This window comes from Ovis canadensis, chromosome 17, assembly GCF_042477335.2.
Source record: "Ovis canadensis isolate MfBH-ARS-UI-01 breed Bighorn chromosome 17, ARS-UI_OviCan_v2, whole genome shotgun sequence".
Taxonomy (NCBI): Eukaryota; Metazoa; Chordata; class Mammalia; order Artiodactyla; family Bovidae; genus Ovis; species Ovis canadensis.
In genome coordinates, this window is record NC_091261.1 from 40,045,891 (window position 1) to 40,296,677 (window position 250,787).

The 250,787-nt window shown below is 37.1% G+C and overlaps 3 protein-coding genes, 1 non-coding gene and 3 pseudogenes across 16 annotated transcripts; 1 reads left to right on the top strand and 6 right to left on the bottom strand.

The window, feature by feature from the left end:
* Positions 1-13,859: 13,859 nt before the first annotated feature.
* On the bottom strand, positions 13,860-140,841 carry LARP1B (La ribonucleoprotein 1B). 4 transcript variants are annotated; one of them, XM_069557436.1, is made up of 19 exons: positions 139,283-140,841; positions 129,675-129,733; positions 129,256-129,315; positions 127,094-127,271; positions 125,769-125,909; positions 122,156-122,293; positions 121,766-121,931; positions 118,204-118,348; positions 109,470-109,644; positions 105,295-105,467; positions 100,235-100,597; positions 67,889-68,012; positions 47,318-47,526; positions 46,764-46,870; positions 31,927-32,087; positions 31,433-31,577; positions 18,553-18,662; positions 17,750-17,877; positions 13,860-16,645 (listed from the first exon to the last, which is right to left on the bottom strand). In XM_069557436.1, exons 1-19 carry the CDS (start codon positions 139,788-139,790, stop codon positions 16,400-16,402), a joined length of 3,336 nt encoding a protein of 1,111 aa, XP_069413537.1. In that variant the 5' UTR covers positions 139,791-140,841; the 3' UTR covers positions 13,860-16,399. The 4 variants fall into 4 exon arrangements, 3 of the variants coding, with proteins under 3 accessions (XP_069413537.1, XP_069413538.1, XP_069413539.1); XR_011249887.1 differs by lacking the exon at positions 67,889-68,012 and having other exon boundaries at positions 16,288-16,645; XM_069557437.1 differs by lacking the exons at positions 13,860-16,645; positions 17,750-17,877; positions 18,553-18,662; ... (3 more) ...; positions 47,318-47,526; positions 67,889-68,012 and adding an exon at positions 95,464-99,683.
* Positions 140,842-152,730: 11,889 nt separating this feature from the next.
* On the bottom strand, positions 152,731-153,942 carry LOC138422475 (ferritin heavy chain pseudogene; annotated as a pseudogene).
* Positions 153,943-154,084: 142 nt separating this feature from the next.
* On the bottom strand, positions 154,085-154,263 carry LOC138422985 (U2 spliceosomal RNA; annotated as a pseudogene).
* Positions 154,264-162,852: 8,589 nt separating this feature from the next.
* On the bottom strand, positions 162,853-207,135 carry ABHD18 (abhydrolase domain containing 18). Of its 7 annotated transcripts, XM_069557450.1 has the most exons (14): positions 206,524-206,704; positions 206,101-206,294; positions 194,127-194,235; positions 193,414-193,498; positions 189,429-189,529; positions 186,902-186,980; positions 186,487-186,573; positions 185,091-185,116; positions 176,644-176,782; positions 174,027-174,116; positions 173,282-173,383; positions 168,810-169,188; positions 167,892-168,054; positions 162,853-165,064 (listed from the first exon to the last, which is right to left on the bottom strand). In XM_069557450.1, exons 2-14 carry the CDS (start codon positions 206,114-206,116, stop codon positions 165,013-165,015), a joined length of 1,428 nt encoding a protein of 475 aa, XP_069413551.1. In that variant the 5' UTR covers positions 206,117-206,294; positions 206,524-206,704; the 3' UTR covers positions 162,853-165,012. The 7 variants fall into 7 exon arrangements, with proteins under 7 accessions (XP_069413551.1, XP_069413552.1, XP_069413554.1 ...); XM_069557451.1 differs by lacking the exon at positions 206,101-206,294 and having other exon boundaries at positions 206,524-207,135; XM_069557453.1 differs by lacking the exon at positions 206,101-206,294 and having other exon boundaries at positions 206,457-206,723.
* LOC138422480 (small integral membrane protein 15-like) lies at positions 170,834-171,206 on the bottom strand (annotated as a pseudogene).
* LOC138423029 (small nucleolar RNA SNORA42/SNORA80 family) lies at positions 176,447-176,580 on the bottom strand. The gene has a single exon (XR_011250131.1). It is a non-coding gene; the product is annotated as a small nucleolar RNA SNORA42/SNORA80 family (small nucleolar RNA).
* Positions 206,847-247,289, top strand: MFSD8 (major facilitator superfamily domain containing 8). 4 transcript variants are annotated; one of them, XM_069557447.1, is made up of 13 exons: positions 206,906-207,054; positions 208,707-208,811; positions 215,108-215,199; positions 220,883-220,926; positions 227,503-227,743; positions 228,588-228,701; positions 230,985-231,129; positions 231,848-231,903; positions 235,501-235,609; positions 239,594-239,728; positions 242,970-243,073; positions 243,162-243,409; positions 246,064-247,289. In XM_069557447.1, exons 3-13 carry the CDS (start codon positions 215,181-215,183, stop codon positions 246,268-246,270), a joined length of 1,422 nt encoding a protein of 473 aa, XP_069413548.1. In that variant the 5' UTR covers positions 206,906-207,054; positions 208,707-208,811; positions 215,108-215,180; the 3' UTR covers positions 246,271-247,289. The 4 variants fall into 4 exon arrangements, with proteins under 4 accessions (XP_069413547.1, XP_069413549.1, XP_069413548.1 ...); XM_069557446.1 differs by lacking the exon at positions 208,707-208,811 and having other exon boundaries at positions 206,847-207,054; XM_069557449.1 differs by lacking the exons at positions 230,985-231,129; positions 231,848-231,903 and having other exon boundaries at positions 206,953-207,054.
* Positions 247,290-250,787: the final 3,498 nt, after the last annotated feature.

A 250,787-nucleotide genomic window follows, 5' to 3' on the forward strand; every position in this document is an offset into this window, starting at 1 on the left:
ATGTAGCAGATGCATTCAAGACAAGAAGGGAAAAACTCAAACTCATGACCTCACAGTTCTCCACCTGTGACAAGGTCCCAGTGAATGCCTTTTTAATCATGCAGGTCTACTCTGCACTCCTAGAGGTTTAGTGCAGTGTTGAGGAGGAAGAAATTTTCCTCTGTCCTTCTAGGTTCTCTGGGATGGTCTTAATTAATTCTTTAATTCTTAATTGACATAAGAGAGATTAACAGGGAAAAAATAAAAGTTTCACAACATGTGTACATGGGAGAAGCCCAGGAAAGCTGATTAACTTGCCCAAATGGCCAAAGCCCTCACCTTAAATACCATCCCCAGGCTAAAGAGAATGTTGAGGGTGGGGAGAATAAGTTAAGTGAGTACAGGGAATGAGGGTAAGAATTTATTTGGCTTTAAGTCCTTGCCTTCTCCAATGATAAGAGTTCTTAAAGATTGGTCATTCTCCTCTTCTAGGTAGAGGGAGCTGCTGCTGCTGCTGCTGCTTACAAATGGTGATTTCCCTTACAAATGTAAGTTTCCTGCTGCTGCTAAGTTGCTTCAGTCCTGTCCGACTCTGTGCGATCCCATGGACTGCAGCCTACCAGCTTCCTCCGTCCATGGGATTTTCCAGGCAAGAGTACTGGAGTGGGTTGCCATTGCCTTCTCCTACAAAAAGCCAATTCCTACTTGGTTTTCAGAGTCCTTCCCATGTCTGTTTATGTTTATCAGAAAATAACCAGCTTAAAACAAAATATATTTTAAGGTGGCAAATTCTGCTCCCCTACAGTAGCTTGTAGTCACATTACAAATAAATGGTCATGATGTTACAGTCAAAAAAGATCTTCACGACCCGGATAATCACGATGGTGTGATCACTCATCTAGAGCCAGACATCCTGGAATGTGAAGTCAAGTGGGCCTTAGAAAGCATCACTACGAACAAAGCTAGTGGAGGTGATGGAATTCCAGCTGAGCTATTTCAAATCCTGAAAGATGATGCTGTGAAAGTGCTGCACTCTATATGCCAGCAAATTTGGACAACTCAGCAGTGGCCACAGGACTGGAAAAGGTCAGTTTTCATTCCAATCCCAAAGAAAGGCAATGCCAAAGAATGCTCAAACTACCGCACAATTGCACTCATCTCACATGCTAGTAAAGTAATGCTCAAAATTCTCCAAGCCAGGCTTAAGCAATATGTGAACCGTGACCTACCTGATGTTCAAGCTGGTTTTAGAAAAGGCAGAGGAACCAGAGATCAAATTGCAAACATCCGCTGGATCATGGAAAAAGCAAGAGAATTCCAGAAAAACATCTATTTCTGCCTTATTGACTATGCCAAAGCCTTTGACTGTGTGGATCACAATAAACTGTGGAAAATTCTGAGAGAGATGGGAATACCAGACCACCTGACCTGCCTCTTGAGAAATCTGTATGCAGGTCAGGAAGCAACAGTTAGAACAGGACATGGAACAACAGACTGGTTCCAAACAGGAAAAGGAGTGAGTCAAGGCTGCATATTGTCACCCTGTTTATTGAACTTCTATGCAGAGTACATCATGAGAAATGCTGGACTAGAAGAAACACAAGCTGGAATCAAGATTGCCGGGAGAAATATCAATAACCTCAGATATGCAGATAACACCACCCTTATGGCAGAAAGTGAAGAGGAACTAAAAAGCCTCTTGATGAAAGTGAAAGAGGAGAATGAAAAAGTTGGCTTAAAGCTCAACATTCAGAAAATGAAGACCACGGCATCCGGTCCCATCACTTCATGGGAAATAGATGGGGAAACAGTGGAAATAGTGTCAGACTTTATTTTTTGGGCTCCAAAATCACTGCAGATGGTGACTGCAGCCATGAAATTAAAAGACGCTTACTCCTTGAAAGAAAAGTTATGACCAACCTAGATAGCATATTCAAAAACAGAGACATTACTTTGCCAACTAAGGTCCATCTAGTCAAGGCTATGGTTTTTCCTGTGGTCGTGTATGGATGTGAGAGTTGGACTGTGAAGAAGGCTGAGCGCCGAAGAATAGATGCTTTTGAACTGTGGTGTTGGAGAAGACTCTTGAGAGTCCCTTGGACTGCAAGGAGATCCAACCAGTCCATTCTGAAGGAGATCAGCCCTGGGATTTCTTTGGAGGGAATGATGCTTAAGCTGAAACTCCAATACTTTGGCCACACATGTGAAGAGTTGACTCATTAGAAAAGACTTTGATGCTGGGAGGGATTGGGGGCAGGAGGAGAAGGGGATGACAGAGGATGAGATGGCTGGATGTCATCACTGACTCGATGGACGTGAATTTGAGTGAACTCCAGGAGTTGATGATGGACAGGGAGGCCTGGCGTGCTTAGATTCAGGGAGATGCAGAGTCGGACAGGACTGAGCGACTGAACTGAACTGAACTGATGCTACAGTACTGTAATTAAGTGGTATATGGAGAACCCTTTGTAAGGAGACCAGAAGTGAAACTGAGGAGGACCCTGTGGGGCTTCTGGGCATGGAAGTGTTTTTGTCCCCCATTCCCTGTAGGCAGGACTCCAGCCTCCATGACTTTCTGAGTTCCATCAAACAGTTACTAATCAAAGAAGCAGCAGCCAAGAAACCACCTGAGGCAAGATTAAAGGGACCAGAGAAGCTCATCAAGATTAGGAGACCTGAGACTAATCTTGTCAGCAACACTGCCCTTGAACTACTGCTATAAAACAACTTATCAAATTCTTCTGGGTTGGGACACATAGCTTTTTAAGTGTGTGCCCCTTTGCCTGGCATAGCAAGAAATCTATCCTTTTCTACTTTGCCCCAAACTGTGTCTCTGAGGTTTAATTCAGCACTGGAATACAGAGATACTGAGCTTTCCACATCGGAATCAGGATTCTAGTTCCAACTCTGCACTTAGAAGCAGTAACTTTAACAAATATCTCATCTCTCAAAGACTCAATTTACTGATTTTCATTGATCTATAAAATGGAGATTATGTACCTCCCCTGTGTACCTCACGGGGAGAGGTACACAGAGGTTCAAGTGACAGAAATGTGTGGCAGGCTTTGTAGACATAGGAGATCCACCCATGTCCTTTGCCTGCCTCTTGTTTTAGAAAAGTTGCAGTCTCCCAGGCTCCTAAGTCACAAAAGCCTGGCTCAATGACTGAAAATATATGAACATGTAGCAATAAAAATAGCAGTTGAGCCAGGAGAATGGGTAAGAATTCAAACGGTAAATCAGCCATACGGCAGTCACAGAATCTTTAGTTCCTCTCCGAAGTACCTAGATAACAGTATCTGATGCACCAAATGGAAGAAGTTAACTACTTGATGACCATGAGCACACAGCCCCCAGATCTATTGGAGCCTGAGCATTGATAATGCTAACCCTTGTGACACTACCCTATTACCTCACCATCAACCAATCAGAATTGTGCATGAGCTGATCACATATCCCGAAACTCCCCTCCTTCATCTTGATTTTAAAAATGATTCCTTGAAATTCATCAGAGAGTTCAGGTTTTTTGAGCATTAGCTGCCCCAGAGTCCTTGTCTGGCACTTTACAATAAACATTGCACTTTCCTTCACCACAGTGTAGTGTCAGTCAATTGGTTTCATTGCCCAAGGACAGCAGAACCAAGTTTGGTTTGATAACAAACAGAAACTGACTGATAAAGAGAACAAATTAATGGTTACCAAAGGCACTTCCCCTGGTGACTCAGAGGGTAAATTGTCTGCCTACAACGTGGGAGTCCCGAGTTCAATCCCTGGGTCAGGAAGATCCCCTGGAGAAGGAAATGGCAACCCACTCCAGTACTCTTGCCTGGAAAATCCCATGGACGGAGGAGCCTGGTAGGCTACAGTCCATGGAGTCGCAAAGAGTCGGACACGCCTAAGTGACTTCACTTCACTTAAAGGCAAGTAGGGTTGGGGGAGGGGCAAAATAGATGAAGAGGATTAAGAGGTACAAACTATTGGGTATAAAATAAATTATAAGGCTATCAAGTACCACACAGGGAATAAAGCTAATATTTTATAATAATTTGCATGGAGTATTATCTATAAAATATTGAATTACTATGTTGTACACCTGAAATTAATATTGTAAATCAACTATACTACAATAAAAAATGAATAAGAGTTCATCGTTTTAGTTGGCATCTTTTTAACCCATCACATTTCATGTCAACAACCAAGAGAAAGTAGACTCCATAATAGGCTGTGAAGGGGAACAGATTTTGATGCCCCAAAATATACCTATTTTAAGCTATTTTTTGTTTTCTCTTTTTTTTTTTTGGCTGTGCCATGTGGCATGTAGGATCTTAGTTTCTAGACCAGGGAATCTAATCCAAGCCCCCTACAGTAAAAGTGCAGTGTCTTAACCACAGGACTGTGAGGGAAGTCCTTAAACTATTGGTGGTTTTTTTTTTTTTTGATAGCAGAAATGAGAGAAATTCTGAAAACTGAGTTAGAAATCAGCTTTTTGTAAGAAACATTTATATATGTTAGAAAATTTTCTATTTGTAAGGCTGTCTCCCTTTTTATATCAGGAAGAGGAGGATCACCAAATCTCTGGGAACTTATCACAGGAGAAAGGCAAGACTTCAATTTCCACAAATATCCTTGTTTACTGTACTTTTCCTGATAACCTCCCATAATGAACTCCTCACCCTAAACATCTTATTTTATATTTAGCTAAAGATAGTGAGGTCTTCTGACATTTTGGTGAGTTAGTTTTTCTGGGCATCTTCCATGTATATATGTGTACATGGAGGTATACATGTTATTACACTTTTGGTTTTCTCTTTTACATTAATTTATTAGGACATCAAAGAACCTAGAAGAGAAGAGGGAAGTTTTTTTTCTGCCCTTATAACTGCTTTAGTCTATCGATGTCATATAGATAAGTGAGGACCCTGTGAGAAAAGCAGAAGACTGTGGGAGATAAAACTCACAAGCATCTGGGAAAATCCCTTATTCTGTCTCCTGAACCTGAAAGGAAATATACAATTGCATACTCATTTATGAGAATCTTTGGCTGGTGAAATAGCAAGGGCTAGTCACAACAAGCCTTTTCAAAAAGACAAAACAAGTGAAAACAACAAAAGCCCTTCCCATTAGCTGTTGGTTTCACTATAAGCAATTACCAGGACTCTGGCAGCAAGTCATTTGGGGCCCTCTTGACAAGATTCAGACACGATCTGCAGAAGGTAGGGAGAAATCTCCTCATCTCTGCATGTTAATTAAGGAAGACAGATGGCCCTGTGATTATTCAACCATATGTAGGTCAAGACTAAATGAATTAATAAGCAACTTAATTCTCAGCCGCCTCCAAGAGCTTATGGGGCATCTATGAACAAACAATTGCCACAGTATCCTGGGAAACAGGAGATGGGAGTGGGAAGAGAGATTAAATTTCTCCCCATTGCACACTAAGTTCCACAGCCTGGACAGGAACAGCTCAGTCCCTCCACTACACATTATCTTCTATATTGTATTTGCAATGTTAAATGAGTCACATTATAAATCTTAGTTTCCCACATATAAAACATAGTTCACAGGGTCGCTCTTTTTTTTTTCTCCTTGAAGTTAAGCTTTCCTTAATTGATCATTTTAGGACTGAAAAAAGCACAGGAACTAGAGCCTAGAGCCAAAAGGAGAAATGTAACAAGACAGGCAACACATGCTGAAGGCGAAAGGTTGGTGTGTGTGTGTGTCAGAGAACAAGTTCTGAAAGGGCTCAGAGGACCAGGGGCTGTGGGAGGGACAGCTTGATCTGGACCTGGAAAGGCAAATGGACAGCAGTGGGGTGGGGGAGGGGGGCCAGGAAAACTGCAAAATGCAGGAAGCTGTGCAAGGCATGCCAGGGACGGTGATCAAACCAGTGTGACAGGATGACGCAGGAGAATCAGAAGAGAGGGCAGTTGGTAAAGGTGTTTAACAGCTGATAGAGCCCTGGATGCCAGCAGTGCTGGGTCTTTATAGGAGAAATCAGCCTCTATCCTCTTCCCAGCATTGCTACCACTCCCCAGGGCAGAAACTAAAAACCCTCCAGGAGTCTGTACTGGAAAGAGTTATTTCTGTGCTTCTCTCAGCTCTCAGTCTTCCTGTGCGAGTGACTGGTGAGACTGGCAAAAGAACTGAGTTGCCCCACTCAGCTCCTCTCTCCCTTCCTCTTACCAGGTTGAATTCCGTGTAGAACTAACCAGTTTTCTGTCTTAACCTCCTCTCCTCTTCTAAATGGTGAGCCTCTTGCCTCTGAGGAGAGGCCTGAATTTGTCCACTTGTCTCTGGATGGGCAAGCTTAATTTTTTGAGCAAAGGTGTGAGTATTAAACCCAGTTGTCAGTGTTACTAGTAAGTAATAGATATTTTGCTCCCTTTCTGACTCTATATACCTGAGTTTGTTTGGAGCACTGAAGAGGGAAAAAAAAAGAAACATAATTTATTATCTCTTGTGTAAAATCCCAACATCCAAAAATCTGGAAGAGATATACATAGAATTGCTGTACTAGTCACCTTACAGCAAAACCAAAAGGACATATTAAGATGAATCAAAGTAACAAATCTTAGTTTCTTAGCATTGTGAAGCTTAGGAACTTAAAAAAAAAATCTTAAAAAATGTACACATAACAAACAGCTTATATAGCTCAATATTAAAAAAAATAAACAACCCAATCAAAAATCAGGCAGAAAACCTGAACAGACATCTCTTCAAAGAGGACACACAGATGGCTAAAAGGCACATGAAAAAGTGCTCAACACTGCTAATAATGAAAGGAATGCAAATCAAAACTACAACGAGGTATCACCTCACACAGGTCAGAATGGCCATTATCAAAAATTCTTCAAATAATAAATGTTGGAGAGGGTGTACAGAAAAAGGAACCTTCCTAAACTGTTGGTGGGAGTATAAATTGGTGCAGCCACCACGGAAAACAGTATGGCAGTTCCTTAAAAAACTAAAAATAAAGCTACCATATGATCCAGAGATCCCACTCCTAGGAATATATCCAGAGAAAACTGCAATTCAAAAAGATACATCACTCCAATGTTCAAAGCTACATTATTTACAACAGCCAGGATATGGAAGCAACCTAAATGCTCATGGACAGATGAATGGACAAAAAGGAATATTACTCAGCCATAAAAAATGAAATAATGTTATTTGCAGCAACATGGATGGACCTAGAGAGATTATCATACTAAGTGAAGTAAGCCAGACAGGGAAAAAATAAATATCATATAATATCACTTACATGTGGAATATAAAAGGAAAAAAAAAAGAACAGATGAACTTATTTCCAAAACAAAGAGAGACTTACAGACAACGGAAAACAAACTTATGGTTAACAAAAGGAAAAGAGAGGTGGGGGGAGGGACAAAATATGAGGCTGGGATTCACATATATACACTTCTGTGTATAAAATAGTTAACTGGGACTTCCCTGGTGGTCCAGTAGTTAAGAATCTGCCTTCCAAAGCAGGGTACTCAGGTTCAAGCCCCAGTCAGGCAACTAAGCTGCCACACTGCAATTACTGAGCCTGAGGGCCACAACTAGAGAGCCCACATTCCTCAACAAAGATCCCACCTGCTGCAACTAAGACCTGATGCAGCCAAAAATAAATAAAATAGATAACTAACAAGGGCCAACTGTATAGCACAGGGAACTATACTCAATATTGTTATGTAGTAACATATAAGGCAAAAGAACACATATAATATACATATAACTGCTACTATGCTGTATCCCTAAAACTTATACAATATTGTAAATCAACTATACATCAATAAACTTTAATGTACACATGGCATAACAGCATTTTGAAAGCTATTGCTAAATTTTCAATCATAGAACTTTTGTACCAGTTTATACTCCTACCAACACTAACATTTTTCATAATGTGGTTCTGACTTTCTATGATCCCTTCCCTAAATTGCAAGAACTCTAGTGATAAATCCAAATTTTAATAGAAAGGTCGGCTGACACCAGGTACTGCATTTGCCCTGTCACCAGGCATGAACTTCCCAGTTCAATAGCCATCACAGGCAGCCATGATGACTAACATTCATCTGCTGAGTCAATAGGTTCACACTGTGATCAGAGGTACTAGGTAAAGGAACTGCCATACTTAACCTCTTGAATTCTCTCAGAGATTTAAAAGATTTACGAAAGAAACAAACACAAGTGGCAATTGACCTAGTTAATTCTCTGGCATCACTTGGGATCTACTTAAAATAGAAGTCACACACAAGGGAGGAGATTCATAAAGCACATGCTATTTATGATACATATAAAATAATTACACCAACTTAAAAGCAATCTTTTGAGTAACTTTAAAATGTAAGAGCTATTTTAATTGCATGGTAGGCTAGAATCAACAATGTAAGTTAAAGCAAATTTATGTTTCCTTCTTATTTTTCTTTGACAAACAACCCTGCCATCCTTAATATCCTCTCAAGTAAGGTCCCTTCCAGTGCCATTTTGTCATGTAACAGAGCTTCTTCCCTTGCTTCACACTCTAAAATTATCCCTCCTTTCCAAAATAAAATCTTTTCACCCTGTATCCAATAAATTCACTCTCACATATAAGGGATTTGATAAATTGTTTTTCACCTGGAGTGGCTAGTTACATATACATATACAGTGGCTATTACATATACATATATCCTTTTTCAGATTACTTTTCATTATAGATTATTACATGATATACTTACCTTGTTGTTTATCTATTTATATACAATAGTGTATATAAACTAGATATAAATTCCCAAACTCCTAATTTACCCCTCTTTCCTCATTAAGATTCTTAATAGCAAGAGCAAGTTAGCACCAAATGTTGTTGTTGTTTAGTTGCTCAATCCTATCCGACTCTTTGCAACCCCATGGACTGCAGCCCACCAGGCTCCTTCTCCATCCATGGAATTTTTACATGTATTTTCATTTAAATACTAGAGAAGAATAAGGAAAGATGGATTAACCTAACTTGTCCAGTGATCCAGCAGAATCAAAATTTGGATGCAGAACTACATAACTCCAGAGTCTGCACTTTCCCCCCTCCCATCAGTGTGCAAACATTTTTCCTTGAAAAACTTGTAAGATAATTTTCATAAATGTATGTATCCCTCACAAATTTTAAGTTGTTTAAAATTTTTCATTTTAATAGCTGCAAAGGTCATAACTTTCAGCATATTATAACCACAGTCTTACAAAGTTATAAATATCACTTTTTTTTTTCCAGGCACTATTTTTTATAAAAACACATAGTATCATTTTTCACTCTTTAAAATCACATTCAAAAATCAGCAAAGGAATGCCCCGGGGAGTGTAGATGGGAGGGGAGGGCCTGCCGACTCAGCCCCAGGGGAGAGCGTGATACCACAAGACACTTTTTTAGTAAATTCAATGAAACCCAAATATAATATTTAAATCCATTTTCAAAAAGTGTATAAGCAAGCTCTTCTTTAACATTTAGAAAACTTATACCTTTCTCTTTTCCCCTTGAACTTGTATTTCCATTCCATTTTCTCCAGATTTCTATCCTAGTACATTTTAATGTTTGAATGTCTTATTGAACATCAGATATTTATCTACAACAAAATAAGTACACAATTAAAATTTTTTTATTTTCTTCTGACCATAAGTGGCTTTAATTGACAAAATTTTTTTTCTTCTGTATTGGAGTCATTATTACCAATAATAATACATAATGATTGAGACAATATATATACATAGGTGGTAAACTTTTCATTATCAGTAAAGATAATACTAACTACTGTAACTCCAAGCTCTTGATGGCTTAATAGATGACTATTTTTTTTATAATATAGAGTCTCATAAGACGTTAGTAGAGATAGGGACACGGGTTCCTCCATGTGGAGGCTCTGCTATCTTGAACATGTGGCTTCCACACAGTCAAAAAAGGAAAGACTGAGCATGGAGATGGCACTTAAGCAGGTCTTAAAGTAGTGCCCCTTACCTCCTCTGCCTTTCAGTATCCAGAACCAGTTATACTGGCAAGTCTAAAGCAGAAGGAGAATGAGCATGCAGTGTGACCAGGGGAAGGAGAAATGAACTGGATAAATAACTTGACAATCCTCAACACAAGTTTTATGGTAAATGCTTATCGTCAGAAGAATCATGATCTAACATTTTAATGAAATTTAATCAAAGAGGTTTTTGCCCACTAAAAACAAATCTGCTTGGCAGCTATTTTTAAAATGATGTATCTTATAAATAGGAAGTAGAAAATTTTAAACATTTTATCAGGTGAAATTAGATGAGGACCGACAGTAATTATAGTATACATTTTGTATGATTTGGTAAAAACATGTTCTAACTCTCATTAAATAACACATTGAACACCAACCAAAATTATACACAAAACCTTCTGTTACCCTTAACAGAAGTATTTATAAAGCAGAGAAAGTCAGTAAGTCTAGTGAGTTTATGAGAACCCAACAAATCATTAGATTTCAACCTTTATGCGGTCCGTGATGGCCTTCACATCTAGAGTAATATTTTGGATGGGTAAGGGCAATGGCTTTCTTTTATAACATAGGAAAAAAGACTATTAGGAACTCCAGCATATTATTGGATAAATCAATTTTAGTAAAGAGTACTCATGTAACCTGAGAATCTGCACACTGATTCCTTTAAAATGATCTATAACTATGTAAACTCCTCCGCAAGGATTTATGTTCTCCTGGGCATACCCCCAACTTGAGAACTACTACATTACACCATAGTTCCTAGATGACCCAACGCAATCTCTAAAAGTGTGTTTTTAACAAACTTGTGAGATATTTCACCTCTTACACAGTATACTCTGCCTCTTACAAAAGAAAGTAAGTGGCAATGAATGGCAGTGTGGCAGTCACTGGAGTGTGCCTGAGTCTGGGAGAGGCATGGGCCATGGAAAGGCAGATTCTCATGTCTTGTTCAGGGACTGGATATTTATGATGAGGCAGAAGTAACAGATTGTGGTGAGGTTGGGAAAACACAATGAGCAAAACTGTTAACTAAATAATTTTAAAAAAGAGGCAAGAACTAAAAGGGAGACATTTCCATAATCAAATCTATGACATGGTGACTGCTTCACGGAATTCCTACCCTTGTCAGTTGTTCAGAGTCAGCAGAAACTGAGCAGCATCTAAGCACCCTACTTCTCACATGGAGGTAAGAAGAGCAGAAAAGTATTCATACGTTATTATCCCAGGACAACGAAACAATGACAAGGAATCTCACTTTTTTCTACTGACTAAAATGTTTTAAATAAATTAATTTCATCTGAAAATTTAAAATGAAATTCACTGTTTACCGGAGAAAATATCTTTACAAACGTGAAGATAACTGGTCCAGCTCTTAATCCTAATAATAGCTAATGTTACTGAGTGCTTATTGCATGTCAGTTACTGTGTTAAATGCTTTACATTTAATCTTTATAACACTATGAGGTAAGTGCAATTTTGTAGATGAAGGACTAACTTAATGAGGGGAGCCAGGATTCATGTTTCTAATAAATAAGTTGTTTCTAGAGAAGTGGTTATTAAACTTATTTGGGATCATAAATCCTCACAGAAATCTGATAAAAGCTATGCATTATTACCCCCAAAAGTATGTAAAATCCTATGTATTAAGTTTTGGGGTCTCACAGACCTTCCCTCTCAAAGCCCTTCTATTGACTCATTAAAAGTCAGTCTCAGATTATACTCAAGGACACTCAACTAGAAACCAGAAATTTTTAACATTAAAAACATTACAGTACTATGATTATGTTCATGCTGTAATGAAGGTCTAACATACCTTAAAATACCCTGAGAAAGGTATTCAGTTTTGTAGACCTATTACCTGGAAGAAACAAAATCAACACAAAAAACAGCACATTCTGATTTTTTTAAATCTGAAGCAAATGTGTATAGTGTATTGGCAGAAACCAGTCTATTAACCAAATCATGTCTTTAACTGGACATGTTAAAAGCAAACTCATTCCCTGGAGAAGGACTTGGCAACTCATTCCAGTATTCTTGCCTGGGGAAATCCCATGAACAGAGGACAGAGGAGCCTGGCAGGCTAAGTCCACGGAGTCACACCATCAGCATGCAAAACAAGATGAAATATTAACAAAAATTGGAAAATAAAAGTTACTTTAAAAATTTTTAAAGGCTCATTGTAAATAATTCAGAAAAATTTTTTTAAAAGTACATGTTAAGCCAGAGGTGCTTCCTGTTAATCATGTGGCATATTTCCTTCAAGCTTCTTAAAAATTAGAACACTTATTTCTAAATAGTACAGGATCTTATATCTGTAGTTGACAATAATAACTCTAATGTAATGCAAAATTTCTAATCATATTCTGAATAAAATGTTTACTTTTTATTTTACCTTACCTAATTCTAGGAAAATATTGAAACACATGAATGATATTGTCATTAACCATGACTCATTTAATATATATATAATTATTCCACTAGACCACTCGTTACTACAGAAGATGCCCAAGATAAAACATTAGTCTTAACCATAAGAATCTAATCTTGATTTTATAATAATTAAGAATCACAGCATTCTGAGTTTTAGAGTCAGGGTTCATATGTTTCAATATTTCAGGCTATTAAATAACAGTCTGGTTAAGATGAAGAGCTTGAAGTCTGGGCCAGACTACTTGAGTTCAAATTCTTGCTCTGCCATTCAACTAACTGCATGATAACTTTTAGTTCAAGTCATAAAAGTACCACCTAGTTTCTTGTGTTTCAGGAAGGATTTAACTACACAGCTTAGGTTAACTAGACAAACAGATACATCTTACAATTTTCTTGCTTTGTTTACATCTCAAGAGTTAATCACAAATAATGCTAATGAAGTACTACAAATTTTTAATGAAATTACCAAAAAACCCAAAGCATTTTTATCTTTAATCATAAGCAAACCTTAATTTATCTGTATTTATTTACTAATAACTAAGCAGCTTGGCATCACTATAACAAGGTAATCACAAGCTGTTAACATGTGACTATTAGGAATGCAAGAGTAATTGATATAACTACATATTACCACAAGATGGAGTAAGAGTAGAGTGAGAGTTACACACACACACACAATCACAAGATGGAGTAAGAGTTACACACACATACACACACACAGACACACACACTGTCAAAAGACTTACAGATCTGACTTATTCCATTCTGCCATCTAGTGGTGATAAAATTAGGTATTACTCTGTTAGATCAGTCTCCTATGTAATAAATAAAAGCAGCTTCATAAGAGCTAAGAAATTAGGTGAAAGATAAGATTAAGCACAGAAAGGAAAGAGGTAATATCATTTAGTATAATGGCAAGAGGAAGCATCAGAGAATATTAGCGTGAAGTTCCAATCTGGCAAAACAAGTTTAAAAAATCTGTTTAGAAACTAAAATGATATCTCTGTTAACACATAACTTTCTTATTTAATTCCTTTTAGTATAAAGAATTCCAAAGATGGTTTCAACCATTCCTTTAAAAGGACAAGCAACTTAATTTAAACATTTTAATGTTGCCTTTTTTATTTAATAAAACTGAAAACTACAAAATCCCAAGGACAGAAGTGTCTAAGGTCTCCAGTGCTGTGCCATGCTGTGCTTAGTCGCTCAGTTGTGTCTGACTCTTTGCGATCCCACAGACTATGGTCCGCCAGGCTCCTCTGTGCATGGGAATTCTCCAGATAAGAATACTGGAGTGGGTTGCCATACCCTCCTCCAGGGAATCTTCCCAACCCAGGGATTGAACCCAAGTCTCCAAGGTGGATTCTTTACCATCTGAGCCACCAGGAAAGCTCTCTAGGAACTTACATAAATTTTAAGTAGGACTATTTAGATTTATAGTCAATAATGTTTTTCTTTTCATTGAATAGCAATGCTTTTATTTGCTTAAGTTTCACATTTGGCTTTAAGTGGTATAATTTTTTAAACTTTTACCAAAAAAATGTACATATTATGTCAAATATACATAAACAAAATTAGAAAGCAAAGGATTAATAGTCTTGCTAAGTAAAAAAGCTCTATAAATTAATCAAAAAGATAAAATCACGCTAAAAGGAAAACATAAAAGATATGACCAAGCCATCTACAAATATTATTATAATAAACAATAATATTACCATTCATTAGTAACTTGATTAAAATGATGACCTTAATAATGACATTAAAATAATATGTTTTGCTTCTCAATCTATCAAAGATTTATAATAACCAGTAAAAAGCAGATGCTATTGGTAAAAGGGTAAACTTTACAACCATTCTAGAGTACGTTAACTGGGAATATATTTTTACTTAGAATTTCAACTTCTAGGAGTTTATGTTAGGCAGTAACTCCAAGTTTACACACAGATTTATCTGTGATATTATCAATTAAACTGTTGTTTGTAACAGCCCAAACCTGGCCACAGACAAAATTTCAACCATACGTGATTTAGCTAAATAAACTATGACACATCCACATGCTACAATACTATACAACTTGTAAAAGTCATGGTGTAGAAATATTAATGACCAGAAAATGCTCACCTCTACAAGTAAAAGCAGGTGATAATGCTCTAAGTATAGCATGATACTGATTTTGTTTTTTCCTTTTTTAAAAAAGTACTTTATTTTCATCTTTGTGCTTTTCTAAATTTCCCAATGTACATGTATTGTTTTTATAATCAAAATAATGATAAAACTACTAACTTATTACATATCACAAAACTCTTGATTATTGTATTTTCACATAAAATATACAATTTTCATATACAAATTTCAAATATACATTTGCATATTTAGGTGAGTGGAAGTAATCTTAATGTTAAATACAGGTTTCAGATGTAAGTGTTCAACACAAAAAGGGTATTGAGAAAGATTTTTAGATCAATTCAAGAGAGCACTTAAAGCTAAAAAGCATGGTTTGGAAAGTCCTCACTGAAAAGCCAGAATGTATATGCATTCTGGATGCATGTAAGAAAACATTTTTAAATGTATTATCTAAATCTATTTGTTTTACTTTTGATTCTCTTCCCAAGATCTAAATAGATTTTCTGAATATTCAAATTTGACAGTTTCTTAGAAGTAATATATCAAAATGACTTCCCAAATACTAAATATTATATAACTGCAGATTATTACTTATTCATGGGAAATAAAGTAATGAAAATCTCTTATTAAAGGCTAGTCCATTTATCCAAAGAAAATATGTATTTCAATACTGTCATTCTATAAGAGCAAGACATCAAAGAGAAAATAATAAATTAATTTAGTGTATTAAATTAGTTGCTTCTTCCCAATACAGGAAAATATATGTTAAATAAAAATAGATATAAGTTTAACACTGAAACATCATTCACAAAATACAATGGTCTTCTACTAGAATTTGAAAATTACAGCTTTTCAACTATATACTAAACAAAAATAATTAAAATTCAATTCAAATAATTTAGAATAAGTGCTTTATTTTAATTCCCACAAAAACTAAAACTATCACTTACATCAGTTGCAACAGTAATAAAAATTAGAAGTAAATTTGTTTTTGAAAACACTTATAAGCATAAAACAAAACTAAAAGACACAAAAAAGGAAAAACTAGGTATTCCTTTTAAACTGAGGATATTCTGACTACTTGTGACATACAGACCTGCAGATGTACAAAGAGCAAATGCATTCAAAACAGTGCAAGATTTAATTAACTTAGGACAGTATTCCAACCAATCCCAGCTCCAATTTCAATTACTTGTGCAGGTTTAACTGATGCCAATTCAGAACACTCCACATCAACACAACAATAACTATGGAAGTCATGAAGTATGACTTGGTGGGGGAGCGGAAGCAAAACCCAACATCCAAGGTGCATATACTTCAATATAACTGCAATATATCTCTACTTTTGTAAAAAAAAAAAAAAATTTTTTTAAACCATACATCTAAAAGAAAAGCAAATGTGGTATTTCACATTCTTTTTCTGAATTAAAAAAACATATATGTAATCTTCCTTTGTTTTTGGTAAGTTCAAATATAATTGATAATGGGTTAATTGGATTCTTTAAGAGAGCTTTACAGAAGAGATGAATACAACATACTATATCTTCTTTAAGAAGTATGAGCTGTAATGTTAGGCATTCCTTGTGATGTTTTTATATATATTTAAGGAAGGCTGTTCTTGTAAACAATGGCTTTGAAAAAGAAATACTGAGACTAAAATATATTACTAGAGGATCTCTATAAAAGGTTACCAAAACTATCCTTGGTGAAATCAAGGCAACATTTTTAGAATTTATCCTGCTAGAAAAAAATGCTACCATTTTTCTTCCTTGTTCTTTTTTCTGATTATCACAATTAAACATCAGAAGATTTTCCCCAATAAATACTGATGTAAATGTTGATTTCAAGGGTAAACAACTTTTGTTAAGAGTCTATTTCTCAGGCAGTTCACCATTTGTTGGGACTGAGGCAGCATTGTTCTGGTGTGAATTGTCACTGGACTCCTGTGAAGTGTTCCTTCTGGGAGAATTTATTGGAACCTGAAGCTGATTAGCAGGTGTAGGCTTAGCAACACTTGGTGGCTTTGTAGAGGAATTAGATGGAAGTCTATGACGATTACTCTCCTCACCAGAAGTAGATGAATGTCTTTTTCTTCCAAACTCCTCACCAATAGGGGGCTGCAAATTATGAAAGACAACATAGTGATGATTTTACTATTTTCTTCTCCCTTCAAAATCTAAGGTCAGAATTTTCTAACAGAGGGAAACTTTAGTAGATTTTATTAGTATAAGGAAAATTTAACAGAAATTTAAGGTATTAAACTTAAATTTCCTTCCTGTCAGTTAATTCTTTCATTCAACACATGTTTGTTAAGCTTCTCCTATCTTTAGGGCTTGAACTATACAGTGGAGCATAACCATACACTGGGTTCCATAACTCTGGGAAAACGTTTCAGAGAGGCTATTTTTGTTCTTTATGCCACTTTCATCAAGTGCAAAGCATTTATAACTCTAATCTTTTCCTTCTCCAAACTTCAACTGTATTTAAAAGCAGAGGTCTGAATTCTTGAACGCTCTTCAGATAGGGCCAAAGTCAAAGCAAGGACATCTTTGTGACAGAACTGGCTGGACCATTCTGGAAACACAGCTTTTTAATTCCAGAGATGTCGGTACTTCTATTAACTGCACCCCTGGGTTATCAAATCTATTTACACAAATCTGTAAGACAAATTATAGTACCTAGTTTACCTTTCACCTCTCTTTTCTGCTCCTTTTGATTCTTCTTTCCTTTTTTCTCTTTTCTCTTCTTTCCCCTTTTCCTTTATCTTATGCTCATTCCATTCTCTAAAAAATGTTCCCTTTTCCTCTTGAAATCAAATTGATTAAAGTGACTGACAACTCCACTGTGGTTATGTAAGATATTAACATTTAGGGACTCTGGGTAAACTGAGTATATGGGAATTCTCTATACAATTTTTGTACCTGTTTTGTTTTTTTCTTCCCTTTTTGGCCTCACGGTATGTGGGATCTTAGTTCCCTGACCTGAAATCAAACCTGTGCTACCCACATTGGAAGTGTAGAGTCTTAATCACTGGACTACCAGGGAAGTCCCATTTTTGCACCTATTTTAAAATTTGATTTCAAAATTAGAAAGTTGAATTTTTTAAATGAAAGTTAAAAAATAAAAATTATAAAATTAAAGTTAAGAAAGTCACTGATAAGCCCAAATAGCTCAAATATAAGAGTAATAAAAATAATACAGTGAAAGAACTTAAAACTTACATCAACACGGAAGTCTTCCAGCTTCTTAAAGCTACAGAGGTATTCCTGAAGTTTGGGGTCAATAGATTGTGTTTTAGATTGAGAATATTTTAGATAAGCCCAAAACTTTTCTAATCCATACAGCTGACCTAGTAACAAAGAATATATACAATAAAATATATAGAATCTTTAAAAAATGATTCATATTGACTATGATCCTACCAGCAATTAAGCCATGTCTTCTAATATACACTTTATCTAGATCTTGAGGCTAACACTGTAATGAATAATGGCAGCTAACATTTATTAAGCATTTGCTATATAATAGGTATTATTTAAGTGGTTTATTGTATATTAAACTAATCTGAACTATATACCACCCTGTAATATAGGTGCTCTTGTGTAAATATTACTGATGAGTCAACTGAATTAAGCAAGTTAAACAAGGTTAAATTAAGCAACTTAAGCATGGCCACAGAGCTACTAAGGGGTGGAAATGGAATTCAGACTTAGGGATCTAGCCCAAAGCCTGTATTCCAAGCACACTTGCTCACATTACATAGAATTTTCACATAATGGAACATCAGTGAGTAGTCATGTAAGTCAAAGGAATAATGACAAAATGCAAATCCATAAAGAAACTCTTGGGAGTGATTATTTTCCAACATCTCACATGAAAAACCTTCTTACTATATGGTGCTCCATCCTTTATAACAAATCATAATAGTGGTACCACCCCCCAAAAAAGGATACAATCTCCCTATTTATTGACAGATTCATATTTACAGTTTTCAAATTGAATAAGGTTATTATTTTGTTTTTACCAGATTCGTAGTCTTTCTTGGTTTCTTCTTGGAAATCCTTAAAAATTTCTTGTCTGAATTTTTTTTCCAGTCCATAACTGTAAAACCTGAACAGACATTCTAATCCATACCTGCAGCGGGGTGGGGGTGGGGGGCGGGGGGGGGGAATGGTTTATAATAAAATTTTCACTGTGACAATGCAAATAATAATACTTAATAGCACTGACATAAGCAAACACGGCACAAATAATCCCAAAAAAGCATGTTTAATTGTATGTAGTTTTTTAATCCACGGCTGGTTTTCCTATTTTTGTTGACTTGGACACAGTATCTCATGGAGGTATACTGGAAATGTGCAAAATAAGAGGCAGCCCATGAACAACTAGAGCATGGCTTCTTTGAACAGACAGAGGATCTTTTTCTGTTATTTCTGAAGAACTCCTTGGTATTTCAAAAGATTTAGTGACAAATTGGCAGTTTTAGATTTTTTTCCAAACGAAGGCTTGCAATGGTGTTTTAGTACATGGTATTAAATGCTCTTAAAGGAGCATTTAATTTCCTACTCTAGGAAAAGTATTTCCTACTCTAGGAAAATAAAGACCATACTCTTGGGTCATAGACCCTAGGTGTGGTTGACTCAATCAACTATAAAGTGAAGTGAAGTTGCTCAGTTGTGTCCAACTCTTTGCAATCCCATGTAGCCCACCAGGTTCCACCGTCTACAGAATTTTCCGGGGAACAGTACTGGAGTGGGCTGCCATTTCCTTCTCCTGCGGATCTTCCTAACCCACAGATGGAACCCAGGTCTCCCACATTGCAGGCAGACGCTTTACCGTCTGAGCCACCAGGAAAGCCCCAACTATAAAGGGACAAACCTAATTAAAACTGTCTCCTAAGAGTACCTTCCTGTTTATAAAGCACATTAAATAAAAGATAATTTTTCAGAAGAATTGTATCACTGCATAAATCAGAAAGTAAATTTCTTTCTTCTTACAACCACCTAGAGAACCTGAGACAAGTTTTGGACAATGGATCAAGAAACTACATGGGCTCAACCTGCAACTAACGGGGATGAGCACAGTCCATGAGAGTGGACATGGATAAGTCGATGGACAACAGTAAAGGTGCCATCTAGCTCATTCAACTAAAACATGTTACAATTTTAAAAACTTCCTCACTTAGAATCTCTAAATCATTCTGGACACCTCAGTGTAGGAGAGGCAACATTTCTTTATTCCTGGTAACATAACACTGCCTAGCTATTATTCACAAGAGGACGTGTGTATGCATGTCTTTTGTAACCAGCTTATTTTAAATGGAGTGACAGTCTGCCTGGAAGAATAAACAAATTTCTTGGCAAGGTGACAAGAGAAATGTGGGCTTACCAACCACACTAACCTGAGTCCTTTCCTTTGGTAGCCATAAATGATGCTTTTCCTTGAGTTTGTCTGACTGAAGACTCATGAAACAACAGGTATGAATGAAAAACCTATCTTAAAACTCTTTTTAATGGAATCATATTATATTGATACCAGTGGTCCTCACCTTGACTACATATATGGACCATCTAGGGAGCTTTTTAAAAAAATGCAGGCTCCACTCCAAACAAATGAAATAATAATCTCTTGCGATGAAGCCAAGGCTTCTTTCTTTCTTTCTTTCTTTTTTTTAAGGCTTCTTTCTTTATGGAAAGCAGAATTGAGAAATTTTAGGTTATACTGAGTGAATGATATTTTAGAGGAATATTAGATTATTGGTAAAGGACAACTGACTACTACAATATCTGGATTCCCAGTCTAATTTTTTTAGAAAACTAATTCCAAAGATCAAAAGCATGATATTACTACTGCAACTCAAATATGTAGTATAACTGCTGGAGGAAAGAGTAGGGGAATATGACCAGCCTCTCAGCTGTCATTTATTCACTGACACATCACTGTGAGACAGCTTAGATGAGTGGAAAACATAAAAGTTGAGAACCAGAAATAACTATATTTGAATTCTAGTTTATAATCATATCCCTAAAAATGAGGGTAATAATATCCTACTTTTCAATGTCAGATAATATTTGTAAAGCACTAAAAAACCAGACCTGGCACATTGCAGATATCTATGAAATGTTGTTTCTCTCCTTCCTTCTCGAAATCATCTTATGCTAATGTTAGTTAATGAATATATTTAGTACTGATCTTCTTTCTAATAAGAATAATCATTTATTGAGCATATCAGGCAATATATTAAGCCCTTTAAATGTTTTCTTTTTTAAATCTTCACAATAACCCTATGAGGGTATCTACCATAGTTTCCCCCACTTTATAGATAAAGAACCTAAAGCTTACTGGGATTATAACTTGCCAAGGTCACAGTAAGTTAATGGGTTTGATTTGAAAGCCTTCAGGTGCAAGGAATAGCTAATGCAGTCTCATCATGAACACTGCAGAAATAGATCAAAATTATAACACTGTTTTAAAAATCTATACACAGGATAGCACAGGAACAAAGAAGGAGAGCTGCCAATCTATACTTGGGTAGAAAAGTTACTAGAAAGTCCTGAGGAACAAATAGAAATTGTTTGCGTAAGTACCAAAATATGATGAGACTAATTATAACAAAAGCCTTAAAAACTTAGTTCTAACAGTAAGAAAAATACTTTACCTTGTGACAGTCAATACAACACCTATTTGTATACATAAAAACATACATAAGTTTCGCAAATAATTTAAAAATTTGCATTTATCTATGAATTGTAAAACATATTAACTTCATTATCATCAGTGAAGTCTCATATCTTCTATGTAAAATAAAAATTATTTACTTGGCAGTACTTGGGTGCATCTCAAAAATGACAGAATGATCTCTATTCATTTCCAAGGCAAACCATTCAATATCACAGTAATTCACATCTATGCCCCAGCCATTAATGCTGAAGAGGCTGAAGTCAAACAGTTCTATGAAGACTTACAAGACTTTCTAGAACTAATAAAAGATGTCCTTTTCATCATAGGGGACTGGAATACAAAAGTAGGAGTCAAGAGATACCTGGAGTAACAAGCAAGTTTGGCCATGGAGTACAAAATGAAGCAGGTCAAAGGCTAAGAGTTTTGCCAAAAGAACGCACTGGTCATAGCAAAGACCCCCTTTCAACAACACAAGAGAAGACTACACATGGATATCACCAGATGGTCAATACTGAAATCAGATTGATTATATTCTTGACAGCTGAAGATGGAAAAGCTCTATAGAGTCAGCAAAAACAAGACCTGAAGCTGACTGTAGCTCAGCTCAGGAGCTCCTCATTGAAAACTGAGGCTTACTTAAATTGAGGAAAGTAAGGAAAACCACTAGACCATTCAGATATGACCTAAATCAAATCCCTTACGGTCATACAGTGAAGGTAACAAATAGATTCAAGGGATTAGATATGGTAGACAGAATGCCTGAAGAACTATGGATGTAAGTTCATAACACTGTATAGGAGGCAGTGACCAAAAACATCCCAAAGAAAAAGAAATGCAAGAAGGCAAAATGGTTGTCTGAGGAGACATTACAAATAGCTGAGAAAAGAAGAGAAGCAAAATGCAAAGGAAAAAGGGAAAGATATACCCAACTGGATGCAGAGTTCCAGAGAACAGCAACTAGAGATAAGAAGCCTTACATGAACAGTGCAAAGAAATGGAGGAAAACAATAGAATGGGAAAGACCAAGGGAACAGTTCATGCAAAGATGGGCACAAAAAAGGAGAGAAATGACAAGGACCTAACAGAAGCAGAAAAGATTATGAAGAGGTTACAAGAATACACAGATTGCAAATAATCATGATGGTGTGGTCACTCACCTAGAGCCACACATCCTGGAGTGTGGAAGTCAAGTGGACCTTAGTAAGCATTACTACAAAGGCAGTGGAGGTGATGGAATTCCAGCTGAGCTATTAAAAATCCTAAAAGACGATGCTGTTAAAGTGCTGCATTCAATATGCCAGCAAATTTGGAAAATTCAGCAGTGGCCATAGACCTGGAAAAGGTCAGTTTTCATTCCAATCCCAAAGAAAAGCAATGCCAAAAAATGTTCAAAATGTCACACAATTGTGCTCATTTCACGTGCTAGTAAGGTAATACTCAAAATCCTTCAAGATAGTCTTCAACACTACATAAGCAGAGAACTTCCAGATATTCAAGCTAGATTTAGAAAAGGCAGAGGAACCAGAGATCAAATTGCCAACATCTGCTGGATCATAGAAAAAGCAAGGGAATTCCAGAAAAACATCTACTTTGCTTCATTGACTATACTGAAGCCTTTGACTCTGTGGATCACAATAAACTGTGGAAAATTCTTAAGAGATGGGAATACCAGACAACCTGACCTGCCTCCTGAGAAATTTGCATGCAGGTCAAGAAGCAACAGTTAGAACCAGACATGGAACAAAGGTCTCATTCAAAACTAGGAAAGAAGCACATGAAGGCTGTATATAGTCACTCCGTTTCTGTAGCATACATCATGAGAAATGCTGGGCTGGATCAATCACAAGCTGGAATCAAGATTGCCAGAAGAAATATCAGCAACCTCAGATATGCAGATGATACCACTCTAATGGCAGAAAGCAAAGAAAAACTAAAGAGCCTCCTGATGAGGGTGAAAGAGGAGAGTGAAAAGGTTGGTTTAAAACTGAAAGGTTGTTGTTAAGCCATAAACGACTCCAGTGTTCTTCGTGTCCTAAGGAGAGGAATTCCATCTGGGGCTAGCGATGAGGCTTGATCGCTCAGAACTTTTGTGTGATAAAGTTTTATTAAAGTATAAGAGAGATAGAGAAAGCTTCTGACATAGACATCAGAAGGGGGCATAAAGAGTGCCCCTCCTGCTGATCTTTAGCCAGATGTTATATAGCTACTAGCAGTTAGCTAATTAGAGAAAGGAAATGTCTCCAAACTCAGAGACTGGCACCAGGCCCCTCACCCACAACATACATTTTGAGATAACAATGGCACAAGGTGAGTTGCCCCAGCCATAAAATGATGGACATGAATCTTGAAGAAGGGCAGGTTTCCAAGCAAATACAGTCTCATTAACATAGCTTGAGAACATTTGCATGAGTAAAACATACTGGTTTGTCAAGTAGGTTTACCAGTCTTAGGTAGAAACAACTTGAAGACAGAGTCTAGGGTCAATACATAGTTCATTAACATAGCTTAAGACAAACATTTCCAAAAGAAAAACGTATCTCATCAGCTAGCCCAAGGTTTGAGAAACGTTAAGTTCTGGTGGAGCCAGGTGTCCTCACAGCAACACAGAATTTTAAAAGAAACCTATTTTTAAATTTGGTTCAGGTCAGTTCAATTCAGTCACTCAGTCGTGTTTGATTCTTTGCAACCCCATGGACTGGAGCATGCCAGGCTTCCCTGTCCATCACCAACTCCCGGAGCCTACTCAAATTCATGTCCATCGAGCCTACTCAAACTCATGTCCATCGCATCAGTGATGCAGTTCAACTATCTCATCCTTTGTCATCTCCTCCTCCTCCCACCTTCAATCTTTCCCAGGGTCTTTTCAAATGAGTCGGTTTGCATCAGGTGGCCAAAGTATTGGAGTTTCAGCTTTAGCATCAGTCCTTCCAATGAATATTCAGGACTGATTTCCTTTCGGATGGACTGGTTGGATCTCCTTGCAGTCCAAGGGACTCTCAAGAGTCTTCTCCAACACCACAGTTCAAAAGCATCAATTCTTTGGTGCTCAGCTTTCTTTATAGTCCAGTTCTCACATCCATACATGACTACTGCAAAAACCATAGCTTTGACTAGATGGACCTTTGTAGGCAAAGTAATGTTTCTGCTTTTTAACATGCTGTCTAGGTTGGTCATAACTTTTCTTCCAAGAAGCAAGCATCTTTCAACTTCATGGCTGTAGTCACTATCTGCAGTGATTTTGAAGCCCCCCAAAATAAAGTTCTCACTGTTTCCATTGTTTCCCCGTCTATTTGCTATGAAGTGATAGGATAGGATATCATGATATCAGTTTTCTGAATGTTGAGTTTTAAGCCAACTTTTTCACTCTCCTCTTTCACTTTCATCAAGAGGCTCTTTAGTTCTTTGCTTTCAGCCATAAGGATGGTTTCATCTATGTATCTAAGGTTATTGATATTTCTCCCAGCAATCTTGATTCCAGCTTGTGCTTCATCCAGCCCAGTGTTTCTCATTATGTACTCTGCATATAAGTTAAATAAGCAGGGTGACAATATACAGCCTTGACATACTCCTTTCCCCATTTGGAACCAGTCCATTCTTCCATGTCCAGTTCTAACTGTTGCTTCTTGACCTACATACAGGAGGCAGGAGAGGTGGTCTGGCATTCCCATCACTTAAAGGATTTTCCTCAGTTTGTTGTGATCCACACAGTCAAAAGCTTTGGCGTAGTCAATAAAGTAGAAGTAGATGTTTTTTCTGAAACTATCTTGCTTTTTTGATGATCTAGCAGATGTTGGCAATTTGATCTCTGGTTCCTCTGCCTTTTCTAAATCCAGCTTGACCATCTGGAAGTTCTTGGGTCATGTACTGTTGAAGCCTGGCTTGGAGAATTTTTAGCATTACTTTGCTAGTGTGTGAGATGAGTGTAATTGTGTGGTAGTCTGAACATTTTTTGGCATTGCCTTTCTTTGGGATTGGAATAAAAATGGACATTTTCCAGTCCTGTGGCCACTGCTGAGTTTTCCAAATTTGCTGGCATATTGACCGTAGCACTTTCACAGCATCACCTTTTAGGATTTGAAATAGCTCAACTGGAATTCCATCACCTTCACTAGCTTTGTTCGTAGTGATGCTTCCTAAGGCCCACTTGACTTCACATTCCAGGATGTCTGGAGTGATCACACCATCGTGGTCATCTGGGTCATGAAGATCTTTTTTGTACAGTTCTTCTGTGTATTTTTGCCACCTCTTCTTAATATCTTCTGCTTCTGTTAGGTCCATACCATTTCTGTCCTTTATTGAGCCCATCTTTCCATGAAATGTTCCCTTGGTATCTTTAATTTTCTTGAAGAGATCTCTAGTCTTTCCCATTCCATTGTTTTCCTCTATTTCTTTGCACTGATCACTGAGGAAGGCTTTCTTATTTGGAACCTGTTTTTGGAACTTTGTGTTCAGATAAGTATATCTTTCCTTTTCTCCTTTGCCTTTACCTTCTCTTTTCTCAGCTATTTGTAAGGCTTTGTCAGACAACCATTTTGTCTTTCCTTTTCTCAGGAATGGCCTTGATCACTACCTCCTATAAAATGTCATGAACCTCTGTCTTTAGTTCTTCAGGCACTCTGTCTACTGGATCTAACCCCTTGAATCTATTTGTCACTTGCACTGTATAATCATAAGGGATTTGATTTAGGTCACACCTGAATGGTCTAGTGGTTTTCCCTACTTTCTTCAATTTAAGTCTGAATTTTGCAATAAGGAGTTCATGATCTGAGCCACAGTCAGCTCCCGGTCTTGTTTTTGCTGACTGTATAGAGCTTCTCCACCTTTGCCTGCAAATAATATAATCAATCTGATTTCAGTGTTGACCATCAGGTGATGTCCATGTGTACAGTCTTCTCTTGTGTTGTTTGAAACTGGCTGAATAATATTCTTATGACTGAATAATATTTCACTGCATATACATACTGCATCTTTTTTATCCATTCATTCTCTGAAGGGCATTTAGGTTGTCTCCAGTTCAGTTCAGTTCAGTTCAGTCACTCAGTCGTGTCCAATTCTTTGAGACCCCATGGACTGCAGCACACCAGGCTTCCTTGTCCATCACCAACTCCCAGAGTTTATCCAAACTCATGTCATCCAACCATCTCATCCTCTGTTGTCCCTTTCTCCTCCCATCTTCAATCTTTTCCAGCATCAGGGTCTTTTCAAATGAGTCAGTTCTTCACATTAGGTGGCCAAAGTTTTGGAGTTTCGGCTTCAGCATCAGTCCTTCCAATGAATATTCAGGACTGATTTCCTTGAAGATTGACTGGTCCCTTACAGTCCAAGGGACTCTCAAGAGTCTTTTCCAACACCACAGTTCAAAAGCATCAATTCTTTGGCACTCAGCTTTCTTTACAGTTCAATTCTCACATCCATATGTGACTACTGCAAAAACCATAGCTTTGACTAGATGAACCTTCACAGGCAAAGTAATGTCTCTGCTTTGTAATATGCTGTCTAGGTTGGTTATAACTTTTCTTCCAAGGAGCAAACATCTTTTAATTTCATGACTGCAGTCACCATCTGCAGTGATTTTGGAGCCCCCCAAAAAATAAAGTCTGTCACTGTTTCCATTGCTTCCCCATCTATTTGCCATCTTTTCTATTGGGAACACTGCGATAAACATGGGAGTGCACTTCTCTTTTCAAATTCCTGTTTTCATTTCCTTTGGGTATATACCCAGTAGTGGAACTGCTGGGTCACATGGCAGATCTATTTTTAATTTTTTGAGGAATCTCTTTATTGCTTTCCATAGTGACTGGACCAATTTACATTTTCACCAACAGTATATAAAGGTTCCTTTTTCACCACATCCTCAACAGCAACTGTTATTTTTTGTTTTCTTGATGCCATTCTAATGGGAGCATAACTCTTAAATTTTTAGTGTGAATGGAGAGATCACTAGCTAAGGCTAGAGGGAAACCCATTCAGATCTTATTCAAAAATTGCATTTTGATGAAGATGATGAAACAAACATACGTCCAGACATAACGTATCCTTCCTCTTTCCAAGCAGATAGATTCAAACTTATCCACAAACATCAGAGACTCTCTCTTTCTAAAATTATTTTGATTATTTCTCATTTTTCCTCAGATAATAGCTTAATCAAAATTTTTTCAGTGCCCAACCCCAATTCCTCAAGCTTGACTTATTCCTGCTCAGTCTTCCTTTTTTTAAATTTATTTTTAATTGGAGGATAATTAATAATATTCTGATCGTTCATGACATACATCACTGCTCAGTCTCCTTATTTATACAGAATAAAGAAGTCTCTCTAGAAACAGATTTAAGAAGGCACTCAACTTCTCCTATGTGACCAAGTCATGCACTCATCTCCTGTGAGACCACCAAAATCGCAACTAGCTGGTTAATAACCATCAACAGGACACTGGAACCCAACAATGACAAAGGACTAGGAATCCCCAGTGAATCTGACTTCGAAGGCCAGCAGGATTGACTGTAGGACTTTCACAACTGTTAATTGGTTACACCTCAATAAATATTAATAAAAACTTTTTTTAAGAAAAGAAGTCTCTGAAAAACCATTCAAAGAGTTGAAGCCAATGCGAAATTCTCTTCTCAATCACTGCTTTCTCACTTTCTTCTCATCTCTATATTCAGGCCTAACTCTCCTTTCATCTTCTCCACATTCCACAGGAAAATAAGCCTATTCTAGGAGTCCTAGGCATTCCTTGGGCTTGTGGTCAATACCTGCAGGCAACTTTGTTGGCAGGATTTTCAGCAAAGTGGCTGGTGAGGAACTTGCTTGAAGATTAATAAAGCTGGGGGAGGGCTTGGCTTGACAAAGAGGCACAGTATTACCCTCCTCTTTGGCTGTGGTGTTAATAGAAAGCCTCAACTCCAGCACCCATCCTTGTAGTTGATACACATGCATAGTGGTGTGCGGGCCAATAGCCCAAGCCTCTGTGCTTGCGCGGAGGTTTGTGTTGCACATGGCCACCCTATTTAAATTTGCATAGAAAAGGTGAAAAAATCTGGACACTTGTAGTTTGTTTCCTCCTGCCGCTTAAGAGAGAGAGAAAATATGTCTGACACTTGCAGTCTATTTCCTCCATTTGGAGACCCCTGGCCTTCCTGCCTGTTACCCTCTCAAAACTCAACATTCATAAAACTAAGATCATAGCATCTGGTCCCATCACTTCATGTCATATAGATGGGAAAAAGGTAGAAACAGTGATAGAATTTATTTTCCTGGGCTCCAATCACTGTGGACAGTGACTACAGACATGAAATGAAAAGGTCCTTGCTCCTTGGAAGGAAAGCTATGACAAACCTACACAGCATATTGAAAAGCAGAGACATCAGGTTGCTGCTGACGGTCTGTATAGCCAAAACTATGGTTTTTCCAGTAGTCATGTATGGATGTGGGAGCTGGACCATAAAGAAGGCTGAGTACTGAAGAATTAATGCTTTGGAATTGTGGTGCTGGAGAAGACTCAAGAGTCCCTTAGACGGAAAGGAGATCAAACCCATCAATCTTAAAGGAAATCAACATTGAATATTCATGGCAAGCACTGATGCTGAAGTTGAAGCTCCAATACTTCGGCCACCTGATGCAAACAGTCAACTCATTAAAAAAGATCCTGATGCTGGGAAAGATTGATAGAAGGAGGAGAAGGGGGTGACAGAGAATGAGATGGTTGAATGGCATCACCGACTCAATGGACATGAGTTTGAGCAAACTCTAGGAGATAGTGAAGGACAGGGAAGTCTGGTGTGCTGCAGTCCATGGGGTTGCAAAGAGTCTGACACGACTGAACAACTGACCTACAATTTATTTGGCTGAGTCAGGTCTTAGTTGAGCCACATGGGTTCTTCATTGCATCATGTGGAATCTGTAGTAGTTGCAGCATGTGGACTTAGTTGCCCCACAACACATAGGATCTTAGTTCCCTGACCAGGGATGAACTCACGTCCCCTGCATTTACTATTTTTTTTAAGTAAGTTAAAACCACTAAATTGATTTCAACCCATTAATGGGTAGCATACCACAGTTTGAATGAGAATATCTAGATCAGGCACTATGAAGAACAGTACAGAGAAAAGTGAAAAATAGAACTACCATATGACCGAGCAATCTCACTCCAGAGCACATATCTGGAGAAAACTATAATTTGAAAAGATGCATGCACTCCAATGTTCACAGTAGCACTGTTTACCATAGCCAAGATATGAAACCAATCTAAATGTCCATCAAGAGATGAATGGATAAAGAAGATGTGTACATACATACAGTGGAACCTACTCAGCCATAAATAAATAATAAAATAATGCCACTTGCAGCAACATGGATGGACCTAGAGATTATCATACTAAGTGAAGTCAGACAGAGGAAGACAAATATCATTTAATATTATATATGGCATCTAAAAAGATGATACAAATGAACTTATTTATAAAACAGAAACAGACTCACAGATCTTGAAAACAAACTTATGGTTATCAAGGGGGAAAGGTGGGGGTAGGGATCAATTAGGAGGTTGGGATTAACATATACACACTACTATATATAAAACAGATAATACAGGAAACTACTCAACCTATCTGGGCAAAGAATCTGAAAAAAAAATGGATATATATAAATGAATCACTCTGCTGTACACCTGAAACACACCACTATAAATCAACTATACCCCAATATAAAATTAAAAAAAAACTTTTTTAAAGAAATGGCAAATTTTGCCTTTTGTGCCAACTCAGATAAACTGGCAGTAGCCATTAAAGGTGTGAGAAGAAAGACTATAAATCTGAATTCGAGAACAATATTAAATAATGCTGGGATTGATTAGAGATGTCAGTAATGAGGTATACATGCCATTTATCTATCATTCCTGATCAAGATTCTAGATGAAAACTAAACAGGCTTTATTTTTACACAAGTCAGAGCAAGTATAAAAAAATTGTTTTTTCAGAAAAAGTTTTTGCAGCATCTTGTATTTCTCTTGAAGATCACAAATTGATTAACAATGGATTCTTATTTGAGCTTTACAAGAGAAATCCACAGATCCAATCACGCATAGATTATGGAGTACTATAGTATATACTATTGAAAAAAACATGCAGATAAGTGGACCCATTCAGGTACAAATCGGTATTGTTGAAGGGTCAACTGTAGTAGGAAAAAATGAGATTGAACAGGTGAGTCAGGAGGTATCATGAGAGGCCTTACTTCTTGTCTCAAGGAATCTTAACAATTGGTTTGGCTCTAAGCATGTATCAATTTGGGGATGTATATATGCACATCCAAGGGAAATCTGTAATGGTGAGGGCAAGGGAGAGAAAAATGTCTCTCAAATTTCATTTGGCTTTTGTACCAGCCACTAAGCCAGTTCCAAACAGTCCCATCTCCTGATATACACAAACCTGTGTAGCTCCCTCCTATATTATACCAGGGTTGGTTTGTGTGAACACAGTAATATGGCAGAAGTGATGTCACTTTCAGGTGTAGGTTATGTAAGACATTGACGCGTCCATCTTGGAAGTTCTCCTCTTTCTTAGATCATTCACTCTGAGTGAAGTCATATGGTGAAATGCCTATGGGGAGGCCTAGGTGGTGAGGTACTTAAGCCTCTTGCCAATATCCAAGTGAATGAGCTTGAAGAAGATCCTCTATCCTCTTCAGAGACGGCAGCCCTATTCAATACCTTGACTGCAATCCTACAGGGGAACTGAGCCAGAGATACTCGGTTAAGTTGTTCCTGGAGCCTTGACCCTTAGAAACTATTACCTAATAAATGTTTGTTATTTTAAGCTTTTAATTTCTGGGGTATTCTGCTATGCAGCAGCAGAAAACTAATACAGTCTTTTCCTTAGCTATCACATGGTATTTTCACAGTCCAAAATCAGACTACTTCAGGGACTTCCCTGATGGTCCAGCGGTTAAGCATCTCCTGGCCAAAGCAAGGGACATGGGTTCTATCCCTGGGTCAGGAAGATCCCACATGCCACAGGGCAACTAAGTCCGTGAGCCACAACTACTGAGCCCACTTGAACCAGAGCCTGTGCACCGAAAAGAGAGAAGCTACTGCAGTGAGAAGCCCATGCACTTGGTGCAACTAGAGAAAGCCCATGCATAGCAATCAAGACCCAGTGCTTCCAAAAATAAATCAACTTTAAAAAATAAAAATTCCCTCCAAGTGTAAAAATATGAGAAAATATTTGACCTGTAATTTTCTTTTGCATCTTCCCAAGCAAGTTGTCTAAATTCCTCATACATTTTTTTATTGAAGTGATCTCTGAGGAAAAAGGACCAGAAACGAAAGAGGGTATTCATTTCTTGGGACTGGCCAATTCCCAAACGTTTTCTCTCTGGAAAAAGTCAAAATGGCAGACATTTTACATAGTATAAAATAAAGAAAGCTGAAATACATTAATCTCCAAAAACATATTTGGGTTTCTTCTAAACAAAGAATAATCATTTTTCTGACTCATTGCTCAAGTTTAAGCATTTGTCAATGGTAATGAGAATACAGTAAACTTTATTCCCTAATGTACCTAAACTATAAAATACATGAATAAAGAATATATAAAAACATTTAAGGCAATTAAAACAAAACAAAATAAAAGAATATTTAACCTGATATTAAATGTTACAACTTGAATTTGCTACAATTATGTTTTAATCTTAAAGCTCACTATATAAAGGAAAGCATCTTACCACTCAGGCATCTTCTACGATACTTGTGGTACACTTGTTGGGTAAAGCCGTTTTCCTTCAAAAGTTCATGGGAAGGGTGCTGGAACTTTGGGAATGAATGAGGAGTACATCCATAACTTCCTATTAGTTGTGTACCTTCTGAAGGCGAAGCATTTGAACTGCTGTTTGAGGAGGGGGAAAAAAACCTTCAAACTGAAATATCGAGAACCAATTTGCACTGTTTGTTACTGAGAGTTTGAACAGTGAAGGCATTAGCCCCTAAAACTCTCCTAAACTAATGATATACAGCTATTCATGTTCAACACACGGTTTAATTCAGAAGTTGATAAAGGACATGGTCATAAATCCTCAAACTGAAACAGTAAATAGAAGCAGATAACTCACCAGCTAGCTTACTCCTCTTTTCCAGATCTGTTAATTTAGTTTACATTTTTTTTTCTTATGGTACTGGAGAAATTTTCAATTTTTATGAGTAATTAGGTTAATAATACAAATTGAATAAGTAGAAATGAGGAGTAAAATCCGGCAGACAATATTTTCATTATCCTAAAGACATACCTGCTGCTGCTGCTGCTAAGTCGCCTCAGTTGTGTCTCACTCTGTGCTACCCCACAGATGGCAGCCCACCTGGCTCCCCCGTCCCTGGGATTCTCCAGCCAAGAACACTGGTGGGGGTTGCCATTTCCTTCTCCAATGCATGAAAGTGAAAAGTGAAAGTGAAGGTGCTCAGTCGTGTCCGACTCGTCACGACCCCATGGACTGCAGCCTACCAGGCTCCTCTGTCCATTGGATTTTCCAGGCAAGAGTACTGGAGTGGGGTGCCATTGCCTTCTCCAAAGACATACCTACATCTCTGTAGATCAATTTCACCTCTGAAATTTCACCTTTATCCATCTTTTCCTTTTCATCTTCACTCTATTATTCAAATTGAGGCTTTCTTTCTTTCACTTGAACTAACTGGTGTCTGGGTTTTCCAACCTCCTTTCTCTATGCTGTCACCAAAGTGATCTCCCTAAAACTGATTTAAATCACTGGTTCTCAATATGTGATCTGCAGATACTTAGAGGGGTTCCTAAGAACCTTTCAGAAAGCCTGCAAGGTCAAAACTATTTACAAAATTTTAGACATTCTTTGCCCTCTTCATTGTGTTCACATTTGTACTGATGGTACTAAAGCAATGGTGTATAAAACTGCTGATGCAAACTGAAGCATTGGCACCAAAGTTTACTTACTACTGATTGTATTATTCACTGCTATGTAATACTTGAATTTTTTTCTTTTGCCAGTTTTATCTTAAGAGATCCTTGATGAAGCAAACAAAATTAACTTTACAAAATCTCAACACTTGAGTACGTCTTACTGCGTGTGACAAAATGGAACAGAAGCTTTAGTTTTGCAAAATGAGAATGTTCTGGAGATGTTTCACAACAATGTGAATATACTTAACACTGCTGAACTGTACTCTTCAAAATGGTTGAGATGGTAAATTTCATTCTATGTGTTTATTATCACAATCAGGAGGAGAAAAGCACTTTTGAAGCATATCAAAGTATGATGGCTGTTGTTATGGACTGTTTGTTGACTTCCTAACCCCCAATGTGATGGTTTTAGGAGTAAATATGTCATGATGGCAGAGCCTTCATAATAAGTGGGATTAGTGCCATTACGAGAGGAGATATAAGAGTACTTCCCACTCTCTCGGCTCTCTGCTATGTGAGGATACAACAAGACGGTCATGAGCAAACTAGGAAGCAGGCCCTCACCAGACACAGGATCTGTGGGCATCTTAATCTCAGATCTGCGAGAAATAAACACTTGCTATTTAAGCTCCTCAGTCTATGACATATTTGTTACAGCAGTACTATGACAGTTGTACTAAGTCAAAGCACTCCTGAAAAAAAGTTGTGACCTGGACTAGCTGATTTTTTTCATGGAATACCATTTTTAATTAGAAGATTAACCAACAACTTATAGTTATTCAGACTTCGTTTTGGCTCAGTCATTTCTTTGAAAATGAACACATGAATCTGTTTGTTTCCTCAACAAAATGTTGAGGAAAAATCCAAATTTCATGCAAAAATAAGGATTTTGGAAACTTTTTGTTTGTTACCATAAGCCTAGTAGTTTCCATTCATACCTAAACACTTACCTAATGAAATCAGTGGCGGGTTTTTTTTTTTAAGACTTTGTGTGTGATGTAAAATATATATGATATTTGTAATTTTAATCATTCTTTAGTGTAGTGGCTCATCAGCATTAAATATTCACATTATATCACTACTATCTCTACCAAAAACTTCTTTATCATCCCCAACAAAAACTCTATTCATTAAATAATAATACTTTCCCTCTCCCTGTAGCCCCCAATAAATTCTATTCTACTTCGTCTTTGAAATTTGACTATTCTAGGTACTTCATATAAGTGGAAGCATACTAAATTCATCCTTCTGAGTCTGCCTTATATCACTAAGCATGTTTGTTCTCAAGGTCCATGTCGAGGCTTAAATCAAAATTTCATTATTCTTTATGGTTGAACCACATCCCATTGTATGTCTATACCTATTGTGTTACCTAGTCATATGTTGATGGACTATGTATTGTTTTTACCCTCTGGCTATTATGAATACTGCTTCTATAAACATGGGCATAAAAATATCTGTTCAACTGACACTTTTCATTTCTTTTGGATATAGATTTGGGATTAAAATAGCTAGGTTATACGGTAATTTTATGTTTTACCATTTTGAGAAAATGCCAAACTTTTTTCCACAATGGCTGCAGCCTTTTATATTTCCAAGAGCAAAGCACAAGGTTCTAATTTCTCCACATCCACACAAACATTTACTTTCAATTTTTAAAATCATACACATCTGTATTAGTCAGCTCAACTGCCATAACAAGATACTGCAGACTTGGGTGGCTTAAACAATAGAAATTTCTGTTCTCACAGTCCTAGAGGCCTGAAGTCCAAGATCGTAGGGCCAGAAGTTTTGGTTTCTCGAGAAGTCTCTATTTCTGGCTTACAGAAAGCCACCTTCTCAAGGTGTCCTCACAAGGCCTTTCCTCTCTCTGTCTACATGCAGAAAGAGAGAGATCTCTGGTGTTTCTTCCTCTTCTTATTAAGGTCACTAGCCCTATGTTATTAGAGCCCCATTCTGACAACTTCATTTAAGCTTAATTTCCTTAGAGGTCATATCTCAAATACAATCACACGGCAGGGTTAGGGTTTCACCATATAATTTTGGAAAGACAATTCAGTCCATAACACCATCATAATGGGTGTGAAGGGATATCTCATTTTGGTTTTTGATTTACATTTCTCAAATGATTAATGATATTACACTCCTTTTCACAGGTTTATTGGCCATTTGTACATCTCCTCTGGAGAAATATCTATTCAAATCCTTTCCCTATTTTTGAATTGGGGTTTTTTTGGTTACTGTTGAAGTTGTTGAAGATTTTTTTAGACTATTAACCCCCTTATCAGATATATAATTTGCAAATGTTTTCTCTCATTCAGTAGGTGGGTTTCCCTGGTGGCTCAGATGGTAAAGAATCCATCTGTAATGCGGGAGACCTGGGTTTGATCCCTGGGTGGGGAAGATCCCCTGGAGGAGGGCATGGCAACCCACTCCAGTATTCTTGCCTGGAGAATCCCCATGGACAGAGGAGCCTGGTGGGCTACAGTCCATAAGGTTACAAAGAGTCGGACACGACTGAGTGACTAAGCACAGCACATTCAGTAGGTTGTCTTTCCACTTTGATAGTATTCTTTTTTATACAAAAGTGCATAATTATGATGAAGTAAAACTTATCTATTTTTCTCTTTTATTGCCTGTGCTTTTGTGTCATGCTCAAGAAACCACTGTCAAATCTAGCATCATAAAGATGTTCCCCTATGTTTTCTTCTAAGAGTTTTATAGTTTTAGCTCTTAGGTTTATGTCTTCAATCCATTCCAATTAATTTTTTTGTATCTGGTGTAAAGTATGGATCTCATCCTTTCACACACTGGATTATCCAGTTTCCCAGCACCATTTATTAAAAAGATGATCCTCTCCTTCATTGAACAGCACCATTGTAGAAAATAAACTGACCATATATGACAGTGTTTATTTCTAGATTCTTTTTTCAATTCCATTAGTCTACATGTCTGTCCTTAAGCCAAGACCAAACTGTTTTAATTACTGTTTTGTAGTAACTTTCAAAGTTGGCAAGTGTTGGTCCTTCAATTTTATTTTTTTAAGGTCATTTTGGCTTTCCAGGGTTCCCTGCAATTGTATAAAAAATTGAGGATAAGCTTTTTCCATTTTTGTAGGGACTGTGTCAAATATATATAGATCATTTAGAACTGCAATAATGTCTTAACAATGTTAAGTCTTCCTATCCATGAAAATGGGCTGTCTTTCCATTTATTTAGGTCTACTAAATTTTTTTAGTTTTCATCATGTGTCTTTTGTTTCCTTGGTTAGATTATTCCTAAGTATTTATTTTTTTAAGATGCTAATGTAAATAGAATTGCTTTCTGAATTTTTTTTTCAAATTGTTCAGTGCTGCATATAGAAAGACAACTGATTTATATGCATTTTGTACACAGGAATTCCAGCACAACAGTGAATACCAGTGACAAAAGCATGTATCCCTGTCTTGTTCCTGATTTTAGGATGACAGCTTTTAGTCTTTCACCAGAGTATAAGGCCCACCATGGTTTCTCATAAATACCTTTTATCATGTTGGAGAATTTTCCCTCTAATTTTTGCATTCTAAGAGTTTTTAATCATGAAAGGACATTGGATTGTATCAAATAACTTTTCTATGTCAGTTGAAATGATTACATAGTTTTTTCCCTTTTTCTATTAATATGATGCATTGTATTGGTTTCCTTATATTATATTGAATCACTTATACTACTGGGATAAATCCCATTTGTCAAGGTGAATAATCCTCTTAATACACTGTTAGATTTAATTTGCTAATATTTTCTGAGGACATATGCATTTATATTCATAAGGGATACTGGGATGTATTATATTTTCTTGTGATGCCTTTATCTGGCTTTGGTATTAGGGTAATGCAGGCCTCAATAGAATAACTATTCCCTTCTCTTCAGTTTTTTGAAAGAGTCTGAGGAGAGTTAGTGCTAACTCTTCTTCAAATATTTGGCAGAATTCACTAGTGTAACCATTTGATTCAGAATTTTGTTAGAGGTTTCTGATTACTGATTCAATCTCTTTATTTCTTATAGGTGGGTTGAATTTTTTATTAAATTAGTTTAGGTAATTTATGTGTTTCAAGGAATTTATTCTAGGTTATGTAATTTGTTGATATATAACAACTTGCTCATAGTATTCTCTTGGAATCCCTTTTATCTCTGTAATGTCAGTAATAATGCCTCCATTTTCATTCCTGATTTGAGTTTCTTGCATCTTCTTTTTTTTCCTTCATGGATGAGAAATTCATGGATATGGAGGGTCAAATGTATTTTCTAATTTCCACTGTAATTTCTTCTTTGACCCATGGGGTACTTCAGAATGTGCTATTTAATTTCTACATATGTGTGAATTTTCATTTTCCTTCTGTTAGGGATTTCTAACATCCCATTGTTGTCAGAGAAGATACTTTGTGTGATCCCTCTTTTAAAATTTATTAGAAATTCTGTTATGGTCAAACATATAGTCTATTGTGAATGCCCCACATGATCTTAAGAATTTGTATTCTTCCACTGTTAGGTTAATACGGCCTTCCCTGATAGATCAGTTGGTAAAGGATCCACCTGCAGTGCAGGAGACCCTGGTTCCATTCCTGGATCAGGAAGATCTGCTGGAGAAAGGATAGGCTACCCACTCCAGTATTCCTGGGCTTCCCTTGTGGCTCAGCTGGTAAGGAATTCGCCTGCAATGCAGGAGGCCTGGGTTCGATCCCTGGGTTGGGAAGATCCCCCGGAGAAGGGAAAGGTTACCCACTCTAGTATTCTGGCCTGGAGAAGTATGGGGTCACAAAGAGTCAGACACGGCTGAGTGACTTTTCACACTATTCACACACTATTGTTACGTGAAAAATTCTTAAATGTGTTAGGTCTAATTGCCTTATAATATTGTTCATGTACTCTATTTTGTTAATCATTTTATGTTGGGTTGGCTGATCTATGCATTATTGCAAGCAGGGTATTGAAATCTCCAATTATGCTTACAGAATGTTTATTTTTCCTCTTAATTCTGCCCATTTTTGTTTCATATATCTCCTGAGGGGCTGTTATTAGTTACATAAATGCTATGTCTTCTATATTGAACCTTCTATTAATATATAATGTCCTTATCTCTTGTATTTTTCTTAGATTTAAAGTATAGTTTGTCTGATATTAAAACAGCTACCCCAGCTCTCTCAAATGTGCATCTTTTACCATCCTTTCACTTTCAATCTATTTGTGTCTTTGAATTTAAATGGCAACCCACTCCAGTATCCTTGCCTGGAAAATCTCATGGACAGAGGAGCCTGGTGGACTGCAGTCCATGGGGGTCGCAAAGAGCTGGGCACAACTGAGCGACTAACACTAACTAACACTAACTAGTAGATGTATATAGTTGGATCATGTTTTTTACCATTCTACCAATCTCTGTCTTCTGATTGGAAAATGAAGTCTATTAATTTAAAGTCATTCATTTAAAGTAACTGCTGGTAAGGAAGGACCTGCCATTTTGTTATTAGTTTTCTATATGCCTTATAGATTTGCTGTCCCTCACTTCCTCTTACTGTCAACTTTTGTGTTGTTTCTTTTCCTTCTGAATAAAATATTTTGACTCTCATCATTTCCTCTTATATATGATCTATATATTTTCTCTTTGTAGTAGTCTTGAGGATTATAATTAATAAAAACTCTACTCAACATATCTGTTCCCTACTTTCTGTTACTGATTAAATCTTTATATACTATATAACAAAGCAGTAATTTTTTAAAGTTATTTGTCTTTTAAATAACATAGAAAGTAAAAAGTGGAGTTATAAGTTAAATTACAGTAAAACTCTTACCAAAATTGCTTCTTTCTTCATATGTCTTCACGTTACTGTCAAGTGTCCATTCATTTCAAACTGAGGACTACCTTTAGCATTTCTTACTGGGGAAATCTAGCAAACTCTGAAAATCTAGCAAATCTAACAAACTCCTTCAGCTTTTTTTTTTTTAGTGAATACTTTATCTTTTAAAGAAACATTAGCATTATGGCAAATTGAATGGAAGGCATAGAAATTTCCCTTATACCATCTATACTTCCTGCTCCCCAGACCATGGCCTCCTCCACTATCAACATCCAGCACATCTACCACCAGAGTAGTAACATTTGTTACAAATGACCAATCCACACTGACAACATTATAATCACCCAAAGTTCACAGTTACATTAGCCTTTACTCTTGGTGCTGTGCATTCTATACTTTATAACAAGAAGTAGCTATCATTACAGTGTCATACATAGTATTTTCACAGCCTAAAAATCCCCTAAGTTCCAACTACTCATCTCTCCTTCCCCGCAACCCCTGGAAAAAACTGGTCTTTCTATCCATAGTTTTCCTTTTCCAGAATGTCAAATAGTTGGAATTTTACAGTGTGTAGCCTTTTCAGATTGAATCCTTTCACTTAGTAATATGCATTTAAGGTTCTTCCATGTCTTTTCATGGTTTCATAGCTCATTTCTTTTTTACTATCAAATACTATTTCATTGTCTGGATATATTACAGTTTATCCACTTGAAAGACATCCTGGCTGCTTCCAAAATTGGGCAATTATAAATAAAGTTGCTTTAAATATCCATGCACAGATTTTCATGTGGACGTAAGTTTTCAGCTCCTTTGGGTAAGTACCACGGAGGGTGACTGCTAGATGGTATGTAAGAGTATGTTTAGTTTTGTAAGAAACTTCCAAACTATTTTCCAAATGGCTGTACCATTTTAGATCCCAAAATATTGCCAGTGAATGAGAGTTTCTGTTAATCCATATTTTCACCAACATTTATTAGTGTTGTCAGTGTTCTGGATTTGGCCATTCTAACAGGTGTGTTGTACAATCTCATTGCTGTCTCACTTTTCCAATTCCCTGATAATATATGATGTGGATGGAGTATCTTCATGTGCTTATTTGCCATTTGTATATCTTATTTGGAGAGGTACCAGATAGGTCTTTGGCCCATTTTCTAACAGGTGCTTTTTAATTTTGTTTGTTTTACTGTTGAGTTTTAAGAATTCTATAAGAGCTTTATTGATGAGTTTTATTGTATATCATAGACAATAGTCCTTTCTCAGATGTGTCTTTTATAAATACTTTCTGCCACTCTGTGGCATGTCTTTTCATTCTCTCGTCAGTGTCATTCACAGAGCAAAAGTTTTCCACTTTTATCAAGTTCAGCTTCTTGATTTCTTCCTTCACAAATTTCACTTTTGGCATCATATCTAAAAAGTCAACATCCAACCCAGGATCGTAGATTTTCTCCTGTTATCTTGAAGGAGTTTTATAGTTTTGTGAGGTCTCTGATCCACTTTGAGTTAGTTTCTGAGAAGCACATAAGATCTATGTTTAGACTTGTTTACATATGAATGTTCAATTGTGCTAAGCACCATTAGTTAAAAAGATTATTTTTGCTCCACTGTATTGCCTTTGCTCCTTTGTCAAAGACATTTGACTTTATTTATGTGGATCTATTTCTGGGCTCTCTAGTTTGTTCCATTCATATATTTATCAAAATTTTCACCAATATCACACTGTTTTGATCACTGTAGTTTTACAGTAAGTCTTGAAGCCAGGTTATATTAATTTTCTAACTTTGTTCTTCTTAAATATCATGTTGGCTATTCTGGGTCTTTTGCTTCTCCACAAAAAATTTAAGAATCAGTCTGTTAACATCCACAAAATAACTTCCTGGGATTTTTTTTATTGGAATTGTTTTGAATATGTAGATCTAGTTGGGAAGAACTGACATCTTGACAGTACTCTTTCTATCCATGAACACGGAATATAACTCCATTTATTTAGTTTTTTTAAAAATTCCTTTCATCAGAGTTTTATACTTTTCTTCATATAGATCTTGTACATATTTTGGGCAGGGTGATAATGCAAATAGTATTTTGCCCTTAATTTCAAATTCTACCAGTTCATTGCCAGTACATAGGGAAGTGATCCACATTTGTAATATTAACCATGTAACCTGTAATGCTGATGCAATTGCTTATTAGTTCCAGGAGTATATTGATTATTTATGACTTTCTACATAAACAATCATGTCATCTGTGAGCAAAGACTGTTCTGTTCCTTTCTTCTAAATCAATGTATCTTTTGTTTCTTTTTTCTCCCCTCAGGCTTTATCTCTGTCTTTCAAATTTGAAGGGCAGTTTTGCCAGATAAAGAATTCTTAGTTGACAGGTTTTTTTCCCCCCTGCACTTTGAATATATCAGTTTACTGGCTTTTGGCCTACAAGGATTCTGCTGAGAAACTGGCTAATACATTTACTAAGGATCCCTTGTATATGATGAGTATCTTCTCTTGTGCTGCTTTCAGGATTTTCTCTTTGTCTTTGGTTTTCAATAGTGTCATTATAAAGTGTCTTGAAGTTAGTCTCTTCTGGTTTATCCTACTTCAAGTTCATTAAGGTTACCAGATCTGTAGATTCATGTATTCTGTCAAGTTGGGAGCCACTATTCAAATATTCTTCTTGCCCCCTTTCTCTTTTCCTTTTGAGATTCCCACAGTGTGTGTACTGGTCTAGTTCATGTATCTGACAGATCCCTTAGATACTGCTTGACTTTTTCTTCATTCTTTCTGTTCCTCAGATTTGATAATTTAAACTGTTCCATCTTTAAGTCTGCTTATTCTTTTCTTTCTGCTTGATGAAAGCTACTTTTGAACCCCCTTGTGTATTTTTCATTTTAGTTACTGTATTTTCAGCTGCAGAATTCCTTTCTGGTTCCTTTATATAATTTCTCTCTCTCGGTAATCTTGTTTTCTTCATACATTGCTTTGCCATCTTTGTCTATATCTATTTAACTCTCTGAGTATCCTTAAAACAGCAGTTTTAAAGACTCTGATTAAGAAAAATGGGAATCAGAGCTTCATTAGGTACATTTTCATCAATTAATTTTATTCCTTCAAACGGACCATACTTTATTTCTTTGTAAGCCTTGTGATTTTTTTGTTGTTTAACAATGAAAATTTGAATCTTATACTGTGGTAACTCTGGAAATCAAATTCTCCCTCTTGCCCAGGGTTTGCTGTTTTTTTTTTTTTTCTCAACTGTTGTAGGGTAATTCTGTGCTGAGGTAAGTCTGAGGTGAAAGCTTAAAGTCTCTTAGATCTTTTTCTGAGCCTACATCTTTTCTTGGGCATGGGTGATCGTTTTCTAAATTTCCCTCCATTAGTGGTTGCTTTTGAATGTCAAAACAAAAAAAGACATTCAGCCAGTGTGGAAGAAACAATGGCCACCAGACTCTGAACTTTGTTGATCAGAAGCAGTTAGCAGTAAAGAATCAAAGCTACTCCATTTTGTAAGGTTCCAGGAAAAGAGCCTTTGGAAATCCCCTGACCTCACCCCACCACCTGTGAACCAATCAGAACCCTTGGCCAGCCTGGGAAATTCGAATCAAGCCCTGGAAAGGAGAACCAATCAGAACTCAACACCTAACCCTTCACCAGAAGGTGACCAATCAGACCCGGAGACTCCCGTTTTTTGAATTTTTTGCGCGAGAATACCCTATATAAGCAATGTAACCCAGAGCTCAGGGCTCCTCCCTATAGCTGCTGCATCGGTATCAGTGGGAACCCCAGCTCGAGCTTGGTAATAAAAACTCTCTTGCTTTTGCATCGGATATCGGCTCCCTGGTGGTCATTGGGAGATTTTGTGACTTGGGCATAACAGCAGTCGGAATACAAACTCCAATATTTGGAGGACGAAGTCCTCATTGCCTATTTTGGATCCAGCAAGTCATACCAGAGTGGGGGTTGCCATCTTCGCAAACGCCGGTTACAGGGCTGGGGGTGGAGGAAGATAGACAGCTGCTACTACACAAAAGGCTGACATCAACCAATATTGACAATTTACCCAACATGCTTTCCTCTGGAAGCTTTAAATGTTTAAGAAGATTGTAGAGTTCCAAAACTGTCGATACAGACAATTTCTGAAAATATAACTGTTGTTTAAGTGGTGAGACAGATACCTACCTATTCCTTCCCACTCTGTTATCTGCCTGACATTACTCTCCTTAGTGTGTTTATTTTAAGGCACCAAGCAAGGCATCCAGGAAGTTAATGCTTCAAAGACCCGAAACTCCCCGATGGCTTTCAGGGAAAGGTTTTTAAAGACAGGGTGAGGCAGACCAGGATCAGATATGTGGTTACCAAGGTAGAAGGAGAGGGCGAGAGGGATGGTCTGGGAGTTTGGGGTTGGTATATCCACACTACTACACTTAAAATGGATAAACAACAAGGTCCTACTGTATAGTACAGGGAACTATATCCAATTGCTTGGGATAAACCATAATGGAAAATATGAAAAAAAAAAAAAAGAATGTATAATAGGCTTCCCAGGTGACTCAGTGGTAAAGAATCTCCCTGACAATGCAGGAGACGCAATCCCTAGGTCAGGAAGATCCCCTGGAGGAGGAAATGGCAACCCACTCCAGCGTTCGTGCCTGGGAAATTCCAGGGACAGAGGAGCCTGACAGGCTACAGACCACAGGGTCGAAAAGAGTAGCACACGACAACTGTGTGCAGCACAGCAGCACTTATATATGTGTAACTGAGTCACTTTGCTGTACAGCAGAGATTGCCACGATACTGTAGACTGACTATACTTCAACAATTACAACAAAAAAAGACAGGGTGAGGGTGGGGGATTGTGGGGTACATGATCAGCTAGTTCTCATTTTGCTGACTGGTTGGTGGGGAGGTGTCAGGAGTTAATTTTGGTTCCAATGGGTATGGGGTATCTATGCTTATGGGCAGCACACAGTTAACTTCTTCCACCTGGTGGGGGTTTCAACATCACCTTTGATAGATGCTGCTGCCCTCACGGGGTCTCTATCATGAGATTTGAGAATCTTGCTTCTGCACTTGCAGTTTTGAGGCCTTGTTTCAATAAACATCCAGAACTGTGTGTACTCCTCAGTGCCTGCCCACCAGGCTGGCCTTCCTCTTGTCATCACATAGTTAACGCTGTGTGTTAGGCACATGTGATATACTCATTCATTTTGTGTTGGTTGTATTTTCTCTTGGGGTCCTCTTAAGAAAATACTGTAAGCTAGCCAGCAATAACTTTTTAATGGTTGCAGAATTCTTTGTATCTTTGGAAAGCAATATGTGTAACTGATGCCCTATTGTTGGACATTCATGGTGTTTCCTTCTCTCTTTCTTCTCTCTTTTCTCTTGCTTCCTCTTTCCCCTCCTCTTTTCCTCCTTCTCCTCCTCAGGGGTGACTTTTTAAAATGTGATTACTTTGGAATTTTATTTTGAGATATGTCATCATTTAGAAGTCTGCATAACTAAGTTAATCAAGTTTTCCAGGTGACCAGTGACTCATGATGTTACAAAAGCATGCATGACAAAAGAGCCATTCAAAGTGGAAGAAGTCCAGTGGATTTTAATGTAACATAGTATGAAAACTTCACTGAGTATAAGAAAGTCATTAACATATGGTTTCAGATTCCATATTGCAACTAATATTTTCAAAACTACCACTTGTTCAACTTTGGATAAAATCAAAGAATACCTACTTTGGACAATATCAAAGAATAAATTTTAATTATCTGAAAAGGCTATTAAAACATGTCTCCCTTCCCTGGATTTTATTATTCTATTTCAACAACAAAAGAAACCCACAAATGACAAGACTGAATATAGAAACATATGAGAATCCAGTTATCTCACATAAAACAAAACATTAAACAAATATGTAAAACTTTAAGACAAATACCACTCTATTCAGGAATCTTTTGTTTTGCGAACTATATCTTATTAAAATGTTTATTTAGGTTAATATAGAATATTTATCATTGTTATTTTAAATGAATGTTTAATTTCTTTCAGCTTTACTTTTAAATTCAATTTAATTTTTTATTAAACATTTCTTGTTAAATAAAAACTAACAGAATTCATTGCCAATAGACCAGCACAAGAAATATTTAAGAAATGAAGAGCATTGTAAATAGAAAAAATGAGAATATTTTTCAAACTTCCTTTTTCCTGTTAATTGTTTTAAAATCTAATTGTCTAAAAAATAATAATAACAAAGGATGGGAAGAGATGGAACTTTACTATAGTAAGGTTCTTATCCTATACATGTAATGATGTATCATTTGAAAGGAGATTATATGTTATAATGTACACTATAAACCCTAGAAGACTAGTTTAAAAAAAGAGAGAGAGATACAACAAGCCAATAGTAGAGATAAAACAGAATCATTACAAAAACCAAGCTGATCCAAAATAAAGTAGGAAAAAAGAAAAAGAATAGATAAGACAAATAGAATATAAGATGACAGATTTAAATCCAATCAATACTTACATTAATGTAACTGGTCAAAAGATTTGTTAAAGCAATTAAATAACCCTTCAATTAAAAATAAATAAATTTTTTAAAAAGATATGAATGTTTATAGTGGGGAAGGTTATGGTGAGGGAGGCAGGCAATGCAAAAGGTATAAGGGAACTCTGTACCTTCCACTCAATTTTGCTTATAACTAAAACTCTACAAGGTAAGTTAATTAAAAAAATTCACCCCTCATTATTGTAATTACATATTTGTCTGCCATCTCCAAATTAAGGTCTGTAAAGGCAGGGACTATATATATCGTCTTCTCTGCTATATATCAGTGCAACATTTTTCATCATTATCTACTTATCTCTAAACATACTCCTCCAATAAAAAATAATAATTAAAGAAACAAACTCTGAAAATGACTTAGAATACAAAATAACTAAGTAGACAATAGATGTGCAAGGAGAGCATATAGACATTTTATCTTTTAAGGAAAATATATCTAATGAGAACAAAATGAAAAGTACCACATGAATATCCCTGAAAAAAAATACTTGGAGATTTTCAGATCATGATAAACTCTCTAGTTTTTCTTTGACTAAAACGAATTCTTCCCTTATAGTAACCAGTCAAGAAAGATTTGTTTTCCTAAAAACTCATTTTCCAATTAGAAAGTTGATTAGATAATTATTTTGAAAATATCTATACAAATGCAAGACAGGTTTTCAAGAAACACAAAGCAATAGTAACTCACCTCTGCAATCACTGTACAGGACATAGCATAACCATATTTTTATAATGTATTTAACTGGCATAGTAAAAGTTCGTTCTGTCATCTCTTTTCAGATAAATAATAGTCTTTTGTAAAATTAAAGCTAAAAGAAAAATAACCAGCTAATCTAAATTATTTTCCCCCAAAGGAAAAACTCTAAAATATTAATGTGTTTTATTTCCATATCCTTTACATAGTTTGAACAGATTGTTTAGCACATTAACTCACTAAGAACCTACTATGCCACAAAATATCTGGAATCTTTCCAAAGATAATAACTTTAATAGACCTAAATATTTTTAATCTAAGAGTACACATTTGTGGAAATTACTTCAAAAAGGGGAAAAAAAAAAAACTATCCTACTGAATTATTCCTTAACATACTTATTGTAAAACTGTCCCACTTATTTCCTCTTCTTTGGCTTCTTTTTACTATTTTCATTGTTCTGTAACTTGCTAACATATCAATTTTTAAATGTTCCCAAATATCTAATTAGTAACTGTTTCCAGTGAACTTAAAATCAAGAACAAAGCAATGTCTGACAGATACAGTACCTGACAGAGGACGTTCTTGGTCCGTGATCTCTGGAGTCCATTACCCAACCAACATGACACTCTACAGGGGGATTTGTACTATGTCTTGTTTTTCTCTTTCTTGGACTCTAAGGAAAAAGAAGTCAAACATTGCAATTACTTTCAGTAGTGTGAACCTCACAAGTAAATTAAAACCCTCTGACTATAAACCAACTCAAACAGTTTCAGACTGTAGATGACACATTATGAAATCATATGAAGTCACAAAACTCAAACATCTCACATACAAGTTACAAAACTTAGCATGGCTAAGGTTTCAAAACAAGGATTAAAGAAAACACAGCTTAAAATGATTCTTTATTATACATTCTGATCATCTTTAATTAACACTATCCATTGTAAAGAAGTTATTCCTTAACCTGAGAAGACATCACTGTGGTAAAATATCATTTTTTTAAACAAATTCCTGCAACTTAAAATACAATTTTTTTATTGTGATAGAAACTAAAAAAGTTTCATTTTGTAATGGTGAAGTATACAAAATGTAGGCTTTATATTTTTGGTGTTCTGTGTACCTTTACATCAATAGCTTTGGGTTCTTTAACAGGATAAAATCTTGGTGTTTTGTTTGGATCTTGTAATCGAGGTGTTCGCGGTGTCTTGGGTGTCCTTGCAGGGTAAATTCTGGGAGATTCTGGAACTGCTGTGGGCAATGAACGGGCCATTGTTGCTGAAGATTCTTCTGAAACATCAAACAGTTTCTGAGCTAATTCATCAATCAAATCTGCAAAAAACAAACAAACAAACAAACAAACAAAACCAACTGTTAAAAGTATTTCAATGCTAGAAAAATTATTTTATTACTGAGAACAAGGATAATTCTGAAATTCTCTATTCTCAGAGTACTTTTTTCATTAGAAATATTTCAAATATACAAGAAAAAATTTAAGAAGAAAAAACACTTGTCTACACATCATCTAGATAACTAAATTTTAATTCTGCTTTGTTCCAAACTTTTTTTTTCAAGAAAAATATGCCTAATAACCTTTCCTAATCCCATTTTGTTTTTCCTCCTCAGAGATAACCAGGCTCTTATATTTGATACTTTTATCTATTACTCTATATATGTAGTAATATTATTTTGCATAATTAACTTGATATAAATGGCATCATAGTATAATATCATTTTGCAGGCTTTTTCAGTCAATATTTTGTTTGTGACCATTACTCAAGTTCTATTCATACAGCTTTGGTTTATTCATTTACACTGCAGAATATCATATTGTATACAAAATATTAAAATTTATTCATTCTCCTGAAGACAGTGTTTTCACATTTTTAGTATAATCAATAGTGGTGCAGTGAACATTGCTGAACATGTCTCTTTGTACAAGTATGAGTATTTATCTAGGGTTTATGTCTGAAATGGAAATACTGAGTCAAGCGCAATGTACTGTTTGCCAACCTACTTTCTATAGTGGTTTCACCAATTCATACTTTGACTAGCAGTTATCCTGGTAAAGGCTAGGTTTTGCTTAGACTTTTAAATATTTTTCCATCTCAGGGGATTTAAAAGGTATTTGCATTTCTTTGGCTACTAGTGAAGTTGAGCATATTTTTATATAGTCAGCACTCAGATTTCCCTTGTGTGAGCTTGCCATTCATATCCTTTTGATTATTTTTCTGTTGGGTTATTTTTATTAATTAGTTTGTGAAAATCTGAAGGTAAAACACTAAGTAAGCAAGCAAACAAATCAAGTTAAAGTGTCAAAACTGCAGGCTCTATCTCTATGTGGTTTTTATTCAGACTTATCAACTTCTTTTGATTCATACAATAAACTTTTGTTCACTCAACAAATATTACTGAGTACATTCCAAGTACTATTTAGACACGTTTGTAAACTCAAAAGGGAACAAACCCACTCTGTTACCTAGTCTCACGATCTTGGTATTTTCCTTCCTAGTCCATTATCTTTACTGTTGCCAGAATAATTATTCTGAGAAGCAAATTAGGTCATTTCATATTTCTGCTTAAAAATTTTCAGGTTTTTCCCCATTGCCTCTAGGAGAGGCATAGGCTCTTTATCATGGCATATAATACTCTCCTATTTTGCTCAAGTTTTGCTTCTATTGTCATTCTCCATTTCAATCTTGGTGCCCCAAATAGCAACCTACTTGTTATTTCTATTTTCTGTTGCTCTTGTTTTCTTGCATCATATCTTTTCATATGCTTTTTCCTGTATCTAAAAGTCCCTTTCCCTCATCTTTTTACACCCAACTAGACTCATATCATTCCTTTAAAATCCAGCACAGATGCTGAGTACTTTCTCTGGGAATGTGTAGCATTCTTCAAACATCTTCTGCCAACAGAATTAATCATTAATCAATTATTTTTTGTGCCACCTCTGCATTTTTATCCATTTATTTTTAGATTTGTTAAATTAAAAATTTATTTTCTTATACATCTTCCATTAAATGCTAGCAGTAAATCTCAGTGCTTCTCTGAAAGCAAGGGCCACAATCTATATATGTACACCGGGATCTACAATTGTGCCTAGGAAAAAGTATATCCCCATCCAATGACTGAAAAACTTAACTGAATTGTGTTAACGGTATTTTTCTGTATGGTAAGATGATACACAATCTCAGGGGTTAAAAGTAGGAGCATACACTGAAAAATATGGTAAATCCAGTGCCCTTGTAAAAGAAATATTCAAAGATATAGGAGCAGTAACAACCCAGAAATAGTAAGCTTCCTAGCATATAGATTATGGCTTCTAAATTCTACTTCCCACTGATCAGTCTCTTTAAAAAAAAAAAAGTCGGAAGCACAAAGTATTATAAAAGCTTAGGAAATCTTGAGCCAGAAAGCAATGAAGTTAAAAATGAAAATATTAGCATGGTTCATGGAGACATAGCAGCAAACTTTAGGAGACACTGCCAGTCAAAACAATGACTGAATTGGCCTAAGAACATCAAATAAACAGACCCCATGAGTTCATAATGGTTACTTTAAAATTTAATCAAATTTCTAGGCTGCTATGGCACCAACTCATTATTCTGAAAATGATCAATAGAATACAAGGAAAGAAGAAAGAATTTAACCTGTCTTTTTTGTAAATTGAATTCCAGAGTAAATAAAGAGTTAATTAAAAGAAAAAATTCTTCCTTACAGAATTCTAGGTTAAGAAACACAAAAGGAATAACAAAATTAGAAGATGACTATACTGCAACTCTAGTGAAATAGAGGATCAGGAAAATATTCATCAATATCTGCTAAAATCATTGGTAAAATGCTGAGGAGAGATCTAACGACCCATGAAAGAAATAATTGCTATACTAACTTCTGTAAAAGGAAAAACTTCGGCTTTGAGAACACCACTTTGAAGAGAATAAAAAGACACGCCACAGAATGTCAAACAGTATTTGTAAAACACACATATGATAAAGGACTATTATCCAAGATATACAAAGGACCGTCAAAATTCAACAACAATAACAACAAAAACCTGATTAGAAAATGGACCAAAGACCTAACAGAAGCCTTACCAAAGAAGATATATAGATGGCAAAAAGCACACGGAGATACTCCACATCAGATATCATCAGGGAACTGCAAAGTAAGACAACAATGAGATTCTGCAACACTTCTATTAGACTGGCCAAAATCCAGAACACCAACACCACTAACAAATGCTGATGAGAATATGAAGTAACAGGAACTCTCATTCACGGTGGTACTGTAGAAATGAAAAATGGTACAGCCACTCTGGAAAACAGTTTGGAAGTTTCTTACAAAACTAAACATATTCTTACATACCATGAAGCAGTTACCCTCCTTGGTATTTACCCAAAGGAGCTGAAAACTTACATCCACACAAAAATCTGCACATGGATATTTAAAGCAGTATTATTTATAACTGCCCAAACTTGGAAGCAACCAGATGTCCTTCAGTAGGTAAATGGATAAATAAACTGTCATATACCCAGACAATGGATAGTTATTCAGTGAAATGGGCTATCAAACTATGAAAAGACACAAAGGAACCTTAAATGCATATTACCAAGGGAGGGGATTCAATCTGAAAAGGCTACACACTGCAAAATTCCAATTATTTGACCTTCTGGAGAAGGAAAACTATGGAGATGATAAAAAAAAAACAACAACAAACAGTTGTTTCTAGGGGCTGGTAGCAGAGATGAATAGGTAGAACCCAGAGCAAGTTTTTAGGGCTGTGAAAATGCTATATATGACACTATAATGATGACTACATTTCATTATACATTTATCCAAATCAACAGAATATACAACACCAAGAGTAAATGCTGGGACTTCCCTGGTGGTCCAGTGGTTAAGAATCCTCATACCAATGCAGGGGACATGGATTTGATATCTGATCTGGGAAGATTCCATATGTCACAGAGCAACTAAACCCAGGAGCTCCAACTACTGAGCCCACATGCTGCAACTACCGAAGCCTAGGGCCCATGCTCTGCAACAAGAGAAGCCACCGTAATGAGAAGCCCTCATACAACAACTACAGTAGGCCCCACTCACTGCAAATACAGAAAGTTCACACACAGCAACAAAGAGCCAGAGCAGCCAAAAATAAATTAAAAACTTTTTTTAAAAGAATAAGAAAAACAGAAACTAAAAAAAAAAAAAAAAGTAAATGCTAATGTATCTATGGACTTCTGCTGATTATGATGTGTGAATGTAGGCTCATCAGTAGTAACAAATGTACCACTCTGATGTGGGCTATTGCTCTGAGGAGGCAACCTCTTTCACCAGATGGGTAATAGCAAGCAAGCTAGGGTCAGGGTATAAACGTGAAATCTCTGTACTCTCCTCTAAATTTTGCCATCAGCCTAAAACTGCTCTAGCAGCAAAAGCCTTGGGGAAAAAAAAAATTAAGGGAAACTTGATGATGAATAGATCTGGCTGATAACATCTAAACTCAGTGATAACATCAGTAAACATGCTCAGGTGCTTCAGTCCTGTCCAACTCTCTCAAAGAGAGAGTCCAAATATCATGGACTATAGCCCTCCAGGTTCCTCTGTCCATGGCATTCTCCAGGCGAGAATACTGAAGTAGGTTGTCATTTCCTTCTCCAGGGGATCTTCCCGATTCAGGGGATTGAACCTGAGTCTCCTGTGTCTCCTGCATTATAGGCTGATTTTTCACGGCTGAGCCACAAGGGGAAGCCCAAGATAAGTACATGGGAGTTCATCAACAGTTCTCTCTGCTTTTATTTTTATCTGAACATTTTCATATTAAAAAGTTAAAGTTTTATTTCACTTTTACATTGATTTTATTCCAAGTTGAATTCGGCCTGAATTCGACCCATCACCAAGAGCAGATATACCAATTTTATGAAGATTAAGATCTATAGAGTACTTTTTGTTATCTCAAAAGAAACATTTAACAAAATTTGTATAGTGTATCATTTACCAATTTATAATATTTTGACAAAAAAATTACCAAAAACAGTTAAGAAAATTGCAAGTACATAAAATATATTCAGTATAAAAATTATATTACTAGAAATATAACTAGTTAGGAGATAAGAATATATTAAAAAGTATTTTTTTATAAAATACAAAGATGACATACAAATATCATTTAGATATTATAACTTCTTTTTAATTAAAATCATGGGCCATCTCTTATATGTGAATGTTCAAAATAGCATTTTTCATAATAGCCAAAAGTGGAAAAAAAACACAAATATACATCTATTTAATGGATAAACAAAATGAAATATGTCCATACTACAGAACACTACACCTTACAAAAAGGAGAGAAGTACTAACATAAGCAACAACATGGATTAATGTCAAAAATATTATATTAGTTGAAAGAAGCCAGACACATTGACTACAAATCATATATCCCATTTATATGAAATTTCTAGGAAATGCAAAAACATAAAGACAGAAAGCAGATCATTGGTTATATCAGACTGAAATTGAGTACTGACATTGACTGCAAATGATTGTGAGGTAACTTTTAGCATGACACAATTTAAAAATAATTATGGGGGACTTCCAACCCCAGGGAATATGGTGGCTAAGACTTCATATTCCTAATCACGGGGCCTGGGTTTGATACCTGGTCAGGGAACTAGATCCCATGTGCTGCAACTAAGACCCAGCACAGTCAAATAAATTTTTAAAAACAGAAACAAAACAACTAAATTATGGCACTGGTATACAAATATACAAATTTACTGACATTAATCACACTATACACTTCAAGTGAGTTAATTTTGTGGAAATTATACCTCAAAAAAGCTTTAAAACACAGAAGACCAGGCCATCTACTCTTTGGGAATATCAATTGTGATTGTCTACCATACAGTTTCTGCTAAAAGTTTATCAGAGAAGACTGATATTCCAAGGATTAGGCTAAAATACTATTTTCAAAGTGTAGTCCCAACCAGTGGGAATAGGAAGAGAACTAGAATTAGAAGTGGAGACTGAAGATGTGACTAAATTGCTGTAATCTCATAAGAAAGTGGTTCCTTAAGATAAGATCTACTTATTCCTAATGAAGACGCTATGAAGAATGTTGAAATGACAACAAAGAATTTAGAATACTGTATAAACTTAGTTGATACAGCAGTTGCAGAGTTTGAGAGGACTGACTCCCAATTTTGAAAGATCTACTGTGGGTAAAATGCTATCAAACAGCATTAAATGTCACAGAGAAATTGTTCATGAAAGGAAGAGTCAACCAATTCAGTGGACTTGATAGTTCTCTTATTTTAAGAAACTGCCACAGCCACCCCAACTTTCAGCAACCACAACCCTGATCAGTCAACAGCCATCAACACTGAGGCGAGGCCCTCCACCAGGAAAAGGACTATTATAACTTACTGAAGACTCTGATGATGGTTATCATATTTTTTAAGCAATAAAATACTTTTAAACTAAGATATGCTCATTTTTATTTTAGACATAATGCTATTGCACACTTAATAGACCACAGTATAGTATACACATACTGTATACAGACTGTAAAACCAAAATTTCTTGTGACTTGCTTCATTGTGGTATTTACTTTATTATGGTGGTCTGGAACCAAATCCATAATATCTCTGAGGTATGCCTGTATCTCTAAAGACCCTAGAAACATTGAAAGAATAAAAAAGGAATATTACTAAAAACACCTCCCAAAACAGACAAACTCTTTAATATATAAACTACAAAAGTTCACTCAAGAAAACCTAGATTACCTAAATAGGCCCATGTCTCTTAAAAAAATTAATTAATAGTTAGAAACATTCCAACAATTTCAGACCCAGATGACTTCACTGGCAAATTCTACCACTTCTATAAGGAATCAACAATAACAACTGTATACAAACTCTTCCAAAACACAGAAGAGGAGGGTATATTTAGTAACTCATTTATGAGGCAGTATTCCCTGATACCAAAATCAAGCAAAGATAATCCAAGAAAAACCAATATTCTTCATTCCTCTAAAAAAAAAAAAAAAAAAGCAAATGGAATCTAACAGTGTATAAAAAGGGTAATATGTCGCAGTCAAATAAAGTTTATCCTGGGCTCATTATTTGAAAATAATTCAATGCAATTCACAATATAAATAAGCTAATTAAAACAAAACATGTAATCATTTCAAAAGATCCAGAAAAAATACCCCCCCATCCAAAATCAGCATCCATTCATGATTAAAAACTCTCAGGAGAATAGCACTGAAACATGTATATTACCATATGTGAAACAGATCACCAGTCCAAGTTCGATGCATGAAACAGGGCACTCAAAGCCAGTGTACTGGGACAATCCAAAGGGATGGGATGGGGAAGAGGCGGGGGGCGGTTCAGGATGGGGGACACGTACACCCATAGTGATCCATGTCAACGTATGGTAAAAACCACCACAATATTGTAAAGTAACTAGCCTCCAATTAAATAAAAATTTTTTAAAAACTCTCAGTACGCTGGAAATAAAATCTACAACTAACATCATACTTAATGGTGAAAGACTGAATGCTTTCCTCCTAAAATCAGAAACAATGCAAGGATGTCTTATAACTTCAATTCAACATCATGTTGGAGTTCCCAATCAATGTAATAAGACAATAAATGAAAATATATAAAAATAAGAAATGAACTGCAGCTATTCACAGACAACATGACTATGCAGAAATCGATCAATGTAAAATATATCAAAGAATCTACAGAAAAAGCTACTAGAACTATTACTGGTAAGTTTATCAATATCACAGGATACAAAACTGTATTAGTCAGGATTCTCCAGAGTAAAGGAACCAGTAGGATAGAAAAGAAGATTTAATATGAGGAACTGGCTTACAAGACTATGGAGGATGAGAAATCCCACAATCTGTCATCTATAAGCTGGAAACTTAGAAAGGCCAGTGGTGTAACTCAGCTCTGAGTCCAAAGGCCTGAGACCTAGGGAACTCAATGATATAAATACCAGCCCAAGATGAGATGAGACGTTCGTCTATGGGGTTGCACAGAGTCAGACACGACTGAAGCGACCCAGCAGCAACAGCAGCTCAATGAGACAGCAAAAAAGGAGCAAATTCTTCCTTCCTCCACATTTTTGTTCAGACCTTCAATGGGTTCGATGATGTCCACTGATACTGAGAATGACAATCTATCATGCCCAACAATTCAGATACTTATCTCATGTAGAAAAAGCATCACAAAGACACCCAGAAGCAATGTCTAACCAGACATCTGGGTATCCTCTGATTCAGTTAAGCTGACACTTAAAATTAACACCACAAAGAATAATATGAAAAATATCTATCCTATTTCTATATAATAGCAATAAACAATGGATAATAAAAATTTCAAAGCACCATTTATAGCGATACCAAAATCATAATATACTTAGGGACATAGGCAATAAAATGTGTACAAAATACAACAAAAACTATAAAACACTGAAGAACAAACAAATACTTAAAAGGAGAAGTATATCATGTTCATAGACTGGAAGATTCAATACTGTTAAAATTTTATAATTCTTCCTAGACTGTAGATTCAATGCAATTCCAATCAAAATACTATATGGAGTTTTTATAGACATAGATAAGCTATTTTTTTTAAATAAAAATAGCTTAATAGGTAAGCTACTTTTATAATCTATGTGAAAATGCAAGGAAACTAGAATAGTCAAAATATTTTGGAAATAAAAAGAGAAAAAAGGTGGATGGCACATATTGATTTTTAAGATTACAGTTATAAGGACTTCCTTGGTGGTCCAATGGTTAAGAATTTATCTTCCTATGTAGGGGATGTGGATTCAATCCCTGGTCAAGGAATTAAGATCCCACATGCCACAGAGCAACTAAGTCAATGCACTGAAACTTTAGAGCCTGTGCACCGCAACCAGAAAAACCCCCTTGCACTGCAACAAAGACCCAATTCAACCAAAAAAAAGAAGTTCTGCTCTTCAAAAGGCACTCTTTTTTTGGCCACATCACGCAGTTTTTACAGGATCACAGTTCTCCAACCAGAGATTAAACCAGGCCACAACAGAGAAAGTCCTGGATCCTAACCACTAGACCACCAAGGAACTCCCAATAGGCATTCTTAAGAAATGAAAAGAAAATCTTTAGATTGGGGGAAGATATGTGCAAATTATATAGGTAATAGACTTGGATTAGAATAAAGAACTCTGAAAGCTCAGCAAGGAAACAACTAAAAGAAAAAAAACAAATCTCAAAACACTTGAGCAATCACTTCACCAAATATATACCAATAGCAAAAAAAAAAAAAAAAATGCTCAGCACTGTTAGTCATAATGAGACACTGCTGCTGAGTAGCTTCAGTCGTGTCCGACTCTGTGCGACCCCAGAGATAACTGCCCACCAGGCTCCCCCGTCCCTGGGATTCTCCAGGCACGAACACTGGAGTGGGTTGCCATTTCCTTCTCCAATTCATCAAAGTGAAAAGTGAAAGCGAAGTCGTTCAGTCATGTCTGACTCCTATCGACCCCATGGACTGCAGCCTTCCAGGCTCCTCCGTCCATGGGATTTGCCAGGCAAGAGTACTGGAGTGGGTTGCTACTACATACCTAATAAAAGGCAAAAATATCTTAAAACTTTGCAGTACCAAGTGCTGGTGAAGACATGGAGCAATGGGAACCCTCATACATTACTGGTGGGATGCAAAATGACATAGCCACTTTGGAAAACAATTAGACAGTTTCTTATAAAGTTAAAAACACTTACCACAAGACCCAGCAATCCCACTCCAAGTATTTACCCAACTGACATGAAAACTTATTGTCTTACCAAAACCTATTAAGCAAATATTTATAGCATCTTTATTCACAATCACCAAAAATTAAAAACAACCCACACGTTCTTCAACTAATGGTAAATTGCTTACATCCATGTGATGGAATATTACTTACCAATTAAAAAGGACACATAAAATATGGTGAATCTCAAATGCATTACAGTAAACAAAAGCCAGACACAAAGGGTTACACTCTATACAATTCCATTTATATGATATTCTGGTAAAGGCAAAATTATAGGAGTAGAAAACAAAAAACAGGCTGCCAAAGGCTAGGCATAGGGTTGGCTACAAAGAGACATAGGAGAATTTGAGCAGAGTAATTTAGCAGCAGCAGCAACAGAACTGTGCTGTAATTTGAGTAGGTGGTAATTGCAAGACTATGTATTTGTTAAAATTCCCAAATCTGTTTATGCAAAAAGTGAAATTTACTGAGTATAAATGATATCTTATCTTTTAAAAAAAGAAATAAAAAAGACAATTCTGGATCCCTGTAAAGTGGAATGAAAGGAAGGAGACAGATTAGGAGTTATTATAATTAACCAATGTAAAATGATGGTAGCTTTTGTGAGAGTGATAGAAGTAGTGAAGATGAGAAGTGGTTAGGTTCTGGGTATATTTTAAAGGATAATGGAAATAATCTGCCAAGGAATAAGAAATAAGAGGTTGAAAAAGAAAGAGATCAAAAATAATATCAAGATTTTTTTTCCCCCTGTACAACTAGAAAGATACAGTTAACATATCATAGAGATGTGGAAGTCTGGGAGAATTCCTTGGAAAGGGGTGAGAATTAAGACTTCGAATTTTCACCATATGCAGTTTGAAATGTTTATAAAATATCCAAGTGAAACTGTTGATACACAGTTATTTATTCAGAATACAGGATGGAGTCTATACATATAAATTTGATACTCATTAGTATAAGGATGCCATTTAAAAACATGAAACTAAATACTATTACTTGCAGAGTTACTGAGAATCAGAAAGAAGAAATTTGAAGATTAAGTGCTAAAGCATCCAAAGCCTGGGGAAATGGGAAAGAAGCAGCAAATAAAAGACTCCTTGAAGTTGAATGAGAACTAAGCAAACAGTGTCTAGGAAGAAGAATATTTCAAGACAAAGAATGATTGATCCATTGCTGTCAGGGAAGATGATGATTGACTTGACCCATCTTAAACACAAAGATCTCTAAAGGCACTAGCTAAAGCTGATTTGGGGTGTGAGGGCCGGAAGTGTGTTCGGATCAGGTCTAGAGGATAAAAAGGAAGATAGATATTAACGACAGTGAAAACAAAATACTTTTTTTTTTCACCTCAAATTCTATTTTTTAAAGCAACAGCAATTTTTTAAATTACTATCAGTGTTTTACAGCATTTCCCATCCTTTCACCTTTTAATCTTTGTGTATACTTATGACACACAAACAGCATAGAGCTGAATATCCTTTAAATCCAATCCATAACTGTCTTTCTAACTGAAAGTTAATCTAGTCAACATTTCTTAGCAATATATTGGATTGATTTCTGTCTTCTTAATTTGTGCTTAATTTTATTTTTGTTCATATTTTTAAAAATTGGAGATTATAGCACATGAAGGTTTATACACACACATACACACACACAGACTTTAAAATACAGTTGATTTAGAAATGAAAATGAGAACAAGAAACTAAGTAAGGAAAAAATTCAAGCTTTCCAAAAACACAGGATTAAAAAAAAAATCTTTTGGTAAATATCTGAGACTTTACTCAAAGAGCATAATCATTTTATGTGGGTACCAGGTTGGTACCCAGAAACCCACCAAGGCCGAAACATAAATTTCAGATGCAGGCAAACCATTTGCAGACTCTCCAGAGAGAATTCCATGCATTTCTCAGGAATTAAACACTGTATATATATTAAACACTATATATATATATTGTGCATGAAGCACAAGCTGGAATCAAGATTGCCAGGCATACAGCATAGTGACTCAACATATTTATGGATTTTATTCCATTTAAAATTATTACAAAACAGTGGCTATATTCCTATGTATTGTACATTATAATGTATAATGTAGCTTATCAATTTTATACATAGCAGTATGTTTTTCCTAGGGATTTCCCTATGGCTCAGATGGTAAGTAATCTGCCTGCAATGCAGGAGACCCGGGTTCAATCCCTGGGTCAACAAAGAGATTATTGAGAAATATCAATAACCTCAGATATGCAGATGACACCACCCTTATGGCAGAAAGTGAAGAAGAATGAAAGAGCCTCTTGATGAAAGTGAAAGAAATGACTTAAAACTCAACATTCAGAAAACTAAGATCATGGCATCCAGTCCCATGACTTCATAGCATATAGATGGGGAAACAATGGAAACAGTGACAGACTTTATTTTGGGGGGCTCCAAAATCACTGCAGATGGTGACTGTAGCCATGAAACTAAAAGACGCTTGCTCCTTGGAAGAAAAGCTATGACTAACCTAGACAGGATATTAAAAAGCAGAGACATTACTTTGCCAACAAAGGTCCGTCTAGTCAAAGCTATGGTTTGTCCAGTAGTCAATGTATGGATGTGAGAGTTGGACTATAAAGAAAGCTGAGTGCCGAACAATTGATGCTTTTGAACTGTAGTGTTGGAGAAGACTCTTGAGAGTCCCTTGGACTGCAAGGAGATCCAACCAGTCCATCCTAAAGGAAATCAGTTCTGAATATTCATTGAAAGGACTGATGTTGAAGTTGAAACTCCAATACTTTGGCCACCTGATGTGAAGAACTGACTCACTGGGAAAGATCCTGATGCTGGGAAAGATTGAACGTGGGAGAAGGGGATGACAGAGGATGAGATGGTTGGATGGCATCACCGACTCAATGGACATGAGTTTGAATAGGCTCCAGGGGTTGGTGATGGACAGGGAAGCCAGGTATGCTGCAGTTCATGGGGTTGCAGAGTCGGACACGACTGAGCGACTGAACTGAAACACTATATTAAATTTTTTAAATTAATTACCCTTGCTCTTTATGGTTTCTACAAGCTATCCATGTATCCATGAATTTTATGTAAGACAGCGCTAAATTTAGTGAACTGATTTTTTACATCCTCTACTTTTAAGATTAAACCATCACAAATAGCTTTAGATCTTTTATTTCCCACTACTGCATATTTTTCCTTTATGTGAATATACCACAGAGGAGAGTGAAAAAGTTGGCTTAAAGCTCAACATTCAGAAAACGAAGATCATGGCATCTGGTCCCATCACTTCATGACAAACAGATGGGGAAACAGTAGAAACAGTGTCAGACTTTATTTTTTGGGGCTCCAAAATCACTGCAGATGGTGACTGCAGCCATGAAATTAAAAGACACTTACTCCTTGGAAGAAAAGTTATGACTAACCTAGATAGCATATTCAAAAGCAGAGACATTACTTTGCCAACAAAGGTCCGTTTAGTCAAGGCTCTGGTTTTTCCTGTGGTCATGTATGGATGTGAGAGTTGGACTGTGAAGAAAGCTGAGTGCCGAAGAATCGATGCTTTTGAACTGTGGTGTTGGAGAAGACTCTTGAGAGTCCCTTGGACTGCAAGGAGATCCAACCAGTCCATTCTGAAGGAGATCAGCCCTGGGTGTTCTTTGGAAGGAATGATGCTGAAGCTGAAACTCCAGTACTTTGGCCACCTCATGCGAAGAGTTGACTCACTGGAAAAGACTTTGATGCTGGGAGGAATTGGGGGCAGAAGGAAAAGGGGATGACAGAGCATGAGACGGCTCGATGGCATCACTGACTCGATGGACATGAGTCTGAGTGAACTCTGGGAGATGGTGATGGACAGGGAGGCCTGGCATGCTGCGATTCATGGGGTCGCAAAGAGTCGGACATGACTGAGCGACTGAACTGAACTGAACTGAACTGAAAATGAGTAACATGAAGAGCGGCAGATATGATGCAATTCAAACTGCATGTGAGAGAATATTTACTTTTGGCAATGGAAGATACTGATGGTTGACTAGATCACTGTCTTTAAAAGGGCTCCATTTTCAAATGAATCACATGTATTTTTGTAGCTGTGAACCATATCCTCTAGGCTTCTTTCCTTTTGAAAGTAAAGTGCTATATTTTTTCCCTTTGCACAGAGCAATACATTTGCCCAGTTAACAATAAAAATTACTGATACTATCAGGGGATCAGAGGGTAATCTATAGTTTATTCCAAGACTTTACATATTTCTTTAATAGTTCTCAGAGGATATAGTCCAAGGTGCCAAACCAAACAAAGATGCTAACATGAAACCTTTGTTTATTTAAAATGTGGTCACTTCTAAACAGACATTTCTCTAAAGAAGACATATATACAACTAATAAACACATGAAAAGCTGCTCAACATTGCTTAACATTAGAGAAATGCAAATCAAAACTACAATGAGCTATTGTCTCACACCAGTCAGAATGGCCATCATCAAAAAATCTACAGACAATAAATGTTGGAGAGGGTGTGGAGAAAAGGGAACCCTCCTGCACTGTGGTGGGAATGTAAATTGATACAGGCACTGTGGAGAACAGTATGGAGATTCCTTAACGATGAATAAAACTACCATAAGACCCAGCAATCCCACTCCTAGGCATATACCCTGAGGAAACCATACTTGAAAAAGACACATGTACCCCAGTGTTCACTGCAGCACTATTTACAATAGCTAAGGACATGGAAGCAACCTAGATGTCCATTGACAGATGAATGAATAAAGAAGTTGTGGTGCACATACACGTAAGAGTATACTGGAATCTTATTCAGCTATAAAAAGGAACGCATTTGAGTCAGTTCTAATGAGGTGGATGAACCTAGAGCCTATTATACAGAGTGAAGTGAAAGAGAAAGACAAATATGGTATATTAATGCATATATACGGAATCTAGAAAGATGGTACTGATGATCCTACTGCAGAGCAGCAAGGGAGATGCAGACATAAAGGACAGACTTTTGGATACAGTGGGGGAAGGAGAGAGTGGGATGATTTGAGAGAGTAGCATTGAAACACATGCATTACCATATGTAACAATAGACAGCCAGTGGGAATTTGCTGTATGATGCAGACAACCCAAAGTCAGTGCGCTGTGACAACCTTAGAGGGGTGGGATGGGGAAAAAAGGTGGGAGGGAGGGGACATATGTATACCTATGGCTAATTCATGTTGACATATGGCAGAAAATATCACAATATTGTAAAGTAATTATTATGCAATTAAAAATAAAATGAAAACATGGTCACTTCTTTAACCATGAAAAAAATACACATGCTAACTCTGACTTCAATAATCACTTTAAATGACTTTGAGTCACTGAATTTTAAAACTGCATTGTATAGCATAGCATAATTTATATAAAGTTAAAAGTCGATCCCAGGAATTTAAATAAATAAAAATAAATAAAATATACCTCATGGGACTTTAATTCTATGATGTAGGGAGGGGCATAAATTGTTAATTTTAAGGTATTCAAATTAAACAAAATGAAAAATCTTATAATTACTCTGAAGATCCCTAGTGGAATACCCTAAGAACATTTTTAAAGTTTAAAAGTATAAAGTTTTAAACAGTTCAAATTTTAAATGTTTAAAGAACTTTAAAACAACTAAGCTTTTAGTATTTACAGTAATATTATTGTTATTCTTAAATTATTATAGGACAAACAATTCTGTTACTGTGCATAGGAATATTTTTTATGTAAGTAAAAAGCAGTACAAATATAAAATTTAATAAAACCTTTAATATTAAATGTGAACAAAAATTATTAACATAAAATCATAATGTAATTTTCCTTAAAAAAATTTCCAAGCTCTTTCAGTGGAAAAGGCCTAGAAACAATAAGCAACTCAGTAGCAACTAGAATACTGACAAAACTTAATTAACATCAGGCCAGCTGGCAAATAAGACAGTTAAGAATCCAACTCCATTATCACAAAACAAAGCAATGAAAGGTAGATAAAGTCAATAAATTGATAAACAGCACAAGTTATCAACAAGATGAGAGTATAATTCATCTAATACATATAAGAGATCATCAGTTCAGTTCAGTTCAGTCGCTCAGTCGTGTCCGACTCTTTGCGACTGCATGAATCGCAGCAGACCAGGCCTCCCTGTCCATCACCAACTCCCGGAGTTCACTCAGCCTCACGTCCATCGAGTCAGTGATGCCATCCAGCCATCTCATCCTCTGTCATCCCCTTCTCCTCCTGCCCCCAGTCCCTCCCAGCATCAGGGTCTTTTCCAGTGAGTCAACTCTTCACATGAGGTGGCCAAAGTACTGGAGTTTCAGCTTCAGCATCATACCCTCCAAAGAAATCCCAGGGCTGATCTCCTTCAGAATGGACTGGTTGGATCTCCTTGCAGTCCAAGGGATTCTCAAGAGTCTTCTCCAACACCACAGTTCAAAAGCGTCAATTCCTCAGCATTCAGCCTTCTTCACAGTCCAACTCTCACATCCATACATGACCACAGGAAAAACCATAGCCTTGACTAGATGGACCTTAGTCAGCAAAGTAATGTCTCTGCTTTTGAATATGCTATCTAGGTTGGTCATAACTTTTCTTCCAAGGAGTAAGAGTCTTTTAATTTCATGTGTGCAGTCACCATCTGCAGTGATTTTGGAGCCCAAAAAAAATAAAGTCTGACACTGTTTCCCCATCTATTTCCCATGAAGTGATGGGACCGGATGCCATGATATTCGTTTTCTGTATGTTGAGCTTTAAGCCAACTTTTTCACTCTCCTCTTTCACTTTCATCAAGAGGCTTTTTAGTTCCTCTTCACTTTCTGCCATAGGGTGGTGTCATCTGCATATCTGAGGTTATTGATATTTCTCCTGGCAATCTTGATTCCAGCTTGTGTTTCTTCCAGTCCAGCGTTTCTCATGATGTACTCTGCATAGAAGTTAAATAAGCAGGGTGACAATATACAGCCTTGACGTACTCTTTTTCCTATTTGGAACCAGTCTGTTGTTCCATGTCCTGTTCTAACTGTTGCTTCCTGACCTGCATACAGATTTCTCAAGAGGCAGGTCAGGTGGTCTGGTATTCCCATCTCTTTCAGAATTTTCCACAGTTTCTTGTGATCCACACAGTCAAAGGCTTTGGCATAGTCAATAAAGCAGAAATAGATGTTTTTCTGGACCTCTCTTGCTTTTTCCATGATCCAGAGGATGTCGGCAATTTGATCTCTGGTTCCTCTGCCTTTTCTAAAACCAGCTTGAACATCAGGAAGTTCACGGTTCACGTATTGCTGAAGCCTGGCTTGGAGAATTTTGAGCATTACTTTACTAGCATGTGAGATGAGTGCAATTGTGCAGGAGTTTGAGCATTCTTTGGCATTTGGGATTGGAATGAAAACTGACCTTTTCCAGTCCTGTGGCCAGTGCCGAGTTTTCCAAATTTGCTGGCATATTGAGTGCAGCACTTTCACAGCATCATCTTTCAGGATTTGAAACAGCTCAACTGGAATTCCATCACCTCCACTAGCTTTGTTCATAGTGATGTTTTCTAAGGCCCACTTGACTTCACATTCCAGGATGTCTGGCTCTAGATGAGTGATCACACCATCGTGATTATCTGGGTCATGAAGATCTTTTTTGTACAGTTCTTAGTGATATTTTAATCAAAGTATAGCTGATGGACATTATATAAGTTGGAGATGTACAATATAGTGATTCACAATTTTTATAAAGATAATACTCCATTTATAATTATAAATAATATTGGCTATATTCCCCATATTATACACTATACCCTTGTAGCCTATATCACACATAATAGTTTGTATCTCTTAATCCTCTAACCTCATAATCTCCCCCATTCCTTCTCCCCACTGGAAACCGCTAGTCTGTATCTGTGAGTCTGTTTCTTGTTTTGTTATAATTCACTAGTTTGTTGTATTTTTTAGATTTCACATATAAGAAATATCATAGAGTATTTGTCTTTGTCTGATTTATTTCATGTAGTATAATGCCCTCCAGGTCTATCCATGTTCCTGCAAATCACAAAACTCTGTTCTTTTTTTTTATGGTCATCCTAAAGGATTACAGTCCTGGGTGTTCATCGAAAGGACTGATGTCAAGGCTGAAACTCCAATACTTTGGCCACCTGATGCGAAGAGCTGACTCATTGGAAAAGACCCTGATGCTGGAAAAGATTGAGGGCAGGAGGAGAAGGGGACGACAGAGGATGAGATGGCTGGATGACATCATTGACTCGATGGACATGGGTGTGGGTGAACTCTGGAAGTTGGTGATGGACAGGGAGGGAGGCCTGGCGTGCTGAGGTTCATGGGGTCGCAGAGTCAGACACGACTGAGCGATTGAACTGAACTGAACTGAGTATATCTATACATACCATACCTTCTTTATTTATTCATGTGTTGATGGACACTTAGGTTGCTATAGATTTGTAGTATAGTCTTAATTAGGGATTCTGATTCTTCCAACTGTTATTCTTTCTCAAGATTGCTTTGAGTCTTGAAAAAAATCATTTGGCACCTTTCGTGCTTCCAATTTATTCTAGCCCTGTGACAAATGTCATTGGCATTTTTTTGCAGGGGGGTGGGGCCCTGCACTTGGTCTTCATTGCTGTGGATGGGCTTTGTCTAGTTGTGAAGGTTGGGGGCTAATACTCTCCAGTTGTGGTGTGTGCGTGTGTCATTGTGGTGGCTTCTTTTGTTGTGGAGCACTGGCTCTAAGATGCGAGGGCTTCGGGAGCTGTGGCTCATGGGCTCAGAAGTTGCAGCTTGTGGCTTCCAGAGATTCCATGCAGTGGCTTAGTTGCCCCACAGCATGTGGAATCTTCCTGGACCAGGGATCAAAACCTGTGTTCCCTGCATTGGCAGGCAGATTCTTTACCACTGGAATACCATGGAAGTTTGTCATTGGGACTTCATTGAATCTGTTCATTGTCTTGGATAGTATGTTCACTTTAACAATATTAATTCTTCCAATCCAAGAACATGGTATATCTCTCCATCCGTCTCTGTCATCTTCAATTTCTTTCATCAGTTTCTGACAGTTTTCCAAGTATAGGTCTTTCACCTCTGTAGGCAGGTTTATTCACAGGTATTTTATTATTTTTAATGTAATTATAAATGGGATGGTTGCCTTAATTTCTCTTTCTGATACTTCCTTGATAGTATGCAACTGGTATCTATATATATATATTAATTTTGTATCCTGCAACTCTACCAAATTTATTGATGAATGAATAGTTTTGATCATAGTGATAATTTTTAAATTATTATTAATTATTAAATTTAAAATTTTAAAATCACAACTGAAAAGACTCCTCATTGCTCACCAAAGAAAGATGTAGACAACCAGCTCATTACTTTGGAAACAGTAAACAAAAACAAAGAATTAAGCATTTATTCCTTTTCCTGTTAGGACTCTATCTCAGGATAAACAGTCAGTTAATGGAAATTCTCTTTACAGACGTAATCTACTAAATTAAGAAAGAATTATGAAAACAGAGTTATCACTATTTTGAAGCCCCATGTGAACCAAAAGCTACAAGCAATGACTGTCAATAGCTAACACCAACACAAAGAAAGAATCAAGCATTATGTGCCTCATGGTGTAGTTTTCAAAACAATATATGACATATTCTTACAGAAATGTGAGCCTCAGTCTGTTCAAGCCTCTGTATCAAAATCACAATTAAAGAAAATTCAGGACGAGAAAACGGCTGGATGACCATGGGGATGCAATCAGCAAAATCTAGAATGTAAGATACTATACAGGGCAAACAATCTAGTTTCTACAACAATAAAGTTCAAGGGGGAAAAAAAAAAAACCAGTATGAACCTATATAACTAAAAGAGACATATCAACATATTGCAATGTTTGGAACTTTTAAGGATCCTGATTTTTTTTTTAAAGTGAGGAATGAGAAAATCTGAACACCAACTAGATATTTCATATTAAGGAATTTTACTAACAATTTTAGTATGATAATGGTACTGGGTTATTTATGTGTTAAAATAGATGTCCTTTTTAATAACATATATAAAAATATTTACAAATAAAAAATATGAATAATATAATTAGGAATTTGCTTCAAAATAATTCAATGGGAAGTAAAGAGAATGAGTGGAGTCAAGATGAAATAAAATTGGCTACAAGATGATTAAGTAGCTAATGCATAGGTAGATAATGGGTAATGGTATTTCATTATACAATTTGCTCTATTTTTACATATGTCTGAAGTTTTCCAAATTAAAAGTTTTTCTTTAATCTGCCTTCCAGAAAAACTATAATAAAATCAGTTACACTTGTCTGAAAATATCAGATTCAATTTATGAATCTCCCAAATGTATTTCCACTTTCACACAAAGCTAAGGCTTTAAAGCAAAAGAATTATACTGATGGTATATTTTAAGAAATCAGCAAGTCAGTGAAAATTTTTCCTTATTTCGCGAAGAAAAGGATTCCTAGCAAACTTAAAATCAAGACAGACACATAAAGAACCAACCAATTCAGCTTACTTTTTACGCAAGCATTTGAGTTTGAGCATGATCTAGTAATATAATAGACAACTCCTGGTTCACCTGTGTCATTGATTGCCTGCCTGTTTACCAAGAGTAAGATGGAATTTCAACTATGTCCACTTACTACATGGCTGTCTTACCAAATTTACAATCTGTATTTTTTAAGGCTTTAAAATGTTTTGAAGTTCATCAAAGGATATATAAAAGCTGAGTTTTAAAATTCTAGCCTTTTATCAGACATCTAAACATTTTCCACAAATAACAAAGCAGCAAACTTTAAAAACAATTTAGAACTGCTTTAATATTATTTAGACACTTACAGAAAATCAGACTTACATACCTTGCCTGGACTGTGAAGCTGCTACAGGAACTTCTTGGTTTGGCTCAAAAGGAAGCTCAGGTGTTAGGTTTTCAAACTGCTCTTTACTAATGAGATTTAGCTTCTTAAAGTTCTCAACTTCTTGCTAAAGTAGAATGGAGGAATCTAATTACTAAACTGGCTAAGAGAGTAACCAACAGACAATAATTGATACCAATCTCAAAAAAATGAGTTTTAAAAACCGGAATTGATTGCAACAGAATAAAAAAAGATGTTCCAATAAAGAATCCAGCATTATACTTAAAAATAATTAATATTCAGAGTCTAAAGGTGGCATCAAGAACCCTAAAATGTTATAAACATTTTATAATTAAAACATATTATAAGAACATACATTCTTATCATTAATTACTTATAGAGCATTGGGACACAAGACCATTAAGGTATTATCGAGGTTACAAAGTAATCTAATACACATTTCCTATCCTTAAGGAATTTACCAGTTAGATGGAGAGAAAGAAACGTACAAATAAAAATAATATTAGACAGTATCTGAAAAGTGTAATATTTGGTATAAGAATTAAGATCATAAGGGAGGCATCACAGAGGAGATGAGACAAAAGAAGCTCCTTAAATGAGAATTTAGAGAAAGGGAAAAGAATCCTAAATTAAGTACTATGAGCACAGATGAGAAGCTTGGAATAAAGGGTCATTTATTAGAAGACAATTCAATAAATGAGAGAATTTATTTAGAACTAGTGGCAAAAAGCCCTGATAAGGAAGTTGGAGAAATGCAACCCACTCCTGTACTCTTGCCTGGAAAATTCCATGGACGGAGGAGCCTGATGGGCTGCAGTCCATGGGGTCACTAAGAGTCAGACACGACTGAGCGACTTCCCTTTCATCACTTTTTCCTTTCATGCACTGGAGAAGGAAATGGCAACACATTGCCTTGAGAATCCCAGGGACAGGGGAGCCTGGTGGGCTGCCATCTATGGGGTCGCACAGAGTCAGACATGACTGAAGCGACAGCAGCAGCAGCAGTAGACATTTAATACTAGTCCAAGAAGTTTCTACCTCATTTTCTAATAGGGGAAACATATGATGGAAGATAAATCTAGATCGATCTGAAGATTCATTTCCAAACCCCTTTTATAAACTTAGCAGCAAGGATGCCGAGTAGGTCTATGTTGTTAGCTCTAAGGAAGAATGGGCCCATCCATGTCCCTGGGCCCCCTTCTAATTTCTGTTACATAATTACTTAGATTTTCCTTGCCCTGAACTACAAATATGCAAAACATTACAAAGGTAAAGGCCATTCTCTACTGGAAGGTCATTTGGCCATAGTGCATGAAGACTATCCAAGCCTGGCCTAAGCCATGGGGGGAGGGGGGAAGAGTTTGAGGGGCTGCTTACATTGTATTACGTCTAGTTATTTTCCCCAATAAACCCTATATCATGTCTACATTACTCAGTGCTAATATGTCCATAACCTTAAAATTTACAGCGTAACATCTAAAAAGAATGGACACAGGTAAAAGACAAAGTTATTTGTCTGATGAATCAAATTAAACAACATAATTCCAAAATAGTTGTGACATCTTGCTCTTAACAGCTAACCAAACAACCTTTTCCTTCTGTCTTCAAATATGAATAGCTACTTGCCAGTTCACACCATTTATGAGATCCAATTAGCCTTTCAAAATAGGATCTATCTTTTTTCCATGAAAATGTCTTAAATGATTACTTCCCAATATTACATACCAAAATTACTTCCCAAAAGTCTTCAATAAACTCTTCAAGCTAATTCAGAGTCATTACTCTTCACTGGCCCTTCTCTTGCTATAGAGCTTGCTATTAGCAGTTCTCACTTCAGTCAACATTTATTGTATGCTTCTCACATGCCAAAAATGAATAAACAGTTCTATTCTGACAAGAACACAAATTATATGTTTGTTTTGTTTTTAATTTTTAAAATTAACTAAGGTATAACACAGCCAAATTTATATATACATATACACATTACTGAGAACATAAATCATAAGTTTATATCTCAATGAGGGGTCAAAAGTGAATGAACCTGTGGGACCACCATTTGGGTAAAGATATAACTAAGCACTGCAGATGGTGACTGCAGCCATGAAATTAAAAGACGCTTACTCCTTGGAAGAAAAGTCATGACCAACCTAGATAGCATATTAAAAAGCAGAGACATTACTTTGCCAACAAAGGTCCATCTAGTCAAGGCTATGGTTTTTCCAGTGGTCATGTATGGATGTGAGAGTTGGACTGTGAAGAAAGCTGAGCGCCAAAGAATTGATGCTTTTGAACTGTGGTGTTGGAGAAGACTCTTGAGAGTCCCTTGGACTGCAAGGAGATCCAACCAGTCCATTCTGAAGATCAGCCCTGGGATTTCTTTGGAGGGAATGATGCTGAAGCTGAAACTCCAGTACTTTGGACACCTCATGTGAAGAGTTGACTCAATGGAAAAGACTCTGATACTGGGAGGGATTGGGGGCAGGAGGAGAAGGGGACGAGAGAGGATGAGATGGCTGCATGGCATCATTGACTCGATGGACATGAGTCTAAGTGAACTCCAGGGCTTGGTGATGGACAGGGAGGCCTGGTGTGCTGCAATTCATGGGGTTGCAGAGTCGGACACGAATGAGCAACTGAACTGAACTGAACTGATAACTAAGCACCCTAGAAGTACCCTTCATGCACCTTTCTATTACTACCCTCTTTCTTCCTAAAGATAGCCAACACTCTGACTTTAATTCTACAGATTCATTTGCCTGTCTTTCAATTTTATAAAAAAGTAATAAAATGGTTTCTTTTACACGAAAATATCTTTATGAGATTCATTTATAGTTTGTGACCCTACACCAGAGATCAGCAAACTACAGCCCCTAAAAGCCAAGTTTGTTTTTGTTAAGTAGTTTTATTGGAACACAACCACACCTATTTGTTCATATACTGCATATGGCTGGCTCCAGTGCTACAATTGCAGAAAAAGCTTGTCCATCCCTGTAATGATCAAACCATGATTTTTAAAAAATCCATTCCACTGTTGATGAGCATTCAGGTCCTTTTCAGACTACAGTCATTATAAAAAATGTTACCATAACTGTTTTTACAGAACACTTACTTTGGTCAACAGATATATTTTTTCCCTCTTTTTAAAAAATTCTTATAGGCATATAGTTGATTTACAATGTTGTATTACTTTCAGGTGTACAGTAAGTGAATCAGTTATACATATAGTCACTTTTTTAAGATCCTTTTCCCATTTAGGTCATTATAGAGTATTGAGTAGAGTTTCCTATGCTATACAGCAGGTTATTATTAGTCATCTGTTTTATATATAGTAGTCTATATATGTCAGTCCCAGTCTCCCAGTTTATCTCTCCCTCTGCTCTATCCCCTGGTAACCATAAGTTTGTTTTCTATATCTGGAACTCTTAAAGTATAGGTTTCTTTCTTTTCTCTCTCCTTTTTGGCTGCATAACAAGGCATGCAGGATCTTAGTTCCCAGATCAGGGATCAAATCCATGCCTCCTGCAGCAGAAGTGTGGAGTCTTAACCTCTGGACCACCAGGTTAGTCCCTTTCTCTCTTTTTCTTTTAAACTGAAGTATAATTGACATTTATTTTGTAATTGTGAAACCTGGACCATAAAGAAGGCAGAGCACCAAACTGATGCCTTCAAACTGTGGTGCTGGAGAAGACTCCTGAGAGTCCCCTGGGCTGCAAGGAGATCAAACCAGTCAATCTTAAAGGAAATCTACCCTGAATACTCATTAGGAGGACTGATGCTAAAACTGAAGCTCCAGTATTTTGGTCACCTGATGCGAATGACTGACTCATTGGAAAAGTCCCTGATGCTGGGAATGATTGAGGCCAGAAAGAGAAGAAGGCATCAGAGGATGAGATGGCTGGATGGCATCAACGATGCAATGGACATGAACTTGGGCAAACTTTGGAAGATGATGCAGGATAGGGAGGTCTGGCATGCTACAGTCCATGGGGTTGCAAGGAGTTGGACACAACTGGGCGATTGAACAATAATAATTGATATATAATATTCTATATTATAAGGGCTATCCCCAGGGGCTCAACAGTAAAGAATCTGCCTGCAATGCAAGAGACTTGCAGGATACGCCAGTTCCATTCCTGGATTGGGAAGATCCCCTGGAGTAGGAAATGGCAACCCACTCCAGTATACTTGCATGGAGAACCCCATGGACAAAGGGGCCTGGTGGGCTAGAGTCCATGGGGTCACAAAGAGTCGGACACAACTGAGCAACTAAACAACAGTAAGAACAATTCTATGTGATAGGGGTACAACACAGTGGTGCACAATTTTTAAAGGTTATATTCCATTTATAGTTATTATAAAGCATTGGTTATATTCCTTGGATATGTACAACATACAAAGGATATGTACAAGCTACCAAGGATAAGGTAGCTTATCCTATACTCAATAGTTTGTACTTCTTACTAACCCACCTCTATATTGCCCATCTCTCCTTTCCTCTCATGCTGGTAACCACTAGTTTGTTCTCTATATCCATGAGAATGTTTCTTTTTTGTTATATTCTCTAGTTCACTGTTTTTTAGATTCCACATATAAAGGAGATCATTCTTCCTCTGACTTACTTCATTTAGCAAATGCTAAGTTCATCCATATTGCCACAAATGGCAAAATTTTGTTCTTTTTGTGGCTGAATAGTATTCCATTGTGTCTGTGTGTGCACATAAACACATATAAATACATACACTACATCTTTATCCACTCATCTGCTGATGCACATTTTGGATGCTTCTATATTTTGGCAATTGTAAATATTGCTGCTATGAACACTGGGGTGTGTGTATCTTGTTAAATTAAGTGTTTTTGTTGTTTTCTCAGATATACACCCAGGACTGGAATTGTCAGGTCACGTGGTGGTTCTTTTAGATTTTTGAGAAACCTCCATACTGCTTTGCACAGTGGCTGCACCAATATACATTCCAACCAACAGCGGAGGGTTCCCTTTTCTCCATACCCTCACCAACATTTGTTATTTGTGTTCTTTTGGATGAGTGTCATTTTGACAGATGTGAGGTGATATCCCACTGTGGTTTTGATTTGCATTTCCCCGATGATTAATCATGCTGAGCATCTTTTCATGTTCCTGTTGGCCACCTGTCCTCTTGGGAAAAATGTCTATTCAGTTCTTTGATCCATTTTTTAATCTTTTTTGTCTTTGTTTTCCATATTGAGTTGTATGAACTGTTTATACATGTTGGATACTAACTCTTTACTGGTCATATAATTTGCAAATTATGTCTCTCAGTCGGTAGGTTGTCATTCCCTTTTGTTGATGATTTCCTTTGCTGCGCAAAAAATTTTTAAGTTTAATTAGGTTACATTTGTTTATTTTTGCTTTTATTCCCTTTATTTTAGGAGATAGACACCCCAAAAAATATCCCTGTGATTTATGACAGCAGACATGACATACATTTTTATTGAGTATTTACTAGGAGTGGAATTGCTAAATTAGGTGGTGCACTTCAATTTTGGTAGAAATTGGCAAATACGCTTTCATAGTAGTTGTGCCTATTTATATTCCAACTAGCAATATGTAAGTTCATATTGCTCTACATCCTCATCACCACTTGAGAGTGCCAGTTTTTTAAAATTTAGTCCTTTTGAAAAGGATGAAACTATGGATATAAACATTCTGAATGGACCTCAAGGGCATTATGATTGAAAAAAATGTCAATCTCAAAGGGTAACATGCTATATGATTCCATTTATGTAACATTCTCAAAATGATAACACTGCAGAGATAGAGAACAGATTAGAGGCTACCAAGGATTAGGAATAGCAGAAGGGAGGCAGATGGGTGTAAGTTTAATAGCAGAAGGGAGATTTTTTTTTTTTTTTTTTGAACACAAGGGAGATCTTCATGCTGAAAAAACAATTCAGTGCCTTGACTTTGAGGGTAGTTATGTGAATCAACATGTGATAAAATGACACAGAACTACACATACATATTATCATTGTGATAATGAACATCAATTTCCTAGTTTTAATATTGTGCTTTAATTATGGTTTATCTAAGATATTAGATTTAATTATCTAAGATGATAACCTTTCAAGGTTATCTGGATGAAGCGTACAATGGACCTCTCTGAACTATTTTTCCAACTTCTTATGAATCTATAATTATCCCCCAAAACTTAAAAATTTAAATATTTAGCCACTCTGGTAGATATGTTATCTGACTGCGGTTTTAATTTGTATTTCTCTGATGACTAATAATGATGAAAACCTTTTTACAAGTTATTTGGATAGCTTTTTTTTTGTGGTAGGACTATTTAATTCTACTGCTCATTTTCCTATACAGTTGTCCCTCTCACTGACTTTTAAGAGTTCTTTACAAGATGTTGTAAATGGTTTTTCCCCTACTCTGAACCTTGCCTTTTCACTCTCTTATGGTGTCTTTTGTAAGAGACAAAAAGTTAAATGTAGTACATTTTATCAATCATTAGCATCATTGTGTTATATCCTGGTTAGTAAATCTTTCTGTACCAAAAGATCATGGAAATAGTATCTTAATCTTCAATTCTCACAAAGCCTGGAACATAACTGGCTATTAATGAATATTTGTTGAAAAAATAATAAATGCTATCCCTTTGGTTCAGCACTTCATTTCATCCCTGGATTACAATTAATGAATTGTAACTCATCCTCTGCCCTCCCCTACTCTGACCTAAACTAATGCCTCTGTGAGATTAAAACCTTATTAAACCACATTTTGATCATACTGCTTTTCTTTATAAGAAGTACAATCACTCCTTATTCTAAATTTCTACATAGCTTTTAAGACGCTTCACAATCTGCTCCCATCCTATCTACCCAAACAATCTTTAGCTTCAGTACATTAAAACAATATTGATATTTAACTTATAGAAATTTGATTTTACTTGTTCAACAACAAAAACTTTTTTCAAGTTATTATTTTTTAATGCAACAACCATTCTACTCAAAGAACATATGCATGCACTGGAGAACTTAAGCCCTAAAATGTTACCTCCCATAAAGAAAAACACAACAAAAGGATATATACATTTTAATAATGTCTTGACCATGAAAAGATAGAGTGTTCAGGGAATCCCCTGGTGGTTCAGCAGTTAGGATTCTGCACTTCCACTGCTGGGAGCCCTGGTTGGATCCTTGGTTGAGAAAATACTATAAGCCATGCAGTGCGGCCAAAAAAAGGATTAAAAGGTAAAGTGTCCATCCAAACAACTATAGTTTCACTGAGCACCATCACCATGTTTTTTTTAAAAAGTTGAGAACCATAGAGAAACACTAACTAAATCTAAATATCAGCTCTTAGGAAAAAGATGACCATGAACAGAAAGAGCCACCAACTTAGAATCTTCATAAATTTGCTCCAGTGCTTCCAACAGTGAAACACTTGAGTGTTATATAAATATGATTCTGCTACATTATCATACACATAATAACTTTACATACGCATATTATGATATGACGTTGTGCTTAAACCCATATACATACTTTATAACTGGTTAAAGGGAATTTTACGAGTATTTTGGCCATACTCAATTTTCAACTTAAAAAGGACTCTAGAACCAATTCCCAAATAATTTTTGACTTCACTGCATTAGAGAAGACAGTTATGTCTTCTTAGACCAATCAATCAAAAGGTTGAGCAACTTTTCTTTTCTTTACTCAAGAAAGTCATTTAAAAATTACAAACTATATTTTCCTTTTTTAAATCTCCCATTTAATTTATTTTTTAATATAAATTTATTTATTTTAATTGGAGACTAATTACTTTACAATATCGTATTGGTTTTGCCATACATCAACATGAATCCGCCACGGGTATACATGTGTATATTTTTCATAAATTATCTTTTATCAAGATATTAAAAAGTACATCTGTGTTACACATCACTGGAATTCCATCAAAGAAGGAATAGGTTAGAATTTTTATTTAGAATTTCATAAACTACATATTTCATTGTAACAGCTAGCTTTAACATTATCTTTGAAGGAGATATTTTAGAAACTGATTTGCTTTTCATTTATTGACATATATTATTTTAGTGTTCTTGGTCATTCTTCAATCTACTTTTTTAAAACACAAGATTTTCATTATCATTGTTCTTAGCAATAATCACAAGATTTTAACATTTCTTAAGAGATAGTTCACCCATTTCCAGCACCAGTGGCTACTTTCTGTCCTCACCTCTCTTTTCTCCGTTTTCCTGCTTCAAGTCAACTGGCTACCTTTGCTAGCTGGACTATCTATTCTGATTTTGTACATTTCCAAATACTGCCTAAAAACCAAGACTAAGCTCTTGCCTGCATCAAGGGATGAAAACTTTGATAGAAGTTAAAAGGGGGCAAAACTTTTCAACCACTGTTTCAGCAGTTGTAAAAACATTTCTCTGCCACAGAAACCTGTTAAGGAAATCAAGCAGAGTCCCAGGAAAAGGCAAGATATGAGTCAGTTGTAGGGCTGACTAATCTATACCTTAAACTGAACATACAAAAGAGGTTCCTAGTCCAAGTTCAACAAACAGGGGAAACATAAAGGACCTTGGGCCTGTAAATGCCATGGCAGCAGGAACTTTTTATTTAACTCAACACTGTATACAAGTGCCTACCAGTATACCTGACACCTCACAGGTACTCAGATATCTGTAATGAACGAACAAATGAAGGACAGGGTGAAGGACAGGGGAAGGGACAGTTAGGGAGTTTGGGATGGGCATCTACACACTGCTCTATTTTAAATGGATAATCAACAAGGACCTACTGCATAGGACAAGGAACTGTGCTCAATGCTATGTGGCAGCATGCGTGAGAGGGGAACTTGGGGAAGAAAGGATACTTGAATATGTATGGCAGAGTCCTTTTGCTGTCCACCTGAAACTATCACAATATTGTTAATTAACTATACTCCAATAAAAAGCTAAAAAAAAGTATACTGTATGGTAACATTTAGATAAAGTTCAAAACCAGGACAAAAGGGGAAAAAAAAGATGGTTGTAACAATTTAATCTAGCACTACCTATAGTATCTGAGTTCCTATTGCACTATTCTTTACAAAGACTGAATTCTGTCAGACTAACTTTATGATGTAAGAGTTATGATCTTCTGCTTCTTCATATGATAGAGGAGCTGATACAAGCCTATTTCTCCCAATGAAAATAACTGAAAACCAATATAAGACTCCCTAAGATGCAGCCAAAAGTGGCTGCAGTGAAACTGAGCTAAAGACATATATTAAAGGCCAATAGAGTTGGAAAAGGAGATCAGCCCTGGGTGTTCTATGGAAGGAATGATGCTAAAGCTGAAACTCCAGTTCTTTGGCTACCTCATGCGAAGAGCTGACTCATTGGAAAAGACTCTGATGCTGGGAGGGATTGGGGGCAGGAGGAGAAGGGGACGACAGAGAATGAGATGGCTGGCTGGCATCACTGACTCGATGGACATGAGTTTGAGTGAACTCCGGGAGTTGGTGATGGACAGGGAGGCCTGGTGTGCTGCAATTCATGGGGTCGCAAAGAGTCGGACACGACTGAGCAATTGAACTGAACTGAGTGTTGGAAGATGATGACATATAAACCCAGTTGAGAATGGAGACCCTTGTTAACTACTCATCAACATGCAAGGGATCCAGCTGAGATAACCTTAAAATTAGGCCATGCTATAGAGTAAGGCTCACACCCTACACTAAGACTTACTCTAGATTCTCTAGCAGAGGTGTAACCCAATACTTGACAAGATTTTGAGGGGGCACAGAGTTTACAGGTTAAATTCTATCAAGTTAGAGGTTTTTCAAAGATCTGACCCAACAAAGAGTAAAATCAAGCCAAAAAAATTTTAAGTTGGGCAACCAATAAGAAAAAAGAATCAACATTCCTCAGAGAAGATAACAATCTATAATCTCTACAGTATAAACAGATAATATCTATAATGTCTAGTAAAAAGACATTTCTCATTTACTATTTAAAATGTAAAATAAAACAGACAATTGTAACACACAGTCCAGAAAATAACAGTCAATAGAAATTGTCTTCCAGATATTTCAAATGTTGGATTTTACAATACGGACTTAAAAATAACTATCACAGAGTTATGTTTGAGGCATTAAAGGAAAAGATGATCTTAATGAGTGACGAGATAGGGAACTGCACCTAAAAAAGTAAGACTACAACAAAAATGAAGCAGGGCAAAGGCTAATAGAACACACTGGTCACAGCAAATACCCTCTTCCAACAACACAAGAGAAGACTCTACACATGGACATCACCACATGGTCAATACCGAAATCAGATTGATTATATTCTTTGCAGCAGAAGATGGAGAAGCTTCATACAGTCAGCAAAAACGGGAGCTGACTGTGGCACAGACCATGAACTCCTTATTGCCAAATTCAGACTTAAGTTGAAGAAAGTGGAGAAAACCGCTAGGCCATTCGGGTATGACCTAAATCAAATCCCTTACGATTATGCAGTAGAAGCAACAAATAGATTCAAGTGATTAGATCTGTTAGACAGAGTACCTGAAGAGCTATGGACAGAGGTTCATGACACTGTACAGGAGAGAGGGATCAAGACTATCCTCAAGGAAAAGAAATGCAAAGAGGCAAAATGTTTGTCTGAGGAAGCCTTTCAAATAGCTGCAAATAGAAGAGAAGTGAAAAGGCGAAGGAGAAAAGGAAAGCTATACCCACCCGAATGCAGAGTTCCAAAGAATAGCAAGGAAAGATAAGAAAGCCTTTCTCAGTGAGCAATGCAAAGAAATAGAGGAAAACAATAGAATGGAAAAGACTAAAGAGCTCTTCAAGAAAATTAGAGACACAAAGGTAACATTTCAGGCAAAGATGGACACAATAAAGGACAGAAATGGTATGGACCCAACAGAAGCAGAAGCAGAAGATATTAAGAAGAGGTGGCAAGGACACACAGAAGAACTATACAAAAAAGATCTTCATGACCCAGATGATCATGATGGTATGAGCACTCACCTAGAGCCAGACATCCTGGAATTCGAAGTCAAGTGGGCCTTAGGAAGCATCACTATGAACAAAGCTAGTGGAGGTGATGGAATTCCAGTTGAGATATTTCAAATCCTAAAAGATGATACTGTGAAAGTGCTGCACTCAATATGCCAGCAAATTTGGACAACTCAGCAGTGGCCACAGGACTGGAAAAGGTCAGTTTTCATTCCAATCCCAAAGAAAGGCAATGCCAAAGAATGCTCAAACTACCGCACAATTGCACTCATCTCATTTGCTAGCAAAGTAATGCTAAAAATTCTCCAAGCCAGGCTTCAACACTTCAAAGTTCAACGTGAAACGTGAACTTACAGATGTTCAAGTTGGATTTAGAAAAGACAGAGTAACCAGAGACCAAATTACCAACATCCGTTGGATCATAGAAAAAGCAAGAGAGTTCCAGAAAAACATCTACTTCTGCTTTATCGACTACACCAAAGCCTTTGACTGTGTGGATCACAACAAACTGTGGAACCATTCTGAAAGAGATGGGAATACCAGACCACCTGACCTGCCTCCTAAGAAATCTGTATGTAGGTCAGGAAGCAACAGTTAGAACTGGACATGGAACAACAGACTGGTTCCAAATCGGGAAAGGAGTACGTCAAGACTGTATATTGTCACCCTGCTTATTTAACTTCTATGCAGAGTACATCATGAGAAACACTGGGCTGAATGAACACAAGCTGGAATCAAGATTGCTGGGAGAAATATCAACAGCTTCAGATATGCAGATGACACCACCCTTATGGCAGAAAGTGAAGAGGAGCCAAAAAGCCTCTTGATGAAAGTGAAAGAGGAGAGTGACAAAGTTGGCTTAAAGCTCAACATTCAGAAAACTAAGATCATGGCATCTGGTCGCATCACTTCTTGGCATATAGATGGGGAAACAATGGAAACAGTGAGAGACTTTATTTTTGGGGGGCTCCAAAATCACTGCTGATGGTGACTGCAGCCATGAAACTAAAAGATGCTTACTTCTTGGAAGGGAAGTTATGACCAACCTACACAGCATATATAAAGCAGAGACATTACTTTGTCAACAAAGGTCTGTCTCAACAATGCTATGGTTTTTCCAGCAGTCATGTGTGGACATGAGAGTTGGACCATAAAGAAAGATGAGCACCAAAGAATTGATGCTTTTGAACTGTGGTGTTGGAGAAGACTCTTGAGAGTCCCTTGGACTGCAAGGAGATCCAACTGGTCCATCCTAAAGGAGATAAGTCCTGGGTGTTCACTGGAGGGACTGATGCTAAAGCTGATACTCCAATACTTTGGCCCCCTGATGCGAAGAGCTGATTCATTTGATAAGACCCTGACGCTGGGAAAGATTGAGGGCAGGAGGAAAAGGAGACGACAGAGGATGAGATGGTTGGGTGGCATCACCGACTCGATGGACATGGGTTTGGGTGGACTCTGGGAATTGGTGATGGACAGGGAGGCCTGGCGTGGTGCAGTTCATGGGGTCGCAAAGAGTCGGTCACGACTGAGTGACTGAATTGTACTGATCTCTCTTCATGTATTGCCTCTGCCCCTTCTTTCCCTGCTTTTTCTGGAACTCTAATTACATCTGTACGTTCTATCCCCAATTCCTGAAGCTCTTTCATACATTCCCTTTCACTCTGTGCTTTATCCTGGGTGATTTCTTCTGACCTCTCTTTCAATTTACAAATCCTCAGTGTTCATCAACTTTGTCTCACCTGCTATTAAACCCAACCATTGAATTCTTAACTTCAAATAAACTTTTACTTCTTAAAGGAGCTTTGTTCCTTTTTTTCAAATCTGAACTGTTAATTTTCCCCTTCACATATTTTGAACCTCAGTTCAGTTCAGTTGCTCAGTCATGTCCGACTATTTGCGACCCCATGAATTGCAGCACGCCAGGCATCATTCGTTAATTAAACCGTGTAAACATTTATATTCTGTGACTCTTCTGTGCTTTGATAATTGCAGCATTCAAAGGACCTATGGGTCTCTTTCTGCTGTCATTTCAGCTACAATAATACACTTGCTAACTTATTTCCTTGCCTGCTTAGCCATTTTTTTTCTTTGATCACTTAATTTTCCTAGAAAATACTTATGGCAATATTTGGAGGAATATTACATTCTAATAATATTAGAATGAAGTCATTCTACATCAATGGGACAAATTTGGCCTGTAGTCTGTTTTATGTAGAGCCCTCTAGCTAAAAACAGTTTTTACAATAAATGGCTACATTTAAAAACAAAACAAAAAAACATGAAGCAAAGTACATGCTACAGAGAACCGAAATCCTAAGTAGCCTGAAAGGCAGAAAATACTTACTACCCAGCCCAGTACAGAAGAGTTTGCCAACCTCTGAAATAAGTTCCTCCAGAGAGGATATAGGCATACTTATGTCAGACACCTGTGATGATTAACAGTCTAGAACTACTTTATATTCTTAGCTCTAGTTTTTTCAGACAGAGCTATATTATGAATTTGAGCTGCAAATCTACAATGTCTGACCATCAAGTGGTTACTTCCTACCTGCCTCCATTCAGAATCAAGACAAAAACATGCAATTTTTCTTACAGCTTCTTCTCTTTACTCCTCAGTTGAGTGGTACATTTAAGATGTACCCCAGTCTCCTACTTTACTTCCTAACTTGGGTGAATCTTAGGGTTTCTCTACAGTCTCATGCTGATGAGGATGTGAATTTTAAAACTGAGTTCATCTGATTTACTACATTTCCTCTGAGTATATGCTCATTTCTGAGCTCAGTTTCTTTTCTCTGGGATCTCATTTTCAATCTGTGAAATGAGCATACCCTTATTTTTTTTGTCTAACCAAGTCTGAAACACGACTAGGAGTTTGTGTAGCAAAGATGATGGAGGCAAAAGCATTTCAAGGGTTTGGAGAAACACATGTAAAAGCTTAAAGATGAGAAGAGTATCTTTGGGAAACTTCAAGCACTTCAGTGTACAGAGAAAAGAACAGTAAGATGAAGCCGGAAATATGGAAGAATTCATGAAATTTGAGAGTAATATAAACAAGACTACTGACTAATGTGAGGCAACAGGGATATACCCATGCCAATCAATATTCAGGGGCTGCAGATCCAATCACCAAGATGGGAATCATAAATCAACTGGGGACTTCTGTTAAGTTGGAAGAGGAAAAGGAACAAAGAAGCAGGTTCTGAATGGAGAAACTTGGTTTGGGGCATGTTGTTTTTTAAAGAACTATACAATAAATATGATGAAAATGTCCCAGGAAACAGCTAGATCCATTGTATCTGAAATTCAGGGTCAAAATCTAATTTAGATATAAAAGAGTTGGGATTTAAAAAAACAGTGGTAATAGAGTCCTGAGTAGAAACAGTGCTTAGGGAGAGCAGTTAACAGTAAGAATATAGAGGGCTTAAGTCATAAACCTAGAAATTGCTGAAAATTAAGGAACAGATGGAAGATAATTGTAAATCTGACTGAAAAAAGAATGGCTACAGAAGTAGAAGGAAAAGCAACAAAATGTGGTGTAATGGGAAAGTCAAAAAGTTTCAAGAAGTTAACAGCTTTAAATGCTCGTGACCAAGTAAGATCAAGACAGGATCTTATCTACCATTTTTAGAATTAAATCAAGAAGTATCTTGGTACTGCCCTCCATTTTCCTGTCTGGTCTCTTTGGTCTAAAGCCTCTCTAGTAAAATTTCTGCAAAAGAAATAGTCTTAGCCCCGCCCCCTAACTGCTCACCAGGAATCTTTGATTTTTCTAAGAACCTTTTTCTCCCGTTCTACAAAAATGACTTTTTAACTTTGTCACTCTCGACCCTTTGACCAACCACATAACCCTGACTCATTTCACTGAGAAGGGTAAAATCATGAGAAGAAAATTACTTTTATTACCAACTAATCTACAAACCCATCTACACACTCATGTTCTATTTCTTTCTTCCAGGTAAAGAAACCAAAGCCTTTCTTTAAAAGACCAATACTTCTATATCAATTATTCTCAACTAGAGGTGATTTTGTGCACATAACTCTCTTCAAGGTACATTTTTTAAAAATTGTCATGGAGGTGGGATACTTCTGGTATCTAGTGGGTAAAGGCCAGGGATGATGCTAACCATTCTTTGTTGCACAAGACAGCTTCCATGAAAGAATTATCTTGTTCCAAATGTCAACAGGGCCAAGGCTGACGAATTCTGATCCATATGCTCTGAATCTTATTCAGTTTCACAACCTCAAGAATTTAACTCCATTTTCTATTTCCTTTTATATCCTCAACTCTCCCATTCCACTGGACCATTCCGATAACCATATAAAATGTTCCAGTGCTTTCCAATCTTTAAAAATATATTAATACACAAATACACACAACTTTGACTCTTTATCTCCCTTTGTTGCAGGGAAAAACCAATTCTGCTTCTTTGACTTGCTTTTTGTTTCTTTTGTTACTACAATCATACATAAAATGGCCTGCCTCAGAGGACCCTGTCCCACTGCCTGGCTGTTAAACTAAAGAGCCTTTGTTCAGCTCATACAGAGACAGTCTCCCCTGCCCACCTGTGAATAGCTACAACAAAAAGAAGAGATTAACACCCCTTCCAAAGGCTGACCCTTCCAGGAGATGTTTTGCAAGACAAGACTCTTTACTTCCTCACTGCCCCTCCCTCCCTATTCTGCCTTTTGACTTTAGTTCCTCATTGCTTCTCTTTCTGACTCTATAAAAGAACCTGGCATCCAGATCCAGTAAACAAGATGCTTACTTTGAGACATTAGTCTGTCATTTTCTCTGTCAGCTTACTTTCTAAATAGTATTCCTTGCCTCAGCATGTCTCGGGGATTTACTGGCCTGTTGTGGGGCGAGCTGAGCAAGCTTGGACTCAGCAACTTTTAGGAACTGCCATTTCTCCAATATATTACCAAGTTTCAATATTCATATTATATTGCTAATATTCAATACTTACATATATCTGAATGTACTACATTCTTCCACTTGTCATTTCTTCATTCAGGCTTTTCCCTTAACTGTTCCACTGCAATAACTCAGCAAGTTTCTTATTTCCTATTTATGAAGCAACTCATAACTAAATTCAACAGTCAATCATGGCAGTTATTATCTAAATTTTCGGGATTAATTATCTCCATCTACACTTTCACCAATGTCACCATCCTGAAATACCACACTTCTAGCCCTCAACACATAGCAGGCACTCAAACATATGTTAATGAATGAATTCCTGACAGAGTTAACTTAAAACAAAGCTACCATACTGTACCAAGGCTGTATATTTTCACTCTGCTTATTTAACTTACATGCAGAATACATCATGAGAAATGCTGGACAGAATGAAGCACAAGCTGGAATCAAGACTGCCAGGAGAAATATCAATAACCTCAGATATGCAAATGACACCACTGTTATGGCAGAAAGTGAAGAAGAACTAAAGAGCCTCTTGATGAAAGTGAAAGAGGAGAGTGAAAAAGTTGGTTTAAAACTCAGCACTCAGAAAACTGAGTTCATGGCATCTAGTCCCATCACTTCTTGGCAAATAGATGGGGAAACAATGGAAGCAGTGAGAGACTTTATTGTGGGGGGCTCCAAAATCACTGCAGATGGTGACTGTAGCCGTGAAATTAAAAGATGCTTGCTCCTTGGAAGAAAAGTTATGACCAACCTACACAGCATGTTAAAAAGCAGAGACATTACTTTGCCAACAAAGTCCATCTAGTCAAAGCTATGGTTTTTCCAGCAGTCATGTATGGATGTGAGAGTTGGACTGTAAAGAAGGCTGAGTGCTGAAGAATTGATGATTTTGAACTGTGATGTTGGAGAAGACTCTTGAGAGTCCCTTGGACTGCAAGGAGATCCAACCAGTCCATCCCTAAAGGAAATCAGTCCTGAATATTCATTGGAAGGACTGATGTTGAAGCTGAAACTCCAATACTTTAGCCACCTGATGTGAAGAACTGACTTGATGGAAAAGACTGTGATGCTGGGAATGATTGAAGGCAGGAGGAGAAGGGGACAACAGAGGATGAGATGGCTGGATGGCATCACTGACTCAATGGACATGAGTTTGAGTAAATTCTGGGAGTTGGTGATGGACAAGGAGGCCTGGCATGCTCCAGTCCATGGGGTTGCAAAGAGTCAGACACGACTGAGCGACTGAACTCAAACCCGAAACATATTTGAAGTATGTGTATTAAAATAAGGATCTGACTTGTGCAGGGGCTTTGGCTGGAATTAAACAGTGAGCTAAAATTAGGTTTATTTCACTTGTCTCTTCAGCAGGGAGAAGTCAAATCAAAACCATTTCTAAAGAGAGAATGACTATAGTTGATATGAGGCCTCATGTTGAAAGGAAATTTGAGGAAGTCTTTCAGAGAAAGATATTAGGAGGAAGAATTAAAAGAGTTTTGCATTTTAAAATACACAACACAAAAGGACTAATTATGAAAATATCAGACCCTATAGTACTTCGCTGGTGGCTCAGAATCTGCCTGCAATGCAGGAGACCCGATCTACCCAATCTACCCTGGGTCAAGTAGATCCCCTGGAGGAGGAATTGGCAACCCACTCCAGTATTCTTGCCTGGAAAACTCCATGGACAGAGGAGTCTGTAGGGCTACAGTCCATGGACTTGCAAAGAGTCAGACATGGCTGAGTGACTAACACTTTCACTTTCACAGTGCCTGTAGAGGGGAAGACCTCTACAGACTGCACTTTGATGTCACAATTTCTATGTAATGCCTGAAGTTTCGGCATTGTCTTTAAATTCCTGATCTCACCTCCATTTGTATCATTATTCCTCCACATAACCATATGGCCTTTGTTCTTTGTCACATATGCTCAGTCTTTCACAGCTTTCAAAAGTCTTAAAAGCAATTTCCCTGGTGATCCAGGTGCTAAGATTCTGCAGTCCCAATTCAAGGGTCCCATGTCAGAGAACTAGATCCCACATGATGCAACTTAAGAGTTCACCTGCCTCAACTAAGACATGATACAGCCAAATAAATAAATAAACAAAATATATTTTTTTAAGTCTTTAAAACCCATTGAGGTAAAGAAGACGAGAATGATCCTCATCTGGGATAAAAAAAAAATAGAATGATCCCCATTTGAAGGTCAGAGAAGTTAATTTTTGGTCCCGAATTGCACACAGTGAAACTTGCACACAAGTTGACTCCTGGTCAAGAACAGTCCCCAGCTTTTGGCAGAGAGGTTCCCAAGTTGGTGTCCTTCTCTAGTGAGAAGAGGAACAGCTCAAATGGTGGTGGTGACTCTTGGCTTGCCTAGTCAAGATGATGTCATGTTTCTGTCTGCCAAGTGATGATGTGGCATCTCCTGGTGAATTTGTACACCACTTCCAGCTATATACCAAAGACTTCACCACAACTGAAGTTCCTCTCACCATGTGCAACGAATACAAAGAGCTGCCTGTATTTGTAAGGGAAATGCAACCGAAGACAGCAAAGTAATCTACAGAGTAACAGCCATCAGGTCTCCCAAGGCTTTAGGCTCCACACACTCAGAATAGGTCAAAGCAGAAGAGAGCCTATGTCCAATCTACCCTCTCAGCAATGAGCCTGCTGATGGTCTCAGTCATCCAGCAAAACTAAGTATGTTCTGTCATACAATACAAAGGCAGGAAAGCCAAGGAGAACTCCGGAAACTGACACAAAGACCTGTGTTAACTTCACATAATCCTCGAAGAAGTACTGGGCAAAACTGACATACTGCACAACAGCAAGTGCTGTAAGCCTAAAGATGAGACTGACTGACTGACCAGTATAATTCAAAAGCTTCTAATTTGAAGATTCTTCCTGAAATGCTAGAAAAAAAGGCATGAGCATGTTTAGGTTTCCACACAAGCAACTTGGACAGAGGGTATAATGACTGAAGAACAGGTTGTGATGGTTTCTCTCCTTTGTTCTGCAGTTTCAAACTCAAGATTTCTCATTAGGGAGAGGTATCATGAGAGACAGTAGACTGGACAACTCTTTACCCTCACAAGCCCAGAAGCCAGCCAGCAATGTGAGTGACAAGATGCAGAAGCCCAGCAGCCTGTTTCTTCAAAGAAAGCCCTATCTTTAAGTCCTCTGTTAATAAAGCCTTCAACAACATATCACTTTACACCACCACCCAAAGGAGACTGCTGAACAGGAATACAAATAGTTGTAAACAAAAAACGAGAACAGGTTCAACATTACACCTGAAAATAACACAACACTGTAAATCAACTATACTTCAAATAAAAATTAAGTTTAAAAAAAGCAGGGGGAGGGCCAACCTAACCTTGATTTTAGCCCAAGAACAACCTTGAAGCTCCAAGAAGTAAATAACTCATCTTTGGCTTACCTCTTCTTGTCCCACACATTCCCATTCCTACCAGCCTGTTCTTTGCATTGTCATAAAATATGCCACATAAGAAAATGTGTTATATGTACGTATGCAACTTGTTTAGAAAACTAGTATGTAAAAGCTACTAGAAACATAACACTGTTAGTACATTGGAAACCCTGTGTATTTTATTCCTCGCAGAAACAACTCAGATTCTGACTTATATGATCATTATTCCAGACTTTTTCTTTATATTATATGTATGCTTGTACATGTTTCTAAAAAATGCATCTTTGAATTGACTTGTTCTCAAGAGCTTTATGGAATCATAGTCTGTAAGCAACTATACTTAACTTCTTGTACTCAGCATTGTTTTCTAGATTAACAAAGATGTGTACTACCTGTCACTCATTTTTACTACTATATGGTATCACATTGTTTACTGTACCACAACACATCCAGTCAATTGCTGTTGGACATTTTGGTTATTTCCAGTTTGTGAATATAATGAATAATTTTGCCATACTGTTATATATTGTTCCTGATGAACATTTATTGGGTTCTGCTAGAGAAGTACTGTTCAATACATACATATCAAAAAATCACAATTTAAAATTTTCCAGTAGCTACATTAAAAAGGTTTTTTAGGGACTTCCCTGGCTGTCCAGTGGTTAAGATTCCATACATCCAATTCAGGGGACACAGGTTCAATCCCTGGTTGGGGAACGAAGATCTAGTGCGCTGTGTGCTACAGCTTCAATAAAGTTTTAAAAACAGTTTTAAAAAAGGTTTTTTAAAAGAGCAATATTTTACTATTTTACTTAACCAAATTTATTATCATTTCAATGTGATTATTTTAAAAATTGAGATTTTTTTACATTCTTTTTTCTTACTAAGTCTTTAAACTATACATTTAAAGCACATCTCATTTTAGACTATCCACATTTTGAGGACTCAATAACCACATGTGGTTATAACAGCTATGACATTTGAACAATGCAACGCAAGAGCAGATTGAGATGGTAAGCATAGTACCTTTGGTGTTATCACAGACGGATTAATGAAGTTCTCCTTCTAAATACTCCCAAACACTTCTGCCTAATGTTTTAACTTTGCTAATGTGCTTTTTTACAATGAAATTTTAATTTGCATCTTCTTTACTAATAACTTTGAAGACCTTTTCATGATTTCAATTACTTGGACTTCCTCTTTTGTGAAACATTTGTTCATGTCTCATAACTAGTTTTTACTGACTCTTTCAGTGTTGTTTTTTTTTAACTTCTGTATACATTTGTTTTATACCTATCAAATCATGAATGAGAACCATCTCTTCTTCACTTTGTGGATTATGTATGCCCTCTCTTTGATGTTTAATGAAAAATTCTGTTTTTAAATTTACCAATCTTATCATTTAAGATTGTGATTTTTGTGTCCATTCAAGAAACTTTTCCCTACCTGAGTGCATTAAGACATTTTACTGTTATCCACTAATAATGTTTTTGCCCTTCACTGAAATAGATATGAATGACACTGTAAGCCATTAGTCTGTAATTTCACTTTTTCACCAACAACTTTTCCAGCACTATTTATTAAAAATCAGAGCTCTCTGATACATAATCATGTCATTTGCCAAGTGTGCACAGATGAATCCAATTGTTTCTGTACTTCCTATTCCATTCCTAGTCTGTCTCATATCTTTAATAAATTGTACCTTTAATTTAATAAAAACAAGTTGCCTCGCTTTTAGGAGTGTGATGAGTTTCCTGTCCCTTACATTTCCATATAAATTTTAGAATCAGTTTATAAAATTCCTTAAAAAAAAAAAAACACTGTTGAAATATTTATTGGAATGTAATTGACCTTTCAATCCATTTGGGGAAAACCACCTTCATCACACTGATTTCTCAAACAAGAACTGTGCTATTTCTCTCATTTGTGTCTTCACTAAAAACTTAAAAAGTATTATAATGCTCTCCTTAAAAGTGTGATGCATCCTTCTAAAGCTCTACCTTATACTAGGCAGAAGGGTCTCTCATAGATTTACATATTCCAATCTCCACAACATGTAATTACATTGCATACATGGCAAAAAGGACTTTGCAGATGTAACTGAGATTTTCTGAGTGATCTTATTATGCAGAAAACTTTCTCCAACTACAGGCAAAAGAGATGTGGCAAGAAAGATTCAAAGTAGGGTTCCACCAATTGCTGCTGATTTAGAGTGACAGTGCAATCTGACCAAGAACACAGGGGGTCGAAGGAAGTTGAAAGGCACCAGTCTGCCAAAATGGAAATGAAGGCCCTCAACTCTACTGCAGCCATGAAATTAAAAGACGCTTACTCCTTGGAAGAAAAGTTATGACCAACCTAGATAGCATATTCAAAAGCAGAGACATTACTTTGCTGACTAAGATCCGTCTAGTCAAGGCTATGGTTTTTCCTGTGGTCATGTATGAATGTGAGAGTTGGACTATGAAGAAGGCTGAGCGCCGAAGAATTGATGCTTTTGAACTGTGGTGTTGGAGAAGACTCTTGAGAGTCCCTTGGACGGCAAGGAGATCCAACCAGTCCATTCTGAAGGAGATCAACCCTGGGATTTCTTTGGAGGGAATGACGCTAAAGCTGAAACTCCAGTACTTTGGCCACCTCATGTGAAGAGTTGACTCATTGGAAAAGACTGTGATGCTGGGAGGGATTGAGGGCAGGAGGAGAAGGGACTACCAAGGATGAGCTGGCTGGATGGCATCACTGACTCGATGGACTTGAGTCTGAGTGAACTCCGGGAGATGGTGATGAACAGGGAGGCCTGGCGTGCTGCGATTCATGGGGTCACGAAGAGTCGGATATGACTGAGCGACTGAATTGAATCACATGGAATCACAAAGAACTGAATTCATTCAAACGATCTGAATGAACTTGGAAGTAATTTCTCACATAAAAGTACAGATAAGAGCCCAGGATGTTTCTTGTAGGCTCAGAGTAGAGAAACTGGCTGAGCTCAGACTTCTGATTTATAAAATTAAATGATAAACTCATGTTGTTTTATAGCTGCCAAATTCATAGTAATGTGTCATGGCTGCCATAGAAAATATATAGATTCTTTCACAGTTGTTTCATATTATCATAAAATAAAATCTTAAAAGACCATCATTTGTATTTTCATGAATTTCTCATTCATATTCTCTTCAGGTGTTAGTATCAAGGTTATGTTCTTTTCATAAAATGAATCAAATATTTCCTCTTTTCACCTCAGCTATTCAACAAATATTTGAATATTTACTATCAGTCACTGGAAACTGTGTATGGCTGAAATTATTTCAATTTTAGAAGAACTTGCTAATAAACCTAAGTTAAATCAGAGTTTGAAGTTTATTTAAAATGGTCTTTAGCAACTTATATTCTTTTCTAGTCAGTTTTGTTAATTTACATATTTTCTAGAAAATTTCCCTTGAACTTAAATGTTCAAATTATAGGTCTGAAGTACTTTTAAAAATAAAAATTTATCCATAATCAGTAAGTACACCCCCAGTTTCACTGCAGCTAAAAATGTACATTTTCCTCTATACTGTCTTCCTAAGTGTAATCTTAGTCTTCTGAAATAACTGTATGACTAAAATCTCTTTTAGATCTAATTATTTCTTTCCATATACTTTTATGGAAGTTTCACCCTAGTAAAGTAATGCTCAAAATTCTCCAAGCCAGGCTTCAACAATACGTGAACTTCCAGATGTTCAAGCTGGTTTTAGAAAAGGCAGAGGAACCAGAGGTCAAATTGCCAACATCCACTGCATCATTGGAAAAACAAGAGAGTTCCAGAAAAACATCTATTTCTGCTTTATTGACTATGTCAAAGCCTTTGTGTGGATCACAATAAACTGTGGAAAATTCTGAAAGAGATAGGAATACCAGACCACCCGACCTACCTCTTGAGAAATCTGTATGCCGGTCAGAAAGCAACAGTTAGAACTGGACATGGAACAACAGACTGGTTCCAAATAGGAAAAAGAGTACGTCAAGGCTGTATATTGTCACCCTGCTTGCTGCTACTGCTGCTAAGTCGCTTCAGTCGTGTCCAACTCTGTGCGACCCTATAGACGGCAGCCCACCGGGCTCTCCCATCCCTGGGATTCTCCAGGCAAGAACACTGGAGTGGGTTGCCATTTCCTTCTCCAATGCATGAAAGTGAAAAGTGAAAGTGAAGTCGCTCTGTCGTATCCAACTCTTAGCGACCCCATGGACTGCAGCCTACCATGCTCCTCCGTCCATGGGATTTGCCAGGCAAGAATACTGGAGTGGGTTGCCATGGCCTTCTCCAAATAGGTTCCAAATAGGAAAAAGAGTATGTCAAGGCTGTATATTGTCACCCTGCTTATGTAACTTATATGCAGAGTATATCATGAGAAATGCTGGGCTGGAGGAAGCACAAGCTGGAATCAAGATTGCCAGGAGAAATATCAATAACCTCAGATATGTAGATAACACCACCCTTATGGCAGAAAGTGAAGAAGAACTAAGGAGCCTCTTGATGAAAGTGAAAGAGGAGAATGAAAAAGTTGGCTTAAAGCTCAACATTCAGAAAACGAAGATTATGTCATCCGGTCCCATCACTTCATGCAAATAGATGGAGAAACAGTGGAAACAGTGGCAGACTTTATTTTAGGGGGCTCTAAAATCACTGCTGATGGTGACTGCAGCCATGAAATTAAAAGATGCTTACTCCTTGGCAGGGAAGTTATGACCAGCCTAGACAGCATATTAAAAAGCAGAGACATTACCTTTCCAACAAAGGCCTGTCTAGTCAAAGCTATGGTTTTTCCAGTAGTCACGTATGGATGTGAGAGTTGGACTATAAAGAAAGCTGAGCACCAAAGTACTGATGCTTTTGAACTGTGGTGTTGGAGAAGACTCTTGAGAGTCCCTTGGACTGCAAGGAGATCCAACTGGTCCATCCTAAAGGAGATCAGTCCCGAGTGTTCATTGGAAGGACTGATGTTGAACCTGAAAATCCAATACTTTGGCCACCTGATTTGAAGAGCTGACTCATTTGAAAAGACCCTGATGCTGGGAAAGATTGAAGGTGGGAGAAGAAGGGGACGACAGAGGATGAGATGGTTGGATGACATCACTGACTCAATGGACATGTTTAAATAAACTCCAGGAGTTGGTGATGGACAGGGAGGCCTGGCGTGCTACAGTCCATGGGTCGCAGAGTTGGACACGACTGAGTGACTAAACTGAACTGAACTTATGGAAGTTTATTTTACTAACTTTTGTAACTTCATGAGAAATTTCTACCTCTAGCTTTATAAAAGCTATAGTAGATTGTATTAATATTATTGTTCACAGCCCAAATTTCCTAGATTAAAAGATCATGTAATTGTCTTCCATCTCACTTGAGCATATACAACTCCAGCCCATACACTTAGCCATGTGATTTGCCTTAGCTGGTGGAATGTAAATAAATATACATAAACCCCACAAAAGCAGCAATTTTGAACACAATAGTACACTTTAGCTCATCCTCCTGTTCACCCCATCTGCTGTATAAATGAATGAGCAAATGCTGTATAAGGGCTCCTCTTTCAGAATGAATACCAATCAAACAAACCACACACACACACACACTCACTTGCAGCAGCCACTATCAAGCAGTGTGAGAAATTTTTAAGGCTTTGCGACTTGGGGGGAAATTTTTATACAGAAAAGATAATAACAGTGATTGGTTTATTGATTTCAAGCATTTTACTTAATATTTGCATTTACCTAAAAGAGAGTTGATGCTTTTGAGCTGTGGTGTTGGAGAAGACTCTTGAGAGTCCCTTGGACTGCAAGGGGATCCAACCAGTCCATTCTGAAGATCAGCCCTGGGATTTCTTTGGAGGGAATGATGCTAAAGCTGAAACTTCAGTACTTTGGCCACCTCATGCGAAGAGTTGACTCAATGGAAAAGACTCTGTTGCTGGGAGGGATTGGGGGCAGGAGGAGAAGGGGACGACAGAGGATGAGATCGCTGGATGGCATCACTGACTCGATGAACGTGGGTCTGAGTGAACTCCAGGAGTTGGTGATGGACAGGGAGGCCTGGAGTGCTGCGATTCATGGGGTCGCAGAGAGTCGGACACGACTGAGCAACTGAACTGCACTGAAGAGAGTCTTCTCTCTCTAGGTGCATCGTTAAAATTTTGCTAACATTCGACTTAGATTTTCTAATTTTCACTATGATTTCTTCCTTGGTGAGTTATTTATAAAATATAGCTTTGTTACAAAATAGAAAGTGTTTTATTTCTATTGTTAAATACTAAATTATTTTAATTTTAATGTGTTTTATGCATTATTATGTTTTATGTATTATGCTTTAAAATTTGCTATACTCTGCAGTTGCTAGGTACAGAGTTGTTTATCAAATTATTCTTTTTAAATTACTTGAACATTCCTTATTTACTTAGGAGGTAAATTAAGTCACTATGACTAGATTTATTCTATTAACTTTTTGCTTCACATATTTGAATATTCTGCATTAAATACATCAAATTTTAAGTTACACTTTTCTGATGAATTTCTTCACTTTTAATCATTATTTTAAAAGACTCTCTAGCACTAGTAATTCTTTTTGTCTTCAAGTCTACTTTGTAACCTTATTCTGTCTGATATTAATATATGCACAAAAGTTTTTTTCTTTACTGTTTATTTGATAAGTGGCTGGGTTTCTAATTTTCACCTTTAATTGGGGTTTAAAAAAAGCAAATAACAAAATTTACCATCTTAACCATCTTAAGTGTATAGTTCTGTAGTGTTAAGTATATTCACCATGTTGTGTAACAGATACCAAACTTTCTTTATTAAGCAAAATTGAAATTCTATTCCATTTAATAGCTCCTCATTTTCCCTCACCCCATAACTACCACTCCACTCTTGTTTCTGTGAACTTCACTACTTTAGTACTTCATATAACTGGAATCATGTATGTCTCAGTGACTCATTTCATTTAGCATATCTTGACTATCGATGTAGTAGCATGGGACAGATGTCCTTCTTCCTTTTGAAAGTTGAATAATATCCCACTGCACATATACACCATCACTTTGTTTATCCATTCATCTGATAATGGACATTTTGAGTTGTTTCCACTTTTTAGCTATTGTGAATACTGCTGCTCTTTAGTTTTGTAACTGCCATATTGTTTCCCATAGGAGCTATACTATTTTATGTTTCCACCACCAATGCAAGGTTTCAATATCTCCACACAGTCTCCAACAAATTTTGTTTTGCCTTTTATTTTGAAAGTAGACATCCTAATTAGTTTGAGGTGCTAACTCATTTGATTTTGATTTGTATTTCCCTTGTTGGGTAATGATGCTGAGCATACTTTCATGTGCTTATTGGCCATCTGTATACTATTTTTGGAAAAACATCCATTGAGTCCTATGACATTTTCTAAACTGAGTTATTTTGTTGAGTTGTTGGGTTTCTTTAAACATTCAATAGTATTAACATCATCAGTTATGATAAGCAATTATTTTATTGTTTTGCAGACTGTCCTTTCATCCTGTTTTGTGTCTGTTAATACACATAAGTTTTTGATTTTCACGACTTCTAACTTATCCATTTTTGTTTTTTTCACATGTGCTGTTGGTGTTATATCCAAGAAATCACTGTCAAATCAAATTCCCCAAGGCTTCACTCCTATGTTTTCTTCTAAAGACTTTGGGTTTTAGGTTTTAGTCTTTAATCTGTTATTAAAATTTTTAGGTATTATGGTGATATAGTAAGGGTCCATCTTCATTCTTTTGCATGTGAATATTCAGTTTCCCCAACACCATTTGTTGAAGAGGTTGTCCTTTCTCCATTCGGTGGTCTTGGCATTCAAGGTCAAAATCATTACACCATAGAGTCAACTCAAGTGTTTGTTTCTGGGCTCTATAATTCCATTTGTCTATGTCTATGTCTATCTTTATGCCAGTGACACTGTTTTGATTATTGCAGTTTTGAAATGTATTTTGAAATCAACAGCAGGAGATTTCCAACTTTATTTCTTCTTTGTAAAGATTGTCTTTGGTTCTTCAGGGTCCCATGAGATTCCATATAAATTTCATTATCTGTTATCCTATTCTTGCAAAAATTGTCATTCAGGGATTGCACTGAATCTGTAGATCACTTCAGGTAGTACTGACTTCCAATCCATATACACAGGATGTCTTTCCATTTACTTGTTTAAAAATAATTTTATTAAGATGAAATCCAAATATGGTACAATCTATCCCAGTGTATAATTGTTTTTAGTATACAATTTTGCAACCACCATCATAATCAATATTTCAACATTTTTATCACTCCAAAAATAAACCTAGTATCCACTAGCAGTCACTATTTTCTTTACCCATCCCAAAATCCACCCTAGGCAGCCACCAATTTAATTTCTGTTTTGGGTTTCAGATGAAGAGAATCATATAACATGTACTACTTTGTGATGGGCTTCTTTTATTTAGCATGATGTTTTCATGTAGCATTATCAGTAAATTCACTTTTTTCTATTGGCAAATAATGTTCCATTGTATGGCTATACCACCTTTATTCATTCATCAGACAAAGAATATTTGAGTTCTTTACACTTTCATAATGCTGTATTGAAGATTTGTGTACAAGTTTTTCTGTGGACATATGTTGTCATTTCTCTCATGTATATACCTAGGAATAGAATTCCTGGGTCATATAATAACTCTGTTTAACATTTTGAGAACTGCCAAACTGCTTTCCAAAATAGTTGAACCATATTACATTCTAACTAGTAGCCCATTAAGACATTTATTTTTAAATGGGTATCCTCCAAACTTGAAAAATAATAACTTTTAAAACTGAAAAATAATCAATTATCTTTTCAGACACAAAAGTATCTTTAAGTACTTTCTCTCAGTTTGTGTTAATGTTAATCTGTAAGACACAATTATTATCTTATACAGTTAATATTTATTTAGGTTTGTTTACATATTTATCACTTGCTTTGCTCTATACTCCTTTCTGTACCTTTGGCATCTGGAATCACTTTTATTTCCATTTTGGAAATTCCTTTGATGAGGTTCTGCTGTTTGCAATTTCTCTTATATTGCACTCTCTTACTTGAAAGATATTTTTGCAAGGCATACAATTAGGTGTTGGTAGTTATTTTCCCTTGCTATATTAACATCATAATTCCATGGTCTGTTGCATTCAAATGTTACTAGTGAGAAGTTAGCTGTCAGTTAACTGTCCAGCCGCTCTTCTTTAAAGTAACCACTCTTTCCCTGGCTACTCTACTCTGGTACTTCTCTGCAGCTCAGAAAATGTCCTAGGTATTACCTATTAAAACACTGACTCTGTCCCATTTACTCTCTTTCCTTCTGAAACTCTGAATAAATACCTATCTTAGACCACGTTTTCTACTCTATATTCCATTTCCTTTTTACTTTTCTCAAAAATAAAAAGATTTATAATAAAATCCATTAAATGTTAACTTACAGAACTAGATTTGAAATATACCAAATAATAGCAATGACTTTCTAGAATACCATTCTATACCCTCTTTCATATATTTTATCTCTTTGTCTGTTGATTTCTGAATACTTTCTTGTAACCTATCTTCCAGTTCACTGATTCTTTAATTGTATCTAATCTGTTGTTAATCCCTTTAATTAACTGAGTTTTTAATTTCAGCCTTTAACTGTTTTTACTTCCAGAAGTTCTACAAAGGTTATTCTTTAGAATTTCTTTTTCCCTGCAGATATTCTTTAAACATAGTAAGCATAGTTACTCTATACTATGCTTAATAATTCTACTACCTGAATTTTTTCATGGTATGGGCTTATTGTTTGCTACTTCTGTTCATTCTCACATGTGATACCTTGCTCAGCACAACTAAGAAAATATGCTTTGTAGTCCTCTAGAGAAGCAGATGAGAAAGCAGTTATACCCTTTCACTAGGGTATAGTTTTCAGGTACCAATTCAACAGGGGAAGGGACTCCTGTTAGAACCCCTGACTCTGACTAGGCCACAGGTTTATCTTTTACTCTATATTTTGGGTGGCGTTTGAAAAGCTGAACTTCACAAACTATCCAAATTTCAAAATGCTCTCCCGGGCAAAACTGGTTTTAATCCTCTACTTCTCTGTGGTTTTATTCTGAAAACTTATCTTTCAGATCTGCAAGGATTTTAAGTTCATATTTTCTCATTTATTAGCAGGCCATTTTAACTGTCTTTAGCAATAAGGACATGTCAGAAACAGAAGGCTTATTCCTACTCTTTGGTACATACACTTCAACATAGCTTATGGCTTCAGCAAAACTCCCTTCACAAAGGCAGAAATGATCACCAAACAACCCTACCAATTTGGCATTCTTTTCATTCATACCTAAACTCAATCTGTCCAGCTTCCAGCATATCTGATTATTCTCTCCTCATGAAGACAGTGTTCAGCTTCCACAACACCAGTTTCCTATACAACTCCTAAATGGTCCTTCCTCAAGATTCAGACCTGGGTTGTCTAATTTCTACACTTCCTTTGCCACCAATTTATCTTAAATTACCAACATACACCTCCTGGACTACTTTAATAAGACTCCCAACTGAATTTCATCTGCCACTCTTGTCCCCATCTAATCCATTCTCTGCCTTAGTAACCAAACTGGTATTTCTAAAATAAAAATTAGATCACATGCTGTTGCCTGTATAAAATTCTTCAAGGTACTCCATTTGAACTTTAGGTAAATTCCAAATTACTTAACAAGGCCCACATGTTACCTTCTATGATCAGATACATGCCTATATATCTATAACTGTTCTCTTGTATAAATACTATAAACACTTTTTTTAGTTCCTCAAATATACCAAATTCTTTCCCATCGCATATCCTTGACATTTGTTATTCCCCTTTCCTAGGATATGGTTTATCTGTTATTTGCATGGTTCATTCTTACCTATACTTTCTATCTCACTATAACTGTGACTTTCTCACAGTCATTCCCTTATAGCCTAATTCAACAGCACCTCAGGTACTTACTGTGGTTTATTTTAATGTCTATTGTCCCAATTATATGTAAGAATAGGCATGTAGAAATCCTGTTATCTTCTGATTTCATGCCCAGTACCTAACATGGTGTCACATACACACAGCAGGAGTAATAAATAATTAAATAATTGATTTCTCTCCCTCTATACAGACCCACAGAAGACGTACAATTCTAATGAGAAAGTATATGCTGAGCACAGAATTAGAGAAAAGAGGAATAAGTTATACAATAGGGATTAGGTAAGACATAATTATGAACAGACCCATAATGCTTAAGAACCATATAGCCAAGACTTTTTTCTCTGGACCAATATTTTTTGGCTAAGCCAACAGATGAGGTAATTGAATTTAATTACTGCTGTCTACACTTTCAAGCAAATAGTCACCTACCAAGAGCATTTGTTTCAAGGTGACTTGAAATTTCATTATCTGGACCTCTGAAAATATCTTCTCTTAAAACCAGTATTATACACAGAGGTCGGTTCTTCTGGTTAGTTCATAATGTTTAATCTGTAATTCAATATCCATTTTAACAAATACGAATTGAGTACTACTTTGCATCAGGAACTCTAACAACTGTGCTACAACTGGAGATACGGCTGTACAAAAAACAGGACAAAAACCCCTTCCTCACAGATCTGACATTTACATGATCAAAAGTGCAATACACAGAACGGCAGATGGTGAAGAATGATGCAGGATAGAGGAATAGGGAACGGAGGTAGGGCAATCTTAACCTATTGTAAATTTATTTTCTATCTCTTTCTGTTCCCAAAAAGATTTAAGTTAGATATTATTTATAGAACCTAAGTATCACAAATAATGTAACAATTCTTACACAAGTTAAGATTTCAACCAAGAAACTATAAAAACATACTTCCTTTCCTATAGCAGTAGGACTGTGAGAATTGCTCAGGCTCCAATTTACTGACAAGCTACCATATCCTGAGGCAAGATCTTCAAAAAGGCAGTGGCAAGACAAGAGGATAAAAGCAGTGATGGAAATTCCAGGAAGAACTGAGAAGGAAAGCATACTTCTTGATGATATGAAGCTTCACATACAGCCAGTACTGTAAAACCATGAGTTGGCTGGCTTTTCTAAAACTCTATTTCTAAAATCTTTCCTATTTGGTATATTATACAAATTTTCCTCATTATTCTAACCTCAAAGTAAATATTTAATTTTGGGGAATTTTCTAATCAATTTAATGGCAGAAAAAGATCCTTTTAAATCCCTATCTATACCACTAAAAGTCACATAAAAGGAATGCAGACAGCCAGTAGACTACTCTAGACTTATATTTTATCTTAGTAACTGGGGTAGATACCAGGAGGTTGGGTGAAATTCAAGATGAAAAACTGGAGCAAACATTCAAACAGGTCCTGCAACAAAATAATGATCAACAAGGAAAACAGTCAGTGTAATCTTGTCTACTTGTCAACAAGTTCCACTGTCACAGAACATGCACCATAGACTAAGGTAAGAAGCACACAAAGGGCAATGAAAGTAACTGCTTTCTGAAGCCCTGCTCACACAGCTGAAGTGATTATAGCCACATATGTAAACAGCATATAAACTAAGCCAGTCCATAACTTTAGTTTTTATTTCTTCTAATGAGGAAAGGCCTTCTTATTACTTTCACTTGAAAAAAAGGTAGGATTTTTTAAATCAGGGAGTGCTAATATTTTTGGGTAATGAAAGCACTTATTCACTGTCATTATTTTTTGTTTTTGTTTTTCACTGTCATTTTAATAAAATAACTTTTTCAGGTTGTAAATATCATATATTTCTAGGAATTTTTCAAATTAAATATAATTTATTTATACTCAATATTTCATAAAATAAGGTCTCTCTCAAGTTTAGGAAAACCTAAGCTGCAACATGCAATCAAAACAAAGTTATCAATAGAAAGATGTTGGCCATAAACAATTACCTTTATGGCTGTGTGTTTGTTTTCATATTCTTCCATCCACAGATCCTGCTCATAATAATATAAACCATCGTTGATAACTTTAGCAAGTTCAGATGTAATTTTTGCTTGAGACATGTGGTAGCCTGTTCGATCTCCTCCAGGATGTTTTCTCACGTAAGGAGGTGTCTGAGTTACAATCAAAATCTTATTTAAATCTTGATCATCAATTTCATAATCCGAATCATTATCAGACCAATCAGTAAATGTGTTTTGACCTTCTATTTGTTCCATCTCTTCATCAAAGAAAAAATCAAGTTCTTCTTGTTCTTGTTCATCTGGAAGATATAGTTGATTTGATGCCTCTTCAGGAAGAGATGGTGGTTCCTAGAGGAAGGAATTGGTATTTTATATAAAAACATTATCATCACTTTTATAATATATGCTGTGTAACAATGTTAATGTAAGTAATATCAAGACTGTTCAATAACTGGATTAACAGTCAAATGCTAAAAGAAAATCATGCCAGTATTATTTTGGCCCAATAAATAGTAAGCAATTGCTAAATACTAAGTTCAAGACTAAAAAAACCCACAAAACTGAATAAAAGAAAGATTATATTAAAAACTCCCCTAAAATTAGAATGATCCTTAGCACATTTATTACAGCATACCAACTTATTTTACAGATGAGGGAAGAAAAGGCCTATAAATGTGACATTGTTGGTCCACAATCTCAAAATTAGTCTATGAGTATGAACTAGACAACCAAAGTCATCTTGTAGCATATCATGTGGGATCCTAGTTGCCAGACCAGGGTTCAAACCCAAGCCCCCAGCAATGAAAGCGCAGAGCCCTAACCACTGGACTTCATAAGTATTCCCAGAAAAAATAAGGTCTTCAGACTTCCAGATTCAATGATTCTCCCTATTCTCAATCTCTTTACCTCAAAATTTCATGTTAAATTCACTATCACTCGCCGAATTATTTATTGAATTTCCACCCTTGTGAAAAATGTAAAGTCCAAATTTGTAGATTCTAGATCCTCTAAAGTCTAACTTAATCTAGATTTTCAAACTCTCAACACAAAGAAATAGATTTTTCAATGTTCTCATCTTCCAATGCCATGCTCTGATCAATCCTTATCCTTCAGTAAATGCTAACCAACCTATCCCTAGAATAAGACAGTTGGTTCTCTCCAGAATTCCTATTCATGTGAATCTATATTCATTCATTTGGTCAATAATTATCTGGGTCCTCACGTGAACTGGGTACTGTTCTAGGTAGGAGACTATAACAATAAATATGACAGCAATTCTGCCCTGATGGAGCTAACATTCTAGTAAATAGAAGTTATTACTTTTTTTAAAAAGTAAGCTTTAACACTCTGTGAATATAGTTAAAAACAAAACTACATATACTAGTTTTCACATTTGCAAAAACATAAAAAAATTCTTAGAAAAACACCAAACTGTTAATAATGATAAAGCAAGGAGACAGTCTTTTGTTATTTGATATCAGTTATATATAAATTTATATTTTATATATAACTTTTTATAATTTATGAGGAAGAGACCAAAAAAAGTAGGGGTTAAAGAGTTTTTTTTAATGTGGAGGAAAAAATGTAGATCTTGGAATAACTGAAATATAGTACAAATTTTTTCCAGGATATAATCCTCCCAAGTTATCTAGGTTCACCATGACAAATATAGAAATTAATCAGGATCTTCAGAAAATCTCTTTTTGATATACAATGGAGAAAAGACAATCTCTTTAACAAGTGGTGCTGGGAAAACTGGTCAACCACCTGTAAAAGAATGAAACTACACTTTCTAACACCATACACAAAAATAAACTCAAAATGGATTAAAGATCTAAATTTAAGACCAGAAACTATAAAACTCCTAGAGGAAAAAATAGGCAGAACGCTTACAGACATAAATCACAGCAAGATCCTCTATGACCCACCTCCCAGAGTAATAGAAATAAAAACAGAAATAAACAAATGGGACCTAATTAAGCTTAAAAGCTTTTGCACAACAAAGGAAACTATAAGCAAGGTGAAAAAGACAGCCTTCAGAATGGGAGAAAATAACAGCAAACAAAACTGACAAAGAATTAATCTCAAAAATATACAAGCAGCTCATGCAGCTCAATACCAGAAAAATAAATGACCCAATCAAAAAGTGGGCCAAAGAACTAAATAGGCATTTCTCCAAAGAAGACATACAGATGGCTAACATATAAGAAGATGCTCAACATCACTTATTATCTGAGAAATGCAAATCAAAACCACAATGAGGTACCATCTCACGCCAGTCAGAATGGCTGCTATCAAAAAGTCTACCAACAATAAATGCTGGAGAGGGCGTGGAGAAAAGGGAACCCTCTTAACACTGTTGGCGGGAATGCAAACTAGTATAGCCACTATAGAGAACAGTGGAAATTCCTTAAAAAACTGGAACTAGAACTGCCATACGACCCAGCAATCCCACTGCTGGGCACACACACAAGAGAGAATTCAAAGAGACACGTGTACCCCAATGTTCATTGCAGCGCTGTTTATAATAGCTAGGACATGGAAGGAACCTAGATGTCCACTGGCAAACGAATGGAAAAGAAAGTTGTGGTACATATACACACTGGAATATTACTCAGTTATTAAAAAGAACACATTTGAATTAGTTCTAATGAGGTAGATGAAACTGTAGCCTATAATACAGTGAAGTAAGTCAGAAAGAAAAACACCAATATATTAAACACCAGTATATTAACGCATGTATACGGAATTTAGAAAGATGGTAACGACGACCCTATGTGCAAAACAGCAAAAGAGACACAGATATAAAGAACAGACTTTGGACTCTGTGGGAGAAGCTGAGGGTGGGATTATTTGAGAGAGTAGCACTGAAACATGTATATTACCATATGTGAAATAGATGACCAGTCCAAGTTCAATGCATGGAACAGGGCACTCGAAGCCAGTGCACTGAGATGACCCAGAGGGATGGGATGGGATGGGGAGGGAGGTTGGAAGGGGGTTTGCGATGGCGGGACACATGCACACCCATGGCTGATTCATGTCAATGTATGGCGAAAACCACCACAATGTTGTAAAGTAATTAGCCTTCCATTAAAATAAATTAATTTTAAAAATCTTATTTTGAGAAGCTGCCTTAGGCTTTTAAAATAACCCAAGGAAGAAAACCTTAAGTATGCTGAGTGTAACCACCATTGCTAATTCAAAAGCTATCTTTTCAAGACAGAAAAGACTAACAGACATAAAAAACTTATGGTTACCACAGGGGACAGTGGGGGTTGGGGTGGGATAAATTAGAATTTGGTAATCAACATACACAATACTATAGGGGGCATAGTGGTGAAGAATTCACCTGCCAATGCAGGAGGAACAAGAAACAAAGGCTCAGTCCCTGGGTTGGAAAGATCTCCTCCATGGAAGAGGAAATGGGAACCTACTCCATTATTCTTGCCTGTAAAATTCCATGGGACTAAGCAAGCACATGTACACACACGTATAAAATAGATAAACAATAAGGTCCTACTGCACAGCACAGGAAACTATATTCAGTATCTTGTAATAACCTATAATGGGAAAAAAAATCTGAAAAAGGATATATATATATATATATATATATATATAAGTGAACCACTCTGCTGTGCTCTTGAAGCTAACACAACATTGTAAATTAAATGTATTCCAATTTTTTTAAAAAACGGCAAATAAGTAAGTACAAAGTTATCTTGGATCAGGGCTTCAAACTCAGCATTAATGACATGCTGGGCTTGATAATTCTTCAGGATGTGTGGTGGAGGTGGAGGTGTCCTGTGCACTATAGAACACTGAATAGCATCCCTGGCCTTCACACTCACAAGATGCAGTAGCACTTTGTTCTAACAACCAAAAACTGTCTCCAGACATTGCCAAACATCCTATGCTGAGGTGAACTATCAACATCCTTTCCATTCCTCCAATGAAGAAACACCCTTAAGTCCTTCATGCTTTCTTTCTTCACACTTTAATCTTAGGAATAAGGAGCCCTACCACAGTAATCTTTAATATTAATGATAGCCTTCTTCAGTCTTCCTACATTTGGGTCTGTTGTTTCTTGTGACCTCTTCCTTTTAGAGCTTACTTTGAATATTTGAATGATTTTAATGGCACTATTACCAAGTTTATTTTCAGTAAGCTTTTTTACTTTGGGTTAATTGTACATTCACATATAATTATAAGAAATAGAAATCTTGAGGACTTCCCTGGTAGTCCAGCACTTCCAATGCATGGGTTGTGGGTTTGATCCATGGTTGAGGAACTAAGATTCCACGTGCCACACAGTGCGGCCAAAAAGAAAGAAAGAAAACAGAAATCTCGTGCACTTTTTACCCACTTTCTCTCAAAGTTAACATACTGTAAAACTATAGCAGACTACCACAAGATAAACATTGATGTTACCTATCAACCTTACTAGGATTTCCATTTTACTTATACTCATTTGTGTTTGTAGCTTACATCAGAGCCATTTTTTTAAATCACATTTCAAGTTCACGTATCCAACCATCAGCCAAAAATACAGCAGTTCTATTGCAAGAAACTCTCGTATTGTTCCGTAACTACCATCATCTCACTTCCTTGTGTGCCCCCAAGAAATTTATTATTTTTCTTACTGTAAAATCACCAAAACATAAACCAGACACGTATTCTTTACAAATAATTATATGTAAAATAATTCTACAATTAAGGTTACATATAATGCGGCAGTTATAAATTCAAAATTTAGAAAAATGTTGTCATCTTTAAAAAAACTGAAATGTATTCAAACAATTTCAAGTAAAAAGATTAAAGCAGAATATTTTAAAATCATACTCATAAGTAAAATAATTTTTTAAAATTGATACCATTATTTTCAACTACTTAGTAACCTGTAAGTTTTTACTGAAGGGCAATGGTTCCAAATTTTACCATTGTTTTAAACTTTACCAAATTTTATATATGTAACTGAAAAACAGTGGCCTTACAAGCCACTCAGGATATAGAATACAAACTTCACTTGGGTCATAACAACTTACCTTCAGTTTCACTGGGGATGGATAATGTCTCTTTTTTACTTCTATCCAAGGTTCTGAATCCAAGTTGGGCAAACTGGTAGATAAACCTCTAGACATTCCTTGAAGATTACTTGTTTCTGCATTTTTCTTTAGGGTCAGTGGACTTCCAATTCTTGGAGAATTTGGGGCAGACTCTAAAATTTTAAGTTAGTTCTATAGTTAAAATAATGGTTTACTTACTTATAAAGCACATTTTTTCTTTACTTGGGCTTGATTTTTTTTTTTCTTCACAAAAACATGATAAATCAATCTCAATTATAACCTTTCAATGATATTCAAACCCAAAGGGCTCTGTAAGATGTAGAATGAAGCCAATGAATAATAGCAGCAAATGTTATCAACCCCTACAGAGACACATTCATTCCAACCTATCAAGAACATCAATGCCAGTCATTTACTTATTATGACAACACATTTATTTCAGTCAATTCTCTGCGAAATCTTAGGTTCATAAACTGCAATGAAATTAAGGAATCTTAAAAAACGCTACTAAGCAAATAAAATGTCATTGGTTCTATTAGAATCTACACTAAGGCAGCCTTTTCTCCTTTTCCTAATAAGGTTTACTTAAATCCAGTAAACTGAAAACTGTAAAAAGCATAATGTATCACATCATTAAAGTGCACTGCACTGGCAATAATATTTAGTTAGAATATTTTACAGTCCTGCTGGAATTTAAAATGCCTTTCTCCACAATTTAATGAAAGTAATTATATACTTTATAAAATACAAATCATAATTTCCTTTATAAAAATTTTTTTTCAAAAGTGAAAGAATATTAAGTTATAATGCATTATGCACTTGCTTTGGACAAAACGTGTTTCAGAAACAAATTTATACTGTAAACTTCTAAGCATTATTTACTCCTCAAAGCCAATTCCTTGAATATACTGCAAAGCAGAATATTACATAGAGAAAGTTGAATAAATGAATACCAACAATCCTTTTAATTTACTAAATGAAAATGCAAGGGCACATGCCAGGAGTTTGAGAAGAGTATTTCAAGATTTTACGTTCATCTACTACATACTACAATTAGATGGATTCATTATCATTTCCATGGACATGGTTAGATCCAAGATTCAACCACCAAATTACTATATTGCTTTAAAAAGAAGCATATTATTTCATAACAAAAAAGGCTCTAAAACTGCACTGTTCAACACAATAGCCACTAGCCATATGGAGGTACAGAGCACTTGGAATGTGGCTACTCCTGAAATGTGCTCAGGATATAACTATAAAATATGCAGCAGATTTCAAAGACTTGGCACAAAAATAACATTGGTTCATAATTTTTAATGTTCTAACATTTGGATATATTAAAATTAATTTCATGTTTTACAGCTTTTAATACTATTTAAATTATTAGGATTACATGTGTGGCAAACTATTTCTACTGGACACTGCTGCTCTACAACTTAATGGTACAAATTAATTGATCCAAAAAATTAGTATGAGTGAAAAGATCTGGACTGTTAGTATTAACATTAAAAGTTGTACAAAATGGGAAGAACATTAACTTCAGATAACTCTATTACTGGTGCCATGAATTGTTTCTATTCATGCAGTGAATTAAGAACCAGCACTCTAGTAACTGGGAGAATTAACTAAATTAGTATGCAGAGTTCATGTATATATTAGAATAGTATCTGGCACAAGGCAGAGAAATCAGTTATCTACTATTTTTAACGCAGAAATTGAAGAAAACCTGTAAAAACCTAAGCTTATGATTTAATCATCTCTAAATGCTCTTTAAGCTTGAGTAATGTTTTTGCTATGAAGTTATTTGTCTCATGATATTCACAACACATGTGCTTATATGTTAAATGACATTAAAATATCAAAGAATTTGGTTAAGAAAACTTAAGAGTCTTTGACAGTTTTTAAAGGGTGTTCACTATATAAACTAAACATATGTTCTATATGATTTTTTATATCTTTTACAAAGAAAAGACTTCAAACTATATGTGTGTAAATTTTAATAATAATGTGTGTGTGCTAAGTCACTTCAATTGTGTCTGACTCTGCGTGACCCTATGGACTGTAGCCAAGACTCCTCAGTCCATGGGATTCTCCAGGCAAAAATACTGGAGTGGACTGCCATGCCCTTACCTGGGAAGCCCATTTAATAGTAATAGTAAAACCCTAATCTTCCAAGATCAAATGAGTTTGAGTATGACGGATTATTTGACATTAAACTTGTTTATAGGAACTCATTGGCTGTGCAGTGGTTAGGACTCTGCACTTTCATTCACAGATTCAATTCCTGGTTGGGGAACTAAGATCTCAACAAGACATGGGATGTAGCCCCCCCAAAAATTAATACCACTTAGTCGTAGACAAAAATTAGACACGTATTTTGAGACACTTAATAGGTTCTAATTTGTGAGAACCTAGAAAAAAAAGATTTTTTCCTAGTTGAAAATTGACAACATGACTTTTCAGAGATAAATTACCATATATATTTCATGATATCTATTTCATGACATTTTTATCCACCTTGAATCATAGCTTTGGGTAACTATACAGATTGACTTGATTCAGACAATACGTGCGTGTGTGTAAATGAGTATATATTTAAAGAAACACAAAAATGTACAAACATTGATTTTATTTTTGTAATTTTATTAATAATGCATAAATGATTAATGGACAGGCATCATCAACTTGACTATCTTACCTACCCTGTTTCTATTTTACAATTGACCTAATGCCTGTTCATAAGGTTAAATGTATCATCTTGGACCCCAAGTTTATACAATAAATTAATCTAACTTATACAATCAGACATCATATATTTTTTTAAAAACCTAAAAAAAGTCACTTGAAGTTCTCAAACTTTTAAAACACCTGCCCAAATTGCTTTCTAGGCAGAGAGGCACAGAGGGCTAACAATCAAAGAAATGCTCAATAAAAATATCTGTGAGACTGTCCATCAGTGCTTTATTGATGGCAGGTCTCTATAATGGTATATCAAAAATAGATTTCAAAGAGTAAAAAAAAAAATACACTTGTTCATTTCTTAAGATTTCTTATCCTTAATAGTCCACATTAATAAATCTCATAGTCCATGTGAAATATTATGACAATAGGTGAGTTACACAATGTACACTATACTGAAAACATCAAACAATCTAACAAACCGGGAAATTCCACTCAAGCCTATTTCTGCTTTATTGATCTGGACACAAGTACAGAAGTCTGGAAGGAAAAGACAGAATCTTGCAATATTTCCAGAAAGATAATTAACTTTCCCACCGTGAATAAATTGCACATGCAGCCCAGGCTAATTACAAACAAATGGGCAGCTCCTATTAAAAACAACAGCAGTTCTCGGGTCTGTCTTTCATCATCATCACAAAGGTGTTATCTCCATTGTAGTGTTGGCCCAACCTCCTCCACAAGGAGTGGAAGTAGACAGTCTTGCAGAGAAGTATGGTCGCTTTCATTTCTGCAGCACGATTTGTTCCAATATTTATAATGATATTTCATTGAGTCACCTATTCCTCTGCATATTCCGATGAAATGACATCCAAGAGCATCAGTAGATCATCACCCTGACTGAAAAAAGTTTAAGCACACATATTTTTTTCCCAAGAGGGAATGTCTTAAAAATGATCCAGGAAAAAATTCTTAACATTAAAGCAATTTGGGGAAATTCTAAATACCACCAATTCTTTAACATATAATTATAATAACTTCATAAGAGATCCCCAATTCTGCTTTAGAATATAGGTCATCTTATGATTTCAAGACAAAGTTGAAGTACATTGGAAAAAAAATTAAAGGAAGGCTACCCCCACTCTTGAGTGTAAGACTTTTAGACTACTTCAATCTTACAAGGGGAAAACAGGCAGAATATATCTATACCCATTTAGTAAAATTAAGAGGAAAAAACTTCAAACATGACAAAGTATACAAATAAGAATAAATAGAGCAGAGCGCTTCCCATAATTCCTAAATCCCTATTTAACTCCTAGCTTTCTGTGGGAGGCATTATGAATAAAACATAAAGCATCAAAACATTAAATAATCTTTAATTTTCTGAGTCTAAATAAACTTTTACAAAGATAGGTAAATTGGAGTAAATACCCCACTGACAATGCTGTTTGCTCTAGAAGAAAAGTTGTTACCTGTATGTGAACCAAAGGCTTGCCCTGGTACGAATTCTGGGCAATCAATCAGTTGAGAGAAGTCTGTTTGTGGCACACTCCGTGGAGGGGGGCCTGGAATCGGCCATTTTTCTGGTTCTATCTTTTTTCTCATTTTCTCATCCACAATTTCCACTTCTGTGCTATCTTTCAGTGCCTATAAATAGGTATTTTTAATTATTAAAGCAATTTCATTCAAAAAATTTAATTGTACACCCTGTATTTCTAATTTAAGTCTGAAATCAGCATATAGTATCATGTTTTAAAAAATATCCATGAACAGAAAAAATTTTTTAATCATTTGCGCCTGCAAAGTATGAAATATCCTGATTTAGCATGTAGCAGATTATTCTAATTGTGAAAAAGTTTCAATTAAGGAGTATTTTCAATTAAGTTCAACTATAATTTTATTGTCAATTTTTTCCTTTCCTATTAATATTTCCTTTTGTTTTCCTTAATATAATATCACCAAGTAAAATTTAGGCAATATATCTAATTACTGTAATAAATCCCACCATTATTGAATAATAAACACACATATGCAGAGATTCCTCATAACACCTTGTAAATTTAAGCTGGGATTCATACACAAGAAATTGAGGCTCAAAGAAATAAAGTAGGGTAACTTGATAAAGGTCACAGACTTAGTATGAGGTAATACCAGGTCAAACTATTATCTGTCCCCTATCTGTATATCTGAGGTCATTGATATTTCTCCCGGCAATCTTGATTCCAGCTTGTGCTTCCTCCAGCCCAGAGTTTCTCATGATGGACTCTGCATGTAAGTTAAATAAGCACGGTGACAATATACAGCCTTGACGTACTCCTTTTCCTATTTGAAACCAGTCTGTTGTTCCATGTCCAGTTGGAACTGTTGCTTCCTGACCTGCATACAGGTTTCTCAAGAGGCAGGTCAGGTGGTCTGGTATTCCCATCTCTTTCAGAATTTCCACAGTTTATTGTAATCCACACAGATAGTGAAGAAGAACTAAAGAGCCTCTTGATGAAAGTGAAAGAGGAGAGTGAACAAGTTGGCTTAAAGCTCAACATTCAGAAAACTAAGATCATGGCATCCGGTCCCATCACTTCATGGTAAATAGATGTGGAAACAGTGGCTGACTTTATTTTTCTGGGCTCCAAAATCACTGCAGATGGTGATTGCAGCCATGAAATTAAAAGACGCTTACTCCTTGGAAGGAAAGTTATGACCAACCTACACAGCATATTAAAAAGCAGAGACATTACTTTGTTAGCAAAGTCCGTCTAGTCAAGGCTATGATTTTTCCAGCGGTCATCCGCTGGAAAAACCATCACGTATGGATGTGAGAGTTGGACTATAAAGAAAGCTGAGCACCAAAGAATTGATGTTTTTGAACTGTGGTGTTGGAAAAGACTCTGGAGAGTCCCTTAGACTGCAAGGAGATCCAACCAGTCCATCCTAAAGGAGATCAGTCCTGGGTGTTCATTGGAAGGACTGATTTTGAAGCTGAAATTTTAATACTTTGTCCACCTGATGCAAAGAGCCAACTCATTTGAAAAGACCCTGATGCTGGGATCACAAAGAGTTGAACATAACTGAGCGAATGAAGTGAACTAAACATGACAACTCTTAGCCCCTAGGATATGCTGGTTCTGAAAAATAAACTTCAAAAAAATAAATAAACATGGCATAATTTAAGGGAAAAATAAAACTTTAAGAAAATTTCTTTGAAATAAAAATTAGAGTCTTACTAATTTGAATCTTAACTGAAATTCAAGGGGACTCACCTTTAGAGACAAGGAAAAAAGACAAGTATAAAAACTCAACATACAAAGTGTTAACATAAAGATTAAAAACTCACTGTGTTTTAGTTGGAGAACACATTATATTTATTACTCTAAGTATCTTACACTTTTATACCTTAATATTAGCATCATGCTTACTTCTTAAGTTATATTTTCTGTAATTGGACATTAATAAAGTTAGTATTGAAATTTTTAAAAACAAACTCTTGATGAGACTCAGGATAATCACTGAAAGAGAAGAGTCTGAAATATGGAATGAAGGAAATAAAGAAGAATCTTTTATTTCTTTTTTCTTACTCATCCTTGTATTTTATCTTATTACTATTAATCTTTGGCTGTACCAGGCAGCTTGCAGGATATGGGATCTTAGTTCCTCAGGTGTCGAACTCAAGACCCATGTATTAGGAGCACACAGTCTTAACTACTGGACTGCCAGGGAAGTTCCAAAAAGGGTTTTGAATTAGTGATACATGTATTTTTTTTTTTAATATATTTTCCTAGTTTTGTCCACTGAATCGTCTGGAAGCAATGACACCCTGGTAGCAAAGCAGTGGACCCCAGCAGCCAGATCTTGCAACAACATGGATGAATTTTAAAAACTATAAATGATGGAGAAGGAAATGACAACCTACTCCAGTACTCCTGCCTGGGAAATCCCACGGACAGAGGAGCCTGGTCGGGCTACAGTCCATGGGGTCACATAAAGGATCGCATCTGACTTAGTGACTAAACAACTTTACCCCAGATCCTGTTGATACCTGAAGTTTTCAGTTCAGTTCTCATCATGTGGCTAAAGTATTGGAGTTTCAGCTTCAGCATCAGTCCTTCCAATGAATATTCAGAACTCATTTCCTTTAGGACGGACTGGATGGATCTCCTTACAGTCCAAGGGACTCTCAAGAGTCTTCTCCAACACCACAGTTCAAATGCATAAATTCTTTGGCACTCAGCTTTCTTCATAGTCCAGTTCTCACATCCATACATGACTACTGGAAAAACCATAGCTTTGACTAGACAGACCATTGTTGCCAAAGTAATATCTCTGCTTTTCAATATGCTATCTAGGTTGGTCCTAACTTTTCTTCCAAGGAGCAAGCGCCTTTTAATTTCATGGCTACAGTCACCATCTGCAGTGATTTTGGAGCCCCCCAAAATAAAGTCTGTCACTGTTTCCATTGTCTCCCCATCTATTTGCCATGAAGTGATGGGACCAGATGCCATGATCTTAGTTCTGATGTCTGGTGCTGCCTTTTTCCATCCACCAGAGGGCAATGTTCTACTCTGCCAGATATTCAGCCTCCCCTTTGAGACCTTCCCTTTCAAATCCTAGTGTTTCACCTCCTGAAGTGATCCCCAGTGTCTCAAAATTTGATTTGACCTTTAGAAATACATCTTACATTGGAACCTCATAGAGATATACATCCATATGCAACTCTGTATGTACATATGTAACAAACGTTTCATAAAATAACCCTTGTCTTCACAGAGAACAGACTTGTGGTTGCCCACGGGGTTGGAGGAGGGATGAACTAGGAGTTTGGGATCAGCAGATACAAACTATTATATAGAGATGTATGGATAAACAAGGAACTATGCTCAATATCCTGTCATAAACCATAATGGAAAAGAACATGAAAGAATATATATATATATGTGTGTGTGTGTAACTGAATCACTTTGCTGTACAGGAGAAATACACTGTAATCAACTATATTTCAAATAACATTACATTAAAAAAAAAAAAACACTACAAATGAAAAGAGCCAGGAGACAGAAAACTTCCACCTATACAAACATAAATAACAGACAAATCTATGGTAACAGAAATCACAAAAATGGTTTGGTTAGGCAGGGCAAAGGACAAGAGGATGGGGAACTGACTGGAAAGGGCCACTGTGGAAGTTTTTAGAGTAATGAACTATTGATATATCTTGTTTGGAGCAGGCTTATACAATTTTCAAAACTCAAACTGAACACCTAAAGAGTCCTGCATTTTACAGCATGTTACTTATTTTACCTGAATTAAAAAAAGAAAGAGAAACATCTCCTTAAAACTTCCCTATGGGTTTAGTTTTTCAAAATACTTTGAATAAAAGACTACCAATGGATGTGAAGACAAACACTTGAATGGCAATATTTTCAACTGGCTCAATACTTTGGAAAAATGTTTTAGCAGTATTTACAAAAGCTAAGCTCATATACTATATATACATATATTTGTATACATACACACACACATATATATATATCCTGTTACCTATCAATTTCACAAGACAATAAATATGTATATCCATCCAAAAGGAAATGGCAACCCACTCCAGTATTCTTGCCTGGAGAATCCCAGAGACAGAGGCGCCTAGTGGGCTGCCGTCTATGGGGTCGCATAGAGTCGGACACGACTGAAGCGACTTAGCAGCAGCAGCAGCAGCCATCCAAAAGTATGTACAATAACAGTCACAACAGTCATATATTCATACTGTAAAGAACCCAAATGTCTATTAATAGGAGCATGAAAAAATAGCGTATTCATGATACAATTAAATATTACTGCAGAATGGAAAATAAACAACTGCCCCACATAACAATAAGCCTCTACAGAAATAATAAGCAAAAGTCGGGTATAAAAAAATTCAAATACTTTATATAATATTTTAAACTGGTGAGGGAACTCTCTAAAAAGCAGCCATGTTTCAGGAGAGCAATGATTCTGACTAGGACGGGGTACAAGTGCACTCTCTGGGAATGTGAAAATGTTCTACCTTAATCTTAATACTTAACATGAGTACCTATATAGGAGAAAAGAAAAGAAAGAGAAAGTAGCTCAGTCATGTCCAATTCTTTGTGACCCTGTGGACTACACAGTCCATGAAACTCTACAGGTCACAATACTGGAGTAGGTAGCCTTTCCCTCCTCCAAGGGATCTTCCCAACCCAGGGATCGAACCCAGGCCTCCTGCATTGCAGGCAGATTCTTTACCACCTGAGCCACAAAGGAAGCCCAAGAATACTGGAGTAGGTAGCCTATCCCTTCTCCAGCAGATCTTCCCAACCTAGGAATCAAACCAGGGTCTCCTGCATTGCAGGTGGATTTTTTACCAACTGAGCTATCAGGGAAGCCAAGCTTCCTTAAACTTAATACTTAACATGAGTACATACATAGGGGAAAAGAAGTCATCCTTAATCTTATAATTTCTTATTTACAGTGTTTAAGCTATGTCACAATTTAAGAAAAAAATTCAAGAAAAAATTAAAAGTTCTTTATATGGAATGATATTCCAATATATGCTGTTTTTATTAAAGGAGCAAAACAGTATCATGTAGTAAAACATACACGATCTCAGGAAAAATACATAAAAAGGCATAACACTACTTGCCACACCAAGGAAGGTTTAACTAGTTCACTGTTGGTGAAAGATGAGAAGGAAATTTTTCACTATATACCCACTGAATCTTGAATCACAGGGGATTCTCTGCTGGGGGGGCGGAAATTCAAGAAAATAAAGAAAGCATAAAGGAGAAAAATTGTGGTTCAGGCCTTAAAAGACTCATAGCATACACAAATTAAGGAAAAGATCTAGACAAAACAAGTGTTAAGACATATTTTTACTAAAACCAAACCTTGTTATCTTGAGCTCTGAAACAATGAGTCAGTTATTTCTGAGTCTTTGGGGTTTTTTCTGTATTTGGTCCTTTTTTTCTGTATTTGGTCCTATTATTATGAGCAACCAGCAATGCTGGAACATATAGATGTTATATCCCTAGGTCCAAGTCCTATGACTGGTATTAAGAGAAAGACTAGCCTGTGCAAAGACACAGAAGTAAGAAAAGAGCAGCACACATTTTGTGGAACCGCAAGGTCAGCCAATTTGGGCAAAAAGGTTTGAGATGAGAGTAGCAAGCACAGTTCTAAGGACTTTATGATTATTATATTAATGACTCCTCTAAGTCCTCATACTCTATGATAGCTTAAGCACTTATTTGTTGTATTTTAACAATGAGAAAACTTTAGCATGTAAGATGTTAAATAACTTGAATACAACTGACTAAATGCAGAGCCAGAATCAATTAAATCTAACAAAAAACGAAGACACAAATAGCTCAGTTTTGGAGCAACTATCAAGAATGCAATAAGCTGGATGAATCACATGATCCACCAATTCCACTCACTTCTAGGTATATATCCAAAGAAAATGAAAAATATTCAAAGAGATACATGCACTCCCAAATGTATTCAGCATTATTCACAGTAGCCATGATATGGAGACAACCTAAATGACCTCTAAAAAATGAATGGATAAAAACCATTTGGTATATATACACAATAGACTACTACTCAATCATGAGAAAGGAGGATATCCTGCTGTTTCTGACAACATGGATTAATTTTAAACACATTATAGTAAGTGAGATAAAAAAAGGCAGAAAAAGACAAACACAAGTATTGTATGATATAACTTATATGTAGAATCTAAAAAAATGAAACCTGTTTTTTAAAAAAAAAGAAGAAAATGCTTACCAGGAAATGGATGAGGGGATAAGACCGATGTTGTTTACTACTACTTACTTATAAGTAGTAGTAAATAAGTGACCAATATAATGCACAGTACAATGACTATAGACAATATTGTATTATAACTGTTAAGTGACAGTGCTACAAGAGCAATCAAAATACAATATACATATGTAAATAAGTAAAAAAAAAAGAGAGAGAGAGAAAGAAAAAGAATTCAGTATGGTGAAAATGAATGGGAAAGGAGGAAACAGATTCAGTAAGTGTGGCTATGTAGACATTCTCAACCAAGGTAGAGATGGGAAATAGCTAAAGTATATTTTGCTTCCTTTGATAGCTTTTCAAGAAAGTTAACACTTGAGCATATTCAAATACATATTTGAAAAAGCTGATTAAAAGGAGTAATAAATAGAAGGGTATATAAGTAACAGTAAATTTTTATTTAGAGCTTAAGGTGTATGCCAGATACTGTCATTACAGATTTCATACCCATAACAACCCCATGAAGTCCACTTTACAGAAACCTCAGAACACTGCCTGAAGTGCTTGAAGTCCAGAGCTATGAGGATATGTATGCAGGTCCTCAAGTCCATGCTTTAAATCAGTATGTTTACACTGCAAAGCCTAATGAAGCCCTACCTTCCTAAAGGAAAAAAAAAAAAAGACATCTTTCCTACTGTAGTAAGTGGTAGGTACATAATGAATGTTAAATGAATACAGACCTATGCTGTTCTAAATCACTATGCTTATATGTTTCTGTTTCACAACAGTTTTATTTCTTACTATAAATCAGCCACTACATATTAATAATGCTAACCAGTATAGTAATGCAAAAGTTCTTTTAAAAATATCCCTTCCCCACTGCTCTAAGTTTTATAATAGAAGTAGACAATCAGTGATATAAAAATTAAGAACTTAATGGGAATATGAACAGACCAAAAAAGGATGCAATGAATTACAACCAGATTCTTACAGAGGTAGGGAGACCAGAGGAAATCGGTACCTTCATTGAAAATGATAGCGGAGCTAGAGCTTGCTTAGAGATCTGAGTACACTCAGTCACGTCTGACTCTTCGACCATTATTCAAAAAACCGAGAATACCATGTGCTGATGAGAAGCAAATGTAATTCTCATACAAAATGGCAGCATGCAAAATGGTTAAATCCATTTTGGACAATAGGTTGGCAACTTCCTATAGTTAAACATACACTTACCACAGATTCCAGCAATCACAATCCTCAATATTTAGACCTATGCTTTATTCATAATCTTCAAAAACCAGAAACAATCTATATGTCTATCAACAAGTGAACTGTATGCAGTGCATCCTTACTATGAAATACCAGTCAACAATAAGAACAAACTGATACATGAAACAACAAGAATGAATCTCAAAAGCACTATGCTAAGTCAAAGAAGTCAGAAACAAAAGGCTACAAACTAGTGATGTATAATTTATTTACATGATAGTCTAGAAAAGGCAAAACTAGAGGGATAAAAAACAAAATCAGATCAGTGTCCCAAGGGACTATGTATGAGGAAAGAGATTGGCTACACAGGTGGCACAAGTGTGTAAGACTGCCAAAATTCAGAAAACTATATAGGAAAAAGGGCAAATATTATGTATATATGTAGGGAACGGAAAACCAAAAATGCTGAAACCATTTCTACAACAAAACAGACAAGAGATTTAATAAAAGCTTTAAGAACACATCTGGAATAACTATTTTAAACTAGCCCTTGGTATACAGGAAAATTTCTCAAAATTTTAATGATGAGAATACAATCTCTTTTATAGCAACCTAAATACTAAAGGACCAAGAATACCCAAGAATGTTTAAGTTTGTTTTGGGGTTCAACCCAACCAAGAAGGATCAAATTAAAAACAGGTAGAAACATCAGTAATCCTTTGAGGGGTTTCCAAGGTTAGACATTTATTTGGATTTTATAAAATGGCAAAAGAGCCTTGAGATACAGTAAGAGTCTTAGGTTACTGCGCTGTGCTTAGTCACTCAGTTGTGTCCACCTCTGCGATCCTATAGGCTATAGCTCCTCTGTCCATGGGGATTCTCCAAGCAAGAATACTGGAGTGGGTTGCCATGCCCTCCTCCAGGGGATCTTTTCAATCCAGGGATCCAACCTAGGTCTCCCGCATTCCAGGTGGATTGTTTACCATCTGAGCCACCAGAGAAGCCCAAGAATACTGGAGTGGGTAGCCTACCGCTTCTCCAAGGGATGTTCCAAATCCAGGAATTGAACCGGGGTCTCCAGCATTGCAGGCCAATTCTTTACCAGCTCTGTTACCAGGGAAGAATGTTTTTGCTTTTTTCTTAAAATTACTTAATAGATTTATTTTTTATAGCAGCTTTAGATTCAGAGCGTAACTGAAAGTACAGACTGTTCTATATATGAATAATTACCTCCAAAATGAGATTAAGGTTTGTAGTGAGAGCCTGAACACGGTGGAAACCAGCAATCAGGGAAATAGGCAAGAAACCTTGCTCGTCCATCTTTCTCCTAAGAAAGAAATCCCGTTCCAAATTTTCTATACTGAAGTAATACTCACTGAAAAGAAAAAGAAGTAAATATAAATTTCATCAATTTATTCAATCGGAAATTAAAACGTCTATTGATTAAGATATCAACTGCTATAAAACTATTTTGATTTATTGTAACATTATACACATTTACTGTAACATAGGGTAAATATAAATAGCTGTAAAACCCTACTGTTAGTAAATTCTCTTACACAAGTAGAAAGAAATTTAGAATACTATCTTCTCAAAAACTAACTTCTACTTAGATCAGCTTTACCTACGCATAAACAATTAAAGAGTGTTATTCTTTAAAAAAAAAGCTCAATAATTAACTTTCTAATGAGTCAATTAAGTGAAAATTTCATTTCAAACCCATATTAACCATATGTAAAATAGACAACCAACGGGAATTTGCTCTATGGCTCAGGAAACTCAAACTGGGGCTCTGTATCAATCCAGAGGGGTGGAATGGGGCAGGAGACAGGTTCAAAAGGGAGGGGTTATATGTATACCTATGGCTGATTCATGTTGAGGTTTGACAGAAAACACAATTCTGTAAAGCAATTATCCTTCAATAAAAAAAAATTTTTTTTAAGTCACATTAACTTGCTTCATTTAAACAGTAAATAACAAAGTTAAACATGTCAACAGACTGCCTTCCAACTTTTTCCCATCACTGAGAATAATGGTATATTAGAAGCAGTTTTTATCAAGTTTACAGAGTAGATTAGTTTGCTGTGTTTTCTAAGCTGGTAGGGTAATGACATTGTTTAATACGTCCAAACTCTAGCATACAGCACAATGTTTAGTAACAGCTGAGTGAATACACGGACACAGATGCACACACCCAATTTTATATTTGAATGATTCAAGACCCTCAACCTCCCCTTTGAGAGGGAGAACTATAAAAGACCTTAAAAATGAACAGAATATAGCTAAATAAAGAACATCTATAACACCATGAAGTATAAACATAGGCGAAAAACTATAGAAGCAAACTTTCACACCTTAATTGTCTCTCTAGGAAAGTAGAGAGGGAGATATAAATGAACAAGCTGTGGGATCAACAAGTTCCAACATATAAAGATAATATTAAGAATACATATAATAATGGCATTTCAGAAACACCTGTTTAGATTACAGCTTGCATATTTTAAAAAATGAAAACAAGATTCTAGAGAAACAAAACAAGAGGATAAATGGGGGGAAATGTAAAAAAGAATAATACAAAAGAAATACATAACATCAAATGATATGGCTTACAGTTTAACAATCCGACACTATATCCAAATCACAAAGCAAGTTTTCAAAGGGTGGCAACTGGGTGACTAAAGATACCCTTGAAGTATTTAGGTCAAATTGTTAATTTTGAAGAAATAATTACCTATAAATGAAAGCTGGCTTTGAGCTACCTTTCACTGTATGGGAAAAAAAATCTCATTTTAGAAATGTAAATACCCAAGTTGTATTTTTACTTTGATATTTTCCAACTATCAAAGTGTAAAGCTCCCTTAGATCAGTGAAATACAACTAACATCTCAGTAATACTAGGTAAATCATTTACTCTCCTTAAACACTGAAGAAAATTTTTTAAAAAATCTAAGTCTTGAAGAAATTTCTTGAAGAAACATTCTGATTTTTGTTACACCTCAAAAGCCCTTTTCACAGTGCCTGGCATGTGGAGGGCACATAATACATATGTTTAAATTTGAAAATTTTCAGACATTAAGACATCTAGCCTCTTCAAAAATATTTAGCATAATATTCCACAAGTACAAGAAGTTTTTCAGGAACTTCTCAAAGACAAAAATCTAAACACTAATGAATGAATAAGCCTGTATATGTATGAGAAACCTTAAAGATACAAAGGCAAAAAGCATGACTCCTCAAATCTAGATGTGCACTAATCAGAGAATGATAACAGTAAACAGCCATTCTAAACTTGGCGCTCTAGTACCTGTCAAAAACTCTGCTGCTAAACAATGACAAGTAAAGAAGTCATGCCTGGTGCTGTGTCTAACATTTTGTCCACTGTCCTAGCGGACATTATCATGTCCTACCTTGAAGCTCTGGATTCTACACTGCATGGTCAGAAATTTTATCAACACTGAAGTAGCTGTTCTCCTCCCTCACCTGTATGAGCACATTGGAAGGCCAGTTACCCTGACATGGAGTTGCCTGTTCACTGTCAGGTCTCAGAAGGGACCCGGTAGCAAGAGTTACCAAAACAAACAAACGAACAAACAAAAAGGAATAATAATTTGAAGCTGATAGCCACATGCCAGGCACTTTCTGCCCATAAAAAGGCCCTTTTCTTCAATGTTTTCATCAACTGTAACAAAAGAAGCAAGAAAAAAATAAACAAGTTGCTTCATATTGTAAGCCAATCAAATCCATCATGATGGCATCCAAGGAAGATGGCTGGCTGATGCTGATGAAAAAATTATTTTCTGGTAATGGGCCAAGGTTCATTTTCTTTTTTAAAATAAAGGTAGATATTTTAAAGCTGCTATGTCCTTTCAAAAATAGCCTTTACCTTCCCTTTATAAGAATTTTAAAAGTTGAAATTTTAGCAAATTAGATATGCATATGCAAATTATATAAACATGCAAAACATCCTACACAATACTAATAATACACAGAGGGTTTTTTTTTCTTGCTTAAAGATACTAGAACAAACAATATTCTCCTAACATCAACTTTAATATTCAGAAAGCAACTATTATAAAAAGTCTGAACTAAAAGGATTAGTCTCCTTTTAATATGTCACAGAAAACTTAAAAGTTAAAAAACAATCAATTCTGAAATCAATTGTGAAGAAAGTCAGAAGACAGCAACCATTTTTTTGCCATTGATGTTCATCTGCAAATTTTAATATAAACATTTATTTGCAAATTAGCTAAATTTCACTTGTTCAATTTTAAATATATACACTCATTTTCTCAGTGGCTCAGATGGTTAAGAATCTGTCTGCAATGCAGGAGACCCAGGTTCGATCCCTGGGTTAGGAAGATCCCCTAGAGAAGGTAACAGCAACCCACTCCAGTATTCTTGCCTGGAGAAGCCCATGGACAGAGGAGCCTGGCAGACAATAGTCCATGGAATCACAAAGAGTCCAACACAACTGAGCAACTAACACTTTTACTTTTTAAATTTTTATATTTAGTCTTTCACATTATGCTTTTTTCACTAATATCCTTGTAAGCAGAGAAATATCTCAGTAGAGAAAGCAGGAGTCATATAAACAACAACATGAACCAATGTAAATTTTCTAAAATACTTTATATACTTTACTAATATTTCCTAGAAATAAAATATAAAAGACTATTAAAATCCTCTAATTTTACCAATAAACGGCTTATAAAAATTTGTTATATTCATTATTAATGATGTCAAAGTTTGGCATTATAACAGGTTTTCCTACCCCATCTGTTCAGTGACTTACATTTGGCGCTTAATATACTCTTTGAGCACTGCTTCTTCCACAGGATACACCTGCACACCTGTACCGTCATCATAGTAATACATCATACTGGCATTAGGCTCTGTTTGAAATGGTTGATCAGTCCTTTCATCATGTTCTCGATAACCATATGAATAATCAAAGTTCACTTGAAGTAGCAAAGAAAGAAAAATGATCACAGATTGAAAAAAAAAAAACAGTTACTATAAAGAAAAATCCAAAGTGAAGTTTCTCAAGGGTTAACAAATACAAAACCAGCTTTATTATCAGACAAAAATCAGTTGAAACACTATATGGTATAGTGGGAAGAACAGAGGATCTGTACATTTTTCAACGTTCATCTAAGTTAATAAAACAAAAATCATGTCTTACATCGAGGATTTCCTCTGCCCCGGCCTCTTCCTCGTCCTCGGCCTCGTCCTCTAAAGGAGCCTCGGATATTACCACCCTCACTTCTCACACTGGAAACTTCATCTTGATCATCTCTCTTTTCTCTTTCACGCCTCCAACCTTTTTTAAAATAAAAATATTTTTATATATTCCAGTTTGCAACTATGATTAACATCTTATAAAAATGTGGTAACCACCCCACCCCACTTTGTAACCAGTTATTAGTAACTGGTCATTCTTCAGAAAGATAGAAACTGAAGAGATTACACAGTAGTTTGTCAAAATCTCTGCCATAAAAGGGACATCTTATGTTGTTGTTCAGTCACTAAGTCATGTCTAACTCTTTCCAACCCTATGAACTGCAGCACATCAGGTTTCCATCACTATCTCCGTGAGTTTCCTCAAACTCATGTCCATTGAGTCAGTGATGCCCTCCAACCATCTCATCCTCTGATATAATAATAATAATAATAACTTATTAGAAGATATTCTAATAAGTAAAATAACATACTACAAAGATAATGACATCCTTTCCTAAAACTGTACTGTTAAAAATTCAGGAAGTTCCAAGGTAACTGAGTTTTATACAATACAAAACTCCAAAAGAAAAAAAAAAAGACAACTTGTTTTCACCCTAACAACTTATTTTGAGAAATATGAATTTTGAAGGAAACGATATTTCTATTTAAGTAAAAGACTTTTTTCTTTTTTTAAGAAAAAAGGAAATGAAAACAAAAACTGAGAGAAGATATCAGAAGCACAATACACAAATTATATCCAGCATACATACAGAGCTCACAAATGTATCTCATGCACACGCACATTCTCACACATGCAGTGACTTAGATGGAAAAAATCATTAAAAGATTGGAAGGGCAAACAAGGAAATGTAAAGAGACAATAAAAAAAGATGCTCAGTGTTACTGGCCTTGAGAAATGCAAGTTAAGACAATCAAAGAGTATTTTCTAATCTGTACCAGTGTGAAAAATATTTTAAGGTCCTATAATATCAAACATTGACCAAGATAGAGAAGATAGAACTTTTGTATAATGCCAGAGTAAAAACAAATACAGTTCAATTTTGAAAAACTGAAACAATGAAATCAATGTAAAGGTTTGTATACCCTAGAGACCAGGGTTTTTCACCCATGGCATTATTGACATTTTTGAATCAGATAACTTTCTAGTGTGGGGGCTATCCTGGGTACTGTAGGATGTCTTCGTGTTATTCTTAGTTTCTACTCACTAAATACCAGTAGCAAGATTTATAATTTTATATAAGTCATATTTTGTGGACAATTGAGTAAATATAACTATTAACTAGATTTTAGATGATATAAGGGAATTAGTGTTGATTTTCTTGGATGCTGCATTTTCTTGGGACATCAGTGCTCAAGTGTCACAATATCTGCAAGTTACTTTCAGACGATTCAGCAGATGAATTAAAGATAGCCAAATTACTAAATCTAGATGGTGATTAGACAGGTATTCGCTGTACAATGCTTTCATAGGACAACATGCCTTAAAAATTATTAGACTCAGTAGAAGGGGCTTCCCTGGTGGATCAGTAAAAAATGCACTGGCCAATGTAGGGGACACAGGTTTGACTCCCAGTTCAGTATAAGTTTCTGCATGCTGTGGAGCAGCTAAGCCTATGCACCACCACTACTGAGCCTGCGCTCTAGAGCCCATGATCCACGTCAAGAGAAGTCACTGCAATGAGAAGCCCATGCGCCACAACTATAGAGAACTACCCCCCGACCACAACTAAAGTAAACTCACGCAATCAAGATTCAGCACAGCCGAAATTAAATTAAATATTATTAAAATAAAAAAAAATTAAAAGATTTCAGTAGAAAACTACAAAACTAAATGCTCAGGGAATTCCCTGATGGTCCAGTAGTTAGGCCTCTGCACTTTCACTGCCAAGGGCACAGGTTCAATCTCTGGTCAGTGAACTAAGATCATGTTGTGTGGTACACCAAATATATGTATGTATGTATGTGTGTGTGTATCTGTGTAAGTGTATATATATGTGTGTGTGTGTGTGTATATATACATACACACATTTACCATACCACCTAGGAATCCCCTCCTAGATGTTTACGGGAAACAAAGACATATGCCCACAGAAAAGCTTGTATACAAATGATGGCAGCATTAGTCATAACAGCCAAAAACTAGAAACATGCCAAATATCCATGAACAGATGAATGAATAAAGGAGTATATCCATTCAACAGAAAACTGTTATGCAATAAAGAGGTAGAAATTACTGATATATAGAACAATACTGATGAATGTGAAAATCATTACACTGAGCAAAAAAAATACAAGAGGATATAATTTATATTGTATAGTTAAATTTATTCTGAAAAGGTAAATAAAATCTGATACAAAGTAAACTTAGACTTGACAGTAATTTCAGTGTAGTTTCTTTGATTATTAGTTCAGTAAAGTTGACTTTTTAAAGGATCCAGAAACAAACATAAGAGGTTCCCAAGAGCCAACTCTGGGACAATTTGAGCATTAAAATTAAACAATCATGGTAATGATTTCAACCACTGAAAATATAAGATGACTTTAGTCCACACCAATAATAACAGGGAGTTGTTTCTTACAGTGGAATGCCAATAAGAAATGCTGCAATAGCTAAATTAGCATTTGTAGCCATCATGGTTAATACCTCAGTCATGTAAGAATAAAAATCATCAGTGGAAACTAAAGTAAAAGTGAAAGTGAAGTTGCTCAGTCGTGTCCAACTCTTTGCGACCCCGTGGACTGTAGCACACCATGCTCCTCTGTCCATGGGATTTTCCATGCAAGAGTACTGGTGTGGGTTGCCATTTCCTTCTCCAGAGGATCTTCCCCACCCAGGGATTGAACCTAGGTCTCCCACATTGTAAGCAAGACGCTTTACCTTCTGAGCCACCAGGGAAGTATGAAAAAATGGGTATTCTCACATTCTCAAAGTCTCTGACCACAAATTACATATTAATCACCAAGGGAAAAAAGAGTATCTTTATCATAAAGAAACCTGGAGTACCTCATCTTAACCAAGTGCTCAAAGTTAGGATCACCAATAATAAGATACACCAATATTACATGTATTTTCAAGTTACACACTTGAAAGAAAATCATTTAACCTTTGCAGTATTCTTGCCAAAAACTCATAACCCAGTCATGAGGAAACATCAGAAAACATAACCCAATCATGAGGAGACATCAGAAAACCCCAAGTGAGGTACGGCATAGACACATAACTGTCCTATGTCCTTCAGAAAAAGATCATCATGAAAAGACAAAAGTAGAACTATCTCAAACTAACAGAGATGAAAGAGAAGACAAGTAAAAGCAACATGTGGTCACAGGTTAGATTCTGGGAAAGACAGAAAAACTGCAAAGGGCATTACTGAGAAATTCTATCTGTGGACAGACAGACTGTGTTACTGTTCTTATGATATAGACTCTTTAACTCTGAATAAGGGGCACAATATCTTCAACTTACTCTCAAATACTTTATATTGTATACATAGTTATTACAACAATGAGCATTAAGGCTAAATTAGTCATTTTTCTCTTAAAATGTTACTTACTTTGTGTGTCATTTCTCCTATTGTTATGTGATGATTTATTTGCTTCAGGTTGACATCTTGAGCTATTCCGGGACCCTGGTCTTTCTTGACTCTCTGGTCTTACATCTTCTAAGTGCAGTGGTACCCATCTGTGCTTATTAGCTTGAAGAAAACAAAATAAAATCATTTAAGGGCAATGCACAATTTTCATTAAAGCTTTGCAATTGTGAAAGGACTCTAAATTTTAATTAAGTAAATGAAAACTGTGAAGTTTTTAAAGCTCAAGTTAAAAGACAATGATAGAATATAACTGGAATTCTTTTGCTTTTAAATGAAATGCACACTCTTCCATTTAATTCTGACAAAGAAGTTATAAAAAGAATATTAAGTACACACACTACTTTCATCTAATACTTGATACTTAGGCTTCAGAACAGGGTACACCTGAAAATTATTTGAATATTGATTCAAAACACTTTTAGTTTAAAATAACTGCCTCAAATTTTAGTTTATCCAGTATAACTACTAATGAGCTTTTTCAAAATGCAGTTTAACTGCAAATCTAACTTCATTTGATAAATCTTTGTATTTTCCTAAGTTCTTCAGAGATATAAGCAATTTGACATTTCTTGTTGACTAAATGATAGTGTAATTAATAGCTATAGTACAGTGAAATCTTTACCTATTCATGGATTGCACAGTTAAGGTTTCAAAATGTTCAGATTTCTGCCCAATACAATTTTCAACTAAAACAAAAAGATTCATGGGAAAAGGAAAAACTACCAAATTAATTAAGAGAATATTAGTGTATTAATTTCCTACAAATATGGCAAACTATGGACAGATAAGGCAAAGGGAATACAAAAGAATCTAAAAGTTCTCTAAAGTCTATACTCTAAATTCTAATGAGTATCAATGAGATTCTTTGAGGATAAATAAGCCCTTGTTTTAGGTTTCCCTGGTGATAAAGAATCCACCTGACAGTATAGGAGACACAAGAGATGGAGGTTTGATACCTGGGTTGGGAACATTACCTGGGTTGTGAAGGAAATAGCAACCCACTCTAGTATTCTTGCCTGAGAAATCTCATGGACAGAGGAGCCTGGCAGGCTACATTCCACGGAATCACAAAAGAGTCAGACACAACTTAGTGACTAACAACAAATAGCTTGTTTTAAAGATAAATGTGTGCTCTGTGTGTGTTTGTGCGCTCAGTCACTCAGTTGTGAAGAAATCCAAACTACTCACTGGTGACTATCAGCAATCAACTGATTAAATACGATTCTTCATTACTACAGCTCTCTTTAAATACTTAAAATCAAAATGAAGGGTATAAACAAACTAACCTCTTTTTCGTTGATTGCTTAACTGAGCCTCATCCTCACTGACATTTTCACCAGGACCATCTAATTTTGTTTCCCGGTTTTCTTTGCTTTCATTGTTAACACTTCTCTTTTCAACCTTGTCTTCTCTTTCTTTTCTATTTTGTGGCTTCTTATTTCCTTGACTGATGACACTCTGACACTGCAAAAGGTTTTACAGAGTTAAATTTTCATGAACATTTTCTCTAACATATTCCCAAATTTGTGGTAATACCTTACCTACATATCGTAAAACAAATGACAACTTTTATCAAAAATAAAAAACTACAAAAGACACTGTTAAGAGAAAAGTCAAGTGAAAGACAAGGAGAAAATAGTTACTAAGTATCTGATAAAAGGATTTGTATCCAAGATATATAATGAACTCTAAAATGCAGCAACAAGGAAACAATTAAAAAGTGGGCAAGGGTTAAACAGACGTTTCATCAAAAAGATATACTGATGGCAAATGTACATGAACATGTACTTGACATCAATAGAAAAGTGCAAAGTAAAACTACAATGTGATACCATCACACACCTACAGTAAGACTGACCACGTCAAGTATTAGGGAGAATATAGAGCAATTAGAATTCTCATACACTACTGGTGGAATAAAAAGTTTGGTAATTTAAAATTTTAAATAGCTACCATAAAATCCACCTATTCTACTCCCAAGAAAAATAAAAGCATATATCCTTGCAAATTGTGTACACTAATGTTTATATAGTAGCTTTATTCCTAACAGTCAAAAAACTGGAATCAACACAAACGTTCACCAGTAGGTGAATGGACAGTATTATATCCATTAATTGACTACTACTCAGTAAATAAGAACAAACTACTCATACATATAACATAAATAAAACTCAAAATAATTAAGCTAAATGAAAGCCAGGGGCAAAAAAAAATACATGCTGTATAACTCCACTTACATAAAACTGTAGTAAATACATTGTATATCAACTATACTCCAATAAAAAAATTTTTTTAAACTGGAGAAAGGGCAAATTAACGAAGTACAGCTTATCAGTGGTTGGGATAATGGTGTGGAGAGGGACATAACAGGGAAGAATTACAAATCAAGTTCACTATCCTGTTTGTGGAGAAAGTTTTACAGGTCAAAGGGTATCAGACTATACCCTTCATATACAGTTCATTATGTTGTTTAGTCATCAATTAAATTGTTTCATATATATTAAACTATACTCCGATATTACTGCACAAAATACAAATAACAAAATGTACAGTGTCAAATGAAACCATGGAACCAGATGACTATATACACTACTTCTTTAAAAAGAAAACCCTCTTTATTTATTATTATTTTTTTTTATTTGGCTATGGCTCCAACATGTGGGATCTTAGTTCCCCAACCAGGGATTGAACCCATGCCCCTGCCAGTGGAAGCATGGTCTTAACACCCGGACAGCTAGGGAAGGAACTAAAAAGCTTTTTGATAGACTATTTCAGAATATCTTTTTAGAACTTCTTTCATAGTTAAATTAGAAATCAATTTACTAAGACTTCCCTGGTGGTCCAGTGGTTAAGAATCACCCGCCAATGCAGAGGGCATGGGTTTAATTCCTGGTCCGGGAAGATTCCTCAGGCCTGGGGTCAACTAAGCCTGTGCACCACAACTGCTGTGCCTATGCTCTACCCCTGCTCACCATAACTAGAGAAAGCCCAACAGCAGCATAAAGATCCAACACAGTCATAAATAAATAAAGCAAACATAAAAACCTAAAACTGTTTTAAAAAATCCATATACTGAGCATCTTTTGATATGTTATACATATGTATGTGTATATAAAGACTTAATACTTCAACACATTGGAAAAATTTTACTCAAACATATATAAAATAAATTTTGAAATACAAAACGGGCTTCAATTAGACATTACATTAAAAAATACTCTATTTGTAGGCATAACATGAAGTTGACATCCCAGTATACCCCAACCTTTCCAAATATATGGTCCTGAGAATACAACCAGAAGAAGGCAACAGGATGAAAGAAATCAAAGTATTTGAAAAATGGGTACTTTATCAATGTGATTCTCTAAATTTGAAGTAAAATAAAGTTGGCATGTGAAATGAGAATACTTTCCCTTTATTAAAAAAAAGGTTTTAAAAGAATACTCACTTCAGTGTTCACTAATTCACTTGGTGTTGGCCAGTTTGCCATATCGCTGAAATCACTAGCCTAAGAAGTAATAAAAGTGTTATACAAATTAGGAATTTTTTAAATAGAAAAAGATTTTTCTAAAAGTAAATGTAACTTTTAAAATCATCTACATTCATCGATATGTAGACATTTGCCAAATTAATCCAAAACTTTCTCCCAACAACAGAACCCAGAAAGAACGCTTTGGTCTTATTAACAACGATTAACAACTTTGACTAAACTGATAGATGCAGGATAACATATGCATATGGAGATCTTGAAAAAGCTACAATTCTCTAGTATATTAACATCAAACATTAATGACAGAAGAGAAAAATACACAGTAATCTGAGGAGCTCCTTTCAGAATAGTCAAAAATTATTTATTGTCAAGTATACCTTATTGGATTTCTTTGTCTTGAGTTTTCCTGCTTTTATAATTTTGGGGGAACTGAGCTCTAAAAAAAAAACAAAACAAAGAACTGGTTTTTATAACCGTATCACTTAAAATATTTGACAAAATAACAATTAAACCAATTTCAGTAAGTCAATGTAGTCATTATTTTCAACAAAATGCAAAGTTCTAAGACTCCAATTCCTAACAAGAAATCAACCACATTTCAAACATGGACTGAAAGTGGTCTTCAGTGTTCAAATAAAGAAGAAGAAAATATTAACAGCTTACTGAACTGACAGAACCAGTCCTTTCACTAACAGGTGTAACATGGAAAAATTAGAAATATACCACATTTTTGTAAAGTTGGTGAATCAATTCCCAATGGGATGTATTTTTCTATATACATTATATATATATTGTTGCTGTTTAATTGCTAAGTAGTGTCTGACTCTGCAACCCCAAGGGCTGTAGCCCTCCAGAGCCCTCCTCTGTCCATGTGGTTTCCCAGGCAAGAAAAATGGAATGGGTTACCATTTCCTTCTCCAGGGGATCTTCCCAACCAAGGGATCAAACCCTTATCTCCTGCACTGGCAGGTGGATTCTTTACCACTGAGCCACCAGGGAAGCCATATATTATATATATAATACATATATTTGTATATATAAATATATTCACATACATCAAGAAGCATCCAGAAAATAAGTCAGAAGACTTTAATTTGTCTTTGGAAAAACCAAAATAGCTTATCTCTAGAATCAAGCCATAAAAAATAAAACAGATGTCTGTAAAAGCATGTGTAAGACTATCACAGTATCATCACCTGTCCCTATCTTGAATAAGAACACAATGAAGGTTAATAATAGTCTCCAAATGAAGCTTTAAAATGTCTTTTTCTCTAGCACGATGATTATCTAGTTAAACATGCCCTAAAGTAAATATTAAAGTTGAATAAACAGAAAACACAATAATTTAGTAAACAATGAACCCCATAAATCATGGCAATGACCAATTCAGAGTAAAATAAAATGATTTGAGTTAAAACCAGAGAAATTCAAATAAGATATTATGAAAGGAAGCTGGATGAAGGATGACGACATCCCCAGGGATGGGCACACAAGGAGTGTGAATATTGTAGAAATTATATTTCTAAAGCAGATAGTGAGTACATGGCTATTTGCTCTACACTTCCTTATACTTTAGGGACACAAGTAAATGTGTAAGTAAATGTCAGTCGCTCCGTCATGTTCCACTCTTTGTAACCCCATAGGCTGGTAGGCTGCAGACCATGGGGTCGCTAAGAGTTGGAAACGGGTGAGTGACTTCCCTTTCACTTTTCACTTTCATGCATTGGAGAAGGAAACGGCAACTCACTCCAGTGTTCTTGCCTGGAGAATCCCAGGGACGGAGGAGCCTGGTGGGCTGCTGTCTATGGGGTCGCACAGTGTTGGACATGACTGAAGCGACTTAGCAGCAGCAGCAGGCTGTAGCTCACCAGGCTCTTCTGTCCATGGAATTCTCCAAGCAAAGGTAGCCATTCCCTTCTCCAGGGAATCTTCCCAACCCAGGGATCAAACCTGGGTCCCCTGCACTGCAGGCAGATTATTTACCATCTGAGCCACCAGGGAAGCATATTGTGTAGTCACTAAATCGTGTTCGACTGATTGCGACCCACGGACTGCAGCTAATCAGGCTCCTCTGTTCATGGGATTTTCCCAGGCAAGAATACTGGAGTTTGTTGTCACTGGGGAGCTTTCCAACCCAGGGATCCAACAGGCATACCCTACACTGGCAGGAGGATTCTTTACCGTTGAACCACAAGACTATTATTAACCTAATGAGCAATTCACTCTCAGGTCCAACTATCCTATTTCAACAATTCTCCACCACAATTATGAACTCAAAATTTTTCAGTAGCAAACACAGTACAGTTTCATTTTTAATATGACTACTTAGCACTGTTTTGAAAACCCTGGCAATTTTCAGCTTATCAATTATTTCATAACAAAAAATTAACAATTGCGCTTCCATTTATAAATAAATTCCCCTTCTCCAACTTGCTTCACCTCTTCTTAAAAAGTCTACAGAAACTACTACAGGGAAATGTATACATCATGTAAATATGCATAGGGATAAATACTTCATTAAGAAAAATGAGATGCAGAAAAAAATATGATGGACAGGTAGGACAAAAAGGGAAGCAGGAAAAAAATCTAACAAAAACAGTATTTGTCAAATATTATCTGGAATTTGACTAAGGTATATTCTATAAATAGCACATGTATTTTATGAAAGCTACACAGTGTCAAACATCTGAAAGACTTTTCCCTCAGCCAAGTAAAAACACATTCTAAAATATTGCTAAGTCAAGTAAACTATTGCCTGGTGGTTACAAAACACAGCCTTACACAAACTATTTGATGTAATGGGAAGTAGTTAGGGATAAGCCACAAAAGTGAGTTTTATTACAAATCAAGAAGACATTAATAATCACAAAATTAAGGTCAGAAATTTAAAAATTATTCTGACCACATAAACTTTTAAACTTCAGTATTAAATGACAAGTTATTTACAAACAAAAATATTTGAACGTAAGTTAATAATCATTTTGATTTAAAAATCAACATGGTGCCATACCCTACACAGACACTGATTATAACCTCTGGCTAAAAGAAGTTGGGGAGGTAACCTAATACTGTAAATCAACTATACTTCAAAAAAAAAAAAGTTGGAGGTAACTCCCTGGCGATTCAGTGGTTAGCACACAGTTCTCTAACTGCCAGAGGCCTGAGTTCAAACCGTGATTTGGGAACAAAAGATTCCGCAAGCCAAGCAGGGCAGGCAGGAAGGAAGAATCTTGATCTTTATTTCTTCACACATTTAAAAATAAAAGGAAGAGAGATTTTTACTTCAACCAATTATTTTGTTTAAATTTTAATCTCTCAACTTGAACTCTTCCTCAGGTAATATATGGGAAAATAGGCCACATTTAACTCTGTGCCCTCAATAATTCTGACATTTTATTGACAAGAGTATCTTTAAGTACACATTGTAATTTGGATATATAGTTTACCAATATGGTAATTTATTTTCATCAAAAGATATTTGACAAATTATGCTGGCCACTGTGGCTCGATACTCTGGGATAGGAAAGAGGGATTTCTTAATACTGGTTACCAAGTGGCACTTATAGTTAATTTACTTTTTTAAAAGGAAGACTGTCCTGGAACATTCCTGTTCCCAAGTCACAATTGTTTCCACAGAAACAATGTTTCCTGATTAGTAAGTTTAGGAAAAGAACTGACTTGCAAAGCCAGCACCTTTCCCCTCTTTCCTTTGGGAGCTAGCTGTCCACAAAAAGTAATAAGCATTCTGGTCTGCTCCTTCATGCTATCAACCACACAGGGTAGACTACCCAACAGAGGCAGAAAGGGAACACGAAGTTGTGCAACGCCAACTGTGAATACATTTGTCTAATTCCCAAATTCAACATAAGGAAGTCCTTTGTGCTGCTCTCTTAGACCACCTCATCAACCCACTATTTTTTCAGTTAAAAGAATGACATGAGCTTTAAAAAAACAAATCTGAATAAAAGATAAACACGATTCAAAAACGAAATAGCAGTGGCCAAACATGAAATGGCACTAAGAAATTTGAGTGAAAACAATTTTCACCTATTATTCTGACAAAAAAGAAAATGCCAAGCGTTGGGAACCCTGTATAAATGGACATTTCTCTCATGCTGTTGGAATGAATATGAAGTAGTAGAATCTTTCAAGGATAATCTGTCATTTAAAATGTATATACTATTTTTGGAATGTCCTGCCAATCCAGTAGTTAGGACTCTGCTCTCACTACCAAGGGCCTGGGTTCAATCTCTGGTGGGGGAACTAAATAAAACCCCCAAGCCACATGGCAAAATAGTAATACTACTACATATATATATATATATATATATATATACACACACACACACACACATATATATATATATATATCCTTTTAAAAGATAAGCAACAAGGACCTACTGTATAGCACTGGGAACTGTACTCAATGTTTTATGATAACCTATATGAAAAAATAATCTGAAAAAGAAAGAATATACATTCTGAATCACTTTGAGGTACACCTGAAACTAACACAACACTGTAAATCAACTGGAATCCAATAAAGTTTTTAAAAATTAAATTAATAAAATGCATACACATTTTAATGAAAAAATTCCATTTCTTAGAAATTATCTGAGAATCAAGACAAGATACAAAGATGTCTGTATAAAATTTTCATTGTAGGGATTTCTGGCGGGCTAGTGGTTAAGACTCCATGCTTTCACTGCAGGGGACGTGGGTTCAACTGGTCTGGAAACTAAGATCCTGCTTACCGAGCAGCACAGCCAAAAAAATATGTTCATTGTAGCAGGTAAAGGGCTTCCTAGGTGGCTCAGTGGTAAAGAATCTGGCTGCCAATGCAAGAGACACAGGAAACACAGGTTTGATCCATGGGTTGGAAGATCCACCGGACTTCATTAAAACAAATAACCTCTAGGAAGTTCCCTAGATAACTGTATTTAAATAGATATCCTCTAGGGAGGTCCCTGGTAGCCTATAGTTAGGATTCATGGCTTTCACTGCCGTCACTGCTCTAGAAAACTGTTCCAGAGATCTCACAAGCTGTGTGACATAGCCAAAAAATAAATATGTAACTCCTATATTCAACAATATAGTAGTTATAGTATTGGTACATTTATAAAAAATAATGCAAAACTTAAGAAATAAGAAAAATCTGTATGTATTAATACACCAGATTCTACATATAATTTTATACACACATATAGAACATGTAAAACAAGACCAAGAAAATATTTTCATATTCCCATGTTCCAAACAAAATGGAGGAAGCTGTTCTCCCAGTATGTCATTAGATAAAAATCTAAGACTGAAAAAGAAAGCCAACCTAAAAATTTAGAAATATAGAAACTTTAATTAAAAATTTTCAGACAGATGAAGCCTAAGAAATTTAAGCTCCAATATATATATATACACTGTATATATATATATATATATATATATACACACACATATGTATATGTGTATATACATATGTATATGTATCTAACATACACACACACATATACATACATGCCTCCAAGTATATATGTATATATAAACAAGTACATGATCTTCATATATCCATTTTTCAATTATTGGTGAGCCAAAATACAACTTTGAATATTACTGTAATATCTTAATCTATAAGGAAACAATTCCTGATAAGAAAACAATTCATTTGAAAAGCTTGGATAGTGAGAACAAAAAAATTCAACATGATAGGTGATTTTACTCTAATTTTCATGACCATAATCTTTAGCAAAGTTTTAATTAAGAAAAGGCATTGACAGTTATCAATCATTAATCACATGGTTTTATTATATTTAAGGGAGAAATGTCATCAAATGCCATTTTATTACAGTAAATGAGTACCTTAAAAAAATATGTAAAAAAGCCTACTTACTTCTCAGACTCTAAAATTGAGACTCAGTCTGTAGTCACTTTAGAGAACAACCTGTCAACAAATACACTGTGACCTAACAATTCCACATAGCTATCCTAGAGCAAATTAGACAGTATATAAGAGAAATGCATAAAGATGTTTGAAACAACCAGGACGTTGATTAATGGGAAAATGGCTAAACTGACCACATCAGTTATAACTGACCACTTCTCTGCAATTTTTTAAAGTTTAGACTAAAAAGCATCAACTTTATCACAGGAAAAAAATTTTATAAAAAGTATGTAGATGGTAGTTAACTAAATATATGATGATCATTTTGCAATGTTGTTTAGTTGCTAATTTGTGTCCAACTCTTTTGCAACCCCATGAACCGTAGCTTGACAGGCAGCTTTGTCCATGGGATTTTCCAGGCAAGAATACTGGAGTGGGTTGCCTTTTCCTTCTCTGCAGGCATGCTAAGTCGCTTCAGTCGTGTCCAACTCTGTGGGACCCCATGGACTGTAGCACACCAGGCTCCTCTGTCCATGAGATTCTCCAGGCAAGAACACTACAGTGGGTTGCCATTTCCTTCTCCAGGGTATCTTCCCTACCCAGGGATCGAACCTGTGCCTCTGAAGTCTCCTGCACTGGAGGCAGGTTCTTTACCACTAGCATCATCTTGATTTTCTTGACCCAGGGATCGAACCCGCATCCCCTGCATTGGCAGGTGGATTCTTTACCACTAAGCCACCAGAGAAGTCCACAATATGTATATGCAAATCTGAATCACACACCTGAAACTACTGTTAATATAATTTAAAAACTCACTGTAAAGAAAAATAAAAGGATCAGGTAAAATTTTAAATTGAGAAAAGTCTAAATGCACATACAAAACACTGTATTTGGAAATAATTTCACAGAAAGGTCTGAAAGGATATTCAATAAACTGGTAACGTGACCATTTTTCTTTTTGAAGGGAACAGCAAATTTCTGTGTTTATAAAAACATTTATGTATAACTTATATAACTTAAGTAAAACGTTATTGGATTTACAGTAAGCTTATTTGAGGTTTCTGGGAAACACACTTGGAGAAAAGGTTGATGGGGTCAAGAAGACTAAAGATGAAAAAGAAAAAAATAATTTTTTGTATTGTGACCCAACCTCTCAGCATGAAGGATAGTTCCCCAACCAGGGATTGAACCAGGCCCTCTGCAGTGAAAGAGCCAAATCCTAACCACTAGGTCACCAGGCAAGCCCCCAAATCAATATTTTTGTGAGTAAAAATTAAATTTAGAAAGCTGGTTTTTAATATGCAAAATATAACCATGGGTACAAGGTAAGTGACTCATAAATCCCATACTGTAACTTTAGTAAAGGTCTTCAAAATAAGTAAAATACTTTAAACATGGATCGGGGAACAATTCTTTCTAGTCTCCTGACAAGAACTTAAGACCACAATGATACTATTCTAGGCTCTCTTGTGGGCCAGGCTTTGGCTGAAAAGAGGTTCTTATCTGGATTACCAGAAACACCAATACACAAGCCAGAACCATTCCCAAAGTGAAGGAAAGTGTGTCACAGGGCTGAAGAACTCCTCACTTGCAATTCAGTTAGAACTCCAGGTTCTAACAAAAAAAATCATGACTACAAGTCCAGAAATACTTTGCTACATTTCCTATGTTTCTATCTCTGGTAGTAAACTTTCTGGCAAAAATTTTATGGATGGGATTCTGGTACTTTATTAAGTGAGTGACAGTAAATCCTGGTTTGGCTAGGAAAAACGTAAGTTTAATTATGATATTATAGCATAATTAATATCCTCTTTCCCTCTCATGAATCTCTTGGTTTATAGGATAAATCACATAGGCTTCCAACGAAAAAGATTTATTGTACTAATTTAACACTCCCCTAAGTTTGCACCTATTCTGGACTCTGAACCATAAAGGGCATCTGTCTGCTCCTATATCATTATTCTTGAAGTTGCAAATTTACTCAGGAAAATAGAAAGCTGGCAGATTTAGGTTACAGAAGGCCCTCTGGTATTAAGAAATGAAAGAAAATATATCCACTTCATTCATTTACAAGGCCCAGAAATCTTGCCAAAAGTCAACTAGCTAGATAGTAGTTTAGTCTGGTCTAGAATGCAAATTGTGCATTTCTACTCCACAAACTCTTATCTAAGTTACCTAGACAGAGTTTTTCAATTTCGAATAGAAGTTGCATAGAAGTACAGAGTCAGTGTTGAGGATAGACTATAAAGTTACTACAGCACTCTAAGTATAAAGAACAGTATTCCTGCAGGTACCGAATAGATTCCAAGAATAGAAATGTTGCCTACAGAGAAACATTGGCAAAATTAAAGTCCCTATGAACCACACCTGGTTCATCAGCAGATGCTTAATCTGCAACAAACAAAGATTAAAGTCCCTAATGAAGGCACCTGCAGGCTAATTATATTAAACTGTTAAATATTTTAGCAAGGTAATCTCCAATTAAAATTTGAGTCTTAAAACCTGTCAAATTGTAAAATCAAGAGGTGTTTTTTTTTTTTGGTAGATCACTGACTATAATGTATAATATGTGTAAGTCTCAAAGTAGGGAGGTGAGACAGACATTAAGATTCACTAAAGTTTTCAAATTAAGACTTTTGTTCCCTTCACTTAGTAACAGTGGTAAACAAATAGAGCTTTGCAACTAGGAGAGAATGGTGGCAAGTTTAAATTTAGAGAAAAAATTCTGAGTAGATTTTTTTGTGTTAAGGTTTATCAAATGATCATTTAAAGACCATCAAACCTCTGATGTAAAATAACTGTTTGTTTAAAGTTATACTTTAAACTATTTGTTTAAAGTTCTGCAGCATTAAAAAATGATTACTACTGTGCAAACCAACTAACACTTATCTCCCTCTATTGGAGTTCCTTAGAAGAAATGTTACTATAGCTGCAATATGTGTCTATAACTATCACCTTATATTTGACCATTCCTTAGTCTCATTTGATCCTCACAACCCTGTAAACACGCTTGAATTGTCCCTGTTTCACTGTTAACCTTTAAGAAAAGCAAACACTTGTAAGTAAACAGCTGTAATTTCTATATGAGAAGTTTAACTTACTACAACTTAATTAGACAGCAAAACTTTAGTTTGTCTTCGTTTTATTTGGGATATCTATTTAACTTAAAAAAAAACCTGAAGTTGTTATAACCAAAATAAATCTCTAGGGAACACAGGGCATTGGTCAGCATTAAATTCAGTGGCACAATCTTACCTCCTCTAGGAAGGACAGGTAACTGAATGTTTGTTGTTATATAGTCGCTAAGTTGTATCCGACTCTTTGCGACCCATGGACTGCAGCCAATCAGGCTCCTCTGTCCATGAGATTTCCCAGGCAAGAATACTGGAGTGGGTTGTCATTTCCTTCTCCAGGGGATCTTTCCGGCCCAGGGACCCAACAGGCATACCCTACATTGGCAGAAGGATTCTTGACCGTTGAACCATAAGACTACTATGACTACTATTCACCTAATGAGCAATTCACTCTCTGGTCAACTACCCTATTTCAACAATTTTCCACCACAATTATGAACTCAAAACTTTTTACTAACAACTGCAGTATAGTGTCTCATTTTTAATATGACTTAGCACCGTTTTGAAAACCCTGACAATTTTCAGCTTATCAATTATTTCATAATAAAAAATTCACAACCGCGCTTCCATTTATAAATAAATCCCCCGTCCGACTTGCTTCACCTCTTCTCAAAAAGTCTACAGAAACTTCTGTAGGATGAACTGAACATCTTCCTCAAGTCAGCTTTCCCAAGTCACTACCACGTGGGGGCAAAACAAAACTGAGGCAGTGCCAGCGGAGTGGCTCAGCTCCATCGCTCCCGCCGTGCCCCCACTAGTCAAGGAGAACCCGAGGTCCCACCTCTTCCTGTCGCTCCCTTCCCAGATGTCCATTTATGTAAATAGGCAGAATGAATGACACCTTGGAACGAAACACCTCCGACTGACAGGGCAAGGAGCCCTGCCCCTGCCCCTCCCCCAGCCCCGCGGAGCCTTGGTCGCCACGAGTCGCCCCTGCACACACCCTCCCGGTGCCCACCGCAGAGGAGCCACAGACCTGCCTCCAAGGTTTCCAGTGGGAGCAACGGCAGAGGCCCCGTCCCAGCGGGGGACAGGTGCTGAGGAGGCTTTCTGGTCCAGGGATTCTCCTTCGGCGGCGGCGGCGGCGGCGGCTGCAGCTTTTCCTCAGAGCTGGCCGCTGCCTCCTCCTCCCGGGCGTTCTCGGCCGGCGGGTCCCGCGGCAGCGGTCGCGGCGGCTCCCCGCCAAAGGGGCCCCCTGGCCCGCGCGCCTTGTGCGCCAGGTGCAGCGCCAGGGGCTTCACAGGCACCGCCGCCTGAGGCACGCTGTGTCCCAGCACCGGCGCCGGCGACGGCTCACCCCGCGCCCCCGCGCTGGTGGCGGTCGCGGCCCTCTCCTCCCTCGCCGCCTCCTTGCCCTCCCGTTCGAGCGGGGCTAGCTGCTCGGCCTGCCGGCTCGCCGCGGCCGCCAGCGACTCCCTCTCAGCTGCTGCCGCGGGAGGCTCCTCCCGAGGGTGAGCGGCGGGCACTGGAACGCGAGCAGACATGGTCCCCCTGCCCCAGCCGCCCCAGCCAGGGGGGGCCCGGGGCAAGGGAGCCCGGCTGCCCGTCGCTCCGCCGGGACACCGACTGGCTCTGGCCTGAGGAAGAGAACCCGAGAACCCGGCCGCCGTCGCCACGGCCGCCCGCGTTGGGTGAGGAGGCCGTGCAGCTCTCGGCGTGCCGCCCCTCCCCGCGTCGAACGGGGCGCTAACCGCCCGTCGGCCCAGCCTGCCTCAGCGGCGCTAGCCCCGAGCCTGCCAACACGCGCCGGGCGTCGCAGCCGCAGCCGCGTGCCCTCACCCGGCGCGGGCTGAGGCAAAAGCACCGCAAGCCGAGGCTTGAGGACCTCTAGCAGAATCGGAGAGGCGCGCGCTACCTCTGCCGGTAACTGCTCTCGGGGGCGGAGGCGGGGCCGGGAAAGGGGGCGGTCCGAGAGGACGGAGCGGGGGCGGGGCCTCCCGGAGGAGCGTGACGTGGCTACTCACCGGCTCCGGACCTCGCCAGGCCGCCGCCCGCGGTGGATGACTGACGAGCCCGCCTGGGTGCCGCCCTGCTTGAGGGCCGGCCCCGCCCCAGCGGCCAGCCGAGGGGAAAGGAGGGCGAACAGGGCGATTCCCCGGCTCCCGGGCCACGGCGGCCCTTGCTACGGGCACAGGGGCGGGGCGCGCACCAGGCCTCTGTGACTCGCAACGGGCTTGCGCCTCGCTCGGCCGGCTATGAGGGAGGGGCGGGGCGCCCGACGCACGTGGCTCTGGGCAGCCGGGGGCTGGGGTCGCTTTACCCCGGGCCCTGAAGACCAGTTCCCTCGGGGTGAAGTGGGTAATCTGGGCGGCCGACCCCGGGCGGCTCCCGAATGGGCCTCAGGGTCCCTCCTCCACCACCGGGCCAATTTGCTCCCCTCGTCCGTCGCTTCGCCCGGTGAAAAGATTTCCCCTGGCGTTTTCAGGCACTGTGGTCACCTGTGATCTTGAGTCACGTCAAAAATAAAAAACTGTAATTTATAGGTAACTTTAAGAAACCTTTGCCCCGGGACCAGAATTAGTGCATTTCCCCGCCCTTATTCCCACCCACAATCCGAAATTTTTTAAGTGCTTAGGAGTAAAACAGATAATACTAAGCCAGCTTAAAAAAAAATAAAAGTTACAGGTTTTGTCTGTGTCTTTTAAAAAAAAATTTTTAAGTGTTTCAGGTGTACAGCAGAGGGGTTCAGTTATATATATTCTTTTTCAAATTATTTTCCATTATAGCTTGTTACAAGATATGGAATATAGTTCCCTGTGCTATATGTTAGGTTCTTTTTTGTTTATTTGGGGTTGTGTTAGGTCTTTCTTGCTGCGAGGGGTACTACTTTTCTAGTTCCAATGATCAGGTTTCTCACTTCATGGCTTCTCTTGTTGCAGGAGCACAGGCTCTAGGGCTCCAGGGCTTCGTAGTTGCGGCTCCGACACTAAGGCACAGGCTCAGTAGTTGTGGGCCATGGGTTTAGTTGCTGGGCATTTATGGGGTCTTCCCTGACCAGGGATCTAACACATGTCATCTGCATTAACTGGCGGATTCTTTACCAGTGAGCCGCCAGGGAAGCACTGTTTGTTTTTATACAAGGTTTTGTTTTGCTTTGCTTTGTAGAGAACCGTTGTTTATGAATTAACCCGTAGTCCAAATACTTTTTCATGGAATGGATATATGTTCAGTTCAGTTCAGTCGCTCAGTCGTGTCCGACTCTTTGCGACCCCATGAATCGAGGCGCCAGGCCTCCCTGTCCACCAACTCCTGGAGTTTACTCAAACTCATGTGCATCGAGTCGGTGATGCCATCCAGCCATCTCATCCTCTGTCGTCCCCTTCTCCTCCTGCCCCCTATCCCTCCCAGCATCAGAGTCTTTTCCATTGAGTCTCCTTGGACTGCAAAGAGATCCAACCAGTCCATTCTATCAGTCCTGGGTGTTCTTTGGAAGGACTGATGCTAAAGCTGAAACTCCAATACTTTGGCCACCTCATGTGAAGAGTTGACTCATTGGAAAAGACTCTGATGCTGGGAGGGATTGGGGACAGGAGGAGAAGGGGATGACAGAGAATGAGATGGCTGGATGGCATCACCGACTCGATGGACATGAGTTTGGGTGAACTCCTGGAGTTGGTGATGGACAGGGAGGCCTGGTGTGCTGCAATTCATGGGGTCGCAAAGAGTTGGACATGACTGAGTGACTGAACTGAAGCAACCTTATAAACCTTTTTCCAGTCATTGTTCTTTAGTTGCTAAGTCGTGTTTGACTCTTTTGTGATCCCATGGCTTGTAGCCAGCCATGCTCTTCTGCGTATGGGATTTCCTAGGCAAGAATACTGGAGTGGGTTACCATTTCCTTCTCCAGGGACTCTCCCCGACCCCAGGATCGAACCTGCATCTCTTGCATGGCAGGTGGATTCTTTACCTTTGAGCTATCAGGAAAGCCCGTTTCCAATTAAATAAGTCATTGTACGTCCACCTTAAAGTGTGTTTCCAGAGAGGCACCATCTTTACTGGGCTTCCCAGGTGGTGCTAGCGGTAAAGAACCTGCTTGCCAATGCAGGAGATGTAAGAGAGAGATATAGGTTGGATCCCTGGGTCAGGAGGATCCCCTGAAGGAGGAAATAGCAACCCACTTCAGTATTCTTATCTGGAGACTCCCATGGACAAAGGAGCCTGGCAGGCTACACTTCATAGGGTCACAAAGAATCGGACAGGACTGAAGCAACTTAGCACGCACCATCTTCACTTACTCTTATCGGTGAAGCCTTATGCTTTTACCTATCAACTAGGTGATCTTCCTGTTATAATCAGCCTTTTGGAATTTCCCCAGGTACTTCTTCAGTCTCTTTTACAAAAGCCTGTTAAAATGGTATCTGTTCTCAGTTTAGTCGCTCAGTCAGATCCAACTCTGCACCCCATGGACTGCCGCAAACCAGGCTTCCCTGGCCTTCACCAACTCCCAGAGTTTGCTCAAACTCATGACCATCGACTCGATGATGCCATCCAACCATCTCATCCTCTGTCATCCCTTCTCCTCCTGCCTTCATTCTTTCCCAGCATCAAGGTCTTTTCCAGTGAATCAGCTCTTCACATCAGGTGGCCAAAGTATTGGAGCTTCAGATTCAGCATCAGTCCTTCTAATGAATATTCAGGACTGATTTCCTTTAGGATTGACCAGTTTGATCTCCTTGTAGTCCAAAGGACTCTCAAGTCTTCTCCAACCACAGTTTGAAAGCATCAGTTCTTTGGTGCTCACCCTTCTTTATGTTCGAACTCTCACATCCATACATGACTACTGGAAAAACCATAGTTTTGACTAGACAGACCTTTGTCAGCAAAGTAATGTCTCTGCTTTATAATATGCTATCTAGATTTGTCATAGTTTTTCTTTCCAGGAGCAAGCATCTTTTAATTTTATGGCTGCAGTCACCATCTGCTGTGATTTTGAAGCCCAAGAAAATAAAGTCTAACACAGTTTCCATTGTTTCACCATCTATTTGCCATGAAGTGATGGGGCCAGATGCCATGATCTTTGTTTTTCGAATGTTGAGTTTTAAGCCAGCTTCCTCACTCTACTCTTTCACTTTCATCGAGAGACTCTTTAGTTCTTCTTTGCTTTCTGCCATAAGGCTGGTATCATCTGCATATCTGAGGTTATTGATATTTCTCCCGGCTATCTTGATTCTAGCTTGTGCTTCATCCAGCCCAGCATTTTTCATGATATACTCTACATATAAGTTAAATAAACAGAATGACAATATACAGCCTTGACATACTCCTTTCCCAGTTTGAAACCAGTCTGTTGTTCCATGTCCAGTTCTAATTGTTGCTTCCTAACCTGCATACAGATTTCTCATGAAGCAGGTAAGGTAGTCTGATATTCCATCTCTTTAAGAATTTTCCACAGCTTTTTGTGATCCATACAGTCAAAGGCTTTGGTGTAGTTAATAAAGCAGAAGTAGTTGTCTTTCTGGAGCTCTCTTGCTTTTTCGATGATCCAACGGATGTTGGCAATTTGATCTCTGATTTCTCTGCCTTTTCTAAATCCAGCTTGAATATCTGCAATTTCTTGCTTCACATTGTGTTGAAGATAATTTTGAGCATTACTTTACTAGTGTGTGAGATAAGTGCAATTGTGCAGTAGTTTAAACATTCTTTGGCATTGCCTTTCTTTGGGTTGGAATGAAAATGGACCTTTTCCAGTCCTCTGGCCACTGTTGAGTTTTCCAAATTTGCTGGCACATTAAGTGCAGCACTTTCCCAGCATCATCTTTTCGGATTTAAAATAGCTCAACTGAAATTCCATCACCTCCACTAGCTTTGTTCGTGGTGATGCTTCCTAAGGTCCGTTTGACTTCACATTCCAGAATGTCTGGCTCTAGGTGAGTGATCTGGGTCATTAAGATCTTTTTTGTACAGTTCTTCTGTGTATTCTTGCCACCTCTTCTTAATATCTTCTGCTTCTGTTAGGTCCATACCGTTTTTGTTCTTTATTGTGCCCATCTTACATGAAATTTTCCCTTGGTATCTCTAATTTTCTTGAAGAGATCTCTAGTCTTACATTCTATTGTTTTCCTCTATTTCTTTGCATTGATCACTGAGAAAGGCTTCTCTCTCCTTGCTGTTCTTTGGAACTCTGCATTCAGATGGGTATATCTTTGCTTTTCTCCTTTGCCTTTAGCGTCTCTATTCTCAGCTGTTTTACCATTTATTTAAATAGAGTGGATTAAAGATGTAGATTCAGTTGAAAAGAAGGGTATGTGGAGTGGTTCCTGAAGTTAGATTCATATGGACTACTTAACCATGGTTGGTGGTTTTGTTTGTTTGCGGTTTTGTTGTTGTTTCTGAAGTGAAAAATCATAATGCTTCATTGAAGAAACACAAAAGGACTTTCTTGGCAATAAGTTGTACTTGCAAGGAGAGAACTGGAGGGTTAGTGTGTATTCAAAAGGTCTGCAAAGAACTGAAGATGATAGGGTATCTTCACTCTAGTGTATTACCACTAATGTCAGTGAAGGGAGCTGGCTATTTGTTGTCCTCTTTCAAACACATTACTAACTCTTGCTTCCACGTAACTGACTGTTGGAAACAACCTCACCTATCTCCTGTTTGCTCCTCCATATCTGCTCTCCACCCCTTCCCTGCTCTTGTGTCAGGAAGAGCTGACTCTGCCTGGATTACACCTGTGATAATACCTTGTCCTACTTGGTATCTCTGTGGATTCAGGTAGTGAGAAGTATCTGCTGGAGATTCAAGGCCAAAAGATAGTGGGGTCATAGTCCTTATTCCCTAAGGTGGATCACCAAGGGTTGACTGCAGACTCTAAGCATTCCCTTTGCCTCTAGAGGCCGAAGTGTAATAATAACCGCTAGCCCTTGAGGTGGTGCACCATCCCTTGTTGGTTTTCCCTGACTCTTACCTGCACCTCTGTAAGTAATTTAATGTATGTGTGTGCTCAGTCGTGTTTGACTCTTTGGGACGCTGCGAACTGTAACCCACCAGCCTACGTCTGTCCCTGCGATTCTCCAGGCAAGAATACTAGAGCAAGTTGCCATTTCCTCTTCCAGGGGATCTTCCCGACCCAGAGATTGAGCCTCCTGGGGTTCCTGCATTGGTAGACAGATTCTTTACCACTGAGCCATTTGTTGGGAAGCCCTCAAATAATAATTCTCTTCAAATTATTCAGTTTGCGCTTTCCACCTGATATCTGATGGGAATCTAACTGATCTCATTTGCCACTGCTGAACCTCTGTTAGGTTAAGTCATTTGGCCTGTCCTCTGCCAGATTCTGCCTCTGCTTCTTAGTTCAAAATAAATGAAAAAAGATTCGATTTAATTTATGTTTTGTATCCCGATCACACAGATCATTAGCCATCCCATGAATTATTTGCCCTTGGGTAGACTCCCTATCTGGCCTGGAGAAACAAGTTATTTGATTCAAAATACTGCCATCAAGGCAATGGGGATGGGAAAACCAGCTACCAGTAGGAATGTGAGAGAGGTCCATCCTTTAACTAGGTTTCCTTCCCTTTTCCCTATCATAGTGAATGTACCATCATATAACCTAGGAGTGACCCTTTCACTCCCTTAGCCCTCTCTCCATAATCTGTTAATTTACAAATATCTCTCAAGCATCTGCCAAGCAGTGTTCTAGACACTCAACAAGACCAGTTGATTGTACCTCCTAAGTGTCTATCACAAAGTCTTACTTTCTCCACTGCCACCACCCTACTCTAACTGCCTTTATGCTTCTGTAATACTGTTACATTGAAAAGACTAATGCTGAAGCTCCAATACTTTGGCCACCTGATACTAAGTGTCCACTCATTGGAAAAGACCCTGATGCTGGGAAAGATTGAAGGCAAAAAGAGAAGGGAACCACAGAAGATGAGATGGTTGGATGGCATCACAGTCTTGATGGACATGAGTCTGAGAGAACTCTGACAGTGAAGGACAGGGAAGCCTGATGTGCTGCAGTCCAATGAGTTGCAAAGAATCGGACATGACTTAGTGACTTAACAACAATATTGTTACAACTTTTTAACTGGCCAGCCTCTCTCCCTCCACTTATACTTATTTAATATAATTAGTGTGAAGATTACATAAGATAATATGTGTAAAATGCTTACCAAGAGCTTAGCTCAATAATACTACCTATTTTTATGCTTTTAAATGCATATGCTTAACCAAGCATTAATTTTACTGTGTTACCAGGATTAGAAGTCTGATCTTTTTTTTTTTTTTAATGGGAAACGAATCTAGAACAGAGGTATAGGATTATCTTTTCAAAAAAGAAAGAATGGGTCTCTAAGGCTCAGAAGTAATGGAATATCTAAAGTAATTATACAAACTTGATGATCACATGTTCAAATGAACCTCTAAGAGGTGAATCTTGTTTTTCCTGTTTAGAATATGTTAATATATATCTTCAAGGGACTTTCCAAAGTCCTAAATTTCAAGGAGAAGATAAAACTGAGCTCAGAGATTTTTTTTAGACTTTTTTTTTGGTTGTGCTGGGTCTTCATTAATGCCAGAGGGCTTTCTCTAGTTGCAGAGATTGAGGGCTTCTCTTGTTGTGGAGCACAGGCTCTAACCACACAGACTTCAGTAGCTGTGGCGCATGGCTTAGTTGCTCCATGGCGTGTGGTATCTTCCAGGACCAGGAATAGAAACTGTCTCCTGTGTTGGCAGGGGTATTCTTAACCACTGGATCACCAGGGAAGTCCCCTAGAGATTTTTTTTTTTTAATTCATATATTTTTGGCTGTGCTAAGTCTTCATTGCTATGTGCAGACTTTGTCTAGCAGTGGCGAGTCGGAGCTACTCTCTAGTTGTGGTGCACCAGCTTCTCCTTGTGTTGGCTTGTCTCATTACGGAGCACAGGATTTAAGACAGGTGGATTTCAGTAGTTGTGGTGCACAGGCTTAGTTGCCCCTCTATATGTGGGATCTTCCCAGACAAGGAATCTAACCCATGTCCCCTGCACTGGCAGGCAGATTCTTAACTGCTGGACCACTGGGGAAGTCCCAAGTTTGTTTGTTTTTTTAACTACCTATAAAATAACATTTTTAAAAAAGATTCTTAAACTAGATATATTGAGCCATTATTACCTCCTATTGGAGAGCCTTAGACTCTGTTTATTGTAATAATTGCTTTAATAATGAGCTAATTCTAAGGTAAGTAGTAAATGCTTCCACTTATCTCTAACCTTCAATGTAGGGTCAATGATAATGTGCTTTGCTCCTTCACTTCACTTAATACAACTGAGGTATTCAATGTTAGATAAAGTGAGAATAAAAGCACCTTTAGAAAAAAATTGCTTTTTTTTTTTTAACCTTATCTGTATCATACAAATAGGTGAAAACACTGTGCTTATCATAGCTTCAAAACAAAACTAGGCTACCTTTCAGCCAGATTGCCATTCCTAAGAAGGTAGATCGCTCCACTTTTATGTAGGTTTTAACACACTAGTTTAATGAAAGTGAAAGAGGAGACTGAAAAAAACTGGCTTAAAACTCAACACTCAAAAAATGAAGATAATGGCATTCAGCCACATCACTTCATGGCAAATAGATGAGGAAACACTGTAAACAGTGACAGACTTTATTTTCTTGGGCTCCAAAATCACTGCAGATGGTGACTACAGCCATGAAATTAAGAGATGCTTGCTCCTGGGAAGAAAAACTATGACAAACCTAGACAACATATTAAAAAGCAGAGACATTACTTCACTGACAAAGGCCCATCTAGTTAAAGCTATGGTTTTTCCAGTAGTCATGTATGGATGTGAGAGTTGGACTGTGAAGAAAGCTGAGCATTGAAGAATTGATGCTTTTGAACTATAGTGTTGGAGAAGACTTCTTAAGAGTCCCTTGGAGATCAAACCAGTCAATCCTAAAGAAAATCAGTCCTGAATATTCATTGGAAGAACTTATGCTGAACCTGAAGCTCCAAGACTTTGGCCACCTGATGTGAAGAACTGACTCATTGTAAAAGATCTTGAAGCTGGGAAAGATTGAAGGCAGGAGGAGAAGGTGACGACAGAGGATGAGATAGTTTGATGGCATCATCAGCTCAATGGACATGAGTTTGAGCAAGCTCTGGAGTTGGTGATGGACAGGGAAGCCTGGTGTGCTGCAGTCCATGGGGTTGCAAAGCGTCAAACATGACTGAGCAACTGAACTGAACCAAAAATGGGAACTTTCAAAAGTTTAAGTGTCTTGCTTGAAAACTCTCAGCCAGTTATGCCTAGAGTTGACATTCAACAACTGTCTGAACTGTCTGCCTTTCCTGCCACACTATTTACTCTTTGTGCTTTTACAATAACTTGAAATAACACAAATAATAGTTAAGTAATATTTAATCTTTTAAAAAATGTTTTAAAAGTATAAGCTCAAGGAAGCATACCTTTTTCTGTTCCAGTTTTCAAAGAACAGATTTTCAAATAGTAGGGTATACAACAAATTAATAACCCTTCTGAATTTTTCATAACAGTTAGATTAATATTAGTATAGCTTTATGAATACTGGCACAAATTCAAGTTCAAATCAGTGGTTGACATAAGAAGAAGTAAACTTTGTAGAGAAATTAAGGAAAAAATTTTAATCACCTTTTTAATATTTACCATAGTTTATTATTGGTAAGTTAATAAATATGCACTGTGTACTTACTGTGATCCAGTGGCTGGGCTAGACCCTGGGAATACACTGGTGAACCTGGTCACTGGTCAGCTCTGAAACTTATACATAAAGGCAGAATGCACAGTACAGTAGCTTTCACACCTTGTGACTATATATATATATAATTGAGTCAAAAGCTTCAAAACCAGTACTTATCCTTACTAAATGAGTAAGGATTTATCCTATTCCATTTTAATTTTTTTCAAGAAGCCCTAAATTTCTTGACATAGGTACATACAGATTGTAACCTACAGTTAAAAAAGAAATGACAGTGGCACCGGTAAAAATGAAAGTAGACTGCCTGCTCAGTCGTTTCAGTCATGTCTGACTATTTGTGACCCCGTGAACCCCTCCAGGCTCCTCTGTCCGTGGGATTCTCCAGGCAAGAATACTTCGGTGGCTTGCCATGCCCTCTTCCAGGGGATCTTCTCAACCCAGGGATTGAACTTGTGTCTCCTCCAACTCCTGTATTGGCAGGTGGTTTCTTTACAGCTAGTACCCCTGGGAAGCCCATAACTAGATTATTGTTGTTGAGTCATCTGTGTTCAAATAGCCAGGCGGTTTCTTTACAGCTAGTACCCCTGGGAAGCCCATAACTAGATTGTCGTTGTTCAGTCATCTGGGTTCAAATAGCAGCTCTGCCACTTCCTAACAGTTGTTGTTGTTCTGTCACTCAGTTGTGTCTGACTCTTTGCAACCCCATGCACACCAGGCACCCCTGTCCTTCACCATCTCCCGGAGCTTGCTCAAACTCCTGTCCATCAAGTTGGTGATGCCATCCAACCATCTCATCCTCTGTCATCCCCTTCTCCACCTACCTTCAGTCTTTCCCAGCACCAGGGTCTTTTCCAATGAGTTACTTCTTTGCATTAGGTGGCCAAATTATTGAAGCTTCAGCGTCAGCATCATTTAATTTTAATTGGTTTATGTTGTGTTCACCATTTAATTTTAATTGGTTTATTTTTTCAAAAGTTGTGCCCTGCCCCCTTCCCTCCTGTTTCATTTATGGTCCACCTTAAACTGTCCTAGTGCCTGTGGATGTTTCATTTAGCTTGCTATGTGTAACAATGAGCCTATACTGCAGTTCAAGGTTTAGTGGAAGATGACTCATCTGCCTTCTTGAACCTATTTCGTTCTAATCAGTTTATGTCACGTCCTTGGGCCATATCATTCTTTTAAATGTTATGCCCTGCCCTCCTCCCCTCCTGTTTTATTACTATTATAATAATTATTATTAGAGGCAACTAACAAAGAGCAAACAAACTCAATAATTGCAGATTATTGATAAATGTTATGAAGGAAACAAATAAGGTAAAATTTAACTAAGAATTAAAGGATGAGAAGAAACAGGCTCTGGGACAAGTATTTTGTTAAAATGAAAGAAGTTTGGTGTTAAGGACTGAAAGAAGATGAGTGAAGAGGGCGTGTTTTTACTGAGGCCTGGTAAGAGGACTGTAGCTAGGACACAATAAAGCATGGGTTGGAGAGATTGGAGAGAAAGCCTAAGGCAAACCTGCAGCTTCCAGAGGTGGTGAAAGTCAAAGTGTTAATTGTTCAGTCAGGTCTGATTCTTTGTGACCCCATGGACTGTAGCCTTCCAGGCTCCTCTGTCCATGGAATTCTCCTGGCAAGAATACTAGAATGAATTGCCATTCCCTTTTCCAGGGGCTCTTTCTGATCCAGGGATTGAACCTAAGTCTCCTGCATTGCAAGCGGATTCTTTTCCATCTGAACCACCAGGGAAGCTATAAGTGGTAGGGCTTGAATTTTATTCTCAGAGTAAAAGGAAGCCACCAAAAGGTTTCTATCATTGAAAACAATTGCTGCAATATGGAAAATAAAGGGAGACGGGCGTGGCAAAAGCCAAAAAAGTGATTGTGGCAGTCCAGGAATGAAACATTGGTCTGGATTCAAGTTGTGGCAGTATGTATGGCAGTAGAGTGACTTAAGATTCATCTTGGAAATAGGACTTGCTGATCTAATAGCTGTTCGAAGAGGGATAAAGAAAAAAATCAAGTTCTAAATTTCTCCCTAGAATAACTGATAGGGGTTGAGATAGGAATGTGGGTATAGACACTTTGCCTCATCTTCTTAGTATCCTTAGCATGTAATTAAGTCAGAGAAATTTTTAAGAATTGATCGAGAGTAAAATCAGAGAGAATCAAAATGTGAGGAATAAACGTGAAAATCAGGTTCAACCTCTTTAGAAATTAGGGGAAAGCATGGGAATTCCCAGGCAATTTAGTGGCTAGGACTCCCGATTTCCACTGCAGGGGTCACTGGTTGATCCCTGGTTGGAGATCTAAGATAAGAGCTTTGTGGCATGGCAGAAAAAGAAGTCAGGAAAATACAAGTTAAAACCACTATAACCCATCAGTGTGGCTACAAAAAGGTCTGATAGTTTCAAAATTATTGATGAAGATGGGGATTAATGAGAACTTTTATACAGTAGTAATATAAATTAGCACAACCATTTTGGAAATCTGTTTGCCAGTACGTAGTATGGTTGAACATGAACATATCTCTGACCCAAGCATTTTACTCCTATGTATATACCCAACAGAAACTGGTGCACCAAAAGACATGAACCAAATGTTCATAGCAGCATTAGTTTGGTTTTGGGGGTGCTGGGGTGCAGGGGAGGGGTATGCCATGGGGCAGGTAGGGGATAGAACCTGTGTCTCCTGCAGTGGCAGTCCAGAGTCCTAACCACCAACCAGGGAATTCCTACTAGTATTTCTTGCAATGAGAGTAGTTTTGAATTTGAACATCTCAAAGTTGTGAACATATCTGTCCACCATAAAGTACACAGGCATGAAGATACCTCCTAACTCTTACTCTCCATTGCTCTTGAGTCTACGATGACCAAACCTGTCTTTCCATCAAAATTTGCCTATTGAGGACTTCCCTGGTAGTACAGTGGATAAGAATCTGCCTGCCAATGCAGGGGACATGGGTTCAATTCCTAGTCAGGGAAGATTCCACATGCTGTGGAGCAACTAAGCCTGTGTGCCCACAACTACTGAGGCTGCATGCTGTGACTACTGAAGCCCATGTGTCTAGAATCTGTGCTCTGTAACAAGAGAAGCCGCAGAAGTGAGAAGCCCATGCTGTAACTGGAGAAAGCCTGCACAAAGCAAAGAAGACTCAGTGCAAATCAAAAATAAATAAATATATATATATTTTTTTTAATTTGCCTATACAGAAGGGATTTAAGGATTATCTTGATCAGGACTTGGCTAACTGTAACCTCTGGATCAAATCCTGTCCACCACTTATTTCATTACAGGTGCAGTATAAGAGTAGTTTTACATTTTAAAATTTTAATTTTTTATTTTATATTATAGTTCATTTATAGTGTTGTGTTAGTTTCAGGTATACAGCAAAGTGATTCAGTTACACTTATTCTTAGATTCTTTTCCCATGTGGGTTATTACAGAATACTGACTGGCTTTTACATTTTTTCCCTCTTTTTTGTTCCTTTTTTTTGGATCTTTGGATTTTTTTAAAGATAAAATTGTACATATTTAACGTATATAGTATGATGGTTTGATATACATAAGCATAGCAAAATGACACTTCAGTCAAGCTAATTAATATAGTTTTTCCTCACATAGTTACCGTATATTTTTTATGATGATAGCACTTAAAATTTATGCTTTTAGCAAATTTCCAGTATTTGATAGTATTGTTTTTTTTTAAAAAAATCCATTTATTTTTTTGGCTGTGCCAGGTCTTAGTTGTGGCAAGCAGGATTTTTTGTTTGTTTGTTTTGGTACTAAGTTTATTTGAAGGAATAGTATTAAAGAACTTAAGTAGATGTTTTGGTACAACTTATAGAAAAGATGAATATAACCCAAATATGCATGTACTGCCTTGGTGACCAGGGAAGTCACCCCTGTGGCTACGGGAAGCCAGCCTGAGGGTTAGCTCTCACTGTGTCGCAGGGTGTGCTTGTCAGAGAGATACTCTGCCATGCCAGATCCAGGGGCCCAGATCTTGCACAGATTGGTTTTGTGGTCACCAAATTATTTGATGGCTTCCACCTGCTCGTTCAGGTAATGAATCTCAATGAAATCACACAGATGGGGGTCATTTTTTTCAGTGGCCAGTTTGTGCAGTTCCAGTAGTGGCTGATTCACACTTCTTTCCAAGCACGGGGCACATTCCATTGCTTTCAGCCCCTTCTCCCAGTCATCACGGTCTGGTTTCTTGCTATCCTGAAGGAAGATTCGGCCACCTCGTCGGTTCTGCAGCTTCATCAGTTTCTCAGCATATTCCCTCTCTTCATGAGATGGGTGAAGAAAGTATTTGGCAAAGTTCTTCAAAGCCACATCACCGCGGTCAAAATAGTATGACACGGACAGGTAGACATAGGAGGCGTAGAGTTCCAGGTTGATCTGGTGGTTGATGGCGGCCTCCGAGTCCTGGTGGTAGTTCTGGCGCATCTGCGACGGGGATGCGGTCGTCATCGCAGGCGGCTGAGAAGAGGCGGTGGTGAAGGCAGCTGTGCGGCACTGGAGCAGCGGCGGGGACCTTGGGTCGGTAGGAGGGCGCTGTCAGGTGGTGAGGAGGGCTGGCTCTGCGTGGCCCGGCCGGGGCGGGGACGAGCAAGCGTGGGAGGAGCTACCGGGTTCCCTTCAAGCACCGTTGGCGCCGGAAACCCCGGCAACTCTCCACGAAGACTGTCCATGCAGGAATTTCAGTTGCAGCATGGGAACTCTTAGTTGTGGCGTATGGGACCAGGGATTGAACCAGGGGCCCCTGCTTTGAAAGCCGAGTCTTAGCCACCGGATCACCAGGGAAGTCCTTGATACAATATTAAGAACTGTAGTCATCATGTTGTATATTAGATCTAGACTTAATAAGACTAACTTTTGAACTACTTTTCCTTATTCACTTTACTCTCCCTCCCCCCACCCCACCCTCCACCCCTACCAGACTCAGTTATTTGCTTGTCTTCCAGCAACTGTCAGGAAGGCTTACAAGTAATGCAGGAAAACCTGAGAAAATCAAATTCCTGAGCTAACTTGCAGACAGCTTACAATGAAAACCCCACTCCAGGACAGGAAAGGGCCAGCTTCTGCCTTTTCGTACTTCAAAAATTGCCCCCGAGGGGGGCGCACTGTTTCTGAAAGTACTGCAGTATCAGGTCGTGAACAGAGCAAGTTCCTATTTCAACTCTCTGCTTCAAAAATCCATTTAATATATTGTTCTCGGATAGAGGATGTATCAGATATTAAACTGATAAAAACATACTACACTTGATCTTAGCCAGAAGGCTGAGAAGCCATAAATTCACTTTTACATATGATAATGGCTGGGGTCAATAGCTATTAGCTTGGAATTTGACCTCCATCAATGTAATAATGGAGAAGGAAATGGCAACCCACTCCAGTGTTCTTGCCTGGAGAATCCCAGGGACGGGGGGGGCCTCATGGGCTGACGTTATGGGGTCGCAGAGAGTCGGACACGACTGAAGCAACTTAGCAGCAGCAGCAGCAATGTAATAATAGCATATTGCACAAAATTTAGAAGTCTAGAATATATTTGATGCAAGCTTTAAAAATGTTGGACCTTAGACATCTTGTCGAGGTTCCCCCTCCAAGAAAACCAAAGCCATAAAGTCAATTGTATATTTGAGCAGCTTTTCAGAATAAAAATCTAGCTCCTTCTGGCCTCAACACCTTTTCTAACCAAATCTTTCAGCCTAAAGGCCTGAATCTTAATTTTCCTCTTAACTTGTTATTATATCTTTTAGTATTAAAAAGTAAAAGGAAGAAGTTTTCATGGTACATAAAAACTACATGAAATTTAAATTCCAGTCCCATAAATAAGTTTTATTGGGATGCAGCATGCTCATTCATTTATGTACTGTCTGTGGATGCCTTTGCATTACAATGGTAGAGTTGAGTACTTGTGACAGAGACCATATGTGGTGCTTTCACCACTTTGTACTATTGCTAAAAGGCAGATATCCAGAGAGTAGAATCTAATCAAATGCTATAAATGGCTTCCAAAGGATGATGAATATGTTTAATTAAAAGCATTTGCCTTAAATGGATATCAGTTGTTTGGCAGCACATATCTGCATGAAAAGTTGCTTTTAAAGTCGAAATATGTAAAATCTTGTTACGGAACAGCATTTACAGATGACTGTTTGGAACAGATTTTGATGTAGATCTGGAATGTTTTCTGACACCACCCATCAATTCTATTTCCTGACTCTCCTACACCACCTGGGTGTCCAAGAATTCAGTTCAGTTCTGACATGAACTACTTCAGAAGTTAAAACACCCAGTCCCATAAGTCTGCCCTCACTTTAGTTTTTATCATTTTTTTTTTTTTAGTTAAACTTTTTATTTTGCATTGGTGCATGGTCGGTTAACAATGTTGTGATAGTTTCAGGTGGATAGCAAAGGGGCTCAACCATACACATACATGTATTCATTCTCCCCCAAACTCCCCTGCCCTCACTTTAGGCGTCAGCAACAAACAGGGTACTCGGGCCACCAACACTTTTGCCCAGCCAATTATAAATCAGAGGTTCCCACATCCTCCTCTTTAGGTTTGATAATTCATTCGAATAGCTCATACAACTCAGGGAAACACTTTGTTTACATTTATTAATTTGTCATGAAAGATACAACTCTGCAACAGCCAGATGAAAGAGATGCACGGGGCAAAGTATGGGGGAGGAGGGACTGAGTTCCCCTGCTCTCTCCCAGCATGTCACACCCACCCTCCTCTTCATAGCACTTTGATGTGTTCACCGACTCAGAGCTCTCTAAATCCCACTGCTTACGGGTTTTTCTGAAAGTTTCATCACTTAGCCATGGTTGATTAAATCATTGGCCATTAGCAATTCAGCCTCCAGTCCCTCTCTCCCATTGTACAATAAAAGCCAAAATAATGTACATGCTGCCAAGGTAACCTACAGGCCCATCGTGTATATCAGCCGCAGAGGTGTCCATAAGAACTCTACAGAGCTGGCTCGCGACCTGTTCACTAATTTCAGAGAGAGAAAGGGAATTATAAGATGTGCGTATAACTGCATGAATACAGGCAAAACCAGAACCAACTAATGGGGTAACAAAGGGAGGGAGGCTCTTCTTTGGATGTTTGACTCTAGGGCAGCAGGGGCCAGGCCGAACAGAAAAGAGAGCTGCACTAAAGCTCCCCTCCTTTTCCTGAAGGATCTCTCAGGATAACAAGCAAAAGTATGGCCAGGCCTCCAGTCTGGATCCAGGTCATCTATGGAAAGGAAAAATGTGCCCCCAGACTGGAAGATGGCATGGCAACTGGAGGAGGGCGTGGTAACCCACTCCAGTAGTCTTGCCTGGAGAATTTCATGGACAGAGGAGCCTGGCGGCCTACAATCCATGGGGTTGCAAGTAGTCGGACACAACTGAGGCGACTTAGCATACACACACAGGCAGGGGCCACACTGTCACCTGGAGCCCTGTTTGTCCCTGCTGGCTTTGCCACTGAACTGACTGTGTCACAGAATCTGCAAAGGTGTGAGTTTTCTAGCCAGGAAACTGGAGGTCTAACCCCAAACCAGCAGCACTCCTGCAGCCAGAACTCAGGCTTCACGGGAAAAGTCTCAACTGCTGCCTTAGAAGCCTGCCTCTGAGAGCAGTTCTTTCCGATCTCTCCTTCTTCACTAGAAAAGTGACAAAACCAGTTGTGTGGGGTATAAATCACAGGAAGCAGAACTTGGGTGGCTCCGCTTAATCCAGAGGAATTGGAGCTAGGGCGGCTTCTGTGGCGTGGCGGGGGAAGTGGGGACTGAGCCACCAGGGGGCCAGTGGCGGCATCCCCACTGCCTGGGGTGGAGAAGGTGGGGGGCAGCCTAGCTCAGGGGGCCAGCGCAGCAGTGACGGCGATCCCCTGGTCACCAGTGTATCCTCTGTCCGTGTGCTTCAGGGCCTTCTTACCTCCAAAGGGACTGATTCTCAAACTCTACTATGTGGCCTGCAGATAGATTGAGATGCTTTCTTCATACAGGCATTTTCTTCATGTCAGTCATTTAAATTTTCCCACAGGTGGAGAATATCTCCATGACAAGATCCTTCGTCACATGCTTCACCAGCTTCCCTATACGCACTTTGTGGGGTTTCAGGAAAGGTCTCTGCTTTTTTTCCTTTTTCATCTCTTTTAGGTGGTTTGCATGGGAAGCAGGAACACCACCTTTTGGCACATGTGCGTCGAGAGAGACTTAAGTGGCACAGGAGCTGCTGGGTGGGAGCTGGAGGTGCTAGACGGACTGACTTGCTGAAACTTTCCCTGGCCCTTGAGCCGCTGCTAGTGCTGGGGTCGCAGCTGGAGGTGAAGCAGGATGAAGATCTGCTGCTACCCTTGGAAGCACTGTGTCTATTGTTTTACCCCTGTCTCAATGCTTCTCACTTTACTCCTCGGTGCTCCTTTATCTTTAGAGCAATCCTTAGATGTCTCATTTCTAACTCGAACCTGGGAAAGTATCCCTAAAAGATGGCAGTTCTCACCAAAGAACAGGATCTTCCACCAAGGCCATCACTTCCCTCTCTCCTCAGCTGATGAATCTAATATACAGTTGATCCTTGAACAACAGACGGTTGAACTGCTTGGGTCCAAAAATACCTGGACTTTCAAAAGAGTAAACACCACAGCACTGCAGGACCAAAGCAGTGTTGGTAGAATATAGGAATGCTGAGCAAGGAATACTTTGGAGCCAAGTACACCTAGTGTGCGGAGAAGGCAATGGCACCCCACTCCAGTACTCTTGCCTGGAAAATCCCATGGAAAGAGTAGCCTGGTGGGCTGCCATCTATGGGGTCGCACAGAGTCGGACATGACTGAAGTGACTTAGCAGCAGCAGCGGCAGCATACCTAATGTGGGGATGGCTATAAATTATAGAAGGATTTCTTGCTTTGCAGAGGGTCAAAGCTTCTAACTTAACCCCTGAGTTTCAAGGGTCAACTGAGGTTTAAAATTACAATCTGGTACACGGAAAAGAGCGCTGCACTCGGAATGAACCAGCTGGTAGTCCTTGAACTATGCCAGGGAATGCCTGCATAAAAAGTGAGTCAGACCTGCTTGTTTTACAGGCTGGGTTTGGAGAGGGTGGGGCAGACAGTTGAGTACTTAAATATAATGAGATAAGGGTAAGATAAAAGTAAGCTCTGGGGGTTACAGAAAGAAAAGATTAGAATCTTTATTGATGTTCAGTTGCTCAGTTGTGTAAGACTATTTGGGAGCCCATGGAGTCTCCTCAATCAGGAAGATTCCCTGGAGAAGGAAACGGCAACCCACTCCTGTATTCTTGCCTGGAGAATCCCCATGGACAGAGGAGCGTGGTGGGCTACAGTCTATGAGATTGCAAAGAATCAGACATGACTGAGAGACAAACACACTAAAGTGGACATAGTAATTCTAGCCATTATTGTCAACTCATTTGTTATGATATACCAAGATAAGTGAAAATATTCTTAAAATTGCAAAACATTAATAAATGTGTTAACATGAGCATCCATTTTAAAGAAACTTTTTTAGTGTAAAACAACTTGAAATTTATTGAAGTGCTATACCAAAGCCTTTGACTGTGTGGATCACCACAAACTGGAAAATTCTGAAAGAGATGGGAATACCAGACCACCTGACCTGCCTCTTGAGAAATCTGTATGCAGGTCAGGAAGCAACAGAACTGGACATGGAACAACAGACTGGTTCCAAATAGGAAAAGGAGTATGGCAAGGCTGTATATTGTCACCCTGCTTATTTAACTTATATGCAGAGTACATCATGAGAAACGCTGGGCTGGAAGAAGCACAAGCTGGAATCAAGATTGCCGGGAGAAATATCAATAACCTCAGATATGCAGATGACACCGGAAAGTGAAGAAGAACTAAAGAGCCTCTTGATAAAAGTGAAAGAGGAGAGTGAAAAAGTTGGCTTAAAGCTCAACATTCAGAAAACGAAGATCATGGCATCTGGTCCCATCACTTCATGGGAAATAGATGGGGAAACAGTGGAAACAGTGTCAGACTTTATTTTTGGGGGCTCCAAAATCACTGCAGTTGGTGACTGTAGCCATGAAATTAAGACGATTACTGTTTGGACGGAAAGTTATGACCAACCTAGAAAGCATATTAAAAAGCAGAGACATTACTTTGCCAACAAAGGTCCATCTAGTCAAGGCTATAGTTTTTCCAGTAGTCATGTATGGATGTGAGAATTGGACTATAAAGAAAGCTGAGCACCGAAGAATTGATGCTTTTGAACTGTGGTGTTGGAGAAGACTCTTGAGAGTCCCTTGAATTGCAAGGAGATCCAACCAGTCCATCCTAAAGGAGATCAGTCCTGAGTGTTCATTGGAAGGACTGATGTTGAAGCTGAAACTCCAATACTTTGGCCACCTGATGTGAAGAGCTGACTCATTTGAAAAGACCCTGATGCTGGGAAAGATTGAGGGCAGGAGGAGAAGGGGATGACAGAGGATGACATGGTTGGATGGCATCACCGACTCAACAGACATGAGTTTGGGTAAACTTCGGGAGTTGGTGATGGGACAGGGAGGCCTGGTGTGCTGCAGTCCATGGGGTCGCAAAGAGCCTGACACAACTGAGTGACTGAAATGAACTGAACTGAAAGGAAGTAGCAAGATTTCCCAAATGACTTTCTTTGAGCTACACCTAAAATTTTAATGTAACTATGGTTCATTTGTCAAAACTAAGAAACACTGGCAAAACACTATTAACTAAATTATAGACTTTATTCAGATTTCAGCACGTTTCCCACTAATGTCCTTTTTCTCTTCCAGGATAGAAAACAATGGTATTTAATGAATCAGAGAATGAAAAGTTAATATGGTTTGAGAAACCACATTGCATTGTTTAAGAAACTATCACTTGTGGTATTTGGGTGTAGTATCAAGGAGGAATATCCTCAATTGTCTAAAAAGGAAAACACTTTTCCTTCTTCCAACCAGATTTTCTTCACACCCTTTTAACCTTTCAGAACAGATCAAATGCAGAAGCAGATATGGCAGTCAAGCTGTCTTCTGTAAAGTTAGATATTTAAAAGTTTCACAAGACTAAAACAATGCTACACTACTCACTAAAAATATTTTTTGGGGGTATTGGAAAACAAGTTACTTTTTATTAAAATTGTTATGTTAACATTCATGGGTGGTCCGGTCTTTAAAAGTATTTATTAACATTTGACTGCATCTGGTCTTAGTTGCAGCTTGTGGGCTCTTCATTATGTCATGTGAGATCTTTTGTTGGGGTGCACGGACTCTCTCATAGCTTCCCTTGTGGCTCAGCTGGTAAAGAATCCGCCTGCAATGTGGGAGACCTGGGTTCAGTGCCCAGGTTGGAAAGATCCCCTGGAGAAGGGAAAGGCTACCCATTCTAGTATTCTGGCCTAGAGAATTCCATGGACTGTATATATATATATATATATATATATATATATATATAGTTCATAGAGTCCAAAGAGATACAACTGAGCGACCTTCACTTTCATGGACTCTCTACTTGTGACACACAGGTTCAGCTGCTCTGTGATATGTGGAATCTTACTTCCCCGACCAGGGATCAAACCTGTGTCTTCTGAATTATAAGGCAGATTCTTAACCATTAGGTCACTAAGGAAGTCCCAAGATAAGTTCAAGTCTTAACCTCCAGTACCTTGAATATGATCTTAGGAAATAGATCTTTGCAGATGTAATCAAGTTAAAATCAGATCATACTGGATTAGACTGGGTCCTAATCCAATGATTGATGTCCTTCTAAGAAGAGGGTAATTTGGACACAGAAATGAGAATGCCATGTGAGGAAGGAGGCAGAAATTGGAATCATGCATCTACAGGCCAAGGAATGCTACAAATTGTCCTCAACCACCAGGGGCTTCCCTGGTGGCTCAGAGGTTAAGGCGTCTGCCTGCAATGCGGGAGACCTGGGTTCAGTCCCTGGATCAGGAAGATCCCTTGGAGAAGGAAATGGCAACCCATTCCAGTGTTCTTGCCTGGAGAATCCCACGGACGGAGGAGCCTGGTAGGCTGCTGTCCACGGGGTCGCAAACAGTCGGACACGACTGAGCGACTTCGCTTCACTTCACTTGACCAGGAACTCGGAGCGGGGCATGTAGAAGATCTTTCACTGTAAACTTCAGAGGGAGCATGGACCTATGGACACCTTGACTTTGGCCTTCTAACCTCCAGAACTGGGAGAGAATTTCTGTTGGTTGTCGTTGCTGCTGCTAAGTCGCTTCAGTCGTATCCGACTCTTCGCAACCTCATGGACTGCAGCCTACCAGGCTCCTGTGTCCATGGGATTTTCCAGGCAAGAGTACTGGAGTGGGTTGCCATTGCCTTCTCCTTCTTTTGGTTAAGGCCAGTCAATTTGTGTTACATTTCTCACAGCGACCCTAGAAATCTAATACAACATGTATTGCTTTATTATTTTAAAATTAATAAATATTTCAAAATATTTCTTAGTTTCAATTTGTAAAGTGATAATATTGATAACTGTAATCCACATAACTGAAAACTCCCTAGGGCCTTCATGTCTTAAATGTATAAAGGATTCCTAAGATGAAAAAGAGAACCGTTGTCCTTCTTCCCTGCTGCTAAATGGCTTCAGTCGTGTCTGACTCTGTGTGACCGCATAGAAGGCAGCCCACCAGGCTTCCCCGTCCCTGGGATTCTCCAGGCAAGCACACTGGAGTGGGTTGCCATTTCCTTCTCCAATGCATGAAAGTGAAAAGTAAAAGTGAAGTTGCTCAGTTGTGTCTGACTCTTAGGGAACCCATGGACTGCAGCCCACCAGGCTCCTAACCATACCTATGATATCAGTTACCCTATAAACACTGGTGATTCCATGTCTTTTTTTTTTTTCCCCCTTCTGTCCAATTCTTTGCTCTGAGTCTCTGATTTATATATCCTGCTATCTATTTTTTAGACATCAATAATCTGTATATGCCAGACTAGATTCTAGATGCTTTCCCTGACACTGGTCTTCTTCCAGGGTTCTCTCTTTGAAAGGCTTGTACCTCATACCACTCCCTTATACCTCATTCCAACTCATCACCAATCCATCATCCGAAATCCATCCAGCTCTCTCTCTATCCACCCACTGCTATCATAATCTTAGCTATAATCATTCTTCACCTGGGCCACTTTAATAGCCTTCTAGCTTACCTCTGCAAGGACTGCCAGTCTCCTACAACTAGTTCTTTTCAATGCAGCCACAGTGAATTTCTTAAAACACATGAAATCATATATTTAATCTTCACCAACTTCATGTCTCCCCCACTTCATCCCCACCTGAAGAAAACCCTTCATGGCTTTCTGTAGCTTTGCACGAATACCAAAACCCTTAACCTAACCTACAGGACAATGCATGGTCTAGTCATAACAGTTCTAAAATATTTTTAGGAGCAGATTCCATTAAACAACTTAACTCTTTGATCAGTTCTTCTATGCTTAGTCACTCAGTCGTGTCCAACTCTTTGCGACCCCATGGACTGCCCAACAGGCTCCTCTGTCCATGGGGATTCTCCAGCAAGAATACTGGAGTAGATTGCCATTTCCTTAGATCAGCAGTTAAGCTAGTTTTATTTTTATATTATTTTTTAACTAAAATAATTATGGGGGGGGGTTGTCAATTCTTGTCCCTTCTACTTTTATTGTAAATGTTCTTTAAAGACTTTTTCTTTGGCTGTGCCACACAGCGTGTGGGATCTTAGTTCCCCAGGCAGAGATGAGACCTATGACCCCTGCAGTGGAAGTGCAGAGTCTTAAACCACTGGACTGCCAGAGAAGTCCCAAATTAGGCCATGTTAATCAAATGTGACATGGGTTTTCTATATTTAGAATAAAACCTCTTGAACATAGTAATTTTTTAAATAGACTTTTATTGTGAATATAAAATATTTGGAGATGATTTTAAAATTTCAGTTACAGAGTTAATAATTCAATGATCTTTACAAAAGAAAGCACCACATTAAAATTTACATTCATAAGACACAATCTAAAAATGCATATACTAAAATGATTCAACAGTACTTACAGTTATCAAATCATGAAATTCAGAAACTTTTTTAAACCACAGATCTAAACCGAGGTCTCAAGCTCAGATGTCTTCAGGGCCAAGTGGGAAACACAAAGTAGTGAAGTAGTCTCATTTAAGAGCCTGGAATCTGGTGGACTATGGCAAACGGGGGACTGCATACCCAATATAAAGACTTTCTGAATTCAAAACTTTTTATGCACACTGAATAAAACAACTGTGGGCCAAGCTGGCCTGAACTGACTGTCAGTTTGCAGCTGTGGGCTAAATGAATTTCTAGCAAGTTAGGTACCCAATCTTAAAAATGAGACAACATTTCTTTAGGTAGTTGTGTGGATATATTCTTAAAACATCTGACTAAGAGAAGAAATTTTTTAAAATACCTTTTTTCACATTTATTTGGGAGAAATTAGTTATGCCTAAGAGTTTATTAAAATGAAATGAATTTTATTCTTTTACAAATAGAAAGTTACATATATTATTATGTACATTATTGCTGATAGGAAATATTTATGTGAAAAATAACGTACTGGGTTTGCTCAAGCCATTGCTTAGAAAGCATTCAATCACCTCACTAAATACATAAGAAAATACTTGTATTTCAGTTAACAAGTTTATCTTTAAAGAGTATTTTGTTGGAGAACTTTAGTAATTTCATACTGTCAGTGAAAAGGTTCTAATCTAAACATGTAAAATTTTACAGCTCAAACCATGTTTGTTCATTATGTCAAAGCAGTTTTACAGAATCTACAACATTGTATGCCACTGGTTACTTCACATTATCATTTAAAAATAGTTTTTAGAGATTAAGGTGATGGAGGCATTATAAGGACAAATAAAATCTCCTTTTAAAAGGCTGCAAAAGCACCTTATAATTCAAATATCCTTACGAGAGTAGGACTACTTATAATAAAGTAACCCACAGACAACACACACTTCAAACAAATGCAACTCAAATACATTTATTCCAAATCCAAAATATTTTCTGCTTTTAAAAAACATTTTAGCTCTTGGCTTCAGAAGTTTAACATAAAAAGAAAGCACCAAGTGTAACCATATAATACTTCTTTTTAAAAAGGTTAAAAAGTTACTAGTTGTTATATCTTTTCTATAAAATGAAGTTTATATGGACAAATAAGTTTTATAAGTGGCCATTAATTTCTGAAATTAAAAAGACAAAGCTGTTTAAGTATCTGGCTTACAGTTAGATGTTTAGCAAACTCTGAGTATGTATACAAGAAAATATTTAGAAATTATTATCAATTAATGCAATAGGTCTGTGTTCATTTTCATTTTCCATGAATTGATACTTTTCAAGTAGGGGAAATATGTTTGGCATTTTTTTTCCTAACCTAATATTTGGCAAAGTTTTAAAGTCTTATGCATCTTATCTTCATTCTCACATTCAATTATTAAAAGCACTTAAATACAAAGCAATCAGGATTTCTTAGAATTCAAAGTTAACATTAACACTGATTTTACACAGTTATCCATGGCAGAAAATTAATATTGAAAATAGGATTATAAATTCACTATGGATCCATAGACGAAACATGTTTCTCAAACCAAGTCAATAATAGAAATACCATGTAAGGGAATATATACAACACAGGCTGACATATTACAAACGAAGTTTGATTTAGCAGTTCTTTAAAAACCAAAAGGGTTTCTATGAATACCTTTATTTTAAATTAATAAATTATTCATAATAAAATGTAAATTTTTCATAAATAACAGACTAGATATTGATTTTTATGGGACTCCCACAAACTAACAAAATATTCAACATTATTTCATCCAAATGTTGGTTTACAATTATTCAAATGTATTTAAAGATAATAGTTGACTGATTTGTAATACTGAATTCCAGGCTCAATTGACAGCAGGTAGAGTATATAGTGCTGTCTGCTTGTTCTTCACATCATCAAACGATGAAGCTCCTTTTGTGAGAAACATGATGGCTCCACTTGCTACACAGAGTGATCCCATTAGTTAGCGTATTTATGGAGGAAGCGTTCAAATGCATCGTAGATGGCTCGCCTAAAATTAAACATGAAAGAGAACCTACAAGTAATTGGCAAAAAAGGGGGACAGACAATGCTTTTACTATAAGTTATTTCCAAATACCCTGTGGCTTGCAACCTGACCTTGTCTCCAAACAGGCAGGTTTATGAGGGTGTCTGGATCCATGTAATTCACCACTACTGGAAAACTTCCAACTGATGGTGTGCTTCCAATTGATGGTTCAGAAACTGATGGTTTATAAACTCAAGGTTGATAAAAGCCATCTTTTCTTGAGAAGCACTTTTTTTGTGCCTTAAAATTTATAGTATTTATATGAATAAAATATGAAATGATAAAGTGAAAAGGAACTGGTTCTTTCTATTCTTTCTACTTGTTGAAAATTAACTGGCTTTGTAACTTTTCAAGTGTCATATTCAATCTGTTTCATAGATTATGATATAGCAAATGAACTCAAAAGCCTTAGTTCCCTACATTAACTTAACTTTTAATATTTTAATTGGAGAGAAATAGTCACATTGAGCTGGCCCAAGTTCATAAGATATTATTTGTTAGGCTTATTTTGGCTTTTTTCCTATTGTCAAATACATTTTCATTGTATAAAATTCAGAAAAAGAGAAAAAAGTCATAATCCCATCACTCTAAGGTATCTATGTTTAATCTTTTCCTACAGGCTTTTTTTTTTTTAATGCTCACGTCTGTATTTTTACCCAGTTTAAATAATAACTGAGGAACTTCCCTGGTGATCTGGTGGTTAAGTGTCCACGCTCCCAATGAAGTGGGACAGGATTTGATCTCTGGTCAGGGAACTAGATTCCACATGCCACAAGTAAGACCTGGCATAGCCAAATAACTAAAAAAAATTTTTTAAATAAATAATTGAGATCATATTAATATTAATCCTATATTGTACTTGTTTGACTAAGCATTTCCCCACATCCTTAAAAAGATATTAAGATTAACTTTAAAACTGACACCTGCTATGGACCGTGATTTCCAATTTGTTGGAAAGAAAAAGTTTTGTATCATTCTTGTGTGGCTCAAAAATATTTGGCTCAAAAATTTATAAAATGAGGCCCGAGGTTGCAATCTGGGCTACTGTACATGGTATGAGAAGGGTTAGTAAAGGTGTACATATGCATTTTAAATCATTTGAATAGTGTTTTACTCATTTGTACTATCAATCCAAACAACTTAACCCAAATTCTTAGAGCACACAAAGGATTGGCTTGTTTTACTTTTAAATCTGATGAGTGATAAGGGTGAATTCGTAAAGTTCTGCTATTCCAGTGTCATCTAAACTTCGTTAGGTTTTAAAGTGACTAGTGGGGAGTATAAGTCCAATAGCTTAGTATTTATTCCTCCTGAGCAAGTTATTTGATCTTTTTTGTTCCCTGTATTTCTGTATAAAAGGGGGATATTAAAAGTAACATCAGAAGAAATCGCTCTAGTACCTGGCACATACTGATAACTAACATTTATTTCTTTCTCAAATGAAGCCTTCAAGTGAGCACTGAGGAGTTTTTATAGCTGACTTTGATTACATCTATTCTTCGTAATGCCTCTCAGTCATATTCCCACATAGATACACAAAAGAGTAATAAAATAAATTTGATAACGATTTACTAAAGCAAGCATGTGCGTTCCCTGCATTCACATGTAACAGAACTTTAGACTCTTCTTGGGCAACCCTAGCAACCTTCCCTACACGCAATTTTTGTTTGCTTTTGTTTTAGTTTTGCTGTGCCAGAGGGTCACTTGAGTGTTCGGTAAATAGTCTGCTCACTCACTGACTAACTCACTGCTTTACAAATGAGTTTTTTTTTTTTTTTTAAAGATCATACTATAAAAAAAAAAGTGTTACATTCTTGAGGACATTACAGACTTGAAGAATTAATCTGTACCTCAAGAAACTGACATCTCTACATCGAACTACATAAGCAACAACATACAGATAGTTATTTCTTAGATTAAAAAAGAGCTAATAACATGTCAAACATACCAACATGATATGACTGTCCAGTTGGCAGTTTTGGAACACTGCACAGGGCACTGGTCTAACCCCTTGATGTGAACTGATTTAACCATTAATGATAAATATCCCAGTAATAACTGTTAACAATCAAATGAACAGAAGTAGAAAAAAACTGGCATATCAAAAAACTAGAATAATAGCATAAAAGTTTTTGTGAGTGAGTGAGTGAAAGTTGCTCAGTCATGTCCAACTCTTTGGGACCCCATGGACTTTATAGTCCATGGAATTCTCCAGGCCAGAATACTGGAGCGGGTAGCCTTTCCCCTCTCCAGGGGATCTTCCCAACCCAGGGATTGAACCCAAGTCTCCCGCATTGCAGGAAAGCTTTTTTAAGTTCTAACAAATATGGATTAATTCAAGATTATTAACAATAAAATCAGTATTTAATTTCTCATTTAAGGTTCAATATTTACTGGCTGCTGGAACACACTGCTAGATTATTCCACGGGATGCTCAGGTCATTCTGAGAGAACATCAGAGTGGAGTGAAAAATTCACGATGAGTCAAAGCAAGTTTTACAAACCCTAGTAGTTCCTCCCTGCACTCTAAAATATCTGGCTATTAATATTTGAAGAGGGTAAAACCACACAATAAAAACACCTAACATATGCTATTTCCTAGTTCTCTAGGAGGAAAAGAAAACAAGACAAGGTAGGAAAGAGTATCACAATGTGAGAATTGAGAGAAGCAGGAAGGAAATAAGAGGACTAAAATCTATAAGACAAATATCAATTTTTTAATATTTATTGAGAAAAAAAATCCCCAAAACAAACAACAAGTAACAGACACCAGTCAGACCAATCATCTTACCTGAAGAGTCCTTGTTTAAAAAGATAAGCACTAATATGACCCCCTTCTAGATATCGGATTTCACAACCAGGCCAAATTTCTTGTAGACTTCGAACTCCTGTTCGTGGAATATAGGCATCTTCTTTGGCTTGAACCACTATGATGAGGCTTGGGTCAACTGGAACTAGGTACAGGATTTTTAAAGATGAAACATATATACTTTGAAGAAGCTCTAAATAAATACTGGTAACCATATTGAAAAGTAAAATGACACCATACAATGCAGTAAGTATGTAAAAAATACTTGCCAAACTAAAACTTTTGATCATTAAGTTAAAAATCAACTATACTGGATTTTCCTGGTGGCTCAGTGGTAAAGAATCCACCTGCCAGTGCAGGAGACATGGGTTCTACCCCTGGTCCAAGAAGATCCCACATGCTGTGGAGCAAGCTAAGCCTGTGTGCCACAACTACTGAGCCTGTGTGCTAGAGCCCGGGAGCTGCAACGACCGAAGCCTGAGCACCCCAGAGCTGAGCACAAGAAGCCGCTACAGTGAGAAGCCCATGCAACTAGGAGAGTAGCCCCCACTACCTGTAACTAGAGAAAAGCCCACTTCGCAATGAAGACCCAACACAGTGAAAAATAAATAAATAAAATTTAAAAATCAACTATACTAAACCATAACATTATAATACTCATCTCTAATACAATGAGATGAGTATTCTAAAGAAGATACAAACCCCAATGTTTTTAACAAACTAATAAAATGGTCTTGGATTTTCATGGATAAAATGTAAATATACATTTAAATAACTTACTTATCTCAGAAAACACATTGTGGAGCCAATGATAAATGAAATTATAGCATACTGTAAAGATACTTTGCACATTTTACCTATCATCAGCATATATTCTCAATTTCATATAAAAATTAATACCTGAGAAATTTGCTACATGAGTACATTCATCCATAACTCCTTTCATAAATATTAAAGATTCTTTCTGAAGATTGTTTCTTCTTTGTTCTTTACTGAGTAGGTGGCATGACTGAGGACGACAACTTGTGTAACTACTTTTGTTGGTTGAAAGTGTTTGATTGAAGCAGTCCATCTTCGAGGTATCTTGTAACAAGAGTCCTTCTGATGTGGCACTGATAGATGTTCTACTAGATTTATGGCACTCAACAGGTTTGGGGGACACAGCTTGGTCCGTCATATCTAAATTTAAAGTTCTAGAAACCAGATTAAGGTTAGTTAGCTTGTCTGCACTGCTAGGGAAGCGTTTCACGAACTCTTGTCCCATTTTGAAAGAATCTGTCTGAACATATGAAAGAGAGGAAAATGTCATTTAATATAAAATAGGATTTTACGTAACAACCTTGTCAAAACAAAGAGAAAACACATATATCCATCAAGGAATAAATGGACAAGTACTTTAATGGGTACGGAGTTTCAGTTTAGGAAGAGGAAAAAGTTCTGGAGATGAGTGGTGGTGATGGATGGAGGTGACGGTTACACAACAATGTAAATGTACTTACTACTACTGAACTGTACACTTAAAAATGGTTAAAACTAATGAACTGTACATTTAAAAACGGTTTAAGTGGTAAATTTTATGTGGTATATATTTTACCATAATTTAAAAAAAACAGAAAAAAAGGTATACAAATCTAACTGAGGACTAAGACAAATTATATTTTATTGCTAAATGTTTCCTACTAAATGGTAAAGAGTATCATTTAGCCTGTGACACATTTTGTTTTGTTTGTTTTGGCTGCACCACTAGGCTTGCAGGATCTTAGCTTCCCAGACTAGGACTGAATCTGGGCCCCCAAGCAGTGCAAGTGGAGAGTCCTAACCACTGGGCTGCCAGGGAAATCTTGCTTGGGTCATGTCTGCATTATTACAGTTTTGAAATCCATGATTTGTTTTAACCTTAGAACTTCTAAAATTCTTAGGAGTGCATCCTAGCAGTAATACTTCAGTCACCCCAAATTCTTTTCTTAGGCTGAACTAAGAAAAATTAAAAATTATCAAGAAAAATATTAATTATTAAAATTCCCAAAGTATAATGCACACTAAATTTAAGAACTTACAATTTAAGTAAAAATAAAGTTTGTCAGATACGAAAAGCAGTCAAAGAAAAGAACAGCCTGGGAAAATATACTTGCAGCTTATATGACAAACAGCTAACTGCCTTTACAATATTGTAGTGGTTTTTGCCATACATTGTCATGAATCAGCCATGGGTGTACATGGGTTCCCCATCCTGAAAAGTTTTAAGAATGCAGAATGTCTGGTAATTACAAGTATCTCAAAAGCTAAGATGAGAAAAATACAGAAAATAAGTACTCATTGAATAAATATTATTTTGCTTTGAGGGAGCCAGAAATGAGTCCCTTCCAAGAAATAAGTGATAATGATAAAAGATGTAATTAATACACTATATCTCTTTTAAGCCTAAGCATGCATTTCACCTCAGGACAATTCTGATTTTGACATTCTTAATCTCCTTTGTCTAGAACAGGACCCCATTTTAAGCCATTATTTGAACAGAGTTCATAATGTAAAGCCATTTTTCTCCACAGGATGTATTCATTTTAATACAGAAGCTGCAAAATGGCAGATGACTAAGTCAGTTAAAAAGAATCCATGGCATAAATATCAATTTACATTAATTGTCAACAAACTTCTACATGAAGCCTAAAAGTTGATACAGTACAGGTGAGAACTAACATGATTCTTCCATGTTCTCAGACTTTGTTTACTAAATAATACTGTTATAAGATCTGAAAAGAAACTTTAATGGGTCTTCCTAAAGCTGCATAATTTTCCAAACAATTTTCCTCTGATTACAGAGCCTGTTCATTCCTTCATTCCTTTTTCCTTTTTTCCATGAAGAGTTTTTTTTCTTTAAATTTTTTATTTTGTACTGAGGTATAGCTGATTAACAATGCTGTAATAGCTTCGAGGTGAACAGTGAAGGGACTCAACTATATATGCATATGTATCCATTCTCCCCCAAACTCCCCTTCTATCCGTCAATCCTTTTTCAGTCCTTTAACTTTTGAAATATTTTCTTGACACTTTTCCTTGGCCTCAATCAGCCTTGCCAATTTCTAAGCCAGTGCAGCACTCGCCAGAAACAATGGAGTAAGGACTAAAATAACTGTTGTAAGGAAGCCATGTGGATCTTTTGCAAGCCTCTATCACAAAATACTCAGCCCAGGCCTGTACATCAAACATCTCTGTAGAGGCCTTATGCTTGAGTGAAAGTGAGTGTCAGTTGCTCAATTGTGTCTGAATCTTTGCAAGCCCATGCACTGTAGCCCATCAGGCTCCTTTGTCCATGGAATTCTCCAGGCAAGAATACTGGAGTGGGTTAACACTTCCTTCTCCAATGGATTGTTCCCACCCAGGGATCGAACCTGGGTCTCCCGCATTTCAGGCATATTCTTTACTGTCTGGGCCAGGAGGGAAACTTGAGTAGTCTCTAATTTTGTCCTGGGATTATTAGCCAGTCACATTTTCAGGTGACCCTTGGTTGGTTGTCTTCTTTAGCTCTACCATACACTTTTGAGATAAGGCTTAAATTCTGTCATGTACCTCAATTTCAGAGTCCAAGCTCATGCTTGGAGGAATAAATATTATTTCTTTAAGGAATATCCTTCCTTTCAAAAGGGATTGAGATGGTTTGATCAGACCAGCATGGCACCTGAAGACATCGGCACTTTTCCTCCATACTGGTATTTCCCCTTCACTCACTCACCCTTCCTCACTGACCCCCTCCTCAGCCCCCACCGCCATCCCACCTGCATCTGGCCCCTGGGGCCACACTCTGCTGACCCTCCCTCTGTCTGGGGCTCACATGGTGGGGGTGTGTGAGAATCAAGGGTGGTCCCTGCCACTCCTTGCAAAGCACCATGGCTGCCTCAGCTGACACTGGGGCAAAACCTCTGCAGTGGGTGCCACCAGCCTCCCTGACTCCCAACTCACCCAGATTATCAGTAACTTTCAAACTGAACATGCAAAACTTTAAAATTCATGAAAAGAATGGCTACTTTAGGAGAGTAATCAGGAAGCAATTCATTTCCCTGAAAATTGGTAAATTAAGGGAAAGAATTAAGCCTTTCCTATATGAACTGAGGGCTTCCCTCACGGCTCAGAGGCAAACAATCTGTGTGCCAATGCAGGAAACTTGGGTTCCATCCCAGGGTCAGGAAAATCCCTTAGAGAAGGAAATAGCAACCCACTCCAGTATTCTTGCTTGGGAAAGCTCACGGACAGAGGAGCCTGGCAGGGGTTGCAAAAGAGTCGGATGGGACTTAGCGACTAAATAACAACAATATGAATTGAACTACGAGACAACCAAAATAATTAGCAAAGGAAGTGACTTTTTAAAATAAAATAAATTAATAAATGAAAAAAAAGGACAGAATTAAATCAGCATTTTGCAACTCTCAATTTAATAGACATAGGCATTAAGCATCAACGGCTGCTTACACCACAGGAAAGAGCAGCCAGACATTACCTGCTTCCTATACTCTTAACAAAGAACATGGAGGAATATACATGAGAATACAAACAAAAATCTCAGCTGTGAGAAACTCTACAGGTAAATAGCCCATGTTCTTCAACAGATAAACTATAATGAAAAGAAAGGAATGAAGAAGAATTTATAGATTAAAGATACTTAAAAGACACATCAAATAAAAGATGTGTATCTAGGAATGCGTATTTGGACAATAAAATTATCTTAAAGACAAAAGGAAGTAATTACTATAAAAATCAGGATGATGATAACTGAACAGTAGAGGGAGGAGGGCCTTTTGATTAGGACACATGAAAGAGGTTTTTGGGTTGGGTGCTAAGTGCTGAGCTGGGTGGTCAAGTTCTATTCTTGACCTATTACAAATGCATTGAAGGTGAAGTGAAGTTGCTCAGTCATGACTCTTTGCGACCCCATGGACTGTAACTTACTAGGCTTCTCTGTCCATAGGATTCTCCAGGCAAGAATACTGGAGTGGATTGCCATTTCCTTCTCCAGGGGATCTTCCCAACCCAGGGATCGAACCCAGGTCTCCCGCATTGGAGGCAGACACTTTAACCTCTGAGCCACCAGGGAAGCCGTAGTAATCTATACATTAGCTTTGCATGATTGTGGTTAGAACTCTGTGCTCTCACTGCCGAGGGCCTGGGTTCAATCCCTGATCAGGGAACCAAAGTCTCACAAGTTGTGCAGCAAGGTCAAAAAAAAAAAAAAAAAAAGAAAGAAAGAAGAAAAATTATATATATATATATATATATATATATATATATATAAAAATTTGCAATTCTTTTTAAAAATCTGAATCATTAACCATGGTCAAAATCCACCCCCACCATGTTATGCAAAAGTTAAAAATACTTACTCCACAGTATTCAAGCATGTGAATAATTTCTTCTTCATAAACTGTCTGTGTATAATACTGCTTTTCTAGTTCCCTCCAATTAATTGATTTACTTAGCACGCCCTGAAATAACAAACTATATTAAGATCAGATCACATCTGTAAAGCATGTTGTCCAATAGTTTGATTATTCTTACTGTGCAGAAAAAAAATTAACAAAGCAGGCTTGAAATTTCCTATCTCTGGACAAGCCTACTTGTAAGGTTGGACCTTAACTAGAGTCTGGTAATTTAACTAGTAAACAATAGTTCTTTACCCTGATATAAAACTTCCTAAATGGGGGTCACTGGGCCTAAACTGCTGATACAAACAATGCAGTTTCTACTAAATATTGGATTTCCTTCTGGAATTTTAGTATGTGAGGCTAAGAATACCCGGACTTCAAGGCTAAGGTGAGTTTCACTGATGGACAACAATTTGCACCTATTGTCATAACTCACTGTTGAAGGAGTTAAACACATTCTGAAAGACTCCTTTGGAAGCTTATGCTTGGTTTCTTCTGGACTGTACCCTGTGTGCCTTTTTCCTTGGCTGATTTTATAGTGAATCCTTTTGCTGCGATAGGTTTTAGTTGAGAATATGAGTACATATTGAGTCCTGTGATTCCTTCCAGTGAATCTCCAAACCTGGGGGTGATTTTGGGAACCCTTAAAACTATTATGTTTAATTATATATAGTTATCTAAATATTAACTGCAATTAAATTACCGTAGTGAAGACCCCAGATGCTGTGGACCAAGACAGACATGGAATCAATGGCATGGGCTTAGGCCAGTTGGATACTGCTAAGGAAGCCATCTGTAAGATAACACAGAGAGATTCAGTTTAAAGTTCACAGTCATTAAATGAAAAATATTTAATATTAAGAAGTACTTTGGGAGTGGGATGGGGCGGGAGGTGGGAGGGAGGTTTAAGAGAGAGGGGACAAATATATACCTATGGCTGATTCATGTTAGATGTACGGTGGAAGCAATCACAACATTGTAAAGTAATTATCTTCCAATTAAAAAATATTTTGTATAGTAGTTGGTGAGATAAGACATAAACACAAAGTCTCTTAAACACTCATGAGAATGTCTAGCAACCTCTCCAAATTCCCCAGATCATAAACTCAACAATGACATATAATTGCCTCCTAAAAAACCAATAAAGTATATTAGAAAATTTTAAGTATTTTTAAATTTTAAGACCCTTCACAGAAACCTACTTTCTGCTGGGTAAATATAGAGCAAACATGCTGGGATGTAGATCCTGGGCAGCAGGCTAAGCACACTCATTACTTAAGTGACCTGCTCAGGTGGAGCAAGACCATAAGTAAAAATCTCAGACTTTTGAGGTTGACTGAAAGATGTCAAGAATTTGGTGAACTACAAAGCAGATTATATAGCTGATATAAAATGATATAATATGAGAAGTGAAATGTTACTTTTGTCTAGAGGAATTAAAGAAGGCTTCATGAAATTTGGTTGTCTTTTGGGGGAAAAGATAGATGGTGTCTTGTGGTATGATCAAAGGCAGATGGTGAGAAATACAGAGTCTGGTGGGGAAACAGCCAATATACTTCAGTTAGGCTGGTCAATAGGGCATATGTACCCAGAGGAGTAGGGTGACAGGTAGGGCTAGAAAGCTTGATCAGGATCAGATCAGAGGTTCCTTTGTTCCATAGATAATGGGGAATTAATAAAGAGATGGAACAAAGTAGCGTTATTGTCAAAGAATTGATTCAATGAAGCTAAACAGTATTTTATAAGATTGATTAGAGAGGGTGAGATTTGAGGTAGGGAAACCAGTTAATAGGTAGAAGTCCAGCTTATAAATTATAACACTCTGACTTAGGTCATAAAAATGGAAACAGTACTAGACAGGAAAATGAATCTTTTCCCACCTTTCAGTTTCAGTGTCTTTAGTTGTTTCAAATTTGAGTTTTTGAAGCTAATTTTATCAGTTTCAGCCTTTGGTGACTGCTTTGAATTTGAGTAAGTTTTTAAACATAATCTTATAATTCAAATGAATTATAAAGAATATGTATCTATAGATATAGATATAAATGTACTGGATGATTGTTATGTCCAAGAAATGAGCCAGAGGGTCATGTTCCTGGCCCTCACTGAATCAACTGCTTTACAGAGAAAATGGACTGCTAGACAAGCAATCACAATGCAAAGAAATAAGTACATGTTACTGAGAAATGGTGTGGTCTGGGAATCAGGAAGAGCTTCCCACAGGAAGTATGCTCTAACCTGGAAGCGGAAGGGCAAGCTGCTACCTGGCTAGGTGATAAGGTGTGAGGGGGCAGTAGAGGGATGCACAGCTAGTGCCAGTTCCATAGTAAAACCTTTGGCAGGTTTTAAGCAGGAGAGAGCAGAGAACAGATTCAGGGGGACCACACTAATTATAGTGTGGGAAGAAGCTCTTAAGAAAAAGATTGAGGAGAGAAAAGACTAAATGGAGAAACCAATGAGTAGACTGTACACTCTAGAAAGCAAAGGTAAAATAGGTTGATTGTATGGGGATGAAGGGAACAGAGAATCGAAAAGTTTTGCAAATCAGCTATCTTCAGGCATTTAACAGCAAAATAAGGCATTTATAGTTGAGATCTGAAAAGCTAATTTTTATTATCAACTTTTAATAAAATATTAAATCTAATACCTGAAATATAGCTGTGAAGTAAGTAGTAAAATCAGTATCTCCATAAATCACAAAAAAATCATTATTTAATAGTTGGAATAAAAGTTTAGAATCTGTTCCTGCAGGATTTCCCTGGTGGTCCAGTGACTGGGACTCTGCACTCTCAATGTAGGAGCCTAGGTTGGATTCCTGTTCAGGGAACTAGATTCCATATGCTGCAACTAAAAGATGCTGTGTGCTGCAATTAAGACCTGGAGAAGCTAAATAAAATAAATAAGAAGAAATATTAAAAAAAAATTGGTTTCTGCTTTCACCAAAAGTAAAATTAATTCTATACCTAAAGTGATTTCTTTTCTTTTGGCCATACCATGCAGCATTAGTTCCCTGACCAGGGATCAAACCCACACCCCTGCACTGGAAGCATGGATCTTAACCACAGGACCGCCAGGGAAGTCCCTAAAGCGAATTTGTAAATAATTAGATTCTCTAGACCTTCCACCCACTTCACAACCCTCTTCAGCGCTCACAGCCCACAGGTAAGGAGACAGGGCAATAGTTTGAAGCTGCAGTTTTCTCTGGCATGGGTCTACCGTGAGATGCCCACAGAGGACAAGCCATAAATCCATTACCATGCTTGATTCCATAGATCTTATAAACATAACCACAATTAAATATAAGTTGAAATGAAAATGCTTACATGTCCTCCCATGGATATTCCGGTCATTCCTAGAGGTCCATAACCCTCCCTCTCTAGCCAGTGCAAGAGAGCTGCAGATTCTAAAACAAGAGCTCCTCCCATCACAAAAAGGTCGGACACGTTTTTTAAGCTGGACCTTCTAGCCTCACAAAAGAAAAGAGAAAATTATTTATGTTTTTACATTTTTATACACACAAATTTACAATAGGCAGCCAAAATGCATGCTTTTCTTTTAAAGGACCAGATAGCTAAGTATTAATAAAACAATGGTATAAATTGATAAAATTAAATTGCTGCTAACATTGTTCTACATATTAATCACCTAAAACTTAAAAAGTTGTATCTGCTTTACAACATACAACCTTCATTGAATTTCAACTACTGAGCTATTTTGAAATCCAGAGGAGAACATATTATTTATTTGACAGAACTTAAAACTGTTAAAATATGTATGGGAAAATAATATTTCTGTATTGTCAATTTTTAGTTAAATTACCACATCAATAAAAGGAAAAACAAATTTACAGTTGTCCATTCTTAGGAAAAAAAAAATACAACAGAGCTTAAAGCTCACATTAAAAAAAAAAAAAAATATATATATATATGTAAGAATTGAAACCTAATACTAGATAATTTTTGTAGAACCAGATCAAAAAACTCTTAAATTTGTATGGAAACACAAAAGACCCTGAAAAGCTAAGGCAATCTCAAGAAAGAAAAATGGAGTCTGGAGGAGTCAGACTCTCTGATTTCAGACCATACGGCAAAGCTACAGTAATCAAGACAATATGGTAATGGCACAAAAACAGAAATCTAGATCAATGGAACAGGATAGAAAGCCCAGAAATAAACTCATGCACATATGGTCATTTAATTTATGACAAGAGAGGCAAGAATACACAATGGAGAAAAGACAGTCTCTTCAATAAGTGGTGCTGGGGAAACTGGACAGCTACATGTAAAAGAATGAAATTTGAAACTCTCTAACACCATATACAAAAATAAACTCAAAATGGATTAAAGACCTAAATGTAAGACCAGATACTAAGAAGTCTTAGTGGACTTTCCTGGTAGTCTAGTCATTGAAAATCTGCACTTCCATTGCAGGGGGGTATAAGTTTGATCCCTGGTCGGGAAAATAAGGTCCCACATGCTGCGTGGTGTGGCCGTAAGATTAAAAAACACAAAAACCTATTAGAGGAAAACATAAGCAGAACACTCTTTGACATAAATCACAGCAATATCTTTTTTTTTTTTTGGCTGCACCACACAGCATGTGGAATCTTAGTTCCATGACCAGGGATTGAACCTGTGCCCCCAAGCATTGGAAACACAGAGTCTTAACCACTGGACTGCCAGGGAAGTCCAGCAATATCATTTTTGATCCATCTCCGAGAGTAATGAAAATAAACAAATGAGGCCTAATTAAACTCAAAACCTTTTGCACAGCAAAGGAAATCATAAACAAAACAAAAAAACCACGCCACAGGCTGGGAGAAAATATTTGTAAAAAAAGCGACTGACATAGAGCCCACGCAGCTCTATATGAAAAAAAAAAAAAAAACACCCACTCAAAAAAAATGGGCAGAAGATCTAAAGAGACATTTCTCCAAAGAAGACATGCAGATGACCAAAAAGCACATGAAAAGATACTCAACATCACTAATTATCAGAGAAACACAAATCAAAACCACAATGAAGTAACACTTCATACCAGTCAGAATGGCCATTAATAAAAAGTCCACAAACAGTAAATGCTGGAGAGGGTAAGGAGAATAGGAAACCCTCCTATACTGTTGGTTGGAATGTAAATTGGTATAACCACTAAGGAGAACAGTATGGAAGTTCCATTAAAAAGTAAATAAATAACTACCATATGATCCATCAATCCCATTCCTGAGTATATATCTGGTGAAAACCAAAATCCAAAAGGATACACTCATCCCAGTGTTCACTGCAGCACTATCTACAATAGTCAAGACATGGAAGCAACCTAAATGCCCACTGATAGAAGAATGATAAAGATGTGGTATATTTATACAATGGACTGTTTATTACTCAACCATAAAAAACGATGAAATAGTGCCATTTGCAGCAACATGGATGGACCTCAAGATTATCGTACTAAGACATAGAAAGACATATCATATGCTATCACTCATATGAGGAATCTAGTTTTAAAATGATACAAATGAACTTATTTACAAAGCAGAAACAGACTTACAGATATTGAAAATAAACTTATGGCTGCCAAAGGGGAACTGTGAAGGGAAGGAATAAATCAGGATTTTGGAATAAACGTGCCCACACTACAATACATAAGATAGATAACCAACAGAGACATACTGTATAGCACAGGGAATACTACTCAATATTCTGTGATAACCTATATAAGAGAAGAATCAAAAAAAGAATGGATAGATGTATAACTGAATCACTTTGGTGCACACCTAAAACTAACACAACACTGTAAATCAACTATACTCCAATAAAATTAAAATAGTAAAAAAGGAACAAGGCAACAAGAACAAAAGGAAAATAAATAGCAATGTAAAAGAATTCAACCTAATACTAGTCTCCTGAATTATTGAAATCTTGACTATTAGAAAAATAATTTTTATAAAAATATGTTTTGATGAATTTAAACACACCAACTGAAACTTTCTGTTTTAGAAACTGATTTTACATACAAGTATTTACTTGTAAGAATTATTTTACTACATATTTTTAGAATCCAGAACCATTCTTATATAATGATTAAAAATATGACTTTATTACTAAAATGACCAAGTTATAATCTATTTTCAAAATTGAATTCACATAAAGACATATTCCTATAGGAAACATTGCCAGAATGTATAAAAATTCGCTTTGTCAATGGTTATTATATGTAGAATAATTATGTAGAATTATTATGTTCTTAATAGAATAATTATGTGCAAAGAACCAAGTGCCATAGGAACGCAAAGCTTTGAAAAACAGAACTCTGGCTCCCAGAAGACCTTATCTCCACTGTCCTACCATATCCTCTTAGAGTTAAGTCCACAAAGCAGCTTTCTCTTTATAGAAACTTGGCTATCTTTTGCCAAAATAAATTATATTCATCATCATAAAAAGGCTATTTACCCTTACATTGGATTTCTATCCTTGTTCCAATTTTCTATTTATGATCATAGTTCTCCTGATTACTTATTTTAGCCTGGTATGGAAGTTTGAATTCTTAGTTCCACTTCAGTTGGCTCTTTTACATAGAAGTTACTAATGTAGGTTCTAGGACAGTGGTTCTTTGTTAGCAATGGACTGAGTCTCAAATAGTTTAACCATTTTTGATGAAAGCAGGCATAGATGGCTTTGAGAGAGAGAGAAAGAGAGAGAGAGATGAAAGTGAGAGAGAACTTTATTATAATTTAAGTTATAAGCAATTTCTTAGGATGAATTGTTCAAGAAAAACAAAATAAAGTATTATATTTCTTGGGTATATAATATCTGATAGGATAACTTATAAACATAATTCTCAACAATCCTTCATGGAAGAAATTATTTAGTATTCCCACATCATAAATGAGTTAGGCCATACAATTAGCAAATGGTAAGTTATGATTCCAAAATATGTCTATGACTCCAAAGTCACAGATTTCCTATTAAACCTATGCTGCTTCTTAGAACTCAATAACCTCTTGCACTTTTTAACCACTTATATGACACATCTAGTTCTGAATTTATGGCATGGCTCCTAAGTAAGAATTCTTGAACTATTTAGTTGTGCATTTTAACTTTTCACAAGGTTTCGAAAGGAAATTCTAAACTATCCTTCACAGAATATAGGCTGGCTTCCACTGCACTGTGCTTTTGTCTGTACCTCTTTCATGTTCTCACGACTTTATAAAGACCAATGGTGGTGGTGGTTTACTCGCTAAATTGTGTCCATCTCTTTGTGACCCCATGTACTGTAGTCTGCCAGGCTCTTCTTCCATAGGACTTCTCAGGCAAGAACAATGGATTCGATTGCCATTTCCTTCTCCAGGGGATCTTCCCAGCCCAGGGATCGAACTCAGGTCTCCTGCTTGGCAGGAGGATTCTTTACCACTGATACACCTGGGAAGCCTGTTATAACCACTTTGAACACATGACTTCTCTCTCCCCAGCACTTTCCATTTTCCTACTTCTTCACTTGCAGGTCTAACAGTCATTACAAGTTTAACATGCCCAAGGAAGAACTTTTGATCTCTTACCCACAATATCCAATTTTTTAACAAGTCTTACCATTTCAACTTGTAAATTTTATCTAAAGTACATTAGTACTTCTTTTCATTTCCCCTGCTACCACTTGACTTTAGTCCAATTTTCCCCTGCATTATTGAAATTAACTTATATGCAAAGTACATCCTGAGAAACGCTGGGCTGGAGGAAGCACAAGCTGGAATCAAGATTGCCGGGAGAAATATCAATAACCTCAGATACGCAGATGACACCACCCTTATGGCAGAAAGTGAAGAGGAATTAAAAAGCCTCTTGATGAAAGTGAAAGAGGAGAGTGAAAAAGTTGGCTTAAAGCTCAACATTCAGAAAACTAAGATCATGGCATCCGGTCCCATCACTTCATGGGAAGTAGATGGGGAAACAGTGGAAACAGTGTCAGACTTTATTTTGGGGGGCTCCAAAATCACTGCAGATGGTGACTGCAGCCATGAAATTAAAAGACGTTTACTCCTTGGAAGGAAAGTTATGACCAACCTAGAGAGCATATTAAAAAGCAGAGACATCACTTTGCCAACAAAGGTCCATCTAGTCAAGGTTATGGTTTTCCCAGTGGTCATGTATGGATGTGAAATTTGGACTATAAAGAAAGCTAAGCGCATAAGAATTGATGCTTTTGAACCGTGGTGTTGGAGAAGACTCTTGAGAGTCCCTTGGACTGCGAAGAGATCCAAACAGTCCATTCTAAAGGAGATCAGTCCTGAGTGTTCATTGGAAGGACTGAAGTTGAAGCTAAAACTCCAATACTTTGGCCACCTGATACGAAGAGCTGACTCACTGGAAAAGACCCTGATGCTGGGAAAGACTGAAGGCAGGAGGAGAAGAGGACAACAGAGGATGAGAAGGTCGGATGGGATCACCGACTCAATGGACATGGGTTTGGGTGGACTCTGGGAGTTAGTGATGGACAGGGAGGCCTGGCGTGCTGCAGTTCATGGGGTCACAAAGAGTCGGACACAACTGAGCAACTGAACTGAACTGAATTGTAATAGTCTCCTATGTGAAGCTACTTTACTACTACTCTTGCCCCAGTAAGCCAGACAGGCCTTTAAAAACATAGATCAGATCGCTCCTTTGCTTGAAATTCTCCAGAGGCTTCCCAATGCACATACAGTAAAATTCGAAGCATAGTTGTTGTTGTTGTTTAGTCACTAAGTCATGCTTGACTCTTTGTGACCTCATGCACTGTAGCACGCCAGGCTTCCCTGTCCTTCACTATCTCCTGGAAGTTTCTTTTCATTATATCATGTCCTCATATCTAATACTGCTTCAACCATGCACTCACCCCCTATAGTTCTTTCTCCCATTTATCTGCTTCATTTTCTTCATGGCATTGTAAGCACCTAAAATTATCTTTTATTTTTATATAGCTCCCATACTAGAATATAAACTCTATGAAAGTAAGAACCTTGTAGTTTTGTTGCTATCTTACAGTGGTTAGGGTCAAATATCTATTGAATGAACCAAAATCAAACACAATATATTAATAAATTACATATATAGCTTTTATTATGTTGAGGTATGTTCCTTCTATTCAAGCTATATATGACAAACCCACAGCAAACATTATCCTCAATGGTGAAAAATTGAAAGCATTTCCCCTAAAGTCAGGAACAAGACAAGGGTGTCCACTTTCACCGCTACTATTCAACATAGTTCTGGAAGCTTTGGCCACAGCAATCAGAGCAGAAAAAGAAATAAAAGGAATCCAAATTGGAAAAGAAGAAGTAAAACTCTCACTGTTTGCAGATGACATGATCCTCTACATGGAAAACCCTAAAGACTCCACCAGAAAATTACTAGAGCTCATCAATGAATATAGTAAAGTTGCAGGATACAAAATCAACACACAGAAATCCCTTGCATTCCTATACACTAATAATGAGAAAGTAGAAAAAGAAATTAAGGAAACAATTCCATTCACCATTGCAACGAAAAGAATAAAATACTTAGGAATATATCTACCTAAAGAAACTAAAGACCTATATATAGAAAACTATAAAACACTGATGAAAGAAATCAAAGAGGACACTAATAGATGGAGAAATATACCATGTTCATGGATCGGAAGAATCAATATAGTGAAAATGAGTATACTACCCAAAGCAATTTACAAATTCAATGCAATCCCTATCAAGCTACCAGAGATATTTTTCACAGAACTAGAACAAATAATTTCAAGATTTGTATGGAAATACAAAAAACCTCAAATTGCCAAAGCAATCTTGAGAAATAAGAACTGGAGGAATCAACTTGCCTGACTTCAGGCTCTACACAAAGCCACAGTCATCAAAACAGTATGGTACTGGCACAAAGACAGACATATAGATCAATGGAACAAAATAGAAAGCCCAGAGATAAATCCACACACATATGGACACCTTATCTTTGACAAAGGAGGCAAGAATATACAATGGAGTAAAGACAATCTCTTTAACAAGTGGTGCTGGGAAAACTGGTCAACCACTTGTAAAAGAATGAAACTAGATCACTTTCTAACACTGCACACAAAAATAAACTCAAAATGGATTAAAGATCTAAATGTAAGACCAGAAACTATAAAACTCCTAGAGGAGAACATAGGCAAAACACTCTCAGACATAAATCATAGCAGGATCCTCTATGATCCACCTCCCAGAATTCTGGAAATAAAAGCAAAAATAAACAAATGGGATCTAATTAAAATTAAAAGCTTCTGCACAACAAAGGAAAATATAAGCAAGGTGAAAAGACAGCCTTCTGAATGGGAGAAAATAATAGCAAATGAAGCAACTGACAAACAACTAATCTCAAAAATATACAAGCAACTTATGCTGCTCAATTCCAGAAAAATAAACGACCCAATCAAAAAATGGGCCAAAGAACTAAATAGACATTTCTCCAAAGAAGACGTACGGATGGCTAACAAACACATGAAAAGATGCTCAACATCACTCATTATTAGAGAAATGCAAATCAAAACTACAATGAGGTACCACTTCACACCAGTCAGAATGGCTGCGATCCAAAAATCTGCAAGCAATAAATGCTGGAGAGGGTGTGGAGAAAAGGGAACCCTCCTACACTGTTGGTGGGAATGCAAACTAGTACAGCCACTATGGAGAACAGTGTGGAGATTCCTTAAAAAATTGCAAATAGAACTACCTTATGACCCAGCAATCCCACTTCTGGGCATACACACCAAGGAAACCAGAATTGAAAGAGACACATGTACCCCAATGTTCATCGCAGCACTGTTTATAATAGCCAGGACATGAAAACAGCCTAGATGTCCATCAGCAGATGAATGGATAAGAAAGCTGTGGTACACATACACAATGGAGTATTACTCAGCCGTTAAAAAGAATTCATTTGAATCAGTTCTGATGAGATGGATGAAACTGGAGCCGATTATACAGAGTGAAATAAGCCAGAAAGAAAAACACCAATACAGTATACTAACACATATATATGGAATTTAGGAAGATGGCAATGACGACCCTGTATGCAAGACAGGAAAAGAGACACAGATGTGTATAACGGACTTTTGGACTCAGAGGGAGAGGGAGAGGGTGGGATGATTTGGGAGAACGGCATTGTAACATGTATACTATCATGTAAGAATCGAATCGCCAGTCTATGTCTGACGCAGGATACAGCATGCTTGGGGCTGGTGCATGGGGATGACCCACAGAGATGTTATGGGGAGGGAGGTGGGAAGGGGGTTCATGTTTGGGAATGCATGTAAGAATTAAAGATTTTAAAATTAAAAAAATAAAAAACTAAAAAAAAAATTACAGAAACATAAAAAAACTGATTTAAAACTTCATCATTTTAAAAGACAAGAAAAAAAGCTTATCTTCAGATTACCTATAATACACATTGCAAAAATAAAAAGAGTATTGTTTCATTTCTCAAACTAAATGTACCTTAAAAAGGGAAAGTCTTTTAATTTCTTTGGTTACAGTTTTACAAATACAATATATCTTTAGTCAACCTATTAAAATTTCTTTTTTATCTTTTTATTAGACATTGCAAAAAGCTTAAAACAACAATTTAAGATAATATGTGTTAAATTTTCAGTTTTATAACAGAAAATCTTCCCCAATAACACTTGGATATTGAACTTAAAAATGGTTAGCCTACCAAAAATTTCAGAATTGCTGAAAATTTAGTATAAAGACTGGAAAATGAAGGTAACACATACTTACATTTGGTCCTTGGGTTTCCTGCAGCCATTTAAGAATGTGGGTCAAAGAGAAAGTTTTACAATAATTAAATATGATGTATCTCAAAACACATTAACTTAAGCAAAACAGTTAAATTTGAAGACAATTTAATGCTGAAATAACTATTTTCCAGTTATCTCATATAGGCTGTTCAAGTTTTTCAACTTAAGTCTTTTTCTTTTTTAAAAAAGCTTAATTGAAATATAGTCACAACCAGACAATTCATCCATTTAAGGTGTACAATTCAATGTTTTTAGTATATTCAACAAGGTTGTGTAATTGTCAACATAATTTTAAAATGAAGTTTATTGATTTCTTTCTTCATGTATACATTTTTATAGAAAATCTTGAAAATACAGAAAAGCATGTTTGAAGAAAAACTATTTTATCTACAGACAACCATATTAATACTTTGGTATACTTCTTTCCAACATTTTCACTTCTGCATAGTTTTTTTTTTTGCACAGTTTTTTAGTGGACTTTCTGTTCTAGGTTTTTTTATACCTATGTCATATCATAGTTTTATACATTATTTTTGCATTAAAAATACTTTTCATTCATTATTGTAAACTTTTAATAATAACTTGCTAAAATCTACTGAATGACTGTTTTCAAGGTTATACAGATAGTAAATGAGAAAAGTAACAAACATAAAATAACCAATCATATAACATTCCAATGTTATAAACCACAATTTAATTAACCATTTTTCTACTGTTAGACATTTATTTCCAATGGGTTTAACCTTAGAGTAAACTTCCCAGAATTAATATGACTTTGTCAAGGGATATGAGATTTTTAAAGGCTCACAATGCATATAGTAAAAATGCTTTTAAAAGGTTGAACAGTCATCAGTATTGAAAGTGCCATTTCACAACAGCCTTATGGTTACTGTGTTTTATTTTTTAAAATTTTTTCTAATTGTTGCTTTAACTTTACATTTCTGTTATTACCACCAACGCTGAACATTTCTTTATATCTGCACATCAGTTTCCTTCCTTCTTCTGGGAATAGTCTGATGTCATCTTGAAATTTAAGTTAAGAACTATTTCTAAACCTCAACTGATATTTAAATGTAAATGCATTTGAAATATGAGCTTACTTAGTAAGTCAAACACTTGACTTCCTGTATAAAACTCAAAGGAACCAGGAGGGCAGTTTATCTTTATTATATAATAGAAATAAAATCCGTAAATTGCCTTTTAAAAAGGTATGAACAATTTTTCACTTCTTTTCATTCTTGCTTCTTAAGCATTTTCTGAACTGACAAATTCCACTACTGTAGAAAAGCTGGATAGTATCTATCATTCCTTTTGATAACTAAATCTATAAATAAATAAATAAATAAATAAAAGATTTCAAGGTATTATAAAAGGATATAATAAGGGTTTTCTAACAGCAAAGAGGCCATTCGGGCTTCTTTAATCATAGGACGAGCCATTAGTGTTCGTCGTCTCCAGTAATGCTGAGGAAAGAAAAGATGACATACTTAAGAATACAGTAAGTAAATTAGAAGTTTGAGATTAACATATACAACTATATATAAGATAGACAATTAACAAGGACAAATAGCACAGGGAACTCTACTAAGTATTTTGTAATAACCTATAAGGGAAAAGAATCTGAAAAAGAATAGATATATGTATATGTATAACTGAATCACTTTGCTGTACACCTGAAACTAACACAACATTGTAAATAAACTATATTCAAATATTAAATAAAAATTAAATGTAAAGATATAATAAATACATCTATTAAGGAGAGTATGTGGGTTCATAACAAAGTCTTACATGATCTCCTGTTCCAGCAAGATGAATGCATACAGGTCTGTATTTGCTGTTCCACTCTTTAGGCACAATAAATTGGAACCTATTTAAAATAAGATGACACATCAGTGAAACTAAAAGGCTTTAAATATGAACTTTGAATTCTTTAAAGTTCCATAATTAAATTTTTTGGGAGAAAAAATCATTTAGAATTTTGACATTTAAATTGTAAGTGACTGATTAAGCTACTGTTTGCCCAATGGCAACAAAGAATTGTAAATTTGCTTTGTATTACAGTGTTAAAATATTTAATTATAAGCACAGAATTTAGCATAATCATTTTTACCTTATAACAAAATCCTGTATGCACTGTCAACCAGCAAACATCAGGAAAAGTTAATGAAGTTAATTGAACTAGGAATGGAAGGAAAGGTTATCTAGACACTGGACTTGGCAGCTCTTTTTGCGATTGCCAGAAATCCAGAGGGGCAGCAACTAGCCTGGAACTTTGTAAAAGAAAATTGGACCCATCTTCTTAAAAAATTTGATTTGGGCTCATTCCCCATAAGAATGATGGTCTCCGGTACAACATCTCATTTTTCTTCCAAGGATGAGTTGCAGGAGGTGGAACTGTTTTTTGAATCTCTTAAGGTCCAAGGATCACATCTAGATATATTCAAATTATTCTGGAAACCATATCCAAAAATATTAAGTGGCTGGAGAAGAACCTTCCCACCCTGAGGAAATGGCTACTGATTACTACTTAAATGGTCAATAGAAACAGCACATCAGATGCTGTGTCTGTGGGAAGTGGGCAGAGCTCAAGCCAATGTTTCAGATAGTTTAACCTGTAAGACGGAGAAGGCGATGGCATCCCACTCCAGTACTCTAGCCTGGAAAATCCCATGGACGGAGGAGCCTGGGTAGGCTGCAGTCCATGGGCTCGCAAAGAGTCGGACACGACTAAGTGACTTCACTTTCACTTTTCACTTTTATGCACTGGAGAAGGAAATGGCAACCCACTCCAGTGTTCTTGCCTGGAGAACCCCAGGGACGGGGGAGCCTGATGGGCTGCCGTCTATGGGGTAATACAGAGTCGGACACGACTGAAGTGACTTAGCAGTAGCAGCAGCAATACCACAACTTTATATATGCAAAATGAAATTTTCTTATTTTGTAAAGACATCAACAAATATGATTAAGTCCTAGAAAAACAATTCTTTAGATAGCTCTACTTTTTCTCCTTGCAGGAATAATGCTTGGCTGTACAAGCTGTTAATGTATCAACAAAACAGTTCATGGTTATCTTTTTCTCAACTTGGAGTTATGACAAGATTTATTAAAACTTTTATGTTTGACGGTAAAAGCAAACCATACCCCCCCATAAAATATCTATTTGTCGTCTTCTTCTTATAATATTTTAGTCTCCTCTATAATGTTTTTTCCTATATGACTCTGTTTTAACCATTGTAGTAAGATATATATATAAGATAAAATTTACCATTTTTAATTGTACAGTTTAGTGACATTAAGTACATTTACATTATTGAGCAACCCCTACAACTATCCATTTTCAGAATTTTATCTTCCCAAACTGATTTATTTTTTCTCTTCAGTTTTCTTAGCAGTTGACATTCTGGAATAATTATCATAGTAGAATTCTGGTCAGCTCAAGGTTTGACCTCAGATGGTTGCAGTCTTAGGCAACATAAACCTGAATTCTAAGCTTACTTTGCCTGGGCAAGGGAAAACACCACTACTTGTATGTGCTTAGTCACTCAGTCATGTCTGACTCTTTGTGACCCTTTGGACTATGTCCTCTGTCCACAGGATTTTTCAGGCAAGAATACTGGAGTGGGTTGCCATTTCCTTCTCCAGGGGATCTTCCTGACCTAGGGATCAAACCCGAGTTTCTTGTGTCTTTTGTACTGCAGGCAGATTCTTTAACTGCTGAGTCATCAAATTGTTAAATAGAATATAGACATGTAAATTTAGGATGGTTTAATGATTATTTCTGTTCTATGCTCATGCAAACTAACTCTTAGTTTTCTGTCTCAAGTCAAAACTACCAACGCTAACAGCTCTGCCTCATTTTGGGCTTCCCTGGTGGCTCAGTTGGTAAAGAGTCTGCCTTCAGTGTGGGACATCTGGGTTTGATCCCTGGGTTGGGAAGATCCCCTGGAGGAGGACATGGCAACCCACTCGAGTTTTCTTGCCTGGAGAATCCCCATGGACAGAGGAGCCTGGCGGCGGGCTGTAGTCCATGGGTTTGAAAAGAGTTGGACATGACTAAGTGACTAAGCACAATGACTGCTTCTTTTAGTATTCCCAGCACTGTACCACTTCTTGATATTTTGAAGATTATGCTGGGAACAGTTTAAGTTCAAATGTATACTAAACTTTAAACTTTTACTCTCCCTCCATATTTTAATGGAAAAATACTGAGTAATTATTGTAATTAAAAAGTAATTTGAAGTAATGACATTGATATTAATTGCATACATCAACATAAACAATCTACTACCGTAACTTTCTAAATAAAAATTCTTACCTAGCGATAACAGATTCAATTGGCATGATATCAGGCACATAATGGGCCATGGGGGAAACAAAGTGTCCATCTAGGATCTTACAATCTGATTGCTCTTCAATCTAAAAAAAAGCAAAACCAAGTTGTATACACAAGGATGACGATATCTCAGTCTATCATAGATGTTTTTCTATTTAAAAGTTCTATTTAATTAAAACATTTTTTTCTTCCTGACTATGCATCATTTTGGAGAACGAAATGGCAACCCACTCCAGTGTTCTTGCTTGGAGAATTCCATGGACAGGGGATCCTGGTGGGCTTCAGTCCCTGGAGTCACAAAGAATTAGACAGGACTGAACACACACTCCTACTCCTGTGTATCCTTTTGCACCATTCTGCTTTCTAGAGACATGCTCCTTCATTTCCTTTACTTTAGTCTATTTGGGAAAGTAATCTATAAGTAAAGCTCATTTGTATAAGGACAATTTGTATAATAACAAAATTAAATATCCACTACAAAAATTCAACAATATAAAGATAAGTATAAAAACAACTTACAAACAAATTGTAATTTACCACTGTCAAATAAGGGTTGACATTATATATGTCAGAATGGCTTATTTTCAGGCAAGCTATTGATGTAAGATTCATGTAAGGAAAAATGTCATACTTGCATATATAGCAAAGGCATTTGCTAATATTCAACACCTAACTTTTTTCACCTCAAATAGTTATTTTTTTAAATTAAAAAAATCTTTATCAGGATAACAGTCAAAATTAAATCAGCAGTATAACATCACATACTGTTCATGGGGTTCTCACAAGCTAGTAAAGTAATCATCTCACATGCTAGCAAAGTAATACTCAAAATTCTCCAAGCCATGAACTTCCAGATGTTCAAGCTGGATTCAGAAAAGGCAGAGGAACCAGAGATCAAATTGCCAACATCCGTTGGATCATCGAAAAAGCAAGAGTTCCAGAAAAACATCTACTTCTGCTTTATCGACTACGCCAAAGCCTTTGACTGTGTGAATCACAATAAACTGTGGAACATTCTGAAAGAGATGGGAATACCAGACCACCTGACCTGCCTCCTGGGAAATCTGTATGAAGGTCAAGAAGCAACAGTTAGAACTGGACATGGAACAACAGACTGGTTCCAAATCGGGAAAGGAGTATATCAAGGCTGTATATTGTCATCCTGCTTATTTAACTTACATGCAGAGTACATCATGAGAAATGCTGGGCAGGATGAAGCACAAGCTGGAATCAAGATTGCTGGGAGAAATATCAATAACCTCAGATATGCAGATGACACCACCCTTATGGCAGAAAGTGAAGAAGAACTAAAGAGCCTCTTGATGAAAGTGAAAGAGGAGAGTGAAAAAGTTGGCTTAAAACTCAATATTTAGAAAACGAAGATTATGGCATCTGGTCCCTTCACTTCATGGCAAATAGATGGGGAAACAATGGAAGCAGTGAGAGACTTTATTTTTCTGGACTCCAAAATCACTGCAGATGGTGACTGCAGCCATGAAATTAAAAGATGCTTATTCCCTGGAAGGAGAGTTATGACCAACCTAGAGAGCATATTAAAAAGCAGAGACATTACTTTGCTAACAAAGGTCCGTCTAGTCAAAGCTATGGTTTTTCCAGTTGATATGAAATTTTGATCCAGGAAATCTTTACATTTAGTCATCTTTGTGCCTCTTACAGTTTTAAACTTTTCTTTTATCTATTTTAGAAGAATTAATTATTTGAAAAAGGAGGCAGCACAACCTAATGTGAAAGGGAATAATAATTCAACAAATAGTGTTGGGGTAAATGGCAATTTGATAAGGAAAAAAAAACCACTCTCAGAGCTATACAGAATATAGATTTAAAAGTTAAGCAAGCTACAACTCAACACTAAAAAGACGAATAACCTAATTAAAAATGGGCAAGGGTTTCACAGATATTTCTCAAATGAAAATGACCAATAAGAATATGAAAAGATGCTCAACATCATAGTCATTAGGGAAAGACATATCCAAATCACAATAAAATATACTTCACACCCATTAGGAAGGCAAGGGCAAGTAGAAATATTAGTAAGGATGTGGAGAAACTGAAAGCATTATACACTGCATGTGGCAAAGTTTTAAAGTGGTACACTTTGGAAAACAGTTGACAATTTGTTAATAATTTAAGCACAGAATTACCATGTGACTGAGCAATTTCATTCCTAGGTGTATACCCAAGAGAACTGAAAATGTATATCCACAAAACACTGCTGCTGCTGCTAAGTCGCTTCAGTTGTGTCTGACTCTGTGAGACCCCATAGACAGCAGCCCACCAGGCTCCCCCGTCCCTGGGGTTCTCCAGGCAAGAACATTGGAGTGGGTTACCATTTCCTTCTCCAATGCATGAAAGTGAAAAGTTAAAGTGAAGTCGCTCAGTTGTATCCAATGCTTAGTGACCTCATGGACTGCAGCCTACCAGGCTCCTCCATCCGTGGGATTTTCCAGCCAAGAGTACTAGAGTGGAGTGCCATTACCTTCTACTCCAAAAACACGAGTACATGAATATTCATGGAATTATTATTCATAATAGTTAAAAAATAGAAACAACTAAAATGCTCATCAATAAATGAATAAACAAAATGTACATACTTACACTGGAATATTTAGCCATTAAAAAAGAATGAAGCACTGGTACCTGGTACAACATGGGTGAATCTTAAAATCTGCTAAGTGAATTAAGCCAGAAACAAAATGCCACATGTTGGATGATTCCATTTATAAGAAATGTCCAGAACAGGTGAATCCACAGAGACAACAAATGAGTGATTACCAGCAGGTGAGAGGCTAGGGAAGTGGCAGGTGACAACTAACGGGTATAGGGCTTCTTCTGGGGGCAATAAACTGTTTGGAATTAGACAGGGATAGTTGCACATCTTGGAATATAATAAAAAACTACACTGAATTGTACATTTTAAAAGGGTGATTTTTCTGTATTTGAATTATTTCTCAAGGTTTGAAAACTGAGAGTGAGAGTGAGATAAGGTAAGGGGGAGAGGAAGGATATCTGCAAGAAAGCATTCGAAAATCCTAACAGTAATTCCTCCCAGGGAGGAAAATGGAAATGGGGGTAAAAAGTGGCCGGAGTTAGAGTTCTGATCTTTATGTAGTATGTTTTAAATTTGTTTAAGCCTATGAGTCTTTAGTAGAAGAAAATAGAGAAAATGGAAATATTTAGCCAAGTTTGAGGGAGAAATGTTCTAAATCCAGAAGATACCAGGAACGCTATATGGTATAGAGGAGGGATTTCCAGTTTACAAGATCCTGTGTTTAGCAGTGAAAGTCTTTTATCCAATATACGAAAGAGATGAAAGTGGAGTTATTTTGGTTGATGGCAGTGAGGGATGTGAAGTTTAACCATTTGTAGCTCCTCCCCAACAACATTAAATATCCAAGTACATAAATCTAGAAATATTTTACAAAAAAAAATGGTTGCTTAAAAACAAAACTATTTCAAAAACATTTTCTCATATTCTCTATTTTATAGCATTTACTTTCTACCCTTCTCTCATCAATTAACTGTATCCCATAAGAATTCCCTGATGTTACATAACAATTGTTTTGCTAACAACTTTTCATGTGCTGATTCTCTAACTAGAGTGCTTCCCTGTTTTATTTGTAATTCTTCTGAAATGTTGAATAATTTACTTTAACTTTCTTGAGCCTAAAGATAAAAGATGAGGTTCAAAAGACCCAGCCCTAAATATTTTCTTGTATTTATCTAAGTGTTAAAAATATACTCCTATATAAACATGTAGATAGTTATTAAAAGCATTCAATTAGAAAATATACAATAATAACATTAAAAAATATTAAATGAAAAAAAAATCTATATTGTACTCATGTTTTTGAATTCACTGTTATTATACTCCAACATTCAGCCCACTCTTGCCACACAGTTATATAAAACTTGAATTTCTATAACTGCATTTCTTTCATTTTAATACCTTATCGATGTACACTGGATAATCACTTGAAACCAGATTCTGACATCTTTCTCGATTTCCAATAATCTTCCTGAATTCAAAGAGTCTATTATGGGAAGGGATAAAAAGGAAAAAATTCATTATTTCCATTATATTGAGACTGATGAAAAGTAAAAATTAGCAAGTCCAGTTTACGAACTGTATCAAAATTTAATTTTAATAATGAAACAAAAAAAATAGGGTTTGTTTTTTGTCAAGACTGAAATTTTGTTTCAGAAAAAACATGAGAAATATCGTTGTTTTGAAAGTAATTAACATATGAAAGCCTCAAAATTGAAGGTGCAAATCCTGAATTAATTTTCACAAATCCATATGTTTTCATGAGCTATATAGTATATCACAGTTTTATAGTCATCACAAATTCCAAGTTATTCAAGAAAGTTCAGTCCTTGAAAATTCTAAGCAATAATTATCAAAGTTAAAAATCTATGTCTGAGAGCCCTTTAAGTCTGAATTACTTTAAAAACAGTTCAATTTATGATTATGTGAGTTAAAACTTAACAGCAATAATTAGATAAAGGAGAGAAAACAATTTCTTTTCTTATTTAATAGCTAATGCTTAATTTATCAGTCACTTTATATTTATAGAAAAAGGCTTTTTTAAAAACTGAAATGAAATTTTAAATGTTTCCCAAAACAACAAACTTGGCAAGCATGCAGAGAACACTGCTTACCTTTTGAGATCCTCTGGCCTTCCCCATCCTCTGATAAAAAGTTTTGTAAGGAGTAGTCTCCGGTATAGAATATCTAACTTGCTCACACCCATCAGTAGCAAACAAACATCTATAAAACAAACATTTAAATGACCTTGAAATATTTTATTTTATTCAGCAGGTCAATTTTCTAATTCTCTCTTTACATATTGGGTACAAATTTAAGATTGATCTACTCTTAGCAACTTTCCAATATACAACACAGTATTGTTAACAATAGTTACTATGCTGTCACATCCCTGTGACTTACTTATCTTACAGAAAAAAAAAAAATTGTAACTCTGGTTACAGACTGATGGATGCTATCTAAACTTGCGGTAAATGCATCACAATATATACATATATCAAGTCACTGTGTTGTATACTTTAATATGACATCATATACCAATAAGACTGGGGGAAAATGAAATAATGAGATTAAACTGGAACCTTGAATTTATTCTCTTGGGAATAAGATACAAGAGACAGGAAAAGTACTAGGACAAAAGTAGAGAAGATGAAGTGGAGCCCTGAGCATCAGTAAACTGAATTCTCTAAGGCAGCACCTTCCCATTCTCACTCAGCACAGTGACTGACAGTAAATACTCAATATCTGTTGATAACAATAGGAGTGGCTAATATGTAATACTGTTTTATCTGCTGGTCACCATTTAAAAACTAAACACACACACATATAAGTTCTTTTTTAAACTTTCCAACATTTTAATGAAGAAAGGATATAGAACCCCAAGACAAGGAGAGGATAGGTGATTAAGGTCACACAACAGTGGGGAACAGACCTAAGACTAACGCATGACTAAAGACCTAACTACTCTTCTATGCACTACAGTGAATGGAAAGTAATAATTAATCAATGTGACTGCTTCTGTACCACTTATCTGTCTTTCCCAAACAGTTCTGAAGCTTTTAAAAAATATCTGCCTCAGTCTTTTCAAATCGAATGGTGCAGTTTTGACTTGCAGGCAAAACCTGATTCAGGTTCAAGGTTTATTCTACTTAGAAAAATGAGGTTTCATAAGTACTTATTTATTACTTTGAATGTTGGGGGAACCACCATTTATGTCTTATATTTTTACTCTTTGATTTGTAACAAACAAGTTCATTTTAATGCTCTTCTTTGCATTAAGTGTACAGTCTAATCCACCATCAACTGGACTAGCACTTTATTATTTTTATGACTGGACCAGCAAAAATATTTATTATTGTGAAGAAATTTCACTAGAATTCCATATAAAACTTCTATCACCATTATTGTAATAAGATATTATCATATTATTATAGCCATGTTAGTATATCAATGTATTGAAGGAGGAAATCTGTCAAATACCAATCATATAGGACTTCTATAATTTATGATAGTTTATAGGAAGAAAATCAATTTCATTTAAAGAAGAGGATGAAAGCAAAAATCAATTTGAAGAATCCTTACGTACTCATTTATTTGCCACTTCCTCTGAAAAAAAATTTTTTAAACATTTCCTAAAACATTCTAAGAATTTTCAATAGTCACTTTGAAAGTTAATCCAGAACTGAATGACATAAGTTTCCTAGAATACCTACAGATGATGATAAAACACATTTTCGGCTTTCTTTTAACACTTTACAAAAGTATAGTCAATATTTTAAATAAAGTCAAAATTTAATGTTAACAAGGGTGAAATGTCAATAATGTTGACATTATCTGTTAATAATTTTTCTACTCAACTGATTTGCATTGTTAATCAGAGAGGGGAACTCCTGTTACCAGTTTTTGCGGCAGTGGCTAAAGCCTTTGTGTGTTATTACTTAAACTTAACAACTTTAGTTTCAGCTGAATCTTGTAGGACAAAAAAAAACTAAGAATTTCCTTACTTTAATGCACCAACCTCTTAAATAACATTTCCTGACTGAACAATTTTTAAAGATTTGTAGAACTGGACATGGAACAACAGATTGGTTCCAAATAGGAAAAGGAGTACGTCAAGGCTGTATATTGTCACCCTGTTTACTTAACTTATATGCAGAGTATATCATGAGAAACGCTGGGCTGGAAGAAACACAAGCTGGAATCAAGATTGCCGGGAGAAATATCAATAACTTCAGATATGCAGATGACACCACCCATATGGCAGAAAGTGAAGAGGAACTAAAAAGCCTCTTGATGAGAGTGAAAGTGGAGAGCGAAAAAGTTGGCTTAAAACTCAACATTCAGAAAACAAAGATCATGGCATCTGGTCCCATCACTTCATGGCAAATAGATGGGGAAACAGTGGAAACAGTGTCAGACTTTCTATTATTTTGGGCTCCAAAATCACTGCAGATGGTGACTGCAGCCATGAAATTAAAAGACGCTTACTCCTTGGAAGGAAAGTTATGGCCAACCTAGATAGCATATTAAAAAGCAGAGACATTACTTTGCCAACAAAGGTCCATCTAGTCAAGGCTATGGTTTTCCCAGTAGTCATGTATAGATGTGAGAGTTGGACTGTAAAGAAAGCTGAGTGCCGAAGAATCGATGCTTTTGAACTGTGGTGTTAGAGAAGACTCTTGAGAGTCCCTTAGACTGCAAGGAGGTCCAACCAGTCCATCCTAAAGGAGATCAGTCCTGGTGTTCATTGGAAGGACTGATGTTGAAGCTGAAACTCCAATACTTTGGCCACCTCATGCAAAGAGTTGACTCATTGGAAAAGACCTTGATGTTGGCAGGGATTGGGGGCAGGCGGAGAAGGGGACGACAGAGGATGAGATGGCTGGATGGCATCACCAACTCGATGGACATGGGTTTGGGTGGACTCCAAGAGTTGGTGATGGACAGGGAGGCCTGGCGTGCTGGGATTCATGGGGTTGCAAAGAGTCAGACATGACTGAACTGAACTGAATGAAATTATATACTATTTTCAAGCTTTCCTCAATTACCCATTTCTACATGTTTTTACAACTATGTGGTATTCTGACATTAATACATAGTTTGCTGAAAAATCTTTTGCTGTTGCCTAGGGAAGTCAAAGTCTGCATACGATAAGAATTGTCCTGTGAAGTATGAATAACCAGATGTGATGTACTAGCAAAGAGCTATGATGAAAGACAACATCATTTGAACATTTGCAGAGGGTGCAGAGATGGTGTAGAAAGGCAAAGCTTGGAGACTTTCCCAAGCAATTAGGAGTACACTACAATTTGTTGTTGCTGTTTCTGTAACTATTAAAATAAACTGAAGTAGAAATTCTAAGTATAATTGATTTATTTTCATAAAATGAACAACCTATATTTTATATGGATGATTATAGTTAAAAGCGGTTACAAAAGCAAAGGAAAGGTTATAAAGAAAAATCAAAGTTTTAACTGAGTCTTCAGGGAGATCAGTCAGGCAGATAGAAGATATGCAAACACAAAAGGGAAGATGTGAAAAAGTGTGACTTGCTGAAATAAGGGTCCAAAGAATAGGATCTCAAGTGAGCAGGAAATACGTCATGCTATTATTAACATTTATCTAGTGGAGACTGATTGTTCACTTTAAAGATTTATAATAATTTTCTATAGAGTTTGGATTTTAAATCTTTACCTATCAGATTCATAGCAAAAAGCTTTCACCATTTCACTAATTTTAAAAATTAGTTTTTTATGCATTCCACACGTTTTCTTAAAGGTTTATATAATCAAACCAACCCATTGCACCATATCCAAGAGAACTTCCTATAACACTGCAGTAAATATAAAATTCAATTTTTTTTAATGTTAAATTCCATTTTATTGGAGGTCACTTGGGATTTTGCTTAATGAGGGTTCATAGTTGGTACCCCTATCATCAAACTGAGTACCAACACATCGGCAAAAATTATTCTTAGCTTGTAGACCATACAAAAACTGGCAGGTTGGCCCATAGGCCATAATTTGCTTACCCTTGAGCTAGAAAATCAAATAAATCATAGGTATGTCATGAATATCACAACACTGTCAAAAATGCAAAGATAAACTAAAATGGCATAAATAAAATACAGATATTGATTTTAAGAGTATTCATTATGTCAGAAAATTGAAAGTGTTAGTTGCTCAGTTGTATGGACTGTAGCTACCCCATGGACTGTAGCCTGTCAGGCTCCTCTGTCCATGGAATTCTCCAGGCAAGAATACTGGAGTGGGTAGCTATTCCCTACTCCAAGGGATATTCCCGACTCTGGGATCAAACCCAGGTCTCCCACATTGCAGGCAGATTCTTTACTTATGTAAAGAATTATGTCAGAGGGTAGACCTAAAATTTGTATTCTATCTAAAATAATTTTAATTAGCCATATTCTGTCTTAAAATTTAGAATTTGGTAGCTATAAAAAGTGTAAGCAAGGCAAAATGTCGTGTATACATTGTATTTATATATACATGTGCTGTGCTTAGTTGCTTAGTTATGTCCAACTCTTTGTGACCCCATGGAGGGTAGCTCGCCAGGCTCCTCTCTCCACGGGGATTCTCCAGTCAAGAATACTGGAGTGGGTTGCCATGCTCTCCTCCAGGGGATCTTCCCAACCCAGGGATTGAATTCAGGTTTCCCACATTGCAGGCAGATTCTTTATCGTGGAGCCAGCAGGGAAGCCCCCAAAATACTGGAGTGGGTAGCCTATCCCTTCTCTAGGGGATCTTCCTGACCCAGGAATCAAATGGGGGTGTCCTGCATTGCAGGCAAATTCTTTGCCAGCTGAGCTACCAGGGAAGCCGGAAATATACATACAATGACGCATCAGTCAGCCTTAAAAAAGGAGTAAAATTCTAAGAAATGCTACACTATATGATGCTACATTTATGAGATACCTGGAGCTGCAGATTCATACATGGAAAGCAGAGCGGTGGTTATCAAGGGCCGAGGGGAAGGGGTAACGGAGGAGGGCGATGGGTGCACAGTCTCAGTTTTGCACACTGAGAATTCTACAGATGGATGGTGTTGACAGTTGCACCTAATACCACCAAACCACACAATTAAAAATGGCTATGTTGGCGAATTTTATGTCATGTGTATTTCACCATAAAAATATGAAACCATTGTAGAAGCTGGAGTTGAGTTGATTGGATAGTTTCTCTTCAAAATTTTTCAGAGGAAGTAAACTGACAATTTCCCTCTTAACAACTTTCTTAGCAAGCAGAAGTAATTCATTTGACCCTAGTAAGTAATTCTGTTGACGCTAGAACAGAACTCAAGGCTCTTACTATTCTCTTCAAAAAATACTACTGTGTAATTTAAATATGTGAAGACTTCACTAAAACCTTTAAATAAAAGAATTTGAGAAACAAATCTTTTGAATCAAGTTGGTCCTTCCCCTCCCTCTGCCCCCACCCCCTATCTTCTCACTTCCCCTATCTTGAGGATTAGTTCCAAGAACACAGGCTGCTTGGGTTTCTGCTTCAGGGTATCATGTAGCTCTTATCAAGGTTTTTGGCTGGGCTGCATTCTCATTTGGAAGCTTGAAGGGAGAAGAACAGCTTTTAAGTTCACTCAGGTTGTTAACAAAATTCATTTCAGCTTCATTATTTTGCTCAGCCAGAGGCCAGCCTCAGCTGCTAGGGACTACTCAGAGCTCCCTACCACATGGCTCTCTTGATAGGAAGTTCACAAAAGTTTACTTCTTTAAGGCCAACAGGACAGTGAGAGTGAGTGTGCTGACAAGATAAAGTCTTATACAGTCCTGCCCACTCAAAGGGAGGGGACTACCCAAAGAAGTAAGCAGGAGGGCTACCTTAGAGACTGTCACACTGGAAGAAACCAATTGTACATCTCAGCCTTTGAGTAAAATGACTGGGCTGACACCCTCATGGCTCTCAATGCCAGAGGTGACAATCACCATCTTCTCACTGTACCACCAACAGGAAAACAAACAAATTGTATAGATCTGAATAAACATGTTTATAAGTAAGTGAGCGCTTGAAAGTTTGTCTAAATCACATTTATATATTTCCATTCACTCAAGAACACCTGCCCAGAGAAACAGACAAAATCCCTCAAAGCAAAATAAAGACCACTGCATCTTAGTATTTTTTTATAGCATTTTGTTTTTTACTTACTAAACAAATTATAAAAGGTAAACTGTTTCTAAAATGTTGTCCTCATCATGTATATTTTTTAACTTAGTGCAATTATTAAAATCAAGTAAGTATGTAAAGTATATGTTTAAATTGCTTGACCAGCTTTTTTTTTTCTTTACAGGGTAAATGTCAATATGTGTAGTCTTTGATCCCAGTTCCTGGGGTGGAGCTCCTAAAACTCTTGGAACTCCCTGAGTGATAGGAGTGTCTTTATGCTAATGAGGTGACTCAAGGTGGGGCCCTAGATAGATTCAGGATAATTTCTGGCTGGACACCAGAAAGACCAACTATTTGATTAGAGGGCTGACTATGGGCCAGCCTGACCTCCGAGAGGTAAGGAGCTGGAGATGCACTGAGTCACATTGCTAAGGATCCAATCAATCATGAAGACCCCGATGATAACTCTACAGACACTGAGGCAGGGCAGAGCTTCTTGGTTAATGAATACGTGTTGGAGAATGATGCACACTGACTCCGGAATAAAAGAAAATGGAAACTTTACACTTCCTCTTATGACTTGCCTCAACTGTCTCTTCATGGGGGTGTTACTAAGTTGTATCCCTTACTAGGAAGCTAGAGGAAGAATAGTATAGTGGCTTAAGTAGTTCTTTTGAGTTGTTCCAGCAAATTATTAACCCAAGGGGTCACAGGAACTCCCAAATCTATAGTCAAGTCAGTTAAAAGTGTGGTTGGCATTGGAAGTAATGGCATCTGAAGGACTGAACCTTTAACTGGTGGGAACTGCACTAACTCCTGTGGTGTTAATCTGTGGGTGATTAATATCAGAGTTGAGTTGAGTATACCCAGCTGGGGTAGAAATGGAACAGTTTATTCTTTAACCAAATATCACAATTCTGAGTTAGTGTTCCATATTTCAAATAAGGGCTTCCCTTGTAGCTAAGCTGGCAAAGAATCCACCTGCAATGCAAAGACCTGGGTTCGATCCCTGGGTTGGGAAGATCCCTTGGTGAAGAGCAAGTCTACCCACTCCAGTATTCTGGCCTGGAGAATTCCATGGATTGTACAGTCCATGGGGTTGCTTAAGAGACCAACTCTATATGTTAAGATATGCAACTCTAGCATAAAGAAAAGACAATACTGAGTGATAAACGATAGTTTTAATTATTTTATTCCTTGGATCTTTCTGGAATTGTTCAAAAAATAGTATTGATGCATTTTTGTGTACATTTATCACACTGTAGGAGAACAATGGCATGTCATTACAACACAGGACTTCACAATTTTTTGCAAGTATTTTAGACTACTTATTTTCTCTACAGTGGCAGGAAAAGAATGGGGGAGGGTGGTCCATAGCTTCCTCTGTTATATCCATAGCATCTACAGCAATATGCATATTCCAAGTTAGTGTAAAAAAGAACAAAATCCCAACACTCGTGTTTTACAGCAACAAAAGAAGTATGTGAGACAACCCATTTTTCAACATCATATTCTTCTGAGTTGGCAACAGATAAACAAGGTAAAACAAACACACAAAAGGAGAAAGTTGCAGGGGCTTCCCTGATGGTCCAGTGGTTAAGACTCCGTGATTCCAATGCAGGGGACATGGGTTCCATCCCTGGTCAGGGAATTAAGATAATGCATGCCACACAGCATGGCCAAAAAAAAAAAAGGTAGAAAGTTGCCAAAGAACAGGAAAAAGTGAAAGTGAAAGTGTTAGTCACTCAGTGGTGTCCAACCCTTTGCGACCCCATGGACTACAGCCTGTCAGGTTCCTTTATTCACTTCAGGTAAGAACATCGGAGTGGGTAGACATTCCCTTCTCCAGGGGATCTTCCCTACCCAGAGATTTAACTCGGGTCTCTATCATTGCAGGCAGATTCTTTAACATCTGAGCCACCAGGGAGGCCCCCAAAGAATGGAAATGAACGTGAGAAAAGTGAACTCTTCAAATATTTTTAAAGTACATATTTATTGTTGTTGTTGTTTAGTCGCTAAGTCCAAAGTGTCCAACTCTTTTGCAATCCCATGGACTGTAGCCCGCCAGACTCCTCTGTCCATGGAATTCTCCAGGCAGGAATATTGGAGTGGTGCCGGGAGCCAGCACAGGAGATCCCACCCACGACAAGGTCATGCGGAGAGACCTGACAGGCAAGGCGAGTCAGGTCTCAAGGGGTCCTCTGCCTGAGCATCTATCCCGAAACCAAAATCTGTCTGTTTACTGTCTGCTATACTATACTCTTCTGACATTACAGGGGGCTATCCCCGACCACCTTTCTCTGGAAAAAGTTAACTTAGAGCTCCAACTGGTCTCCTGAATATGAAAGGAGTGTCTCAGCTCAAACTCCTCTGATGGCCCTCTAACTTGCCTGACAGTTAGAGACTTTTACAACTTGTGCTTGTTTATAGCCCCTCAACCGCGAGAGGCACAAAGCTTAAAACACCTTAAAGATATAGAGCCTTTTAGAGCTAAGAATTAGTTTGGTGAACGGTTTCATTGTTGAGTTAATGTTTGCCGCCAGGCCTCCATATCCTTTATCTTTTAGGCACCTGGGAGGATATTAACCAATGTAAATGGGATACAGAAATAGGAATATAGTAGTTTTGATGTTAGTAATACTAGACTTTTGAGTTAATTAATTTTCTCTTTGTTATAAGTCACTGTACTCCTTTTTCCTTGTTATAAGTTGTTGTGTCCTTCCTATGTAAGAATGTAACTTTATTTAGTGCTTTCTGAGAGTGGCACCAGATTTTGGAAAAGAACAACACTATTAAGGCAAATAAGTTTTCTGGTTGACAGACCCTTTTCAGAAAAGGGCCGTAAAACGTTAATAGGCCTTCTGGCCAGAAGATGATGTAAATCACCTAAGACTTGTGTATACAGCTAGGTATGCAGAGAGAAAGCCTGGTTTCGATAAGAGTCAGGGCTGCTGACGCTGCATAACTTTGTATTATCCATTGATCTCTATGTACAACCAAAAGTATAAAAAAGCTTTCCCAGACAATAAAGGGTGGACCAGTCACTGGAAAGACTGGTTCCCCCGTGTTTTCTTTTCTTTCTTACTCTATTTTCTGGCTGATTCCCATCTGGGGCATAGAGGCTAGCCGTGTCTACTTATTTGCCCAGGCTTCTAAGACCCACGCGAGAGGGAGCCCAAGGTGGGGCACCCTCCGCTATTCAAGCGGGAACCTGTGGCCCTACGTAGACGGTTCAAGTCCCTTGTCTCAGGGCTTTATTGGCTTTCTATGTAAACCAAGGAATACAGCCTCTTTCCTCCTCTAAATTTCCTACTACACTATTTTTTCCTAATCTCTTTATATTTCTAATTAAATAGTCCTTTCCCAGATGCCGACTCTGTCCCTGCTTCGAATTCCCTGGATCCACCGGGGCTGGACTCTGGCAGAGTGGGTTGCCATTTCCTCCTCCAGAGGATCTTCCTGACCCAGGGATCGAACCCTCGTCTCTTATACCGCCTGCATTAGGCAGGTGGGTTCTTCCTAGAAGCCCTCTGGGACTCCGGGGTTACACTAAAAGCTCATTTGCTAAGTGGTGTCAGACTCTTTGCAACCCTGTGGGCTGTAACCTGCCAGCAAGGTTCTCTGGCAAAAATACTGGAGTGGTTTGCCATTTCCTTCTCCAGGATCTTAAAACCCATTTCATCATTAAGAACAATATAAAAGACCAAGTTTTCTGGGATGCTCTAAACTTGTAGGTTTTTCCAAGCAGGGCTAACTGCTATCCAATGCCACCATAAACATATTTTAATCCAAACCCAGGGTAAAGATAACTCCCGATTACCATGAGAAGGGACCATCTGGAGCCATATCAGATACTTTTTAAAGCCCTCGACTGACATTAGTGAGCTTCTGCAGAAACTGGACCCACTTTCGAAGTGTGTATCAAACCAGACTGACACAATTGTCATCTATACTTTTATATAGCCAACGCAAAAAAGAAAAACAAAGTGAAACAAAAATAGAAGTTCTAGCACAGTGCCAAGGAATGAAAAGTCTTTCTTAGAAATGTGCTCCATTGCTAAATCACACTCAACATCTATTATGCCATCTAGTACTTTCATCTCTTATCACTCTGTACATAAGCATTTAAATGCAACCCTAATTGTTTCTGGACATTTATTCTCAAACAGTTGATACACACATATCTCAAAGGCATACATGAAATTATACTACCATGTACAAGAGCTTTAATCCACAAAAATGCAGACTTAATTTTTACATTTTTAAATAACTTATTTTCAACACAAATTTAAGTAGCAGTTTATACTGGAGTTAAGATACACCTGATATCCTCTATTAAAATTTACTACCCTACCTCCACAAATTTAATTCCTTTTAATCTTACACTGGAGAAGAGTAAAAAAACAACTTTATTTACTTGTTGGAGGGGTATCTAGTCTAGCTGTCTATCTGCTATCTATCCTATTCTAAGCAGGCACCTATGGAAATCCAACAGGCAGACTGTCTCATATGCTTATGTGAAACATTCAGCAAATAATCAAATTTCAAATTTAGTTCTACTTTTCCACGGGCTTTAAAAGAAATAATTAGGTTCTTAAACATTAAAAAAAAAATGTTTAATTTGAGTGTTGTATGTTTCCTAAGAAATGATTTGTTCTTTTTCTTTTTTTTTAATTGGTACAATACACAGAGCTTATTTACATTTCATCAGTTGTATGTGTATTCATTCCATGTACTTCTGCCATCTAAAGTCATCACTTGGAGGCAACAATGGAAAACAGCCGTGTCAGAAGACCTGGGTTCCTCCACTAGCAGTGTGACCTTGAGTAAGCCACCTTAAACTATAAAAGGAATAGCAGCTGGCCTAATACATAATAGCAAGTTATTTCATTTATATACAAATTGATAATCTATTTTGAAATATTTTGAGAGATATGGGAAAAGATTCTTCTTTACATTTTTTTCATAGGAAGACTGGTGCTGAAAAGCACAGGCTTTATAGTCAAGAGTCCTGTGTTTCTGAGATTCTAGTTCTATTGCTAATTAGAGGTGGGACCCTAAGCATATTACTTAATCTCCATACCTTCAATTTCCTTGTATGCTTGAGACAATTCCACTTTTGAGGATTGTTGTAGGGATGAAATGAAGCAATTCAGTAAGTATTCATTCAACATATATTATCTAGTAACCATTCTGCTAGGTGCAATGTTGGCTAAAAATTCCTTTGTCAAATATATATATGTATATATATATATGCCATATACATATATGCCATACACTGTGCCAGACTCCAGAAATTAAAAAAGAAGTCAAAGATATATTAAAACAACATCATGACAAAAAATACTAATTTTACCCATGTACTTTCTTGGAACCAGTCATAGAAATCTGATATGTTTTTGTAAACTGTTACAAACAAATCTACAAGACTGAATCCAGTACACAGTGTCAGGTCTGTATTCAGAAGATAATCCTGAACTAATAAACACATTTCAAGTTTAGTTGTTTACCAGTGGAATGTGTCTAACAGGATACACACAAGGTCACAAACAAGACAAAGATCAGAAGTGATGGTATATTACAATACATTAACTAGTATAGGGCCTGGCACAGGATAAGTGCTCATAAATATTGATCAAAAGAATTGAATCTGGGTCCCAACTCAGCCACTTTCACAGTGAGTGATTCTGGGTAAGTTATTAACTTCTCTAGGCCTTAGTTCTCTGTAAAGTAGAAATGTGTCTGCTTTACCTATCTCATAGGACTGTTGTGATCAGATGAAATCACATAAGAATGTATCTAGTGCTAATACCAAGGTAATTGTGACACACTTGACTACTGCTACCAATTAGCTTACAAGCCTGCTTGTAGGGGTAAGATGTTAACATGTGAATGCCAGGAAAGAAATAGCACCATGATCTACTGAAACAAACAAAAACAACCCATAACATACTTCTTAAAACTGTCATATTCCTTGCGATGAAAAGAGCTGGTCATTGTCAAACTGGTGCTGTGTCTTTTCTAACCCCCAGGTTACAGCAGCAGACTCTGCTGAGTGACCTCTTGCAAGGCTGAAGCCCCCAGTCCACGCAGGATGCAAAGGGTTCGAATCTGAGGAGCAGCTGGACCTTATCTCCATTCCAGGTCCTAATAAAGCAGTACGGATAAGGTGCCTTTGCAGTTAGCCGAGCAAAGAAAACCACGGCGCATAGACACTTCCACCTTCCACAGGCGGAGGGACAGCCCGCCAGCCCACCTCACTTCGGCCGGGACCCCCGAGTCTCCCGCCAAGCCTTGAGCTCTCAGTACCTGCCTCCTGGCACGTAGGCAAGCGCTTCAAGAGGCTTGGGAAGCGCGGCCTGGAACAGCTACTCACTCAGTGGCCGCTTGGCGGACGCCTGCTGTCCAGCTGGCCGAAACTCCCACCGCCACGGCTCCCTAGGCTCCTGGGACTCGCCGTCCTCCTGAGCTCCAAAAGCAGTGACAACAGTCGCCCAGGAACTGAGAAGCGAGAGGCAGACGACAGAGCCCTATACGGAGGAGGATGAACTCTCGGCAAGGTGGCTGTTTGGACACGCCCCCAACCCTCCCTGGAGGCGGAGAGGCTCGGACCCGAGAGGAGGATGTGGACTTAAAGCTCCGCCCTTAGCCCCCATCATCCGCTCGGCACCGCCCCGCCGCCTGCGTGACCCCGCCTCTGACCCGGGGTCGCTCCGCCTTCTCTGGTCGCCTGGCGTGCACGCGCACTTGCCGGCCTGTTTTGACAGCTTCAGGACGTCCTGAAAGGGAGAGAGCAGGAGTTGTCGCGAGAGTTGGCCCCAAGGCTTGTGGGAGCTCTAACTATGGCGAGTTTAGGGGTCGATTCTGAGCAGGAGCCGCTCTTAGGGGACAGGACACCCGGAAGCAGGTGAGCGGATGTTTGGGGAAGGCTCCCCTCACTCTCCTGCGCTGTTGGAACTGGCGCCTTTCCCTGCGTCAGGCTTAGTGGGCAGAATAAGGGGTGCCAGAGCAGCTGGAGCCGGCGGCAAGTCGCGCGAGATTGGAAATGCGCTGCCACTTCCTAGAAAGGGCGTCGAGCCGCGGAGCACCCTTGAGCCTGCGGGTTCTGGTGAATGTGTTAGAGAAGTGCAAACTGCCTCTTGCACTTTCGTTCCGTTGGTGATGCAGCAACCGAATGGCCCTTTACAGAACCGACCACTGTATACGTTTCACGCTGTTTTAATCGGTACTTGGCCTTAATAGTCACTTGACTAATGGCCTTATAATGATACTTTTTTGCAAGTAAACCTAAGATGAGCTCATCTTTGTCTTATGCCAAATGTATAAGTAATAACTGATTTTTAAGCATTTAGGTGATGAGGTGTATTTGGACCCTAGTTTATGGACTGTGATTCAGAGTTGTTTGTTTCTTACTACGCAGTCAAATATGATTTTCACATTTAGGAATACGAAGTTAAGTATCATTTTATTTTATACATACATCATTAACACAGTAAGTTATCCAATAAGTTCACAGGTAAGCTTCAGCTGTCTACAGATGTGTTAATTTTCGCTTTTTTGCCCCTCTTAAGTACCAAACCTTTTTAAAAAATCACTTCGTTTGAAAGCCTGTGGAAAATGTGTTTGTCGAATCCCCGATCCACTAAACAGAATATATGAAATGTAATTTTATTTAGTTTTTCTTTGAGATTATTAAAATGAATATTACTTCTGAAGTATAGTGTAATAGAGTGACGTTCTCTGGGCTTAATGAAGCATTTGTGTCTATGTGCTTCTATATTGATTTGTTCTACAGTGCCATACTTTTCACATCTTTTTTTTTTTTCCCCCCTGCCTATTCTGTTTCTGGCAAACTGTTTGTCCTCACGTTTTTGTTACCTGTTGGCAACCTCTGCTTTTGTTGGTGTCAGCAAACCTCTCTTCCCCTAACTTTACTTTGGGATTTCTAGTTTGCTGTGGCTTTGAAAATCATATACGTAAGTTTAATAGAATTGTGGGTAGTTAGAACACAGAAGCTCTGAATGAAAGCTAAAGATCTCTCCTACTAATCAAGTGTATGAACTTGAGTGCATGGACTTTGTTACTTTTAAGTTTCTTAGCATTGTTTTTGCTTCTTCCTAGTCCTTGGCAGTTTTCCACGTAGATTCAAGGATCCTTGAATTATAGTTAGATGTAGTTTTATGGTACATTCTGTCACTTTGTCCAAATAAGGGTTAGTTACTCAGTCGGGTCCGACTCTTTTTGACCCCATGGACTGTAGCCAGTCAGATTCCTCTGTCCATGGAATTCTCCAGGCAAGAATACTGGATTGGGTAGCCATTTCCCGGCGCTTATTCAAACTCATGTCCATTGAGTCGGTGATGCCATCTAACCATCTCATCCTCTGTTGTCCCTTTCTCCTCCTGCCTTCAGTCTTTCCCAGCATCAATGTATTTTCCAAAGAGTTGGCTCTTGGCTCCAGGTGGCCAAAGTATTGGAGTTTCAGCTTCAGCATCAGTCCTTACAATGAATGTTCAGAATTGGTTTTCTTTAGGATTGATTGGTTTGATCTCCTTGCAGTCCAAGGGATTCTGAAGAGTCGTCTCCAGCACCACAGTTTGAAAGCATCAGTTCTTTGGTGCTCAGCCTTTATGGTCCAACTCTCACATCTGTACATGACTACTGGTAAGATGTTAGCTTTGACTAGATGGACCTTTGTTGCCAAAGTAATGTCTCTCTTTTTTTAAATGAACTGTCTAGGTTGGTCATAGCTTTTCTTCCAAGAAGCAAGTGTCTTTTAATTTCATGGCTGCAGTCACCATCTGCAGTGATTTCGGAGCCCAAGAAAATAAAAGTCTCTGTCATTGTTTCCATTGTTACCCCATCTGTTTGCCGTGAAGTGGTGGGACTGTATGCCGTGATCTTCATTTTTTGAATGTTGAATTGTAAGCCAGCTTTTTCACTCTCCTCTTTAACCTTCATCAAGAGACTCTTTACTTTCTGCCATAAGGGTGGTATCATCCTCATATCTGAGATTATTGATTTTTCTTCTGGCAATCTTGATTCCAGCTTGTGCTTCATCCAGCCTGGCATTTCACGTTTCATGTGATGTATTCTGCATGTAAGTTAAGTAAGCAGGGTGACAATATTCAGCCTTGACGTACTCTTTTCCCTATTTTGAACCAGTCTAATGCTCATTAGGTTCCATTTAAATTCAGATGTTCTGTCCATCTGAATTTAGATTTAGCATTTTTATAAATAAAAAGAGAGTACTTTGAAAATAATTCACTAAGTTTCAGTTCAGTTCAATCACTCAGTTGTGTCTGACTCTTTGCGACCCCATGAATCACAGCATGCCAGGCCTCCCTGTCCATCACCAACTCCTGGAGTTCACTCAGAGTTGCGTCCATCGAGTCAGTGATGCCATCCAGCCATCTCATCCTCTGTCGAACCCTTCTCCTCCTGCCCCCAATCCCTCCCAGCATCAAAGTCTTCTCCAGTGAGTCAACTCTTTACATGAGGTGGCCAAAGTACTGGAGTTTCAGCTTTAGCATCATTCCTTCCAAAGAAATCCCAGGGTTGATCTCCTTCAGAATGGACTGGTTGGATCTCCTTGCAGTCCAAGGGACTCTCAAGAGTCTTCTCCAACACCACAGTTCAAAAGCATCAATTCTTTGGCACTCAGCCTTCTTCACAGTCCAACTCTCACATCCATACATGACCACAGGAAAAACCATAGCCTTGACTAGAGGGACCTTAGTTGGCAAAGTAATGTCTCTGCTTTTGAATATATTATCTAGGTTGGTCATAACTTTTCTTCCAAGGAGTAAGCGTCTTTTAATTTCATGGCTGCAATCATCATCTGCAGTGATTTTGAAGCCCAAAAAAATAAAGTCTGACACTGTTTCCACTGTTTCTCCATCTATTTCCCATGGAGTGATGGGACCGGATGCCATGATCTTCGTTTTCTGAATGTTGAGCTTTAAGCCAACTTTTTCACTCTCCTCTTTTACTTTCATCAAGAGGCTTTTTAGTTCCTCTTCACTTTCTGCCATAAGGGTGGTGTCATCTGCATATCTGGGGCTATTGATATTTCTCCCGGCAATCTTGATTCCAGCTTGTGTTTCTTCTAGTCCAGCGTTTCTCATGATATGCTCTGCATAGAAGTTAAATAAGCAGGATAACAATATACAGCCTTGACGTACTCCTTTTCTTATTTGGAACCAGTCCATTGTTCCATGTCCAGTTCTAACTGTTGCTTCCTGACCTGCATACAGATTTCTCAAGAGGCAGGTTAGGTGGTCTGGTATTCTCATCTCTTTCAGAATATTCCACAGTTTATTGTGATCCACACAGTCAAAAGCTTTGGCATAGTCAATAAAGCAGAAATAGATGTTTTTCTGGAACTCTCTTGCTTTTTCCATGATCCAGCAATGTTGGGAATTTGATCTCTGGTTCCTCTGCCTTTTCTAAAACCAGCTTGAACATCAGGAAGTTCGCGGTTCACATATTGCTGAAGCCTGGCTTGGAGAATTTTGAGCATTACTTTACTAGTGTGTGAGATGAGTGCAATTGTGCGGTAGTTCGAGCATTCTTTGGCGTTACCTTTCTTTGGAATTGGAATGAAAACTGACCTTTTCCAGTCCTGTGGCCACTGCTGAGTTTTCCAAATTTGCTGGCATATTGAGTGCAGCACTTTCACAGCATCATCTTTCAGGATTTGAAGTAGCTCTATTGGAATTTCATCACCTCCACTAGCTTTGTTCATAGTGATGCTTTCTAAGGCCCACTTGACTTCACATTCCAAGATGTCTGGCTCTAGATGAGTGATCACACCATCGTGATTAGTTTACTGTCTTTAAAAACATAGTTTCCCTAGTAAAAGGAACGGATGTAACACTAATTAGTAAGGCCTGTTCTCTTTGAATAAATTGCAAAAACATGAATCTATTTCACCACTAACCTTTCATCACTAAGAAGGCTGATTCTGATTTACTGATCTGGTGAGTCCTTAGTGATTGGAATGAACACTGACCTTTTCCAGTCCTGTGGCCACTGCTGAGTTTTCCAAATTTGCTGGCATATTGAGTGCAGCACTTTCACAGCATCATCTTTCAGGATTTGAAATAGCTCTATTGGATTTACTGATCTGGTGAGTCCTTAGTGATCCCCATTGACCCTATCCATAGAGTTGAAGAGCGCAGGGGTTGGTAAACTTTTCTTGTAAAGGCCTGTATGGTAAATATTTTAGGCTTTGCAGGCCAGGAGGCAAAATCAAAGTTATTATATACATACTTAGATAACAAGAAAGTAAGCTTCCATAAAATTTTTCCAGTAATGAAATCTAAAATTTAACAGTAAAAGAATACAGTTTTTTATAATACAGGTCTAATAGATGAATAGAATTCTTGTGAGGGTGGCATTTTGTTTAATTGGAGTTCAAAGTTAATGTTTTCTCTCATAGAATTAATCACAAATATTCATCTGTAAAAAATATTCTTAGGTCACAGACCACACAGAAACAGGTGGTAGGACAGATTTGGCCTATATAGACAGTAGTTGAATATCCTTACGTCTTAGAGGTGCTTAAAATTTTTCTTTGCAGCTTCAGCCTAATCTCTGTAAAACAGACACCCTGGTAGGCTGCAATCCATGTGGTCGTGAAGAGTCGGACACGACCAAGCGACTTCACTTTTCACTTTCATGCATTGGAGAAGGAAATGGCAACCCACTTCAGTGTTCTTGCCCAGAGAATCCCAGGGACGGGGGAGCCTGGTGGGCTGCCGTCTATGGGGTCGCACAGAGTCGGACACGGACTGCAGCGACTTAGCAGCAGCAGCAGCAGCACTCATGGCTGTTTAGAGGATCCTTTATGAAACATTCTCAGTTTATTTCTGTCTTTTAATTTCTATAATGTTACATGACCACACGTGACCACACACTCCTTTCTCTTATCCTTTTTCAGTATGTGTTCTTTTTTGCTCTTCCGGAGTTCACAGATGGTCTCTGGTAAAGATATGATTTTATTTTTTCCCTCAGGAAATCCAATCTTTTTTTTTTTTGGCAAGTAAAGTATGGCTGCTTACCCAGAATCCTTCTGTTAGATCTTGATCTATTGAACCTAAATATGGTACCTTTTACTTATTCCTGTTGAATTTTATCTAGCTAAGTTTGGTTATCAGTTTACTCCAATATGTTGTATATTCCTCATTGTTTAAGTCACAACTTTGATAAGCATGCTGTCGTTTGAGGTAGAGTTTGAAATGAAAATATTGGACAGGGTAAAACCCTTAGCACTGCAATTTTACTTGAAGGAGAGTCTCAAGTGGAGAACTAATACCAGAATACAGCAATGATAATAGAAAGGAACCAAAATGTTAAGTCACCTTGGAAGTGCAGAATTTTTTCTTTTGCATTAATGATACAAGAAGGAAGCCTTTGGGAAGTTACTCTCAGTCATGTGACAGGGTTGGTTGAATCATGAAGGTTAAGAAAATGTAGTAAAAATGATAACGTGATTGAAGGACAGTTATATTCTCCTATATTCCTACTATTTCCAGCAAGGAATAAAGATCCGTTTCTTCACCAAAGTTTAATTTTTGAATTGAAAAGAAGGAAAAGTAAAATATTTGTTTTGAAACATTTTAAATTCAGAAAAATGAACAATACAGTGTAATAAACATCAAATTACCCTGTCACTGTTAGCCTTTTCCACACTGTTCAAATTTCTCTTTCTACACACACACACACACACACACACACACGCCTCTTGCCAAATTGCAAACATTATGTCACTTTATACTGAATATTGTAGTCTTCAGCCTACATCTCCCCAAAACATATTCATTCTTTTACATAGTAGTTTATCACTGTTACCACAGCTGGAAATACACTATTAGTTCAAAATATATTCACTGTACTTATATTTTTCCACTTGTTCCAAAAATACAGTTTATAGCTATTATTTTTTAAATCATATCTAAGTAATGTTCCGACTTTGATCCTTTAGGTCTTTTTAGACTCTACCATCCTAAAACTGTCCCCTGACCTTCTTTTCTATTCTTCCCAACGTTGAGTCCTCTGGCAAGTCTAGGTTAGTTTTCTGTTTTCTTTGGAACATCTCACATTCTGGATTTGTGGACTACTTCTGAGTAGATCCTGGTCAAACATTTCTGGCAAGAATATCCCATGTCTTATGTTGAGAACATCCCAGTATGTCAGGGGGTAGTGGATGCCAGGCTATCCCACTGTTGGGAATGCCAAGCTTGACTACTTGGTTAAGGGGGTTACTGGTATATCTCTCCATTATAAAGGCTCATTTTCCATTTTCTGACTAGTAAGTCGACAGACAGGTGATACTTTGAGGCCATGTGACCTTCCAACCAGTTATATTTGGATTCACTGATGCTCTTTGCTTTTATCCATTGTTACATGGAGCGTAATAGTGATTTTCTATCTTCCCTTTAATATTTGATAGCTGTCATTGAAAGAAGAAAGACTTTTGACTGACTTTCAAGTCAAAGTTACTCAAAAAATTTTATTACATTTTTTTCAGAATCAAATAGTTTTCTTCTCTTGGTTCTATGACTTAGATAGGATCTGAGTAAATTGATTATTTGAAATGTTTAGGCTTATTTTAGTGATACTTTTATTTATGGTTATCAATTAGATTTCTGTTCTTCAGAGAATAAAAATGAGTTCATTAAAATTATAGTAGTAACCCAGTACTTTAAAGATATACCAGAATTCCGTGTGTGGGATTGAATGGTGTATATTTTGCTGATATATGGAATGTAAAAAGTCATTTTCTGTTATGTTTGTCTTAATTCTTTGAGAACATAATGCTCATATTAAGGTAAATTTGCTAATTCTTTTTGTATGTATATGTGAAAATGTAAGGAGTACACGCACTAATGTATCACCTGACAAAGGTAGTCTGTATGATTAATATACTTACCCTTAATCCAGGTCACAGGCTTATATGAAAACTTAGCCTAGCCTGGAGGGACCTTGGTCTCTCTTTGGTCCACTAACAGAACTTGTCTGGTAACTCATGTTGGAGCAAAGGCAAGTGTTTCAGGAGGTCTCAGGCCTAGGAATGTCTTAAGTCACATCAAACCTTCTTGATGTCACTTATATTAATTTTGTTTCAAGTACCCAGCCAAAATAGTTTCCTACAGCAAAGTTAATTTGATGTCATCAAGTAGAGCATGTCATCATGGTGACAGTTATTATTTTTTTTAATTAAAAATTTATTTTTGGCTGTGCTAGGTCGTCGTTGCTGCTTGAGCTTTTCTCTAGTTGCAGCGAGTGAGGTCTACTCTCTAATTGCCCTGCACCGGCTTCTCGTTTTGGTGACTTCTTTTGTACCGGCTGTAGGGCGTGCAGGCTTCAGTAGTTGGGGCACCTGGGCTCAAGAGTTGTTGCTCCCGAGCTCTAGAGGGAGCACGGGCTTAGTTGCTCCACAGAAGGTGGGATCTTCTGGAACCAAGGATTGAAACCACGTCTCCTGCATTGGCAGGTGAATTCTTTACCACTGAGCCACCAGGAAACCCCTGTTATTATCTTTTAATAGTTACTAGTTATTTGTCCCACCTGTAGGAGATTGAAGTAACTAGTTTATTTATTTTTATATACTTTATTCATTTTGTCAGTTTAGCAAATTTCAACACTTTTGTTCATAAGTTTTGTAGCATGCCAACAATAGCAAAATAATTGGTTCACAAAATATTTTGCCTGTTTCAGCTACCTCATGTCTCCCTAGTTTCTGTGCACAATGATGCATAAATACAATCCATGGAAATTAAAAGATATAATGCTTACATATAGATGAGTTAATATAGTAAAAACCATTATTGGTAAATTAGACCTCTGTCATATAATTTTCATGACTTCAAGAGAGAGAAAATAAAATTGTGCCACAGAAAGATTTGCATATAATGAGCTAACTTGATACTACTTTTTTTCTTATTTACACTTAGAGAATGGGATATTATAGAAACTGAGGAGCATTATAAGAGCCGATGGAGATCTATTAGGATTCTGTATCTTACTATGTTTCTTAGCAGTGTAGGTAAGTATTAAATTATAAGTAATTTTTAAAATTTAGATAAAACACCATATTTGAATGTCATTTAATTAAATTTTTTTTATTGTGGTAAAACCCATATAACATCAAATGTACCATCTTAACCATTTCTAAGGTCAGAATGTTAAATGTATCTAGATGGTAGTAACCAGTCTCCAGAACTTTTGTGTCTTGTAAAAACTGAAACTCTATACCAATTAAACAGTGACTCATTTCCCCTTCCTCATTTCCCTTTCCTCATCATTAACATCAATGATGTTAATCATCATTTTGCTTTGTTTCTATGAATTTGACTACTCTAGATATTCACATAAATGGAATCATACAGTATTTTTCATTTTGTGACTGATTTATTTCATTTAGTATTACGTCCTTAAGTTTCATTTGTATTGTAGCATGTGTCAGTATTTCCTTCTTTTTTAAGGCTAATAGTCTGTTGTATAAATTGTAGGAGAGGGATGATTTTCCCTTTATTTTCTTGATATTTACAGCTGGGGCCTGCTAATTAAACTGACAAAAGGCAGATCATCAGGAGAAGATCATAAAAATTTAGTTGATGTTAATATTTTTTCTGTTTCACAGGGGACTTCATAGAGAAGTGAAAACCCCAAAGAAACATTCAGGACATTATATACTATTTTAATAAAGGGCTGTAGTTGTAGAGAACTGACTAGACAAAGGAAAGGGGTTGGGTTTCGGGGGATGGTAATTGTGGGAAAGTGACTCGGAAATACATGGGGGACACTAATGGAGGATGCAGGTTGTTTTGTAAGTTTTGCTTGTAACAGGCTTAGCTCAGCACCTGTGCATCATCTCCCATGATAAGATTGTTTTCTTCTTCCTGGTACTGGAAGAGTACATTTCTCAGTGGAAATTTATGTCCTGTTTTTAGGCAGAAATGGGGAGGGCAGAGAGGCCTACTGTGTCTCCTGTTAGTTACCTTCAGCTCAAAATAATCAATATGCTAAAGCAGCATGTTTTGAAATAACATGTTTTGATCCCCTTCAGTGTACACCACATCTTGTTTATCCATTTATTTGTTGATGAAATTTGAGTTAATTTGATGTCTTATTTCTTAGAAATAGCTGCTGTGAACATGAGTGTGCAAATATCTCATTAACATCCTGCTTTCAGTTCTTTTGGGTATATAAGAAGTGAAATTGCTATATCATATGATAATTCTATTTTTAATTTTTTGAGGAAGTGCTATACTTTGTCCCATAGCTGCTGCTGCATTTTACATTACCATTGACAGTCAGGGTCCAAATTTTTCTGCATCTTCACCAACTCTTATGTTTATTTAATAGTAGTCAAACTAATGGGGCTTCCCAGGTGGCTCAATGGTAAAGAACCCACCTGCCAATGTAGGAGACTCAGGTTCAATCTTTGGATAGGAAAGATCCCCTGGGAAAGGAAATGGCAACCCACTCCAGTATTCTTGCCTGGGAAATCCAGTGGACAGAGGAGCCTGCTGGGCTACAGTCCATGCCGTCGCAAAAGAATCTCCACAACTTAGCAACTAAATAGCAACAAGTCATTCTAATGGGCATGAGATGGTAGCTTATTGTGATTTTGATTTGCATTTCCTTGATGATTATTTACACTGGGCATCTTTTCACGTGCGTATTGGCCATCTATATATGATCTTTGAAGAAATGTCTGTTCAAGTCCTTTCCCCATTTTTTTAAAAAATAATGTTTTTGTTGTTTTGTTTTTATTGAGCGGAGCCTGGTGGGCTGCCATCTGTGGGGTTGCACAGAGTCGGACACGACTGAAGCGACTTAGCAGCAGCAGCAGCAGCAAAGTTCTTCATATATTCTGAATATAACCTCAGATAAGATATATGATTCGCAAATATTTTCTACTATTCCAGGACTTTTTTTTTCACTCTGCTGATTGTGCCCTTTGTTCATAAAAGTTTTAAATGTTGATGTAGGTCAGCAGATCTATTTTTTTCTTTTGTTGCCTGTGAACCTCATTTAACTTTTATATTGATACATACAAATAGTAAAGTGCTCAGTCATGTCCAACTCTGCGACCCCATGCACTACACAGTCCATGGAATTCTCCAGACCAGAATACTGGAGTGGGTAGCCCCTTCTCCAGGGGATCTTCTCAATCCAGGGAACGAACCCAGGTCTCCTACATTGCAGGTGGATTCTTTACTGGCTGAGCCACAATGGAAGCCTGAGTGAAGTGCAAAAATCTTAATTTATATAGCTTGATGCATTTTAGCCTATTAACATTATTTCTGAAAATATATTTATTAAAAAGTTAATCTTTATTAGGACTGAGTGAAGTGCAAAAATCTTAATTTATATAGCTTGATGCATTTTAACCTATTAACATTATTTCTGAAAATATATTTATTAAAAAGTTAATCTTTATTAGAAAAAAATTAAGAACTGTAATTGTGTTGAAATGCTAAGGAATATACATGTTTTTTCTTAAATACTATATATATATAGTATTTCTTAATACTGTGATAGTTTTTAAAGGAATGTTTTAGGGGATTAATTTTTTTTTTTCCAAGCTTGGACCCTCTAAGTCCATAGGCACTAATTTTACAACTGGTTTCTTTCCCTGAGATGGATTTAGTGGTCATTTGACTAAATTTTTTTCCATATTCTTTCTGTTAATCCCGGGTTGCTCTCTTGTTCACTTGCCAATCTTCTTTATGATTCAACATTGAGTAAAAACAGATTTTAAATAAAGCTAAAACTAAAGAAAAGTACAAAATAAAAGATATTTTCAATATTTTATTGGGTTGTATATTGTTATGCTCTCTACAAATATCAGGAAAAAAATGTTGATTCAAATCGGCTTGAACAAGTTTGTTAACGACCTGATAATGATGACCAATAAATGCAGGACATCAAAACTGATCACTTTAATTTATATTGGTAATTTTTTTTCCTGTCAATAAAATCCTTAAGAAAAGCAAACAAACAAAAAATTGGCTTGAACAGTGATGTTGTCTTATGAGATGTCCACAGGGGAACAGCTCCAGGTGACCTTCACTGGCTCTACTTCTGAATAAATGTTTTGGTTTCGCCCTCTCCTTCATATTGCTTTCATCCATAGGCTGTAGCAAGGGTGCAGCAGCACTTCCAGGTGTCAGTCCTTTCACGGCAGGTTTTACTGACTGAAAGGGACTTATTTTTTAAACCTCCAAAGAGATGAGGAGTCCTTTCCTGGATGTCCCAAAGTAGACCTCTCCTCATTTCTCACCAATCAGAACGGGGTTACCTGTTAACTTCTAAACCCATCATCAGCTAGAATATTGGGACCTCAGGATTGACCCTCTGGAATTTGGGGTGGACACGGTGTCCTGTAAAGTCTGTGACTTTGTGAAGGAGTGATAAATACTTTAATACAACCAGGATTCTATCAGGAAGTGGGGGGTGCAAATGAATGTTGTTCAGGTAGCAAGCTCTGCAACAATTGTTTTTCATTTAAAACACTTCTAATTTTTTAGTACTCAATTATCTAATTTCAAATCAAACAGCAAAAAAATTTTAATTTTATATTTTAATTGGTTTAATTGGTTAAACATTTTACCTGTTTACAAGTTTCTTGATTGTGCAATAGTAGTCTTGTTTTCAAATATTTGTTGACTCTTTCAACCCTGTTTTCATCAAAGTCATTGTGTTAATTCAAAATACACTAAAATGAAACTAATAATTAAATTATTTTTTAAGTCAGACTTTTCTCAAATCTGGTGCTCTGTTTCAGTCTAGAAGGGTGGGATGAGAGGGGAGGTGGGAGGGAGGTTCACAAGGAAGGGGACGTATGTATACCTATGGCTGATTCATGGTGATATATGGGAGAAACCAGTGCAATATATAATATTATCCTCCAATTAATAATAAAAAATAAACCAGGCTTTTAAAAAAGGAACGAAGTACTGACACTGCTGCAACATTGATGAACCTTGAAAGTATTATCGAAGAAAGAAACCAGACAAGAAAAACACATAGTGTATGATTCTATTCATATGAAAATCCAGGAAAGGAAAACCTATAGAGACAGAAAGTAGATTTCTGGGTTGCTTATAGCTGTAGGGGCGAGGATGGAGGGTAACAGAGGATAACTAAAGAGTCCAGGGTTTCTTTTTGAAGTGACTATGGTATTCTAAAATTGACTATAGTGATGGTTGCATATATTTGGAATACTAAAACCCATTGAATCACATATTTTAAATGGGTGAATTCTATGTGAATTATAGCTTAATATAATACTCTTTAAAAAATAGCTTTGATATGATTTTGATTGGATGTGCCTAATATTTAAAATTGACATAGTATTGGAGTTAACCATTACAGTTGTGTGTGTGTTAAGTCCTTTCAGTCATGTCCGACTCTGTGCTATCCCATGGATTGTAGCCCTCCAGGCTCCTCTGTCCATGGAATTCTCCAGGCAAGAATACTGGAGTGGGTTTCCATGTCCTCCTCCAGGGGATCTTCCTGACACAGGGATCAAACCCGGGTCTCTTATGTCTCCTGCATTGACAGGCGGGTTCTTTACCAGTAGCACCATCTGGGAAGCCCAGTGATAATCATCGCAGTTATCAAGCAATAAAAGCTAGCAGAGACAATTTTCTTTTAAGGTTTGCCCATCTTGAGGAATCCTGGTTATTTTTAGCCACTGTCCCCTTTAAAGGTCATTTTCCTTCTTCTTAGTCCTCCCTACAGTCAATTATTTCTCTCAAATAAAACAGATTACAATGGAGAAGGCAATGGCAACCCACTCCAGTATTCTTGCCTGGAGAATCCCATGGACAGAGGAGCCTGGCGGGCCCCATGGGGTCGCGAAGAGTGAGACACAACTTAGCAACAAGCATGCACACACATCCTTTAGACCTAATGTGTGCAGTTTGGCTCATCTCATTAAAGATGCTTGATGTCGTCACTGGTTAATTTCCTTTTATTTTCCCACAGACTTTTTCATAGATGCCATTTTTCAAAATCTGTATGGGTTTTTTTTTTCCTGTTTGTTTTGTTCTGTTGTGAATTGCTTTGCTTTGGTGAACTTGTGCTAGTGTGCTTAGCTCACAGACGTCCGAGCCACTGTGAATTTTCTTCATCTCCGTAAATAGTTCATCTGTGCTTCTCCCTAATGACGTTTTATTTTTACCCCCATAAGCAACTGAGGTAGAAAAATAAAATGTTTACCATGGGGAAAAACAAACAAACATTACAAGTTTAGCATTCCTCTATAACAGAGTAGCCTTTCCTCCATTCATTTTTGCTCTAAACGCTTAACAAAGCTTTCAGTAATTTTCATCTACAATAAAGACATGTGAATAAGGAGAAATATAGGTCCTGTGCTTTTATGATGATAATTATAGTGAGGGACTATAATTATATATATTTTCAAGTCTTAAGTATTTATTTTTCTTCTGATAAAATCCCATTGCTTGATAAATTAAACATTTGTGGTAATAAATTTGTAAATTCAGAATGATGTTTTATTTTTATTATTTTATTTATTTATTTATTTATTTATTTAAATTTTTAAATCTTTAATTCTTACATGCGTTCCCAAACATGAACCCCCCCTCCCACCTCCCTCCCCATAACATCTCTCTGGGTAAATTCATGTTTGAAAAATTGTATCTGTAGTGATGAAATTGTAAATATGGATAACAGAATTTGCCTCTTCACAGGATTTTCTATTGTGATAATGTCAATATGGCCGTATCTCCAAAAGGTTTGTACACTTCATTCTTCTCTTAAGTAGCTGTAGTAGTAATAACTCTTATGTAGTTTTCTAGAGAGTCTCGGTAGTATTCTGATTTAATCTTCACTAGAATAACATGAGAATAATTCCTCTAAAGAAGGTTATAAGTGAGGTGACCATACGCTTTATTGGGCAAACCAGAACACTCTTGAAGTGAGAAGAGTATTGTAGCAGAATATAGGATTATATCAGCAGTCCTAGGCAAACAGGTATATGTATGTGTGTGCTTGTGCTCAGCCACTTCAGTCATGTCCAGCTCTTTGCAACCCCATGAACTGTGGCCAGCCAGGCTCCTCTGTCCTTGGGATTCTCCAGGCAATAATACTGGAGTGGGTTGCTATGCCCTTCTCTAGGGACATCTTTCTGACCCAGGGATTGAATCCTTGTCTCCGGCATCTCCTGAATTGCAGGCAGATTCTTTACCCTTGAGCCACCTGGGAAGCCCTTAGATACATGGTCACCTCCTTATTAGCCATTTTCCCATCCTCTTCATACCCCTTCCCTGACAAAAAGGAAACTAGGTTAGACATAGTCTGAATTCCTAAAATGTACACGTTTCATGCTTTCCGATAGAATTAATTGGGGTTGTCAGGTGACGTTGTGGAATGAATAGACAATACACATATTTTGATGCTGTGGTTACTAGATGGGAAGGAGAGAGTGAAAAGAAGATGAAAATTTGTGGGTGCCCTGACATCTCAATTGATCATCAAGTCCTCTCAATTCTACCTTTTAAAAAATATATTTGACGTGTAGCTGTCAATTTTATCTTAAAATTCCAGTAATGAATTTATTTAAAAATCAGTATTTAAGTTGGAAGCATAATTAATCTATAATAATATTTCAGTCAAGGTTTCTGAAGGAATTCTTCTCTAATTCCTAATTCCTGTTCACTCCTTAACTTGCTACAATGTGATTAACTCCTCCTCTACCCTGAAACTGCTCTTGATGAGTTCTTCAAAGACTTAATTACTCACCAAATAAATACTAGATACTTTTCAGTCCTTACTTGAGGTGACATTTGGGTAGTGCTTGACATTGTTGTCCTTTCTCTGCTTCTTGAAACCTTTTAGCTTACCCTAACTCTTTATTCTTAAATTATTTTGTGTCGTTTTCTTTATGAACTTGCTCCTTATATTTTGGTTTTCTCCAGTAGTGTGTATGTGTGTTTCAGCCTAAATCCTGAGCCTTGGCCCACATTATATCTATAGTGAGTTTTAGTTTCATGAGTGTTGATTTCATGTAAAATAATGTTTTAATCAGTTAAAGCTAATTTTAAAAATGGCAATGAAAATGTGGTACGAAATCATTAAAAAGTAAAATTAGTATTTTCCTTCTATATTTCTTTTAAAAATAGCATAAGAAAATAGCATTTTAAGTTAATAATGATAAAAACTACTGTCCCTCACCTCACTTTGGGTTAGAACATTTTCCTATGTGCTTCTATGTCCCTTTACCGTTAACACTTATCATTGAGTGTTGTAACTCTGTGTTACAGAGTTTACCTAACTTCCCTAGTAGGTTGTTAGAATGGCTGGAGGGCTTCAACAAAAATACTAGATATATTTGATGACTGTTTAGAGTTTAAAATTATACTGTACTAAAAAATCCAAAATGAAATACAAGATGTTAATAAATTTTTTATGCCTGCTTTTTTTGCATGCTCAGTTGCAAAATTTATTAGATACATGTACTTGGATGAGCCTAAGGTCCTTCAGATCTTTGCACATTTTCCTCCTTTTTTTCTGGAATGATTTTTTCCTCTGCATCCCTCCCTTCTTCTGCCATTCCCTTCCTCCCTTCTCCACTATTTTCAAGGCTTTGCTCCAGTGTCCCCTCTGAAAAGCCTTTTCTTACTGTCCCTCACCTCACTTTGGATTAGAAGGTTTTCCTCGTGCTTCCATATCCCTTTATCATTAACGCTTACCATTGAGTGTTGTAACTGTGTGTTACAGAGAATGTACCAAACTTTTCTCTACTAGGTTGTTAGAATGGCCGGATGGCTTAACAAAAATACTAAACATATGTGATGAATGTTTAAGGTTTAAAAATTATACTTATTCAGTGGTAAAGAATCCACCTGCAATGCAGGAGACATGGGTTTGATCCCTGGGTTGAGAAGATCCTCTAGAGGAGGAAATGGCAACCTACTCCAGTATTCTTGCTGGGAAAATCCCATAGACAGGAAGGAGTCTAGTAGGCTACAGTACATGGGGTCGAAAAAGAGTCCGATGTGACTGAGCATGCAAAAACACACATAAGGAATTTATTGATATCGTACATTCATTTTAGATTTTATTAACTTAAAATTCTATTTCTTATGCTATCTTTAAAAGAAACATACTAATTTTATAGTATAAATTAGGAAGTAAAATAGGAAGAAATAGTAAAGAAGAAATAGTAAAATAGGAAGAAAAATACTAATTGTATTTTTTAGTGATTTAGTGCCCCAGTGTCGTTGTCATTTTGAAAATTAATTTAATTAAACTTTGTTTTACATGAAATCATTACTCATGAACTTAAAAACTCTTTCCATACTGACAGAGTTATTAGAGTTAGAATAGTAAATTTCACAATTCTGGAGCAACATCTTCTGTGCTTCTGTATATCAAAACTCTTGATTTCAGTGGTCGCTATGTCTAACCTCAGAATTTTCAAAAAGAAGGTATTTGCACAATTAGGTCTACTTAGCATAATACATTGAATTTTGAAATTCACTGCTTTCAGCAAATACTAGAAATCTATTCAAAAGAAAAATTATTGAGGTCATGTGAACATATCACGAGTTCTTTGGCAATACAAATATAACATTTTCACCCAAAATCTTGTGAATTAGTTTTTTCAAGTTATTTCATAATAGTATTATTATAATAATTATAATTATTAATAACTTACTGTGTGCCAGGCACAAACATGTAAATTTTGATTTTCTTAACAACTCTGTGAGGTGGTTATTACCATTCTTGTTTAATGGATAAAGACACTCAGAGAAGTTATGTAGCTTGCCCAAGATCACACAGCTAGAGAATGGCAGAATCAAGCCTATCCAAAACCAAAATCTGACTCTACAGTACTATGTTACCTACTGCCTTAAAATTTTTCATTTTCTTTCTAATTTTATTTATTGAAGTGTAGTTGATTTACAGTGTTTCAGACGTTCAGTAAAGTAATTCAGTTACACAGACATACATATATACATGCATATATATAGTCTTCTTAATTATAGATTATTGCAAACTATTGAATATAGCTCCCTGTGCTATGTAGCAATTTCTTATTGTTTATCAAAATTTTCATTATTAATTTGAGGTTACTATCTCTCTTATGATAATATATTACCACATATTGCTTAGCTTAAAAGTCATCTCTGAGAAAGATAAAAAGCTGGGCCACCCCCCTCCCCCTGCCAGAAAAAAAAAAACCCATAAAACCCAAGCGGTAAATTATCTGTCTGAAAGAAATTTGCTGCTACTGTGAATCTCTGACTTGTGCTTCTGGCCATGGCTGATAGACCGCTATCAGCTGGGTGATTCCTTAGGCTGTGTTGCCCAGCTGCTGCTGCTGCTAAGTTGCTTCAGTATGTCCGACTCTGCGTGGCCCCATAGACAGCAGCCCACCAGGCTCCCCGTCCCTGGGATTCTCCAGGCAAGAACACTGGAGTGGGTTGCCATTTCCTTCTCCAGTGCGTGAAAGTGAAGTCGTTAAGTCGTGTCTGACTCTTAGCGACCCCATGGACTGCAGCCTACCAGGCTCCTCTGTCCATGGGATTTTCCAGGCAAGAGTGCTAGAGTGGGGTGCCATTGCCTTCTCTGGTGTTGCCCAGAGTTGTGCTTAATATCCAGGAAGACTCATATTCTTAAACCTAGATTTTGAATTGGGAAGAGGGGTTATCTATAGGTCCAGGAACATAGTGGGAGTACTCATGCATGAATTATACGATAAAATATAATAATAAAGCTGACATCAGTAAAAATAAAATACTAAGAAATATTAATGTTTTTATTGTATAGGTGACACTCGTTTAGTGCATACTATATGCAGATATGGCTCTAAGCACTCTACATGTATTGCCTTGAATAATTCTCATAACAACTCTGTGAAGTTATCCTTATTTGACAGAAAAAGAGTTAAAGCATGCTGGTTTTTCCCCCTCAGTTATTCAAAAATGCAAGATTTTTTGGAATCAGATGAGTAGAACCTGATTTGGAATCTGCTTGATGGCAGGGAACTGTTTACTCAATTTGTATTCATATTGCCTCACAGGTTTTGTCACAGAGAAGGCCTTAATAGCTGTTAATTGGATGAATAAGCAATAATCTATAAGTAAATAATTGAGGGGACAGCTAGGTGGCACAGTGGTAAGGAATCCACCTGCGAATGCAGGAGACACAAGAGATGCACTTTCGCTCCCTGAGTCAGGAAGACCCCTAGAGTAGGAAGTAGTAACCCACTCCAGTATTCTTGCCTGGAAAATTCCATGGACAGAGGAGCCTGGTGTGCTACAGTCTATGGGGTCGCAAAGAGTCCCACACAACTAAGCACACAGCGCAGACCAGCAAATAGTTGAGAAGGCTTGGACCACAGTTCCCATGGCAAAGCTTTAAGATTTCTAGAACTTTGTCATTATTATTAACATGCTTAGAGAAGAATATTTTGAAATTCAATATATGCTTTGTCTTTTTTTTTTTTAAAGAGAAGCTAACAGATCTGACTTTCACTGAAGTGTGCAAAATCAAACAAGTTTACAGATAAAAAGTGTGTGTGTACATGCCCTTGTGTGCTCATGCACAGGGGAGAGAGAACTAGAGAGGGGGAGAGAGGCAGGCAGAGAGAGAGAGAGGAGTGAGCAGGGGTGGGGTGGGGTGATAGACATACACAGACAGACAGACATGGGGGTTAGGGAGATGTTGCTAATCCAGACCAAAGAGATCCTGGAAGATTTTCCAAAATCAGTTATATCAGAATTGAATTGGGAAGGCCCTCCAGAAATTGACCACCTGAAGGAATGATCAGGGCCAGGGAGTAGGAGGTTAGAAAGGCATTCCTGATGGAAGGCACAGTAGAGAGACCTGTGCAAAAGCCTGGAAGCAAAGAGCTTGACTCATTTTGGAAACTTTAAAAAGTTCTGTATGGCTGGAAGTTAGTAACTGGGGAGGAAGCATGCAGAGAGATGAGGTTGGAGAGGAGAGACAGTGGCCAGCTAGTGAGCTAGTTTTTCGTAAGAAACAGTTCACATTTTATCCTGAAAACAATATGAGGGGGATCATTAGAGGTGGCCAGAGGGCCGGAAACAGGATGCTGTTATTACGGTGAGGGAGAAGCACGCAGCACGCAGGAGCACAGCTAACAGTTCAATTACTAAATTGAACTTTTTGTTCTAGTATAGAACCTGTATCTTCCAAACCATTTTACTTTCCTGTTACAATTCTAGCAGAATTCTAACAGATTGCAGTTTCCCAGTCATTGTAAATAGTATCCAACCAAAATAGCAGACACTGTTGAAAGTGTTACAGGCACCTTCAAGAATCAGTTCACTTTTGTCCATGCAATGAACACTTGACTATGATCAATTAATATCCTGAGAAGACACTTTTATCCTTTTGCTTTCAAATTACTAGACATCTGATATTAAAGTTTAGTTTTCATTGCTTTTTAAATTGTTACATATATGACATGAAGTTGTTACACTTATTCACTCTTATTTCTCATCTGTACAAGCAAAAAATATACCTAAATATCGTCATTTTCAGCTATTTTAAAATACCTTTGGAAAATAAAAGCCCATGGTTTTTCTTGTTAAATTATTCTACCGTTTAACCTGCATATGTTTAACCTTATGTCCCAATATATAATGGTTCTTACTTTTCTAAATTATTATATAAGCTACTGTATATAGAAACAATCTTCTGATTTATTCCATAGTCCCTTTGTAAGCTAGAATTCTCTATTTTCTGAAAGTATTTTCTGAGTTTTAATCATTTAGTTCTTCCCTCAACGTTCATGATATATAAATCCTCTTTGGTAGAATCCTGGATTGTCAGTGCTGAAAAGAAGAATTAGTAGTAGGTTTAATGAGGTAAATTTTATTTGGAATTTGATTATTGTGTGCAGTTAAAAAAGATAACTTCACAGTCCTAACAAATAATAATAAGCTAATAAACTGTAGCATATTGAGTTGCATAAGGGTAAATAATTATATTTATAAGAATTAAAGAATGGCATATAAATTTTATGATGCTATTGTTAGGTATATAATGTAAATATTTTTTTTAACAAGATATTTTTATGGTGCAGAATTTTTATAATTACTCTAAAAGATGAAGCTTTTTAAGCACTTTTCCTTGTGTAGTGAATTGTTAATATAGTTAATGTCAGAAGATTGAATTCCTTACTATAAGTACTAGTGTTATAAGACTTATGTGTTAGAATTATTGATTTTATTTGTTTTAATAAGAAATGTTAAATGGTCAGAAAAAAATGTATGTAGCTTTTTAACTTTACTTTCCTTGGATAACAATTCTTAAAGCATATTTCTTTTTTCTACAGATTGATCAGACTGCTGATGCAAGTTTTTTGGGCTGGGTTATTGCTTCATATAGCCTTGGCCAAATGGTAGCCTCACCTCTATTTGGTTTGTGGTCTAATTACAGACCAAGAAAAGAACCTCTTATTGTTTCCATTTTCATTTCGGTGGCAGCCAATTGCCTCTATGCATATGTCCACGTTCCAGCTTCTCATAATAAATACTACATGTTGGCTGCTCGTGGATTGGTAGGATTTGGGGCAGGTAATATGTATGCATATATATTTTTGATTGTTTTGAACTTACATTCATCCTGACATTCATGGCCCTTTCTTATCTAGGGTCACCTCTTCTCAGTCTCATACCTCATTCAACATACAGATGTCTCATTGCAAATATCTTTCCTATCATTTTGCCTTTTCTAATGATGTTGCTGTTACTTATAGTTTCTCTCTTCTGTTCCCATGGTTCTTCATCCTTCAAGATTCAGTTCAAGTTCTGCATCTTCCATGAAGCTTTCTTAGGCTACCCTACCCCTTAACAGATCTTTCCCTTTAACATGTCTCTAGCATTTGCTTATGTACCTTTTTGTACTGTTTTCATCCTTTATCACCAACTAGATAGTAAACTTGGTGTAACTAGAGACAAATGACCACTTTTAAAAATACTCTGTAGCCCCCAACAGTGTCTCTTCAACATAAGTGCTCAACAAGTGTTTTTGAGTTAAATTGTTAGGATTTCTTTTTCTGTTTCTTATGTCATAGTATAAGTATGCCGAGTGTGTAGCAATTAGTAGTACTCCATTCACTCAATTCTTTCTCAGGATTTAGTGATGAAAAAAATTTTAAGGTTCCTGTAATGCTGTTTTTTTTTTTTAATTCATTCAAATCTTTAACTGTTTTCTCATATTAGTAAAAGTAATGTTTTCTATTAACTAATGCATTTATTGACTCTGAGTGCTTTGTATAATCATAAAGAAGCAGCAGTGACTATGCTGCAGATTAACATTTCTTCCATATAGAGCCAAATTAAGTTGAATTTTATAAACTGGAAAATATTTTCTTTATTTTTACTTTACTTTCTTTTGGATTGTTGTGTCTTTTCTTAGGAAATGTAGCTGTTATTAGGTCATATATTGCTGGTGCTACCTCTCTTCAGGAAAGAACAAGTTCCATGGCAAACACAAGTGCTTGTCAAGCATTAGGCTTTATTCTAGGTCCAGGTAGGTGTTCTTCAGTTGTCATTACTTAGATTTGAATTGGGTAAACTTTGGAAGTTCAAATGTTAGATGAAATCCAAGAATAAAACCCCTGTGTGTGTGTGTTAGTCGCTCAGTTGTGTCCGACTCTTTGCAACCCCATGGACTGTAGCCCATCAGGGTCCTCTCTCCATGGGATTCTCCAGGCAAGAATGCTGGAGTGGATAGCCATTCCCTTCTCTAGGGGATCTTCCCGAGCCAGGGATCAAACCCGGATTGTAGGCAGATTCTTTACCATCGGAGCTGCCAGGGAAGCCCATAAAACCCCATAGCAGAAGGAAAAGGAAGGGAAATGATATTTTTTAATCCAGCTGTGAAGCTATGCTCCTTATATGTGTTAACTCATGTTCCACTAAATTAAGTGTTATTAGTCCCCATTGTACAGATTAGAACACCAAGGCATAGAGAATATGATAAATTATCCAGGGTCACCCTGGATAAATGGGAGGCATGAGATTCAGACCTAACTCTTTGAATCCAAAGTGTATGTTTTGTCAGGTTATCATTTAGCTTGGCACCTCAGCAAGAGTTTGCTTTTTTTTCCCCCCTGTTTATGAGAAACAGAGTTCTTTTAACTGAAGGATTTGGGGAAAGTTATAGCAAATTCTTTACCCTTTTGCCTTTTGTCCTTACCTTTAAAGAAAATTTACTAGTCTGTTCTTTCCAAGCTTTCATACTTTAGCTGAATATAAAAGTGTGTTAATGAGATTTACTATTTCTGTAAGACCAGTTAATTTTCTGCTAAATGAGTAGAGAAATTAATTTTTATGCCTATGAAGTGAAGTAAAGTCGCTCAGTCGTGTCCGACTCTTTGCAACCTGTGGACTGTAGCTTACCAGATTCCTCGGTCCATGACATTCTCCAGGCAAGAATACTGGAGTGGGTTGCCATTTATGCCTATAACAGCACTGAAAAGACATGTAATTTGTCCATGGTTTTAATATTGCAGTTATAAATAGCATAAATTTGAATGCAACTCAGTTTACTTCATCATCACCCCAGGCCCCCCTGGTTTCCATTATTTCTTCTCTTTAACAATAGAGAATCTAGTTCATCATTCACCAAAATCTAATATTTCAGTTTAGTGTTCTAGAATAAAATATAAGAAGAAATCTTATTTAAAAATATATTATAAAATACGAGAAGGCCTAGTCTGGGTCTTTTTAAATTTGCCATTCTCCCCTCAGTGTCTAGCATAGTACTTGGTAGATAGGCTGAGGTTCTCAGTAAATATTTTGACCATCTAAAAAGCATTTTAAAGATTATTCAGTAAAAAATTTTGTATTAAAGATGAGCAGATGTAAGCCTAAAAAGATGAGATGACTTTTCCAGTAATAACCACACCACTAAGCACAAACATTTATTCACTGCTTGTTGTTGTTGCTGTTTAGTTGCTAAGTCATGTCCAATTCTTTTGGACATTAGCAGACAGATTCTTTACTACTGAGCCACCAGGGAAGCCCATTAACTGCTTACTATGCATTAGATACTCTTCTAAGTGCTTTAGGTGCAATATTTTACTTAGTTTTCACTCTAAGACTACGTGTAAAGTAATGGCAGAACCAGATACAGAATCTAAATCAGGAGAGTAAACAAATACTTTTCCAATCCAATTTTTACCACAGATCCAAATCGAAAATTATATTAAATATATAGTTTAAATACTTTATCCACAGTAATGTTTAATAATATTAAAATGTGACATTTTCTTATAATGAGATTGGTTAAAGTTTAATAATTTATTTATGGAATAAATTGTATAATTTAAATATCCTCAGTCAGTTCAGTTGCTCAGTCATATCCTACTCTTTGGAACCCCATGGACTAAAGCACTCCAGGCTTCCCTGTCCATCACAGAGATCTTTTTTTAAAAAAGAAGATACATGTTATGTGAGGAGTAATCCTTCATGAATGTCTATACATCAGTGCTTCTCACTCATTTTTTACATCATTGTCTCCCAAAGGAGGCTTTTTAGACTTTTTTCTCCTAATTATTCCATCCTATGAAATTTTAATACCACACATCTGTATTGTATATATTTTTTGTACTGTACCCATATCTGTGTTTTGTACAGAAAAAGAGTAAATTTTTTGTCTCTCCCCACCAAGAACCAATTTTCGTGCTTCTTGAAATCCCTGTTGAGATTCCATACAGTATTTCTAATTTTGTGGTAAATGTTTTTCATATTTGTTTAATCCTGTACCTCCCATGTAATAATTCACATGTACATGTTTTGCTTTAATAAGTTTTTCAGACTTGTTTTGCACTCATTGGCGAAAAGGGCGTGACGTGGGATGTCATTAAGCTGCAGATAAACATGTACACAGCACCAGTTTTACTGGGTGCCTTCCTGGGAATTTTAAATATTATTCTGATCCTTACTATATTAAGGTAATTAGATAGAAATGATAAAACTACTCTTGTAGATTGTGAAATTAAATAAGCATTATCATTATTGAAGAATTATTATTTCTGTGATGTCTTTATTTGGTTTTTGATGTCTCTTGTACTTATATTTTTTAATAAGCGAATGCTTATGTGGTGCTCTTAACTAAAATAATGGATGATGAATAAGAACAGATTATAAATTCTTTGAAGATTCAAAGTTTGGTGTTGATTTACTAATTATAGGTTTCTAAGTAAGGTAATAGCATGAAAGCAACATTTTAGGTAGATTAATGATCAGTATCAACCTTAGATACAAAAATTCCTCATATATTTCATATCTTTTATATATCAGAAGAAATTTTATAAAACTAAAGAAGTTTTGTTACTATATATTACTTTGGAGTGTTTTATCCAAGAGTCCACAGATGTTTATAACTCATGTTGAAAACCATTGGAAAACTTCAGATATTGATTAAGGTAGCTCCTGTGTGCTCTTAGATTAACTGAGTACTTTTTCCATTTTATATGATAAAGTAATACAGTAATAATTGTAACATATCATTTTAACTTTATTGGTTATATCTCATAATAATTTCATTACTCAGAAGGCAGTAAAAGAATCTATCACAATGTGAAAAAATAGAAAGCTAATAATAAATTTAACCATTCATCTATTATACTAAGCCTTTCATGGATACAATATTTATGTTTTTCTTTTAAGAGAACATCGTGTGGATGACACAGGACGACAGTGTAAAAATATTAATTTTGAAGAAGGTACTATTAACCTGTTTGATTAAATTACTATAATATTACAGAGTGTTTCTCATGATTCTATCTGTTTGACATTTACTTGAATCTTATTTCTGAGGACAACACAATGGGTAATTGGGGAAGGTCTCCAATTTGAATTTCCAAAGTTGAAATTTACCTAATTTACTATTTTTACAAAGGCATACCTGTATCAGTGATTTGGTGTGCATAGCTGGCAGCTGGCAGGGTAAAACCATTGCTAAAAACTACTTCATCTTGTTTTCCAAGAGCCAGTATCCTAAAATCCTTGAGATCTTTGGAATGAATTCAGTAGTTTTGCCACCAAACGTATCTTTCTGATTCAAGTATTTCTTTGTTCACTTAATCATCGGTATAAGTATGGTTTCTCTTTTGCATTTTTATTATTTCGGTATACTCCACAAATGCACATTTTCATCCTATAGATCTTTCTCTGGCCCATAAATAGGTACCCAGTTTGGTAAGTATGTATAGTTTATTAAATAAACCATTATTTAAGTACTTCTAGTTATACCCTCCTTGGGGAGTGTCCCTTCGTGAAAAAGAATGCAATTTAGTCCTTGCCCTCAAGGAGTTTATAAAGCTTTGGAAAAGACAGAATTATTTTGCTGAGTTCTTTGATAGGCATTTTATTTAATTTTCACAGCAAAACTACTGGAAGGTAAAGTTAAAAGTAGTTCGGTGGAGAGCAGAGTGATGAGAAGCTATAGCAAATTTTAAACAAAGGATAAGTGTGATGTTAGTCAGATTCCAAGTGAGGCTAATCCAGATACGTGAAGACCTGAACTACAGCAGTAACTGAGAATGGAGAAGTGATAGATATGAGCTTTCAAAGAAAAAAGAAAATCAAGATTCTTGACAGGCTGGATAGGTAATGCTAAACAATGGAGGAGGTTGTTGAAGATGTCTGCTAGGGTTTGATTCCAGATAGTTGAAAGAATGAGAGAAAAAGAATTTAAGAAGGGACATTGGCTGAAAAGACAAAATGATTTCAGTTTAGATCAAGCCAAATACAGTGCTACTCTAGGAACAACTAAAAAATGCCAGAGGCATTTGTAATTTTGATGGTAGAAATTAAACCTAGAGATAGAAATCTGGGAGTCATCCAGTGAAAAACACTATAGCAAAAAAGAGAAAGGAGGAAAGGAAGGGATAGATGGATCAAGTGTGGCAAAATATTGTTGAATGTAGGGCATAGATGGATAAGAATATGTTTGGAATTTTTCAAAAGAAAGAACGCATGGTGAAGGAGTACCAACAGTAGGAATAAGCTACTTTTTGGAACAGGTGTAAAAGCGGATGCTAACTTAAAGGACCTATCAGATAAAGAGAAGGAGCAAGTTAAAGAGGATGTAGTTGGGGGCCGAGGAAGGGAAGATACACAAGAAGCAAAATCTTTCACAAGTTGAAGGAGATAACCATATATAGATCCTTGCTTTATTGACTTTAATATGCTTAGAAAGCACCTGGGAACCGTATTAAAACGCAGACTGTTTCAGTAGGCCTAGGGTGAGGCCGAAGTAGGGAGAATCTACATTTATAACAAGCTACCATGTGAGCTGATGCTGCTGATCTTGGAACCACACTTTGAGTAGCAAAGAACTACAGCTACACTGTCTAGTGTGGTAGTCACTGGTCAAACTTGACTGTTTAAACTTAGTTGCATTTAAGAAATTCCTGGAAATTCCCTGGCAGTCCGGTAGTTGGGACTTGGTGCTCTCACTGCCAGGGTCCTGGGTTTGATTCTTGTCAGGGAACTAAGATTTCTCAAGCCACACAGTGAGGCCAAAATAATGGAGAGTAATCTTAAAGAAAAAGAAATTCCTTGTTTTCACTATCTCACTAGCCACATTTCGGATTTTTGTTTTGTTTGTGTTTGTTTGCTTGCAGTGCTCTGTGGCTTGCAGGATATTAAACCAGGGATTGGACCCAGGCCACAACCGTGACAGCACTGAGTCCTGACCACTGGCCTGCCGGGGAAATCCCACACTAGCACGTTTCAAGTGCTCAGTTGATGGGTATATGTGCTAGTGGCCGACTGTATTGGACAGCACAGAGAAAGGACATTTCCATCACGTCAGGGTTCTCTTGGACAGCACTGATCTGAAACACAAATGAGAGTTTTAAAGGGAGTGATCTGTTATGTTTCATAAGATTTCTATGACCTTCAAAATAATTTTTATAAAACAAAGATCATTTTTAAATTTCAGTAAATGCTTAGATGAAAGCTATCAGGATTGTTCCTCTTATTAAAGGTGTTATCATGGGATCAGGTTTAATTTCCAGTTACACAGTTTTTTAATCAATATGTTAGTGTAGTGTTTTTTTAAAATTCTTATGATACCTAGTTAATTCCTGCAGTTTAGTATGCATCATTTCCGAGTCTCCCCACTAAAGCTAGCACTGGTTGGAGGCTGTGGAAAACTAACCACCCATTAGTAAACTATAGTCTAATTTGGGGCAATGTTGGTATTTGATTCAAAGGATTAAAGACTGGCTTAGGTCGTAATTGAGAATCAGGGAGGTCTATCCAAATAATTTAAGGCCCACAGGGACCAGAATCTACCCCAGAAAAGGAACTTGGCAAAGATGACTGGTTTTGTTTGTGTAAAAAGGAGGTTATAACCCTGTGTTGAGTGTTCAAGGTGCCTAATTGCCCACAAGTATAACAGACAGTTATTGGAAAAGAAACTCATTCTCAGGAATCCTGAGATATAAAGGCAGGCACTACTATGAAAAAAAAAAAATAGAAATTTGCTATGTCTTAGGAAAGTCACCCCCTGCCCTTACTTCTGCTGTGCATACACTTAAAGATAGCATAAGTAAATACATTCTTGTATTATTTACCTAGTTTACTCTAAGTAGGTAAATTATTAAAAAAGCATGATGGACGTATATAAATGCATGTATGTAACTTCATATTTTTAAATTACATCAGATACAGCTTATATTGAGTTTGTTGCTTAACTTCATAGTTCAAGATCAGTGAATATCTGAGCTCTTTTGCCTTCCTAATTTATGAAACTGCCATCAAATCTTGGTAGTTCTTTGCAAAAAATATAAATGGTAATGTGAGGACTTTTAAAATTCTGGTAAAAAATGCAATACTATTTACTAATACTAATTCACTGAAATTTAGAGTATGTATCCATTGAAGTGAATCATAGAACTGAGAACTGATTTAGTAAACTTCGAGTCTTCATGAAATCCTTGTAAATTTAAAATTTCAGTAAGGTAGAAAAAAAATTGCAACTGAAATGTACTTTGCATGAGATGATTTTATAGAATTCTATGGACATACAATTCTCTTTTTGAGAGATGCCAAATAGAAAATCTGAGTATTTATTGTGGATAACAGAATTGAAATGTATGTCCTGGAAAGAAAATTCACTTTAATTTTCAATGCCATTTAAAAATTATTTCTATCATGTAAAAATTCTGTTACTTTTAAACTATTTTGAAGCCTAAAAATCATTTTAAATGTTTAGTCATTGAATTTGCTATGTATAATTTTTACATTATTTTAGTGTCATGAGAAAATTAAATATGTAAGTAATATAATTTTTCTTTTGTTTACTGTAGCAAGTACAGATGAAGTCCAAGTCCCCCAAGGAAATATTGATCAAGTTGCTGTGGTGGCCACCAATGTTCTGTTTTTTGTGATTCTATTTATCTTTGCCCTTTTTGAAACGTAAGTTTTTTTTCTATTTTCATCTAAATCAGATTGTATAAACAACCCATATTTCTTTATGCAATATTAATCAGGCTTATAGATATTCTCAAAAACCTTATGTAAGGCATACTTTTCTTATGATGTAAAAAAAGCAAGTATAAATTATTTGCCTTTTAACTTGAATGTTGTTAATTCTCTGCTGATAAACTTACTGCCTTATAGTGAGTCTGTTTCACTCTTCTTCCTTTCCTTTGAGTTTTATGATAAATATAGTTATAAAACTGTGTATTAATTTACTTTAAGCTATGTAGCTCCCAACTTATGTATATTGGATTCAGTCTAGAAATTTTAACTCTATTTCAGCCCTAATCCTGCAAAAAAACTAGTATATCTGCCTTGTGTAGGCTTTATTGACCTACACAAGTTATCATTTGGCTTTATTTTTAAAATACTTTTCCATTATATTATTAAAATAATACATTCTTGTTAAAAATATTCCAAACACTGCAACTGTATTTCCATATCCACTACTTTCCCTGGAGGTAGCCACTGCTAATACATCAGTGTGTGTTTTATTTCCCTATCAATTTTTTCTATACAACTGTAAGTATTGAGGTTTGTGTGTGTGTGTGTGTCCATTAAGCCAACATAGAATATGTGATAGTATCATTTGACAGCTTGGTATATTCACTTACCAATATATTGTAACATTTTTATGCTGGTATATTTTATGCCAGATCTACTTGATTTTTAAAAAATTATTGAGATATATGAAAGTTTTACCTCATCTCATTTTGTGGGCATTTATTTTATTATGGTAAATATTGTTGTTCAGTCACCAGTCATCTCTCTGCAGCTCCACAGACTTCAGCACGCCAGGCTTCCCTGTCCTTCACTACCTCTCAGAGTTTGCTCAAACTCATGTCCATTGATTGAGTCAATGATGCCATCCAACCATATCATACTGTTTCTCTCTTCTCCTCCTGCCCTCAATCTTTCCCAGCATCGGGGTCTTTTCCAGTGAGTCGGCTTTTTGCATCGGGTAGCCAAAGTATGAGAGCTTCAGCTTCAACATCAGTCCTTCTAATGCATATTCCGGGTTGATTTCCTTTAGGATTGACTAGTTTGATCTACTTGCTGTCCAAGGGACTCTCAAGAGTCTTCTCCAGTACCACAGTTTGAAAGCATCAATAAAACTTTTTTTTTTCAATTTTAAGGATTTAATTTATTCTCTTGTATATTTATTCCCCATTAATCCATGTTGAGCCATGTTAATGGTGGTTGTTGTTTGGTTGCTTGGTTACGTCCAGCTCTCTTGCGGCCCTATGGACTGTATAGCCCTCCAGGCTCTTCTGTCCATGGGATTTCCCAGGTATGAATATTGAAATGGGTTGCCATTTCCTTCTCTGGAGGATTTTCCCAACCCAGGGATTGAACTTGGATCTCCTGCATTGGCAGGCAGATTCTTTACCACTGAGCTACCAGGGAAGCCACATGTTACTGGACATGTATTAAACTTTTAGTCTGCTGTGATTCTTAGAACTTTTCTGCCATATTTTCTTTTGTTTTTAAATTGAGATCAAATTTGTATATAATATTGTACTTGTTGTTTAAGGTATATCATTTTACTTTTTTTTTTTTGGCTGCAATGGGTCTTTGTTCCTGTGCAGGCTTTCTCTAGTCACAGTGAGCAAGAGCCACTCCCTGGTTGTGATGCGTAGGCTTCTCATTGTGGTGACTTCTCTAGTTGTGGAGCACAGGCTCTAAGGTGCCGGCCCTTCAGTAGCTATGGTGCCCAGGCCTAGTTGCCACACAGCATGTGGAATCTTTCTGGACCAGGGCAGTCAAACCCAAATGCTGCATTGGCAGGTGAATTCTCTACCACCAGGCATGTCCCTGTTTTAATTATTTTTAATTGTACAATTCAGTGATATTAAATACATTCACAGTGTTGTGCAACCATCACCACACCCATCCCCGGAACCTTTTTATCATCCCAAACAGAAGCATGACTACACCCATTAATCAGTAAGTCCCCATTCCTTCTCACCCTGCCCCTGGTTGCCTCTATTCTACTTTCTTTCTGTATGAATTTGCCTAGTCTGGGTACTTCATATAAGTGGAATCATGCAATCTTTATCATTTTGTATCTTGCATGTTTCACTTGGCATGATATTTTCAAGGTCCTTCCATGTTGTAGCATGTGTCAGAATTTTATACTTTTAATAACTGAATAATATTCCACTGTATGTATATATCAGTTTTGTTTATCCATTCATCTGTCAGTGGAAATTTGGGTCATTTCCACCTTTTGCCTATTGTAGATGCTCCTATGAACATAAGTATCCTATGAATATGAGTATCTGAGTCCCTGCTTTCAATTCTTTTGGGTATCTACCCAGAAGTGGAAAGGCTGGATAATATGATAATTCTGTGTTTAGCTTATTGAAAAACCACTGAACTGTTTTCTAAAGCAGCTCATCTGATTTTAAAATAAAAATGATGATGTTAAAAAAATGGTGATGTGCTGGGACTTTACTGGTGGTCCAGTGATTAAGATGCCATGCTTCCAATGCAGAGGATGCTGGTTCAAACCCTGGTCAGGGAACTAAAATCCCACATACCATGTTGCCAAAAAAGTCATTTTTTTCAGAGATTTTTTTTTTTCACTTATTTACTCATATCATGCTTTATGGAAATTTCTCTTTTTCCAACTTTTCTCTTTTTGATGTTATTTGCCTGGTTAGATATTGCTGTAAAAATCACCAAGACAAATGGAAATACTCTAAATCTGCCCAAAACAGGTAACTCCTGGAGTTCTAGAGCAGAGTAAATAACAGGTTCACCGAGAGGCCACGACACCAGCAGATGCCCCTTCCTAACGGAGTAGATGGGTTGAGGAACCTGCTGATGGTTATTACCTCCCTCTGGAGCAGTGGCCACTCACCTTGGCTGCATATTGGAATCACCTGCGATGCTTAAATAAACACCAGTGCCTGGGTCCTACCCACCCCACCCAGACTCTTACTTGGGTATAGTCTAATAGTGGAGATATTCTTGCCAAGAGTCCCTGGCATTCTGATAAGAAGCCAAGTTGAGAGCCACTGCATTAGGAGACTGGATTGTTCGATTTAAGTCCTATGTCACGTGTCAGTCTAAGGGATAAGCTATGGGGCCTCAACTTTCCTTTGACTCTGTTTAGTCATAGCCCTTTATGTACATCCATATCTTTGTTAGAAAAAATATGTCCCATTTGTGGTAATTTTGGTAGAGCTGAAATATGGATGGCTGCTATTATCAAGACATGTCTACCTTGTCAAATGTTTGCAGAAGCTTTCACTCTTGTTCTCAAATAAAAGTTCTTTTTTTGAAAAAAAAAAGTGATTTTTTTTAAAGAGTGACTATTTTAAAATATTTTAAAATTCTTTTTGTAGCCAATTAACAGAAGGAGATAGAAAGTCAGAAAAGAAGATTGTCAAGGAAGGAGACGGATAGTCATATAAAGGAAGAGTAGCCTTAGATGTAGGGAGAAAAATATGTGCATTCAAAGTTAAGTATAAAAGAGACCGAGGAAGAGAAAAAGCAATCCCATAAGTTTCTCATAACTTAACCATAGTAATATTATTTCATTGAAAAGAGACCAATTTAAACCAAAATGCAACCATGACTTCTTATATTAGAATGGTAGGAATTATAGTTTGTTTTCTTTTCCTGTTTTTCAGACTTTTTGCAGTGTGGATATGTTACTTATGTAATTATAATAACTATTAAAAAATAAAAATGAAGACAGCCAAACTTAGTAGCCTGTGTTACTGTGATATTATGTTACAATAAAATGTCCTTAAAATGTGTTAAAATTTTTGTTTATATAGATCTGATGTCATTGATAAAAGTGATACAAATTCTTAAATGTGTTGGTATCTAATAAAGCTTACTATTTCAACTTTAACCATGACTAAGGTTTAAATAAAATGAGAATGAGTTATCTTTTGTTTCTATTAGCATTGTGACTCCATTAACAATGGATATGTATGCCTGGACCAGAGAACAAGCTGTATTATATGATGGAATAATACTTGCTGCTCTTGGAGTTGAGGCAGTTATTATTTTCATGGGGATAAAACTACTTTCCAAAAAGTAAGTTATGTGTCTTTTTTTTAATTTCACACCTGTTTTTTTTTTTTTTAATAAAACATGAAATAGAGCTAATGATGTAAGTGAATGTATCAGTAAAATAATGTGAATCTTTTTTCTTATTGTATGAGTTTTAGTCCTTGGATGTTTGCAAACATTTAAAATTTATTAAAGAAGCATATTTCTATACCATGTAGAAGATTTTTTGGTAAAGCAAGAATATCTTACAAAGTGAATAATTTTCTTCTAATGTATCTTTTGTATATTTTATTTAAAGTATCTCTGTAAGTGTATTTCATAAAATATTGTTCTTCTATGTGGTAATATATGTTATACAACAAGAAAGATTAATGGTTAAGTCTGGAAAATTCTGGTTAAAATAATCAAACTCCTTTACTCTAAAACTTCTAAATCTTCAGTATATATACTATATCATCATGGCAAATAGAGAATGTAGCATTTCTCAAAGTTAATTGCAGCTTTGATCATACAACACTTTTTTAGTTTTTTTATTTTTAAAATTTATTTTTAATTGAAGGATAATTGCATTACAGTGTTGTGTTGGTTTCTGCCATATATCAACAGGAAATAGGCACAGGTTTACATGTTTCCTTGCTCTTGAACCTCCCTCCCTGCTCCACCCCATCCCACCGCTCTAGGTTGTCACAGAGCACCAGGTTGAGCTCCCTGTGTTATAAAGCAACTTCCCATTAGCTATCTGTTTTACATATAGTAATGTATATGTTTCCCTGCCACTCTCTCAGTTCACTGTCCCACCCTCTCCTTCCCCCCACTCTGTCCATAAGTCTGTTCTCTATGGATCATAGACACTTTTTTAAAGAAGCATTTTGCAAAAGTAAACTGTAAGGAAATTCTTGTATAAAATTTAGTTCATATCATCCGTGGTGGTATGTTAGTTGATGAATTCAGTTTTAACAATTTAATTATTCCTGAATGCTTTAACAATATAACTTTAATACAGTTCTAAGATCATTTGACAAATACTGAGTCAGTGCATAGGGTTGGATGCTATGGGGAATTCTACGAAGATTCTTGTCTTTATAGAGCCAAGAAAGAGGCCAGATTATACAGTGGAAGTGAGAAATAGATTTAAGGGACTAGATCTGATAGACAGAATGGTGACTGCAGCCATGAAATTAAAAGATGCTTAATTTCTTGGAAGAAAAGTTATGACAGCATATTAAAAAGCAGAGATACTACTTTGCCAACAAAGGTCTGTCTAGTCAAGGCTATGGTTTTTCCGGTAATCATGTGTGGATGTGAAAGTTGGCCTATAAAGAAAGCCTGAGGGCCAAAGAGTTGATGCTTTTGAACTGTGGTGTTGGAAAAGACTCTTGAGAGTCCCTTGGACTACAAGGAGATCCAACCAGTCCATCCTAAAGGAGATCAGTCCTGGGTGTTCTTTGGAAGGACTGATGTTGAAGCTGAAACTCCAATTCTTTAGCCACCTAATGTGAAGAGCTGACTCATTTGAAAAGACCCTGATGCTAGGAAAGATTGAGGGCAGGAGAAGAAGGGGACGACAGAGGATGAGATGGTTGGATGGCATCATTGACTCAGTGCACATAAGTCTGAGTAAACTCTGGGAGTTGGTGATGGACAGGGAGGCCTGGCGTGCTGCAGTCCATGGGTTCGCAAAGAGTTGGACACGACTGAGTGACTGAACTGAGCTAAACTGAACGAGGCCAATATATAGATAGAGATATAGACATCAATTCATATTCAGTTAAATAATAGTAGATGTATTACATCTTGCTACAAAGTAGAGTGTCCTGCTGATATTCTTACAGGTTATCCAATTTCATACCTTCCAAGAGCTTGTATTCTATGGAAAGCCAGTAAACACAAGTATGAAATCAGGTCATAATAAGTAGTATAAAGAATAGAGCACAGGAAGAGAATGAAAAGTGGCATGGGTAGTGTTTTGATTGGCTTCTCAAGGAAAGCAGCTCAGTTTGAAGTTACATCCAGGTTGAGACTTGAGTGAAATCAGAGAATAGCCATTTCAGGGGCCTGAACTCTTGCCTCAGAAGACTGACCTTCATATAAATAAGGAACAAGCAGGAAGGCCATTTTGGCTAGAGCAGAATGAGAGAAATGGCAAATGAGGGGAGATCAGGTTGGAAAGATATGAAACCTTGTAGGTATTCTGAGGGTGATGGGAAGTGTTGGGTTTCTTTTGTTTCAGGAGCCTTTGGTCTTATTTGTGTGTTTCACATTTTATTATGGAAAATTTCTAACATAAGCAAAGATGTAGAGAGAATCATGTCCTGAATGTCTAACATCTGTTATCCAGTTTCAACAGTTATAACCTTGGATAATCTTGATTCATCTATACCACTCCCTATCCTCCACACCGGGATCATTTTGAAGCTGATGTTAGACATCATTTCATGTCTTCCATAAATATTTCAGTATGTATCTCTAAAAGTTGACAACATTATCACAGCTAAAAAAATTAACAGTGATTTCTAAATATCATCAAATATCTAGTGTGTATTCAGATTTTCTCCACTATCTTAATTTTTTTAAAAAATTTGTTTTGTCTTATTTTATAGCTTACTCACTTGACTCAGGCCCTTATGTTTCTTAAATATCTTGGTATAGCTTTCAGAGGAGAGACAGAGATTCTTTGCTTTCATTAATTGGTTTTTAAAATAACTAGTGGATTCCATAACATCCTCTAAGTTACCAAGAATATTCTATTTTAATATAGTATGTATTTATAGGTTATAACATTTTTATGTGTTTCACGTCACTGTCACTACTATTCTCTTTGGTATTCAGGTCATGTTTTTGGCCAGCTTCCTCAAATTGACTCTGAGCCCTTATTTTTGGCTGCACTGCACAGCATGTGGGATCTTAGTTCCCCAGCCAGGGTTCAAACCCGTGCCCCTGCGGTAGAAAGGCAGAGCTCTAACCACTGGACAGCCAGGGAATTCTTTTATGACCAGTAGTCACTGATAATTTCTATTCTTTCTGGTATGGTAAGATGTCAAGGCTCATCTTAATACTTCTGGTCCTAGACTTGAAATCAGCCAGTTTTCAGAGGAGTCCTCGTTCCTCTTAGTGGGAAATTATAGTTTGTATTTGTTTTAATTAATATATCACTTTAAGTATCAAAATATTATTTGTTTATAGTTTTAAAAATGGTAAAGGTAATGGAACTATATGTTATAATACACTGTTTCATTTTCAAATTAGAGTTTCTGTTCTTTAACAGGACTGGTGAGCGTGCTCTTCTACTGGGAGGACTCATCATTATATGGGTTGGCTTCTTTGTCTTGTTACCTTGGGGAAATCAGTTTCCCAAAATACAGTGGGAAGGTATAGCCATTCATAATTCTATAATGTTAGCCCCTGTTATTCATCTAAAATTAACAAGTAATACACTGTACTAATTTTGTTTTCATAGATTTACATAATAACTCAATCCCTAATACCACATTTGGAGAAATAATTATTACTCTTTGGAAGTCTCCGAGAGAAGATCACAGTGAAGAACCAACTGGTTGCCCAGTTGAACAAGCGTGGTGCCTGTATACCCCCATGATCCATCTGGCCCAGTTCCTCATATCAGCTGTGCTAATTGGAATAGGCTATCCATCCTGCAATGTTATGTCCTATACATTATATTCAAAAATTCTGGGACCAAACCCTCAGGTGAGTCCGTTATTCTGACGTTGCAGTTGTGTGAGGTACGTATGTATACTTGCAAGCACTCACATTTTTTTTTTTTCCAACCAGTCTCCATTTTTACACAAGCTGATTTAGGGGATTTTTATCATACTCAGCATTTTAAATTTAAAACCCCACCGCTTTCATAAAGTACTTACAAGATTGTAAGCTGAAATTTAACAGAAAGTACTTTAAGTTGAACTCAGATTATGAGCTCTAAGTTATTTTCATAGAAAAAATTATCTGAAGCATACTTTTAAGAAACTCATTGTTAAACTAGGCAACAGTTAGCCAACCAAAATTGATAGCCAAATTTGGATCTAGACTTAATTTCATGTGGTCCTGGGGACAGTTATCAAGAGATGAAAACACAGTAGTCTGAAAAGTATGCAGCAGTTTTGTTATTTTAAATTTGTTCTTATAAGAATTTCCATATTCATTATTTAAAACTTAGAAAAAGTATAGAAGCAAAATGGAGAAAAGTATCAAAGAGACAAGTACTACAGTTTGGTGAAATATACTTCCACTTAGAGTCTTTATCCATGTGTTTGTGCATGGGTGTGGGGGCCTAACACAAAAATAGGACTGTATCTTTGATACTATTTTGTAATCTGTTTTTTAAAATTATGCTGTAAATATTCTCCCATAACATTTAATTTTAAGGAATTATCTTTTAATGGAGACATATTCTATCTTATGTACCATCATTTACTCAGTCATTTTCCTATGACTGTACATTTAGGTTATTTCAGATTTTACTTCTGACTTTCCTTTTTGGTGCATGCATGCTTAAGTCGCTTGAGTCATGTCCGACTGCGATTGTATAGACTGTAGCCCATCAGTCTCCTCTATCCATAGGATTCTCCAGGCAAGAATACTGGAGTGGGTTGCCAAGTCCTCCTCCAGGGGATCTTTCTGGTCCAGGGACTAAACCTGCATCTCTTATGTCTCCTGAATTGGCAGGCAGGTTTTTTACCACAAGTACCACCTGGGAAGCAGTTATTTAAATGGCAACAGAATGAAAAACAGTATCTTCCTTTTTATAAAAATTAAACTGATGGTTTTACATTTTCAAGGTAGAAATTAGTATTTTTCTTTAAATAAAGCAAAGATAAAAGTTCATTATCACTCTTTTTAAACTATAATAATAAACATTTTAGTAATTTCTGGACTTTTTAATCTATAAAGTTATATTTTCACATTTTCAAAATCAGGAATAAATGCATATTAGTTACAAAAACAGTACATGATAGTTGTAAGAAAAGTCAAATAATTTGAAATGTATATAGCAGAAAAGGAAGGATCCCCTTAGCCCATCATACTGTAGTTAACCACTTCATAGTGTACTCCATTTGTACTCTTCGTGACTTTTGTTACGCCTTCTCAAATATATCCACCCTCATGCCTTTTAAAAAATATGAATTATATCTCAAGTATGTAAACTTTTTTCTACATTTTGGATTTTTTTCCCTTTAATATACCATGACTTTCTATGTCAACACGAATAGATGTTAATCTCATTATAAGATCTTATTCTGTATATGGATCTCCTTATTCTTTTAAGCAACTACACAGCATTCCATTTATTAAAAGTGCCATAAATTATTTACTCAGTCCACATTTGACAGGTCATTTACAATTGGGGGGATATTAAAAATTGAATTAAGTTACTTGAAAATTAAACTTATCCAAGAGATTTGAAGCCCGATTTGGCCGACTCCACTGTATTAATTCCCATGTCACCACAATGTCACTGCTCCAACTACAGTGTCCAAAATGCAGCATTACTTTTAATATCCCCCCAATTGTAAATGACCTGTCATATGTGGACTGAGTAAATAATTTATGGCACTTTTAATAAATGGAATGCTGTGTAGTTGCTTAAAAGAATTAAGGAGATCCATATACAGAATAAGATCTTATAATGAGATTAACATCTCATAGAGGGGGTTTCCCTAGTGGCTCAGATGGTAAAGTGTCTGTCTGCAATGCAGGAGACACAGGTTCGATCCTGGGTTGGGAAGATCCCCTGGAGAAGGAAATGGCAGCCCACTGCAGTATTCTTGCCTACAAAATTCCATGGAAGGCGGAGCCTGGTAGGCTACTGTCCATGGGGTCGCAGAGTTGGACACGACAGAGTGACTTCACTTCACTTCACCAATCATAGAAATTTGTGAACATAGGAAATAATATATGTAAAGCACCTAATGTAGTGTCTGGAAAATAGCAAGTACAAAACAAATGTTAGCCTTAAAAGGTAAGTTTATAAATCATTTCAGTAGACAGTGTTTGTTCTTTTATACTACTTTTATTTTTCCTAAAGTGAAAGAAGTGAAAGTGAAGTTGCTCAGTCGTGTCCGACCCTTTGCGACCCCATGGACTGTAGCCTACCAGGCTCCTCCGCCTGTGGGATTCTCCAGGCAAGAGTACCGGAGTGGGGTGCCGTTTCCTTCTCCAGGAGATCTTCTCAACCCAGGGATCGAACCTGGGTCTCCCGCATTGCAGGCTTCCTAAATAGTATATCAAATAAGTTTATCATTCATTATTTATTGTATTTATAGAGAAGCGCTTTGTATTTAATTTGAAAACAACAGAGAAAATGGCTACATCTGAGTATGCGTGTGCTTCTCCCCCCACAGGGTGTGTACATGGGCTGGCTAACAGCGTCGGGAAGTGCAGCACGGATTCTTGGACCTGTCTTCATCAGCCAAGTGTACACTGCCTGGGGTCCACGGTGGGCTTTCAGCCTGGTGTGTGGGATGGTGGTGCTTACCATCACACTCCTGGGTGTGGTTTACAGAAGACTCATTGCTTTTTCTGTAAGGCATGGAAGGATTCAAGAATAACCTAGCTAAGACTGTGTGGAAAGTACTTGTGTGAAACTTTCTCTTTTTTAAGACTCTTCTTGACAACTGCTATGAGTCAGTTTCCTAAAGTCAGGTTGTAGGTAATCGTATATGTTGCAAAACAAGAACGTATATTGAATAAAATAGGGAATTCTATGTGTAATTGTGACTAGCAAGGTAATATGAAAATTCTGGATTATAGTTTTCCTTGTCTCAAAAAAAGAAACAGTTTCCATAAGACCTTTTTTGGGGATGGCATGAAGTCATGAATGAATAGACAGTGCTCTATAAATGTGAAGTTATACCCTTAAGTCAAACTGCAGAAGTGTCATTAAAATAATGAGATCTATGCAGTGAAATCATAAGGAGAGTTCTGTATGAATTACCCGTGATAGAATGAAATCACAGAAATTATTTACCTAAATAGAGGGATTTTTATTGAAAGGTAGCTCCTTTTTATTTACTAAAAAATACATTTTCTGTTATTATCAAGTTTTCCTTATAAAATAAAATCATGACTTAAATTTTCCACTTACCATGCCTGTCATCCTGCCTTAGCTTCTATAAGTCATGATTTTTAATACTATACTTTGCATCTTATTTTAGTTTTGGTTCTTATTAAGTAACTATTATTTTATTTACTTTTTCTCTTGTCTCAGTAGTGGTCGGGAAGACCCAACAGTTTTCAGTCTTGTCTGCATAGCAACTGAGAACCACAGAATTTAAAATTTGGATAGGCCATGGTAACCCCAATATAGTTAGCTAATGAATATCTGAGGTAAAATGCCTTTAACTAACAGTTTACTGAGTTTACTAGAAGTTGGCTAAATTACACTATGTACACATTACTACCTCACAGGAATTTGAATGCTGCTAAAAGGGACTAGTACAGAACTATATATATGGATGATCTGTATTACCCCAAAATGCAGAAATGTTTCTAAATACTTTTCCAAATGTTTCCTACTGTTATAATAAAGTTTTCAAAACCGAGAGTAAACATTATAATCTGCACTTTATATTGTTTGCTGTCCTTTCTTTGGTGGTGGTGGTGGGGTGGCTTGAATAACACATTTATTTCTCACAGTTCTGGTCTAGAAGTCTAAGATCAAGGTGCTAGCAGGGTTGGTTTCTTCTGAGGCTTTTCTCCTTGGTATGTAGTGCATGCATACTCTTGTCGTGTCTGACTCTTTGTGACCCCCGTTGATGTAGCTTGCCAAGCTCCTCTGTCTGTGGAATTTCCCAGGCAAGAATACTGGAGTGGGTTGCCATTTCCTCCTCCAGGGGGATCTTCCTGACTGAGGGATCGAAACCACATGTCCCGTGTCTCCTGCATTGGCAAGTGGATTCTTTACCACTGAGCTACCTGGGAAGCCATCTTGGTATGTAGAGGGTTATCTTTTTCCTGTGTCTTTTGTTTTTTTTTGGCTTTATTGAGATATAATGGACATATAACATTGTATAGGTTTAAGGTGTACAACATGTTGATTTGATCCTTAAATAATGCAAAATGATTACAGTAGCATTAGCTATCACCTCCATCATATCACATAGTTTCTTTCATGGTGAGAACATTAAAATCAACTCTTAGCAATTTTTAAGTGTACAGTACAGTGTTACTAACTATAATCACCAGGAAGTTTGTACTCTTAGACCAACATCTCTCCATTCCCTTCACTCCCTCGCCCCTGGCAATTCTCATTCCACTCTGCCTCTAATAGTTTGGCTCTTTTAGATTTCACATACAAGTGGTGTCATACAGTATTTGTCCTCTCTGTGGTTATTAACTTAGCATAATGCCCTCAGGGTCCATCCATGTTGTCACAAATGGCAGAATCTTTCTTATGGCTGAATAATGTTCACACACACACATACTTAACTGAAAACCTCCCCGGTGGCTCAGACGGTAAGGCATCTGCCTGCAATGCAGGAGACCTGGGTTCAATCCCTGCGTCGGGAAGATCCCCTGGAGAAGGAAATGGCAACCCACTCCAGTACTCTTGCCTGGAAAATTCCATACATGGATGAGCCTGGTAGGCTAGAGTGCATGGGATCACAAAGAGTTGGGCACGACTGAGCAACTTTACTGGCTCACTGGTTCCTTATCCATTCGTCTGCTGATGGACACCTAGGTTGTCTATCATCTCATTGCTGTTGTAAATAATGCTGTAGTAACATGAGAAGGCACATATCTCCTGATATTCTGCCTTCATCTTCTTTGGATATATACCTGGTGGAATTATTGGATCACATGGTCTTGATATTTTAAGGAATCTCCACACTCTTGCAATGGCTGTACCAATTTATATTCCCATCAGCAGTACATGAATGTTTCCTTTCTCTGCACACTTAGTTTTTATCTTTTTGATGATAGCCATTTTTAACAGGAAGAGGTGATATATTTCACTGTTGGTGTTCACTGCTGTGAACAGGCTTTCACCAGCTGTGCGCGGGAGTTACCCTTCACTGGTGCAGCTTTCTCACTGCAGTGGTTTCTCTTGTGGAGCAGAGGCTCTAGGTGCACAGGCTTCGACAGCTGTGGCACGCTGGCTCTAGAGCATTATGTAGATTTCATTTTGGATCTTGTTTTAAGTCAAATGTAAAATGGTATTGTTGAGGTAATTGGAGAAATTTGTGAGGGAGTGAGGTCAGTGGGTAAACTTTGGAGCAAGTAGTGTCAGGGTTCCCAGAACCTAGTACCCTAGCTTCATCAGGGTGGGTGTGGGGTCTGTGCTGAGCCTGGGTGGCAGGGTCTCTTCTGGGACGGCTCATGCATTGTGATAACAGCCGTTGTTCCTAGCTGCAGAGCCTGAATCTCTGTCCCTCCTATAGGGTCTGAGCTAATATCTAATAAATACTTTCTCCTTAGGTTAGATTGTGTTTTAGTTTGTAACTGAAACCCCTGGCTGATATAGGAGGCAAGAGTAGATGTTTGAAGACGTGAAGGAAGCTATTGTCATAGTAAAGATGAGTGATGCTGGTGACTTCAATTAGGGAACTGACTGGAATTGGGAAAAAAGCATGTTGAATGCAGTTTAGAGGTAGAGTTAGCAGGATTAATTGGTGGCTAGATTAAAGGTAAAATAAGGTGTTAAGAATGAGTGCCAGGATTTTGAAATGAAAAACTAGTGATGCAGGTGCCATCTACTGGAATAATTACTGAGGAGAACAGGGAAAGTGTGCAGTTGACCAAATGTTCTGATAGATAACAAAAGCATGCCAGATAGATAAGCCCATAAACAGATAAAAACAGAATGTATTATAAAATGAGCTGAAAGAAACTGTGAAGGAAAGGCAAAAAAATGACAAAATTGTATTTTGAAAAACTGAGAAATGGGAACATTTCCCAATGAAATAGGAAAATAAGATAATAAGGTATGAAAATATAGCTGGCAGAGCTCAGGAAATAAGAAACTTAAATAATTTCAGACATGAACAAATTAAAAGGAACACAAGAGTAATAAGATGCCATAGATAATTTTATAATGGAAATTAAAGATGGAGGAAAAGTAAAATACTAAGGAGATAATACGCATATGAAAAGGAAATTCAACCTGGAAGAAGGGAGTAAAGCAAAAGAAAAGCAAACAAGTAGAAAACACAGAGTAAGCTGGAAAATAAAAATTTTAAAAGTCGGAAAATAAATACAACAGCACTGCACTGACAGTGAAAATGATAATTTTTAAAAATACCTAAATTCAGTCAAAGCAAAATATATTTGAGTCTTTGGCTTTAAAATTAAGCTAAGAACTCCTTTATTTCTAAGAGGAAATTCTTACATTTAACCATACTTTTATCCCTAAGAGAACAGTTTATATAGTTTTCTTCCCCAAAGTTGGACTGCCGATGTATTAAAATATGTTAATTCTAATCCTGTCAGATTGCTTTTTCATTTATACTCTATAGTCAGCAACACTTGAGAACGCCCTCCTCACGGCAGCACTATGACTTTTTTTTTAACCAATCTCTTTGATAAAAGGAAATTATTTTTTAGTCTTATATTTCTCCAACTTCAGATGTGGTATGTTCTGATTCATTTTATGGATTTTCTCCTTTGTGAATTATCTGTTCATATCATTTGTCTTTTTTTATTGGGTTGTCTTTCTTATTAACTGTGCAGTTTATGCCACAAATTATTATCTTCTCATTGCTTTAGACAGCAACCTCCAAATCAGTGTTGAATAACTGTGACAACAGGTATTCAATGGAATGGCTCCAATATTCTCTGATTATAAAAATCAGCAGGAAAAAAAATTGTGTAACAGTCTATTATATTTAAGTAGTTTGATTTTATTCCTACTTTACCTTGAGTATTTCATTAAGAATAGCTGTTCCACCATCGAATATTCTTTTTCCTCATGTCACTCAGTCGTATCTCTTTGTGACTCCATGGACAGTGGCCCGCCAGACTCCTCTGTCCATGGGGATTCTCCAGGCAAGAATACTGGAGTGGGTGCCATGCCCTTCTCCAGGGGATCTTCCCAACCTGGGGATCGAACCCAGGTCTTGCAGATTGC

Bases quoted from the DNA above. Each gene is read 5' to 3' on its own strand.
- ABHD18 (XM_069557450.1), bottom strand. The intron at 189,530-193,413 runs GTATTAAAATGA...GCTTTTTTTTAG, and splicing joins ATCCAGTGTACATCGATAAG to ATTGAAGAGCAATCAGATTG. The intron at 176,783-185,090 runs GTAAGTATGTGT...TTGTGAGGCTAG, and splicing joins AGGAAACCCAAGGACCAAAT to AAGGTCCAGCTTAAAAAACG.
- MFSD8 (XM_069557446.1), top strand. From the start codon at position 206,990: ATGGCGAGTTTAGGGGTCGATTCTGAGCAGGAGCCGCTCTTAGGGGAC. The intron at 227,744-228,587 runs GTAATATGTATG...GTCTTTTCTTAG, and splicing joins ATTGGTAGGATTTGGGGCAG to GAAATGTAGCTGTTATTAGG. The intron at 239,729-242,969 runs GTAAGTTATGTG...GTTCTTTAACAG, and splicing joins ATAAAACTACTTTCCAAAAA to GACTGGTGAGCGTGCTCTTC.
- LARP1B (XM_069557436.1), bottom strand. From the start codon at position 139,790: ATGTCTGCTCGCGTTCCAGTGCCCGCCGCTCACCCTCGGGAGGAGCCT. The intron at 125,910-127,093 runs GTTAGTTTGTTT...GTTTTCTTCAAG, and splicing joins AAGCAATCAACGAAAAAGAG to CTAATAAGCACAGATGGGTA. The intron at 100,598-105,294 runs GTAAGTTGTTAT...TCCTTCCTCTAG, and splicing joins CATCCCCAGTGAAACTGAAG to GAACCACCATCTCTTCCTGA.